The 243,793-nt window shown below is 41.4% G+C and overlaps 30 protein-coding genes and 1 long non-coding RNA gene across 81 annotated transcripts in view; 18 read left to right on the forward strand and 13 right to left on the reverse strand.

Annotated features, from left to right (window-relative positions):
* nbeal2 (neurobeachin-like 2) overlaps nucleotides 1–16,047 on the reverse strand; it is a 24,865-nt gene extending 8,818 nt beyond the window's left edge. Inside the window, exons 1-29 of one of the 4 annotated variants that reach the window (XM_088387300.1) lie at nucleotides 15,636–16,047; nucleotides 8,962–9,050; nucleotides 8,677–8,841; nucleotides 8,306–8,387; nucleotides 8,109–8,221; nucleotides 7,865–7,947; nucleotides 7,568–7,653; nucleotides 7,168–7,471; nucleotides 6,991–7,097; nucleotides 6,726–6,800; nucleotides 5,662–5,745; nucleotides 5,046–5,144; nucleotides 4,268–4,902; nucleotides 4,066–4,198; nucleotides 3,737–3,856; nucleotides 3,329–3,659; nucleotides 3,183–3,265; nucleotides 3,015–3,107; nucleotides 2,779–2,947; nucleotides 2,553–2,686; nucleotides 2,311–2,470; nucleotides 2,103–2,205; nucleotides 1,863–2,013; nucleotides 1,621–1,776; nucleotides 1,388–1,547; nucleotides 1,199–1,287; nucleotides 455–1,126; nucleotides 209–390; nucleotides 1–136 (exon numbers count right to left, since the gene is read on the reverse strand). The exon at nucleotides 1–136 is cut by the window's left edge and continues 21 nt beyond it. In XM_088387300.1, coding sequence (XP_088243426.1) covers nucleotides 1–136; nucleotides 209–390; nucleotides 455–1,126; nucleotides 1,199–1,287; nucleotides 1,388–1,547; nucleotides 1,621–1,776; nucleotides 1,863–2,013; nucleotides 2,103–2,205; nucleotides 2,311–2,470; nucleotides 2,553–2,686; nucleotides 2,779–2,947; nucleotides 3,015–3,107; nucleotides 3,183–3,265; nucleotides 3,329–3,659; nucleotides 3,737–3,856; nucleotides 4,066–4,198; nucleotides 4,268–4,902; nucleotides 5,046–5,144; nucleotides 5,662–5,745; nucleotides 6,726–6,800; nucleotides 6,991–7,097; nucleotides 7,168–7,471; nucleotides 7,568–7,653; nucleotides 7,865–7,947; nucleotides 8,109–8,221; nucleotides 8,306–8,387; nucleotides 8,677–8,841; nucleotides 8,962–9,050; nucleotides 15,636–15,713 — 4,872 coding nt within the window. In that variant the 5' untranslated portion in view covers nucleotides 15,714–16,047. Of the gene's footprint in view, nucleotides 137–208; nucleotides 394–454; nucleotides 1,127–1,198; nucleotides 1,288–1,387; nucleotides 1,548–1,620; nucleotides 1,777–1,862; nucleotides 2,014–2,102; nucleotides 2,206–2,310; nucleotides 2,471–2,552; nucleotides 2,687–2,778; nucleotides 2,948–3,014; nucleotides 3,108–3,182; nucleotides 3,266–3,328; nucleotides 3,660–3,736; nucleotides 3,857–4,065; nucleotides 4,199–4,267; nucleotides 4,903–5,045; nucleotides 5,145–5,661; nucleotides 5,746–6,725; nucleotides 6,801–6,990; nucleotides 7,098–7,167; nucleotides 7,472–7,567; nucleotides 7,654–7,864; nucleotides 7,948–8,108; nucleotides 8,222–8,305; nucleotides 8,388–8,676; nucleotides 8,842–8,961; nucleotides 9,051–10,169; nucleotides 10,329–15,635 lie in introns of those variants that run through there. The other 3 variants (XM_088387299.1, XM_088387301.1, XM_088387302.1) reach the window with 3 other exon arrangements.
* A 1,010-nt stretch (nucleotides 16,048–17,057) lies between these two features.
* Nucleotides 17,058–20,218, forward strand: ccdc12 (coiled-coil domain containing 12). Its single transcript, XM_088386740.1, has 7 exons — nucleotides 17,058–17,217; nucleotides 18,094–18,170; nucleotides 19,348–19,427; nucleotides 19,502–19,563; nucleotides 19,638–19,672; nucleotides 19,739–19,815; nucleotides 19,891–20,218. Exons 1-7 carry the CDS (start codon nucleotides 17,134–17,136, stop codon nucleotides 19,968–19,970), a joined length of 495 nt encoding a protein of 164 aa, XP_088242866.1. The 5' UTR covers nucleotides 17,058–17,133; the 3' UTR covers nucleotides 19,971–20,218.
* Nucleotides 20,074–28,065, reverse strand: LOC148391936 (kinesin-like protein KIFC3). 2 transcript variants are annotated; one of them, XM_088386733.1, is made up of 21 exons: nucleotides 27,778–28,065; nucleotides 26,542–27,673; nucleotides 26,339–26,457; nucleotides 26,060–26,156; nucleotides 25,832–25,989; nucleotides 25,529–25,775; nucleotides 24,346–24,518; nucleotides 24,216–24,281; nucleotides 24,007–24,144; nucleotides 23,749–23,946; nucleotides 23,507–23,680; nucleotides 23,263–23,410; nucleotides 23,065–23,195; nucleotides 22,748–22,859; nucleotides 22,481–22,662; nucleotides 22,314–22,418; nucleotides 22,098–22,228; nucleotides 21,903–22,023; nucleotides 21,574–21,703; nucleotides 21,236–21,465; nucleotides 20,074–21,161 (listed from the first exon to the last, which is right to left on the reverse strand). In XM_088386733.1, the coding sequence occupies exons 3-21, from the start codon at nucleotides 26,435–26,437 to the stop codon at nucleotides 21,036–21,038; spliced, it is 2,766 nt and encodes a 921-aa protein (XP_088242859.1). In that variant the 5' UTR covers nucleotides 26,438–26,457; nucleotides 26,542–27,673; nucleotides 27,778–28,065; the 3' UTR covers nucleotides 20,074–21,035. The 2 variants fall into 2 exon arrangements, with proteins under 2 accessions (XP_088242859.1, XP_088242858.1); XM_088386732.1 differs by having other exon boundaries at nucleotides 24,346–24,524.
* Nucleotides 28,055–30,773, forward strand: cep72 (centrosomal protein 72). Its single transcript, XM_088386734.1, has 10 exons — nucleotides 28,055–28,282; nucleotides 28,418–28,545; nucleotides 28,624–28,816; nucleotides 28,899–28,959; nucleotides 29,070–29,209; nucleotides 29,668–29,732; nucleotides 29,799–29,892; nucleotides 29,969–30,126; nucleotides 30,210–30,338; nucleotides 30,544–30,773. Exons 1-10 carry the CDS (start codon nucleotides 28,207–28,209, stop codon nucleotides 30,547–30,549), a joined length of 1,050 nt encoding a protein of 349 aa, XP_088242860.1. The 5' UTR covers nucleotides 28,055–28,206; the 3' UTR covers nucleotides 30,550–30,773.
* Nucleotides 30,774–30,885: 112 nt separating this feature from the next.
* Nucleotides 30,886–41,978, reverse strand: tppp (tubulin polymerization promoting protein). Of its 4 annotated transcripts, none has more exons than XM_088386737.1 (5): nucleotides 41,852–41,978; nucleotides 36,456–36,536; nucleotides 35,975–36,304; nucleotides 32,512–32,665; nucleotides 30,886–32,442 (listed from the first exon to the last, which is right to left on the reverse strand). In XM_088386737.1, the coding sequence occupies exons 2-5, from the start codon at nucleotides 36,467–36,469 to the stop codon at nucleotides 32,233–32,235; spliced, it is 708 nt and encodes a 235-aa protein (XP_088242863.1). In that variant the 5' UTR covers nucleotides 36,470–36,536; nucleotides 41,852–41,978; the 3' UTR covers nucleotides 30,886–32,232. The 4 variants fall into 4 exon arrangements, with proteins under 4 accessions (XP_088242863.1, XP_088242864.1, XP_088242861.1 ...); XM_088386738.1 differs by having other exon boundaries at nucleotides 41,872–41,954; XM_088386735.1 differs by lacking the exon at nucleotides 41,852–41,978 and adding an exon at nucleotides 37,141–37,241.
* A 1,110-nt stretch (nucleotides 41,979–43,088) lies between these two features.
* Nucleotides 43,089–46,789, reverse strand: zdhhc11 (zDHHC palmitoyltransferase 11). Its single transcript, XM_088388274.1, has 11 exons — nucleotides 46,530–46,789; nucleotides 45,682–45,900; nucleotides 45,292–45,470; nucleotides 45,124–45,225; nucleotides 44,930–45,054; nucleotides 44,690–44,845; nucleotides 44,228–44,346; nucleotides 44,108–44,157; nucleotides 43,971–44,034; nucleotides 43,799–43,874; nucleotides 43,089–43,686 (listed from the first exon to the last, which is right to left on the reverse strand). Exons 1-11 carry the CDS (start codon nucleotides 46,545–46,547, stop codon nucleotides 43,544–43,546), a joined length of 1,251 nt encoding a protein of 416 aa, XP_088244400.1. The 5' UTR covers nucleotides 46,548–46,789; the 3' UTR covers nucleotides 43,089–43,543.
* A 253-nt stretch (nucleotides 46,790–47,042) lies between these two features.
* brd9 (bromodomain containing 9) lies at nucleotides 47,043–51,090 on the reverse strand. Its single transcript, XM_088387551.1, has 17 exons — nucleotides 50,939–51,090; nucleotides 50,296–50,504; nucleotides 50,097–50,222; nucleotides 49,883–50,012; nucleotides 49,739–49,796; nucleotides 49,503–49,647; nucleotides 49,318–49,428; nucleotides 48,992–49,152; nucleotides 48,771–48,903; nucleotides 48,570–48,645; nucleotides 48,298–48,393; nucleotides 48,094–48,226; nucleotides 47,900–48,011; nucleotides 47,775–47,831; nucleotides 47,601–47,706; nucleotides 47,367–47,537; nucleotides 47,043–47,297 (listed from the first exon to the last, which is right to left on the reverse strand). Exons 1-17 carry the CDS (start codon nucleotides 50,985–50,987, stop codon nucleotides 47,215–47,217), a joined length of 1,956 nt encoding a protein of 651 aa, XP_088243677.1. The 5' UTR covers nucleotides 50,988–51,090; the 3' UTR covers nucleotides 47,043–47,214.
* On the forward strand, nucleotides 51,059–54,492 carry trip13 (thyroid hormone receptor interactor 13). The gene is made up of 14 exons (XM_088387554.1): nucleotides 51,059–51,199; nucleotides 51,420–51,492; nucleotides 51,621–51,780; nucleotides 51,853–51,979; nucleotides 52,163–52,218; nucleotides 52,326–52,416; nucleotides 52,479–52,551; nucleotides 52,628–52,691; nucleotides 52,763–52,849; nucleotides 53,098–53,204; nucleotides 53,290–53,443; nucleotides 53,514–53,626; nucleotides 53,697–53,766; nucleotides 53,845–54,492. The coding sequence occupies exons 2-14, from the start codon at nucleotides 51,422–51,424 to the stop codon at nucleotides 53,938–53,940; spliced, it is 1,269 nt and encodes a 422-aa protein (XP_088243680.1). The 5' UTR covers nucleotides 51,059–51,199; nucleotides 51,420–51,421; the 3' UTR covers nucleotides 53,941–54,492.
* A 2,843-nt stretch (nucleotides 54,493–57,335) lies between these two features.
* nkd2b (NKD inhibitor of WNT signaling pathway 2b) lies at nucleotides 57,336–75,811 on the forward strand. 2 transcript variants are annotated; one of them, XM_088387552.1, is made up of 10 exons: nucleotides 57,336–57,778; nucleotides 57,866–57,892; nucleotides 57,975–58,066; nucleotides 72,578–72,638; nucleotides 72,811–72,923; nucleotides 73,698–73,793; nucleotides 73,935–74,070; nucleotides 74,254–74,311; nucleotides 74,396–74,523; nucleotides 74,595–75,811. In XM_088387552.1, the coding sequence occupies exons 1-10, from the start codon at nucleotides 57,754–57,756 to the stop codon at nucleotides 75,176–75,178; spliced, it is 1,320 nt and encodes a 439-aa protein (XP_088243678.1). In that variant the 5' UTR covers nucleotides 57,336–57,753; the 3' UTR covers nucleotides 75,179–75,811. The 2 variants fall into 2 exon arrangements, with proteins under 2 accessions (XP_088243678.1, XP_088243679.1); XM_088387553.1 differs by having other exon boundaries at nucleotides 57,344–57,778; nucleotides 74,399–74,523.
* A 181-nt stretch (nucleotides 75,812–75,992) lies between these two features.
* Nucleotides 75,993–100,761, forward strand: plekhg4b (pleckstrin homology domain containing, family G (with RhoGef domain) member 4B). The gene is made up of 27 exons (XM_088386959.1): nucleotides 75,993–76,131; nucleotides 77,134–77,258; nucleotides 81,010–81,149; nucleotides 85,001–85,179; nucleotides 88,136–88,333; nucleotides 88,738–89,971; nucleotides 92,071–92,268; nucleotides 92,343–92,466; nucleotides 92,846–92,939; nucleotides 93,343–93,432; nucleotides 93,498–93,614; nucleotides 93,685–93,783; nucleotides 93,849–93,991; nucleotides 94,062–94,200; nucleotides 94,271–94,393; nucleotides 94,596–94,760; nucleotides 94,964–95,829; nucleotides 95,903–96,152; nucleotides 96,304–96,393; nucleotides 96,737–96,961; nucleotides 97,465–97,635; nucleotides 97,697–97,874; nucleotides 97,946–98,062; nucleotides 98,408–98,686; nucleotides 98,867–99,102; nucleotides 99,713–99,776; nucleotides 100,528–100,761. The coding sequence occupies exons 4-26, from the start codon at nucleotides 85,129–85,131 to the stop codon at nucleotides 99,758–99,760; spliced, it is 5,235 nt and encodes a 1,744-aa protein (XP_088243085.1). The 5' UTR covers nucleotides 75,993–76,131; nucleotides 77,134–77,258; nucleotides 81,010–81,149; nucleotides 85,001–85,128; the 3' UTR covers nucleotides 99,761–99,776; nucleotides 100,528–100,761.
* A 91-nt stretch (nucleotides 100,762–100,852) lies between these two features.
* On the reverse strand, nucleotides 100,853–102,850 carry LOC148391944 (uncharacterized). 3 transcript variants are annotated; one of them, XM_088386963.1, is made up of 6 exons: nucleotides 102,760–102,836; nucleotides 102,362–102,537; nucleotides 101,645–101,764; nucleotides 101,508–101,564; nucleotides 101,331–101,435; nucleotides 100,854–101,262 (listed from the first exon to the last, which is right to left on the reverse strand). In XM_088386963.1, exons 2-6 carry the CDS (start codon nucleotides 102,524–102,526, stop codon nucleotides 101,158–101,160), a joined length of 552 nt encoding a protein of 183 aa, XP_088243089.1. In that variant the 5' UTR covers nucleotides 102,527–102,537; nucleotides 102,760–102,836; the 3' UTR covers nucleotides 100,854–101,157. The 3 variants fall into 3 exon arrangements, with proteins under 3 accessions (XP_088243090.1, XP_088243089.1, XP_088243088.1); XM_088386962.1 differs by having other exon boundaries at nucleotides 100,855–101,262; nucleotides 102,633–102,848; XM_088386964.1 differs by having other exon boundaries at nucleotides 100,853–101,262; nucleotides 102,362–102,850.
* Nucleotides 102,391–104,088, forward strand: LOC148391945 (uncharacterized). The gene is made up of 6 exons (XM_088386961.1): nucleotides 102,391–103,100; nucleotides 103,202–103,300; nucleotides 103,399–103,455; nucleotides 103,553–103,666; nucleotides 103,742–103,858; nucleotides 103,935–104,088. The coding sequence occupies exons 1-6, from the start codon at nucleotides 102,942–102,944 to the stop codon at nucleotides 104,001–104,003; spliced, it is 615 nt and encodes a 204-aa protein (XP_088243087.1). The 5' UTR covers nucleotides 102,391–102,941; the 3' UTR covers nucleotides 104,004–104,088.
* Nucleotides 104,089–104,322: 234 nt separating this feature from the next.
* ptdss1a (phosphatidylserine synthase 1a) lies at nucleotides 104,323–109,969 on the forward strand. The gene is made up of 13 exons (XM_088386965.1): nucleotides 104,323–104,719; nucleotides 105,062–105,153; nucleotides 105,342–105,386; nucleotides 105,472–105,596; nucleotides 105,670–105,828; nucleotides 105,900–106,051; nucleotides 106,471–106,612; nucleotides 107,294–107,406; nucleotides 107,483–107,548; nucleotides 107,782–107,881; nucleotides 108,028–108,096; nucleotides 108,304–108,367; nucleotides 108,446–109,969. Exons 1-13 carry the CDS (start codon nucleotides 104,535–104,537, stop codon nucleotides 108,532–108,534), a joined length of 1,401 nt encoding a protein of 466 aa, XP_088243091.1. The 5' UTR covers nucleotides 104,323–104,534; the 3' UTR covers nucleotides 108,535–109,969.
* On the forward strand, nucleotides 109,746–112,702 carry LOC148391947 (E3 ubiquitin-protein ligase NHLRC1-like). Its single transcript, XM_088386966.1, has 4 exons — nucleotides 109,746–109,847; nucleotides 110,190–110,298; nucleotides 110,374–110,649; nucleotides 111,302–112,702. The coding sequence occupies exon 4, from the start codon at nucleotides 111,327–111,329 to the stop codon at nucleotides 112,506–112,508; it is 1,182 nt and encodes a 393-aa protein (XP_088243092.1). The 5' UTR covers nucleotides 109,746–109,847; nucleotides 110,190–110,298; nucleotides 110,374–110,649; nucleotides 111,302–111,326; the 3' UTR covers nucleotides 112,509–112,702.
* A 698-nt stretch (nucleotides 112,703–113,400) lies between these two features.
* On the forward strand, nucleotides 113,401–138,492 carry kif13a (kinesin family member 13A). 7 transcript variants are annotated; one of them, XM_088388311.1, is made up of 40 exons: nucleotides 113,401–113,762; nucleotides 113,926–114,016; nucleotides 120,113–120,125; nucleotides 122,071–122,131; nucleotides 122,986–123,078; nucleotides 123,392–123,572; nucleotides 125,404–125,491; nucleotides 126,086–126,220; nucleotides 126,302–126,414; nucleotides 126,707–126,818; nucleotides 126,889–127,101; nucleotides 127,165–127,275; nucleotides 127,358–127,492; nucleotides 127,954–128,084; nucleotides 128,266–128,352; nucleotides 128,420–128,595; nucleotides 129,010–129,229; nucleotides 129,733–129,895; nucleotides 129,978–130,121; nucleotides 130,196–130,345; nucleotides 130,406–130,570; nucleotides 130,684–130,857; nucleotides 131,111–131,262; nucleotides 131,337–131,469; nucleotides 131,579–131,725; nucleotides 131,966–131,998; nucleotides 132,444–132,543; nucleotides 132,620–132,746; nucleotides 132,827–132,882; nucleotides 133,068–133,192; nucleotides 133,324–133,500; nucleotides 133,574–133,666; nucleotides 133,744–133,896; nucleotides 134,172–134,249; nucleotides 134,324–134,383; nucleotides 134,490–134,571; nucleotides 134,652–134,803; nucleotides 135,007–135,180; nucleotides 135,342–136,326; nucleotides 136,725–138,492. In XM_088388311.1, the coding sequence occupies exons 1-40, from the start codon at nucleotides 113,708–113,710 to the stop codon at nucleotides 136,856–136,858; spliced, it is 5,772 nt and encodes a 1,923-aa protein (XP_088244437.1). In that variant the 5' UTR covers nucleotides 113,401–113,707; the 3' UTR covers nucleotides 136,859–138,492. The 7 variants fall into 7 exon arrangements, with proteins under 7 accessions (XP_088244437.1, XP_088244436.1, XP_088244438.1 ...); XM_088388310.1 differs by having other exon boundaries at nucleotides 113,402–113,762; nucleotides 120,110–120,125; XM_088388312.1 differs by having other exon boundaries at nucleotides 113,402–113,762; nucleotides 120,110–120,125; nucleotides 135,037–135,180.
* Nucleotides 138,493–138,522: 30 nt separating this feature from the next.
* On the reverse strand, nucleotides 138,523–139,698 carry LOC148391949 (uncharacterized). The gene is made up of 2 exons (XR_015861128.1): nucleotides 139,477–139,698; nucleotides 138,523–139,352 (listed from the first exon to the last, which is right to left on the reverse strand). It is a non-coding gene; the product is annotated as an uncharacterized LOC148391949 (long non-coding RNA).
* Nucleotides 139,699–139,964: 266 nt separating this feature from the next.
* Nucleotides 139,965–146,187, forward strand: rbm24b (RNA binding motif protein 24b). 2 transcript variants are annotated; one of them, XM_088388372.1, is made up of 5 exons: nucleotides 139,965–140,232; nucleotides 140,409–140,578; nucleotides 141,145–141,268; nucleotides 141,553–141,607; nucleotides 144,472–146,187. In XM_088388372.1, exons 2-5 carry the CDS (start codon nucleotides 140,411–140,413, stop codon nucleotides 144,839–144,841), a joined length of 717 nt encoding a protein of 238 aa, XP_088244498.1. In that variant the 5' UTR covers nucleotides 139,965–140,232; nucleotides 140,409–140,410; the 3' UTR covers nucleotides 144,842–146,187. The 2 variants fall into 2 exon arrangements, with proteins under 2 accessions (XP_088244498.1, XP_088244499.1); XM_088388373.1 differs by having other exon boundaries at nucleotides 139,988–140,070.
* A 245-nt stretch (nucleotides 146,188–146,432) lies between these two features.
* grinab (glutamate receptor, ionotropic, N-methyl D-aspartate-associated protein 1b (glutamate binding)) lies at nucleotides 146,433–148,563 on the forward strand. The gene is made up of 6 exons (XM_088388349.1): nucleotides 146,433–146,874; nucleotides 146,957–147,072; nucleotides 147,396–147,596; nucleotides 147,770–147,898; nucleotides 147,981–148,124; nucleotides 148,201–148,563. Exons 1-6 carry the CDS (start codon nucleotides 146,577–146,579, stop codon nucleotides 148,351–148,353), a joined length of 1,041 nt encoding a protein of 346 aa, XP_088244475.1. The 5' UTR covers nucleotides 146,433–146,576; the 3' UTR covers nucleotides 148,354–148,563.
* Nucleotides 148,564–148,785: 222 nt separating this feature from the next.
* Nucleotides 148,786–152,529, forward strand: smpd5 (sphingomyelin phosphodiesterase 5). Of its 2 annotated transcripts, none has more exons than XM_088388338.1 (8): nucleotides 148,786–148,919; nucleotides 150,025–151,113; nucleotides 151,191–151,266; nucleotides 151,337–151,477; nucleotides 151,560–151,649; nucleotides 151,726–151,789; nucleotides 151,866–152,025; nucleotides 152,134–152,529. In XM_088388338.1, exons 2-8 carry the CDS (start codon nucleotides 150,079–150,081, stop codon nucleotides 152,224–152,226), a joined length of 1,659 nt encoding a protein of 552 aa, XP_088244464.1. In that variant the 5' UTR covers nucleotides 148,786–148,919; nucleotides 150,025–150,078; the 3' UTR covers nucleotides 152,227–152,529. The 2 variants fall into 2 exon arrangements, with proteins under 2 accessions (XP_088244464.1, XP_088244463.1); XM_088388337.1 differs by having other exon boundaries at nucleotides 148,906–149,026.
* Nucleotides 152,530–152,852: 323 nt separating this feature from the next.
* malsu1 (mitochondrial assembly of ribosomal large subunit 1) lies at nucleotides 152,853–154,585 on the forward strand. The gene is made up of 4 exons (XM_088388374.1): nucleotides 152,853–153,255; nucleotides 153,897–154,072; nucleotides 154,160–154,241; nucleotides 154,323–154,585. The coding sequence occupies exons 1-4, from the start codon at nucleotides 152,958–152,960 to the stop codon at nucleotides 154,475–154,477; spliced, it is 711 nt and encodes a 236-aa protein (XP_088244500.1). The 5' UTR covers nucleotides 152,853–152,957; the 3' UTR covers nucleotides 154,478–154,585.
* Nucleotides 154,586–154,638: 53 nt separating this feature from the next.
* LOC148391954 (peptide YY-like) lies at nucleotides 154,639–158,265 on the forward strand. Of its 3 annotated transcripts, XM_088388379.1 has the most exons (5): nucleotides 154,743–154,926; nucleotides 156,649–156,788; nucleotides 156,900–157,074; nucleotides 157,150–157,239; nucleotides 157,723–158,265. In XM_088388379.1, the coding sequence occupies exons 3-5, from the start codon at nucleotides 156,914–156,916 to the stop codon at nucleotides 157,748–157,750; spliced, it is 279 nt and encodes a 92-aa protein (XP_088244505.1). In that variant the 5' UTR covers nucleotides 154,743–154,926; nucleotides 156,649–156,788; nucleotides 156,900–156,913; the 3' UTR covers nucleotides 157,751–158,265. The 3 variants fall into 3 exon arrangements, with proteins under 3 accessions (XP_088244504.1, XP_088244505.1, XP_088244506.1); XM_088388378.1 differs by lacking the exon at nucleotides 156,649–156,788 and having other exon boundaries at nucleotides 154,639–154,926; XM_088388380.1 differs by lacking the exon at nucleotides 154,743–154,926 and having other exon boundaries at nucleotides 156,457–156,788.
* A 764-nt stretch (nucleotides 158,266–159,029) lies between these two features.
* pals2a (protein associated with LIN7 2, MAGUK p55 family member a) lies at nucleotides 159,030–165,673 on the forward strand. Of its 3 annotated transcripts, none has more exons than XM_088388341.1 (14): nucleotides 159,030–159,209; nucleotides 160,494–160,571; nucleotides 160,840–160,925; nucleotides 161,225–161,343; nucleotides 161,747–161,899; nucleotides 162,301–162,450; nucleotides 162,553–162,780; nucleotides 163,320–163,451; nucleotides 163,559–163,661; nucleotides 163,721–163,792; nucleotides 163,872–164,033; nucleotides 164,154–164,356; nucleotides 164,425–164,553; nucleotides 164,629–165,673. In XM_088388341.1, exons 3-14 carry the CDS (start codon nucleotides 160,895–160,897, stop codon nucleotides 164,803–164,805), a joined length of 1,659 nt encoding a protein of 552 aa, XP_088244467.1. In that variant the 5' UTR covers nucleotides 159,030–159,209; nucleotides 160,494–160,571; nucleotides 160,840–160,894; the 3' UTR covers nucleotides 164,806–165,673. The 3 variants fall into 3 exon arrangements, with proteins under 3 accessions (XP_088244467.1, XP_088244465.1, XP_088244468.1); XM_088388339.1 differs by having other exon boundaries at nucleotides 160,494–160,563; nucleotides 160,828–160,925; XM_088388342.1 differs by lacking the exon at nucleotides 159,030–159,209 and adding an exon at nucleotides 159,639–159,724 and having other exon boundaries at nucleotides 160,494–160,563; nucleotides 160,828–160,925.
* A 1,574-nt stretch (nucleotides 165,674–167,247) lies between these two features.
* On the reverse strand, nucleotides 167,248–170,674 carry gsdmeb (gasdermin Eb). Of its 2 annotated transcripts, none has more exons than XM_088388346.1 (10): nucleotides 170,532–170,674; nucleotides 170,070–170,323; nucleotides 169,360–169,552; nucleotides 169,179–169,290; nucleotides 168,870–168,990; nucleotides 168,666–168,785; nucleotides 168,382–168,509; nucleotides 168,144–168,321; nucleotides 167,793–167,866; nucleotides 167,248–167,726 (listed from the first exon to the last, which is right to left on the reverse strand). In XM_088388346.1, the coding sequence occupies exons 2-10, from the start codon at nucleotides 170,272–170,274 to the stop codon at nucleotides 167,493–167,495; spliced, it is 1,365 nt and encodes a 454-aa protein (XP_088244472.1). In that variant the 5' UTR covers nucleotides 170,275–170,323; nucleotides 170,532–170,674; the 3' UTR covers nucleotides 167,248–167,492. The 2 variants fall into 2 exon arrangements, with proteins under 2 accessions (XP_088244472.1, XP_088244471.1); XM_088388345.1 differs by having other exon boundaries at nucleotides 169,119–169,290.
* A 362-nt stretch (nucleotides 170,675–171,036) lies between these two features.
* Nucleotides 171,037–188,281, reverse strand: osbpl3b (oxysterol binding protein-like 3b). Its single transcript, XM_088388329.1, has 23 exons — nucleotides 187,978–188,281; nucleotides 180,462–180,598; nucleotides 179,589–179,705; nucleotides 179,089–179,142; nucleotides 178,830–178,943; nucleotides 178,480–178,644; nucleotides 178,286–178,400; nucleotides 177,731–177,834; nucleotides 177,464–177,556; nucleotides 177,241–177,397; nucleotides 176,805–176,935; nucleotides 175,795–175,896; nucleotides 175,132–175,263; nucleotides 174,528–174,621; nucleotides 174,236–174,465; nucleotides 173,948–174,085; nucleotides 173,790–173,853; nucleotides 173,643–173,721; nucleotides 173,417–173,561; nucleotides 172,698–172,839; nucleotides 172,504–172,630; nucleotides 171,921–172,043; nucleotides 171,037–171,767 (listed from the first exon to the last, which is right to left on the reverse strand). Exons 2-23 carry the CDS (start codon nucleotides 180,552–180,554, stop codon nucleotides 171,671–171,673), a joined length of 2,616 nt encoding a protein of 871 aa, XP_088244455.1. The 5' UTR covers nucleotides 180,555–180,598; nucleotides 187,978–188,281; the 3' UTR covers nucleotides 171,037–171,670.
* pde11al (phosphodiesterase 11a, like) lies at nucleotides 181,956–201,432 on the forward strand. Of its 11 annotated transcripts, none has more exons than XM_088388326.1 (23): nucleotides 181,956–182,131; nucleotides 190,360–190,400; nucleotides 190,482–190,548; nucleotides 193,064–194,252; nucleotides 195,114–195,272; nucleotides 195,731–195,820; nucleotides 195,955–196,095; nucleotides 196,212–196,276; nucleotides 196,404–196,530; nucleotides 196,722–196,797; nucleotides 197,138–197,205; nucleotides 197,305–197,397; nucleotides 197,515–197,565; nucleotides 197,650–197,796; nucleotides 197,861–197,968; nucleotides 198,230–198,339; nucleotides 198,405–198,495; nucleotides 199,098–199,198; nucleotides 199,347–199,424; nucleotides 199,504–199,567; nucleotides 199,716–199,790; nucleotides 199,885–199,968; nucleotides 200,047–201,432. In XM_088388326.1, exons 4-23 carry the CDS (start codon nucleotides 193,473–193,475, stop codon nucleotides 200,251–200,253), a joined length of 2,715 nt encoding a protein of 904 aa, XP_088244452.1. In that variant the 5' UTR covers nucleotides 181,956–182,131; nucleotides 190,360–190,400; nucleotides 190,482–190,548; nucleotides 193,064–193,472; the 3' UTR covers nucleotides 200,254–201,432. The 11 variants fall into 11 exon arrangements, with proteins under 11 accessions (XP_088244452.1, XP_088244453.1, XP_088244449.1 ...); XM_088388327.1 differs by having other exon boundaries at nucleotides 193,286–194,252; XM_088388323.1 differs by having other exon boundaries at nucleotides 181,956–190,406; nucleotides 190,479–190,548.
* LOC148391959 (uncharacterized) lies at nucleotides 189,144–191,792 on the reverse strand. 2 transcript variants are annotated; one of them, XM_088388347.1, is made up of 6 exons: nucleotides 191,463–191,792; nucleotides 191,304–191,392; nucleotides 191,080–191,230; nucleotides 190,783–190,857; nucleotides 190,010–190,080; nucleotides 189,144–189,939 (listed from the first exon to the last, which is right to left on the reverse strand). In XM_088388347.1, the coding sequence occupies exons 1-6, from the start codon at nucleotides 191,641–191,643 to the stop codon at nucleotides 189,427–189,429; spliced, it is 1,080 nt and encodes a 359-aa protein (XP_088244473.1). In that variant the 5' UTR covers nucleotides 191,644–191,792; the 3' UTR covers nucleotides 189,144–189,426. The 2 variants fall into 2 exon arrangements, with proteins under 2 accessions (XP_088244473.1, XP_088244474.1); XM_088388348.1 differs by lacking the exon at nucleotides 190,783–190,857.
* On the reverse strand, nucleotides 191,937–231,345 carry skap2 (src kinase associated phosphoprotein 2). 10 transcript variants are annotated; one of them, XR_015861124.1, is made up of 15 exons: nucleotides 231,199–231,345; nucleotides 230,845–230,950; nucleotides 230,749–230,774; nucleotides 229,508–229,612; nucleotides 228,435–228,515; nucleotides 228,232–228,315; nucleotides 228,031–228,155; nucleotides 227,728–227,791; nucleotides 227,543–227,659; nucleotides 226,648–226,757; nucleotides 223,352–223,454; nucleotides 216,901–216,999; nucleotides 208,628–208,779; nucleotides 206,830–206,945; nucleotides 191,937–196,102 (listed from the first exon to the last, which is right to left on the reverse strand). XR_015861124.1 is itself a non-coding variant. In XM_088388362.1 (12 exons), exons 1-11 carry the CDS (start codon nucleotides 231,236–231,238, stop codon nucleotides 223,362–223,364), a joined length of 951 nt encoding a protein of 316 aa, XP_088244488.1. In that variant the 5' UTR covers nucleotides 231,239–231,345; the 3' UTR covers nucleotides 214,833–216,999; nucleotides 223,352–223,361. The 10 variants fall into 10 exon arrangements, 4 of the variants coding, with proteins under 4 accessions (XP_088244488.1, XP_088244487.1, XP_088244489.1 ...); XR_015861122.1 differs by having other exon boundaries at nucleotides 223,335–223,454; XR_015861125.1 differs by lacking the exon at nucleotides 216,901–216,999.
* On the forward strand, nucleotides 208,065–211,496 carry cbx3b (chromobox homolog 3b). Of its 2 annotated transcripts, none has more exons than XM_088388375.1 (5): nucleotides 208,065–208,213; nucleotides 208,658–208,802; nucleotides 209,165–209,309; nucleotides 209,623–209,756; nucleotides 210,014–211,496. In XM_088388375.1, exons 2-5 carry the CDS (start codon nucleotides 208,663–208,665, stop codon nucleotides 210,132–210,134), a joined length of 540 nt encoding a protein of 179 aa, XP_088244501.1. In that variant the 5' UTR covers nucleotides 208,065–208,213; nucleotides 208,658–208,662; the 3' UTR covers nucleotides 210,135–211,496. The 2 variants fall into 2 exon arrangements, with proteins under 2 accessions (XP_088244501.1, XP_088244502.1); XM_088388376.1 differs by having other exon boundaries at nucleotides 208,072–208,213; nucleotides 208,662–208,802.
* Nucleotides 211,799–214,091, forward strand: snx10b (sorting nexin 10b). Of its 3 annotated transcripts, none has more exons than XM_088388366.1 (6): nucleotides 211,799–211,958; nucleotides 212,109–212,244; nucleotides 212,318–212,418; nucleotides 212,512–212,613; nucleotides 212,869–213,078; nucleotides 213,704–214,091. In XM_088388366.1, the coding sequence occupies exons 2-6, from the start codon at nucleotides 212,152–212,154 to the stop codon at nucleotides 213,822–213,824; spliced, it is 627 nt and encodes a 208-aa protein (XP_088244492.1). In that variant the 5' UTR covers nucleotides 211,799–211,958; nucleotides 212,109–212,151; the 3' UTR covers nucleotides 213,825–214,091. The 3 variants fall into 3 exon arrangements, with proteins under 3 accessions (XP_088244492.1, XP_088244493.1, XP_088244491.1); XM_088388367.1 differs by having other exon boundaries at nucleotides 211,805–211,958; nucleotides 212,146–212,244; XM_088388365.1 differs by having other exon boundaries at nucleotides 211,806–211,958; nucleotides 212,132–212,244.
* Nucleotides 231,346–233,224: 1,879 nt separating the features above from the next.
* hoxa2b (homeobox A2b) lies at nucleotides 233,225–239,092 on the reverse strand. Of its 5 annotated transcripts, none has more exons than XM_088388356.1 (4): nucleotides 238,959–239,092; nucleotides 238,709–238,854; nucleotides 234,702–234,873; nucleotides 233,225–234,446 (listed from the first exon to the last, which is right to left on the reverse strand). In XM_088388356.1, exons 2-4 carry the CDS (start codon nucleotides 238,709–238,711, stop codon nucleotides 233,797–233,799), a joined length of 825 nt encoding a protein of 274 aa, XP_088244482.1. In that variant the 5' UTR covers nucleotides 238,712–238,854; nucleotides 238,959–239,092; the 3' UTR covers nucleotides 233,225–233,796. The 5 variants fall into 5 exon arrangements, with proteins under 5 accessions (XP_088244482.1, XP_088244483.1, XP_088244480.1 ...); XM_088388357.1 differs by having other exon boundaries at nucleotides 238,709–238,841; nucleotides 238,959–239,082; XM_088388354.1 differs by having other exon boundaries at nucleotides 238,709–239,059.
* A 908-nt stretch (nucleotides 239,093–240,000) lies between these two features.
* On the reverse strand, nucleotides 240,001–243,437 carry hoxa9b (homeobox A9b). Its single transcript, XM_088388370.1, has 2 exons — nucleotides 242,069–243,437; nucleotides 240,001–240,784 (listed from the first exon to the last, which is right to left on the reverse strand). Exons 1-2 carry the CDS (start codon nucleotides 242,583–242,585, stop codon nucleotides 240,546–240,548), a joined length of 756 nt encoding a protein of 251 aa, XP_088244496.1. The 5' UTR covers nucleotides 242,586–243,437; the 3' UTR covers nucleotides 240,001–240,545.
* Between the last annotated feature and the right edge of the window lie 356 nt (nucleotides 243,438–243,793).

Below are 243,793 nucleotides of genomic sequence, written 5' to 3' on the forward strand. Positions count from 1 at the left end.
ATTGTCGGTCCCCTCAGAAAACAGGAAGTCCTGCAGCAACCTGAGGAGCCTCACCAGGCTGGGACAGAAAGGGAGGAACACTCCCTGGGCATCCCTCAGGTCAGATAAAGATGATTCCAGCATCATCTCCAGAAGACTGTTGCACACAGTAACACATGATGTCACCAAAAAAAAAAAAAAAAAAAATGATTCACAGAGAGAAGCTAACCTGCGTTTGATGTCATCAGGCGGGCGCACCAATTGGCATGAGGAACCCAGTTTGGTGAGAACCGAAAACACCTGGCCCCTTTCTCTCCAGACAGCATCCTCGGGCCCGTCCGCCCCGCTGCCGCTCCAGAGCACGGAGAAGATAATATTGGTGAGCAAGTTGCAGAGCTCCTCTTCTGGCGTCTGCTAAAAATCAAGCAACAATCAGACATTGAAGCCTCCTGAGATGGAGTGTCAGTATCCAAACCTGCAGGTTGGACGTGTTGGAGATGCTGTCAGCTGTGGGAGGATCCGTCCCGTAGCTGGCGTGGTCCAGAACGTTGGACAGACTGGAGCTTTTCCTAGGTCTCAATGGTGGAAAGGGTTTACTGTACTCCAGAGGGGAAGGCGTGTTGGTGAGGCTACCAGCTGGGGTGACCTCTCCCATGCTACCTAGTTCCAAATCAAACGGTGGAGATGTTCCATACGGGGAGAAAGGTTGGTAATCTCTCCCTTCTTCATCCAGGCGAGATGAAGCGATATCCACCGCCAAGGAATTGGAGAGCGAGGACGAGTGACTCTCTTGGTCTGTGGAATCGAATGACTTGAAAGCCTTCAGCTGGCCGCTCAATCCACCAGGCGGCGATACAGATAAATATTCCTCGGAGATATCTCGTTGGACGCCGTCCTCCTCTTCCTCCTCGTCCTCCTCCTGGGAGGTGCCGTAGTTCAGGAAGATGCCGCCACGTGCGTCCTCTATGAGAAGACTCTGGTCTCTATTCAAAGGGGGGCGGAACTTTTGCTCGGTGGAGTTCGAGATGTTGGCGGCGAAGGACTCGAAGGATTCCTTCACGTAAAGCTTGGTGAGAACATCCTGCCAACCGGGCTGCTTGGCGAGATGCTTCACGTAATCCTCGCTGAGGTAGATGAGATGGAAGAGCTGGAAAAACGGAGGAACATGAAGATGATTCAGAACGGCAGATAAAAACTGATGGTGGAAGATCCGACTCACCTTGCGACAAATGTCCAGGCGGACTGCCAGGTCTGCTCGGTGGGACAGACACACCACAGCCAGGAGGTCTCTGAAGTTAGGACTTGAGTCTGACAAGAGGCAGCACAATCATTTGTTTTTTTTTATTATTAAGATTAAAATCACCATATCAACTAAATCCACCCAGTCAAAAGTTCAAAGATCTCCTACCTGTCGCAAGGACCTGCTCGTACAGACATCTCACGGTCGTCATGGTCACGGGGATGTCTTCGAGGAAAAACACCAGGCCGAGATAGCCGAAGTCCTTAAGTTTCAGCCGCTGCTTGTTGCGCTCGGACACACGCTCGCTCTTCAGGATTTTGTATAAAACCTGCGGACGCATTGTACGGTTTCAATGAATTACGGAGAGATAAAAAAAAAAAAAGAAAGAAAACAACTCTGACCCTGAAGACCATCTCCCTGGCCCGGTCCCCAAAGCTCGGATTGAGAAGAAGACTATAAAGTTGTTCCACTCCCCACTCCAACAGAACAGTTTGGACGTGTTCACGAGGAGGGCTGCTCCGCAAAAGCTCATACAACACATCCAGGGCCTTTATCACCTGAGAAAATCAAAATGAAAATAAAAGTGACTCATAGTATGTGAACTACTACTACTTTTTTTTTTTTTTTTTTTTTTTTGCACTACCTGCTGCTCATCTCCCGCAGTCAGAACATAAGCCAGGACACTGTGAAGCTCCTCAGCCGTCGGAGACCTGAGGAAGTCTTTGAGCAAGGCAAACAGAGACGTCTGGATCATCTGCTTCTCGTCATAGAGACAGCCGTCATCTTTCTCCGTGCTGTGTAAGAGACATGAAAGAACTGTAAACTCAATTGTGCGCATTTGATATTCACCAAGAGTCCCTTCTGGAAGCAAATCAAAATTCACCTGTAGTAAGTGCGAATTGTATCCAGAATATATTGAACACCGTATTTTCTCTTCAAGCGCTGTTTTCCTTTGTGTATTACAGATGAGATGTACTGGACGTGATCTTGGAAAAGAAAATTACATTAGCTCGATTATGCCAATTAGAAATCAATAAATAACCCTAATTTATATTTATTTATATATTTGAAAGCATCAAAAGCTGCCTCACCGTGGCAGACAGCAAAATGGCTCCTGGTCCAAATGCGGAAATCAAAGAGCAGGTGTTGGTACAACTGTTGCAGAAGTGGACCGTTCCCCTCGTTGAGAACCTGATCCAGTAGCAGCCGACATGCGAACAAAACATTCATGTCCATCATAAAGCCTGGAACCTGCACAGAGGAGAAATATGGATGTTTTTGGTCATCTGGCTCCACTGATGAAAAAACACTTCATAATTTTCTCAGTTTTTACTTTGCTTAGCATGGCTCCGATGATGCTTGGCCCGTGGCACTGCAGCAGGCCTTCCTGATTGACAGGATGACGACGGATCATGTTCTTCATCATCAGCAAAAACGCCGCGATGCTGTTCCTCTCAAGTCTCGCCTCTGGAATAAAAAGAAAAAATTGAATCTTACCTACAATGATTATTATCAAGTCAACATTAACCTAGTTACTACCAGAGAAAACAAAATGTGACCTGAAGACTTGAGTGGCAGCAGCATGGCGGCCGGACTTCTCGATGATGTCGGTTCTGGCCCGAGTAGCTCTGAGATCTCTTGAGCTCCGTTGGATACCTGCTCTTCTTCACAAACTTGCTCAAGGAGAGGCAGCAAGACGCCCATTCCCCCAACCACATTGATGGCATCCTGCAGGAGAATCAAATCCAGACTGAGAACCAAATCCACAGCAATTTAATTTAATATATTTCCGAACCTTAATGTCCCAGTTGATGACTCTGTGTCCCGTTAGCCGGCCATCATGTTGACGATTAGGAGCCAAATCCAAACATATTTGGCTCTTAAATGCCTGAACCATTGACATGAGCAATTCATGATAAAATTTAAATTTTTTTAAAACTTCACAACCTTTCCGGGTGGTTACCTGAGGAGTGTAGTAGAGCACCAGCTTGCCATTAAGATCAGATAACTCGCCATCCGTTTTGAATAAGGGCACATGATTTGGACCTGTGATAGAAAGCAACAGGTTTGTCGACGTCCGCCATTTTGTATTAAAGCACTGCGTCTTACCTGCAGCGTACAGCGCTCTTGTTTGGCTTTGCTGCAGAGGTTCGTGGCAAATAAAAGCCGTGCCCAGGAGTCCATCCAGAGAAGATGGGGTTCCCCATTCTGTGTCTTGCAACCCCGCCGGGATGGTTTGAACCGTGCTGTTGTTTAGAGAGCCCCAGCGGCCCCCTGCGAAGTTGGCTGGAAAGGATTGCGAGCGGATTAAGGAGGGGGTGTTGGCGGGAAAGGAGAATTCCGGAGACTGGGCGGAGGACAAGGTTGTAGGGAGATTAGGTGAGGTTGTGGTGGTGGTGGTCCGGTTGCCGGCGGAGCCGATGCAGCAGGAAGTGAAAGGCTTCAAGGAAGATAAATAGAACAAAATATTTTTTAATGAGCATACTTGTTTCAACTCGGTAAACAAATGTAACTTACCTCACTCAAGGATGGAAAGCGAATTTGAGATGTTTTGGACAACTCTCCGTCAATGAAGATGTTGACCAGGTTCTGACCAAAAGGACGACGGCCTTGAACGTGGACGATGGCGACTGAATGCTGAAAATAAAATTTTCCATTTATGTACCAAAAAAGCGCCTCTGGTGGTCACTGACAAGTAGTACGCTGCTTTTTTTAGGGCAGTCTAATTCAATTGATTGATTACCAACCCGTCTCTACTTGAAGGTCAAACATCCAGACCACAGCCTAGCCTTAATTTTTTTTTATATTTTCCCACATGTTCTGGGAGAGGCCGTCGCTTTACTCACCCAGCGTGAGTCAGCGAGTGGGAGTTCCGGCAATGCGACAGCCATGTAATCCTTCTTAGTGCAAACAGCCACCACCAGCACGCCCTCCATTGTGAAAAAGGCTTCCAGTCCAGTCCCGCTAGCTGTGAAGAAACTTCATAGAAGACAAGAGCTTTAAAAATCATCCAAAAGTCATTTCTCATGCCGGCCCCGCCCTTTCTACCTGTATAGCTGCTTTCTGCGAGGTCCTTTTCCCATGTCATGTTGACTTTCCGCGACTAAGCTAGCGGCGGGTTTGTCGTCGTCAAACGGAGGGGAATGGGGGAAGTCCATATTGAGGCGGAGCCAAGCATGAAATGCAAAGCTGCTGCCTGACCATCGTTGGACCGTGGGCACCATGATACCCGCCATAGGGGGTGTGAGATCAAAGTACTGCAAGGCGCTGTCACGACCTTCTCGCGCCGCCATCGCTGACAGCACTTGGATGATGCGAGTGCAGAAGGGATGCGTTCCGTTCTCCTGGTCCAACTTTAACAGTTTCAGGAGGCTTCTCAGCTCCTCGGGTTTCAAGCAAAGTGAACCCAAGTCCTGCAGGAGGCCCAGCATGGCATCCGTGCACTGCCTGTCCAAATGCTGCGGCTGCGAGAGCACCTCCAAGATGGCTCCCACCATGCCGGCTTCCACGGCCACCGTCCGGCAAGCTAGCGAGCCACCGCAAACGGTGGCTAGCCACTGCGCCACCAGAAGTTGGAGCTCCCTGTGGCCGTGCAGCTCGGGAAGCCAATGTAGAAGCAACAGTAGAGGCTGGTCGTTACTAATGCCCAAGTGATGTGCGTGGGCATACTCGCCCTCAACTGCCTGGAAAGGAACAAACACGAGTGGCTCATAATGAAGAAGAGATGCGGGCCACATGACGCCGTTTAAAAAAAGGTCATTTGTGAGAGAAAATGGATTTCTCGCTGTAGGCGGGGAGCGGGTAATGAGAGGAAAACGCTTTTCACCATGTTCATCAGCTCCTGCAGCAGCCTTTTGGTAGGCCGACCTTGACTCTTGAGCACGTCGAAGAGCTGGGAGTAGCCGATCCTCTCCTTGAAAATCTCCTGTGGGATGAGACCGAAATAGAGACTCCAAAGCGACTCGGGAGAATTGCAAAATTGGCACGCTTCCAAAAAAGCCAATCGGAATACGTGAATGAAGACGCTCGGGCTATTTCAGTGAAAACGTCACGATAATATATACTGTGTGAATATTATGCAAGTTTGAAACCAAAAAAATATTGCTGAGTCACCCTCAATACTGTTGCAATTTAAAATGCAATTCAAACAAGTGCGATGTCGACATCATCAAGTTAGAAATCAGAATTGATTTCAAAAATTTGAATTGATAAAGCCCGAGATTTATTTGCATTATCATAAATTGCAAATTTGAAGCTAATTGCAAGGCTTAACGTACGGTCATTATATTCGACTAAATTCTGATGTCAATTTGAATTCAATTAATTGTGCAACCCTAATCGATTCTGATGTCGATTTGAATTCGATTATGCAGTATTAACTAAATGACTGCCTGTATGCATTGGTGTACATTATTATAGTGAACGAGTTATGAAGTCCAAACCTTGGCAGTGGGGGAGTTACTCATGATGGCTGTCAGGACTCCAAGAGCATGCACCGTGATGCTGTCTGAGCCTCGCTCCAGCACCTACGTCAACATAGGGAAACGTGCTTCATCATGTCGGGTGCAACAACTTAAAAAGTAAGAAAGAACGGGATCGAAGTAGAAGAGGGAGGAAAGGAGGAGAGTTTTTTTTGTCCACACCAGGATTATGAGAGGCAACCAGGGAGAAGTAAGCCAGACAATTAAGATAGGTGACAGCCAATCCCAGCACACTTGAGGACTTTTTTTTTTTTTTTGGTGCTACCAAACCAGCAGCCGAGAAAGTAAGAGCCATGCATTAACCACCATCTCATGCACTAGTCAAAACTACTCCAGTGTCATCAACAGGGAATTCAGCCTCCAACTATGAAACACATCAGCTCGCTCTTTCCATCAAAACTTACATCACACAAAGATTTATTGATTTTTTTTTTCCAAACAAATCTAGCTAGAGTTTATTTCAGTTGTACACACATATATATAATATATAAAGTATATATATATAAATAAAACAAATATAAAATACATAAATTAAAAAATATATATAAATTAAAAAAAAAATAATAATTAAATATAACTAGGGTCAGAGGTTGAGCTCTTCTTCATCTCACTGCCTGTAACATTTTTCTACCATTCCCCTCCAAACTATCAAGGATCATTGCGCAAGACGTCAGAGCAAAGTGCCTGCTAATTTTGAATGATGTCAGTAATAAAGTTTTCTACCGGTTTTCCAAATTCTTCCACAATATTAGCCCTCTTTTTTTACTGCTTGAAAAAAAATGCATGGGTCAGGATTTTTCTTTATCTTCAGTGAGCAACCTTACTGTATTAAAGTGAAATTTCGTTCTCAGGATATGTGTGTAAAAGATAAGTTTCACCGTGAGCGCTACTTATCACATCATGCTACCTGCCTTCCTGTCTCAAGTTTCCGCTTTCGACAACTGATAGCTGTGAACACGTGGAGAGAAAGGCTGAGTTTCCTGCTGACAGATCAATTTCAACACCGGGGGGGTGGGGGGGAGTACCTGGTCCTCTTTGACCTCTGTGAGTAAACTTGTGGTGAGGTCACACTCACTCTTCGGCCTGTTGCTCTGAAAGAGCTACCGGACATACACATGGTACAATTTCAAAATGCAGATTTTTTTTTTTAATATTCAAATCACACACTGCTGAGGGAAGTCAGACAGCAATCAGGAAAAAAATCAGGGAAATTTTTTTTTGAGGAAATCTGTGCAGACTAGACATGAATGAAAAGCTGACGGGCATATTGGAGATGCCCCAGCGGCTCACCTTGCTGTTCTGTATGAGCCTGAGGATGTGCTCGAAGCAGTTGTTATTCAGGAAGACGGCCTGGAGGGCGGGCCGGTCCGAACACTGCAGGATCTCAGGTACTTCGGCTGAAAACACAATGTGAGATTCACCGTCACGTCGATCCATTTGACCTCCGCGTGGATTCCGTCGACTTACTCAGCATCAGACTCTGGAGCGAGATCAGGCGTTCCTCGGAGTTCTGCCTGTCTTGCTGTTCACTGCTCAGCGGATGGTTCCAGTTGAGGAGCTGGAAGAACCTTTGGAGTATGGTCTTGATGTCCACTTGCCGCTCCGACGGGCTGCTAAAATGCAGCAGGTGGATCATCGCCCTCAAGCACCGCAAGGTCAGACGAGGGAGCGATGTGTTCTTCGAGCGATTGGAATCCCGACAACACCAAGTTTGCAGCACGGAGAAGACGTCTTCCACGGCATGAGAGGTGACAGCGAGGAGACCATTTTTCTGGAAAGATGCATAATCCGATATGATCCACGGTAATCGCATTCCCAGACAATAATAACCTCTGATTATGAGGATATAGAAAATATGGTGGCAGACCTTGGCTCCACTAATGATGGCTCCCTGGAGATGAACTAGCCTGAGTGTGAGAAGCTCTGGTATTGTCTCACTGTCCTGCAGATATTCTGTAAACATCAAATATGTAAGTCGGTGTTTAAATGGAGATGATAAAAAAAAACGTCAAACAGTAGCTATTTAAGGGAATCTGGCGTTACTCAAGGCTCCTTGTTGGAACCACTACATTTTAAATATTGAATAAAAAAAGCAGTGTCCAGAAAAACACATTCTGCTACAATAGAATGAGGAAAATCAGAGGGCAAAGGTCGAGCTTCTCACCGTGGAAGAGAGCTGTCAGCTCTTCTGGCAGAGGCAATGGAGAGAATTTGTACTTGTTCCTTTCCAGCAGGCTCACCTCCTCCCTGTAACAAGTCAGGCCCTTTTACTCATGCCAAGAAAATACCATTCTACTGAGGCTTGACGTCAAGAGGCAAGATTACACATCTCCTACGGTTGAAGTATAATATGGCGAAGCTCGTGGAGTTTTTGGTCAATACATTCCACGTGCAGAACATAAGCTCACCCCGCCAGTCGTCTCCTCCACGTCTGATAAGGGTCAAAGACGCTCTCCCACAGCACGAGTCCGTAATACACGACCGACTGCAGTGTCGACTGCTCCCCTTCTCCATTTTTTATCTGATGAACGGGAAGAATGCAATGACACAAATGGACAAAGCTACGTTGGTGTTCATATTTCTGTTCAGTTTATAAATGGCGTACCTGGTGTAGACAATAATGCAAAAGCTTTATGGATTCAAAAACAAAACAGGGAGTCTTCTCTGGCTCCATGTTCTCCATGTTTCTGGAAATTGAGAGAAAAGCAGAATTAGGAAGGTGAACCACTGCAAGATGGCCATCTATGGTAAAGAACACAGTATACACGCAGAATGAAAGGGAGAACTTCCTGACCAAGGCTTGCGGCCTCTTTGCACAATTCATGTCGCAATGTCAGGAGAAATAAAATAACTGAAATTTGCCAGCTTCCCTTAAATCGATAATTAGAAAAATAAATAATAAATATTAAAAATAAAATAAAATGAATTAGGTTGGGTGGTAAATACTCAAGACAACGCCATCCGTAGAAGACTAACCTGCAGATGATGATGAAAAACTTGATGAGAAGGAGAGGGTGGGGGGCGTTAATGCTGTGCTCATGGCTGTCTGCGAGGTGCGGCGCACTTTGCCAAAGCTGTGTGCTGAGGAACACCAGGACCTCCCTGGGAAGCAGGGGCACCTCAGAGGTGCACTCCTCCAGCCTGGAGATAGAGAGAGAGACAGTGTTTAAGTGTAAAATAAACTTGTCACAAAGTTATCCTTGCAAGAGGTCAAAGTTCAATCTGGTTTGTGGGATGGGTAGATGGAACAAAGGTCCTTACCTCCGAGGCTCGAGCGAGTGGACGTCAATGAGCCTTTCAAAGGACGCCACAAATGCCTCCAGCCACTGCTGCAGATAGGCCACATCTTTCTAGAAGGGGCGGGAGAGAAGGTAAATGGAATAAAGTACAAACTAATGACAACTTGCGCAATCTCAAAAAGCGAAAGTTTCTGCCCTGAACGCTTAAAGTCGTTTGTAAGAAATGGGCGTTTGCACCGTTGTGGGAGTGAACATTCTTAGCCATGTGTAGAACTTCAGTTTTATATTAATAACATTGTGGCGGGTGGTGAAGTCATAAGCAAGCTAATCCAACTGTATAATTGACATTACACAAATATTATGAACAGAAAATTTCAGCTAATTTTAACTATGCATGGTATCATTATGTAACAATTTAAATATAATCTGATGATAATAAAGTTTAAGCGTTAAGTACATAGGAATTCTCCCGTAAACTTGGATGCCTCATTGTAAGGCAATAAAAGCGTATAAATTCTCCAAGCCAATCAATAAAATAGAATGGGTTGGATTTGCAATAAAATGTGACATCAGCAAATAAAATTCAGTGACAAAAGTGAAAGTATAGCAAAATATAGTACATGTAGATCAAAGTTGTCCACAAAAAAAAATCTTTACAAAGTGGCACATTGTGTCTCTTGTCAACCTCACAACCTGATTTTTGTAACAGGATGTTGCAAAGAGATTTAACTCAAAGGGTAGAATAGCATGAGCCATCTTTTTTTTTTAAACTACAATGTTCAAGCAAACAAGATAATGTACACAATTAGACATAGAAATATAAAAATTGATTATTTTAGAGTGAACCACACAACATAAATTTATGCAAGAGTTGTCCACAAATATTACAGAGTTATTTGAAGTTTTAAATAGATGATATTTAGCCAGAATATTGTTTTAATATTTTTTTGGAAACCACATCCTTCCTGTCTTCAACCCTCACATTACCTTCTTCATCTTTCACTCATGTCAAGAACACAATGTCTTTTAGGTCACGATTGTGGGTCAAACCCTTTCAGCAGAATTCTCAATTATTATTTACGAGCAAGGTGTCAAAATAGTGACACACAAGACAACAATTTTTTTTTTTCTTGAAGTGCTGTTTGATAGAATAAACAATAAATTGAGATTAGCTGAGTATGCATAAAGCTTCTGATAGCAAGGAAGCATCTCAAGCGGCATTTACATTACCAGCTGGCATGGATTTATAAGCCAGTCCATCTTTCATGGGTCTGAGCATGAGAGGTCAGAACCCGGCGACCCCGGTCTCAGACGTGCCGACGGTGGTCCACAACTGGGCAGCTCATTTTTTTTTCCACAGCACTCGAACTAGCTTGTTTGTAATGTCCTAACATCAAGCAGGAAATGACATGCTACTTTAACTTGTTTCCTTCGTACATAGCAAACCCCTTCCTCTTCTGTGTGTTGTGAGCAAACACGGGGAAGGTTGAAGTAAGAAAAAAAAAAAAGGCTGTGGGAGTTTTATGCTAATTAAGTGAAACATTTGCAGGAGCACGCGTTATAAAAAAAATAAAAATAAAGAGTTCACTGATGCATGTTTCAGAAATGTTAAAATGCTGACTCAGCTGTTTCAGGTGAAGCTATTTTTTTCTCTTCTCAGATACTTGATATGTGATTAAATCTTGAAATTGTGATAAAAATAAAATATTTTAATCAAATATTGTTCAGAAATAAATTCCTCATCCGTTTTGCAGATCAAATTTTGCAGTCAGGCTGCAAACTAATTTTGGACAAAATTAGAAATTTGGCTCCTCTTCAGAAGTCACACTAAAACATATAATAATAATAATACATTTAATTTAGAAGCGCCTTTCACGTCACTCAAGGTCACTTTACAAAGAAATAAAGAACAAGGATAGATTTTAAAATGTTTTTAGAAATCGTGTCTCAATACTCATGTCCTTTTCATGTTCCTCGACATTTCTGTAACACTTCTGCAGAATACAAAATCAGATTATAGAACGGAAATTTTTGGTGATAAAAAGTAAAAGCAGGGGAAGTACTTTAGTAGCCATGATTAATTAAAAAAAAAAAAAAAAAGTAGACGCTACATTTTGTAAAAATCAGCACTTTGCCACAGCGACTGCTGGTAATGTGTCACATCCAAAACACGGCAACTTTTCCACGCCCAACGAGATGTGTCATCTCCAGACATGCAGCTGCTGCTTGACATTCAGCTTGGCTTCGTCTCTCTGCCTTAGTGGCAGCAAAGAGGACATTGACTGTCCTGCTTGTTGGCCCTCGAGCTGGTAAAAAGTGCAGAAACCATGTCATGTGAGCTGCGCTTGTTTTTCCTGATCCAGTGTTTCCTAACTTTTAGTAAGCCGATTAAAAAAATTAAACAGCACACCAACACATTATACCTTCTACCATCTAATGGAGAAAAAAAAATCAGCTTGTCACTATAAGATGATGGCATGGATAGATTATTTTTTTTTAAATTGCTATTGCAATAAATAAAATTTAATTGGATAATTGAACCACAAACGGGAAATGTCGGTATGTGTGATGCAAGTTTAACTGGTTCCCTTATCACAATGTCAATGTTGGAGGAGGGTTCGACTAAGATGAACAGAGCCAAGATGTCATGTTGCTCACTTTAATTAGTCCCTCGCAACTACTGAGGCCAATAATCAGGAGATAATTAGGCGCTATGTCTGAAAGGCTGAAACCTTATGATTAAGTCCAAGCTGCCGCTAGAAAGATGTTTTCTACATTTCTGTTTGGAAAATTGTCATGCGGGAAAAGAAATTTGCTGTTCGTTCTGAATCCCACTTGAGTTCGAGGAAGTCCTTGCCTCTTTGAAATCAGCCAATCATATTGCACCGGGGGCGTGTCCTGCCTATTTAAAATTCACATCTCAACTTTATCCACTCATCAGTGCAGCACTAATATTAGTCGTTCTAAGAAAAGGACACAAAGTACTGATGATTTAAGACTTTTTGTGGTATTGAAAGGGTTACAATTATTATTTTAATTTTTTTTTTTAATGATATTTGCATGTACAGTCCACAAATAAATTTATAATGATGGCAACAGTTTGATCCCAGAAGCAAAACTGGAGAAAATTATTAAATTATAAATATGTAGATAATAAAATATCACTAAATTTGACTGCACACACAAGTAAATAAAAAGTGCAAATAGAGAACTTGTTTGCCAGCCCAGGCAAGAAAAATATGAACACTACGTAATAGGGCATGGCAACAAACAGTGTGCAATACATTGGTTATGCAGGCAAAACACATTCATGCAGCCAATAATTTTTATTTTAGTTAATGCCTCTATTTTGGTAGCCAAATCACCCAAATGTGTCTTTACTAAACATGCATAAACTTTCAAATTGGGACTAGAAAGTTTAGATGACAAATTTGCTATGCTATGCTACAAAAACAAGGCAAAACTCAACTGCGGGTTTATTATTAAGATGATCCATTATTGTACATCTGTTTTATCTCATCTGTGAACTTAAATTGATCTTAAAAAAGGAGGTATGTGATGTGTTGCACAATCAGAGGAAGTTCCTTCATCATACACAAAGCAGAGCAACTTTTTCTTCCGACAGAAAATATACTGGAGGAAGGCGATGAGACTTTGAATAACTTGTTTGGATTAACAATACTGTCTTTTCTTTTTATTCTTTTCAGGATAACCTGAAGGATTATGGACAACAACAGTGAGATCTGTTATAATCTGTCTAGGTGTGTTATCCAAAACAGGGTTCCAGGTCAAAAGTCATATTTACTGTCAAAACAAAAGGCCTTTGAATGCAACTGGGGTCTTTTAATGGAATCATCTATGCTAATTTGCTTCACTTAAAAGTTGTCTTTCAAACGTAATTAAATTATGGCTTAGGTTCGGACACACGTACGCAGGACATGACCACACAATGGCACTGAAAGTCCTTAGGAACATGATTGTTCTTTCAAGTGTCTCGGCGGCCTTTCACCTCAGAATTCTTTTCCATTCAGTCAGAAAAGAGCAAAGAAAAAAAAATAGATGTAGTTTCTTCAAGTAGTTATTTATTGACTCAACTGCAAAGACTATGAGGTGTTCATTTGAAGGGGGCGCCTATGTGAGAGGTCAAGCAAAAGTTGGGTGGAGCCGGACACTCGGGTGTCTCTTAATTGGTCGACGGAGAATTGGTACTCCCGTGTTACAATGGGAATGGAATGTGGCATTTTATCCTCAATTGTAAAAAAAATAAATAAATAAATCATATGCTCGGCAAATGTTTCTTGAATCTTGTATGCCAAATCTGCTTTTAAATCCAGTCAAAATTTCACAGAGGTTGGCAACAACAAATGTCCTTGTATATGGCAAAACGTCGCCCTTGTCAACAGAGTAAGACTTTCAGATAGAGCTGTTGCGATAAGAAACAAGGAGCCGCTGCCCCACTTAATCATAACCGGGCATAAAGTCTCATCTTGTTTTCCTTCTGTCCTCGGGCATTGAAACAGATTGCCAAAACATTAAATAGTAATATCACCCACAGGCAATTTGTCGTTCCTCGTCAAGAAAAGACATGTCGTGATTGCAAAATAATTTTATCTCGCTCGCCTAGAAACACATTTATGACAACCTCACAAATGGAAAGTCATCTTGAATGGTAAACAATAATAAAATCAGTATACTTTTGCTCCGATTTATCCAAGTGGAACTTTAACGTGATCAGACACGTTCAACGAGATTTAGATGGCATCACATTTTTAAGCCTGCATACACTCGTCCTCCAAAACAGCAAATATTGCGATATTCTAATTCTGTCACTCTCGGTGATTGCACACAAAGACATGTCACGAAACCGGCAACTCATTTCAACAGTTCCAGATCTGGTTTTGGATTTAATTGTTTCTTGTTGAATGTGCATACAAATGTGGAATGCATGAATGAATGAACTATAAACATAAAGCGTGTTATCAAAAATAACTTTGTCTGTAAAGACTTGAAATTGAATATTAGCTAAGAAAGAAAAAAGGGAAAATGCCTGTGTAAAATTGTGCAAATAAATTCATTTTGAAAATAATAATAATGGTAATAATGATAATTCATGATCATTTATTAATTATAAATAATTGTCTTATAATTCAAAATTCAATTATTTCATTTAAACATAATGCACACTTATTTTACTAATACTTTGTAATAGATAATTGGTTCAGAAAATGGATGGATAATATAGCACTCATTTAAAATGAGATTAGAATAAATAGAAAAAAAATTAAATTAAAAATGAAATTAATACAATTCAATGTTTTACTAACCCATTGTAGGGGGAAAATGCAAACTGAATGCAACAAATATCTAATATCCTATAAATATGAGGAGGGTCGGTTTAAAGAACGAATTGGGTCACATGTGGGACGTACTTTTCCCACCTGAGAAACGCTAGCGATGATAGAAAATAAAGATTATTGTTTTGCATGTGGTTTGCTGTGACATCATCCTGAGAGCTGTTTCTCATATTTTGGCTGTCTTATGTAACTAATAAGCTAAATATTATGACATTGTGATGCAGTGCAGGTCTACACTACTATAAACTCCAACTAAAATTATCTATCCATCCATTTTCATAGTGCATGTCTCAATTAAGGGAGCTGCAGCCTCTCCCAGCTGACATAAAGCAAAAGGTGAGGTACCCTTGAGACTGGTTGCCAGCTAATGGCAGGAACAAACAACCATTCACATTCACTATTTGTGTGGACAATTTAGAAAGGTGTGTCTCAAAGTATGGTTCGCCTACCATGAGTAGTATGCTGCAAGTCACATTTAACTTTAAATTGCATTTAATCTTCGTGAATATTTTTGAAACATTTTTTTTCAATCCATTTTTATTTCACTTTTATATGCAATAGATTTTAATTGAACCATGAAAAACTAGCTCAATCCAGATTCCTATTAAAGGTGATCCGGCAAATTGATTTTTTTTTTCAGTTTCATTTTTTAGGGTGGCATGCGACCCTGTAACCCACCAGGATAGATCCGCCCCTGCACCAAGCACAGTATATATAAATACATATATGAAGGTATGTAGGTAGAACATGCAAATTACATACAAAAAAATTGCAGAAAATATTCAAATTTCAAAACTGTCAGTCCCAAGCCCACTGAATCCGAAACACGTTAAATTATTGCTTCTGCGAGTGTCAGTTCAAACAGACCTTGTAAAAATTTTATTGTGTATGTATTGTGTACCTAATAAACTGACTTCGTTATTTATTTGCCTTAGTAATAAAACATTCACTGTCTACCTGACAGACACGTGACACTGGGGGGGCGTGGCAACAAGAAGCAGGAAGTAGCGAGTTTTGGGGGGGTTACACCTGCGTCACAGGTCAGGTATCACACACTTGGGACCAGAATCTTACTCGAGTTGTGCTTTAAACTACTTCAACTTCTCACTAAAACAGTCAACTGATAGCGCGTATTAATAATTTTTTAAATGGGGAAGCTAACGTCCAAACAGTGGAGTTACTTCCGCTTACAACCGTCTGTCAAAAGCACGAGCCAAAGCGCACCTGAGGACAAAAAGTAACCCTTGTAACATGTAACATGTTAAATATTAGCCTATAAATTGCAGCAGCAATAGCAAAGACGACAACAACAGGTGTCCCCGTCAGGTGTGACGTCCTTTACCTTATTGTAGTACAACATCCATAGCTCGTATAACTTCTCCTTCGATGCCATTGCTCCTCCAAGCTCCTGGTTGCTCATTGACTCCTGTTTGCGTTTAATTAAAAACTCCAAGGAGAGACCAACATGGTCAAAAGCGAAGCCGGAGCTGCTTCAAACCGTTCCCAACACACGGGAGCAGGACGCGGCGCGCTCCTGCCGTCAACCATTCCTGCCACATTTGCCCTCAATTCATTATTCCGCCCAAAAAAAAAAAAAAAGTGCAAGAGGGTGGGTAGGTTATAAAAACTTATCACGAGTTCTTCTCAAAGTGGCACCGTGAGAATAATGTCGAACTAGGAAGGGAAATTGCGTGGATATAGAGCGTGGAGAGGAACACCCATAAGAAGCGAGCGATCGCACAGTGGCTGCTTCCGAGTTAGGGGGGGGGGAGAGAGAGAGAGAGAGAGAGAGAGAGAGAGAGAGAGAGAGAGAGAGAGAGAGAGAGAGAGAGAGAGAGAGAGAGAGAGAGAGAGAGAGAGAGAGAGAGAGAGAAACTGTTCCCACGGAAGCGAGCAGAACCAAAGCTCAAACCCCGACCAGAACCAAAGCTAAAATCCCGACCTAAGTGATCACCAGATCATATGGTGACAGCTGTTGTGGGAATCGGGAAGTAAAAATAAGAAGTCAAAATATGTTCCTATTTTTTCCACAAACTGATGAGGGGGGACGCATCAGGACAAAGATGATCTTTCTTATCAGCCTGTCCATTTGATTAATTGAGACGCCTTCAAAGACAACAAATGCCACAGTTGAGTCATAATCTCATTTCAATCTATGTGTTGTGAGCATAGCATAATTTTACTCTCGTGGGTAATAAATAAATCATGAAACAGGTGCTATTTTGATCAATAATTAAACAGATACCTGGGACAGCAACTAAATTTACAAACAGGTGACAGTTTGTTATTTTGAACTTTAACCCTACCTGTAGAAGGAACTGGTGAAGACCGGATCAACTGTACTTCCATGCTGATGACCTACATTCCAGGCGATGGGAAAGCGCCTCTCTGTCCTATATGTGGCTCTTGTTATTTACATTATGGTATGCAAAGAGTTGAATCAATTAAAGCGGTCAACAAGTCTAACAATATACATCTTTAAGCATCAAAACATACATTTTGTTACAGGACTACAAACATAGATAGATAAAGTCACATGCACATACATGCAGACACACAAACCAGCACACACACATAGATTTTAATGAGCCCCATGAGAAATTGTTAGCCTCGACGTGCCCTATATAAATCTAAGATTTAATTATTATTTTTAATTATTATTATTATTATTATCTAGCTGCACTACTATTTATGCTGTTGCCTATGTTGTTGCTATTAATTTAAATAAAAAGAAGGCGCAGCAGGTCGATGCAATCGATTGCTCGTCAGTTGATTACATTAACCTAACCTAGGTTTTGTAATAGATTACCGAACTACGGAGCAGCTAGTGAGGGCTAAGCATGGACAAAAATATCGGGTCCCTCCAGGAACAAGCCCTGAAGCGAAAAGAGAGATTGAAAGCGTTGAGGGATAAACAAGTCCACGTAAGTATAGATATAAGTCGGACAGACATAATGTTAGTGCTCAGAAATTGTTGGTTTCTTGTAAATTGTTTAGCATTGTTAGCCTGTAGCTATCAAGTGTTTGAGCGCTAACCGGTCATATAACTATTCCTGGACTTTTATGTCGCAATAAATAACGTACAAGAGTAATATTTATAAAATATTATCATGATGCACGCTGTGAATTTGCTGCGATTGGTCTTTGCTGCTAGTTGTAAGATTTAGCATTGATGCTAGTCGTGACGTCATCGGCTCGACGAGTAGTTCCACATCCGGCTTGTTTTTTGAAAAATAAAGAGGATGTATTAGCAGATTAGCACGACAATAAAACAGAACTGCACATATTGTTTGACCTCAACGTGCACTTCCCAGTATGGGCAATCTGTCAGTTATTCAAATATCTAATAAGTTATTCTAATAAATCTCTACATGCAATTTGTGCAAATTTTGCAGACAACAATATTTTTTACTACTAGTTGTCAGTGTTTTAAGTGCTTTAATATATTGTAGTGAAGCTTTTTAACTGATCACAGGAGATGCCACTGAGGTGACACAAAATGGAAAGAAATTGGCATGGCCAAGTTTGATGGAGCACTGTTGACATTCCTTGCTTCCCTTTTTGTACTCCCTCAAGAATGAGTCAGAGCTATGAATTGTTGTAGCATGCGGACAGGAAGCGTCTTCAGGAAAATGCACCATGGGTGGGATTTGATATCCTTTGTTACAGTTTGTCTTTTTCCCAGGATTTGTGCAAGCTTGTTATTTGTTGACTTTGTTGCAACTCGTGATCGATTTAAAAATGATGCTGCAAACGAGATTCAGTTTGTTAGCCCTTAAGCTATTGTTTTATTCCAACAGGGGCGAGAACAGGAAGATGGTGAGCCGGAGCTTAAAAAAGCTTCATTGGAAGAGGAAGAACCGGAGCAGAGACACAAGTTAGTTCGTCGTACATGTTTTTTTGCGTCTTGACCTATTATTTCTTTCACACCGATCCGAATGTTTATCATCTCAACACCAATTATTGGTGACATTGAACTCTGGCTAGCATCACATCCTCGTGTTGTGAGCAGCTCAAATATCCTGCAGCTTGGCATCATTTGGTATGCACAAGCAAGCAGCCATCTTTCCTGTCCTGCAAGACCTTTTCCATTGTTTATATTTAATGACTGCAAGCTGACGACACCAAGGGAGTGCCCTCTGTATTTCCTCCGGTCCGACTGAAGTCATTTCTCACGATAGAATGGAATGACGGCTTTTCTACGAATGACAATAAGCAAAGGCAGAAAATAAAATCATCTGGCTAAATTTATCGCTTTTTGCAATCCAAGACACCCATTTTGGATAGTGTGTCTAGTCTTGAAAATTTAATGAGGGATCACTTTGCTCAACTCAAGCTTGAAGAGTCACACGTTGGTTGCAAAAGATTAAAAAAAAAGATTATGTGTCGATTATATTAACCACAAGGTAAATTCCAGCAACAGCAAACAAGCGGACTTGTGTTTTTACTCACGTCGCCTCTTCGTTAAAGACTTAAGATGCAAGGAGAAAAGTAAGAGTGGCGAACATGACCAGCATCCCTGCCTATAGCCATACAAGGCACGCATCTGTTGGCTGCAAAGGGGGGTCGGGGGGGGGTGTCAACTACGTGCCCTCGCTAGCTTGCTCACAAGCTCAGAGAACTCTCCTCTTGTTCCCCGCACGGCCATGCGACCCTCGGACCCTGTGTGGTCGTCGAGTTGAGTCTGCCAAGAATTCCTCTATGAAGAGACATGATGAAAGTAATTAAAATGTCAAGGACGGCATTCCTCGGGCCGGTTGTTGTCTGTGCCCGGGAGCAGGTGGGACGTGTTAACTGGACGGGTTCACAGGGAGGGGAAAAAAGGGCGACTTTATTCCCCAGCTTCCAGTCAATCAACAGGCGGCTTATACAGGGATGCAGATGGTCTTTTTTTATGTCACTAAAGCCAATAGCACCCCCTACTGGAAGGTTAGAGGATACACTTGTATGTTCAAAGCCAAGTCTGTCAGCTTTTATGGAGCCAAATTTTATGAGAATAAAAATTATGGTGATCTCATCTTTATTGACTTGAAGATGTCTCTGATTCTGCTAAGGGACCTGAAGTTGAGAAACTATACTCCAGAGGATGACGTGCTAAAAGAGAGGCAGGTCCCCAAAGCCAAACCGGCATCAGGTTTGTGCAGAATCTTCATTATTTTTCTAAATTTAAGTAAAGTCCGACTGTGACAGAGATTTCTTGGTTTCCAGTGGAGGATAAAGTCAAAGACCAGTTAAATGCAGCCAATCCCGAGCCCATCATTGAAGAAGTGGTGCGTTGTCTTTTTTCATTTCATTGCTGAAGCACAAATAGTTTTTCAGATTGTGTTGGATTTAATTTTCACAGGATTTGGCTAACTTGGCTCCAAGGAAACCAGACTGGTAAGAAGTTTTTCTTCGGTGTGAATTAAAAGTTACCTGTGACTAACTGTGTTGTTTTAAATCAAGGGATCTCAAGCGGGATGTGGCAAAGAAACTGGAGAAGCTGTCAAGGAGAACACAAAGAGCCATCGCTGAACTCATTCGTTAGTATTGTTGTCACTCCTCTTTTTGTTCAAGATCTTTTGAGATATAAATTTTTATCTGCGTATGGTGTTTAGGCGATCGTTTGCGAGGCAGCGAGGAGGAGTTGGCTGGTATGGTGGGAGCGGTACAAGCAGAACAGGAAGACTCGGACTGATTGGAAGATAAGCCACAGTGGAAAATGTGAATATCAAGGAGGGGCGCCAATTCTTTGGATTGTTTGTCACAGCTGGAAACTTTGTCCAGACTTGCCCTGCGTGTTATTTTTTATTTTTTTCTATCATGCTAATACAATTGTACAATCTGTATATGTGGTTAAATTGTAAACAGCCTGGCTGAACCTTTCATATTTGCGGTTGTAATATGTTTTAAATGGAAGTAAACTCCACCTTGTCTTTTTCAAAACCCTGTGTTTTATTGGGTCAATCAGCATCCACGCACTTTTTAAATACATTTGTTAGGAAAACTATCACTCTCTAATTAATAAACGACCACGATGCTTTGCTACAAGTGAATCGATTAAAAGAGCTTCGATTCTCAGGGTGACGTACTGGAACAATGATGAAGAAACATCGGGGAAGTTTTTTTTTTTTGATACGACATTCACTAGTGATATCTATTGCCAACCTTTTCCGAAATAACAGCGCCCTAACCATAAAGTGCGTTTATTGTCCATATAGGCCCAAACTTCCTCCTCTTGCACTAATCACGACAATACAAGGCCACCTGCACACTCGACTGCCATTGCTAAAAGGCAAAAAAATAAGGCTCGAAAGAGAAGCAAAGCATTCAGTCACTCCCATCAGATAAATAACCCAATATGTGAATTAAGTGTCATTACGTAACATGTTGGACTATCTACTACATTGGGGAAAATATCAGCCAAAACATCACAAGATAACATTTGTGGGAGTCTAATAAAAATGCCGATGCTGCTCTAAATGCTGATGATTGGTGAGAAGATCCTGAATGGCTATTTTTTTTTTTCTTTAGGAAAGTGAGAGAACAGTGGCTCAAGGAAGCATAGAACCGTACAAGGTGGAGGCAGACGTTTCTTTGGCACTCGGAGTGAAGGTATAAATATTCCTGTATGTGCTCGATGATGACAAAGGGGTACTCACTTTTCTGTTGGTCAGCCCTTGAGCAAAAAAAATAGCCGTTGTTTGCTATTGAAAAGTAACAAACCTCGAGAGTGACCGTGTTTGCGTAGTTAGTCACTGGCTCAGTCGCAATGGCCGCCGCCGGATTCGATCTTCCTGGCTGCAGGGCCGAGCTCCACCTTGCACACTCTTTGGGCAAACTTCAGCGAGCAGAGTGTCTCGCCTACGTTGCTCTCCAGAGAAGACACCTTTGGGAATGACGGCAAAGCATGTTAATCAACAAAACCCCTTTTGGTGAATTCCAAATCCGTGCTGGTCCTACCTGCACCACCATGGCCGTCTTGCTGCCTTTACCCAGCGAGTCCTGCAATAAGTACGTAAGGCGAGAGTTTCTGAACGGGATGTGAGTCTGGCGCGCTCTCAGGGCCTGGATGACGTCCCCGAGGGCCAACAGGGAGCGGTTGATATTCTGAGCCTCCTTCAGCCTTTCACCTTCCGCGCCGGATTTCCATACCCTCTCTGATCCCGCCAGGTCGACGAGGTTCAACTTGCCTGAGGGCGAGAAAAAAAATTACCTTTGAAATGTCATCAGGCGGGAGAATGTCGAATCATATAAATTCGACAGCAGGATGTTGAAATATTGACGCCTGTATGACTCACCGGTGGTTTTGGAGCCGGTGGCGAGGTCGGTGCCCTGAACGGTGATGCAGAGCAGAGCGTGAGAGCGAGAGCTGTGCTGGTTCATCTGAGTTCCAAATGTGATCCTGTTCCTGCGGGCCATGGCTAAAATCTGGACATAAACAGATTGAGTATTTTTAATACCCCCGGGGTGGCAAACTCAAGGTTTGAGGACCGGATCCCGGCCTGCTGCATCATTTTATGTTGCCCACAGAAGCCGGAAATTGTATATTTGTAATATTATTATGGGACTGACTATATTTTGGAGTTTGACACCCTTGGTACTATACTAAAGATCCAAAATCTGTTACCTTCTTGATATGCTGAAAGCTCTTAACCTCGATGACCCTGAGGCCCGGCACGTGCAGCTGTCCCGTTCCGTCCGGGTTGATTTTGATGTCTAGTTTCTCTCCATCCTTACTCAGAAGATCTCTGAGAGACAAAATTTGATATTAACCGAGAGTCATAGTCCCATCCTCGTGCTTCGCTCGGGGAGAAATTTCTACCTTAGCACCTCATTGTAGATCTCCACAGAGCTGACAGTGACGATGTAGGACCACATATCCTTCCGCTCTTCTATTCCGCTAAAGAGATGTTTCAGGGCCCTCTGGTTGATACCAGGATTCTCCACACTGCCCTAAATAGCAGAACAAACAGCCTGAATTGATTTGATCAAATAATGAGCTTATATTTGCAACCTTCCATATCCCTTCAATCATTACCTCCATTGTGTATGTTTTCCCAGAACCAGTCTGTCCATACGCAAATATACAAACATGGTAGCCATCGATGCATGAGGTCACAAGTGGTTCAATCTCTTGAAAGACCTAAAAGACGACATCACAGCTTTCTAAACAATTCTTTTTTTTGTGGTGTTCAGCTGTGTTACCTCTTCCTGTGTAGCCTGAGGATGGAAGACCTTGTCCAGTTCAAAAGTGCGACCCTTCCCTTTACTCAGCACGCTCAGAGAGGACTCATTGTCGAGGTCGGCGGTAACCACCACGGCTTGGCCCTCCTCGTGTTGGTCCTCTTTCAGCACAGGCTTTACGCGGCACAGCACACGGATGTTCCCTAGGGGGCGCAATACTCAGAATATGATACTGCTGCTACTATGACAATCATCAGTAAAATGATGTCATTTTGCATTGTCGCAAACCTTTGAGTTCCACAAGCTGCTCGTGCAACTTCCTGCGCAGCGCAACCTCCTTTCTGTATTTCTCCAGAAGGTCTTTGTTGGCCTCTGACATCTCAGAGATTGCTGCGGAAACCTGCCAAACAAAAAATATTATTTTTGTGTATGCATAGATAGTATAGTGAATAGTAAATAACTAATGAATGGATTAAATTATGATACATGATAAATAAATAAAAATAAACAAAATATAATAAACAAAAAATAAATAATAATAAATTAAAATAAATTATGATACATGGATTAAATTAAATTGAATATAGGTCATTGCCACTGGTTACCTGTTTCTTTGCCTCCTTAATCGCCGCTCCATAAAACTCTGAGAAGTTCCGAACTTGGCTCCTCAGGCTGGCGTAGTCTGTTTTCATGCAGCGCAGAGTTGGTGGGAGGGCAGTCAAACGTTTCTGTAAACCTGCGGGGGGATATAAATTAGATTCAATGGGCTGACATGGAAAGTTTGTGGATGTGATATAACTGACCAAAGAATTGGTGCTGCAAATCCTGAAAGTGTTCAGCCGAACAATTTGCGGCAGCCTTCACCGCCTCTTCTTTCCTCTCCTCCAAATGGCCGATCTCCTTCAGGAGCTCCTCCCTCAGCTGTCCGATCTCCCGCTCATAAGCTGCAATCTATAAAAAGGGACGTAGATATGATTAGTATATAATTTGTTTTCTTTTATGATCCCACACAGCACACAATACAATAATCAAGATATTGCGCTGTACCTTGTGTTGCAGATTACAGCTGTATTCATCCGATTTACGGATTTGCTCCTCCAGCTGTTTGCAGCGCTCGTTCTGGTTGGACAACTTCTCGGATAGCAGCTCGTTCCTCTGTCTGGCTTTGGTCAGCTGCTTCACGGTGGCCGGAGATTCAACTTCAACTGTCTTGGTAACATACTGGAGAGAAAAAAAAAAACTACAATTGTCTCAAATTTTAAATACCCATGATCCCGAAAACGAGTTACCTTAACCAGCGGCTCCTTGCCCCTCTCTCGATCCAACTCCAGCTGAAGCTCCCTCACTCTGTCCTCTCGTCTTCTCAGCTCCTCCCCCCTCCTCCACTCGCTCTGTTCGCTCTGCTGCTCCAGCTGCGACAGCCGCTCGGCGCGTTGCTGCAGGGAGGCCTCCAGCTGCTGCACTCGGCTTCGCAGATTCTCGTTTTCCTTAAACGGGACGATGGGAACGATTAAAAAAAATACGTGATAAACGTGAGCGTGTCTTACCTTGATGAGCATGGTGCTGGACTGGGAAGGGATGGTGGTAAGCTGCTGCAGGAGACCTTGGGTGACAGTCAGGCTCTGCTTGAGCGTCTCGTTCTCCGCCGAAAGACATAACGCTCGCTTTTCGGAATCTGTGGCACCCTGACAATGATGGACAAAAGTATTGGGACAGGGGGAATACACATGGTGTGTCCTCACTTGATAGCACTCACAGTGGCGGTTTTGAGTCTGCACAGTTCCTCCTCACGTTCTTCGATTCCACTTTTAAGCTCATCGATCTGCGCAGGAAAAGCAAATTTTAGACACGCTGAGATCTTCGAGAAGTTTTCATACTGTCGCTACCTGCTGCTGAAAGGCAAGTATCCGCGAGTGTCGGTCTTGATCCTTCTGTTCGAGCTGCGAGCGCAGTAGACGGAGTTCTCCTCTGAGCTTGCTACGTTCCCCCTGCAGGTTGTACAGAGACTCCACCAGGCTGTGAACTCCCGCTTGAGCCCCCGCATCACTGCCGCTCTCGCCTGGAACTGCACAATTACCATCTTTAATAGAGCTCCAATCATTTCTGTCACATCTCACCCATATTCAAATTAGGTCAACCAGAAATAGTAACCCTTTAATTTGCCATCATTGAGCCTAAGGAGGACGTGTACTGCAGAAATTGAAAGATATACGTATTATATAGTTACATATTAATTTCTCTAGTTTAATACTTCAAGGCTTGTGTAATATTAATGAACATCAGGGATGCACTTAGAGCTTTTTCACACACCAGGTAGTTCCAAGCTGCTCACGTGTAGCCTCACTCAAGCAGAAAAAAACAACAACCTCGTCCATATCCAATTTAAAAGGAACAGAAAAAGCAGGCCCTGCAGCATCTTAATAATCACACCTTCAAGATTGACCAGACAAGCTCTGTCAACTCTGATCTCCGATGCAGGCCATGCTAATGTTAAATTAGGTTTGCTGCGTCACCATGATGCAGTCAAGCTGTGCAGAAGAACATTAAAATACGCACAATGAGCAATACAGCAGATTTCTTGATAATAAAAAAAACTGCATAATGTATTTTTTTTATGAGAAACATTCCCTAAGGCCTTGCATGTTACATTCTAAACAAAACAAAGCAAACGGCTTTACAAGGACACCAGGCCGCCACGGCTATTTTTAGTCCAACACGTGCCAACTTGCATGTGCCAGACTTGTAAATGCATTTGCAAGGGAGCGAAAAACTCTCAGATATTATTCATAAACACCTTCCAAACCGCTTTGGACTTAACCCACCCATTTCGACGAGCGATGCCGCATCCTTGTCCCGCCACCTAATCATCAATATTCACGAGATGGACATCGCAGACTTTCGTCTCTGGTGGTGGTATCGTTCACATGTACTATAAATACATGCACGACTAACAGAGCTTAGAATTACTTCTGCCTTTCTGCTCCTGGGTCAAAAAGCCACATCTGCTCCACGCTGTCTAGTTCTAGCTGACATGTAAATATCCAATCCCCCTCCCCCTCTTTCCCTCACCGTCACTCTGCGGGCTGAGTTGTCGTTCGACGGCTTCCTCCAGGTTACAAATGATGCTCTTCTTGTCCTTGAGGCGTCGGCGGTAGGAGGCCCGCAACGCTTTCATCTGTCGGCGGTGTTGCACCCGGTGCCGCTTGAGTTGGACGCGGTACTGCTCGGCCTGCTGTTGCAGTTGCTGGAAGTGGGAGTACTGCTCCAGGAAGCTCAGTAGGTGGGACATGACGGCCATCAATGGGGACTCTCCCAACTGGGCACAAATTGATTATCACCAAGATGAATAGAAATAAAAATGGCTCATATTACCTTCCCTGGTGTCTCCAGATGGCCCGGCGAGTTCTTCCTCTTGTCAGTCTCCTGCTTGAAGGATAAAAATGCAGCCAGAGGTGTGCAAGCTGGGAGGTCAGTGCCATCTTGCTCGTCTTCATCGCTCAGAGACATATCATCGCTTTCGCTGCTACTGCCTGGATGAGGACATCAGAATGTAAACATCACACAATTCATATCCATTACTTCTTTATTTTCAACACTTACTTGAGTCACTAAGCCTAGCACAGGTTTTTTTTCTCATTTTGGGGGTGTGGCCATTACTCCCTCTTCTCCCTGTTTCCATGGAAACAGGTCTTGGCTCCTGAGCACAGTAAGATAAATGAGGGTCAGGTGGGGATGTGATCACAATATTTACACGCTGTGCTCCTGGTTTATATCCAAGAAAGAGATTGTGGTTTTGAATTGTCGGGTTTTTGTTAATACTCATGCAAAGCCATCGTGCAATTATTTGACAAAGGCTGAATATGATATGGCTAGACGTACATCTGTGGAAGCTCCACATGATGCCTCCAAGGCTTCCTCCTCCTCTTTCTTGAAGACAGTGTAGAAGATGTAGACTAAAAGAGAGTAGAAGGCGTACATCTCCACGCAGTTCACAGTTCCTGTGAAATGAAAACAAATCATGCAGCAGAGGTCATTTCCAGTGAAAATTTTAATAGCCATGCAGAACACCCAGTCTTATTTACCTTAACACATATCGTCGTCGTCTTTGCGGTAACGATTCGACATTCCCGTCATTCGCGCTTCATCCGTGACACATCTTTCCCATGCAGCTTCTTTTCTCATACAAGCAACAGCATCCCGATGCCATGCAGTCCATCAGATTGTTTTCCCCTCCCCTTTCTCCTCCTCCTCTGCACACTTGGCCCATTTACAAGCTGCAGCTGGGTCGAGCATGCTCAGTGCGGAGCCTGAGTCAGCCGCCATGGAGGATTGACAGAAAATAATTCAAGTGCTCAATGCTAACATTAGCTCTTTTAGCTCATCAAAAAAACAAATGCTATCATACCAGTGCCAAAATACTGCTGCAAAACAAAAATGGTCTTAATTTTAAACAATTATCAGACACAACAAATCATTAGAAATACATAAATATGACAGAAAGAACAAAAAGGATAAATAAATGGAGATAAAGGCAACAAAATAAATACTGGATGTGTGTTAACCCTGACAACTGCATTATGTTAATCCACCATTCACCCCCCATATTAAACTAGAATAACACCAGTAAGCCTTTGAGAGTATTATTAAACAAATAATGCCAAGATGAACAACATTCTACAAGTTTAAGTGATATCGGTCAGCCACATCCAACTGAAGTTTGTCCAGGGAATGTTTTGAGGTCAAACAGCCGATGGCCATGGAGACTTTCAAAAGCCACTTCTTGGTTAGCTGGTTGGCGGTTGGAGAGACAAGTATTGAAAAGGTGTGTGGTCCATAAGTAGGCGCCAGAAGTACTGGAAGGTTAACTGCTAGACTGGTCAGGACTCCTGTGAGGTTTCCTGCCAATAGACACACCATGAGGCAACAGGACAAGGATGCCAGGCCAATGCAGCGACATAGGACAGTGAGTGTTTCTGCGGAGAATCTGTCACACAGTCCTAGCAACAAGCAGGAACCACACAGGAGAAGACATGCTGTGTTGCGGTCTTCACTGAGCCAGAGGAAGTGGAAGGCGAGTAGAGCTGGAGCCAGAACCTCTGCGGCACATTCTGCATCTTTCTGGAGTGAAGTGAGGAATGTGCTTGAGGAAGGCAAAATAGAAAGTCCTGCAGAGACTCCAACCAGGAAGAAACCAACTGAGGGAGCTCTGTGGTCCTACAGAAGAAAATGAAAACATTGTTTATATACACATTTAATGAATGTTTTAACAAATAACCTGCTCATATTTAATATATATTTCATTCACTTGGGATACTTACCTTAAAGAGTTTATAGGAGGAGAAAAGAGCCGAGGAAAACAACGTTATATTGATTATTGATATCAACACATTGACCGCCATTAATCCGAAATAAAGTGATTTTGACAAATGAGACTTGTTTGGAAATACCTACAGATATAACATAACATAAGAAAATCAAATAATATTCTATATATATTGTAGTTAAAGCGAAAATGTTGATTAAACAAGAAGAACTTTGCTAAACAGTAGCACGTTTGTTTAGACACGTGACATACCCAGACGCCGACAGTGCGCAGGCGCATAATTGATGCGTTTATGTACCCCGTAAACTCGCAAATTGGCGGAGTTGAAAGGAAATTAGATTTTAGCTGTTATCTTTCGGGTCACTCGAACAATATTAAATAACAATATATGATCAGTTTTGACTTACTCCGTTAAAGGAAGAAAATGTCAGCTTTGACTTTGGTGTCTTTAACCGAAGAGTGGATTATAAAGAAAGTGGGATTAAACCGTCAACGCGTTGGTAGCGTTCCTTCTTTCTATCATGACGATGCATATTAATTATTAAAGTACATTTCAAAGTCAATCTATGAAAAAATACAGCAACAATTATTGCCTTTGCTACCAAAATTAGGGTTAATCTGTACATTCTGAACAGGAGATGTCCGCTCACTGAGTATCCCTGGTAACCACAAGGAGAAAATTGGATATTTGGGAAATGGACTGGACAATTTTGAGCGCCTGAAATCTCTGAATCTTTCACATAATTCATTAGTCTGCATTGAGGTAGGCTTGATGAGTGACATTGTTCTGTTTTAATGGTGTCACATAATGTGTTTGATGTCTTTTGTTATTCCTCTTTAGGGTCTGCAAAGTCTGAAACATTTACAGAGCTTAAATTTATACTACAACTGCATACCTTCCCTGGAAGAGGTAGAGGTTCTCTTTGAGCTGCCACTTTTGAGATGTCTTGATCTGAGACTCAATCCTCTGGGTAAGAGTGACCCTTACTACCGACATGTTTTGGTGCATAACATGATCAGCCTGCGGAATTTGGGTAAGACGTCAAAAGTTCACTTAAAAGTCAGACTGCTAACCCCATATTAATTTTTTGTGTTTCTTTATACTTCTTTCTTTAGATGGATGTCCGGTCAAAGAGGGTGAGCGCAAGTCTGCCAAGAGGAAGTATTCTCAACAAAGGTTGAAGCAATCATAATTTGTGCAAACATTAATTTGCGGATTCAATTTACACAATTCAACTGTTTTTATCACTGAGCAATCCTGTTAGTTGTCTCACTCATGATTTTCAGAAGTCGTGATAACCGCCAGGCGTTATTGGATCACCTCAACATGAAGCTCTCCCTAATGAATGAGGCTAATCTCATTAGACTGAACCACTTTGCTGCCAATCACAAAAGCTCCACTTACTTGTCATCTCATCAGAACCCCCGTGAGACATCTTCTGTATTCTGTCTTTCTTTCTTTTAACAGAAAATCTCAACAAAATCTACAAAAGAAAAAATCTGTGCATGTGCTTCTGTTACATCTGTTAACTACAGTTGCGTGATTCCAACACTAGGTGGCAACACAGAAATCTGAACAAAATCTACAAAAGAAAAAAATCTGTGCATGTGCTTCTGTTACATCTGTTAAAGTCAATTGCGTAATTCCACCACTAGATGGCAACAGAGAGCCGTTTTAAAACAGTTCTCGCAGTGTGAATTATTATTTTTAGCTTACATTCAGATGTTTATGTGGAGTGTTAGGTCAGTCTAATTGACAGCAAACAGTTGATTGGCTGACTACGATCGCTGTTGAGCAAGGCACAGCGCCACCTAGTTACAACTCCTTGCATTTCTCCATCTGTCTGAATTGAAGATTAATCTCCCATTTTGAATCCCCCATCAGTGACCAAACCGGCAGCTTTGGCACAAGCAGAAAACAAGCTGGCACAAGCAGAAAACAAGCAGCAGGTACATTTCTGGCTGTAAGGGTTTTTTTGTTTGATGATCATCTGATCATCTGAATGCTCCTTCCAGGGTTGTTACAGGAAGCCCTTGCAGGAGCTACTGGACATCATGGACAAACACTGGGTGGGAGAGAACAGTCTGGAACTTAACACCAACTTCCTGAGTGAGTTTGCCTTGGGGATTATGTCTAATTACAGGAAGTTGAGATAAAAAAAAAGAAATCTCACATTCTCCCACAGCTCAGATTGTCCAGATACTCTGCATGATGGAAAACCACATCACTTCCCAGGATGCTGAGGTCAAGACCTTAAAAGAGGAAATGGGCGAGTTGTGTAATTTTGCGAATTTACAAGAGAAAGAACACAAAGCTGAAGTGGACAAGTTCATGGCTGATTTGGTGGGTTTGCTAAATTTTGAGATTTTATGCCGGTCAACACGTCCTCTTCCGAGTCAAATGAGTTTTTGCTCCAACCAATGCAGGAAGAACTCAACGCCCAGCTGAGAATTGCCATGGAGGAGAACGTCGCTCTTCGAAAAGATTTGTTGAAGTCACAAAAATTGCAACACAAATGCCAATGGCGGAGCAACCTGTCACTTGCGCCACCAAAAGTGAGTTCCAAGGCCAATTGAAATTCATTTCAAGCAAGCTTTTGATATGTGTTGCATAAATAGAGGCTTGAAGAAAGGTGGAGGAGCTGAAGGAGGAGTTGGAAGATCTGAGGAGAAAAATGAATATCCTCCACCATCTTTGTTTTGCCGATAAAAATGATGAAACTTCAAAAATACTCACTTTGGGAATTTTGTCTCGCGACAGGTTTGACTGGAAGTGTTCAAGAATGGGATGAAGGAGATCCTGCAGGGATGAAGCATCATTTTTAAAACTGCATGCACCTCAAAATTCCAGGCAAATTTCAGGTGGGGCAGTGCCCCTCTTCTAGCTCCGCCTATCCAATAGTTGACCTATTTATTATTTCAAAACAATGTCAATGTTTATTTGAACTTGAACCTCTAAGAGATAATTTATTAAAGGATGCTTATGTCTAAGTGTGAGTTGACTTGAGGCATCGGACACACACACACACACACACACACACACACACACACTACAATTGATGCCACAAAAGTGATCATTACATAAAACTTTTCACTGCAGAAATATTTGTTCGATGTGCCCTTTTTGTTTTATTCTCAAGAATACACTACAAATCATCAACACACAATTAAGAGTTCTAAAGAACAAGTACAAAGATCCACTGCATGCACCGGGGGGGACACAATAGCACATTAAAATGTTATAAATTCAAAAATAATAACACACATATCGTTCCTCCACATGAAAGGTGCACAGTATTTGGCATTAAGCACGGGGAGCTTACTCGAGCGGACAAAATAATCACACACATAAAGCTGCAATACTTTTGCGGTTGCAGGCAAGTGTGACAACACTGTTAAAAATGTTCTACAAAAGTTTGGATTTTTTTCCTTTTCAGTATTTAAGGACATAACTCCTTTCAAATTTGTGCCTCAGATGACAGTACCACACGTTAAAGGTTCTCTGGATAACAAATATAACAGCATTTGATGGCAGGCCAAGTTTTTACATATTGTATACAATTCGAGCGACAACACCGTTTCATCATCACTTAAGATTTCTAAGAAAGAAAACAACTGTCCAGTAGTCCGTCCTTACAGCAGGCACAGTAGATCAAATACAACAAATCATTTCTGTGCTTCTCAAATGTAAAATACATCATAACATGCACAAAGTACAGAAACACGGAAAGGAATATTAAGCCATATTAAACAAGTGGCTACGGTTAGTAATTAATACACAATCTAACCACAAATATATTAGAGGTATTTTTTTTGGGGGGGGTATCTAATCTCAAAAATACAATCTTGCACAATTGCGCTTTCGACCCCTAAATTCACAGATTAAGAATTTGGTAATTGTTAATTAATTTGACTTGGGAGAAACAAAATGGCTGATTTTATAAAAGAAAGAATATGAACAGCAAAAGTAGGGAGACTAGACAAGTAATAGACATAAATCAGAATATTAAATATACAAATGTGTGCCAATTATCTGGAACACGGCCAATTTAAATTCTAAAATGGGTGTAGAAAGTATTTTTTTCCTGCAAAAAAAAAAAGTGCAGTGTTATTAGATAAAAGCTTTTTGTGCTGTTTTAATTGGCTTTCATTGTGCTTGATAAATATTTTAAGGCCCGATCAAAACAACAGAGCTTCATCATCATCATCATCATCGGCATCGTTCTCCTCTTGGCAATTACTCACTATTAGACAGGAATGTACCAGCTGGTGAAGACTTTGTAAAAATAGATGTAAACAGTTTTCCAGTTCTCACACTTTCACAAGGGGAGGAACTCTCTCCACACACAAAACAACCGGGTGGGAAAATATATGATAATGTATTTTTTTTTCGGAGTACTTTTTTCAAAGAAAACGATCCTCGCCGATCCTCGATCCATATTTCTGTATCTCACATGGGTTTAGCACCGGGGGGTTTGGTGACCTTCTTTTCATAGGTCCCTCGATGCTTGTATCCCGAGACGTATCCCGAAGTATCGACCAGGTCGACTCGTCCCGCCTTACCCTTCCCGCGTCCCGTGTCGTCAAAGCGCTCCTTGTGTGACCCCGTGAACTTGGTGGTGTCTGTCAGGCGGTTCACTGTGGGGGAAGCGACGGCCCTCTGCAACGGAGTTTTTTTTTTTTTATATTAACACCGCCCACCCTCCAAAACTCGAACCAGAAGTCTTACCGTGACCCCGGCGATCACAGGCGTCTTCCCTTCGATCAACTTGAATACTTCAGCCTCGGCTTCCTCTCCAGTCTTCTCCTTGTACTTCTTCCTGGCTAGCTCTCCTAGCGCATTCTTGAACTCATCGTACGTGATGGTGCGACAGGATTTCTTCCTGAAACAGCAAAACAGTGATTTATTACAGGAAAAAAAAATCAATTAAATTACAGGAAAAAAACTAAAATTAAATTAAATTAAATTAAATTAAATTAAATATTTTTTGGCGGCTCGGTGGCGCACTGGTTAGCACGTCCGCCTCACAGTTAGGAGGGTACGGGTTCGATTCCACCTCCGGCCCTCCCTGTGTGGAGTTTGCATGTTCTCCCCGGGCCCGCGTGGGTTTTCTCCGGGCACTCCGGTTTCCTCCCACATTCCAAAAACATGCTTGGTAGGCCGATTGAAGACTCCAAATTGTCCCTAGGTGTGAGTGTGAGTGCGATTGGTTGTCTGTCTCTGTGTGCCCTGCGATTGGCTGGCAACCAGTTCAGGGTGTCCCCCGCCTACTGCCCGATGACGGCTGGGATAGGCTCCAGCACGCCCGCGACCCCCGTGGGGACTAAGCGGTTCAGAAAATGGATGGATGGATGGATGGAAATATTTATTTATTTATTTTATTATTTATTTCTTCCTGAAACAGCAAAACAGTGATTTATTACAGGAAAAAAAATCAATTAAATTACAGGAAAAAAACTAAAATTAAATTAAATTAAATTAAATTAAATTAAATATTTATTTATTTATTTATTTATTTGGCAATTCGGCTCAACATCAGCATCTCTCAGCAGACGTGCGCCGTTTCTGAGGAGAGCCACTTTTACTCGTACTAGTTCATGTGGAAGCAAATGCATTGACATTCATAAGGTCAACTCGTAACAGCTGGCAATAAGTCAGATCTCGCTCACTCACGCTCCATGTGAGTGCTTCACTTGTCTACTTGGCCGTGTGCCCCTTTCACTTCCACATAGTAACAAACACAAACATTCATCGCTGTGGAGATGGATCAACCAAACAACAGCATATGCAGCCCTACCGTCTCCCGGGGCAACCTGCCGTCATAGCAACAAGCCACAGTAAACACGGGGGGGTGTTAGGGTTGATCATTATTTTTTTTCCTCACCCCATTGACCTGTTCTGTTTAGGCGGTCCATCAGCGCTCCATGCTGGGAATCATTCCCATGCTGTCTAATGTCAGACGGGAAGCTAAACTTCCACTGCCGCTTGTCGAAGGAAGACAAATCTGTGTCCCCGTCCGATGGAGTCAAATCGGGCTTACCGTTAAATATCGAAATAGTTAAGCTTTATAAATAAACAGCATATCAGTATTTAAGGAGGTTACAATGAAGAAGGATAGGGAATGGAACATTATTTCACCTTGGAAAACTCAGCTGACCTGTTTAATTTACATACTTGAAACATCTGCGGCACGGCGGACCGGTAGAACCAACGCAGACGGAAGAATGTGTTTAACACACGGCTTCCAATATTGTTCGTTCACGGGGAACCACGGCATGGAAAATAAAGCCACCATTAAAGCATGCTGGTAATTAATTAGTCTACACTAGATTCATAGTTTACGTTGAGGCTCCACGTTTCTCATCACTCCGAACGTCAGGAAAGCGCTCATTAATTTCATGTACATGAGCATGCAAACAGCCTTGACGCTGATTAAAAGGAAATGCACGCTGCTCAGTCAGGCCCGGGGCTAGTCGCCACCCCCCTTTCAGTCTGGACCCGGCTCCACTTGACACAGATGCTACTGTACTGACCTCAAGGCTGACAGTCACATGTGTGCTGTCATGATATTGTGCCATTCACCAAAGTGTCAACGTTGGATATCTGTTTAGCATGTATTCCAGCTTTGCTTTAGCTTAGCATTAGCTTTGGGAGTATCAAAACAATGTTTTATATACCGTATTTTCTGGACTATAAGGCGCACCTTCAATGAATGGCCAATTTTAAAACTTTGTCCTTATATAAGGCGCACCGGACTATAAGGCGCACCATTAATGTATCATGTCAGATTTTTAATCCAAATCAAATCATTCTCCATTTTATCTTTTTTATTTCAACTTCAGATGCAACAAATTACTTTATAATCACAAAATAATGATCCATAGTCTTTTTGATTCATTCATAGTCTTCAGCGGGCCACTTATGATTGATTTCATGACACAATGCTTTGAGCCAGTTTAGATTTAGGAATTTGGTCCATATATAAGGCGCACGGGACTATAAAGTCGGCTTTTGAGAAAATTTTAGGTTTTTAGGTGCGCCTTATAGTCCGGAAAATACGGTACATGGAATTGGGAAAGTTGTTTTTGTTGTTTCCTATGGGAAATTTTGATTTATTTTAGAAATTGGATGGCGAACCTTAGAATTGATGAAAACATTTTATTCTTGATGCCAACAAAATGGAGGATGAGCAGCAAAATGGCACTAACGGTAGTTCGACTGTAGTATATAAACTTAAAAGAATATCATGACACACAAAAGAGTGCAGGAACAAGTTGTGATACGTCCAACCACTTTGTTGGGTTAGTAGATAAAAAAATTCCCCTCTTTAGTGCAATTGAGGTCACCGTTTATTATTAGAGTCTAGTGCACTTAAATCAAAGCAGTAAAGGATGAACCAATCTGGCCTGGGGAGGAACATGAGGAGTCATCCACCCAGATCTTCTGCTTTTTGATAGCAGCTTGGCTTAGTGGCTTGTTCCAAAAGACAACATAACAAATTTTCTTTTGCAGTTTTCTCACATTTAAATGTGTTTTTCCTCCCCCAACACTGTTCCTGTAATTGTAAAACCGAGTAATGTTTGTTTGTGCCACTTGGTTGGACTGTGGGGCATGCGTGAGTGTTCGGTGACTAAGACTTAAGTCATCGCTGCTTCAGCGTTAGTAATGAAGAAGTCGTCCTGTCAAGGCACATCTGTGGTGAACCACATTACTCCAAATATATCAGTCCCAGAGTTGTGTCTGGATCGACTGTTTCTGAGTACTGAAAGCAATTATTAGTATCGGGTCTTTTTTTAAAAATATTTGACCAGTTTTTACTCGTCTGATTTGAAAACGAGTTATTAGTTTGTTTTGTAGATTTTACTGTATATAATATGAGGTGTTCATATATTTATTTGAGTTAACAGTCATAAAGAAACTATGACTACAATGCGGCCCGCAAAAAAATTAAGTTTGACACCTCTGATTTAAAGTATCGAACTCTTGTGGATGCCGATATCAACCACCGATACTCAAGGCGAGTCATCGACTGTATCAGAATTTTTTTGTGTCATTGTGTTAAATTAAATTTTAATATATGTCAAAAGTAGTTAACTCATTCAGTGCCATTGATAGTTATAGACGTCAAACTCGATAAATGGTATTGAACATCACAAATTATGTTTATGGTAGAAGAAGTCCGCTTTCTTACTTGACTTTAGAGAAGACGATATCGACGTCAGTGAGGGTGATATTCTTGCCGTCGATCACGCCGCAGTCCTTGCAGAGCTTGGACCAGTTCTTCCCGTGCATGTCTTTGCCGGTAGCCCGCGTGTCGCCGTGAATGGCGAAACGCCGGAAAGCTTCTTCTAAAGCTGTCAACTCCACCGGCGTGGAGGAACCCACACCTCCTTCGCTGGTCCCATTTGAGTCGGTGGAGAGCCTTTTGGAGGCTCGGTCTCTCGAGTGTTCACTGTGCGGCCGTAGCTGGGCCGAGTTGATATTCTTCACTGTCTGGACTTTAAAGTCTTCTAGTCGGTCTCTGAGAGGAAATACAAAGATTGATCACGTGATTGTTAGTATAACCGGATCAGATCAAATTCGTTGTGATCTGTTTCACAAACAGAGACAAATGTGATGGATTACAAGCATAGACCGACGTGACCTCTTATGGGTACACTTCTCAAACTTACTTCTGGTCTGCCATGCTTGTGTGCGAATTAGCTTTCTTCTGTGCGTTGCTTGGATGATCTGACTTGTGTTTTCTCTTTGTGCTGTGGAAAAGATGAAAATGGAGGTGGATGACGTGCCCACACGTGAACGTGATTTTCTCTCATGCCATAAAAGTAATTTTCTTCATGCAATGAAGAAAATGTTTTTAGTGCTGGGATGGATACACCCCAAAAATATCATACACACAATGCATTGTGACTAAAATAGTCCCAGACTAGGTTGTGATATTTCTTTACAGGAAAGGGAGGGGGGGAGTCTATTTAGTAATTTTATGTCGCTGATAACATCATCGACCATATAAGGACTGTACTTGTTTGAGAAATTTAGTACACCACAACATATGAGTCCCTAGATACAATAAAAATATGCACCTCTTAGCATTCACGCAATGAGGTATAGAAAAATAGTGAAGAACAAACCTTGAGACAAATTTAACATGACATACAGACTACAAATATTCACAAAATGTCTCTACACACTGAGAGCAGCGGCACGTCACCTTGACCTCACATCACACATGGAAAAAAAAAAAAACAGTATTTCAAATTCCTTAACGTAAAAAGCAGAACAATGATATACTGTACCTAAAACTCAAATCTAGTAAAGCGTCATCCGTCCCAAAATTAATCCATCCTTTATGCTCACCTTTGAGCCGTTCCCATAATTAACACGACATCCTTAACGAGTTATGGCAAATAAGACACGGGGAGAAGCTAGAAGTATGAAATGCTGAGTCCAACAAACTAACGCGTCTTCTTGAAGCAACGACCTCTTTTGTTCACGTGACCCCCCACCCCCCCCTCCCATCCACGCACCAACAAGTCATAAAATTAAGTCAGCACTTTTAAAAACCTTGCCAAGACATTAATGGATACAAAAGCTAAGCGTGAGCCAGCATAAAAGAAGATATTCAAAATGTTTGAATAATGTGGCTTTCAGAGATGCAAACACTGGGAGGCCTTTGTTTAAAATGGAGGGCCCTCTCTGTACGACCCTTGCACATTTATTCACACACACATGGCGACATCGTAGACTCTCACTATTGACGCAAGGCACTTTGTCATCGAGGACTCGGGCCAGCACCAGAGTTGAGTCTACAGAAAATCTCTTTATTTGACCCCCTGACATCTACCTTATGTTGGACTCTGATCATTCCATTTTCTAACTCTTGAACTTTTGTTAAGCTTAACAGTACTTTTGTATGTGAGTTTAAGGAGTGTGTTTTGTTTACTTAATATCAACAGATCATTTTCCACACTGACATATTTTGAGCCTCAAATTCCAAAGGACAGTTTTGCCCAAGTATGAAAAATAAATAAAACAGGGACATTGTTTTTGGCAGCATTTTTTTTTTTTTATGGACAGGGGTACAATACATTTATATTTCTGTATTTTTAAATTTTTTAAAAATAAACTTGCAAAATTCTTTTTAAAATGCTGAAAAAACAGTGGAAATATGAACAAAAATTTACAAAAAATCGGAAAATACCCAAAAGTTATCTTGCCTGGCACCTGGGGAGGGGGGCAAAAATATTTTAAGGGGGGCAGTGCCCTCGCCTCTCCCCCTCTAGCTCCACCAGTGGTTCAAAGTGTGTTAATTATCAATGATTAATGGTGATTTAAAACCAAACTCTTAAATACCTTTAGAGTCTCTTCTTTCCCCAAAATATAAAACCACTGTGTCAATAGGCATAATAATTTTCAAACGTAAAAACATATTACAAGGTGGGCAAACATTCCCACTCAGAGCTGAGTGACGATTTATTGCATTTTAATGAGATGCAACCAAATCATTGTCGAACAAAGCACTCTTTTCTCCATTATTCTTCAATTATAGTCTTCGGTCTCAAGTGTCCGGATCGACGAGACAACATGCCTTCTCACACCATGACCCATTAGAGAGAAGTAGTAAAAACATTACAAAGTCAGCTCAAAAGTTAAATCAAAATTGTAAGTACAGTGATCCCTCGCTACTTCACGTTTCGTTTATCACGGCTTCACTACATCGCGGATTTTTTTTCCTCAAATTAAAAAAACATTTAAAAGTCAAAATAAATTGAGTGTCTAACCTTTAAGACAATGTAGTATTGCTCCAAATGTTCGTTTATATTCCTTTAGAAGTCCGTTAGCACGATCGCGAATTAGCATATTTCCGCTAACTCATTAGCCTGCCCAGTACTTCTTGTTGGTGACTTTGCGGATTTTACTTATCGCGGGTGGTTTTTGGAACCAACTATCCGCGATAAACGAAAATCACTGTATCTTTAAAAATCACTGTATCTTTAATATCAACACAAGCATCATTGTGTTGTTTTTCCAAGCCTTTTATACGAGGTTGAGGGCATTTCTCCAGGGAGAATTCCGGCGAGCGTATGACAGCATGCTTACATCTACACGCCTTCTGGCAACACGCTGCACACATGAGCGCGCCGAGCATAAGTTGACCCAATTTTAAGTGCATCTATTCACAGTGACAATACGCCATCGCGGCTGGAAACATTCTATTCATGCTCATGAGAAGAGATCAGACAAGGGGGATGATGTGCAAGGTGCGCGCTTGCCCAAAAATGTGTTTGTTTGGCGGACGGTGTGACATAAAATGATGACATCGTTGACAACGAGAAGGAGGGGGGAAGTGTTTAGGCTACGCGACATGTCGGCGAATCACTGCGAACCCCATCTGCGTTCTATCGGGATTCTTGCCAGGAAGAGGCCCTCGTTTTGTACTCGTCAATCATGAAGTGGTGATTATTACCGGTAGAGTCACGCAAACCATTCCGGGATGCTCATTTTCTCTCTCTCTCTCTTTCTCTCTTTTTTTTTTAATTTTAAATATACATAAGGTTTCTGGTCTTGGGTCAACAGTTTTAACTTTGAAAGTGTATGTTGTCCGAACGTACTGCCAAGTCATTTTAACGTACAGCAATCCCTCGTTTATCGCGGTTAATTGGTTCCAAAAACCACCCACGATAAGTGAAATCCGCGAAGTACGGTCACCAACAAGAAGTACTAAACAGGTTAACAAGTTAGCGGAAAGATGCTAATTCGCGATCGTGACTTCTACAGGAATGTAAACGAACATTTGGAGCAATACTATATTGTCCTAAGGGTTAAACACATGTTTCCTCAATTTAGAAGTTTTAAATGGTTTTTTAATCGGGAAAAAAATCCGCGATGTAGTGAAGCCGTGATAAACGAAACGCGAAGTAGCGAGGGATCACTGTATTTGGTAAAGCTGTTCAAATGTATTGGTAAAACGTAAGCTAAATGCTAAAAACATAGCATTTCCTAAAATACCAAAGTGTATTGCATAGTAGAAATGTGGAACTGCCAAAGCACTGACAGAAATCTGTATTATCTTTAATTTTTGGCATTAATTTAATGATGCAGAAAACAACATCTAATACAATATTAGCAGCATTTTTTATTTTTTTAGACAAGATGTTTTCGAACAAACACTAAACATTCAAATGACTTTACCAATACATTAAAATGACTTAGAAGTACTTTTAAACAACATATCATAGTCAAAATGTTTACTCCACATAGATTGCTAGATCTCTAATCAAAGGTTTGGAGTTAGACAAATGCAAACTTTGTTTAATATGACATCAACAATGCTTTAAGAGGGTACTACGTAATGTCACAGGAATCAGCCTGAGGATATACTGTATTTGTTTTTGGTCATTTTCCTCCACCCAAGTTCGAAGCAACATCACAATGATATCATCACAGCGCAACACAGACCTGTGGTCACCACAACCACCACCACCACACACTCTCCATCACTCTTCGCCTCCTCTCGACCACTCTGAATCACACGTTGGCGTGCGCTGAGCTGCAGAGTAACAAGATGCTTCGAGCCAGCCACAGCGGTTATTGTTGGCAACGACGGTGAGCCCAAACGAGAGCGCGCTAAGAAAAGCGTGACGCCATGCACAGCAAAGGGGGAAGGCCCAGTGGCCATTCTTAGCCGAGTATATTCTCATCCAGCTTGCTTCCAAGGAGCCTCCAAAATCAAACACCACTGAGATTGAAAAAAAAAAAATCTGACACTTGAAACCTGTGAGCTTCTTTTTGTGATGCCAACAAAGAAGGAAAAATTCAATATAGAACCTGATTTTTTTTTTTTTTTTTTTTTTACACTGACAGCTCAACTGTCTTCAACCTTAGACGTTCCACTACAGTGACCTATTTATGAACCCTTAGTGAAGCATGACACATACTGACCGGATTTTAACCCTTGAATAAAATTCCAGTGAATAATAATTTTCAGTTTGTGATGTCAGCTAAAAGGCTTGATGAAAACTGGGCCAATGACTGTGTTCCTCCCATGCATGTCTGATTCAACCTATGGGGAGAAAATGTCACCTCTGGCAGTAGTACACTTGTCCTCATTCGGGTCACGGGTGAACTGGTGCTTATCCCAGTATGGTGCACTCTTTACTGGTTGCCAACCAATCACAGAAGCAATTATTGATGCTCATATTTAAATGTACGGATAATTTAGAGCAAACTTGAATTCTTGGTGGGCCACATTCATGTTCTAGTTGGCTTGGGGATGGTTATGGAAGTGAAACCACAAACGTTTAAAGGGGAAGTCAAGTCAAAAGCAATCTTTACAACATGTTCAATGGCTTCCCAAAAGATTAAACACTGTATTTTGATTAATATTTCATTTGTGGCATGATTTTTTTTCCAGCAAAAAGCGCATTTAGAACATGCAAGCCCAAGAGTCAAACCCGGAACTGCTGAACTGTGAGGCAGATGTGCTAACTAGTCCACTATGCTGCTTTATCATATCTAACTCTCAATGCATGCACATACATGCATGCTTTTTTTTTTTTTTTTTTGCAATCCAAAGCGTCAGGAAGCTGATTAATGGGGCCATGCGTCCTGTCTTGCATGCATAATTATGTAACTAGCTTGGCATGGAGGATTGCAGCCATAGGCCAGTCGAAATGTCCGTCATTCTCAGTGACTAATCAGCCCGCTCGTAGGGGTGCGTTTGGAAGATAAACACAGGCGAAGACACTCGTGTTGTTGATGTTACGCAGACATGACTGCGGCTGCAGCTGTTGCCTGAGACAAGTGTTACATAAAGCCGCAAATGTCAAATTCTCATAGGCGTGCGTCAAATGTGCACGTACGACGTGCAGTCAATTGCACGAAATAAACTCGAATAGCTGCATCTCGTCTTTTTTAAAAGCCATGTCTGACGCAAAGGAATGCAAAGAAAGCGCACCTTCTGCGATCGGATGCGTTTAGACGCAAACAAGACTACTTCTGCTTTTAACAATATTTCAACATGCAAAAGAAATTGAAAAAAAAAAGGGAAATAAATGAAGGCAATCACCTGGTGACGTAATCCCCCACCTTGGTGTTAGTTCAAAATCATAGTTAATAGAAGCGCCTCCGTCCGTCTCTTCTCTCCTATCGGCTGCCCGCGCTCCAGTCGAGAGCGATGATGGCTTTGCCCCCCCTCTTCTCTCCCCCCCCCCCCCCACCAGGATGCTGGAGAGAAAGCAGTCCGCTGATTGGCTGTCCTGACCCCGCGACGAGCTCCTGTCGCTCGCGCTCGGCCGCGGTGCTGTGCCTAACAATAACAACCAAACCACGTTTCGTGCACAAACATTTATAAGAGATATTTTTTCTTTCCTCAACCTAGTGAAGGTGGAGAGACAAATTACTATTTAAAGATATTTGTGAAAGATGGCACACAGGAACCGGATTCTCCTTAAAGGCTGTTATACAACCAATGTGCGCCTAATAGCTGAACTGGGATGGACATTATATAACCTTGTAGCCCTGTCATAATGTAAACCACTTCACAAAAAGATTTGAGGATAAGACAAATCACACAAGTGCATGACAAAAAAAAAAAAAATTACGCCTACGGCTATGGACAAACGTACAACCACATGGAGAAAAGGTAAATTCCTCAGAGGAGGAAGAAAAGGAAAAATCTGTCCAGACTGGCATTGCCTCATTTTGTCTATTCCGATTGTGGTTTGGAGTGTGTTCTCCACATGTTTAAACGCTCAAGGAAACAAAAGGAAATCAGTGCTTGACAATCAAAATTCAGATTAAGCCATGTATTTTATTAAATTGAAATTATATTGTGATCACAGTTTCTGATTTATTTACCGTTTATACTATTAATATATTATTTTATGGGTGATGTCAATTGTTTTTACTAGTTACTGTATTCTGTCAGAGGCACTATTTTGGCAAAGGTTAGCACTTTTGCTTTTAGTCCACTAGAGGGCACTGTTTAATACGAGAAGACATTTTCTGGCTGAATTAAGCATTTTTTTCTCAGGCATTTTGTGTCACATTTGTTATGTACAGGCACTAATTAATGTACGTATGCTGATTGAGACCTGGGGGCTCAAAACTAAGTATGCAGAGCCCCCAAATGAGGTCTGCCAAAGAGTTTGACTTTTATGTATATTACATGAAATAGCATTTCTCACTGGCACACAAAAATGTTTTGAAATATTTAATAGGATGCAGCAAGTTCTAGAAATTCCCTAAATGTAGGATTCTGGTCACATAGGCTCAAGCACGAGCAAATAAGGATAAGAAAATAATTGTTCTTAATTCTTTACTGAAATGAAATAATACAATTAAATACTCTTCTCCCACTAGAACGTGCGTTATTTTCTACACATGAATCTATTTTACCATACAAGGTTGTTGCTTTGGCCCGCAGATAAAATTACATGATTTAAGCGTGACTGCTTTGTACTTGGAACAGGTTTGGAAAATAAATAAAAGCGCTCCAGATGCCAAAAACATCCACTCGCCTGAGATTAATGGCACAGACGCCGACGTTGAAGATGGACCACCAAATAACATGAAAAACTTGTAATTCAACATAACAAAAGACAAAGTGGGGTTAAGTATACAAAAAAAGAGGAGAGTCTATTTTGAAAGCGGTGGTGTCATATTGAGGATGTCCTCATTTGCACCAATGGCTCCATGGTAACTCATTTTAACGAGGTGTCCCTGAGCACGACATATAATCCCAGTGCACGACTGACTGTTACGTGTCATCGGGAGTCATCACCAAGCTTCCGAGGGGATCCTGCACCTCTGGAACGCTTTCCGCTGATTTGACGCTTTCACTCTGCAATTCATCGCCGGCATCAGGCTTCCAGGTTCTTGAGGTGCTCGTACCGCTTTCTCCTTTTTGGGACAATTTCAATGTGAAATAACTCAGGACAATCAACATAAATGGAAATATGGGATAAAATGACAGAAATAAAACAGCTGCACAAGAAGGATGAAAAACACTCACGCTCTTTCTCTGCAGAATTTTGCGTGTCATGATGGAAGGTGTTTTCCTTTTCTGATGGTTTCTTGGTGTTTTCCATCTAGATTATAAATCAAATTTATTTATATAGCCCTTAATTACAGAAAGGTCTCATAAGAATTACAGCTTGCAAAAAAGTTGCAATGTATTTTCTTACCTCGGTGCAGATGGATTCTGGCAGTCTGTTGGAAATCGGTCCTTTATCATCGGGATTGCAGGGACTATTGAAATAAACACAACGTTCAACCTTGGCAGTTTGTACTGGCACAATAGGAGCAGTCGGGTTGTTGTTACCTTGCTCGGGGAATATGGGTTGGCTCGCAATCCGTAGAGGTCAAGGAATTCTTTAGCATAGAAATGTGCGTTAAAAGACAACATAGGGATAATTGAGAGGGAGCAAGCGGGAATTGTCACCTGTGAAACTTTGTTTATTATTTGTAGGTTGTGTGAATTTCCCACATCGTTGTCTCCATTTTTGGCTTCTTTTTGACGCTGGAGCTTTATGTACTCATACGTGCTTAGTCCTTTACACACTGTAACGATACAAGTAGAAAAGACGGTTCAAAATCTTAATTAGCAGAGAATTTCATTTCTGTTACATGAAAAGTTTACCTCATGATATAATCTCTTGATTTAAATACCTTTTACCATGAGCTAATGCTAAAGTCGTTAGCACGTTAGTTTTACTTTAGTAAGTTACTTTAGCCTTTAGCCAATGCTAAAGAAGTTAGCATTTACCCGCAATACTTTTAATATGCTACTTCCTAAGGTCTTTCGTGCGTGTTTTCGGAACAAAACTTCATCAGAGCCCCAAATTCACTATAAATTTTAATATGTGTTATTAATACCTCTGCTTTAACGAACTGTGTGACTTACTGAGGTAGAAATGGAAACAGAGAAGGTGCCAGAGAAGCACTAGGCAAGCCAGACTCAGCATGGCTGTAACAAAGGCCACTATGAGGAGACCGGCTGAACTAGTCTTTATGGGGGCCGCCGGTAAAAACACCAGCCAGGTGTCATTTGCCATCACACCTGCAGAATGGTGGACACACAAACACACTTGAATGAAAAATTATCATAACAAACAATCCTTTATCCAATAGAGCCATGACTCACCGTGGAATTGAGGGCTGGTTCGTAGGGCGTTTGGATCAAGATAGTGTTGGATGAATATAAACAAGACGACAGCGACCAGCAGGCCCGTGCCGACCGCTGCAGAAATCACGGCTGCAAAGAAGTACCTGAAAGCAACACGGGTGTAATTGCACGACTTAACATCAGAGCCCAAATTCTAGTATCGCTGGACTTACCCGTAGTTTCTGCCACCCACACAGTTGTTCAACCATTTGCAGTGGTGATCAAAATCCGACACACACTTGTTGCAAATGCTACAATGTTTCACTTTGGGCCCGCTGAGGAAATGAAACATCCAACATCACATTTCTTTTAAATATAGTTTGGCTAGCGAGCATACGTACACTTTAACTTCACAAAGGTAACAGTGAAAGTCCTGGATGACATGAAGCTGCACCGTCCGGTCAAAAAGCGGCATCGGTCCGGTGTAGGTTTTTTTGGCCCTCACGCTGGCATCTGCTGGATCTATGCTGACTGCAGCAATGTGGCTTAGCAAGTGCACAAGGAAGGCCAAACCTGTAAACTAGATGCCGCTAGCGTTAAGGGAAAGTGCTCGGATAAGACAAAAACAGCGCTGTTTCTACTCCATTTAGTTTTCATAGAGTCACATACAAGTAGAAGATTCATGTCTGTAACAGAGGCTCATAGAAAACCCCCCACACAAGAAAAACCTTGTTTGGTTGGGAATGCTAATTTGTTAGCTTGCTCGCCATCTGAGGGAGCGTTAAAGATACGGTGTAGAGCACATGGTTCCAAGGAAGAGGTAGGAGAGGGATGAACATTCCAAAGGCCACCACGGCGAGGTAGTTGTACAATAGCCAGGCAACGACTTGGAAGATCTGAGGGGGCCACGTCCAACCGTTCGCCCGCGGGGTCTTTTCCGAGACCAGCTCGTTTCGACTGCTGCCGTGCATGGGGGCAGTTCGCCTTAGTTTCCCACTGAGGACGTTCATCTAGAAGACATCAGATGCAAATCATTTATTAGATCCAAATTGCACTGATGACCAAATGTCATGAACAGAACCTTGAAAATAACATTTGCTTTGCAAACTCTGAAAAATTCAGAATATCAAACAAAAATGAAACCCTTTTGAGCCATGTTAGATTTTTGGCAGGGATTCTAGAAGAGTCCACTATATACAACTATTCCTAGCTTTTCTAAAAAATAAATAAACTTACAACAGCGAACTTTAATCTATTTTGGTCTTTTTACTGTCATGTTAAAATGCTTTGAATAAAAAGATGGCTGAAATAACAAAAGTCTTTAAGTCATTAGTGGTTATGGAGTCTAAAAAAAAATCTCACACAAGCTACATCCCTTTCTTTGAGTCATCTGACTCACATGTTTTGCTCTTGGCCCTTTTTTTGAAAATGTTCTATTTTTTTTCAGTATGTGACTGTTAACTAGCATTTTAAACTCAGTGACCTAAATAGACTGTTTGATCGCCGCTTTTGCAGCGTCAAATGATAAAGAAAACACGTTGCGAGTTTGCCATACACATTAATTTTAAACTAGGAAACAGAAAAGTCTCGCGGGTAAAATATCTATACCGTAAAATGCATTTAAAAGAGAATGACTTACTTTTGTTGCAGGGTTCATATCAGCCTCCAAATCGATTTGAGATCAAAACATTGCACACAGCGATTTCCAGAGAGCGATTCATTTTCACTGTGTCGTCACGCCAATGGCGCCGCTAACTAAGGAAACATGGAAGACGTGAAAACAGGAAAGATAAAAGCGACTCTGCTGACGTTGTTGTCTGGGCCTAAGAAAAGATGTTGCTTGGACTTTTAACTTGAAGAAACAGTTTGCTCAGCGGCGCTCGGATGCGCCATGGCAACTGCTGCGCATGCGCAATTTACGCAAGCCCACGACCTGCTTGTGTTGCGTTCATGACCTTCAGTCACAAACCACCCAAACAATCGGATTTAACAAAGTCATGATCAATTTTGATCGACAATGTCTGAAATGTCCAATATTGAATTTTATGATACTGTGTTTTACATTAATCTTATTTTCACTTTGTGTTTTGCATATTGAGCGCTTCCCACATTCATAATACCGATTTTGCAGCAGTATATGAAACCACACATATTTATAAATACATGTGCAAACATTTATTTTTACTGTTGCACTCGTACAAAATAAAAAAACAACATACAAATAAAAATTAAACAATCTGTACAAATCACATTCTTTAGAAGAGGTCACAGGCTTGCCACAGTACTGAACTGATCCAATGCCGGTGAAGAATGAAATCATTTGGTCAGTTATTGGCTGGACTCTCTGACTCTGGCGACTGGAGGAACTCGTAGGGATCGTGAACCATTTCCGATTGTGATGGGCTCCCTGTCGATCAAGCAAAACCGTTTAGTTGAGAGTCGAGACGATACGTCGCCATTGTCAAGACTCAACTACCCAAGTGGTGTTGATCCCTCTCGGAGGCGTTGGAGAGGGACGACAGGTTGGAAGAAGGCCTGGAGCCGACTCGGTCCACCTGAGCCTCCTGAAACTCCTGCAGAAGCTTGTCGGCATCATCAAAGTTCTGCTGGCTTTCCTCGTTTCCTGGCTCCTTCTTCACACCTTTACCTGGTATATAGACGAAATGTTATGTCTTAATACGCTACATTTATTGGAACTGGATAAATATACCTAATGTGTTGAGCATGGATATGTCAAGAGACATGTCAGGGTAGTTCTTCAAAGACATGAAGTCCAACACTGAACTGCTCTCTCCAAGACCAGCACCATCCACCATCTAAACACAAAACCGACAACCCGAGTCAAAGCATGGTTGGACTTCAATGAAGCCCTCAAGTAACCCACCTGCATGTCGCAGAGCCCTGTCTTGGTTTCGTCCGGTTTCAGCAGCAGGTTCCTCTTCTATGGAATTAGCATGAGGGGTCACAATTGGCGTCCATCTACGTGTAACGATGTAGCGAGCGGCGTACCTGTCGGATCTGATTGGCAGCTTTTGTGTGATCGCTTCCTGTCATCTTATCCAGAATTTCATCCACCCAACGCTTGGTGGCATTTCCACAGCCTTTCACAAAGTCCAGGATGCTTGGAGGGGATAGGACATGATCTTAAATTGGTGACAATTTATCAGTATATGTCACTAATAGCAAAAACTCTCCATGTCTACCTCAGAGCACATTGCACCCCCGTTTCATCTCCATACGCCGAGCACAGCAAGTCCGACTCCTCGGGTAGCAGGTCTGGAAAGACCGAGTTCTTCTGAAGGCTCTGAATGTTGTAGGCACTACTCAGGAAAGTCACTGCAAAAAAAAAACAAGGGTGGGATTTCTAAGATGTTAAGAAATTCACAAGCAAGCATTTTAATATGTACCTTTGTGTCTCCTGTCATCTTTGAAGCCCAGTGTTGTTAATCCAGGAAGGAGCTTATTTGACAGTGAACTCAAGTCCACTTTATGAGTCTCCTCTTCTGCAAAAATAAGTGTGAGTATTATTTTAGTCAATTTCATATCCCAATTTAAAAAAAAAAATAAAAAATTGTGTATTTTTTACCATAAACCACAATGTAGTAATTCATATATTTATGTTTGAAATGATGTCAATTTTTTTAATCACCCTGCGTAACAAGAACTTGGGGTATCAAACCTTCTGCCTCGGGATCGAGCTGATTGACGACAGTGTACACAAGAGAAGTGTCAGACTCTTTCTGCAAGTAGCCGATCTAAAAAATCAATCAATAAATAAATCAATCAATAAATAAATAAATAAATAAAATGATGAGCAAGCTGTATCAGCGTAAATAGTACTGAGGCACAGGAAGCATATTGATCATGCAAAGTACAGCACCTTGGAGTTTGGCATGTATCTGTTGATGCGATCTCGGGCTTCATCGGCCGAATGTTCCACCAGAGCGAGGACGTGTTCCTCCGCTGTGCTGTCAGTCAGGCTGCAGGCGTTCCCCTCTGGCTCGAAAAGATAGCTGAAACCAGAGAAGGAAGGAAGTGAATGTCTTGATGGCTGGGTTCCTTCAGCAGAAATTAAATAAATAAAAATAAAAGGTTACTTACTTCATGTCTTTCACGGGTTGCTTCTTTGACTTTCTGGCCGATTCCACTGGGATAGGAGTGACCTCGGTTGGGGGTATATCAGCCGCGAGTTCTTCGTCCCCCAAAATGGCTGCCATGTCTTGCATGAAAGACATGCTGCGCTTCAAAACCAACAGGCGATCCTGTCGACAAGAATTGAACACGTCACATCTGAAAATTCCATTCTCATGCATAGTATGCAAGCAATTTCCGAACTTTAGTACAAATTAAAATGTACTATAAAATTTGACCTTCTCTGAACTTGAAACAGGATGTTCTCCGACCAAGTGAGCCATGAAGCACCTTACCTTGCTCATCATCTTAAATCCGGTATGGAGAAGTTTCTTGGCCGCCTTATAGTAGACCGTCTCCGGGCGATTGTAAACCATGGCGTTGTCACACATCAGCTTAAAGTCAGCCTAAAGAACAAAACACATTAAAACAGACAATGTACAACTTTTTATCCCAATTTTAAGCAGTGGCTTCTTCTCACCTTGAATTCTGTCACCGTGTTGTACTCATTATTTGAGATCTTGTCTTTCATGGTGCTGAAGTCCATCGGGTGTTTGATGATCATTGAGTAATTGGGAGCAATCGCATCAGTTACTGGGAAGGCAAAGAAACCATGGGCATCTTTTCTGTGAGGACAAGACATAGACATGGTTAGGGTGGTCGTACCCAGATTGGTTTTTGATTGACAGTAGTGTTTTTCAATTTTTTTGTCATCACCTTTGTAGCTGGCGGAGGAAGTGCTCAAGTAATAGCTGCCGGGGAGTTGACTCGTTCTCTGTATTGGGGGGAAACAAAAAAAAATTAGCAATTTTGTGGCATATTTTGATCGTGATAATGGCGATCATTTAATTTGGTTCTTGCCATGTTGTGTTCGACACGCTCGCACGGGTCTTTCTCCCTGGTGCTCGACGTCGACCTTCACACTGGGGTGAAATTCCTCAAACTCAGACTCACTCTCAAACTTCTCCTTCTTCCTTTTCTTCTCTTCTGGCTGATTGATGATATCATTTGTGTGATTATCACACTTCGAAAAGGAATTCTGAGTCAATTATAGGTTGAAATTGAGATTCCTCACCTCTATTTTGATACTCATAGTTTTGGATATCGTGAAAGGTTCGACGGGCACGCCAGTGCTGACCACGGTGGCAGGTGCTGCTTCGGATTCATTCTGCTCTCGCTCTCTTTTCTTTCTCTTTTCCTCCTGTCAGATGATAAACAGTATTTGTAAATGAACCCAAGAAATGCTTCAATATGACAATGAAATGTAGGCTGACCTTTCTTCGTTTTCTCTCTTCATCGTCCACATATTTGTCCTTATCAGATTTTTTCTTTTTCTTCTTCTTTTTCTCTTTGTGGCGTTCGTGATCTGATCTGTCGTCATAGTAGCTGGAGTCATGGCCCGAACCCGAGAGTTCTGTCACTTCGCTGCCTCCTACTTTTAGCACGAGCTTCAGTGGCTTCTCCAATGCCTTGTCTTCAAAGTCTGAAACAAATAAATTAGAAGATATTTTCATTTGCTGAGCATGTGGATGTATTTTAGATGTTTTATCTCGTGCTGAAATTTGACATAGGGAAATTGAAATAGTCTGGTGAATGTTTTTACTTACTTAATATTATGCTATTTCATATAATAATTGGGTAAAAAAAATCATACGAGCTTCTCGCTGCATCTGATGGGACAAACTGCAAGTCGCAACAACATTTATGTCATAAATTGTATTGCCGTGTAATTAACAAAACAGTTGTGTAATGAATGATAGATATTAAAAGCCTCTTCGATTATCGATCATAAATGAAAAACTAGATTTGTTGCCCTTACTAGCAAGCACTAGCAAGCATAACTAGCACAAAGATAGCAACAACAATAACAGAGTATCTATCGTTAACTGGCAAACTGTCACAAATGTATTCAATTACCATCAACTGTTCTCCACTCCGGTTTATGTTTCTTGTGTTTCTTCCCCATTTTGCAAAATTTACAGATAAAATGAAGGTTTATTCAGTCTGTATCAGGAGTTCTCGTTAGCATTGGTTTTAGCATTAACGGAGATGATAACCGGAAATGACGACGAGGGAATGGTTTAGTATTTCCGGTTCAAAAAGCAGGGCGCCGGATTCGAAAGCTTTTGGACATCTCTTTGATAAAGTGTTAGTTTTGCTTCTGTAAAGTACATTTCGGTATGTATAATTTTTATATTAAATTAAGTTTTGTTTTGTTTCTCAGCTACAATGACACTTAGCTGTCGTGCTAACGTACCTAGCTAGCTACCGTAAAGTCGAGCCAATCGTAATCTACCATTTCTCAAAACTCAAAGTGGAAAATATCTTTCATTTCTCACGTTCAAAATAAAACAGTACTCAAAAAAAACTGAAAATATTTTGTTCATTTGCTCATCAGGAATGGAAATTAACGATATGGATGTGGAAAACAAAAGAACAATTGATGTCGAGGTCCACGTTAAATCCCGAAGGTATGGCCCATACATGAATTTAATTGACATGACTAGATCCAAATATTATTATTGGTAGTAGTGTGCTTGTTTTTCTTTGCTATAATAACCATAGAACCCTTTTTTTCCCGTGTATCTTGATATTATAGTACAGCTAAAATGCCTGAGGTGAAGATGCATGTCCAGGCTCTTCTAAATCGCCACAACATGGTGTTTGGAAACTTCAAATGGACAGAGTTTGATGAAGGCTTCCTTCACACTCATGTAGAATCTGTGGCTATAGTTGATCAAGAGGATATGCCATCACAGGTAGTTAGTATCCTAGAGATCAATGGTTATTTTTATGTTAATCTTTTGTCATTTCCGCCTCTCCGGAATCAGCTCCTCGATTTGACGAGCTGCACAATTTCCTTCCACATCTTCACCCTGATTGAGGATGGGCCTAGTACGCTCAGTTTAGAGGAGGATGAGGAGCTCTCAGCGGCTACCCACTGGTTGCTTCCAGCAGGTGATGCTTCAAACAACAAGGAATATTTAGGAATAATCATTATGATTGTATTCTTGCCTGTGTTTGTGTTCTGTTGTATTATCGTGATTTAAGAACACTATTTATATACTATACTTGAATAGAGGAAAAATGAAAACAAGGCTATAATTATAAAATTGTAATTTTCTCTTTGTTTCTTGCCAGCTGATTTCCATGGTATATGGGAGAGTCTCGTATATGACAATGGAGTCAAAACTAAGGTAAAACAAATTTTTCACTTGGTTAATGATGTCAAATCACTCATCTGTGACCATCATTACTTGGAAATTTACATTAGAACAAAATGTTGACTCTGGTTCTCCTCCAGCTACTAGATTATGTCACAACAACAATTTACTTCTCGGACCAAAACGTGGACAGCAACTTGATTTCGTGGAATCGTGTCGTGCTGCTCCACGGTAAGAAGTTCAGAAACAATATTTTGATTATTATCATGAATTTTCTTTGTTCACATATCCAGGGCCCCCAGGCACCGGGAAAACATCCTTGTGCAAAGCTCTTGCCCAGAAACTGTCAATCCGACTGTCAAGCCGGTGAGAAGACTGTTAAATTAAACGCACCTCGCCTTCAAATGCAACTGCTCTTTTTATTTCTTCCCTCTCCATGCAGATACACATATGGACAGTTTATTGAGATAAACAGCCACAGCTTGTTCTCAAAGTGGTTCTCTGAGGTAAAAGCATTTTTTTGAGGTTTCTGTGGAAAGGATCCTATTTGGTTGCTAATCCCGTGTCTGTATTGCAGAGTGGAAAACTGGTCACGAAGATGTTTCAGAAGATTCAACAGCTTATTGATGACAAAGATGCTCTTGTGTTTGTCCTCATTGATGAGGTAAATAAAACAAATCTATTCGTCTGCCTCACAGCATTAACTTTGTCAAAAGTTCTGATGTCAGAACATAGTGTATAAAAAATATAAATTGACAAATAACATGATAGACATGTGGTTTTTTCCAGCTAACTTTGGGTAAGAGGCAGGCACTGGCGGAGCTGGGGGGGGCCACAGGGGTAATGCCCCCCCCCCCTGAAATATGTTTGATACCAGGCCAGTTAATTTTTGTCTTGTGTCGCTGATGTTAGGTGGAGAGTCTGACAGCAGCGAGGAACGCCTGCCAGGCCGGAACAGAACCATCTGACGCCATCCGCGTGGTCAACGCTGTCCTGACTCAGCTGGACCAAATCAAACAGTTGGAGAAATTCACCCACTATTTCACATTTTTTGTTTTTGTCATGTTGTTCTGCATGTTGTTAACGTTCAGGTTCTTTTCTTAGACATTCCAACGTGGTGATCCTGACGACCTCCAACATAACGGAAAAAATCGACTTGGCCTTTGTAGACAGAGCGGACATCAAGCAGTACATTGGACCGCCGTCTGAGAAGGGCATCTACAACATTTTTCTTTCCTGCCTTGAGGAGCTTATGAAGGTAAGAGTAGTAAAATGAAAGCGATCACATTCAAGTGCGCATATTAATAACGATTCCCTGATGTGTGCAGTGTCAAATCATTTACCCACGGCAGCCCATCTTCACCATCTCGGAGATGGAGACCATGGGCTTTGCCAAGAGCAATCTATCTGAAAACAGCCTGACCCTGAGGAACATCGCCATGTGAGGACACATTCCTAGAATACATCAGCAGCCTGCTTTTCTTTGAAACATTTCATTTGGTTCTTTCCAGAAAAAGCAAAGGCCTGAGTGGAAGATCACTGAGGAAATTACCTTTTCTAGCTCATGCACTCTTTGTGAAGGTAAGCGTTGGAGTGAAACCTGAAAAAACACACAAGTAGGACTTAAGATGTTTCTTCATCGTGCTCTTTCTCCTCCAGTCACCAAGAGTGACCCTAGAAAAGTTTCTACAGGCCATGGACAAGGCGGTGGATATGCAGAAGGAGGAAAGAGCTCACCTGGTAAATGGTGTCTGACACGCACCAAAAGTTTTTTCATGAGGCGTCATCAGGTAACCTGGTGCTGAATGTTTACACAAATTAATTCAGCCACAGAACGTTATTGTTATAAATGCTGTCTGTGGATTTTGTATTGTATTTTCAGTTGCTAAGTGATGCCTGAGAGTTAGCCTCGTCTAATGACGGTTCCATTGTCAATAACATATTCCAAATTTGTTGTCTGTTGCTACCATAGTTGTAAAGTCAATCTTTGTATGAAAAAAAAAAAAACATGTATATATTTGAAATTGAAGAAAATGTTTGCTCGGCTGCACCGTGGCAACTGCTGCTTATGCAAAATCCACCCAAGTTGTCGACCTGTTCGTGTTGCGTTTACATCTTCACAGTCACACACCACAATCGATTGTTCTCACCTAAAGAATCGGATTTAACAGTCATGATCAATTTTGATTGACACTTTCCCGAGAGGTATTTACATGTTCAGTATTGAGGATACTGTGTGGTCGCTCAGGTTTGTCTTTTGAATGAAATGTGGAATTCCACACTCCAAAGTAAAGCCATTTTACGTGACTACTTTTTTCTACTTTCTATTTTGACACCTTCCAACATTTCTAATGCTGATTATGAGGCAGTATATGAAACCACACATATTTAAAATACATGCAAACATTTACATATTCGTGCAATAAACATTTTTTTCCGTTTGTGTACAACAGCCGCAGTTACATATTTTAGTCACCAGATGGCGCCCGTATGCCACAACTCCATTTGATATGTTTCCCATTGAATTCTAGTGATTGGGAGTTGATCAAGGTGAGCAAGTTGTCGTGTAGAACATCTGCAGCAGGGACTTATCCAGACTTGCTCATGCAAGAAAGTTGTCAGAAGGAGTTCAGACAGTGTGACCCAGAGTGACATTCCGGGCTTGTCTGGCGCTTGCTGCCTCCTTAAACCAAACGCACAACTGTCACTGAGGCTCCTGATACGTATCAGTCATAAGCAGTGTTTATATGAAGAGATCAGTGGTGGCATTGTTCATAGGAGCATGTCTCACATTCTGTGAATACTCGGCTTCTTTGCATGTCAGCTGCAGACACGAAACAATGGGCTCTTTGTTTGTCGGCCAGCAACTTTTTTTTTTCCCCCTTCACACAACTTCAAAGGTTCCTGCAAAAGGCAAAAGGAAAGTTCATATTTAATCCCCACAGCGTCACCTTAAAAACAGCTTTGCACCGGTTGCCACAACGAAAAAAACGATTGACACGGTGCATTACCAGCCAAAATGTGGCATTAGGATCAAACAGAGGGTTTTGTACTTTACTCATAGACGCATCACCAAGCTTGGATTTAAAAAGAAATCTTAGATTGGATTCCCTCCAGTTCAAAAGTCCCTCATGTCACACATGCTTGTTAAGTGAGAAAAACGGAGGCGGTGGAGAAATACCGGAACGTCTCCAGTAAATAAAACCATAATTGCTCTGCATGAAAGTTGTGATCTTCACAAAGCTATCAAAAGTTGGTCAAGTGAAAGGAAAATAAGTCATTAGTATTGTTTCAAACTTTCTATTCCAATGACAGAGAAGCCCAAACAAAATCAAAAATGTGTTTTTGGAGCCTTTAAACACAAATATGATGTTATGCGAATATAGATGTCAATATTTTTTATGTTAATTTTCAACCTTTTCAATAATTACAGTAAAAACATGGCAGGGTTGTGATAGTGATCTGATGATGTCCTCGACGTCCTTGATCCGTTTGGTTGTTTATTGAAATTCCCTGCTTCCGTTTCCTGGCTCCTCTCCTTGCATTGTGACATTTTCCCACCGCATGTTTGTGATCCTTTCAAGGAAAGTGTCTGATGTTGCCGAAGGAAAAGAGAGGCACGCGAGGAGGATGCAGCCTGCATCCCGTAAGCTAGAATATGGGAAGCAAAGGCAATAATTAGGCGAGGCAGAACGAGTGAAGATAGACATCAATGAGATATGCAAATTTTCACGCTCATCCAAGCAGCACATATGTGAAGATCCTCACTCTGAGAACTTCCAATGATAGCGTTCAATAACATTCCAGGAAGTGGAATAAGACTGCACATTGTTAAGATAAAAAGGTCATGAGATCATCAGCTAGCTCTGCACACATAGGACCGCCCCCTCATTTGAATAATTTTTCCTTCTGCATTGTATTACCAAAATTGCCGAAATAAAAAAATAAAGCAATTAAATGAAAGCAAAAATAAATACAAAAAAAACAATTGAAAAAATAAATTAAAAAATATATAGAATACACATCAACGAAATATATAGAGCAAAATAAAAGTAAAAATAAATACAAAATAAAGATTTAAAAATATATAAATACAATAAAATTTTAATTTGATATTTTCATGAGTGGCTCAGTTTAATTTTTTTCATCCAGGATAGTAGCCCTCAAGTACCGGAGTTGGACATCTCTGCTCTCAGGGGAAAACAGTTTATTGGCATTTGTAAAAAATTTTTTTTTTTTATAACTAAGAACCTCCTGCAACCATGTCCAATCATTTGGAATATACTCTGCAGTAGAGTGGTGTGTACGGAATACACATTAATAAGTTCATGCAGCGGGGGAAAAAAAACAACAACGATGGCCCTTACATAGTCATAACATTAGGACGAGTGTGTTCTGCAGCCAGACTCCGTTTTAACACCCGCCAACAGAAACAAACCATAAAAGTGTGGAGCAGCTTTTGAAGTGCAGAACGTTCAAAGTACAGCGAGTTCTTCCAGGTTCTCCTCGACAAACAGCAGTTTATCTTTAGCACATGTGCTGCACGCTCCTTAGACTCTAAAATTGTTTTAGTGCGCCATAATCAATCGCGGGGAGAGGGAAAAAAAATCTGATCTGATGTTTGGCCAATTTTGTTGTGCAAGTTCTACAGCTTGAATCGACATTTAATGCTGCAAATGGATATTTGCAAAATGGAACTGAGCTTGGATGTTTTTCTTGATAAGAAACCAGCCGGTAGCCCAGACGGGAGATTGTTTTCAACGCTACCAAATTAGCCAATACTTGCCAGAAATTCCTGCATCTCGTTCAATGTTGGCTGCTCTTGGCAGCCTTTCTGGCTTGTTGTCATCTTGACTTTTCATCCATTTTGAAAGAACGTTCAATTCTTATATTCTTATTTTTCCCACTTGATTATGACAAGTGGAAAAAAAGTATTTCGTGGACAAGCATTTAATGGTTGTGTTTGTCACTGTACATCCATGAACAGAGGAACAAAAATAATAATCTTATTATTCTAATTAATCTAATTAAATATTTTTCGGACCAAGTGAAACTGGCAGTGTTTGTGAATGACCGGATGAATGGACATTATTCTATTTTCTATCCTAAATTTATTGAAATGTATTAACGCGAATTAATACTTACAAAACAAGTTTAGTTCTAAATCCAGTTTTTCTGTATAATGCCCAGCAAAATTTACCATCCTTTTATTTTGTAAATGCATGCTTTTGTTTTTAAAGACTTAACCGGATGCACATTGCTGTTGTGACGTCACACTTGACAAGCGCCGAGCGCGTCTGGTGGGTTTGTTCCACTTCCCAACCGCTGCACTTCCAGTCGGGCTGAGGTGAACTGAGAGGAGGGACGTCCTGCAAAAACGTCTCCCACCATCACTTTTGACGATTTCGCCGTGTTATTAGTAAAAGCGCTCAGTACTTCCTCCATGAATCAAATATTTCATTGTTGGACTTTGGATAAAGTTGGAGTTCGGCCGCAGCACAATGTGACCCACGCTTGCTGAGACACTTCGGATTTACTCGGTATCGTTTTATTGATCCAGTGACAAGAATGGGAAAATTACAGTCCAAACACGGTAAGACATTTTTTTTGGTGCATCATTTTAAAAAAACGCTTTTAAAACATGGACTAAAAAATCATGTCTGTTTTGCATGATCCAAAGCGTGCAAGCGCAGGGAGAACCCAGAAGGTTAGTCCAATGGACAAGTGCATCAAGATTATTTTGCATTGATGCGATTTTGTTAATGCTGATTTTTTTCTTTTTCTTTCAGGGGATAGTTTTGTTGTGAATGCTTTCCTCCGGAGAAGCATGGACGAGTCTGAGCGCTATGGAGGAATGGATCACAAGATGAAGAACATGCAGGTAGAGTGGATATTTAACATTTATGTAATATGGTGGTTATAATTAAGTAAATATGAATAAATAGCAAGACAGGTAAATCTGGTTTCACATATATTCTACAAACATTGGAGTTTATGTTTTTGTTTCTATACGTAAGTATTACATTTACTACTGTGATGTTTAAAAAAAAAATCCAAGAAGAAATTCTTTTACTATCAGACATTAATCTAATCTAAACATGTCACACAAGAATAAATTGTATTTCTAATTTTTAATCCGTTAAGGCATGAGTCTAGTAGTTTTCCAATAAGTTTTCCAAACTTAGGGTTGTGGTCCAAATTTTTTTGGGGGAACAATGATTATTTTTAATTGATATTTGTTGTAAATCCTTGTCCTCAATGTTCCTTTATTAGTTTCTCAATGCATTTGTCAACTTTGGCTCTAAAATTTCAAGTTTTGGAGTTTTCTAAAAAAAAAAGAATGCCAGCTTTGTGTGTGTCTGTGTGTGTGAGTTGATGCTTGTGCATTTGCTGATGTGATGAGTGTGTCAGGCACTTCAAAGTTGTCTGCTCACAACCGTGCCCCCCCCCCCCCCCCCCCCTCTTGTAAGAGGAGATGAGCACTTCTTGACTCTTAAAGGAGGAGGCAAAGTGTATTGACGACCATGCGTGAAGACCCGTGCCAAGTGTCTTGTTATTCTTTCTGACACCTCTCGCTCCTGACACAACACTGTTGCAATTTCGACCCCCCCTCCACACACCCCCACACACACTATCACAGTAGTGTGTAACATTTACTCTTGTGGCTGCTGGCATCATGCCCACCCCGCTAATCAGCAGCATCACATGACATCATTTTTTTTGAGCTACCCACAAATTGTGACTCGATGAGGGTGGGCGGTTGTAATAGTACAAAAGTCATAGATTAAATCAGGTTATTATCCGCCCACTGGTACAAATTAAAGGGGCGCTGGAGTTCACACTCGCCCTGGAGGGAAACCACCAAAGGTGCTTTCCAAATATCTCTCCATACTTCACAACAACTTTAATAGGTGCAAGTGAGAAGACATGGCTGAGTTTGTCATCACATACGTGGGACCGCATGTACCATAGTGTCGGTGGTAAAGTAAGAATAATCTTTTTTCCGTGCGTTCTTTCCCTTCCTTTCGACCACATCTGCATATTCAGCCCCTTTTCCATCTTTATCCGCGTCAGCTGTCGCAATTTTCAACAAAAAAAAAAAGTCCCTCACATGATTGTGTTGTCTATGAAGTACTTTGAGTGAAAAAATGGCTCTGCCGGCTCATACGTTATATTCATGTTGGAAATGAGGCTACAGTTGAAGTTTATTGATGTTAAGAAGTCCTCGGGGTGTTTTGAAGTCCCAGCGCAGCTCAGTTGAGAATTTATCTAGCGTAGCAAGTTTGGTGGCGCATATTTTCAAGTTGAAAGGATCAGACAGTGTCGTGTTTTGGCGATGCGATTCTTAGATTAAACGTCTGTGGCTTTAGTTTTAATTCAGGGAAAATTTAAGCAGCCTGAAGGGAATAAGCAGTAGAAAAAAATTTAATTTAAAAAGAAAAATTCTATGATTATATTTATCGATTTGCAAAGCTTTGGATGTTTTTTTAATATAATCAAATGCCATCGTTAATAGTGAAATGTAGAAAGTATCACAGAACTTTGGTGACAAAAGTATTGGGACACGGCTAACTGCTTTGAATGGAAGTTTGCTTTTGCATATCGTTCCTCACGTTTCACATCTGTTGGGTTCGGCTCCTCTTTCAGCTCCTCAGAAGACCAAAAGAAAAGTCTTGTGAGACATATTTGGAATTAAAATGAAATTAAAATCTAGGACATTAGACTTCAGAGGTTCCACTGTGTGGGAAAAATGGACTTGTGGTGTTTTTTATGGATTGAACGCTCGCTGGACTTAAATTGGCCGTTTAAGATAGATTTTCACGTGATTATCACGAGTCAACATCACAAGGGCAGTAAACACATCGTCCGAAAAGTACAGCCTGCAATTCGGAACATTTTGATGAAGCAACTGAAGAAGAGAAACATCTGGGCCCTCCTCACTAGGTGGTTTTTGTCTTCTCAGTGGCCTGCTTAATGAGCTGCAGGGACAGATAGCATTACTTGTGACTTCCAAAGAGGAGCAGATTGACCAAACATGCTATTTAGCCGCCCCCCCCCCCCCTTCCTCCTCATTGTCAAACGGGGGAGTAGGATTCCTGAGCTGTCTGGCTGCGACTTCAAAGTGCAGCTCTGAGAGTTATAAAAAGGGCTCTGATATCAGTGGAACCTCCAAACCCCCCAATCCTGACCCTTCTTGGGGAGGGGAGGGGAGGGGGGGGCGATGATGTACTGCCGGGAAAAGAAGCACAAACATGGCCCATGCCCAACGCGAGTCTGCGTAAAGCTTCTTGATAAAGCTTTAATTCGGACCCCGGCAACGTGCCGAGGCTTTGCTTTCGGAAGAAATAACAGCAGATCAAACTTGTTTCAATATTGATTTTTTTTTTCCCCCCGCAAAAGCGTGACTTCCAGTCGGCGGCTGGCCGCTTGCCTTTGCCGTGCAATCCCACTTTTGGGTGCAAAAGTGGACACCTTGACTTCAAGTCAAAAGTCTTTGCATAATGAAGGCTTTAAAGTTCCGAACCCAGTGTGGAGAAGTGAGTTCACGAGAGCCATGTGAGGGTTCACTGTATGTCACACCTCTGGAAAGATCAACAAGGTCCAAGTAAAGTGCTTCAAACAGGCTGGCTGGGATGCCCCAATAATGACAGACTAATTTGGCCTTTCAGCGCCGCCTTTTGTCTCAAGTCTTGCTCGTGGGGGAGCCAGTGTCAACACTTTACATTCCATGACAAAAAAGACCTTCAGTAGTCCACTTTAGAAAGATTAATAGGAATACACTTGGAGTAAAAAAAAAGGGCTTCAGTCGAGATCACGTTGTAAATACTCGGTGACATTAATGTTGCTGTCAAAAATTAGATTTAAAGCAGGAATAGTTTTTTTTTTAAACCCCTTTTTATTCTGTATAGCGGAAACTTATTCTGGAATACTGCTGTGTTTTGATTTCTTAGCAAAAATTTTCCAAATAAAAGAATGTTTTTAATACTATTCCTGTCAAAGCTTCGCTGAATCGACAGGCGATTAAGGTCTAAACTTAAATGATTAAAGAAAAAATTATTTTTAACATGAAAGATTCTAACAACAATACACATTTTGTGCAGATATACTGCTAAAAAAAATTTCGGATTTTTAAAGGGGCGTGGCTTAAATGGCTTCCCAGTGATGTAATTGGGTGGATGCGCCAAAATTTTCTAAGTTATATTTGATTGATATTTGAGCAGGGTGCAGTTTTATCATCATATCGGCAACTAAATTTAAATCATTAAAGTTTTTCCATCCATCTGAAAGAGTCAGTACCTAACCTGAGATTGTCATCAGATGACATAGATGTTGTACCTGCCAATCTGGATGTTAAAAAGAAATCAAATCTTTGTATTTTGTAATCTGCTTTCCACATGATTTGAAGTGCCGAAACAAAAAAAAAAGCACCACCCGAGACGCGAAAATGGCAGAGAGGAGACATAAAGGTGTGCGCTGGTATATATGTAGCTCTTTTTAAACAGTCTTGAAGGCATTTGGAGGGTCTGTTTTTTTTCCAACCCCCCCCCCCTAAAATGGCTTCACAAGAAGGCGAGCTGTGAGCCTTCATCTCTGAATGAAAAGCATGTGGCTGGCATCCAGAACAGCGGGGTCTTTCAGCACGGCCCCGGCAGACATCTGTTCCTGGTTTGTACTGAAAAATCCTGGAGCGGGGAAAGGGGCTGCGGTGGGAAGGGGGTGGAAGAGGAAAAGAGGAGGAGTAGGGATTTAAGCGTGCTTTTTTTTCTTTGGGGAGATATCGAAGGGGTTTTAGAGGTATCGATGGCAGTGGGGGGCAACATCTGCCTCACTTCAACACCGGTTCGGTTCAATTAGGTTAGCTGAGAACTAAAGTTTTCTCTTTTGTCACAAACTATTGTGTAGTTAAATAAATCACTTTTTGGTGGTACCACCCGCAGGCAGGGAGGAACGCAACAATTGTTTCCGAGTAGTGTGAAACATGAAGTACAAGTTTGATTGATTTGGTGATTTAGTTTGTTGGATGATCGGTTAGCGGGATAAGCTAACGTTAGCGCTGTGAGAAGATTTCCCAAAAATGGCATTTAAATGTCAAGTCTGGTTGAAATGGCCACAGATTTGAAAAGCAGAAAATTTTTGTGTCGTAGGGAAAAAATAAAAAAATGAGAAAATGTGGGAAAAAAAATGTCTTCAAATTAAAACATTTAAATTTTGGTACCTCACCCAATAAGGGCGCATCCCAATTCCTGTGTGCTGACTTTTTCCAACAGAGGCCACCATTATTATTTCAAGCTGAACTTTCCCGAACCTCTTCATACAAACGTCTTTTCATCTCACCATCCCTTCCTTCATTTAATCGTCAACCAACAAGCGCATCACTCCACACTTTAGTGTCTGTTTATCTTTTTCGATGCCGATTGCCAAATCCAGAGTTCACCGTCGGTGTAAACATCATCACCATGGCGGCTTCTCCACTCATCACCAGCACGAGATGCTTATTTAGCCGCTCTTTCATGTCGCTGGCGTTCACATAAGCGTCACCGCGACGCCTCTGAGTCAGAGGGCGAGTCTCACCCACTTGGTGTGTTTGATGGAAAGAGGCATTACATGTCCATGAGGGTATTTTGGAATAGTTTCAACACAGCTCCATTGTAACACGTTGGAGGACAGAAACATCTGACACTTAAAATAGCAATGACCTCTGACAAGGCCGAACAATCCCAAACATGTTGGTCTGACGTGACTGGATTGAGAAATCATTGTCATGCTGTGTCAGTCCAGTTGGTTGCAACAGATCATATCACGATGTAATCTTTCATGTTTATTAAATAAATAACAAACGGCAATTCTCATAACTCAAAACATGCGTATCTCAAATCATCTTTTCCCATTGAAATGAATGAAAATGCCAATAATACGTTCAAAACTTCTTGTTCAAAAGCCCAACCCCAAAAAGTTGGCTCAATTTGTACAAAACAATCTGGAAAGTTGGGTCAACTTGACCCAAATAGTGGCTCTGTTTTTTTTACGCATATTTGGTTATTTTCAACCTCACTGGATTTAGAGTGTATGTAAGTGTCCCATAGATAGTTTGAAAGTGGCAAACCAAATCCAAACAAATAGAATCGCTACTTGTCAAGAAAAGAGCTTTTAAAGCATTCCTCAGCATATGTCGGCGTTGCATGTCCAAATTCTCAGTACTAATACAAAAAAATGTGCCTTGTGACGAGCATGAAAGAATCTCATCAGCGTCAAGTTCTCAGACAGCTCAAAGGGAATATTTTTAGACAAGAGACACGCTTTCATTATTATCAGAGCTGTTATCTTCATGGAATTAAGTTGTCGCCTTCTTTCTCCGCCGGCCGACAGCGGTGCTTTGAAGTCACTTGTGTCTTGTCGCTTCTTTTCATGCCGTTGACGCCGTTTGCCGCTTCCGGACTTTAAAGAGTATCTATGTGGAGCTTCACGTTAGACGTCGTTTGCATGTGACTCACAAAATTAACTGGAAAAATAAGTCTAAATAATAAATCGAATTTATCGTTTAAAATTATTTGCCATTTCTAATTTTGCTGACCACTTGCAATACCACCACGGACCACTAGAGGACCGCTGGTTGACAGTCATCCAATCATACCTTTATGGGCTTCATTTTTAAAAATCTTCTGACTAATTTAGACTAGACAGCAGGTTACTTTAATTTTCCCAGCATGCTTTGCGTGGCGGCAAGGCAGGGGACAAGATGCCAGCTCCGTCGAGGGTTAACGCCGGTCTGTCTCTCTCCTCTCGTTCGCTGCCAGAGGAAAGAAAATACCTGAAGCTGAAGCCCTGTGCTTAATGCTGACATTTTTGGCAAAAGCATCTGGATCCAAGTCTGTGTTTGATCTTGTTGCGTCTCCCGGCCAAGTAAAACACCGGGAGACTCAAAGGTTATTACATTTTAGTGTGTAAGGTATGTTTCCACATAAACCCCCTGTCCCCCCGCCTCTTCCTTAGAAAGTTGCTTCTCATTTCCAAGTGGACTTTATTTCGCAATCCTTGGATCAGTCAGGGGAATATTTTTTTTTTTCTTCCCCCCACTAATGAGCGGTGGAGACGTTATTATGGGCATTTCTAATTGCACACACACGACATCTTCAGTGATGTCTGTGAATGCGATGAGCTCACTAAAGGCCGCTGCTTGGAACCTTCTCGCATGTTGTCTCTTTAAATATTTGTAAATGGAGGCCTCTTATTTATTTTTGGAAAGACCCCTTTATTGGATCAAAATGTGGTTTTGTTTCTATGAATGGAAACTTGAGATTGTCTCCATAGAGGTCAGACCGCGACCTGACATATATTTCACAATAGATTTTCAGTCAGGGGAGGGGTGGGGGGGGGCTAAAACAGCAAAGGACATTGTTCATCGTAAATCTAGGTAGGATCAGACGTTTTCGTCGCTTGTCGAGAGCATAAATAGCAGTGGCGCAATTGCAGTATTTAGTATGCAATTACTTTTTGTTTTTTCAGCCTGTCATGTAACTCTTCACATTGTGATGCAATATGCATCCAACTTTGTTATTCTTGGAGGAAAAAAAAAACAAACCTCAGACAGTCCCCCCTCTGAATGCTTCGAAACTTCATCCTCGCTCCACATTCCTCAAGCTGACGCCCTGCTAGGTCGGAGGCATGGAGAATGAAACCACACACGACACAAACCCCTCGACTTCCTGTCGACTTAATGAAAAAAAAGAAAAGATGTGTGGAGGCCATACATTGTTTCCTCGATATATTCTCCTTCCCTTGATTTTCATACATTTGAAACCCTGGAGGACTTATCCTCTTCTCCGCTCCGAGCTTCCCCCCACCTTCCAAACGTACACATGTGTAAGTATCGCTTTTACTCTCCTCATAAAATGCCACAGCCCCATCTGAAAGTGGTTAGCTGTCGAAACACTCGAGCGGCTTCAAAGCTCGCAAATGGGCTACGCAGACAGTGCACATCACATTGAAGGGGGGGAGGCAGGGGGGGAGACAGCAAACTAGCTGTCCCCCCCCCCGTCATCCAAACCTACATTACATTAAGAGGAAGTGGGATGTAAAATTGGAATTTACACTCGGAAGAAAGTCGACTACAAAGTTTCTGATGACATTAAAATGAGATGATGAAACAGCGCTGAATGAAGTCTCTGTTTTCATTTCCTCTGAAGGCGGCCTTCTTTAACCCCCCCCCCTCCTTCTAGCCCCCACCCATTTCTTTCCTGAGGCCCGTCCACTTCAAAAGCTGACCCCAGCCCCTTAGCGCCATGTAACGTGTTTACCTAAAGGCTCATTTCAAATAAACAGCAGTTCTCCGTCCCTCACCCAGACGCCATTTGCTTCACGGGAGGTGCTCCACAAACAAAGTGGGAAAACAACACATTACAAAAGGAAAAAAATATCGGAATGTACGTCTTAGACTTTACAGTTTCTGCTTTTGAGGCCGTCTTCACCGAAAATAATTCATATTAACTATTTAAATCAAAAACAGCTGATTGATGTGAATGAGAAAATGGTAAAAAAAAAAACTTAAAGCTTATAACTTAAAGCTTATAACTAGCACCTACTTCCGCATGTTGATGCGGGTTGGGTTGATCCTATCAAGAATGCCAGTGTATCGGAATATCTTGCCCCCCCCCTCCCCCTCCCACCTGTGCTTGTCTTTGAGGACTCCTCCATCCTGGTACTTCTCCGATTATCTCATCGCTTTCAAGCCCCTCTCTCGCACATCACCACCTCCTCGTTTTTTTTTATCAATACTCAAAGTGTCTCACTTTGTGCTTTTAAGTGGACTGCCTGCCTCCAGACTTTCTTGCACAGCCAGACTCGGTCGCTCGTTCGTGCGGATTGAGCATCGGAGATAAGATAAGAATACTCCAGCACAACTCACGAGCCAATCCAAAAGACTCGGTTCGCAATAATCGAGGCTTTGAAAAAAGCAGCCCCCCCCCTCTCAACTCTCCGTGCGCTCTGCTGCAAAAGCTGAGAAGGAGGCGGAGCCGCGCTTGAGCTGCCCTCTGCACCATTGCCTTTTCATCTCCGCTTTTGCCATGGATGAATTACGTTCCTGAATTTCACACTGGGGAAACGTGTTTGGTGCACACACAGCTTTTGCCTGTCAGGTCACCAAAGTGCAGACACGGCCAGCAGAAGCGAGCAAAATCGGCCAAATGTAGACTTTGTACGCCGTCTTGCCAGTTCAAAGACATTTATCCTCATGGGTTCCCCCCCCAACTCACCAGTAATTTCCTTTGAGAATAATTCATGAAAAATTTGGGTTGCCTGACTTTGTTGCATCGGTAATCGACCTACACACCACTCTAATTTTTCGACGTGTTCGGTGATTTCGAACCAAGAGAGATCGAGAAATTGACAGGTGTGCCACGTGGAATCATTTATTAATTACACTTTTTTTTGGCGATCGTCCATGTTTCAAATCAAGACATACCTTCACATCATCTAAACATGACCGCCTCTTCGTCCCGTTGACCCCGCTACGACCCCTCGTCTACTTCCAGCCTTGTGAGGAACTTCGCAGCTTGGAATCAAGCCTGTTCTCGCAGGGTCAGGAATTTTTGCGGTATTCCCTAAACTGGCAACTGTGGCAGACAGTCGGGGAAGGGAGTTAGTTACTCAAAATATCCAAATAAGACGAGAGACGCAAAACACGTGCTGGGAACTTCTTTTGTTCGCTGCAACATGTGTTTAGGAGATTTTCCCTAAAACATGCTGGCAAGCTTCGTACCCCAGACAGGACATGTTAGATTTTTTTTTTTTTAGACTGTGGCCACAATGTAAATATATCACAAAATACTAATTTGTGGCCGGTTAGCTAGAAACAGTTAGCTTGAGGTAAAACCCCGAATAAAACTAAACAATAGACAGGAATGGTAAGACTTAAATTAATGATTGAATTTTATTTTGAAAAGCCCGGCGTTGCAAGGAATCAGTTGTATTTCCTGCGCTATCTTCTAAAACCAGATTCTTCTCTATTCCACACTTTTCTTGTCTACTTTTGTTTCTCGAGTATAGCACTAAGCTACAGAACATCCAACCGTGTCCCTTTGCCCCAGTGTACCTCCCAAATGGAAGTGTGGAGCGTTCACGCTACATTACTCGCTGATTGGTCACGGCCGCATGATCGCCTCTCATCATCGGCGCTCATTTGGATCCGCACTTCTCTTTGTAACTTACCCGCCGGGAGTGGTGACAAGTGGACTGTAGAGCTGCGGTCTTGACCGTGAAGCCGCTCTTATCCCTCTGGAAGGCATGTTCCGGAAACCCAGCGGGAAGCTTATCCAGCAACCCGCAAGCCGTTAACAGCATGAGTGCCGCAAAAAAAAAAAAAGTCATTGTGGATTACACGGACAAGCATCTCTCAAGTGTGCGCCGTTGCCGCTCTTCTCAATGCAGCTGTCCTTCCCCGACGTGGTTTGTTTACATTTCTCAGTCACCCACAGGAGCTCTGGAAGGCCCCCGGCAAGCCCCCGAAACCACAAAGCCTCACCCCTATGAAGTGCCGACCGGCTTTTTTAAATCCGAGAGTGGAATCCCACGCAGCTTAACAAAACAAGCGGGGGGGGGGCGGAAAAAAACTAGTGTCGGCGCTTATCTCGCAGGTGACAGCCATTCCAAGTGACATCTTCTTTGCTAGACAGACAGCCCACCACAAACGGGGAGAGTGATCGTGTTGAAACGGAGCAGAGGGCGCTTACGAATCACTCCGACTTTGAGCATCCCTCGCATGTCGTATTTTTATAGGAAAACATTTTGTGGCTCACCAACCATTTCGCTGCGGGAAAAACGAGAGCACAATGACCTCCCCAGCAACTTGTGGTTCCTTCTTCTGTGGGCCCGTACGAGTACTAGTAATTTTAGCCCCGAGCGTCCCAGAACTTACTGGGACTTCCACAGTAGCCTCTTTTGTTTTATTTTGTACTTTGTCATACTCATATGACTACTCAGAATTATTTTGTGTAGTTGATAGAAAAGTTATCATCAGCAACTTTTACACGATTAGGCTTCTGGTGTCTTTTGTCAAAATGAAATCAGAATTTATTTTGAAAATTCATATTGAAAGATGGGCTGGGAATGAAATAAAAATCATATTATTGTATTGACGGTTTAAAGTACTAATATACTTTTGGGTGGGGCATCCAAAAACTGTTCACTACATTACTGGCTAATAAATCCACTTTCTCTTCCAACGACAGTGTCGTACAACAAAAATAATTCGTCATTCAATCACTATAAAACTTTATAACGCAAATAAAATTTAAGCTATCTCGCAGACACAGCAATGGAGGCCAACATGAGATTGTTTTTCATTTCATAGCTTTTCCACTTTTCTTCTTGGGAGACTTCATAAGGATCTGTCTTAACGGCAAATGGAAAAATAAGACATGCCACGCACGTCTACTTGGTAGGTGGAATAGCAAATGAGATTAAAACACGCATAATAAAGAGTATGAGCTTATTTATGCACGTTAAGTTTGCAGTCTGGCTGTGTCATGCTGTTAGCATTAGCATTTAGCATCCTAATATGGTTTCATACATCAGTGCTTTTTGATGAGATTTTTTTATTTTGAAAATTCTTTTCCAAGCTGTCTCAGAGCTTTGGAATGTGCATCAAATGCTTACTTTTTTCTTTTTTTTTTTACTGTGAGTGACAGACAAGTTGATTAAAGTGCCGTTTTCTCCTAAACCCTTCAAAAGGAGACAAGAGCTTCTCCGCATGACTTTTTATAAGAGGTGGAGTCCCTTCGGGCCCTGGTGGGATTGGCGTCCTCTTCAGCTCAGCCGCAACCTGGCACTTTGAGGTCTTCTGTGTTGTTTAAAGGCCCCCGTGGAATGTGGAACAAATCTGTTCAGCTTTATCGGCCTGGATGCGCTCCCCATTGGCTGGACTTGAGAGCCAGGGGCCTGCGCGGGAGCTTACAGAATTTCACATGGAGGCCACAAACAGAGGCACATCCTGTTTGAGGCCAAACGCCTGTCGTGTTCCTTGCTTGGCGCCTCCTCCTTCTTCGACGAGGTGTGTGTCAACGTGATTTCCGAGTCCTCCGTTACATCACGTTGCTATCAACATTAATGAAGCAGATACGCGGTGGCTAGCTAATCTTATGCCGTCCAGCAGGTCAAATCAAAGTGAGAGGGAAGGGGAGGGGGGGAGCAGGTGACTTTTAGTGCTTTAGGTGCGCTTATGTCAATGGCGAAGCATTCTCATCAAAAGCTCCCCTCGCAGCTGTTGTTATACAAGGCCCGAAGAGGCTTCACCCCCTTGTGATTCATGTCCTGCCAAGAGAGAAGTTCTGCCTCCTGTTTGACCTCAACCAGAATCCCGCTGGCCTGTAAAAGAGTCCGACGATCTCCGCCACATGGAGCCTGTCCAGATGACAGCGCGGGTGTTCTGTTCTCATCTCGACCCCATTTCGGGAAAGTCAGGCCAAAATTCCACGTTAAATTCCATAACTGACCTAACTCGTCGTTTTAAGATCGAAATGGATTGACAATCGATACGTGCTGAAACGAACGTTGACTCACCACCATAATTAGGTCGAGGCCATCCATTCATTGTTCTTTTACCGTCTCGCCAACCCGAACATCATCTTTGCTATGTCTTCAGTTTAAACACATCTGGTTTTGAGTCAAGGCCAACTTGGTTTCTCCTGGAATGGAGGTCTTGTTCTGCCGCCTTCTCCGGTTTCATCGTGCGGTGACGAATGTTTACAAAACGGGGTTCCTTTTCTTTACGCTGACACCAGCGGAGCTGTGTTTCCGTTAGCAATTAGCTTCCATCCGATCACACACGATTAATAGTCCGCCCGAGGGCTTCGAAAGGATTTCCCTCGGTGCCTTCCGTAAGGTGTCAGGTGACTTTTGAGTATGTCACCTTAGACACTTTTGAGGAAATGACTGAGATCTTGTTTGGACAAGGGAAGAAGAGCTGCACTGTACAAGTTGTGTGGACACTAATTACACAATTTCAAAAAGCCGCATTGACTGGAAAATATGAGGAAGCCTCTTGATGATATCCAGTTTTTCTTTTTTTTTTCCCAGCATACATTATATTTGGACTTCTGCTGTGATTTCTACCCTGAGGCCAGAAGAACTCTTTTTCTGCTAGCCTGTTTTTATTTTGAAGATTTTCAAAACATGATACGTGTTGAGTGCGGGTGTGGAAGAACAAAGGTGTGTACTGTTTTCCAGTGGGAGGATGGGGGGTGCCTAATGTCACCTGGTAGGGAGAAATAAAAGCTCCCCCCCCACCCTCGGTTACCTTCACCCACATTAAAGTCTGCCAGTCCAAGCTGAAGCTGCTTGGCAAGCGTGAACAAACATCACACGCTTTTCAGGCGCTTTTACAAGTTCGTCCCGTCACTGCATCGACTTGTCATCTCCGATCGGAGATTAGCCTCACCTAGCGTGATCTGATAACGAAAGAATGGCAGAGGCGAGATGCCAGACGCTTAATTGCACATGTGGCTGGCAGATTTGGAGGCCGACACCGTGGGCGATTTCGATGCCTTGCGTTTCGATGTTAAACTGCAGACGGCGGTCAGACGCGCTCGGCTCTCTCATTAGTTCGCTCGGCGGAAGGAACGTTGGTTTGTTACGGCTTCTCGAATCTCCATTTTAATTGGAGGACGTTTTTTATTGTTTGTTTCATGACAATCCCCCTCTCGAGCGTGCTTTGCTGCATCTGACGACCTTTTCATGTTTGAGCTCTCTCTCTCTCTCTCTCTCTCTCTCTCTCTCTCTCTCTCTCTCTGTCTCTCTCTCTCTCTCTCTCTCCACGCCAAAACTACAAAAATAACTGCAAATGCTACAATATAAATGTCACTTTGTAAAGAAATATGGCACTCATGCGTACCAACCGCTGTTCTTTTCAAATCCCCTTTGTCAGCATGCATGCGGTTTCATAATTGTTTATAATTAAGCCAGTCAATCTGCTGGACATTCAAACGGGACATTAAATGTACAGGAACTGGCTTTTTATACCTATTTTGAAACATTTCCATTTTATAAAAAGGATGATTTTGTGTCAAATGGCCCTTAAGGCACTCGGGAGGGCAACAAAACCACAACGTTTGTCGAACCTCCTCCAGGTCTTAGGCAGAGGTCCCAGTTAGCAGAAGATAGTCCCTATCTATCTCCTGTTAGGCTAAGCACATCCTCTTCTGGTATCTGGTCCTCTCCCATCTTTGTTCCTCTTATCATCCCTTTCCTCCTTTGTGCCTTCGCTGTTTTTATTCCCTTACTTCCTGCCCCCCTTAATGCTTCACTCCCAATCTGATTTCTCCACAAAAGTCTCATGTGGCCAATTTGCAGCGGGTGTTCAAACCTTGACCCCGTGTTGGGATTGCTCCCCCCCCCTCTCCATATTGGCAATGAAGGTCAGGGCTAGATTAGAGGCTGGAGCACTCGTCCTGTGAAGTGGAGAGTAATCACGGTTTCTGAGATTGTTAAATAGAACCACAGGCCCTGCTGTTGTCATTACGCTGGAGAAAGAGAGGAAGGGGAGAGGAGGGGGGGCGGGGGGGGGGGTCCTTTACCTAAACGCATGCAGATGTTGAAACTCACACGCAGTACATGCAGTTCTTTTGTTTTTCTCGCATCTATCTGGTTTTTATTTGCCTCCTTGCAGTGGGCCTCCTTGAGATTTGATTTCAAAGTGCGGGGCAGCGAACATGACGTAAATAAGATGAATCATTTGTTGTTTGATTTCTTACGGCTTTAAGGCTTGTGCTGTATTTAATTGTCATTGTTTCCACAATCTCGATGTAATTGAAGTGTGTGTATGAGCTTGTGCGCATTAACACATGTGGTGTGGGTCTGTTTTTATGTAGAATGTGGATTATTCCCATATGACAGCATTCGCTCCTTCACTGTGCCCTCTTCCGCCATTTTACCTTACGCAGAATAATAGAATAATAAAATTATTCCCCCGTTCAAAATAAACATACTTATTTTAAAAATAGTTAAACTTTTCGCCTCTTTCATCAAGAAATTCTCGCCTTGCATTTTCTCTAAGAATCAAAGTTGGCCGAGTGAGCGCTCACAAGATGAATTGCAGCTTCACCATTTTTTTTTTTTTTTTTTTTTTGATGGATGCAAGAGCCCGTTTGAAGGCTTGGGGGGGGAATCTTAAATCCTTGCCTGCGCTTACTTGTATCCCAGACATTGAAACACAATCAGCGTGGTGCATGTTTCAAAGTGTTTGGCCGCAGTGTAGCACCGACCGTGTAGGCCGTCTTTCTTTTTTTTTTGCACACATCTGACGAGGAAATGTTTTTGCCTGAAATGTTTATTTTTTCTGTGTCTGAGGTCTGAACTGTATATTCACTCCACATCTCTGATCTTCCTCTTTTCCTCCCAGGAGTTTTCAAATGGGCATCTGAAAGCAGGTCACCTCGCAGATCAACACTGCCCCCTTGAGGGTAAGTTGGGAATGACTCGCTCATGTAATTGAATGGAAAAGAAATAAACAAAAATAATAAATAAATAAATAAATAAATTTAAAAAAATAGAAAAGAATAAATAAATAAATTGAATAAATTTAAATAATTTAAATAAATGTAAATAAATAAATAACTGTGTATCTCATGACAGTGGCTCTCCCTCCTGAGAAGGTGGACGGCTGCGAAAACTACCTTCAGTACCTTCACGCGGAGGACGGGGAGCGAGAAATAAAAGCCAACGGGAAGAAACGCATCAGTCTGGATGTAAGTCTAAACTGTGATAGGAATTCAAATTGTCATCATGACAAAAAAAGCAATAGGAAGGCAAAAGTTGTTCGAATCAAACCAACGCGGTCTTACGCTGCAGCTGCATTTGAGCACCGCTTCCGTTTTTCCTCCAGTTAAAACTATTTACAGGAAGAATGGAATGTATTGTGGGTTCCTGGACATCTGTATGTACAGTAAACCGCTCCAGAACAAATTACAACTTGGGATCGGCTTCCATGTTTCAAATGCTTTTGTGATCAGTCCTGACCGCATTGTGCTTAAGAGACATTATATAGCCATAAAGGGCGGCTTCTCCTCAGGGCCCCATCGCTCATAAATGCATGCTGCTTTTTCACACAGTGGGCCTTTAGAAAACCAGATGTTTGCCTCTTGGAGTTTTCAATCTTCTATTATTTTTCTATTAGTGAATCAAAGCTACTATCAAAAATTGGTAGCTGCAGAATGTTATTTTTTTGCCACCTATCAATTTTCTATAACAGTATGTATCAAAAGTCGGACTACTCAAAGATTAAATACTCGTATTGGTTTTTGTCTAAAAAAAAAGTGGAATCGGATATCCCTTGGGTGAAACATACTGAGGGCTGTGGCTTTTCCCCTTTAGTCGTATAGGTTTTGCTGCCCTCTTGTGGCATGTAAGATGTAATGCAGTTTCCCAAACGCATCTGCAAATGAGTAGAGATGAATACAACGAGGGCAAACAGGGTGTATTTATTAAAAATAAGTCATTATGATAATCGGATGTATCTCCAGGACTTGGAGTGTGATGTTTCCGTGGAGGATGACAACCGCCAGGAGTGGATATTCACACTTTACGACTTTGACAACAGTGGCAAAGTGACAAAGGAGGTGTGTGTGTTTTCAAGTCAGGGTAGGCGAGTTTAAATCTGCCACGTCTTAAGAAAACTTGTGTTTATTTATTTTAGTTGTCACTGTAACCCATTTTGGATCATCAGCTAAAACGTGTTTTTTTTTTCCCTGTTCTCGCAGGATATGTCCAGCTTGATGCACACCATCTACGATGTGGTGGACGCCTCGGTTAATCACTCCTGCCATAATAAAAGCAAGACGCTCCGGGTCAAGCTGACTGTCACGCCGGAGCCTAAATGCCACAAAAAAGAAACAGGTAGAACAAATAGCGTCTTGGCGAAGGATAAAATTAAATGTTTTTATTATTTAAAAATTGAAAAAAAAATTCAAAATTATATATATAATTATTAAAAATTATACATATAATTAATAATACATAATTTAATTAATCATTAATTGTCAATTAATTAATCATGAATTATTCTGTGTCTTTTCTTAGATCGCAATCACCAAGAGGAGAGTCGTCCATCTGTCAAGCGCATGTCTGCCTACATCAGGTCAGTCAGATAATAATTGCACACATCACATAAAAAGTTATATTTCACAATTTACACTTCCTGTACTTCCATTTTGATTTAAAGCAGCAGAGGGCAAAGCAACGAGGCCCCGCCCACTGAAGGCCAGCATTACTGTGTGGACGAGAACACAGAGCGGAGGAATCACTATCTGGATTTAGCTGGTATAGAAAACTACACCTCCAGATTCGAAGGTAGTTTGCGTCACAAGCACACTTTGATTCGAATACGATCTTGCCTTCTCAAGCTGGGACGTGTTTTTCAGGAACGACGATCCCTCCCCAGGAGAATCAAGGCCGAAGCTCCCAGAGCCAGAGCCGCTCTCGTTCCCACGAGCCGGAAGCGCAACTCCTCCATCAACGGCGTTCGCAGGTCATCGGCGACTCTTACAACCCGGCCGAGTTTCGGGGGAAAGGCACACAGTTTGTGAAATCCCCCAAGGGAGCTAACAAAGGAGGGAATAGCGCCGGCGGTGGCGGGAAATCCAACAAATGCCACGGCCACCATCCTCCTTTGCAAAACATGTCGCACGGTGGCGGGGGTCAGGATGTATACCACTTACCACACCAGGTCCAAGCGTCCGGCCACCATCAGCACCCTCTACAGTACAGTCACAGCAAACGCGTCCGAGCTAAAGCCCGCGAGGCGCTTTCCCCTACCAAAACGCCGCTTTCCCCGCAGCCTCACCCCCAGGTTGCACCCTCTGTGCTGCCAGGCTTGGAGAGAGAGCAAATGTCCGGCCCCCAGGGGAGCCCGGGCTTTGTGGTTCCTGTGGTTCAGCGCCACGAGCACCACCATCATCATGAACATCACCACCACCACCACTATCATCATTACCACCAGACATGACCGCTTCTGCGTGCATGTCTAGCGTACAGGACCAAGCACCACTCCCAGTCGAGGATCTTCGTACTCGCCTCATGTAAGCTCTACAGATTATATCCTGACATGTATGGAGGAGTTTCTATTGTGATGGCCAGATGTTGTGGACCTGAAGAATTTCAGCTTAGATTTTCCTTTTTTTTTTTTTTAAATCATCTTTTCTGGGACTGCTGAAGCTTTTTAGTAAGAAGAGCATACACACATACCAGAAAGTCAAAAAGCAGGAGAACTTTGTCCCCTCCTGATGCTGTTCGCCATCCCTGGAAGAAAAATGACGTTCTTAGGAGACCTCTCAAAAAAAAAAAAAAAAAATGGATCTCAGGTGTAAAGGTGCTGCTTTTCTACAGAGGCCTCTTTGTCCGTGGACTGAGGGGGATTTGGAGTTAAAATATGGGTTTCTAAAATCACCACTGCCAGTTTTTACGCAAAAAAATATCTTGCTATATGTACTGTATAAAATATATATAAATATATATAAATATAAACACATTTTACTGTATAATTATGATACTATATATGCATATGTCATCATGATTATAATTATGCATATATGTATGTTGTCTTTTATATAATATAATAAACATTATAAAATTCATGTTATTTATTTGTCCGTTTGGATGTTTAGTTTATTAATTTATTTTTATTGCCAAAAAAATGTCATCTTTTACTTTTTAAGGTATGGCGTCGAGCAGATTAACCGGATCCACCTGCAAAAGCGTCAAGATTTTAGTGATGCTCTTTACCTAGAACTATGACGTTTTGTCAGTGGGCGTGGCCGGAAGTTCTGATTTTTTGCAGTGACGAAAGCTATGGTAACTTGACGTCTGAAAATTTCACACTACGAAAATCTTGGCGGCACTTTCGAGAGTGTTAATGTTTTTTTCATTCGTTTCATTTAGAGTTTTTAGTCCAAAGCAAAGGTAAGAAGTTTTATTTTATATATATACGTATATATATATTTTTTTAACATATGCCATTGTTTTCAAATTATTTTGCAGTCCCCAAACTACAAACTGGGACTTCAGTTTGATAGCCGCTAAGAGAAGTTTGTGTCATTGCAATTAGTTCGTTCAAATTACAAAACAGTGTGTTAGTGTTATTTGTATGAAGGACAGAAACGCCATTAAGAAGCAAAAACAACTTGAAATATAGCAGAACGTATGATGGAACGAGGCTGTTTCTAATATTGCTGCTGGTCGACGTTTTGTAGTAATAGCAGTAAACCGCTAGATGGCAGCAAATGCTCTATATTGTCGCTTATGACCCAAATTCACAGTTCTAGCTTTTTTTATTTTGATTTTGTTTTAATATAGCGAGTATAATCATTTCACTCCAATTACATGGACAAGAATGTAAAAGTATACCTTATGTGTATTTTACTCCGAAATTGTCCATAAGTATTTTATTTGAATATTCCACTCACCTCTTGGTCAAAAGTATGCAAACACCATTAAGGGGAAAAAAAAATACTGCTAAAGTTGATTAATTTGTCTAAGATAATTTAGATTGTTAAGGTGATAATCATGTATTCCTCCTAATATAATGTACATTATTTTTTTTTAATTATTTTTAATTTTTAACTTTTTTTAAATGCAATTTAGTGCCTAGTTGGGCATTGTATCAACATATCTTTTGTTAATTGCCGACAGCTCAGGAGAGAGAGAGAGAAAGAGAGGTACGGAAAAAAAAAATCAGCATTCTCTGCTCCAGTGGTGAGGGATTTAGAGAAGGACTGAATCCGAGCCCCGACTGGGACAAACAATGGCAGCTATGAAAGGCGAGGGGAGGGTCCATCTAATGCAAATATCCACTTTGTGCACCCCCAGAGGACCTGCTGCTCTCAACTCTGACATCCACCACCAAGCAACAAGTGCACGCTGCAGTTTAGTCTTAGTTTTGTCATCTTTTCTTTTTTCACACAGCTTTTTCACCTTTGTTGCTGAAGAAGTTCCGGCAAGGTTTATAAAGGTGCAACGAGTGGGAATGTCTAGTTTCTTTTTGGAGACAGCATCACTGAAATACACCTGCCGTAAGAAGAAGAGCAGAGGTAAGAATATATCTTAAAACTCAGTATATATAAATGGAATTCTTTAAGTCTTTTTTTTTTTAAGTGTCAGCGATGCAACATTCGGAGCATTCCGCTTGCATGCCGCCCAACTTTTTTTTTTTTGCCCTCTCTTTATGTGCAGCTTATTTAGCGCAGCTTAGCTTGTCTCAGGGAAACGTGATTATCCTCTGAGCATTCAAGACATGCATGAGAAAGGCTTTGCAACATAATAGATCAGTGGGAGCCTGTCTGCTTGTATGGGACTGGGACAAATGGATGGGAATCTCCCTTGAATGTTGATGCTACTGCTGCTGGGTGTCCATGTGGAGGAACAATATCTGGAAATATTACCAGCCTAATAATGGTATATTGTGCTTCTTTTGTTTGCATGCTATTCTCAAAGTACGAGGCTCATTCTGGCATCCCATGCACAAAACCAGTCATGGTGTATTGCTACTGTAAAATCCCAGCACAGCCCCCCCCCAACTGCATCCACGCTGCTCGCCCTCCCCAACTGAAACTTCAAAGTGGGCTCAACATGAGGCCTTTATGTGAACAATTGCGCTATTCTACCCTGCACCCCGCAATCCTGACGCTGCCCCCCCACACACCACAACCCCCTATTCCCATTTCCACTTGATTAAGCCCCGAGCTGAGCGGCCCCGCTTGAATGTGGAGGGAAAATGGTTCCCTAATTCTGACTCTCAAGTGCAACACAAAAGAGGAAGAGTGTTTGCGCTGCTCTAATTTGGGAGCGGTTCAGTAAGTTGGAAAGCGTTTGCTCTGTTGGGGTGAAGAGGAGGTGGCTGGATGAGAGGGGTCAAAAATCTATTGTATTATTATTATTATTGTTAAAATGGGGACTAACATCTTGAAATTATTGTAACTAATGTCCGAGCATGCAGCCTTTGAATCACTCTACTGAAAAAAAACGGCAGATAAGCACATTCATACAGAGCTGTCAATAGCCATGAGTCATGCTGAGTCACTCATATGCTAATTGGCTAACGCTAACTTGTTTACATCCAGCTAAGTCATCAAACGCCAGGGTCAGGCCCCACCTTTTAAAGCCATATACACTCAAAGTCACAGATTTGTGATGGTGACCCAAAGTAGACAAGATTAATACCCAGACTTTATGCATTTGTAAATGTGTTAAGTGCAATATTTTTTTATTTATTTAATCCAAATAATTGATAAATAACTCTTGAACGCTGACAAAGCTTTTACAGTATTTTCCGACTCCTGCTACCTCATTCTGTATTCATGTTTTGAGATATCTTTCAAAGCTTATTTGACTTTAATATACAGTTCAAAATATAATTAAATACTCACATTCTAAAATTAAATTTAAGATCCTATATTGCTTATTTATTTTGGGCTACTCAATTTTTTACTGGTTTGTAAATTAATTGGATTGATAACTAATGATGAACTTATGCTTACCCAGCTCGGTCCCTAAATCAAATGTTTTTGTCAAGCATGTTTTTATTTATGCGAAAGCCATCAAACACTTTGCATCCCGTGAATTTGTGTCAGAAAAGCAATTTTAATTGTAACACACTTTGTGAGTGTGGTTGCTAGGCAATGAGAGCTGCTGGATGAAAGCTGCTCCGATGATTCTTTCCCCTCCTTCAGGCTTCTTCTCACTCTCCATTTTTCTTTTCAGTCTAGCAACCCCCCAACCTCTACTCTCAGCAAGTGTTCGGCATACTAAAAAGCAGCTCTCAAATTGAGAATGTTCCATTGTGTATTTTATTCGAAATACATTATCAATTTTGTATATTACAGTTATACAATTCTTGTTAAAATAAGGACATTACTGAGTGATCCCAAATCTTAGAAAATATGTTTTTTTTTAATTTAACTGTTTATTAATGTAAGATATTTCAGGACACATTTTTTCAGTTAAACAATATTTGCTCTACATGTTTGTTACCAGTGGAGGGCAGTATACTTATAAAACAATATACTCCCAGATATATCTAAATGTTTTTTCTAAAAAAAAAATGTTTATTTTTTATTTTTGAAATGTTTTTTGGGGATTCAGAAGCTTTGTCCGTGATCTCAACATCAATCAAACGCCACATCACTTCACTGATTTATCTTGTTGGTATCTTTAAACAGGATGCCATTGTTACCATGACAACGACTCAAAAACAGATGTGGCACAAGTTTAGTTTAAACAACGACAGAACGCCTTCAGTAAATGTTAATATCATGGGATTCGCATTAAATTTTAATAATCAAAACAGTACCATATATTCAATGGCTGTCATGTGTGGCTTGTGTGTATTATTGATGGACATGTGCATAACACATTTTGGGATTGAGGAGATCCTCAATGACAAATTTCCTCTAAGTGATGGGCTCTGTCCCCTTGGGAGTGGTATAATTAGAGCAATGGAAACAGGAAACACCTCGCCCTCCCTATCGTTCTACCCCCCAAAGACCCCCCCCCCTTTCTCTCTGGTCTACTTTTATCCCTCTGAAACTGTATAGAGGTATATTTTATCATAGAATAGTGTTAGATTTAGCTACTTGCATGATGGAAGACACCAAAACAAACATGAAAAAATATATAAAATAAAAAAAATACTAAAAAACTAAAATTAAATATACCGTATTAGCCCGAATATAAGACGACCCCGATTATAAGACAACCCCCTCTTTTTCAAGACTCAAGTTTGAAAAAAGCCTATGTCTAGACCCCGAATGTAAGACGACCCCCCCCCTTTTTCAGTTTTATTTCAATGAAAAAAAACTCGTCTTATATTCAGGCCAATACGGTATATAAAAACATAAAAGACCATGACAGGAGATTTTATCATATGTTAGACTCAACTGCGATCCAAAATGATGTACAGCAGGTGTGAGAAGCTGAAAAAACACTCAAGATCCTTTTATGGGACTTTAGGAATTCGTAACCCCTCCTCTGGTATGACACTGCCTCGACTTGAGCCCGCCAGTGATTCATGTGTGGTGAATGTTTGAACGCCAGCGTGGTAACTCAGTCCAGTGTGAGGGATGCGGGAGTGGAGCCTCTAATTTCTACTCCTTCCCCACCAAGATTAAAGGCCCAGAGGAAGACCAGGTGTACGGTCCAGACCAAAGATCTCATTTTCTCCTTCATCTTACATGCATGAGTGGTGTGAGCTGCTCCGCCTCCTGCAAACTTTACAAAAGTGTGTGAGGTGCAGCTTTTATTGCTGGCTGGGAAGCTTTTCTTGAAACGTGCATGAAGAATTAAACTTGCGAGTAGCTTTTTTTCTTCAGCTCAACTGTTTGAGGGAGACAAGTCAGCAATTTTTATTGATTCAGGAGTGGCTCCCACCTTACTGCTATGGAATGCACACCTGGAAGTGTTTGCTAAGTGGCTGGAATAATCCGTATAACAATACCAAGACATCTGCCACCATCAAAAGCGGCTGTGTGTCAATTATTTTAAATGTAGTTATTTTATTGCCATGTTTGTCTTTTTTTTTTATGGCACCTGTGAATGGCAAAGTCATAGGAATGACGGAATGTAATATTTACACAAGACGTTTCCCTACATGGAATATGGTTTGGTGTTAAGCTTTGTGCCACTCTGGTCTCCGATAACTGTGTACACACAGGAGGAGATGGGCGAAGATAAAAAAAAAATTGGGTTACGCCCCAACGAGGAATTGGGATGCCTGGAGGGGGCGGGAGAACTTTTTCTGTCTGTCTCGCCTTAATTTTGCAATTATTTTCAACCCATTCCCGGCAGTGTCTCTGATGGAGCACGTCAGGTTCCTGCAGGACTCAGAAGCTCGGGGGCAGGTCTTCTTCTCTGGTTAGACAGCTGTCAACCAGCCCCCCTGCACAACCCAAAGAGTCAGACACTGCACAAGTGAACTGTGGCCGGAGGTGAGTGCTTAACTTCTAAACTGTGACTTCCTTCACTGCTGCTTTGTTTACATTCGGTCTGTATAATCAGTCAAAGAGAAAATTTCATTTCGGAGGGAAATTTGTCTTATAATTGTATGTGATTATATGTGGCTTTTGCTGGAGCTACCATTCCTGATCTTTCTGGATTATAATGACCTGTCACGTGAGTCATTGTTTACACATTGTGTGGCATTGCTTTTACAAACGGTGGATAAAAAGCCTTTAGACTTTTTGTCATGACTAAGATAAAAAAAAAAATATTGAATGGATTTTTAAATTGTAAACAGTTCATTCATGCATTTATGTAAACTGTATATGAACTCCGTCAGTCCAAGTTTGGACTTTGAAGAGTGTGGGAATGGCCGCTGTAATTCGAGCTAGCCACCTGTGCTCGCGTGCGTAGAGAAAACACTAGCTTTTGTGTCGGGAGTGAGACGTCCGCACAGCGGGGGGCTAAGGTACGATATTGGGCAGGGGGGGGTGACAGGTGGCATCCTCCTCCCTCCTCAACACCATCTCGGGGTCGCAACAGCTGCCCCCAAATTTGATTCCGAGGATCCCTCACATGTGCACCGGAGCCGAATCGGGGCGGGGGGTTGTGTTTGCGTAGCTGCTTGCATTTGCGTGGTGACTGGTGACATCATGGCTGGGAACGGAGGAGGAACCGTTCACATGGGATCTTAAAGTGAGTGGAGCTGGGAGGATGCCAACTTAGAAGCAGGGAGAAGATGATGTCCGTCCGCACGAGATCTAAAGGCTGCGATGAATGATGCCGTGTGATCTTCCTCAAAAATGTGACCTGTAAGTAGAGATGCGTTGATTTTATATAGATAGGAGAGGACAAAGACTGTCTTACATGGTTCCGTTCATTTTGAGATGGAAAGTTACTCTGTACTTTGGAAAATAGGATTTTTGGCTTCAGATGGTTTGCATGGAATGTGATTTTAAAAAGCTTTAAGAAGAGAAGATGATGTTTTCATGGCTACTGTTGATGGGTGGCCTGTGTGCCAATGTGAGGTCAGTACGAAGTGAGATAGGACCAAGGTGTCACATTCCACAGTTTGGTGTGTGTGTGTGTCTGTGTGTAGTACTTAATTGCAAATGCCCACACACCCCATTTCCAGCTAAAATGGCTTTAACTTCATTCTAAATGTTTCACTCATTTCATTTCTTTTTCGAAACTACCCTAAAGTGTCCCACTGGGCATCCTTAATTAAAAAAAAAAATGATAATAATAATTATGATATTATTTATGTGAAAATTCTTATTCATGCATGTCTTTTGTTTCTTAGGGTAGTGACTTGAATCTTTTTAAAGTGATCCAGTAAAATATCAAAAAGTTGTTAAAGTTCTCATTGTTTGACAATATTAGCAAATCCTGTAGCAACAATTTGTGCTTGTTGGGTAAAATGTGAGCACAAAACGGCTAATCTGTTCCCATGCTAGTTTTATCAGATGGTGTGCCACCCAAGAGACAGCATTATCGCTTCTTCACATCACATAAATAATCCTTACCCGAAGTCTGCGTAAACGTGGCTATTTTAAAACCTGCTGGAAAAACAACAGGAAAAGTTTCATTTCTGCACTCGCACAAACAATATTAACAGAGAGCAAGATCTTCAAGTGGCCCACGTCTTTGAATCTAAACATTTTTGGTAATTATGGTGTCCTGTGCCGCCGCAGTTTACAGAAGCTTTTATTTTGGGAGTGATAAATCTTGATTTTAAATGCAGCTTTAAGTTTTGAGACACAAAGTTGTTGGCTGTTTATTCGAGCATGGAAGACCCACAAGCCTCCTCTAGTGGACACATGGGAGACAAAAGTCACATAGGAAGCATCCAAAAATACATCTCATGTATTTTATAATGCAGTGAATAGCTTTTGGGAATTCGAGAGAGACTATGTAGGATTTAAGAAGTCAATTTTGATGCATGGGAACAATTTTATCAGTTGTGTTTTTTAATCACTAAGAGGCTTTATGTGCGACTTGAAATGACAAAGAAAAAAAAGTTATTAAACCACTTCATTATGCTAAACCTCATTTTTACAATAATAATAGTAATAATAAAAAAATTCCCCAAAAAAACCTCTTTCTTTAGTTGTATTTTCTCTTGTCTTATTTGGGCTATCAGTCCAAAATAGAGAAATAAAGGAGAAAAGGAATAAAATAATAAATGATAAATCAATAAATCAATAAATCAATAAATCAATAAATAAATAATACTTTTGAAAAACTAAAATTATATTTTGCACATTATCATATATTAACTGACAATAATAATAAAAATAAATAATAATAAAACTAATAATAATAATAATAATAATAATATACGTCCCTATACTACATATGAAATAAGCAATATTCCAGTATCCCATTAAGCACTATTAGAATAACTCCAGCGCTCACACTGGCAACTTTCCACTTTTGGTAACTGTACTTTATTTTTTTTTTTCCCCGCACTCGCTGCTCCAGAATGTCTGAAACATAACTTCTTACCACGTGGCCATGCAGACACGCCTCGCTCACACAAATTATACATTGGGACTAAACCATAGAGAGCATCCTTGACGTAACATGATTGCATCTCTCGCCTCAAGCCCAGACCGAGAATGCATGCTGACTTCCACTTGAACCACCCCCCCTTCCTTTTTTTTTTTTTTTCTACTCATGTGCAGCAATTCCAACGTAATTAGATAAGTGAGGATTAAAAAGAAGGCTAAAAAGAAAACTAGTGGGGATGAAAGTAAAAAATCCCGCCCTTGCTGACAGTGTAGCCACTGCAAATGGCCCGGCGAGCACAAATTACAGGTTGACTGTGTCAGAGGAGCAGAGTGTATTTGTAGAATGTGTGTATGTGAGGTATGTTTGCTTCTGTTTGTACAGAAGATTATACAGCATATAACAAATCCTTATTTATACCTTCCTACTATGGAAGTTCAAAGGCGTGTTTGCGTGATGCAACGCATGCTAGGTTACCACAGGAGACAGCGTGTCGTCGTCTCGGTTATTGTGTGTCGAGCTTTAACAAGACCCCGTAGGAAGCCAGGGCCTCACTCTAAATATAAATCAATTTAATTACCCATCTTCACTACCTTCTTTGTCTAAGCCTTAATGTGATTTTTTTTTTTGACACAAACGATACATTCCTTACTAAGTTTGTGTACAGTAAAATATTTGGACGAGGTCATTTTATGCTGAGCACGGCAATTTTCAGACTAATAGAGCAGATTGGATATGAGATATTAACTGGAATGCAAAATTAATTTTCTCAACTTGACACATGCTCAAACAAATGCCTTCACCTTTCACCCCACTTTGTGTCGAATTTATCTTCCGAGACCTTTCCTACTTTAAAGATGTCATATTTATCTCCCTCAACACAAGTACGCCCCTCTTCAACCATTGGGTTTTCCCCTGAGCAAATTTACGGGGAATGCAATTGTCGTGAGTGACCTGAACCACCAATCCTGTGCTGATGTCTTCCTTTCTTTCCGCCTCCCTTTTGAAAAGCAGCAGAATAAGCTGAAACCTTAGTCCATTTGTATTGCCGGGACAAAAGAGGGCCCATTGTGACCAGGAGGGGTGTGGGGAGCTGCTTGGGGGTCACTGGGCCAGAGAGGACTTAGTCAGAGTCCGACCCCTGTCGGATGAAGCGTTCTGGACTGGTTTTGTAGACCAAGACCAGGTAGAGTCTCCGTATATGTGTTAAGAATGACGAGTTGCGACGGCGTGCCTTTATCCAGCTGTACGAGGATTTTAACAGGGATGGGAGGGGTGAGCGGGTGAGTGACAGGGACTCCAATGCACTGCCTCTCTCACGCCCCAGCAGGAGTTTATTCAACTCCAGCTGCCACAAAGCACAAGAGCTGGAAATGGACGCAGTGAGAGGGCACAACAGGGTTGATCAGATTGCAGCGCTCGGATCATTTGACGCGGGATTTTGACGCTGTCGGCAAAATGCACCCCAGAGCCAAGTCGAGGAGTTGTGACAACTACCTGTGTATTAAGGTACGGACTTGTCACTTTTTGGCTAGTTGTTATTGTGCATAGTGTTGACAATGTCGCTTTTTTTGTATTTCTATTAAACAATGAAGGCAACAATGTGGTTGCTGATGTTGCATATTGGAGCCGTCCAATGAAAAGCGGCTTTCCCCCACATTTGTCTGTTTGCAATTGGAAATGGAAAAACATTCCATTATTAGATTTGGCTATTTTTTTTGCTTTTGAGGGTGAATCAACTTGTGGGGTGAGCTACTGTAAAATACTCTGGGTTGTTGTTAATGCACAAATAAAAGAAAACAAGATTTGAAGTGCAGGGTTTGTATCACTATCGGGGTCAATGAAGTACACTCCTTTGTATCCTTGATAAGCAACTTTTCTTTATCAACTCCCAACTTGTTTTGGTATGCACCCGCTCTATATTTACCCTGCACAGGAATCAACATTTCTTTTTTCTTCTTCGTTACTTCCACGATTAGCAGAATAACTCGTAGTTGCTCGATCTAAAAATGTGCAGCAACATCCTCAAGTGTGTGTTAAGGAATGTAGGGAAGAAGTTAAAAGAGGTCAACTTGGGTTTCTCGAGAACAATATCCTGCTGCAAGTGTTGTTTACGTCCTGTCAGACAAAGACATCAATCGGCAGACGACATCAATCAAGTCTTTCGAGACTTTTTTTTAAAAACATCTACGAGGGAACCACGCCGCGGTTTTCCTTCCCTTGAGCTCTCCATCAGTTCCAATTAAAAACTTTGAGAGTTTATCAGGTCTTTAATATGACCTATGGCCTTTTGGCATCATCCTGCTGCCTGTGAAGCTCCTGGTTAGCTCGAAGCTCTCCCGTTACACTCCCTTGGTGGTTTCATGCTTCACTGGACGCCTGGTAGGCAGCCTTTTGTGCCTGTGACCTACTAAATGAGTCTGTGAGCACCTCTTGATCACTCTCGCTCCACCTTTCACTCTGATTCATCCTTTGTGTGTGTGCTTATTTATAAAATTCTCTTCATGGCTTCCCGATTTAAAAATGATTTAATGTTTCGGGCTTCTTTTTACGCATCTCGGTGACAGCTTTGCTGAGGGTGTAGACAAAGTATCCCACCTGGATCCAGAGACCACCAATTAAGTTTCTTCATCATATCGGCAGCCATTTTCTATGGAGAGCTGGAATCACGAAAGGGTGGGACTTTCCGTTTTGGTTTGTACAGTATGGCACGGGCGAGGGTCTAAAGCGGGACAACTTATGCATTCCTCTGTGCTCAGCTGAGCTCTCTCATTCTGCTGAGACATGCACATGTGGTCGCCTGCCACAATATTAGGGACACTTGCATGAAATGAATCAAGGCGAAACTGTTAATAAATGTTAAATATACTGATGTAGTGTCACTATCTTCCTGCGAATTATTGATACAGTAATAATATTTCATGTGATGTTCGATACTTTTCAGACCGATACTGAGGTCTCAAGTGACCGATACCAAGCACCGATACCATTGGTACATTTGAAAAAAAATCAATGACATATTTTTTAAAAGACTTTTATACTCCAATAAAACAATGAAATAATGTTATTTTTCTTTTCTTTTTTTCATTTCTAGTTCCGTAAAACAGCCACAGTCGGATGAACAATATTGGTATCGATCAACGTCGCAAGTACCAATACCGTAAAATTATTATTTTTTTGCATCTTTAGTTCCATAACACGTCCACAATATTGGTATCGGTCAACATCGCAAGAACCGATACCGTAAAATAAGGTTCCGATACTCGCCCATCCCTTATTTTAATAAAATTTTAATAAAAACTGATGTCATTCGTTTGTGCAGGTGTGCCTATGCATTATACAGGCTGACACGACCTTGTTGGTGATGGCTACAGTAGATCTTTAAGATGAATCTTCAACATGTGCTAGCTTGAAAATCTCACGTCCCTACTTGTACGTCTTTCCTTCCTTGGGAACCTAAAGAGGAAACTTAGTGACCCGTCTTCACAGGCTTTCCTCCCATTGTTTGCATTCTCCTCATAAAACACCACGTTGTTCTTCTTCTGCCGGGTGACGAAGGCCTCGAGACATTTGTGTCCCCGCTAAGTGCTGTCTGACTACTAATGGAAGTGGGCGCTTTTGTTTCTGGAGACCAACACTGTCCCGCACACACCACTTAGGAAGGGCGATGATCACAATGAAGGCCTTGTAGCCAAGTGGTGGCATGTGTAACCAACGCGGTCAACTGTACTCAATCTTCTCTAATAAACAGCCACAAAGAGCCGATTCGTTCAAAAGGGTGAAACACGGCGCTAGCTTGACTTTTGCTAGCTTTGTCATGCAAATACCAAAATGTTCGGCTGCCAAACGGTGGGACTTTCCCCCCGTCTATCTGCACGGTTATCATTCCAGGGCAGATGTCTCGTCCAACTATTGTGTTCCGTTCGGGAAGGACAGATAGCAGAAGGATGTTTGGCCTTGACTCCCCTCCTGTGAACGGGACCAACATGCCAGATTCGTCTCTCAGTGTTCCACATCAGGCTCTTAAATTTACCAATCTGTAAGATCACGTATGGGTCAGATAATAAAAAAGGTCACTCGGCAGTAGGCGGACTTTCCAGTTGTGCTGTTTATGTCCACTGTCAGTGACATCACTCGGTCCAGGTGTTTCCCTTGGAACCGATGGAAAGACCATCACTGGTTCCGGTTTCCTATCGTGATACAATTTCCGGGATCATGTTCAGTCTGAAAATAAGCGTATTTATCTGGAGTTGTAATCATGGTCATTCATGTCGAGTAGTTGAAGGCTCGCTGAAGCGGTCGTATCTACAAAAGTTGGGTTCAGCTTGTCACATGACGTTCTACCATCTGTGTGTAGGCGGTATGGGAATATTTGTGTGACCGTCTCATCCACATAAATAATAATAAAAAAAAATAAAGTGAACTGTGCTCTACAGCTGACGGAACATTTCTGCTTTCCTCACAGGACGCTGAATCTTTGGACAGTTGTATCCAAAGCACCTTGTCGACCTTGTACCGACCTTTCAACGCCACCGCCTCCACCGTCCTGTGGCAACTTTTCAGCGTGGTGGAAAGACAGTACCGCGGAGACGGTCTCCGCTGCTTCATCGATTTCTTGCTTCCCGCCAAGAGGATTCTTCACATCATCCAACAAGAAACTTGCGTGAGTGGTTCCATTTTTGAAACTATGAAACTCGATATTCTCCAACTTTATTCATTTTCTGATAACACAATGACGTTAGCTATGATAGCTTCACTTAAATCTGGCCTCCAAGAACGACCTGGGAAGTTTTTATATTTTGGGCCACTTGAGAGGATCCTCTCGCAAAGGCTTTTCTGCACTACCAAGATTTTTGTTCTTGTTGTTTGGAAACCAGGCCTGATCAGACAAGTTCGTCACTGTGTGTGAGTCATCATTTGCGTAGTTAAAGTTAAATTATATGTTGTAACAATGCTGACGATTTATCAGACACACATAAGGGAAAAATTTTTTTCTTGGCTTTTAATTTTTTATTTTATTTATTTATTTATTTATCTATTTATTAACTGTACCTTTTTTTTTTTTAGTTAAGGTTCCGAGGACTGCTGCTCTACAATGAAGGCTGGCCTCTGTGCATTCACGACAAAGTTGTCCTGCAGTTGTCGCCCTTGCACAAAGTCAGACTAAAGCAAGGAGACTTCTACCTCCAAATTGTCCCGTTAGGCCGCAAGGCCGCCAAGCTCGCGATAAAATGCTTGTCGGCCAGCGGGCAGGCTATCGTGGAGATCCCCGTGGCGGAGAGCATGTACGGCAGCATCTTCACCGCTGAGTTCCTCCAGAATGTAACGCTCGAACGGAACCTGCACCCGCTCCAGAACTGCCTGCTCACAACCGGCAAATCCGTGTACAGGACCCCGTGGAAGAACGTGGTCAACCCTCTGTTTGTCAGCAGCACGGCGGAAGCCATCATGCAAGCGCAGTGCAGCAGGGTGGGCTTCCGAGGACAACTCAGCGCCTGCAGCACGAGCGGATCCACGGGAACCCTGGACAGCCATCGCAGCTCCCGAGAGTCCCTCCATTCTCAAGGAGCCGACTCCACTTTTTCGGAACCGACCTCGCCGAGCAGAAACCGCACGGAGACCGGCGGCGATAGCCATAGCATGACTCGAGAAGACATAACAACTCCCATCATTAAGATCAGCCCCACAGAAGAGCGTGGGACGGAACACAGAGAGGAGGACGGCGGTGGGAGAGAAAGAGGACCAACATCTAAGATGCTCTCGTTCAGCACAGACCTCAGCAATCCCGGCCCTCGTCGACGTCAGCCGAGAGACTCGGTGGCTTTTGAAAGCAGAAGACTTTTCAGGAAGTCCTACATGGAAGCCCTGCAGAACCCCATGAGCCTCGGCTCCAGCACTGAGTCCATCCTGGAAGAAAGTCCAGAACACGGGAGCCTCAGAGAAGGTTCCGTCACACCGGGCAGCAGCCCGGATACTCGCGCTTCTTCTCGAGAACACTTAGCCCGCAGGTTGGGGAGTCGGAGTTGGCTCAGCGGGGACGATTCCAGGCCCAGCACTCCTTTGCATTATTTACAGAAGGGACTACGGAGTGCGGAAAGACGGGCGGAACGCCGTTCAAAGTCATTGGAGAGGACTAACAAAGCTGGCCAGGGTAAAGCTCATCGGGAGAGATCTTCTTCCGGCGGCTCGGCAAGCATCTCCACCAAAAAGCTGATGAATGGATATGTTCTTCGCTTTGGGAGGTTGGAAGTGGAGGCCTCGCTTCCTGGTTGTGAAAAGAGGAGCAGCAAAGAAGTAGCGGGTATGTATCACTCTTCATTATTGATGATATGAAATCTTGTCGTTGATTTTAATTTTAAGAAATGTGTTCTATCTATATGATGGTCATCATTTTTCAAAAAACGCACCTGCAGGCGTAGGAAAACAAAGTTTGAGGCTGGAGAACAGAACAGGCTAACGTGGGCAGGTTTTGTAACGATAGCCCGCAGCAAGACTCGCTACAACAGCTCTTCAAGGGTGAGACAGCTCACAACATTAATGCCGTCACTGTTGATAGATTGCTTTTCAGAGGTGACTTGCTGTGTTCTTTGGCACCTCTGGGTGGGGGCGGGGGTGGGGCTGCAGGCTTGGACCTACCCTGCAAAGTGAAGTCACAGCTCAGTGCTGTGTTTTGCAGCGAGTGTGTTTTGTTTTGTGTTGTTTCGTGCAAGGTAACTGAGGTAACAGATAACGCGGGGGTGACGTCTGCACTGCTTATTTTTTTTTTGTTCTGCAGAACTTATTTATCATGGGTTGGAATATGAACTTTTGTTGGTATATAAGCCATATTTGGTGACTTGGCTCACTTTGAGAAAAAAAGGGTATGGTTTTTGGCGATAATTGTGATAAAAGTAACATTATTATTATTTTTATTATTATTATTATTATTATTATTATTATTATTATTATTATCATCATTATTATTATATCGGTAGAATAAAATAAAATTAGTTTTATTTTAATTTACGTTTTTTTCAGTTCTCTCACTCTCAATATTATAATTTTATGTCAATAAGTGCCCAATAAATGTTTAACAATGTTGTGGCAGTAAAATGATTAACTGGTAAATAAGCAGCTTGTTTATCAAATAATCATGATAATGATTATTTTTTTAATTGGTTTATTATTTTGATCATTTTTTATTTAAAATGGTTAAAATTTTCCCAAATTTTACTTACTCAACAGTAGATTTTTTTAGTCCTCCATGAAAGTGTGACTGATTATCTTTGTATCTTTTTTTTAATCAAAATAAAACATTCGGTCTTACTTTGGAATATCGGATCAGCCCAACAGCATATCAGAAAAATCACAATACAGTAGAAGTAATCAAATATCACATCCCCATTGCATTCCGAAGATGACCTCAGAGGGGATTGCATTTCGGCTGTTGCAACAATTGTTTCATAGACAACAAAAGATTTTGTAAACCAAGCAGAAGAACCTCAATGTCCCACAATGATGCGGCCCGTCGGTACAACACAAATTAAAAAAAGTTCCGTGGAAGACTCAACCAACCACACATTTCCTTTATAACCAAGTTCCCATCCCCACTGACCGCTACAAATTTAGCTTCGACAGTGCGACGTGTCTAGCGTTGGACACAAAAAGCAGATTTTTCACAATACTCCAGAGGCTTTACTCGACGTTTGTCACTTCCTGTGAAAACAAAGCAATTTAGGAAACGTGGGGAAAACACAAGCCCGCTCACACAGTGGCACAGGAAATGCACGGACTATTTGAAGACAATAGAGGCTGTGCTGGCTGCTTTTTACTCCCACACAAATGAGCGGGACTAGAAAAAGAGGCCACAAACACAACAGTGTCACACACGCCATCACCCACTGTTGTTTTCAAAATCACATCGAGACTTTAATATGACTCTGCTTTCTTAGGATGAGTATCACTATCCTTATATTACAGCAATGGATCTGCAAAAGGGAGGGCTGCGTCACTGTGGGAGTAATCACAGTTGATATTATTCATGGCCATGGTTTCTAGTTTCCTATTCGTTTTCGGAATGAGTCACGCAAGCTATAATAGCGACAAATTTTCTTGTATTGTCCTCGAGTGTAATTTAAGATGAGTGCTAATTGATATACACAATGAATGCTAGTCGGATGCAATTTCACAAACCCGCACTCCAGATTAAGTGTGGAAATTTTGTTGGCCTAAATTGTACTTCTGAACGGGCCCCGGGGAGCAAAGTGCTGACGTGTCTAATAACGGTAAAATTACCCACGCTGATGCTACATCTGGTTTGCGGTATGAGTCAGTGTCAGTTACTATGATTATAACAAACCGAGGTGAAAGGAAGCTTCACTCTTTTTATTAAATTTTGTTTTATTATTATTATTATTACAGGGCAGCAGGAGGACAGCGGCGATGACAGGAAGTCGAGACTTGCAGAGGACGAGTCCAACAGCCCCAAAAGAGCCAATGGCTCAGCTATCGGGTTAGGGTCATCGTCAAGCTCCTCTAATGATAGTAACTTGTCCCTCCCTAAACGGATGTCAGAGGTCAATCAGGAACTGCTGGCATCCGGCGCTGTTATTTTGCCAGGTAAGGAGCAGCCAAAAAAGTAGTTGGCTTTTCAAAGTTTTCGTTTCTACCCCTGCTGGAGTTTTGTTTTCCAGGAAGCAGAGATCGTGGTGGGAGGGCGGTATTGCAGGTGTGCACCAGAGCTCAGGTGTGGGCAGGCGAAAGTTGCTCAGTGCACGACCTCAGCAGTTTAATGGTCTACCTTCACTCCACACTGCGGTATGTTGACAACAGGCACAGGTTGTTTTCATTTTTTTAGTCAGCAAGTGCCCAGAGCTCAAAGTCAAAACCACTTGTCCCAAAAAAAAAAAAGAACAGTATTTAATCCTGTTGCCGATTTCCCTCACGGCACACAAAATATATCTATTATTATATTATATATTATATTATATATATTTTTTATTATATATATATATATTTTTATATTTTATCATATATATATATAAATAAAAATATATATATAAATAAATAATATATATATATAATTATATATGTACTATAGAATATAATTTATCTTTTTTAAATATAATAATTTAATTTTTTTCATTTTTTTTTTTTTTTTTGTCTAATGACTGGATTATGCTTGTTGGGGTTGTAGGAAAGAAAAACGTGATGAAGGTCTGACAGTTGTGATCGACAGCAGAAGGCAACCGCCTGTTCCAGCTCTCTTGTCATCGCTGTCTGAATTTCAGGTGAGCACCGACACTCGAGTGTGCTCTGACCTGCTTTCCAAGACCCCGTAAATATTTACAGGCCTCACGTGTTGACGCGAAGCCAATGATCTTCCTCTCTTTTTCGCATTCTTTTACATTTTTCCCCTAATGCCCGACGTTTCAGAAAAAGAGGCACACCTTAAAGTTGTAATGACTGCACTTCTTCTGAGAAAAGGCTAGCCTCGGGGCTAACGTGTGCTTACACGTCTGTTTTGAAGCGGAGGGCTTTCAGAAGACTCACAAGAGCCATACGATTATGTTTTGAGTCTGGCCTACTGATACCGAGATGCTCAGACATTGTAAAAAAAAAAAATGTCGTTTTTTCCCTATTTCCCTCTTTAATTTAATTTAATTTTATTTTATTTTATGCATGTATCTTCAGACACTGGTACCAAATGCACTTTACTCGGTTCTTTTCCTGGCGGACAAGGAGGCAGCAACCAAACCTGAAAGAGACATTGTCAACATCCAGGTGAGTAAATGAAGTTATTATCACGTGTCCACCCAGCGACGTATTTGTTTTTTTCCTCGCCGCAGACTGAAACATTGTCATCGTTGAAGGCCCTGCTGAAGCACGTTGAAGCAAATCAGCTCACGCGTGACCTTGAAGGCACCTTTCAATACGACCACAACCACTGGATGTTCTTCAGACAGGTGATGGGACGAACACTGTGGCTCTCTATATTTGTCGAGCCATATTAATTTTTTTTTTAAACCCATACAGAAAATCGAGCCGTTTGCCAGCAGCTGCAGCGAAGCCATCGCTTCCCTCCAGGAGTCCATCGCCATGTTAAGTGACAGTGGCAACCTCAAGACATCTCAGGTTGGACCTGGATTAATTACTTAAATCAAAAATGGATATCAGCTCAGATTTTTTGTTTTGTTTAGGAGGTGTCTCAGATGATGGAGCAGCAGAAGCATCTGATGAAGTGCGTGCTGAATGACAGCCATCTAAATAGGTTACGTTTGGAAGGGGGCACCATCCTCGCACGAATCAGGAAGGAAGAGGCCTGTGATAACGAAAGTTACAGGTACTGCTGCACTTCCTGTTAATGCAAAAAAAAAAATGACCGTGTCGTGAATATTTTGGCTTGTCTTCAGGGATGCTGTCGATATGTTGAGCGCGCTGTACAACCAAGTGGACGAGGAGGTCCATGAGCTTGTCATTCTGTCCAATAAGTCACAGAAGGACTTGGAAAGTCTCCTGGAGGTGCGCAGGTTTGAGGAACAGACACAACAGGTGAGCCTTTACTATTTCCCTCTTTAATTTAATTTAATTTAATTCTATTTTATTTTATTTTATTTTTCAGGTCAAACTGTGGTTCGATGTGGAGGGAGATAAACATCTCACACCTTTAGGATCACTCTCTTTGACTGTCAACAACATAAAAGACATGAAGGAGAGCTTGGACCAATTTCTAAAAGAGTCAGTGGTAAATATCTCAACGAGTACGGAAATGATACCAATACACAGGAATTACCGGAGTAATGTGTGTTCATACCCACAACGGCGCAAACGCCCATGGCTATCTGCAAAAATAAAACGCCGGATCTGACAATAAGACAATCTTTGCCAATGTCATGTGATTTATCAAGAAGTGTAACGCAATCTGTTGTCCTTGTGTTGGTTGCCAGCACCAGCAGAGGCATGCCCTGCAGATGGTGAAAGACTCTCCGCAGTCTCTTCCTGGCTCCGTTTCCTCGGAATTCAAGCAACATCTTGCGTCCATCCTAAGCAGAGTGGAGAAGAGGAAGACACACCTGGACGTGCTGGGAAACCTTTATGAATTTTATGACTCTGTAAGTGCGCCGAAAAAGTTAGAGAGCATCTTTTTTTTTTTTTGATAGAATTTATATAAACTTTCTGCTGCTAATTCAGTCTCAATCTAGTCTGACTTTGAATTTGGTTTAATATAAAAATAAAAAAATAAAAAAATAATGAAAATAATAAAAATAGAAATATTTATAAATAAATAAATAACATGTCTTTGAATCATCCATAGGTAAACCAATGGCAGGAGCACTGCCAGCACTACGTGAGTCACCTCAACACTTCAGGTGAAGCTCTTTCACCCACCGTGGTCCCGACCCTGCGGGATTACTGCGCCGAGGCCTGCAAGTTCTCCATGGACAACTTCAGCCCACTCAATGATATGGTGCTCTCCCTGGAGTGTCCTCAGCAAGTCCAGCAGTGGAACGTCGTGTGGCAAAAATGTCAGCAGACCAAGCAGCAACTGGAGGACACTTTGGCCCGAGCCACGAGAGCATCTTCAGACTCCATTTCCTCGGATTTTACGGATGTTTTTAAGCCCGCGGAGATCCAAATTGGTGTAGCGGACAATAGCGGGGGAGGACTTCAATGCGAAGGTTCTTCTTGTTCCAGCAGGACCGCTACGCCACTCGCTGTGGAGAACCCCAAACCACATTGCGATGAGCCTTTCTCCAAAAGCCCCTCGGGTTCCATCTCCTCCTCCTCACGCTTCACTTTCCCGCCCGACAGCAAAATGAGCCCGTCGATGTTTGACGACACAGACAGCGACTGTACCATCGACTCCTCTATCTCCTGCCACTCGGAGCCCATCTTCTCCGCAGCTTCCCGACTCCGTAAGTCACCCATGAAGAAGATCATGAAGAAGACCATGAGCTACGAGCTGACGCCGAGGGACGGCGGACATTCGGACTCCAGCCACGTGCATGGTTACACGGGGGTGTATATCAAAGGTTTGGAGGTGGCCAATAACGTATCTGCAGAGAAGATGCTGCAGAGACCAGATGTCACGAGTCCAGCGTTAGGACGCAGTCGCAGTATGTCGACACCCTCCAGAATCCATAACAGGCACAATGAAGGAGATGCTAAGAAACAGAGCAGGTCAGAAGACTTTTTATTGTTCATCTAAAAAAATTTGGAATTTGACTTTCAATGTTTTTCTTTCGGTTCCCAGTAAAATGCAGCACATCATGGACGAGATGATCTCCACCGAGAGAGAGTACGTTCGTTCTCTCAGCTACGTCATTGAGCATTATTTCCCCGAGATGGAGCGTCTGGATCTGCCACAGGACCTCCGCGGCAAACGCAGCATCATTTTCGGCAACGTGGAGAAGCTATGGGACTTTCACAGCCAGTACTTCCTCAAAGATCTAGAAGCTCGCGCCCATTCCCCGCTGTCCATCAGCAGCTGCTTTCTCCGACATGTGAGTGTCAAACAGTCCAGCCTTGCAGTTAAACAGTTAATAACACACAGCTCGTAATTTAAATCACTTCCACGGTGTGGAGGAGCTCATGCTGACATGCCGGTTTACTTTCCGGAGTGTTCTAACTTGTTAATTGTGTGCGTGTGTGCAGGAGGATCAGTTTGGAATGTATGCCCTGTACAGCAAGAATAAACCCCGCTCCGACTCCCTGCTCAGCAGCCATGGGAACGAATTCTTTAAGGTGCGTCTGGAAACTCTGGTAACATTCTTCGCTGGGTAAAAAGGTCAGCACTGATCCACAATGGTGCCGACGTATAAGGTGTGTTGTTAAAAGAAAAAAAACAAAAATGTATTTAAGAGAGTGCAAAATGTGTCTGCGGTCGGTACTTGTCAGTAAATTGACAATTAAAGAAAAATAAATAATAAAAAATAAATCTCAGTAAATTGACAATTAAAGATAAATAAATAAAAATAAATACATACAAAAAAATCTCAGTAAATTGACAAATAAAAAATAAAAAAATGAACAGATAAAACATGGTGGTAACATACATACACATCCTAACGGTCCTCTCGCATCCCAGAATAAACAGCTGGATTTGGGGGACAAGATGGACTTGGCATCTTATCTGCTGAAGCCCATCCAGAGGATGAGTAAATATGCCCTGCTGCTGAAGGACCTCATCAAGGAGTGCGGCCAGTCACAAGCGCAAGAGCTGAGTGACCTTCGCACCGCCGAGGAGATGGTCAAGTTCCAGCTTCGCCATGGCAACGACCTGCTGGCCATGGATGCTATTCGGGGCTGTGACGTAAGCCGATAGTCCATTATTGATGCTACTTTCGTTAGCTCGTCTATTGTGTTTTGCATTGTGTGTTAGCATGAAGCTAGTGAATTTTTCGAAGGGTTCGTGGTTGGAATAAAAAATAAATATATATATTTTTTATTAATCTATTTATTATTTTGTAAATTCATCAATGTTACTGTTGATAGGAAGAAAATTTGAGGATTTTGACTTTTTAAAATTATTTAGAAATATCTAAATGAATAATTGATTTTCAGAAATCACGATTGATTAATTTAAAAGTGATTAGTTGCCCATTAATCATTGCACTGCTACTTGAGACAAAAGAACAAAAATATCCAGAGAAAACCTTGAAATTCTTAAAGGAAGCTCACCTCCCAATACTCTTCACTGTAGTGTGTTTTTGAACTTGATGTCATCTTTTTTTGTATACAGTAGTGAGGTCAGCATCCCGCCAGAGCTTCCATTGTTGTGTGTGACGCATGTGACCCGAGATGTTTCCTGTCTAGGTGAACCTAAAGGAACAAGGTCAACTTCGCTGCCAAGATGAGTTCATCGTCTGGTGCGGACGAAGGAAGTACCTCCGCCACGTCTTCTTGTTTGAAGACCTCATCCTCTTCAGCAAGACCAAAAAGATAGAAGGAGGATATGACATTTACATCTACAAGCAATCCTACAAAGTAAGCGTTTTATTTTTAGTGACATTTTTCAGAAACTGAGTATTTTTTTTTTTTTTTATAGACAGCAGAGATTGGTATGACTGAAAATGTTGGCGATAGCGGCCTGCGCTTTGAGATTTGGTTCCGCCGAAGGAAATCCCAGGACACGTTTATCCTTCAAGCAAGCTCTGTGGAGATCAAGGCGGTGTGGACTTCCATCATAGGGAAGATCTTGTGGAGGCAGGCGTTACGAAACAGGGGTGAGCGTTTCTTCATCAAGCGCCTCCATTGATTGTTGAGTATTTTGTTTGAGGGCTGTCTTGTCTCGCAGAGTTACGCATTCAGGAGATGGTGTCAATGGGCATTGGGAGCAAGCCTTTCATGGACATTAAGCCCAGTGATGCAGCCATCAATGATAGAGCCATCGACTATATCATGAAGGGGTCTGGTGAGACTTACTTGCCATTTAATCAATTGTATTTTCTATTTCTATGTATTTTTTCTAACAAACTCAAGAAAAAAAATTAACAATACAATTTAATATGTCCCTTTTTGATTATTTTAAAAATACTTCTCCAGGTTCATGAAGTCCAAAGAAAATCAAAAATCAATGGGATTGATGGGGACTTTTCAAATTAATTTAAAAAACTAAATAAACAAATATTTGTTGTGTTGGCATAAAGCTAGTGATTATATTATTATATTAACCCAAGCAACCTTGAACACTGAGCTGTTCTCGTCTCGTGCAGAGAGCAGAACATCACACTTTTTTTTGTCTTCATGTTGCCAACAGAATGTAGGACAAGAGCCTCCATCGCGGTACCCTCGTACGAATACTCAGCTTCCATCAAGAGACCTCACTCCACCATCTCCAACAGCAGCACGTCGTCCTCAGGCAGCCAATCGTCATCCTCCCTGCTGGGCTCGCTCAACCTCCACCTGTACTCTTCGCCCTCGCACCTTCACGCTCATCCTTACCCGCTGGCCAGCATTCCCTCCTTCACCCAGTGGCCTTACGACTGCATCGAGGAAGACGAGCTGGAGCACGACTCTGGGAGCCAGCCCTCCATGCGTGAGTTGGGATGCCCGCTTTCATTTTATTTCGAAATCCTCACATCATTTTAGCTGACTAAATAAAACTAAATAAGATTAGCAAACCAGAAACATTTTTCAGATTTGCTTAACTTGCCTCGACCGCACAAAAGATGACTCGTACTATTTGCCATAATGAAGAAATGCTTTTGTGTGTCAGTCACGGAAAGTTCCGAGACGTCGTCCCAGTGCACTTCCAATGACAGCATGAGCGGCCTGAGCAGCCTCACCTTACCCGGGCCCCCCGACGGGCTCCTGGACTCGTACAACAACAACAACAATGAGGAATCCTCCTCTTTCCTGTGCTCCTCCGTGGGGCCTTCCTCCGTGCAGGCCTCCTCCCTCTTCTCCAAAAGTGAAGACCTCCAACCGCAGAGCAACAAATTCATCACAGCAGTGAGTCTTTGCTCTGCGTCCTTGTTTTGAACTTTCCCCCCCCCCAAGTAGCACCTAAAATATTTAAGGGCCAACTTCATGACAAACATGTAACGTAGCAAGCTTGGATATTTGATCTGGTAATTCTTTCACGGCCCACTAGAGGGAGCCAGAGTAGCACTCGTAGAATTCATGCGACACTTTGAGAATCATTTGATATTAACGTGCTCATCTTTTACATCAACTAATTTTCCATTAGTTTTGAATGCATTTAAATAAATGATTATGACTCCTTTAATGTGCTTCTTGTTCTCAGTAGGAAACATTTAATTAGTTAGACGTAGTCATTTTGTGTTGCATATTTTGTTCTCATTTTTGTCTGATTGTTGTTATTTTTTACAAACAAGGACAATAGAGTTGGAAGTTAAAAATAAATCTTGAACAAAAATTTAAGATCATTACATTCATTATACTACATTTAGAGAGTGTTCAGCGTCCATTTTGAGTTGCCAAATATGGCCCCATATAGAACGGAAGTATGAGCAATAAAGAATAATTTTTGTCGAGGTGTCTCAAGGACAAGCGGTAGGTAATAGCTCCGTTTAAAAACGCCCCATTTTTTTTTTGCCAGAGCCAGTCTTCTCATATAGTAGCCGTAGGCCTGTCGACAGTGGTGTGACTTAACGCTTAGCTCAGTAAGTATTCGGCGTCACCATTGTGGTCGTGTTAACAGCCTGTTCGACAAACCGTGACGACAAAACATGGCCTTGTTACTAATACAGTACGTGTGAAAATCATGCATGGCCGTGTGGCTTTGTAAGCTTTGCTCCTATTGGGTGTTTCCCTTGCCTGCCATTTCTCAACTCCGATGATGTCATTTTGGAATGATTCTATATATGAACACACGCATGCTCTTGAACGCACTCAATGATTTGCCTTTTTGAAGGGACAGTGGATATAAGTGTACACACCCCGGTTCAAATGTCAGGTTCTCATAAGAATCATGATATTTATTCAGCACGCTTTTGTTATACTTGTTTACTGTTTGTCTGTTGTGAGCCATGTCTTGTCACCGTGGGATGGGGGGAACGAAATTTCGGTTTCTTTGTGTGTCTTTGGCATGTGGAGAAATTGACAATAAAGCTGACTTTGACTTTGACTTTGACTTTGACTTTGATAAACCATTTTTTTCAACATAAATATAACCTGAAAAGTGAATTGTACAGGTTATAGGTCACATCATTAGTTTTGAAATGATTTATCTTGATTTTTTTGTTAGATCACAACACTGCGTTTAAACAAGGGTGTGTAGACTTTTTATATCTCGTATTTTCTTTTGCAAACTATAATTTGATTGTCTTTGGATTTATGAATGTGAATGTAATGTGTGCACCCCAAAAAAAAGTAGGTCAATGTCATTAACTCATTTCTTTCCTTTTTTTGCAGCTGTGAAGTCCCGACAAAGAGCAAAATTCCAACAAAGATGTGATTTCAAGTTTGATCCAAATGAATTGGAGAAAAAAAAGACATTACCGTGATGGTACTCATATGGTTTGTAATATTTCCTGAACAGTAAGCATCTCTGTTTATATTGTAGATGTTTTTCTTTTTTTGTCGTTGTTATTGTTGTGTAATTTACAAATAGCTGGCAGACCAATGCAGAAAAGAAAAAAAAAAAAAACCGCAGGTTATTCCTTTTGTTTGCTGTCCAGCATTTTGAGACTTGTACAGATGATTAAAAAAAAGTTTGTATGAAAAGATTTGTTAAATTTATTATTTACTGCCTTTAGTTGAGTCTTGCATGCAAATAGTGTGTAATATTGTTAAACACTAAGAGAGCATTATGACAACCACAATGTAGCATTTTGCAGTGTTGTGGGGGTGCAGGTGTCTTTTTCCATTAGAGGCACACATTGACCACATTTTTTTCAGCGGGGTGGATGGCCTTAAGTTTGAGATGAAAAAAAAATCAGATAGTTGTTTAACCACATTTTTCTGTAGGTGGGGGGACTGCCCTGAAGTTTGAGATGGAAAAAAAAAAAATGATGCGTTAAGAAGTCTTCAAAATTTAAATAGTTAGCAAATTGGTTTATTTTTGCCACTTTTCACTTTGGAGATCCACACGCAGAGAATTATACTGGCCAGAAGCTGCAATCCCAAAATGCAAAGTTCCACCGCCATCTACAAAGACATTTTAAATTGGTCATTTATGAAACAATCTTTTTTTTCCCCTCCATAATTACTCTCACCATCAAATCAAGTTTTCTGTCCTTCCATTGTATCAGGTCAGCAATTATTAAACCCAGGCCGGGTAATGCAAAAATGACACAAACGCTGTTGATGATGAGGGACACCTGAAAAAAAAAAACAAGGCCATTATTTCAAATAAATATTAATGAGCATGTAATGTAAGAAGGCTTACTTACATTTAGCAATACTGGATATCTTTCCAACATGCAGGAAACAATTCCTGCAAAAATGAACTGAAAGGCAGGAGAATTTCAAATGATTGTGAAAAAAAAAAAAAAAAATAATAATATAATTAAATAAATAGACTTCTTACAAGCATTCCAGTCATGTGAGAAACTCTGAAGAGCGTGGCGAGCGACTCGTTTATACTCAAGCCTATGGCCAGCGTAAGACCAATTCCAACACTGGGCACTCCGCTGACAACTTGCAGGAACTGCAATGATTGATCCATAATCAATTTGTGAGAAATATTGATGTGAAATAGTGTGGTAGCATGAAAAAAAAAGGATATAAAATTATCTGCACAGTTAAATAATAAATAATAAAACTCAGATAATACATTTCATTAATTTGCTTATTCATCACATGAATATTTTTCTAAAAGAAAAAATTGCATGCACTTATTTTTGTTGCAATAATAAAACTAGTTCAGTCTACAATGCATGCAGATTTTTTTTTTTTTTACCATTTACAAGGAAGACCACAAGAACCCAAGTTTCCTGTTGCTGACTTTCGAACAGGCTGGACATCCTTTAACTGAACACCGCAAAACTTCGACCTGCAGTATTGTTGACTGTTCAAAACATTCACTCAGATTCCTTAAGGAGGTTTTAAATTATATATAATTAATGCTGTCCTCCAATTAATCACTGTTATGAAGCCACATTTCAAATAACTACATCATTTATAAAAAAAAAAAACTATTTTGAAACAGAATTAAAGATTTTTAAAAACAAACAAAAAATCGTATCCAAAAATCTTCATAATTAATTAAAATTAAAATTAACCAAAGCATGCTTCTCGGCCTTACCCCCAACATCTCCATTCTATTCCGGAGCAAGTCATGCATAGTCCAAATTTCATCCTCTTCGAATTTTGTGGCTTGGTACCGTACCACCCTCGGCGATTTCTCAACATCTTCGCACAGGCCTTGCTCATTTTCTTGGATCTCCATTTTCTCATGTGAACAAGCCATACTGCACTCACCTGCAAGTACATCATCAAAATATACAATTATATACACATAAAATAATTATTTTCATGTATTTTGTAATAAGGTTTAGTTCGGGTTTTGTCACCACCTGTTCCGTGTTTGAACCAGAATCAGTTCCTTCTAGAAATAAAATTTTTCCAAAACTCTTTTTTGCATTGGGTTGCAAAATGTTAGATATGCAAGTTGTTAAAGTTTGCAGGCGGGTTGTCACTTACCGTCTCAGACTGTGCTCGACTCTTTAACAAACCCCTTTTTCGAAGCACAAGTTGTGACAAAGAGGTCACACTTGTCACTTCCTCACTTGGCTGCTGATCATCATCATTTCTTTGCTCAACCTGTTGAACATCACTTCGAGCGGATCAACAGTAAAATCTCGGTCCATGATCTTCGAAGAACAATGAGGAAGACGTTTGTGAGTGACGACTCCATGATCATCAATATTTCCATCAGGAAAGATAGCGAAGGATGGGGCTACGTTATGCCCCGAGAATTTAAGTGTGTGTTCCGAGACTCTTTTAAGGTTTTTGCTTACAATGGATTCCCAAAACCTCTTGGGGTGAGTGTAAAAAAAAAATCATCACTTTCCTGACCAATTAAGAGAAAATGGATAAGCACAGTTGTAAATGGATGCTGACTGTTTTTTTCTTAAATATGTAGGCAGCACAATGTCTTGCTGGAGTGACATTTTTCAGTCTTGGTCTGATATATCCTTCCATTCCACGTGCTGACATTTTTATCCTTTTACCAAGCATTTCGGTACGTAACTTTTTGAGTCGAATTGAATTTTGATTTACATTTGAAATTACTTATGTGCTATTTTGTGATTCTTCTACTTTATATTTTATCAATGGTAGTTTGTGCTTTGTGGAATGTTGACCTATGCGGCGGGAAGTGTTCCCAACATGTGTGTGGTAAGTGGACTCTGGGGAAAATGTTGCTTTGGTTGGCTGAGATGGTTTTTTTTTTCTCCGGGTTTGTGGATTTGAGTATTTTTATTGCACTTGCCAGACCAAGGTGTCATTCTGTCTGAACATCATCATCTTCCTGGAGTCCACTGTGTTACTTTGTCTCTTTTTGCTCGACCTCACCTCGTATTGGGAGGATGCCGAGCACGAGGCCAAGGTGGGTTCAGCATTTGATTTTTTTTTTTCTTATGCTGGAAGCTCAAAATGAGATTCATCTCTTTCTTTCCCACAGCTGCAAATGGGAATCAAGGTGACAGCGTATGTCCTGCTTCTGGTGGAAAGCTTAATTGCCTTATTTCTGATCTACTGGGAGAGTAAAGCAGTGTGCAGGCAATATTTTAATACGCTGGTGTGTTGCATTCTCTCTGATTTATTTCATCTCTAAACTGATTAAACTAATGAGGAGCATTTCCCCCCCCCTGCAGCCCATTATTCAGCTGAGACAGGAGGAGGACAAACATGATTCAACAAAACAACCCGACAAGATCAACTGACTGCTTTTTAGTCATTATTAACACATCAAAAGTTCAGAAGTTCTCAGAAGTTTACATTATGCAATAAAATGTAGTTTTAACAGCACCAATGGCCCATCCTTTGATTTTGTTTATCCTGCAAAACAATAAACAACCACTAGCGGGCGACAAACACGAAGAAACATCAAGTCGGAAATAAAATGGAATGTTTTCAGTGAAACTCCATTTGACATTCAAATATTATTTTTGACCCACATCATGATTATTACATGGGTTAAATAATTCATAATGTTTTTGTGAATTCCTTATAGAGGTCACGTTCAAAACAGCAAATGAGCTCTTCCGCTTCTCGGGGACACTCCCAGTTACGTTCACGCCAATCAAAACTCATCAGTCATCACCAAGCTTCTGTTTTTATTTGACTCCTTACTTTCTTCCTATTCGCACCCTACTTTTTACTGTGGAAATGTGTGTTTATTCTTCTTTCGTGTTGCGGGCTAGCCAGTAGCTAACCCCCGGTGCTGTTTGGGTGAGGGGGGGGAAAGCTCTCCTATGGCGTCAATGTACAGCCGAGGGTCGCATACCCTAAGCAAGGATGACGTGAACTACAGGATGCATTTCCGAATGATAAACGAGCAGCAGGTCGAGGACATAACCATAGAGTTCTTCTACCGGCCGCACACCATCACGCTGCTAACGTGCACGGTGCTGTGTCTGACGTATTTCGCCTTCGTGAGGTAAGCTGGGAAGAGGTTAGCTTAAGGTGCTAGCAGGTGGCTAGCCGTAGCTGTGATGCTCTAATAGAGTCAAGGAGCCTGATTACGCTTTATTTTGTCTCAAATTAAATCAATTAAACATGCGCCATATTCCATGACGGTGCTTTTATATTAGCTTTTGAATCATTGATGAAACCATGCCGTGTCGGTACATTAGCAAAATACATGACAATAAAGTCTTCCCCCGCTACATCGCGAATGATTTTAGACTTACAATATACCTTCTCCACGAAAACAACAAAACGAATCCACAGAAACATTATGTGCAGGTTGAACTTTTGTTTTTATTGTTTTTTATTACAGAGATGATGGAAATCCTGACAGTAATCTATGGGTTGGTTTGATTCTGGTGATTTCTTTCTTCCTTGTTATCAGCGTTTTGGCATTTCCCAACGGTGAGTTTCCATATGAAAGATTTTGTTTTGTTCAGTGTTAAACATCTGTGGGTAAATTAACAAAGGTTCTAGATCAATTAAGTGAAATTGGATAATTTCCCACGGTATGCCTAATGATCTTGCAGCACAGTGGTTTGGAATCATCTATAGACAACTGCATGTATATTCACATTATTCCTTCTCTACAGGTCCATTCACTCGACCTCATCCAGCGATATGGAGAATAGTCTTTGGTGAGTATTAATTGATGGAATACTGAAAGCATTTTTTTTTCTGGAATAACAGCCTCTGTTATCTGGTCTTCGTTTGTTGCTCAAGGTCTAAGTGTGCTGTACTTCCTCTTCCTGGTTTTCATCATCTTCCTGAACTGGCAGCAGGTTAAACAGTTAATGTACTGGCTTGATCCGAACCTGCGCTACGCCAAGAGGGAGGCAGATGTAATGGTGAGGTCCAGCGTCGCTGGAATGGCCGATTAAATTCTACCGTAGGTGTGAGCATTTGCTGCCGTGTGTTTAGGAGTACGCAGTCAACTGCCATGTCATCACCTGGGAGAGAATTCTCAGCCATTTTGACATCTTTGCGTTCAGCCATTTTTGGGGTTGGGGCATGAAGGCCCTCCTGATCCGAAGCTACGGCCTCTGCTGGACCATCAGTATTACCTGGGAGCTCACCGAGGTACTGCATGTTGTCATATTCTACACGGGGTGTTACATCTGCGAGATTCATCTCACATGTGGTTCCTTCAGCTCTTCTTCATGCATCTGCTGCCTAACTTTGCCGAGTGCTGGTGGGACCAGGTGATTCTGGACATCCTCTTGTGTAACGGCGGGGGGATCTGGCTGGGCATGACGGTGTGCCGCTTTCTGGAGATGAGAACTTACCACTGGGCCAGTATTAAGTATGTCCTGGGCAGTTGAAAATGAAAAAAAAAAAGTTCCACGACTATGTTCCTAGCTCATAACACTCTCAAATCATCTTTCCCTATTAAAATGAATGGAAATGCCATTGACCTGCCCAAAAATTAAAATTTTAAATATTTTTTTAAGAACAAATACAGTACTCTATAGTCTACATATAGTAGTGACACATTTAAATTGAACGCAAAGAATAAAACGGTGTTTGCCCCATTTTTGCTTCAGTTCAATAGACATTGTGCTGGCTCCTCCTGTTCTGTTCTTGACCACACGGGGGCAGTGCAGTTCATAGAAATAAAATCCCCAGTTAGGCGCGGTAATTATAGTCGTTCTGTTGCCCCGATACTCATTGTTCATTGCAATTATTGTGTGCACACTAAACTTGAATTGATTCTCCCAACAGGGACATCCACACCACCACGGGCAAGATCAAGCGAGCAGTTTTACAGTTCACGCCAGCCAGTTGGACCTACGTGCGCTGGCTGGATCCAAAGTCTTCCCTGCAGCGAGTGATGGGCGTCTATCTCTTCATGATCATCTGGCAGGTAGGTCCTTCTCATCATCTCCACGCTGGCTAGTCGAGGATCAGCCGGTGTAGTAAATCCGGGCTAATCTAATTGCTGCCTGGATGAACTCTAAAAGCCAACTCGCTCGGATCTATTTAACGCACGGGTGTCCTGCTGTCTGCGCATTAACACTTAATCCCATAAAGAGGGCGGATTACTCAGATGCAATTAAGGAGGGTGCGATTTTTCAGTGCCACGCTGCTCTTGTCTTTGGCGTTTTTCTCTGCCATGGCAACACGCTGAGGGTTTTATTTTGCACACTAATGGAACACTATCATCATGCACTTGGCCTCGCCTCTCTGGAGGCGCCACAGTAATTACCAATCTTGAAGAATGGATCAGCATGAGGACGGTGGAGCCGGTCCACTTTCAAAGGCTCCGAGCCAAATGAGGGAAGAACACTGCAGTGGGTCTTGACTCTCATTATGAAGTTAGCTAGCTAGCTTAGCTCGGTTTTGTATCATTCAGCCATCGGAATAAAAGTGTGTTGTTGCAGATATATGATGTTGTCTCAAAAGATACATTATTTCTTGTAAATAGATAAAAAAAATAAAGATAATTTTCTGCAACACACCAAAATAATGACCGAATGATTAATTGTGAAATGATGACTTCGGGTGTTGGTGTTATATTAACAATCTTTTATTGTCTACCTTTCAGCTGACGGAGCTAAACACGTTTTTCCTCAAGCACATATTCGTGTTTCCGGCAAGCCACGCCCTCAGCTGGTGTCGGATCCTGTTCGTCGGCATCATCACCGCGCCAACAGTCAGGTGAAACGCTCGTGCGTCTATAGCGCAAAACATTTTTTGTTCTTCTCGCTCTAACTTGACGTTTTGTTTGCTTCAGGCAGTATTACGCGTATCTCACAGACACTCAGTGTAAGAGAGTTGGAACTCAGTGTTGGGTGTTTGGGTAAGTTCGTCACAAAGGTCTTTTTATTTATGTGAATAAATGTCAACTGCTGCAAGCTTTTTTTTTCACCGTGTTGAATTGATTGAGTGAGAATTGTAAACATAGCCAGAAGGCTTTTTTACTCATATTACTAACCCACAAATCATTCTGGTGAAGCAACACAATGTTGCTTTTTTCTGAGTGTTAAAAGCCTTGTTGTCTGATTTTTGTTTTGTTCTTTTCACCTTGCCCAGGGCTATAGCTTTTCTCGAGGCGCTGGCGTGTATCAAATTCGGACAGGAGCTGTTTTCCAAAACCCAGATCCTCTACGTGGTTCTCTGGCTGCTGTGTTTGGTAAGATCAGCATTTTTTTGTGTTGATAGTAAACTAGCGCACTCTACTGCTGACAGTTTCACTTTCCAAGCAACCATTCCTTATTATTTTTGGGGGGGAAATAAAATGCCTTGTTAATTACATATCTCATATTGAACTCTTTCTAGGCCTTCATTACATTCCTGTGTTTGTTTGGGATGGTGTCGTGTGCAGAGAACTATGGCCCAAGAGGAAAGGTATGCTTTATTTTATTTATCTTAAGTTAAAAGACATAAATGTAAATTTATATAAAAGTGACATCATTATGTGGGTCAGGCCCATTTAAGTATTGAGCTGATTGGCTCTGAAAAAGTGAAGAAATATACTGATACTATCTTCTGGTTTGCTAAGCTAGCATTTGAAGGGTGCATGCTAAATGTCCGCTTGTGTGCTATCTTCCGCAGAGTTTATCCGAATGCGAGGACGCCAATTTTGACTTTTCTGATGATGCGCCAGAAGAACATAAAGGTAAAGTGAATTTTTTTACTATTCAACGGAGGATAGCGACAAAGTTTGTATTGATCATGAGGGCTTTGTGTATTTCAGGAGAGATTGAAGTGGGAGGCTCGAAAAGTAGACTGAGAAAAAAGAAATCAGCGAAGCTCAACTCAGTTAATGGCGTGGAGAACCAGTAGGAATCACGAGAAGCGGTTCATGAACTCACCCGAAAGAGCTTCTAACGGGGGCATTAAGGTATCGGATGATTCGAGGAGGCTCCGCCCCTCCTCCCTCCAGGAAAGACCACTGGTCCAGTGCAGTGTTGTCCGAGCGTCACACCCATCACGAACGGGCTACGCTCATAAAAAGCTCCTTTACCAGGTGTGTGCATGTGTGTGTGTGTCTACGTACACGTTTTGTGCGCGTGAAAAGGAGATATGATAATAAATAACTGCCAACTTTTAGATTTAACTGCATGCCTCGTGTAGCTAAACATTTACAGACAGTAACTGCCATTTATGACTACTCCAGACATTTCACTATTTCAAGCCGCCATGTAGAATTTGGCTCATTTGAGCCTCTGTGATTTATGTTTGTTTTTATTAATAATAATAACACGTTTTCTGTTTTGTTGGTTTACAAATGTTTCGCCGAGTACATTGATGACCCGAACTTGAATGTGGGCGGGGCTTCCACGCAAGACCATTTTTTTTTTTGACCTGGAACAAAACAAAGCACACATCGAACGCACTTTGCAGAAAGTTTGCGCTGAAGAACTGCACATTTAGAATGTTTGATTATCTTGGGGTTTATTATTAGTGTTTTTACGCCTTGTTTATTAATGGCTGCTATTTTTTTTTTTTTTTTTACCGTGATGGTACGAAGGACAGATAATGAAATAGTTCAACCAGGATTGCTGATGATCTCGTTACACATGCATGGTTGCAATGTTACACACCACATGAAAGCCACACAGCATGATGGCGGCATTCTTTACTCCACTGTCATCGTCATTTTTAAATTCACCTTTTGTGCCTGTCTTAATGTTCCTTTTGTCTCAATTCTTTCGGTGTGTAATCAAACTAATAAAGGGGCTTTGCGCGTTTCATCTTTGATCATTTCAGATTTATTTGCATTTCGTGCCATGGGAATCCGCTCATGCAGTATTTGACCCGTTTGCCAAATTTTGCTTGCTCGTGTTTGTTCTTGCATTTTTCATGTCAAGTTCACTTTATTTTAAGTCTTGCTGTTTTGTCAAAGTATACAAGCACATTTGTCTTGATATTTGTACATCAATGTTGGTGGTCTGAATACTGCAGTTGTGATGGTGATGGCGCTTTGACACTTATTGCATTTGTACTCTGATGCCTGTACTTACAATCTTTTTTTTTTTAAAATACTTAGATTTTGGGAATGATATTCAAGTGATGATACACCTCTAATGAAATATTCCTGACAAATCAGATTTTTGAGACCAGCGACTGGCTTGGGACAAAGGTTTCTGTCTATGGTACGCAATTTTTTCTGGATTTATATGTAATTTGCCTAAATGCTAACATCATGAGCAATTACTTGTGCCGTTCTATATCACTGTGAAATACTGAACCATATTAAAATGTTTTACATGTTAAAGACTCACTCTTTGATTCCAGCCTTAATTACTGGCCTAAATCCAATTTTATTTTTTTAGTCTTTACTATGCCATATATTTTATAGAAAGTACGTATAACTAAATTGTGTGTCCATTATTTTTAAAAGAGTTTAAAAAAAAATTACTCTCATAATTGTTGACATTGCCAGAGTAAAATAATCTGAAGATTTTTTTTTTTTTTTTTTATCCTTGGCTCGTTAGTGTGCATGTTTTGAACTACCCAAAAAGAAAAACCTCACAAGCACTGAAAGAACTTAAAACGCCACACAGGAAAGCCGCAGCTGGGATTTGAACTCTGAACTTCAGAATTGTGAGCTTGACATGCTAACCACTAGCCCACTATGCAAAAAAAAACCTTCATAATATATAAATGTCATGTTTGTAGATTATGTTCTTGACAAAGGAAATCAGAAACGCCCTTGGCCGACCTTTGAGGTGTGACCTTCAGCAAAGAAGAACAAAATTGGCTGACCCGGGCAGCGACTTATGTGAGATCCAATTTCACTGCACATCATGAAACTAAAATAGCTTCCTCATGTCAAGCGCCGTCACGACTGCATTGCAAGGAAATGTGACTTTGCGGCGAAGGGCAAAAGTCTTGTGGGATTGTGAAGTGGATTCACATGGAGATGATGGAATTTGGAATCTCCTGAGAGGCGTGGTAAGTATCCATGTAGCGTGTTAACGCTTGAAACCGCCTGTGATTTAAAGAAGCAAACCATGTTTGTGATCCACAGGGAGTCACAGTATTTGATTTATATAAAACTGGTGGGAAAACTGGCCCGAAAACACATGTGGCCTGGTCCTGCTTTACTATTATGAGTCATGTAATGTTTATTGCTATTCATTTTTTAAAAATGTATTTAAATTGTATTAGTGAGTTATCTTTAAAATGATCAATAATCGTATATAATAACAATAATATTGGTTAAATTTAAATATAAAATTATCAAAATTTAACAGGTGTAATCCATAAAATCATTAGTTAATTAAAAAAAAAATCCAAGACTTTTAAAATTTTACTCTGTAATAAATCTGGCCGTCATGTTTGACTATTTAATTTTATTACAGATATCGAATTAATCTATTAACAGTGACTGGAGTTTACAAAAGCTCTTCAGCAGTATGTAATGCAATTTAATTCCAGAAGAGGGCAGCAGAGAACAGCGAGCTGCTGCCTTTCATCACGTGACGTGGGCCTACTGCACAACACAACAACGTTGCAGTGCTCTTCTTATATATCTCCGTTTCCTTTCATCTCTGCTCCATTCCATGCACCTTAACTCGTTTCTTTATCTTTCCTGCACCTCAAGTAAAAGGTAAGGAACATCTGCAGCCATGACGGACAGCTGCCGGAGGCACGGCGACATGACGAGACCCGAGGGCACGTTGCGAGAGATCCGGATCAACTTGCTTGAGTGTAAAGTCTGCTTTGAAAAGTTCAACACTCAGCAGGCCCAGCGTAGACCGCAGAACCTGTCGTGCGGTCACGTTCTGTGTGTGGAATGCGTGGGGGCTCTGTCCCACCCTCTCCTGAGGAAGCTGGAGTGCCCCTTCTGTCGACAGCTGTGCCATGTTGACGCCACCTCCCACTGTCAGCCTCTTAGTGACCTGCAGGAGCTGCTCTTGTTCACTCCTGACAAACAGGAAGATGAAGAAGAGGCCTCAGGTGTGAGTGGCAAAACCTTACAACTCAGTTTGACCTTTGGCGGCTGGGGGACTCTTATTAATCCGACTGGATTGGCGGTGATGCCATCTTCAGGGACTTTGTTTGTGGTGCATGAAGGTGAGAAGAGCGTAGTGGTGTTTACTCCTCAAGGGAAGAAGCGGCACGCTTTTGGAAAAAGAGGACACGCCGCTGACGAGGTTTGTTACCCGGTGGATGTGGCGGTGACCTCCTGCGGTCACGTGGTGGTGACCGACGCGGGCGATAAAGCCGTCAAGGTGTTTACATCCAGGGGAAACCATGTGATCACGATTACGGCTGGATTCTCGATGCCGTGGGGGGTGGACACGGATAGCAACGGGCGCATCCTGGTCTCGGACGTCCAGGCGGGAACACTCTCCCGCATTAAGGTGGACTACAAACATGGCGTCACACTGGAGGAGGGAACGGTGGCTTCACACTTGGACAATCCGAAAGCCGTGGCCTGCTGCAGGACGAGCTGTCACACGGCGGTGATGGAGCATGTGACCGAGCACATAAGGAAGCAAAGTTACTCCAGACTGACCGTGTTCACTCCAGACTTCCACATTCTTTATCAGACGGATAATTTAAGTCTTAGCCTGACTGCCTCGGTCACCGTAAACATGTCCGCTGTGACCTTTGACAGAAACGGACACCTGCTTGTCGTCGACTCACATCGAGGGATGATTTGGACTTTTGGGAGGGTGCAAAGCGGTGCTGCCCTCACTCCTCTTGTGTCAGAGCACCTCATTCGACCTGTTGGATTGGTGCCACTTAACAATACTTTTATCATTGTGGACGGCGGTGACCACACAGTCAAGTTATACTCTTGAGAAGTTAGACTGTAGTTAAATTGAAATATTATTCATAGATAGCAAGACAAATAGTTGGCTAGCTAGATTGCAAGCTATCTAGATAGATTCTTAATTAGGCAATAAAATAGGAGTTGGACCTCTCAAATGGATTTTCCATGTGTTTTATGAGTGCAATATGAGTTTCACTTTTTTTATTTATTGATATGCACATTTAATAAAAGGATATGCTTATTGAAAATGTGGTGTGGTGGAAATGGTGGCTCTTGGTTTGTGCAGTTTGTTGACAACTTGCATTGCAGAGTTGCAACATCAAGATTTGATGTTTGCTTCATGCACAGTATAATGGACAACTGGCAACATTTAAGCACATCAAGAATACTTACAGTTAAAACATTCAAAAGTAAAAAAATAAAAGTAGGTTTCTAAAATAAATAAAAAGCAAAGCATAACAGCTAAATGCCAATTCACCATGTCTGCTTGGAACTCTGGATCAACATTGACAAGTCTACAGGCCTCAGAGCAAAATGGCTTTATATTTAATCTGAATTTTTAAAATTTATGTATTATATGTCACACTACCCTCCCACACATACACACACCATTTTATTATATTTTTTAACCGCATAATTTGTGTTGTGTATTTTTTTTCACTATATGGTGCGAACCATTAAAAATTGATAGTAGGCCCACAAATAGCCCACAGGCCATAGGTTGGTCACCACTTTGTAGCTCGTGTCTAAATGTCGGTGAGTAAAAGCATTTATTGGGTGAAAATGAAATTTCACGGCTGTGTGAAAAATAACCACTCTCCATCACATGTCTGTCTGGCCCTCGTCTAATGAACGGCGGGCTCGCCCCTGTTTCGTGCACAGTGCAAAAAATGGTTTGCCCCTCTTTTGGTGCTTTGGTGCAGCCTCCACAGCCTGCCAGAGGAGAGCACAACAGAGCAGAGCAGTCGAGCTCCCGGACGGTCGGTGGAGGAAGATGGCGGTGGGGATGCTGTATGGAAGCGGAGTCGAGCTCTGGATTTCTATCTAAAAAACAAACCTCATGGATATAAAGGACAAGCATGGACGCTTTCCTGACGTTTCTTTTTGACGCGCGAACGCTTTAGGGGCGATTTGAGTCGCAATCTGTCGCCTTTTGCCACGGTACAGATTCGGACTTGTTGTCTGAAGACTTTCCCCCGCTGAGAGAAAAGCGAAAAGTAGGCAAAAATGTCGGATACTAAAGTAAAAGTTGCCGTAAGAGTTCGGCCCATGAACCGGAGAGGTAAGTCTTCTTTTTTTTTTTTAAGTGCGTTGTGTGTGTTGTAAAATCCGCTAACTTTTCATCCCTTTTCAAAGAGCGTCACTTGGGTTGTCTTATGGAGTTTTAACGGAATTAAATGAAGTCGTTGTCTGCTTTGTTTTCCAAAACAAACGTCTTCGTACAGAAATTGAGCTGAACACAAAATGCGTGGTGGACATGGAGGACAACCAGACGGTTCTGTACGCGCCACCCTCCAATGCAAAAGGAGACAACAGGTAAAAAAATTAAAAATTAATTCCATAGTGTTATTTGAATATCATCCCTCCAACTGGATTTTATTTGAATTATGGTTGCCCACCCTGCAAAATCTTTTATAGTTTGGATTACTTCTGCTTGGTTTTGAGTGTCACCAAATATTTGAAGCACTGTGGGGCTCCCGGGGTGTTATGTAAACGTCTGACCCCAAGTGCAAGTGCACAAATAACTTTCACAGAGGTTGTCGTGCAGTATGCAATAACAAAACTTCGTCATATGATGTTGTACCGTGTTGTCATAACACTAGTGGTTGTTAGCACATCTGCCTCAAAGTTCTGACCTTCTGGGATGGAATGTTGGCCATTCTGTGATGATGTACTTGTCAACCTGTTTTTAAAAAACAAATTGGTTCACACAATATTGTGACCTTTTACAGCAAAAAACTAATTGCTTCACATTTTTTACACGAATCAAGTATATAAGACAATATTGTGACCTTTTACAGCAAATGAGTAGAATATGAATACATTTAAATCGATCATTTTCCTGCCACCAAAGCAAGTGAGTTGTGCATTGCAATTGTCACGTTAAATTCAGTTTGAAAAATTGCTAAGGAAGTGATATGCATTGTGATGCATTTGAACCTAGCCGATGAATCTCTCAAGGTTTTGCCGATGAGCTAATTTAAGCGAAGGGTGCCGGGTAACACGACAGTGCTCAGCATTGGAGTAGAGGACGGGCACTTAATGTCAGGAATAGAAGCTGTAAAATATTATGGATTACACTCAGACTTTATGAAAGCAAACAAAGTGTGACATCATTATAATGCTGCTTAAGATGATGTTTAAGTGGATGTATTGTCGCTGTCACATTAAGTCGTCTTGATTTACCATTGGTTGATTATGGTGGGATTTTCCCCATAGGAAATCTTAAAAGGGACTTTTTATATTTTCATCAGTTAATTTGATAATATTTCATGTACATTTAATATCTTTAAAAGTGCATTTTGCCACTTTTTGTTGACTGTAAATGACATCATGTGCTGAGGCTCATGTAGCAACCAATCACGGCTCACCTGGAGAATGTCACATGTCCAAACAGAAAGCAGATGAGTTGTGATTGGTCAATCTTGATCAAATTTATATCTTAACTTTTTACTTCTGAAAATGGCTAAATAAATGCACTATCCATTTAAGATTGACGTAAGTGCACATTTTGTCACGTTTAACAGATGTTGGTGAGAAACTGCTTCTTATTTCTTGCGACTTTATCATGTTTGGAATGCTAATTTAAGATTTTATGTCCAGTGTGACAAATCATGTAAAATTGTGTTGCCCAACCTTGCTGCATGTATTTTGACTTGACACGAAGTAAGCAGCCTTGCTGCTGGAGATTTGGCTCCTTGTGTTTAGACTACAGTGGTTTTGCCAAGGCATATAATTTTCTCTCTTGCTGATGGTGGAACTGCGAGAAAAGCTTTTTGCTCCCGTTGCAGCCGTGTTTTGAGGACACCTGTTGCTGTGTGCTGGAGAAGTGTCAGTTTTAGTGGCTATCAAATATGGCTGCAAGGGGACTTAGTCATGGGAACTTTTTCTCTCCCATGGGAACAGAGTGAAAGACGTACGGATGGATTTTTGTGTTTCTAAAAATATTGAAGTGGAATTAAGTTTGGGATTTAGATGATCGCATGACGCGTCAAAAATTGAAAATCCTGTTTTCCATAGACGGACCACACAGCAAATGAGAATTAAGAGGCATATGAGGGATTTGCTTTGATGGTTGAGCTTCATTCTTTACACTTCACTGTATTATGGTAACACTCGTGATCACTAAGCTGCTGGGGAGGCAGGTTAAGTTCCCCCTAAATTCCTAATGGTCTTTCTCACCTTTCATCTGCACGTTATGCTGGCACCACGTTGCATATTTGACATGGGAATGCTTGTGTTCTGTCGACACAATGGTTTAATGGGGGGTGGAGAGGCAGAGAAACACCTGAGGCTGCTGTCTGTGGTGGAGATGAGTGGAGGGGCATCATGACAAGAAAATACCCCTCGAGAGGGGGGGAGGCGTATCACAATTCGTCAGGTTCCAACCTGCCTGCCAACGCAACTGAATACAAAGCCGTCAAGACTTATAAATATCTTTTGAAAGGGAGATATGATCACACTTGGATGTGTGTTTCCCATCTTCAAAAATGATAACAGCACCCAGATGTTTATGTCGCGGTTAGGTTGACAGGTTAAACTGTTAAGCCTTGATAGAATACAGCAGTAAAACATTACTATTTTGTCTAAAATGAATTTAACGTACAATTAACACCTTTAAAAAAAAAAAAACACGCATTTTGCCTCTTGCTGTCGACGTAAAATGACGTACTCAGGGCTCAGGTATCGACCAGTCACGGCTCAGCTTGTGAATGTCACATGACCAAATTTGAAAAAAGAGCTTAAAGATTTTGATAATAATCATTTCGATCATGTAAAATGCTAAATTGCTAAATGCTAAACCCACACCGTTGTCTCTATCAATAAAATGTCAATGTATTCAAACATATATCAAACATTCTCGCTTTAGTATCATTTGAGCAGCTCTCTGGCTTTTCAAAACACGCCTTTCTAAAATGACAAGCTGCCTTGTCCGGTGACTGCCCTCAGGAATGTTCCCTTTGTCTAGATATGACTGTGTCCACTCAACATTTCCATGTAGAAAGATGTTCTGAGATCTTCCTAGCTTAGTAATACATTTATCAAACACACAGGTCACATAAATTGACTTGATAGTCCAAATCACAAAAGGCCTGTTTGTTCAAAGGCTCTCCCATTGTTTTCACAGAACGGAGAAAAGATGGCGGCGTCCATCTTTGTTGCGTCTGTGGCTCATCAGGCTCAGATGTGGTTTCTCGTGCAAGGAGAACTAAGAATTCTCTCGCTTTGTGTTAAGGAATTCACACAACAATTTTGGTCTCAAAAAGGCTTCCGGTCTTTAGCGGCGAATAAATCTATTGTGACAGCAATAATGTCTTTAGTGGTGTGTTTCTCGGCCATCTTGTTCCTTTTGTGACCTTTTGTCCATCGCGGCCACACGCCAAACCTATTCAAACATCTGACATCTACAAGTAGGCAGGGTCAAAAGAGGTGTGTCCCGATAGTAAATGTCACTTGATATCTTTTGGGAAGGAGAGTTGCATCGAAATGAACAGATTGACCAACCCTGTGAAAGTGATTTAATGCTTCTGGGGCGGCGTATCATTCAGTATGCTAGACTCGCGGACCCACCTTGCCACTGCAGCGTCACAAATGCCTGAGAGGACACGATTGGAGCCGAACTGCTTCATCTGCGTTGTTGGCATGTGCGAAGGAAAATTCCCCAACAGGAGCATCCGGCGCATTGCTCCTCATTAAGACTGTTTTTGACAGTCTGAGCTTGGCTTTTATGTCGGAACTTTGACTCACAAGGCTGGTCGTTTGTCTCGGCCGCGTGTTTGCAGAGTTGTTGCCGAGCAACAACTGTTGCCGAGACATGCAGGAGTTAGCCGACTTGTAAAATATAAATGATGCGCGTTTTTCTCTTAAGTGCAAAATAATTCACACGGAATTTATAGTTCACGCTCTTTGTTTAATTTTGAAGCAATTGTGGTGACATCTGAACAACCTTCCAGCATCCCCTATCTGCTCATGACCTATTTTAAACTCTTTATTCCTATAATGGAATGGAAAATATTCTCTCTGGAACCTATTTAAATGCCAGTGTCATACCGAATAAATTAATGATGCCCAAGGGAGTGGGGTCAAAGCTAAGGTCAGCGTGGATGTAACTCAACTTTTCATAGCTCACATATTGTTCTTCTTCGGTTGTTGCAATTGGATAAACAGCGCCTCCGCTGGTTGCTTTAAGATATTTCGACAATGATTAATTACGCATAATTGATCACATTCAATAATTTATTTTTAAATAAATTGTTATTTCCAGCAACCCTTTTAAGGAGTAAACATTTACATTTCACGTTGATATTTCAGCTCCATTGAGTGTCCTTCTTGCCTACTTCATGGAATTTTTTTTTTTTTAGCAATCCCACACAAGACTCAGTGTATTATTTTTTCTAAGTCTGTGCAGCAAGGTGATCTCCTACTTCGAGTGGGTGGGAGCGACCAGCTTGATTCGTTCTAAACATACTCGGGGAATATTTGAAATGTTAGCCTGGGCTCCAGAGCAGCGCAATCTGCTGTAACCCAAAACTGACACACTACGTTGTGTTTGGCTCAAATCTCTTATGACTTGTAATTGTCTGAAACACGTTGACAGGCGAGTAGGAGAAAGAGTCTTATGTGTGGTTAAATTGAGGTTAAATGGTTTGGAGGGCTCAAGATTTAGCAATCAGACGGAATTTGAATCTCTTTGGTGTGTGTTTGTGTGAGACTGTTTCTGTGTGTGTGATTTGACATCGGTCCATTTAAGAAGCAGGATTATCTTATCTCATTAGACTGTTTATCTGAAATTACTTCATTTGTAAATTTGGAGCTACCGCATCTGCTCTTGTGGACGCTCTATTTAGGAAATTGGACGATGGTCAAGTGTATTGTTCTGGTCTGTGACCATAAATTCCTGAGAGGCTTTTTAAAAATATTTTATGATTAAATGCGGTGTTGCTGGATGATGCACTCTGTATGTAATCTTGTGTGTTTGTTTCCCGCTGGGCTGGAAGAGGACATTTTTTTGACAACATAATGACCCAGTGGCCTTAATCCTGTTCCATATCCACGGGGGGATCCCGCTGCGGGCACTCCTACCCTTCATAATTTTTATTTGGGGAGCATACAGTGATCTAAAACTCGACAGAAGACGTCAACCAATCGTGCAGCTCGTAATGGAAAAAAATTGAAAAAAACAAAAGTCAGTCCCAAGGGAGATATTTTCTACTTGAGATTTAACAATATGGCCGATAAGATCACCTTGCTTTAGGGGGGTTGGATGAATTGCTACTGTATTTGTCTTCCAGCCATGCTGAGAAATTTTCCGGATGTCTTATCGTGGAACGGCTGGCTGGAAGGCCGGGAGCCAATGTGCGGCCACGGCGACACACTTCACACGAAGTACAATGAAGCGCACAAAACCAGCAGCGTTAGCCTCGTGTTTGCTGAACCGCAACATAAGCCCTCCAACCTCAACATGTCACACACGCTAAGTTTTAAGCAAATCGCCTCAAGCTTTGTGACCGAGTCGCCGAGACTGCCACTGAAATGCATTTTTAACAATAATAAATACGATCACATGCATTGAAAAGTGATTTCTTGCACATTGTTAAGATGGAGACAAATATCTGGTGAGATTAAAAGATTATATCGGGAGGCTGAGGAGTGATGGAATTTATGTTGGGAGGCTCTTAAAGTGATCGAAGCAGCTGCGGAAAATAAATAATGTCCGTCATGAATGAAGTCTGCGTTTGTCTTTAGCGAGGAAGTAATTGTGTTAACAAAACCTATATATAGCAAGATGGATACAATTCTCTCTATTGTCTCGCTCGGGATTCTCCACATACCACATGTGACCGTTTATATTGTACACCCAGAAGGAAAATGTTCCTCAAAATTCCCACAGAATGACTTTTGTGGAATGTGTCCCAAAAGAGTTAGAAGCTGTTTTATTTCATGTCACATTAATAGCCAGTTGTTGTTTTGACTAATTTCATCATACTGTGGTCTGGGTGGACCTGCGGTTAAAAAATGTAATCCAACATAACTCGAGTCAAACTTTTTGTCCTTAGTTCCGGCATCTGGGTCTGCTGAGTGCAGCCATCCCCAACTTGGCCTCTTTGTTAAGTCCGCAGGCAGAAGATCTATTTACTCAACAGAGTCAGTGGGACGATGAATGCTAAATCTCTTGCCTCGCTTAGTTCCACTGGCCTACTCCTGAACCCCAATCACAGCAGTGACCAGCAGGAAGTGCTACTTGGAAGTGAACAGAAGCAAAAACTGATTTAGTGTACACACGCTCAAGTTTCCTGGCGACATCCAGGAATATTTAAATTGTGTTTAGCATTAAAGCTCAAGATTCCTAACTGCTCTTTTTTGTCTTCTGTTTGTTCCCCACCTTGGACTCCTCCTGATGGATTTCAGCAGGAAACAATCTAAGGTATGTACCCTCCGCCTGTGTTCTTCTCATGATCGCGTGACATATCAGAGATGCTGAAAATGGTTTCCTTGAGGATGTGAGAAGCATCCTGCGCATGTCTTTACACAAAGGCGGTGATTGAGGGCGTTTTAGTCTCTGGGTTGGTCAGCAGGCGCCGGATAGATGTCCGTGTGAATGTGTCAGCGCTTTAAGATGTGCTGAGCACCCACAAAGGGGCTACAATGAGAGCAGGATGTGCGTGGACACTGGGCTAGTGTGTGCGCGCGCATTGAAAGCTGCATTGTTGCAAGCGCACCCCCCCACACTTCTTCCCCTTGACGCCTCACTGCTGAGCTTGACCAGCTCGGGTATGGTTCATACATTGAGGATCGTCTTTTGTGTCGAGTACACTCGTTGACGGGGTCCTGGGGGGACTGGGTCTCTCGGGCCTGTAACCTGAATTTACCCTGACACTAAACCCAGCGCGTGTCTGCTAATTTTACTTTTAGTGTTTCGACAATGTTGTAGTCCAATATACAGTTTTTAACACTTTTGTCTGGTTACTCGGAATTATGCATAAGGCGGTATCAGATTTGAAATGTTTTATTAAAATGATTATCATTCTCGAAAAGAAACTTCCATTTTTTGCTGTTTTTGGATGTGTCAGAAATTGGATCTTGATGATGAGACGTTGGCTAGCATTAGCATTGTCGGCTATAAACAGCCAAGATTAATATTTTCAAATAAAAATGTTGTCACAGTTTTTTAATGGTGGTTTTTATACAGAGTAGTATCATTTTTATTTTGTTGTCAAATGGACAAGATAAGAAATGGTTGCTCTGTTGCCTTTGGCTGGTTAGCGAGACAGTCTTGCTAGCTCTTCTGCTTTTATTAGCATCTTTCAACCTCAGCAGGTGGTTTTCTTGAACTATTTGCTTCCTGGTCTGATTGAAATGTTATTGTCGGATCGCTCGGTTGTTAGTATTGGGCTGACGTCTTATTTCACCACACGCTGGGCCACTTTGATTATCCCTGATTGCAAGTGCAAGTGCAAAAACAGGTAGCGGAAGTGAAGCTAACCCCTGCGGGAGACTTGAAAAGATTCTATTGTCCAATCAAGAACATTTTTTTTATGGAGTCACAATCCAGAGGAGTCTACTTAGCCATAGCTAGCAAAGCAGCTCTAATTGAGAATGATGGCACTTTTTGTTCCTTGCAAACTCATTTGACTGAAGTCACAAGAACAGGTTTTGTTTTCAAAGCATTCACTCATGCTGACTTTGCAAAAAGCAGAAGCTTCCCAGTAAATAGCCCCTATCATGATTCGTAAGGTCTTGGAGAAGGGAAGTGCTTTGACAGCAATTTGTAACAGCAGCACGATCTTTTAACGTGATTTTATGGAGACAATAACGAGCTATTTGAATGTTCTGTCAACACACACACGGACGGGTTTATGCTAAGAGTTTATTTCCTCGCGAAGAGCATCTCTCTGTGTCATTAGTCCAGAGCTAGCTCATGCAGGTGCCTCTAGGATACAAAGCAAAGCGTTTCTTCTGCTCGAGTCTGTGTTGTGAAAGGCAGCAACGAGGGCTGCGAGCCAGCATGCACCGCCGGGGAAGCGCTCCGGCCCCGTTTCCTTGGAGACAAGGGTCACTGAGTGCTGGAATTTCTTGGGGGAGCGCTGACCCTGATTTATGAATTCATTTAGCCGCAGCCACTATGACAAAAGCGCTAACAGTGGATTTGTACAGAGCGTCTTAATGAGCATTACTTTGAACAATAAGCTCAGTTTGTCTGGATCTTACTCTCGCAGACATGCTCTATCCCGCTGATTTACTCGCATGGCACGGCACAATAAGCTTGATTTGGTGCCCGTTATGGAAGCAGGATCAAGTCGTGTCGGAGTGTAAACGCTCGGACAGGTGTGGAAAATGTGTCGGTGATCTCTTCGCTGTCTTCTCCGTAGGTGTTCGCCTTTGACCACTGTTTCTGGTCCATGGATGAGTCCAACGTTCCCAAATATGCCGGTGAGTCACACGTGATAAGTCTTCACTCCTCCCTAGAGAACATTACATTTCAAGAATTTGGCTGCAAGCGCTTTGGCATTCAAATGTCCTTGTGCTGTATTCAAAAAACTTAAATATAATAATAATAATACTAAATATAAATATAATAATATATGTATATATATAAATAATAATAATAATAATGCCTTATAATTATAAGGCACCATCCTACTAGGCTTCACATTACAATTAGAAAAATAATAATTTAAGCTACATTTCGCACAAACATAAACAAATCAAACACTTTATCCATCTTTGAAGCAAATGAAATGCCTCACTCCTCTTCTGCCAACTAACAAAAATATAAACAACCTCCTTGGCAGTGGGAACAATATGAAAGTGTTTATATTTACATGTGCATTATTTTTCTAGCACTCTAATTCATGTCCTTGTGCATATTTAATCAGATACTACTATTCATATCGCTAATGAATGCTTTACGCAACATTTCACGCAAGAAAATTGGTCCATTTGTGCAAGCGGAACATTTTAGGATTGTGGCTCTTTTGCTCGCCACTCGGTTTTGTGATGGAGATGTCATATACACGGAGAGGACAATATGACCACTCGGGGCACGGCCTGAAGCTGGCACAGCCGAGACTTTATTTAGCTTATTAAACAGCTGTTCTATTTAGAAGTAGCACGACACAAGAGACTGCACGGCACAGACAAATACTTTCGACATGACCAGGCAGCAAGCGCTCACTGGATTTGTGTTTCGAGTTCTTGTTAACTGTTCTCATTTGCCCACAAATGAAAAGCAATGATTATCTGTTTACACTAATCGCCATGGTAACTGAGTCTTTGTCCTAAAGGTCAAGAGGTGGTGTTCAAGTGCCTTGGAGAGGGAATACTTGAAAATGCATTCCAAGGATATAATGCCTGCATATTTGCCTATGGACAAACAGGTAATTCTAAAAATGTGGAATTATTCAGAATAGTGTCATTAGAAAGAAAATATTGTTTCTTTTTGAGTTGGATTGTTGCAAGAAAATGACCTGGAGGGGGAAAACTGTTCCAAAGTTTGTTTCATATCTTGAGAAATAAAGCGAATCTGATTAGGGGAAAAACAAAGCTATACTTGTTTTGGTTCAAGTCAAAACCTTTGGGGGGAAAAAAAATCGATTAAATCTGCCTTCAGAGATTTTATTTTATGATCATATCAGCCTGAACGTCTTGTCAGATGCAAATACATTTAAAGCACTTTTGTTGTTTTTATAGGTTCTGGCAAATCATTTTCCATGATGGGAAACGGGGAGCAGCCGGGTTTGATCCCTCGACTGTGCTGCACGCTGTTCGAGAGGGTCCACCAAGAATCCAACGAGGGCCACACTTTTAAAGTGGAAGTGTCTTACATGGAAATCTACAACGAGAAGGTCCGCGACCTCCTCGATCCCAAAGGGTGAGTCTGATGGGTGGTCTTGTGCTTTTTCTCTCATAGTAAACACAGATCTGACCTAAATCTGCTCGATGAAGCCAATGAGCTAATGCTTTGGACTTGCGGTGACACACACACACAGCTGCTTGCTCAAACTTTGTCATTTTTCCTGATTCATTCCGACTCCAGCGTGAGCAGTGACCTCGCTGGCTGCTGCTCCCACTTGGGCCTGACTCAGGACTGTGACGGAGCCAAGTAGGAAGCTTTGGCCATTTCCCGCAGTTGATTGGTTTACTATTTACACTTGCGGGTCTTCAAGCCGTTGCCATTGTGACTTGTCTCACAAATGTGTCTCCATTCAGAATGGAAAGACGGACTTTCCCGTAGTTTGAATGGAGGTGTTGGAGTGGCATTGTAATTTTTGAAAGTGCAGGTGATAGATGGATAAAGTTAAAATACGACCCCGTGTCCACTTTTCAAAATGACTTTGGTTTTGCAAAATAGTCATTTCCAGTCTGCAGTAAATTGGCTGAATAAATCAATAACGCATTTGCAAATTCCGATGATTGGGCTGAATTCAAGAAATTGTCCTACCACTGACCTGTTACCCAAAAATTTAATTTTCATCGACATAAAATATTGTTTATGTGTAGCCAAAATGCTTTACAAAATATATCTTTTCATTCCAAGATGAGTAAAAAAGGCCCCTCTTCATTCCTAACATCTGAGGCTCGGTTAAGAATGTAAACATTAAGATTCTCCCCAAAGAAGGTGTTGAAAATTAAATCAAAGTGCATGTCATCACTAGCTGACTGACTTTAGCTGTTCAAACAAAAATAAAAACACACTTCCAGCGGGTGGTAGGTTACCATAATGGAAAGAGGAAACCTGGTAACTGTTAACCGGAGTACACTGAGTTGGATAGAGTGACCTACTGAGCTATTGGATTTCTCTTCAACAACTAGCAGGCGGCCCTAAAGGAGAAACATTTTTTATATTTCATACAAGTTATAAACTGAAAAGTGAGGCACACTTCAGGGAACAATGTATTCAGGTCCAATGGGGAAACAATATTGTTTATGCTTTCAAAGAGCCAAAAGCTATTCTCATTGGGCAATAGCTTGCTAGCGTTGCCAAATAGCTAGCTAGCGGTATAGCTAGCTAGCTATTACACAAAATGAACTTAATTAGAAACAAGTGAACAACAGTGAAAAACATTTTGACAGTTTTTATCTCTATCCTTCACAGTTTAGATTTTTTTATGTCATGTCAACCTATATTTATACGGCCATTCTTTCAACAGGATGTTGTTCCCAGCCAAATCTTGTCAGTTCAGAGAGAAATGTGTTTTTAACATCAGCTTCTAAATGTTAAGTCATGTTTCCTCCGGATCTCCTCCAGAATGCGCATCTGGCAACAATTTCAATTCAATGTTTAAACTCCCATATATACTGAAAGTTCAGACATGTCCTTCTCTTATCATATATCATTATTTTTTTATTATTATTGTTATTTTGCATGATGTTATTATTTTATTGTATCCAGATGACATCCTGAATCTTGATGAAAAGTTCCTCCTTGTTCAGCAATAGGTGTTGATTTAAATACAACATTTGAAAACGATTCTCAAATGCTTAAATTCTCTTTGGTTGTGTAATTTTGCACTCCACCCAAGCTGTCCTTCTCTTTCCTTCAATCCCATTTTATGCTTGAGGTAAAACTGATGGTGTCAGCACTCCAAATTGCCATAAAAGCCACAAAAAGGGCGACTTTAAAGAATGAGGAAATGAAATGTGCTCGGTGCCATGAGAGGCATTTACACTCCTTTTACTCACCAGACCGTTTCTCTTTTTAGGAGCCGACAGTCTCTGAAGGTTCGTGAGCACAAAGTCTTGGGTCCATACGTGGATGGTTTGTCTCAGCTGGCCGTGACCAACTTTGAGGTATACCCTTGTCTTGTACAACTGAACAAAATCCACTCAAATTTCATAAATGCAAAAAAAAAAAAAAATCATTTATGGCGTCAAACACGAATCGTTGCAGCCAAATAGCACTGAGCTTAACAATGTGGTTTTAATTCTCATGAGCTCCTAATGACACATATAATGTGAATGTGGAATGCACCCGTGTGGTTTTTTGGGGTGGATTGTATGCCAAACTTCGGCGGGGCTTTTCTTAATTAAGTTTAAAAATCCCCACCCTATTTCTGTGCGCCATGTTTGCCTGATATCAACGCGCTGGATTTCCTAGAGCTCCGTCTCGCTAAAGTGCATGTGAACGTTGGCTGCCTTTTATTGTTCTCAAAAGGATCTGCTTGCACATTTTTCTTCAAATCCACGGAAATCTGTTCCAAGCTTTCAAACTGTAAAACTTATGAAATGTAAAACTGTTGCCAGTATTTCGACAATAATCAGCAACTAGGGTAAACAATTTGCAACTCAACACTATCAGTTTCAAATATAAATAAATGACCTATGCGTGATGTCATATGAGGTTTAAAAATTGTTTTATCTCTCGTTTGTCTTCCTTGACTTTAGGACATTGAAGTGCTCATGTCGGAAGGGAACAAATCTCGCACGGTGGCAGCCACCAACATGAACGAGGAGAGCAGCCGATCTCACGCCGTCTTCAGTATTATCGTCACACAAACATTATACGATCTACAATCCGGGGTAGGTCTTTTTGACTCTGCATTAAGACTCAAAGTATTCCACAAATGTATTGACCTCGCAATAAATTGGCTTTATTATCAGAATTCCGGGGAGAAGGTGAGCAAGATGAGTCTAGTTGACCTGGCAGGAAGTGAACGGGTGTCCAAGACGGGAGCTGCTGGCGAGCGACTAAAAGAAGGAAGCAACATCAACAAGTGGGTATATTTGGAAAGTAAAAGCCTACGTGCATCGGACACGTCATTATAAAAATGTGGTTGTCGTCCCTGGAGAAGCTAAGATCATTTATTTATTGATTTATTCATTAACGTTCTTATTTTTTGTTTATTTATTTATGTAAAAATGGGTTGAAAAAAACAAAAGTCAATTTATATTGGGGAGTCAGTGTCCCTGCGGCCCCCCCTCTAGCTCTGCCTATGGTTGTAGTTTGACATCCCTTGATTGGGCCACTTGTGGAGTCTTAAAATGTAACTTTGCGTTTGGTTGTAGGTCCTTGACCACGTTAGGTTGTGTGATTTCTGCGCTGGCTGATCAGTCTCCAGGAAAAGGGAAGGCCAAATTTGTGCCTTATAGAGACTCAGTCCTCACCTGGTTGCTCAAGGTTTGTAGCCCACATTAATTATTATTATTGTGTGTCAGCATAAATTCAGAGAAGGAATTTTTCTCTTTAGGACAACCTGGGTGGGAACAGCAAGACGGCAATGATCGCCACAGTGAGTCCCGCGGCAGACAACTACGAAGAAACTCTTTCCACTCTGCGTTACGCCGATCGAGCCAAGAGGATCGTCAACCACGCGGTCGTGAACGAAGACCCCAACGCTCGCATCATCCGAGAGCTCCGAGAGGAGGTGGAGAAGCTCAAAGTGCAGCTGTCTCAGGCTGAGGTGAGATTTTGAAACCAGCAGAACCTTGCATGGCCACTAACGTGATTCGGATCTGCTCCCAAGTCCTTGAAGGCTCCTGAACTGAAGGAGAAACTCCACGAATCCGAGAAACTCATCATGGAGATGACCGTCACTTGGGAGGAGAAACTGAGGAAGACCGAGGAGATTGCCACAGTGTGTATAAATATATATGACAAATAATATTCATGAAATAAATCCACTTTGCTCACAGGGAAGTCATACTGTGTTTTTACAGGAGCGGCAAAAGCAACTGGAGAGCATGGGCATCTCTCTGGAAACATCCGGAATTAAAGTGGGTGAAGACAAATGTTTCCTGGTCAACCTGAACGCCGATCCTGCCTTAAATGAGCTGCTCGTTTACTATCTGAAGGTACTCATTTTACCGACGGAGGTCTTTGTATTTGTTCAGTTGTAGCAAAAATGTTGGCATGGCTTCATGGGCGATTTTTTTTCCTACCAAAGTCAGAAATACCTCAAAAGCCAGGGAATCCTATTTGTAATGTGATAAAAGTATTGTAAACAGAGCTGATCCTGCAAGACAGACTTGTAGGCGTGTGAGCAAGGACCAACAACAGGCCTTTGTCTAGCTTCTGCCGTTTCAATGTGGAATGACCACTCCAATGTGAAATGGACTCGTTTGTACATCCTTTGAAAAAAAGGAAATGTTTGTCTAACAGCGCCCACTCACTTTTTTTTTTTTTTTCCCCCGATTGAATCCTTGCAGGCGCAGTCTTGTTTCCTCATTTTGTCATAATAAATTAGGCCAAACATGGGGGAGGCGAAGATAATTCCTTTCAGGCCTCTTTTAATATGTCTTCCACCTGTGTGTAGGAGCGCACACATGTCGGCGCTGACACTTCTCAGGACATCCAGCTGTTTGGAATCGGGATCCAGCCCCTGCATTGTGTACTGGAACTGTGCCCGGATGGTGATGTCACCTTGATGCCCATAGGGAACGCCCGGTGAGCTGCAGTAAAAAGAACGACGACGACTTTGTCGGTTGAAGCTTCACATGAGCTCATTGTCGAGGAATTTGAGTTCTCTGCTTTCAAAGCACGAGCATGTTTTTTCCCCCCTCGAGACGCAAATGAATTGTTCAAGAAAGGATGCAGATAATAATCGGACTTGACGTTTTCTCCGCAGTACCTGTGTGAATGGAACAATGATCGATTCTTTGGTTCATCTTTGGCATGGAGATCGGATCTTATGGGGCAACAACCACTTTTTTAGGTATGCCGCATTTTGACTTGGAACCTAGTAGGATGAGTTGGAAGGCTAAAAATGGAATCTGTCACAGGATCAATTTGCCAAAACGAAAACGGCGGGACCGTTTGAAGGAGCTGGAAAGGGCCTCTCCCAGGGACAGCTTTGTGGAGGTGGATGTGGAGACCGCCAGTGAAGCATCTTCTGAACAGGATTACAGCTATGAGTTTGCCCAAATGGAAGTCATAATGAAGACTCTGGGAAACAATGGTAATTACTTTCAGCTCTTGGTGCACATAGCAACCAAAAATTCCATATATTTTATTTACATAATATTTATATATTTATATTTTACCAGGGGTGTGTACACTTTTGATATCGTCTGTATTCTAATTAATTGTAGTTCTTCCAAGAATTACCTGCAGCTTATTGATATTTTTTATTTATAAATCATATTTATATTTTACCAGGGGTGTGTAGACTTTTGATATCATCTGTATTGTATTTCATTTGAATTCTTCCAAGAATTTCCTGCAGCTTATTCATATCTTTTATTTATATATTATATATTTTACTAAGGGGTGTGTAGACTTTTGATATGGTCTGGATTGTAATTCCAAGAAATTCCTGTAGCTTCTGCTATAAATTGTAAACAAGACTCGAGCATTGCGTGTGGTTTTGTAGACCCCATGCAGAATGTGGTCCAGGTTTTGGAGAAGCAGTACCTGGAAGAAAAGCGCACGGCTCTGGAAGAACAAAGGTTGATGTACGAGCGGGAGCTGGAATCTCTTCGGCAACAACTTTCTCCCGAGAAAACGCAACAGCACCACCGCAGCAACAGTGAGCGCCTCACGTTCCAGACGCACACGCCGCACGGCAAACTGCAACTTTGGACGGAGGAACGGTTGGTGACACACGATGAGCTCATACAAAAATGTCAATATTTGTTTTTCATCACTTGCTACTCAATACAGAATTCCATCTATTGCATTTCTAAGTAGGACAGTCGGTTTCCGCTATGCTAGTTTTTCCCCAAACAGCGTTATCCCATAATACGAGGTTCTATCCCAACCTAAAACTTGAGGATACTGCAAGACAGTGTTTAAAGGAATGAGTAATGCAAAATTACGGCTGCCCTCATGAAGTGAAGATAACCACCTCTTAAAAAATGAAGCTCAAAGTTCTGGTTAGGTCAAACCACTGAGCAAAATTCTACTGCATGTGTCCTGCCTTTAGTCTCCAAGCCTCCTTGTGCTCCAACGGGAAATTCCAATTTTTCACATCGATTTTTTTTTTTTGCCCGTTGTTGGTTACGCTGCCAATTCACACAGCAGTTTTCTCATACACAACCAGTTGAGTTGTATCTCTTTGGATAACTGTTTTTTTTTTTTTCTTTGTGTGCGTCAGGGATGAACTTTTCAGACAGAGTCTTTCTCGGCTCAGGGAACAAGTTCTGAAAGCTAACACCCTGGTGCGAGAGGCCAACTTTTTGGCAGAGGAGATGAGCAAACTGACCGACTATCAAGTCACTCTTCAGATTCCTGCAGCCAACCTTAGCGCGAACCGCAAGGTCAGCCGGCCGAGCCCACGCCAAGGAATCATTTTAACTGTTTCGTCTGCTCACCTTATCTGATTTGTTTGTTTTCATTCAGCGTGGAGCCATAGTGAGTGAGCCGGCTATCCAGGTACGCAGGAAGGGAAGGGCAACTCAGGTGTGGACCATTGAGAAGCTGGAAAACAAGCTGGTGGACATGAGAGATCACTACAGGGACTGGAGAGAAGGCTCAGAGGAAGTGGTAAGAAAACAAGACAGGAGAGTTAAAAAAAAAAAGACATTTGGTTATTTCATTTTGTCTAATTCAATTAACAGTGCAGCAAGGCAAATGGTAAACACTCTGACCCATTTTACGACGCTCAAGAAAACCACAACCTAATAGGAGTGGCGAACATTTTTCTGGAGTGCCTTTTCCATGATGTCAAACTGCAATATGCTGTTCCCATCATCAGCCAGCAGGGAGAGGTAAGTTAATTGCATCCATCTGATGTTTTATATTTTAAATTTGTTTGTTTGTGCGCACAGTTAGCAGGCAGACTGCACGTGGAGCTGATGCGGGTCAGCGGCGCCGTGCCCGAGCGCCTTTGCGGTGGGGACGACTCCTCTGAGAACTCCAGCGAGAGTGGCTGCTATGAGGTCTTGGACACCAATGGAGAAATTGTCCACATGGCCAAGAGGCTCATTATCAGGGTAGAAGCCATATTTTTGGTTTGCGTGCATAGCTGTACCTTGACTTATGTGACCTGAGTCTCTTGAAAATTCAAAAAGTCGGGTCTCATACTGTGTGTGTTTTCACGTTACAGGTTCGCATCAGGGAGGCGACGGGGCTGCCCCTCAACCTGTCCAACTTTGTTTTCTGTCAGTACACCTTTTGGGAACATGGCGAACCCACAGTGGCCCCTCCAATGGTGAGCCCTGACAGACCTTCCCCTCGGAGCCCAGATGCACAGTTCACTGTCCAGTTTGACCACTGCAAGGTGAGAACCATCAGCTTCTTTTTATCTCGGCTAAGACGCTTGCAGATTTACGCTCATTGATTTTGCAGGTGATGAATGTTTTGAGCCTTGGCAGAGGTCTTCAAGTGTGTATTTTAAATTGGACTAAAGCAATTATTTTACTTTTTTTAAATTTATTTATTTATATTTTATTTATTTAAGTTTTATTTATTGATATTATATTATTTTTATTTATATATTTTTTATTTATTATTATTATTATTTTTTTTTGCAGGACTATGTTGTACATGTGACAGATGACTTTCTGGAGTTCATATCAGATGGAGCGTTGGCAATAGAGGTATGGGGCCATTGCTGTGCTGGGAACGGACGTTCTCCATGGGAGTTAGACGCTCTGGAATCCAAGACTCAGACGCTCCGAGACAGGTACGTACAAGTTGAGTTCACGCTCGTGGAGAAAAACGGAAGGATTTGAACACTTTGATGCACGTTCCATGAAGGTGGAGCGAGGTGTCTCGCAGGATCGAGCTGTGGGTCTCCATCCAGGAGCTCAATGAACAGGGAGAGTACGCCGCTGTGGAGCTGCAGCCTGGAAAAGACATCAGCACGGGAGGAGTCTTCCAACTGCGCCAGGTCGGAGAAAAAACACAAAACACTGTGACTGGTGTAATTATGTAAAAAAAGAACACATTTTAAAGGCCACTGCCAGAAGCACCACACTGAGGTTGACGTGTCCAAGCAGGGCCACTCGAGGAGGCTTCATGTCAGCGTGAAGCCGGTCCAAAAGTCAGGCACCCTACCTCTGCTGGTGGAGGCCATGCTGTCCGTCTCCATCGGCTGCGTGACTCTACGCTCCTCCAAATTGCAGCGACCCCTCGACACCTACCAGGTCCGTGAAACATATTTCGGACCAAAAATAGAAAAGTTTATATTTAAAAGTCGTTCACTACCATTGGCAGCTCTACAAGTCAAATGTCCATTTGAACTGGGCTGGTGGTAAATGAGTTTATAATGCAACACAACTTGAGAAAATCTGTTTGATGTAAAAACATTGCGGAGCTCAAATTCTGAGCTGTCAGCTCACACTTACACACACACATATCTGACAGCGTGTGTTCTTCCCTGCCAGAGAGAGGTGCAAGACGATACGGATAGTTATCAGGTACCCTCATCCTGCTGTAACTTAACACGCAGCATGAAGGATCACGTGTTTGCGATCAAGCCCTTGCTTGAGGGCCTACGAGGGAGGAGGAAGAGGGCTGTGCCTCTCCCGACAAAAAAAAAAAAAAAAGCAAAAACCGTTGCTTTATTAAACAAAACACACACTGTAATAACATAACGGCCATTCTTTGGCAGCCAAACACAACTCCACCCTTCGCCTACATTTGCACACTAATTTGCTTGCCACTACTGAAGAGCTGCAAGAACATGCTACATGCTATCTAAACATTTTTGTTGCATGGCTGGCACTACTTTGCATGGGGGATGTGCACTGATATCACAGGTGTGATGCGGTTCAGTGTTTTTTTGTGATACAGTATTAACAGTTGTGGTCCAAAAAAACAGATACAGCCAATCAGGTGCACTTTATCTCCATCTGCTTCTAGGAGGAAGATCTCAGCTGCGTAAGAGAGCGATGGTCTGAGGCCTTAATCAAACGACGGGAGTACCTAGATGAACAAATCAAAAAGATTATTAACAAGCATGGTGAGTCTAGAACCTCCCAGAAAAATTGTATTTGGTTCTTATGGTTTTTGATTGTGATTGGTCTCAATTCATTCAGAAAAGTCAGAGGAAGACATTGAGCGGGAAGCCCGTCTGGTGGAGCAATGGGTCGGCCTGACCGAGGAGAGAAACGCCGTGCTCGTACCTGCGCCCGGAAGCGGAATCCCCGGAGCTCCCGCCGACTGGTATACAATTCGAGCATATTTATGTCAAATCCATTTGATTTGTTGCTTTTTGTAACCGTGTTTCAAACATCTGCCTGTAGGACTCCGCCTCCCGGAATGGAAGCTCATATCCCAGTCCTCTTCCTTGATTTGAACGGTGAGTCACACACATTCTTGACATTTGAATCAGGAGTCACCACATTAGGCCTAAAAAACAAGCTGACGGATTAGCGTCTTTGTGAAGAACTTATTTTTTTTGTATTATTGCCGATTAGACTGTGCTGATATAATTAATGATTGTATATTTTGGAATCTTAATATAGATATGTTTTGTTCCACTAGCTGATAATCTGACAGTGAATGAGCAGCTGACGGGTCCTCATGCTGCGGGTGTTAACTCTATCCTACCCAAAGAGCATGGAAGCCAGTTTTTCTATCTCCCCATCATCAAGCACAGCGAGGAAGAGGTGAGTCACTGCTTTGAGTCTACTGCCCCCTTGTGTTCAAAGATGGAACTGCGCAGCTAACTCGCTTCTACTTTTACAGATGCTTTTCCCAAGTGGATCGTTGAGATTTTAAGATATTTAATTATTTTCAGGTGTCAGCTGTGTGTTCCTGGGACTCATCCATCCACGATTCCGTGCATCTCAATCGGGTCACGTCTCCTCACGAGCGTATCTACCTAATCTTGAAAACCACAGTGCAACTTAGCCACCCCGCCTCAATGGAGCTGGTGCTCCGCAAAAGGATCGCCGTCAACATCTACAACAAGCAGGTTGGTGTGTCAGGAATGTCACGACTACCTTGAGCGTTTCGTTTGTTCACTCAATTTGACTTCTCTTATTCAGAGTTTCACACAGAGTCTCAAAAGGAGAATGTCGCTTAAGAATATGCTTCACTCCTGCGGCGTGATCTACGAGATTGTTTCCAACATACCGAAGGTGGAACATGTTCTAGATGTATTCTAATAAATACACTCAACAAAGTCTTGTAATGAACCCCTCGTTCCTCATGTCAGGCCTCAGAGGAGCCAGAGGAGAGAGAAACGTTGGCCCTCATGGCTGCTCGTGCAGACATCGAGGAGACTCCGGATGGAGAAACCTACATTGAGAAATACACTCGGGGAGTTTTGCAAGTGGAGAATATCCTAAGCTTGGAGAGGCTGCGGCAGGTACAGTAGAGCCATATGGATTGCCCATGTCCCAACCTGATACTAAATTCTAATTAATTTATTCTGATCAATTTGACAAATACAATGTAATTCTTTATTTTGTAAATTCATGTCTCAGTATAATAATGTAATTAAAATACAATTATCTCTGTATTTTTTATCCCTGATCCCTATAATTATATATTATATTCTTTTAATTTATATTATATAGATTATATTATACATATTGTATTATATTATATATTTTTTATATTATATTATATTATTTTCCACAGGCAGTGACCGTGAAGGAAGCACTCTCTACGAAGGGAAGACATCTCAGAAGAAGCCTCAGCACACCAAATGTTCCGCATGTAATGAGCACATTCCTCTCATGAACTAATAGTTTTGACATGTGTCATGAGTAACAAATTTCCCTGCTCTCCAGTCTTCCTGCAGTAAAGCAGACCTGACTGGCTGTGAGGATGAAGACCGCAAAGTATGTGAGGTATGCTTCAACACCATGTTTGTTGATCACATGTTTTGCAGCTGTATTTTTTATTTAAAGATGGGTTAATTTTCTGGGCTAAAATGTTCTTTGTATTGATTTGTAGGATAACTGTGATCATGGTGACACCTGCAATCCTCAGAACGGCTCTCTCTGCAGTACACCGATCAAAAACAAGGAAGGGTCAGGTAAACCAGACGAGAGAATTTAACAAGAAGTTCTGCATGTTCCGAAAACTATGAATGTCTCACCGAATGATTCTGATCAGGGTCATTTCCAGAGAGTCCTACATTTTTCAACTCCAGTCCCTTCAAGCTTCTATCCCCTCAGCCGTCCAAGTTCCTTAAGTCCCTGCTTCCTGTCAAGGAGGAGAATAAGGTGAAGAAAGTCCTGGAGGCCCGTCCACTGCTGGGAAAAGAGGCAAGAAGGAATAAGTTAAATTTCCCTGTGTTGTGATCCTCACTCCTGCGCATGGATGTTTGTGCCACTCATATCAACATGCATTTTTTGTCTGCAATTTTCTAGCTTGACCACAAATTTCTGAAATGCATGCCCACTGTATCACTGACCTGGCCATCTCCATGCCTTGCATGCAATGTGTTTGTCTGTGTGCGTGCGTGAAGTCCTGTGCTGTTGTTCTGACCCATCTGCAGAGCATGCGCTCATGTGTGGACAACCCTGCGCTGCTCCCCCCTCCCTGCCCCTGGCGCAGACCCAGGGCAGGCAGCGAGGGCCACTGCAAACTTCCCACCCCCACCTGCAGACCGCTCAGCCGCACATTGCCACAAGGTGCTGCTGTAAGTGCTACACGTGAATGTCACATGGTCACGGGACGGTGAGAGAGATCATGTTAGCATGTCCAGGCTACTTTTATACTGCATGAACACTAATTGTGAAGATGAAAAATGTGCCAAGCCATCAACTTTCACCTTGCATGATCACATTCTGCCCTCTGCAGGAATCCGACGAGGAGGACGCTGCAGTAGATGTTCGAGATGGCGGCGGCGGCGGCGGCTTCCAGGCGTACATCCCCGAGGACTTTGCAAACTTTGACATCTACAACGCCACCCTGGAGAACCGCGGCGACTCGAAGGAGCGGAAGGAGGTGTCTCGTAGCCCCACCGCCAGTAGCTGCACCAGCGGTTATTTTTCCCACAGCGCCTCGAACGCCACGCTATCCGACCTGCCGTTCAGTTCCAGCGAGAGCTCTGATCATCTCAGCTGCAGAGATTCGCAAGACGCCCTCGGATGTCATGCCGGAAGAGGCTACACGCAAATTAAAGTTCCCGCTGGAAATGAAGACCAGCAGGTGTTCACCTCACCAACTTCCTTACCCATCAGTGTTCCTTGTGGCAAGCAGAGAACTTTTCCTCCGCCTCAAAATTGCAATCTCAGTTGCAGTCAGGAGTTCACAGACTTTAAAGGGGCGGATGATACCATTGCCGAAGAGGGCTTGCATCATTTTACAGACGGATGGGAGCAAGACGCTGTTGACGTGACCACAACACTGAAGACGACGAACAAGACAGAAACGTGTGACTCTGTTGCTGTTATGAAGAACAATTCCGACAACGCCTCAGCCGCTTTACACAAATATCCAATTTCGACCAACACTGTTATTTGCACCATCTCTTCAACGTCACCGTCCGCTGTTACGTCCTTGTCCAAAGCCCCGCCTCTCAGAGGAGGAGACCCTCCCATCCGCGAGCCGGCCCAGGGAGATGTGCCCCACGGGAGCCCCTGTCCCAGCCCCAACCAGAGCAGCACGGAGCCCTCAGGCGACTCTAGCGGGGATGAGTGCACCCCCGTCGCCCAGCTCCCCGACTGGATGGCGCCAGGGGAGATGGTGTGGGTGGGTAAACGGCGAGGAATGGTCCACTACGTCGGAGGGGTGGAGTTCGCTAAGGGTATCTGGGTTGGCGTCAAACTGGACCTGGCAGTGGGTGAGTTCATTGAAAGTGTAGCAAAAGAATTACTGTACTGCATAGTCGTGAAGTATTTGAAGATTTTATCCACTAGAGGGCACTGTATATTTTAACTACAAGTGCTGTGGTGCCTTGCTATAGTCAAAATAATTTAATCTTTCCCCTTTGAACTGATACAATTAAACTGTTCCAGCCTCCACAATTTTTTAAAAATGTTTTTCATAATTTTTTTAAAGTAATTATATAATTTAAAATTTAATCTAATTCAATGGACATTAAACTACTCCTCCACTTTTATTCTAATACTTGAGACCATATAACTTAGAATCTTCAAAATAAAATAGTCAAGTAAGAAAAGTATGATTTTCCAGTTTTTTGAATATTGCTGAAGTTGTTGTATTTTAATCCTCCCTCAGGGAAGCACAATGGTACTGTCCAGGGGAGAGTGTACTTCCGATGTCCCCCAGGCCACGGCGTGTTTGTGAAGCCATCTCGTCTGACTCGAGATCCGCCCTCCATGGACACGGAACCAACCACTCTCCTCAGATAAGACTAAAACACAGTCTGGGCCACAGCTTTGGCCAAAATTCTGATTTGGTCATTTGTAGGCTTTTACTATCTAATGAAGCTAATCACTGAATATGCACATGCTCATTATGCACATTTTTCCATAAGGGTATATTTTTAAGGGGAAACGCTTAACTGGGAGTCCATATGGAAATATTAGCCACTTGGTTTTTCTTAAGAAAGCATATTTTTGTATGGCGTTATGATCACAACCCCTGAGGCTCATATGATGATTAATCTGGGATATGAACATTACGAATGTACTACTGTCAATAAAATGTCAGGGGCAACCAAAGAGTTTCATATCTGCTGTTAGTAGTTGAGTTGCAAAAGTGGTGGAAACTTTATAAGGGAAATTCAACCTTTTTTTGGGGGGGGGGAGAATTATTGGCAGTTAACTGGAAATTTGGGCGAATTAATCCAAAGCATAAAAAAATTTCTGTCCTAACCAGACATGGGGGCAAATGGGTTATTTTTTTATCCAAAATTTATTTTCCATATTCCTCTATAAATAATAATTATTTCCCCTGTAAAGTTCCCATCTTTAAGAATAGCCCAAATTTTGCATACCAAGTTTTGTCAATTTTCATATGTGGAAGAACACAAAGTTTAGTGCCATGTCTTTATCCGGAATAATTTCCACATATCCTCAAGATCAACAAGAAAACCTGCATTGCCTTCACTTTGTGACTCTTGAATTATCCTGTTGAAGTACTGTAACACTGTGGATTGAACAATCCCTATCCAGCATGAGAATCGTGCTGTTTGAACGCTTGCACTGGAAAGGAATTTTCGGAAACGAACTGACTGAGCGGGTTCTCACTCACTCGCTTTCAACTGAGAGGAGGCAAAAGCCGTATGATGTCATCTCTGAAGATTTTATAGACTATTCAGCACTTGGATGAGGATTTTATAGGCTTTATCCAGAACTTGGATACAATGATGCCTTATGTCTTTGCTTCCATAAAGGTGGACACATAACCTTAAAAAAGAAAAAGTGTGTTCCTGTGATATTGTGTATGTTTATTTTGACGACACCTAATGGCTTTCCGGAAGCTACCCGACCTTATCTGGCTTGACTGATGTGCATCCTTTTTTTTTTTGTCCATGTGAAATTTATATGTTGACTGACTGATACGTAATACCACACGTTATTAACAGGTACTCAATAATGCATTATGTCCTATTTAGGATCGAATGACAGTGTGATAAACGGTGTCTCGTTACAGAGGATGAGGTTGTTCAGTATGACCATGTGGCGAAGTTGTGATGCATCTATATATAATGTATATGTTCAAGTTGTACATGGAAGATCTTTCAGCTGCTCTCCCTTGTGGAGATGTAAATACAAGTGTTTTTTTAAAAATAGTATTTACGCTATTATGATGTACAGATTGGTATTTATGTTGTATCGCAAAAAATTGTTTTCATTGGTACGTGAATGTTCTAGAAGAGAACATTTATAATCAAACCACTGTGTTGACTTTTTTCTGTTGAATTTGGTCAAACATTTTGGTTTTTGGCATTATTATTTCATGTTCCAAAATCCAAAACACAAAGAAAATAATTTGTTAAAAAAATGTTCAAATAAAGTTTTTCTATAAATGTTCAAATAAAGTTTTTCTATAAAGAAAAAAAGTCCCAATATTTGTTGATACATGCTTTTATTATTGGACAGTAACTTCTCTGGACATGTTTTTGTAAATTCAGACTTTTTCATACCAACAATGTCATTTTAATAAACAATGTTTTGGGTTTTTTTTTAAATCAAAGTATGCTTTTCATTGAGCAGCAACAATGGTAGTAAATGAAAGCACAACAATTCAATTTCAATTTGTATTTTAACATGCTGCAGTGTATTTTTTTCTCAACCTAACGTCCAAACAAGACACAATACAAACTTTACTTTCAAACACACAACTGCCTAAACGTCAATAGATTCATACAAAAGGGCGACAACTGCCATAAAGGTCAGCGAGGTCATGTGTGGTGATTTATTTATTTTTTAAAACAACACATCATTTAAGTTGTCATATAGGGAAAGCACAGGTGTGGTATGTAACATTAACAATGACTGCTTTCTATTTTGGTGTCTCTGCAATGTGCCGTGACACTTTGACAGCAGTAACTCTTTTTTAGCGTGCACACCTGTGCTTTTCCCTGTGTGACCTTTTCAAATGTACTCAGAGACACACACTACACATATAAAACATGATACAGTCTGTATTTCTAGCCTGTATACATCTAAATGTGGCTACTATTTAAGATGATTCCCCTTCCTGGAATTTTGACTTCAGGTTTAAAAATGACATTCACAGTAGACACTGTGTAATAGATCCAAATAAATTGGACAAATGAGTACTTATTGAGTGTGTAAATGTGTGACGGGAGTGTGTTTGGCAGAGGGAGTCACATTTCCACGCTCATTGACTGCAACATTAAGATCCACTTCCACTAATGAGATCTAAAACAAAAAGCTGGGAGGAAAAACACAAACAATGCCAATATTTCTTTGGCTGTGGGATGGGTATTAATTTACTGCATCATACTGAGATCTGGAATTATCCTCCTTATAGAGATCATATTCTGTTTTTTAAATACCTCTCATACACTGCGGTTCTGCCTGAGTTGGCGTCTGTGGTCACTGCAGTTAGTGGGCCTTGCACAGACATTATGAAAAATATTTTTGGGAATCAAATAATACAATTATTTGAAATCATTATAAAAAAATGGAGGGCAATGTCTAATTGTGATTAGGTTAACATGAAGTTATTTTCCTTTATGAAAAAAGACACAATAAAAAATACTTTTGGGAATCAAATAATACAAATCTGAAATTATTATTTAAAAAATTAAATTTTAAATAGAGGACTATGTCTCTAATTGTGATTAGTTTAACATGGAATTATTTTCCCTACTGTGTGTAGGTCTACCTGATGGCCAATATGGCTGTGTTTGTCCTCTGTAGCTGACTTAAATAAACCTCATAAATCACCAATACGTCTCTAATATCTGTAGATTAAAGTAGAGATTAAAGTAAATGAGTCGACGTCACCCCTAACCACACAAAACACACTTAAACACACTTTTCAGTGCTCCTATCCAGAGGAGGAAAACGCCTCTACCACCTCCAACCAACAGGGGGCGCTCAGCACACAAGTACCACCTCAATTCAACGCTACAAAACCACACAATGTAATAAACAAGAGTACATTTTACGTTCATTTTTTTGGGGCACTTTTTTGCACTTCGGTGGGGCACTTCTAGCGGTGGGGCACTTGTTGCGTGATGCTCGCCTCTTGGGTGGAGTTACTTCGACGTGTCGAATATTCTGACAAGTGGGCAACAAACTAACAGGTGTCCTCTTCCTCCTCCTCCTTCTCCTCCTCCTCGCTAGCGACAGGAGGACTTGTCCTGTCTAAGCCACACTCTCCACACACTCTTCCTCCACTCAGACGTTTTTCTTAGCTCCTAAGTGCCTTTTTCCCATCCAGTTTATTTTGTAACTTCTCTAACTCAATTAACTCCATAAGATATGCATTCGGCTCAGAAAGACACCACCTTCACTAAGATCTTCGTGGGAGGTCTCCCTTACCACACCACCGACTCGAGTCTCAGGAAGTACTTCGAGGTCTTCGGGGACATTGAAGAGGCTGTGGTCATCACAGACCGACAGACGGGGAAGTCCAGAGGTTATGGATTTGTAAGTGTTCACTTAAAAAAAAATTAAAAAAGTTGGCGTTTTGTAACGTTACTTTAGCACGTGGTACCGGCTCTGTTGCTGCCAATATGAATATGACATGTTGACATGTGTCAAGTTAATTGGAGCACCATGTATACAAGCAAAAGTGGCAAAGTTACTCTTAAGTAAAAATAAATACAAATATATATATTTTAATCTGTTAGTTGCAGCTCTGGAAAATACTGTATTGAGATCAGTTTCTAGCATGAGCAAAATCAAACTTCAAAAATTCTATTAGGCCAACTGACAGCACAACTCGTAAATTCCAAAATACACTTTTATTTATTATGATGTTTTTGCAAAAAAAAAAAAATTGTTAGAATGCACACAAAATTGTTTCCATATCATCTTGTTTTTTTCCCCATCGAATCGTCTGTGGAGATTGAAAAAGGTTAGGCCATTTTGAGAAATTTAAAGAGACCCAATTTATAAAGTACCATCCTTAGGTTTTGGGGTCAACTGGTTTAATAATTGTTTATAGAAATGAATGTTATTGTATTAAAGTCTCATTCATTGTCTTCCTCCAGGTGACCATGGCAGACCGGGCTTCTGCTGATCGAGCCTGTAAAGACCCCAACCCCATTATAGATGGCAGAAAGGCCAATGTGAACCTGGCCTACCTTGGAGCCAAGCCCAGGGTCATACAGCCAGGTGAGAGGTGTTCATTGTTCACTCCAGGACGGCTATTTATTTGGATACTCACTCAATATCATCGTAAAGCTACAAAACAGGAAATGTCAACAACAACAAAACAATTCTGTAAACTAGAACTGTCGTCCTCCTGTGTATAAAATGGAGATGAAAACAGATTTTGCAAGTGGCAGTGTAAAAAAAAGGGAATTTTCCACATTTTCCTTACTGTGTTGTCATTTTTATTAGTAGTATTATAGACTCACCCCAGAGCTCATATTTGACTTTTTTTCTGCCTTTTCTAGGCTTTGCATTTGGCATGCCTCAGATCCACCCAGCATTCATCCAAAGGCCTTATGGGTATGTTGCACAATCTATGACCCCCCCCCCCCCCCCTCCCCAAAACAAAAACAGGATTGTCACTTTATCATGACATTTTGATTGACTATCACCTGTTTAAACCTTGCTGAATGAGGACATACGAGAGATGATGAGCGCTCCTCTCGGCAATCATTGTGACGGAATTGAACATGTGTCCCTCACCCCACCCCCCCCTTCCTCTTCTTTAGCCAACTGCCGGATTGACTTCATGTTTGTGTCTCTCTCTGATCTGACAGGCTCGGTAACGGTTAAAATAGCAGATGATGATTTGAGGAATAACTGAGTCTACTATTGGGCAGAGCGCTAAAGTGTTACCTGTAAACATACACAAACGAGCTGAAAATGGTGACTAGATGCATGGGTGTCTTTTATTTTTTTAATTTTTGGTGTTTTTACTTTTTTTTTGGTTGGTTTTCATAGCACATAGATTGGTGTGTGCCTTGTTTTCAGTATGATGTGGTGTTCAGCTTAACTTGTGTGCTCATTTCTATTTGGGGCTGGGGAGTTTATTTTTGTTCACGGTTTGAGTTTTGCTAGGACGGTGTAACTCTGCGAACGCGGTGTTGAATTTTTAATTCTTTGTGCTGAGTGTAGCCTGCTGTTTATTCTGCCTCCTTTCAGTTTTTTCTTAAAGTTAACATTAAGACGTTCATGTTTTGTTGTGAACGGACACAAAAGGAAACAATTTTCGGATTCTCTGCAACAAAACAAACACTTGGCCTGCATGGTTTCCTTTCAATTAACCCATTGCTTTGAGTCGGGTTGTACACCCACAATGCCGAGCAGAAAATAACTCCGCCAACTGGAGACCTCTGGGTCAATAGACAAATGTTACGGGCCGCAGACACGAGATCTGTACGCGCCTCACGGGCAGCAGCTGTCTGCTACGACGATCTCCGCGGCCTCTCAAATTCGGATGGAAAAAAAAAGGAGCGGCGCTGTTAATAATGCATGGCATAGGCTTCGCTGCTCAGCTGTGGACAACAGGTGGAAGCCTTTTGGTCCCATGCTGCAGATTATCCATGTGTCCTGGCGACTTACAAAGCACCTTTATTTAGCTGCCCACTTGACTGGAATAACTGTAAAATATGCATCAAAGCAAGGACAGGCTTCTTTGTGAAAGCAGTCCGATTAAAACAAGGTCACGGTCAAGGGCCACGTTTGTGAAAAACTGACGGGCAAAATCATTTTCTCCTCAGCAGTAGTATAACAAAACCAATATAAAGAAATAATTCTGAATATAATAAATAAACGGCAATCAAAGTCAATTTGTGTAAAACCAATCTGGGCAAAAGGCGCCTTACTTTGAAGAATCTAAATTATAAACTATATTCTGTTTTAGTTAACTTTTTTTTTTGTGTTGACCAAATAATTCCATTACAATTTCTACATAATGTTGTTTCCAAACTTTTGACGAATACTGTAAAAGAAGAGACATTTATTATTTCCTAACCTTCAACAAGGAAAGTGAACTTTGCGACAATGGCATGAATGAAAAAAAACAAATTTTCCCCCGCATATAAATGTAACGGTTGTTTGTCAAAACTAAGAATAGCCAGATGATTATTTCCCAATTTGATATTTTGTGTAAGCCATGAGATGCGAGATGGCCGAGCCGCCTCATTTGATGAGTGCCCCGCCACGAAAAGAGATCAGCATGTCCTTTGGACATGACAAGGGCGGCAAAAATAGCCTTGTCTCCAGCCTCCCTTGTCAATCAATTTGGCATGTGTACATTTGTGTGTGCGTGTGTGTGTGTGTGTGTTGGGGGGGCTCTTGTATGTCCACAAGAGGGACAGATATAACCCCTTCACACCTGCTCTTCCATATATTTTTCTGAGTGACTTGCTCCACTTGTATCACTTGAGTAAAGTGAAAAGCACAGTTTTTACAAAGTTGACCAAAAATAAATGAGGGGAACCTTTGACATAGTGATACTTAAGGATTTAATTTGCAAATTGCACAGATAGTTCAGGTTATTTATAGATGAGATAATAAAAGAAAGGGAAAAAAGTAAAGTTCAAATAAGTTGTAGTGTAAGAGGGCTCTTTTAAGGTTTAATGTATGAAACAAATGTTTTCTAGGTTTTTTTTTTTTATTATTCTATGATGAGATAATTTCAATACTTATTATTTTTGCATTTTTGGTGCATCTGATTACATTTTTTGGACTGTAAGGCGCATTTAAAATCCTTTAATTTTTTTAAATTGTATGGATGTCAAATTGAAGTCGAATATAGTTTGACTTATTTGCTGTGCTGGTTTGTTTCCCATTGTGCCGTATACAGTATATGGAAATTTCCCAAAACAGGACCTTATAGTCCGAAAAATGATGGTATGTTGTGTTCAAAAAGTCTTTATTAGTACATTTTAAGGTTTTGGAAGGGCTTCCACTGCTCAATCGTTCAAACTGTTGCAACTCTCCAGAAGGTAGCCTCGCCCCTCTTCAGTTTCCCAATCAGTGAAGTGGACTTGTTTGCAGTTGATTTGTTTTTGTTTGTGTTGAAGGATCCTAACATGTTTGGGCATGCCTGTACGTGTGCTGTTGCCGTGCGGGCACGATCATGTCCACTTCATTTCTTGACGTGGTGTCGTGCGGTCGGCTCGCATTTTGTGGCCGGGTTGCGGCGCCGGGTTGACGTTTTAAGATTCAGGTGCTTTTATTGCGCTTGTGGTTTTTTGCTGCTTTCTTAACTTTTCTTATCTCGGTAGGGATTTTCCCCCCCAGTTGTTAATGAATGGATTTGCTGTGTTTTTTTGAGGACTTGGATTGACGTATTTGTGGCGCCTGCAGGATGACCCGTTGCCGCTTACCTTTGACATCATTGCCTTTTTGTCCCACAGGATCCCGGCTCACTATGTCTACCCTCAGGCCTTTGTCCAGCCCAGTATGGTGATCCCTCATGTTCAACCCTCAAGTGCCACGGCGACAGCTGCCGCCGCCGCAGCCACCTCGCCATACCTCGACTACACTGGAGCCGCTTATGCTCAGTATTCGGCCGCAGCTGCCACCGCTGCCGCTGCAGCTGCCGCCGCCTATGAGCAGTATCCGTACGCGGCCTCCCCGGCCCCGACGGGCTACATGACCACAGCCGGCTACGGGTACACGCTCCAGCAGCCGCTGGCCGCTGCTGCCACCCCGGGGGCTGCGGCCGCCGCCGCCGCCTTCAGCCAGTACCAGCCTCAGCAGCTGCAGACGGATCGCATGCAGTGAAAAGAAAATGACGTGGTTGAGAAGTCATCACCCCCTGACTGGGGTTATGTTACTGTACATTGAGGGTCATCCGCACAAGCTTTTAACTTGAAAAAGTGAAGAAAATCACAGGACGTGCAAACATATGCTGTGTTTTATTCAAATTAGATCAGTATTTTTTTTTCATTATTTAATATTTATACATCGACAAAAAAAAAAAGATTAACTAAAGCAGACTAACTGAACCTCATGATTCATTTTTGTATATATATATATATTCTGTGTTTCCTAGCGCATTCATGTCTTATGATAAAGTGTCTTCCCCAACACTACTATATACCAAAACGTGTATAGAAATATGAGCGAATCACTCATGGTGCATTTTTCAGGATTTGTATCAGCTGAATCTATGCAGACCGTTTCCCCTTAAGTATGTACATTAAAAAAAAAAAAACTTAGGGATATTGGGCTTCTGGGTGAAATTTTAAGATGAACCACAAATGTACGACAATCTTACCGGAGGACCTTAATTTGACTTGAATCAACAGTACATGATCAGCAGTACTGAATCATTGTGCGGCTGCAAATGGGTTCTCAACAGGGCATTGAGCTAAGTGTTAGTTTTATTAGCAGCTTGCAAATGAGTCAGGCTGGAAAACTCGAAATTGTCATGCATCAAGCACCCGTTGTGAATTTTGCCATTCAGTTTGTCAGAGCAGCAGGTTGTGCAAAAAGTATTGAAACATTGCACTGCGGGACTTCTGCGACATCTGTTTTTCGAAAAGATCAAATTGAGTTCACCTCTGAAATTTGTTGTGCATTTTTAGGTTTAACTAGAAATTTCATTTCAGTAATCAAGATGGGGAGGTGGGCACTGAGTTCCCTCACTCATGAATTGCACATCAAGCAAGCTCAGCAAAAAAAAGGTGTTTGAACGTGAATCTTAAATTTTCTTTCCGAATGTGCCTTTTAAATTATGCTATTTATGTATTTATTATGGAAGCTTACAATAATAAACAGTCTATTTTTGTGTTTGCTTTTTAGTTAGGTCCACTGCAACGTTCATGAAGAGCATGCCGTGAATGTTTAAAGCCTGCAGTTTGTATAAAGAACAAAAGACGAGTGGAACAGTAGCAATAACTTTTGTGGATTTATAATGTTTGTCTTATAGACTATTTAATGTTGCCTTTTTTTTATATCTATACTTGACCACTTTGATAGGAATCTTATGAACTTGAAACATCTGATGTCATCTTGACACTGAATGTAAAGTGCAAAGGTATTTTGCCTTGCATTTTACAATGCATTAAAAAAAGAGCACATCTGGAAATTTGTTGTATGTGAAATAAAGGGAACTCCCAACAAAATGTTAATTTTTCTGTTCTATTTTTTCTAATAGGCTTTGAATTCATGTAATATTTTGTATGAAGAAAAATAAAAGTGCTTTCAAGACTGTGCCCAATGAGGAAATATGAGTTATTTTACCGCAACAGGAGGCTATTTATAGTATTTCAATTATTTAACATTCATTTAACCATACCCAATTTTAGAAATATTACGCTTTATTGCAGCGACACGAAAACGAACCGATGATGAAATAATTTCGCGACCCGGAAATGACAAAATCACGTGACCGTGACGTCACGTATTGTTGTCACTGACACTATCCAGCTGAGCGCGCTTGTTTTTTGTCGTCCTTGTGTAATTCGTAAACATACAAACGGACCGTCTTCTCTACAGTTAGTTGCATCTTAAAATGGCCACGGATAAAACTGCATACACTCGGCTGGAAAATGAATTAGCGCCGCCGTCGTATGAAGATACCACGTCAGGCCCGAACATGTTCGTGGGCTCTCCCGGCGGTGTCCCGCTACCTCCGCCGTCCTATGCTGATACCACGTCAGGCCCGAACAGTTTCGTGGGCTCTCCTGGCGGTGTCCCTCTACCTCCACCGGCTGCTTTTGGGCCTGGTGTACCTGGAGCTTTCGGGATGAGCAATAAAACATCCTCGCCGTATTCGCCACCTTCCTACGGCTTTCACGACGATATATGCGGTAAGCAACCGTGTGTGACCACACCCCCCTTTTTATATTTCTTACTGTACATTAATTATTATTTGTACCTTCTTGTTGGTAGCTGACCCTTCAGGTGATGCTTACCACAGTGTGGAGGACCCACCATCATTTGATGAGAACGAAGACATAAGTTTTGGACTGGATAATAAAACCATTAGAAGAGCTTTCATTCGGAAGGTACGGTGAAAATGATGAAAAATATTACAGTGAAAGAAATTGTTAAATTGGCAGTACAGTGGCCTAATACAATGTCATCCATTCTTAATGGAGCCAAAGCACATGTTGCAAAACATAATCCGACAATAATGCTGTATATTCTTTAACCTGTGCAAAAAACACAAATAATATTACTGCAGCTTACTGGGTTGCTTAGTTGTGAGAGTCGTCTTTGTTTGTGTCTTCATGATTGTATTATACTGCCCCCTTGTGGTCAAGGCACAAACCTGAATGAGCGCAATTAATGTACTTCGTATAACTAAAAAATGTGTTGCACCCTGCAGGTGTTTTTGGTGCTAACTGCTCAATTGGCAGTTACGTTCACCTTCGTGATGGTTTTCACCTTCGTCGCCCAAATCAAATTGTACGCAAGACAGAACTTCTGGCCATACATTGTGGCTTACGTCATATTCTTCGCGAGCGTGTGCGCCATCGGCTGCTTTGGAGACCTCCGCAGGAAGCATCCATGGAACCTGATTGCATTAGTAAGCAATGTTTTACTTTCCTGGTTTGTTATAAATTAGTTTTTTTTTTGTTTGAACCAAATTCTACAATGCAAATTATGTAAAGGTTGTATGCAGTTGTGCAATTCCTTTATTTCAAGTTTTTTTTTTTTTTTTAATATATATTTTTTTAACAATAATTGTCTTGTTTTCAGTCCATCCTGACCCTGAGCCTTTCGTATATGGTGGGAATGATTGCCAGCTTTCATGAAACGGACGTAGTGGTCATAGCATTGGGCATCACAGCGGTGGTCTGCTTCACAGTGGTCATCTTCTCTCTCCAGGTTTTTCTATTTGACACATGCAGCGCAACAAGTTTGAGGAGCAGCATGACTTCTAAATGCCATGCTTGTCATCCCTCCACAGACCAAGTATGACTTCACTTCCTGTTATGGTGTGATGTTCGTCTGCTTGGTTGTCCTTATCCTCTTCGGCCTGCTATGCATCATCATGCAGAACAAGGTCCTGCACATATTCTATGCTGGACTGGGAGCCTTGCTTTTCACCTGTGTAAGTCATCCACTTTGAAATTTCTCATGAGTAGGTTCATTTAATGTCATGTCTTGAGTTCTTTCATTTGTTCCAGTTTTTGGCAGTGGACACCCAGCTACTGCTTGGCAACAAGAAGCTGTCCCTGCATCCTGAAGAATACGTCTTTGCCGCACTCAATCTGTATATGGACGTCATCAATATCTTTCTCTACATTCTCACAATTGTGGGAAGGGCCAGGGGCAACTGAGCGACAGAAAGTGGGAGAACCTTTTTGCTGATTGTGTTGTTGAAGTGAGATCTTCTTGTCACTTTTTTTTGTTGCAAATCATAGTGGTAAATTATCTTTTTTTTCACCTTGTCTTTTTTAAAAATCTAAATGTTAATCAGTGGTGACACTATTCTGAAAGTTTATGTAGATTGTAATATTTTTCCTTATTAAACCTTTAAGTACATCACAGTTAGTGCAAAAAGTTGTCATACATTTGACCGATTGCTCGTATTTGCACGTTTTTCCAAATGTGTGTGCTCTATAAACCGGATAAAAAGATGACGATATAAACGATAAATGTTCAAACCCACTAATGCAGTGTTCCTGAAAATCTTTGTTTGAACTATGGTGCGGTTCAGATTACAGCTTGTACTTTGACCTCAATTCATTTCTTATCACAATTTGTCAACGCTTTCAGTGACAAACGTGAAACAAAAACATGCCTTTATTTTGCCTTAAACAGAGCAAGTGACAAGCCACACAACTTTGCCACCTATAAAAAATGAGTTTCTGCGTCGCTCAAGTGTCGACCGTGCCTGGGTCAGGTATGTTCATCACGTGACCACAGGTAAGATCACGTGACATGGGTTTAAACCACCCGTGTGACGTCATTACGGATCGGCAAACTCGGTCCATAATGAGGGACTACGTGGTAAGTATCTGATTTGGATCCCTTCATTAAATCACTCCTTTCTTTTTCTTCAAACGTCAAGTTTATTATTGAATACACCAATACAAGACTTGAAATATTACACTAATGAGCAGTTTGATTCACTTCAACATGTCGTGCTGTCGAAACGGTCCGCCCTAGTTTTCTTGCCGAAAGGTAGGAATGTCTTGAGTTAGCCGTCAAGGCTAACCATCATTGCATACATTTCATACATTCGTACTTTATATCCGTAGGTTGACAATACTGTGGGCTATGTCGGGAAACTTGTACACACGTCCTCGTACATCATACGACAGTACCCGCGATATCTAACAGTGTATTTTGATTTTATTGTGTTTACAACAATATTAGCTTAGCATACCTAAACAGGAGCGATGACTGGAGTACACACCTGAAGGAGGAAGAAATGTTGAGTCGGAAGTAAAACGGGCACGAAAGAAAACTTTGAATCGCCAGTCATAAAGCAGAATGTGATACAGAAAATAAAACCACAGCAACATGAGTGAAAGCTAGTTTGAACGGATGACTGTCAATATTCACCTTCCTGGTTGTTTGAATGTTCCGCCCGCCCTGAATTCAGCTGACTCATTTAAAATACATTACAGGCGTTGTATTGCTGTTAAAGTAAGACGTTATCTTTTCCTGGCACGTTTTTTGTGATGCACAATATAGAATGTTACTAAATACATTTTACTATCAATATATGCATGAGTAATTTCGTATGTTTTGTCCCTTGGCGCCCACCTTTTCTTGTCTTATCTTGCATGATGATGGTAGAGTGGTTAGCACCGTTTGAAATTCAAATTAATAACCCAGCAGTTCAGCTTTTCTGTGTGGAGTTTGCATCCAGCATTTGAAAATGCAACATAGCAAAATATTAACTAGTCAAATATTGTTGGGCAGCATCGCTCATCTTGTAAAACCACATTCTATTGTAAGGTAGTGTCATAACATGTAACTTTTTTTTTCCTTCTCTTTAGGGTTCAGTGGAGAGATGCGGCGACACCTGAATTTAGTCCGGTGAGCTTTGCACCATGGCCCTGCAGACATCCCCATTCTCTAACCGGTGTGCTTCAGTCACCCACACGGTGGGATGGGTGTTGATTCTGCCATGTTTCTGGTTCCTCGACCGCCTCATCGCCGTGTGCAAGCTGACCACCCTCGAGCGGAGACGAGAAGACACGTGCTACCTCTACCCCCTCAAGGTCGTCTTCGGCTCCATCGTGTTCTTCGTCCTCTTTGTGGTGACTGCTCCCGTGGCCTTGCTGGGCTTCCTACTGTGGGCCCCGCTGCAGGCGTGCCGCAGACCCTTCTGCTACCACCGAGAGTCGGCGTCGCTCCAGAGTGAGACGCACACAGGCTTGGAACTTGAGGGGAAGGGATCGTTCGTCTTCGCCTCGGCCAACTTGTGTCTCTTACCTGACAGTCTGGCTCGCTTCAACAATCTGGGACACACCCAGAAAAGAGCCGCCGCTATCGGCGAGTGTATCGCTCGGGGCGTGGGACGACCCAATATCCGTATCGTTATCGATTCTCCCAGCAGCTGCGGTGCTCTTAGCCCTTCCAACAGTATACTCCCCACGTCGAGCGCCTCGTTGTACGGCGCGACAGACAGACAGGCTTCAATCCCAAATCTCAACAGTGATGTGGTTTACGTCCCCTGTGATGACACAATCGAACCCTCCGATATCATCCAGCACAACTCCAACCAGAACTCCAACCGGCAGAATCGGCGTTTGCTCTCTCAGGGACTCGGCCAGCTGGGCGACGTGCCATGGGAAGTGTCCACCATGTTTCCCGCCCATGTGGACATTCTTTGTTTAGAAGAAGTGTTTGATAAGAGGGCCGCGCAGAAACTCACCCATGCGCTGAGTCCTTTGTTTGCGCATATACTCTACGACATCGGAGGGTATGCCTGCCAACCCCCGTGTAGCTGTTCCTCTTTTAAGTTCTTCAACAGCGGCCTCTTCCTGGCCAGCCGATTCCCTGTCATGGACGCCGAGTACCACTGCTTTCCCAACAGTAAAGGTGAAGACGCGCTAGCTGCCAAGGGCCTTCTTTCCACTAAGGTGCTTATTTTCTTTTTTTGTTTTAACGACTCCATCAGGCCCACAAATCGACTACCAAAATGAATTTTTATTTCCAGGTGTTCCTCGGGAAAAATCAGAAGCAGACGAAACTGGTTGGTTATTTCAACTGTATCCACCTTCATGCACCAGAAGGTAAAGAAAGATTTCCAGACTAGTTTGAAGAAATTGAAACGTAAACAACATGGCTGACTTTTTGAATAAGGTGAAGGAGCGATCCGCTGTGAGCAGCTGAACATGGTCACCAAGTGGATTGGTGATTTCCAAGCAGCCAATAGGCAGCCGGATGAAGAAGTGGTGTTTGATGTGCTCTGTGGAGACTTCAACTTTGACAACTGCTCACCGGGTGTGTTTTACTCTCCCGCGAGTGCCATTTGCCCCCAATTGATCCAATTTAATATCAACCTTGTTCGCTCTCATCTGTCTAGATGACACCTTGGAACAAAATCACAGTCTCTTTGAGGAATACAAAGACCCTTGCAGAGCAGGGCCGGGGAAAGAGAAGCCCTGGGTCATCGGTGCGTACGTTTGGCCAAAACACGTGATGTGCCGTTTGATTATTAAATAATATAAATGGTTGTTTCTGCATTACAGGAACTCTGCTCGAGCAGCCAACATTGTACGACGATGCTGTAAACAACCCAGAAAACCTGCAAAAGTAAAACGTGGAAATCCTCTGAATATCAACAGAAATGAAATAATGGCAAAAAAATACATTTTATGTCTGTATGCAGAACGTTGGAGAATGACATGCTGAGAAAGCGTTACATCTGCCCTCCCGTTCCCGCCGCTGGCTCGCCATTGGTTTACCCCGAAATTGACCAGCCGTGGATTGGACGGAGGATTGATTATATCCTATTTCGGGAAAAGTCCTTATCCAAGCACTGCCACACCGTATGTAAACACTATTAATGATCCTTTTATATGACGTGTTCACACAAATCACATGCCTGTATATTGTTGATGTATAGAATGAAGGTTTTTTGTCTCCTCTTCTTTTAGGAAGTGGAAGAGGTATCATTTATTACCCAACTGGCTGGCTTGACAGACCATATTCCTGTGGGCTTGAGACTGAATGTCCGAATGGACTCTTGACTTTGTTGAAAAGTTAGCGCTAAAGCTATTTTATTTTCAGAGAAAGGGAACAAAATGTACCTAAAGTACATTGCTGCATAGCCATAATAATCTTATGTTTACATGGTGTATTTCAATTTTAAAATGTAATGCTGATACACTAGAAATATCTAAAATATCTCAGGTGGTGTTAGTATAAGCTTCTCTGAATACTTCAGGTATTCAATACTGCACATTAAGGCTTCTTCTGGATTTTTTAATACATAGTTTTTATTTCATTGCAGGAATTCTGCACAGAAATAAACAATAATTATTGTTTATAAATGCGTTTGCTTTTTCCCTCTTGACACTGTGACGCACTTTGTTCCTTTTTATCTAATTCCAGAACGTTTTTTTGTAACCGTTTCTGTAATAGCCAGCATGACCAGAAAATCTGGTTTCCATTTGTTACATTTCAACGTCACCCCGTGCTTAGACTTCAGAAGTGAAACAAACTATTTTTTTTTTAATTAAACTTCCTTTGCGTTATATGTATTTTTAGTTTTTTCTTTTGTAACAATTCATCGTCCATAAAATACCTGCAGCACGATTCGGTTGAAGTTGATAGGGGGCGGTATAAACAGCTGCTTAGTGTATCACAGCACACGAAGAAGACCTGCGAACCAATCAAATTCCAAGCACGCATTGTACTTCCGTGTTTATCTAGTAGAAAGTAGAAGGTTGTTGGCGTCGCGTTGTACTAATGTCAAACAATGAATATTTTTAAATGTATTAACCCACTTGTATGTGCAAGTAAATTATTAATAGAGCATAGTCGTGTCTTTACAAGGCAGTGTTTAGTCGCTAAAGTTCCTTGTCATCGCCGTTACGTTCGTCGACATTTGACATGTTTAACCGCATGCTCCTCGCATATGCACCACTTGAACAAGAAAAGATGCTTTTCGGAAATGGACTCCGGCCATCGTGATTTACTGACGAGGTCTGACGTTATTCGGGATGAATCACTGGAGATGGATGGCGACTCTAATGACAAGCGTCACCCGAGCCAAAGTGAGTTAAAACCTTCCATTTGATTTCATTATAGCCACCGAGGGGTGTAATTTCATCTCGTTCGGCGTTTTGAAAGATGCTAATTTCCTTCATTGCAAAGATTTATGGAATTGAAGTAGCGTTGAAAAAGTAATTACAGTATTCACATTAAAGTGGCTTCAATTTAGATGGTGTCAGTTTCCTAATTTCCCATATTTTCATAAATCGCAATATGTAGAGAACCGGGGATAAGTGGGTCTTTCATAATTAGTGTGTTATTCCTTCAGTTCAATTTAGCATTTTGAAATAGTCATGCCATTAATTGTATCAAACATTGGAGTTCGGAAAAATACAATTATGACCTAATTGCAGTTCAGATTTTTTATGCAATATTTAAACAAGGTGCAAGGTGCTTTATATGATGACTTATTTGTCAATGTCTTGCAATATTCATGAAATCAGTCATTCTGCACTAGGTTGCATATCTACAGTCTTTAAGTATGTACTACTTAGCGTCCTTAAGCTTTCATTCACTTGTGCATTACCAGTCCAGCAAGTGTCAAGTACATGTTGCTTGTGTCTGACCTTGCAGTTGTATTTTTTTTTACAAAGTAATTTGTTTCCCTGTTCATAAATATTTTGATGACTGTCCTAATCTGCAGGGCTCCCTGAGACGTTCAACCTGGACGTGCTTGTGGCTCTCCTACGTCAAGAAAACGCCGCTGACATCTGCGTGATTAAAGTACCCGAGCACATCAAATACACTGAATACTTCATCGTTGTCAGCGGCGTATCACCGAGACACCTACGCGCAATGGCACTTTATGCCATTAAAGTAGTAAGTGACCTGCAATTTATCAATTTACTACTGACACCTCTCAGCAGTTTTTTTTTTTCTCTCAACAATCCCCACTACATCTTTTAGTACAAATTCATGAAGAAAGATCACGATGCTCATGTTAAGCTCGAAGGAAAGACTGCAGACAACTGGATGTGTATTGACTTTGGTATGTAACTTATTCACTTTATTTATTTTCAAGTATAAACTTGCAAGTATAAATTTCTCATGTTTTTTTTGTTCCCCTCAGGCAATATAGTTGTTCACTTCATGCTTCCAGAAACTAGAGAAGAGTACGAACTGGACAAACTGTGGACTCTGCGCTCCTACGATGAGCAGCTAAGCAAAATTCCTGATGAGAAGCTGCCCGAGGACTTCATATATGACCTAGAAGACACTAAATGATAAAACATATTTTCAATCTTTATTATTTTATCATATAATTTTTCTTTTTTGGAGAAATTCCTTGTGAAATAATGCGGACGGTTTAAAATAAATTCATATTTTTCTAAATTGCTCTTTGCTAATTTTTTCACCTTAATTATTTAGTATTTTTCCTTGACATTTTTCTTTCCACTAAATACCAGTAATGCCTTAAATTTGTCATTAAGTTCGAAAAACATAAACAATCCTCGGCCTGGCGAGTGACCGTTTTATGTCATTTACCCCGCTGTGCGTCACACTGGATCAGAACATTAGCAAAATGTCCAACTAATGAATTTAGAGATTAGAACCCCCACTCAATGCCTTCTGCTCTTCAATATTTCTTCCCACAGGATGATGATGTGAAGATGAATAACTTACACCATTAGCCAGCATGACGGAAAATGTGAAGAAACAATGCACAACAACAGGTAAGCAAATATTATCCTGCTAGTAGAACCTCAGTACTACCATGGCTCGTGTTGTCATTATCTACTGCAGTCGTTCTACCAGCTCGAGTCATCTCCATTAATGGCCATTGTGTTTACATACTGTGAAAGAAAAATGAGGTTTCTTCACTTTGGACACCACAGCTCATTACTTTTTTAAAGACAGCCGACTGATTTTTAAAGCAAACACTGCTCACACTGTTACTTATTGGTGAGTCACTAATGAGTAGTGGGCACACTTTGTTTCGGGTTGGGTGGGTTTGATCGTCACCAAGTAACGTGAGAATATGAGTGTGATTAATCATCAGCGTGTGTGTGTGTATGTATATACATATATATTATTTTAATTATTATAAATAGTTGTGTTAAAGTGGCCTGAAAGCTTTTGAGACCTCCATTACCTCCACCTCAAACATTTCAGGACTGACAATTTTTAGATGATTTTGGGGCTTGTTTTTTTTTTGCCAAGTTGTTTTCTGTGTGGGTTGGTAGTGCCGCTGTTTACAATCCATTCAAATTGCACTGATGTGTTTGCAAAGGCATGCTCTTGTTTAATTTATATAATTTTGCTTTTATTAAGCTTTTACCTCAGATTAATCGTGTTATTTGTTCACGCGGGCTCTGTGGTTTTATTAAGAACGCACAAAGTGATCACAATTCTCCTTAATGTGAAAACATATCATCAGCCATTGCTATAAACTCGACACTCTTATAGTTGTTGGGGAAAAAAAAAAAGCCTCTCTAATTTTTGTCGCCATTACAAATGATCAGGTCGCCCCATTCATTTTCTTATTTAATATTTAAAGGCTTGAAATTAAAATCAATTGTACGCCAGCCAGTGTGTGTTTGTGCAATTCATTTAAGTTTAATGGCTTAATGGACCTCGGCTGCTTAGGAGCCGATCATGTTGTAAAACACAACATTTGCTGGGGATATGAACGATTCAAAAGGTATTGATCCTCTTGTGCACATGTAGACTCCCTGCACTCTAATGCACTTAGCCACAATTTTCTACTGTCTGTGTGGTACAAACGTATTTGGACAAAGATTGTAGTCACTGTTAAGTGCCCTTGTTGTCGTCATCAGGAAAATGTATCAGAATAATGAAACATTGTGGTCTTACTTGCACACTGTCATAACAACACAATAATTGTTTCATTTTATCACATTTTTAGATTTGTATGTGGGTGTTTTTGAAAACAACCCGTCATTAAGAAAACATTCATATGATCACAGTATTTAAACAGGAATTCTAATACTTGAATTAAAATCCTGTGTTGGCCTGAAATCAAGAAGTCTATGCCTTGATTATATTTACTATTGTCACTTTGCCCAAATATTACTCCACCCTCAAAATGGGGATCCTCTGCATAAAATAGCATAAAATGTAAATGGTACATGCCATAAAAAAAGTGTTCATCTCAATCATACCATGATTGATTAATATTAAATTCATTTTAGTGGTGGTGTATAAAAAAGACTTGATTCTAGGCTTGATTCAATGTGGATTATTATTTTTTTTTTTTTGGTAAAGTTGTGTACAGTGATTCACAAGTGAAATGATGTGCAACATGTGAGATTACGCAAAGGTCATCTCAATTTGATGTCTTACGCATTTAGTATTTAGTCACAAAGTGACAAATACTGACTTTTGTGTCATTGGTGGAGATTACTAATTGAATGAGATTGTGAATGTTTCTCAAGAGGGTTGTTGGTGAGTGAAATTTGCCGCCTCCCCCATTTGACACACCCTGTATAAAACCCTGGCGACGCTTGGAGGCTGACACAAGAGCTTGGAAAACATCACAAGTCACCTCCAGGCATAATCTTCATCTTCTAACAACGTACGTTTTTCAGGATGTTCGCTTATTTGCTTTCTGGATAAGAAATTGTGCTTTTTTGGGGGGATACTGGATGATGATTTTAAAGTTTTTGGTTTCTTCCATGTGATCCAGGATTCTCTGCTGGGATGTCGCTGGTTGTGGTCCTCTGCCTGCTGGCTTGCGTTCACTCGGGCATTGATGCGTATCCACACAAGCCTGTCAGCCCTAAAGAAGGAGCACCCCCGGAGGAATTGGCCAAATACTACTCTGCACTCCGACACTACATCAATCTCATTACGAGGCAGAGGTGAGTGACAATGTGGTCGGTGTCATTATTGACAGCCAAGTATTGACATGTTGCTCGGCTCTTATTTTTGCGCAGATATGGAAAACGAGACATTCCAGATACAATGTTTTCTGATGTGTTTGTAAAGGAGAGCACAGAGGCCATCCCCGAGTCCAGTTATGGCAGGTATGAATTGCAACAACACAGCATAATTTTTTTGTTTTTGTTTTATAGTTATGGGCATTTATTATTATTATTTTTTTAAGAATTACATGAGCAATATTTTGTAACTTTGTAGTATTAAAATTAGCATTCACACATCTCCTGATTGCAAGATTTCAAATCATTTCAGGGTCTTGAGATAACAAAGGGAACGTCACTTTGTGCGTAGAAGCAGACAGATAAAAAAAAAAAAGAAAAAAGGGCAGTGACGCTTGTTAGATGGTCTCCGGTGTGCTCTAAATATCTTGTTGCTTTTTTATAGCTGCTCTACTGTAGTGTTTCTTTTGCTGTTGTATATAGTTTGGTGTTTATGCACCTCTTGATAGTCCTATTAGAAATATAGTAATGCTTACAATCTGATGCTTAAAAACAAGTTGCTACTTTATTGTTCTTGTCACAAGTGATTCTGTTTTATTGGAATAATTTGTAACTTTTGTTGTGTTGTAGGTACGATGAGCTGCCGGTATGGTGGTGATGATGCTGGAGTTACTTAAAACATTTAATTTGGGTTTGGCTGTCATTTGTGTTGCATGGAATATTGTGTTTACGAGAAGTGCGTGTATATTGTAATTTAATCATGTTTATCCGCGTCTTCTGGTGGTCCAATTTGCAGCGTTTTTTGTGAAGCAGTGCCCTCTAGTGGTGAATTTTGGTACATTTATATTTTGGTACTGCAGCAAACCATTTGATTGTGTTTTGTGTTTGAGACAGGAAAGAAATCCAAAAATGACCAACAGTTATGAATACAAATTAACTTTTATTTGGATAATTTTAATGTAACGTTTATGTGTTATCCATTTGAAACAAATCATTTAAGTAGAAATTCTTTTTATGTACCTAAGTGCAGGGCATAATGTTATCAATGAAATGTCCCTACTACACTACTGTGTTTTATTTTTTGGTGGTGGCACTTGGTGGAAAAAGTTTGAGAACTGTTCCATGTCAACTGTGAATTTCGTTTAAATAAATGTGAAAATAGACAAAATGGTACCCATCTTCTATTGCCCCTATTTAGTTGTTGTTGTAAATGACTTGCTTCACTTTTTCAAGGGAGTGCAGGCCAAGAGGCAGCAACAAACAAATATAAAATGCTGTTAAATAATAATGAATCACTTTTATTTTATTGCCCTTTAGAGGAAACACTGTGGAAATCATTTGAGACAAGTTAGAAAACAACATCAACTTTGTTTTATCATTCCCAAGAACAAGTAAAGTAAATTAACGAGTCCCGGACAGCTATAAAAGCTTTCTGCAGCAGTTCAATGGCTGAAAGAGAGATGAGCCATAGCAGTATATAACGGTGTTTTCAGCATAGTAATAGAAACTTGCATCAGACACATTTAGACCTTAGTCATTGATGTAAATTACAAATAAGAGTGGGCCCAATACACAACCCTGTGGCACCCCCTTATGGAGAGGAATTCACCTAGCACTGGGACTTGTTACTGAGGTGTAATTAAAAAAACAGGCAACTATGTATGTACTATGTATGACGCTCAACGATGTCAACAAAATAAATGTAGTTTTAAGTCATGTGCGAAAGTATAATAACTTCTGACGGTTTTTTTTTCTGAAGCCATATTGATGAGCTGATAAACTATTTTACTAACACATTTTAAAAGGTTTGGATCTATCAAATCGGGGACATAGGAAGCAAAAACTCCCCCTTACAGCTTTATTGTAGAGCAAATATGAGTCGGCCGCTTTTACATGTTTGAATGTGTTCTCCACAACTTTGATGGACATTCAACGCAACCCACAGTGAAGCTTTGTCAGTTGAGTGGAGGAAAAAAGAGGGGGTGGTGGCTGGCATGGCCGCTTGGCTGACAGACTGAGCATTCCACCGTAAACTAGTGTACAATAAGACGACAGTAATGGACGTTTTTGAGGGAATTAATTCAGAAAGCGTGGCTGCGCTCCAGTGAAGGAAGCAGGTAATATTATGCGTTTAAATGTTACACTCGTGTCACGTTAGCAACAAGGTGCTAGCGTCTAGTATAATTAAGCAAGCGTTGTACCCTCGGTTAATTTATTTATATATGTCAAGGACATTTATACACGTTTACTTAGTAGTTTATTCACACACAGGCGCGTTTCTTATATTTCCATTCATTTTTATATGCTTTGTCAAAACTGGGAGCGTTGAATAAACGCTTGAACGCGCACGTGAGTGTACGCTTGCTAGGCTAACATGTTGGCGAATACTATTAGCCGATGCTAACTGTAATTGTGACAAATGTATGGGTACAGTGAACGGACTCTTTTGGGGTTGTTAAATATTGTTGCGTGATAGTTATATAGAAGTCATAATCGATAGTTGCTACATTGCGTTGTTGCAAAACGTGTGCAAGGTTGTGTGCGGCGAGTGCGTAACGTGACTACGGAAACAAAATAGAAACGTGAACGGGTCCGCTATTTTCAGGCATGGCACAAGTAGGTCGCAATTAAAGTAAGTTCATTTAACTGTCGATTTATAGCTAATTCAAGTTTTGTTTTTATTTGAACAGAAAGCTAGCTAGTGGCAAAACGGCGTGTTCCTTTTTTTAAATTGTGATATGAATATCCTGGTATCACTTTTACCAAAGTACGAGTGTATGTGTATTCGCAGATACTAAGCACAGATACTCGTGTCCTATCAAATATAGTTCAAAAACAAATCTTGACAGAAGTACACGCAAATTTGAATTATTTTGGAGCGACAATTTGACATTTTACATTCCAACTGCATTTAAAAGGGATTCACACGCATGTCAAGTTGTGTTGCACTTGATACAGTTGCTCCTCACTTCCCATTTATAAACCTCTCATTTTACTTTGGAATGGGGAAGCTGAGTTCCAGATAGTTCGGCGTATATACATATTACGATCTATATAGATCTTGCAGTTGGCTACAACGTCTTTACAACGTCCAGGAACCAACATGAAAATATTCAAACTTGAAATCCAAATATTTATTATTATTATTATTACCAACTCGAAATTGTCACAAATTGCTTCAAGCAGTCTGCCAATGTTTTCAAATATTTAACAAGTTCAACCTTTCATGTGTTCTAGGCGGAGCTCTCACATGACAGTTATTTGAAAGTTTTGTATGACACATATTTAGATGGATATATGTATTTGGAGGTTGCGACCTACTTTACTTCAGCTGCAGATGAATGACTATCAACGTGTATGAGACCCATTTTATTTTACTCTCTCCTTTTGTGGTCCTGAAGTTCTCAACGCCTGAAGAAGACCAGACTCCACGTTGGAGTGCCGTGCAAATGATTTGAACACAGTTTGTTGGTGAGGTTCTTTTTTCCCCCCCCTGATTTCCTTTGCATGATAGACAAATTTTTAAACGGTCCTGCTTGGGCCTTGGTGGAGTGTGAGCAAATATTTTTCAGAAGTCATCATTCGTCATCCAGTGCCACTCCTTGTTTTCCCATTTGTATTTGTGTAACAGCATTTTCTTCTGTAGTGTTAGTGATAAATGCCGATATATGCTTTTATTTTCGATTGTTAGCCACCATGTTAAGTGGCTTTCCTGTCTTCTCTTTCTCCCCGCAGATGCTCTGGTCGCTGTAGGCGGGGCGCAGGACTGAATTTGCCGTTCCGAAACTGAAGAGAACACAACATGACTGTGGCTAATGCAAAATCAGGCTCAGGTAAGCTGCCACCAGAATCCACAGTGGGCCTCTTGCACACCAACATTCTCATTCTGTATGTTTGATATTGCAAACTGAAAGATGTACAAAATGCCATTTTTTGGGTTGTCCTTACTGAATGTGTTGAAATTCATGATTCGAAATACTATTATGAAACCGCTGACTAGTTCCTGCATTTCGTAAGGCTATATATACAATAGCAGCGTTTCCTATATGCAAGAATTTTTTCGGTCTATTAGAACATAGGAACTGGCCCATTGATTGACTGTCCCACATTGTTCTGCTCTTTTCTTCTACAGCCATGCAGCAGGTCCTGGATAACCTGAAAGACCTGCCCACAGGCTCGCTCGCCAAAGACATCGACCTCATCTTCCTCCGCGGCATCATGGAGAGCCGCGTCGTCCGCTCCCTTGCAAAGGTACGTGAAAACGTGCCATTCAGTTTCACTTTGTATTTAGACACAGTCTAATACATGATGTATTAACTCTTCACAAATGAAAATAAATTAAGCACTGGGTATTTCACTTCAGGTACGGCAAGATGAACAAATGCCACTGTTTACACGTAATGTGAACATTCCATAATTACCCTGCTTGAATAAACTGAGGTCAATAAGGCCACCAGCGTGATAATTCTCTGGGACAGAATGAGGCCACGCGGTCAGTCTATTAATAGAATAACGGAGCGTGTAGCTCTGAGAAAACGGTGCCCCACTATTATGTAATATTTTATTCCTGGTATTTTGGAAGGTATGCAGCTTCGACATATCTTCAAGTGTAATCTGCTGATTTTGCTGTGTTAATGCTCCTTGATTTTGACAGGCCCACGAGCGTCTCGAGGAGGTCAAGTTAGAAGCGGTCCGAGATGACAACATTCAGCTGATCTCTGACATCCTGGACTCTCTCAACAAGCTGAGTGTAAAAGACGCTACCACTGTGGAGCTCACCCAAATCCTTCAGGGGCCTCATTTTATGGTACTTTTTTTGTCTTTCTACACTTTGCTCGTAGAGTAGAGACACTTTTGTGGTTTCACTTGCCAGAAGTTGTACGTCACTCCCTGTCCTCCACCACTCGTTCACTGTGGCATGGGTAAGAGGGAGGGGTGGGGTCGAGGGGGATATATTTCCTTGGACCAATGGGAGGCCATGTTTTGTGGGTAAGGAGAAGGGGAGAGCACACTGTGTCAGTTCTTTGGACTTGCTGATGCAACCAATGTGGTGGTCGCTCCTGGGTAAGAACATTGCTTTTATTCTTTGGCTTGGTTTTTCTCAGTAAAAGCTTATTTGGTGTAAGTTTAAAAAGCTAACAACTAGGGCTGCAACTAACCATGGTTAGTTAACAACCACGTCAGAAAATTCCATTGTGTCTTCCGCAGTCTTTGATAGAGGCTCATGACCAAGTGGCTGCAAAGTCCTACGAGATGCCCAACGCCGCTGTGAACTGCACCGCCACCTTGGCCAGCTGTCTCGTGCCCGCCGACGCCATCAGGATGATCGGCATCCAGAAGAAAGCCGGAGAACCGCTGGTAAGTAAGGCTCGTAATGTCCCGCCGACCTCCATGACTTCTCCCACACGTCAGACCCGCTGACGTGCGGCGCCGTGATAACAAAGCACTTCTTTCTTTCAGGGGGTGACCTTCCGCGTGGAGCAAGGAGAAATGGTGGTGGCGCGGATCTTGCACGACAGCTCCATCGACCGCCAGGGCATGCTGCACACGGGCGACATCATCCGCGAGGTGAACGGCCACCAGGTGGGCGGCGACCCGCACCAGCTGCAGGAGCTGCTGAGGGACTGCAGTGGCAGCGTCACCCTCAAGGTGCTGCCAAGCTACAAGGACTCGCCAACCCTTCCACAGGTGAAGAATGAAATCAATTGCTAGCAGCCCCACTCCCTACTTTTTGCTGAAGGCCTCGTATCAGTTGACGATTGCCGTTACTTTCCTGACCCGAGAAACATCTATTAATAACCCTCACACACACACACATACACACACACACACTATCTGGGTCATAGGACCCTCTCTTCCGCGTACAGTGGAACTTAGTGTAAGAGCACAGCAGCTACGTGCCAGCATGCAGCGTTATGTCATTCGTTATGAAAATTGTTGACTGATTATTTAATTAAGTGTTGTATTATTGTCATCGCATCGATTGCCGAGCATGATATGTGTTCCAATAATTTAGAATTTAATAGAAAGGGAAACTTGTTTAGATTCACGCATATAATTGTGCTGATTTGATTGTGTACAAATAATGAAAGACTCTTAACTTAATTTCCTCTCGAGGTAATTAAATAATTACTTTAGGAGTTTCAGTATTGGAATTAAGCTACTGGAAGACTTTTTCCTCCTCATGTCTTCTTGTTGTAATTTATTGAGGCGTTATTTCTTGTCAGGTTTACCTGAAGTCCCATTTCAACTATAACCCGGCCTCAGACAACCTGATTCCTTGTAGAGAGGCGGGCCTTGCCTTCTCCAAGGGAGACATCCTTCACGTTGTGAACAAGGAGGACCCGAACTGGTGGCAGGTGAGTTTGATACTGTGTTCTGATATTTGCAGATGAACAAGAACACGTTGTTGGGTTATAAAAATAGAATTTCTGTTTGTAGTTTCTAGCTTTTCTTTCTCTTGTAGGCACGCAGTGTTGTAGGCGGAGCAACTGGCCTCATCCCAAGTCAGTTCTTAGAGGAGAAGAGGAAAGCTTTTGTGAGGAAAGAAGGGCATCTGTCGGCTAAAGGTGAGTTCAAGAACATCGCATTCAAGCAGCACAACTGATGACTTTGGTGTACCATCCAGGGATGCTTTGTGGAAGTCTCATGGGGAAAAAGAAGAAGAAGAAAAAAATGTATCTGATGGCGAAGAATGCGGGTGTGTTTCACAATTCCTTTCAAAGTCTCTGCAGACCAGAGAAGGAATGCTAACATTGTGCTTCTTTCGAAATCATCAGAATTTGACCGCTACGAGCTGCAGATCTACGAGGAGGTCGCCAAGATGCCGCCCTTCCAGAGGAAAACGCTGGTTCTGATCGGTGCACAGGGTGTTGGTAGGCGGAGTCTGAAAAACAGACTCATCGTTATGAATCCTCTGCGATATGGAACCACTGTGCCCTGTGAGTCACTCTCCGCCCAGGAAACGCTTCGGTCAAATGAGCCGCTAAAAGCTCGAGTGGGACATTTTGCAGGAGAGTTTGCTACAAATAACATGCATACATTTGTTGCCCTCATTTCAGTCACATCGCGCAGCCCCCGAGAAGAAGAGCGAGACGGCCAGAACTACTCGTTCGTGACACGGCATCAGATGGAGCAGGATATCAAGGACAGCCGCTTCCTGGAGCACGGCGAGTACGACGGTAACCTCTACGGCACCAAAATCGACTCCATCCATCAAGTGGTGGCGGCCGGCCGCACCTGCATCCTGGACGTCAACCCGCAGGTGAGCGTTGACGAACAACCCGACAAACACGGGCCTCGTTTTGTGACTTGCGATAAAATTGTGTTAAGGCTTTAAAAGTGCTAAAGACTGCTGAGTTCATGCCTTTTGTGGTCTTCATCGCCGCTCCTGAGCTGGACACTTTGAGAAATATGCACAAAGCTGTCGTGGATGCCGGACTGACAACTAAACTACTTACTGTAAGGAAATTCTTTGAAACCGTTTTGTTTTCAAGTGGTCAAGTCCATCGGATCTTTCTTGCCATGTCACCACAGGAGAGCGATTTGAAGAAAACAGTGGAGGAGAGCGCCAAGATCCGCCGAGCCTACAGCCACTTTTTTGATTTGATCATCTACAACGACAACTTGGACAAGGCCTTCGACCAGTTGCAGGAGGCCGTCGAGAGACTATTGGTGGAACCGCAGTGGGTCCCGGTCAGCTGGGTCTACTGATGCCCCCCTGCTAACATCTGACTGGACACTGGGCTGTCCTGAGCTGCTACGCCTGCCATGTGAACGAAGGAGACACTGCACTGCACACTATGCAAGTCACAGCACACAGAAAGTGTACTTATTTATTGGCAAACTTTTTTTTTTTTTAATAGTCTCATCAAATGGATTGCGACTCCTTTTGTGTCCTATTTTTATTACAATTGCCATGTCCTGTTATTTAATGTTAGTTGTCTATTTATTCTGGTAAGATAATAGAGGGCTTGCTTATTAATGATACCTCACCTCAGTGTTTGCGTTTACACTTTTGTCATCTCATTTTGCCACTAGTACTGTGTAGTCGCCACCAACCTTCATTAAGGATGCTTTTTTGCTTCCGCTTAAGTTCAGAGGAAGTTGTCCATCAACCATTTCCCTTAGCTCCATCATTGGTGGAGCTAGAAGGGGCCCCTGTAGCAGCACTGCCCCCCCCCCCCTCGAAATATGCCAGTTTTCTGAAAACTTTCAAAGTCCCCCTATTTTCACCCAAATCCTTATCAATGAAGACTTTTTGTGGGTTTTTTTTTAAGGAAAGGTTTTGAGGACCCCCTGAGAAAATTCTAGCTCCGCCAGTGCATACTATGCCAAGCACAAATTACACAAATGTGAATGTTGTTAACGTTTCTCTCACTCTGTGGTGCTGCATTTGACTTAAAAAAAAAATCGACCTTTGAATTAAACAGGGTGCTGTGTTTCTGTAACTGTTCCTTTTGATGTGATCCCCACTTAAAACTGTTAAAACAAATATGATGACTTTAAAAGTGTATTTTACTTATATTTCTGATAAGATGTATTTTCAAATGTTTAAATAAATGTTTTTTTATTATATGAACTACTCTGCTTTTTGCTTGGACATTAGAAATGGAAGAAAAATGACTTGGGCCACGTCTCAACATCTTTTTTTCAAGAGTCCCCTCATTAATTAAGTGCACGTGCGTGAAAACTTTTAGCTCCTGCGGAACGTAAAAGCAGCTAAAAGTTTTCCCGCACGTGCACTTAATTAATGAGGGGGGAATCTTGAAAAAGATGTTGAAACGTGGCCCCCGCCGACTGGGGCCACGTATCAACATCTTTTTTCCGAAAGTCCCCTCATTAATTAAGTGCACGTGCGGGAAAACTTTTAGCTACCGCGGAACGTAAAAGAAGCTAAAAGTTTTCCCGCACGTGCACTTAATTAATGAGGGGGGGGAAATATTGAAAAGGTGTTGAAACGTGTCCCGAAACGTGGCCCCCCGACGACTGGGGCCACGTATCAACATCTTTTTTTCAAAAGTCCCCTCATTAATTAAGTGCACGTGCGGGAAAACTTTTAGCTACCGCGGAACGTAAAAGAAGCTAAAAGTTTTCCCGCACGTGCACTTAATTAATGAGGGGGGGGAAATATTGAAAAGGTGTTGAAACGTGTCCCGAAACGTGGCCCCCGACGACTGGGGCCACGTATCAACATCTTTTTTTCAAAAGTCCCCTCATCAATTAAGTGCACGTGCGGGAAAACTTTTAGCTACCGCGGAACGTAAAAGAAGCTAAAAGTTTTCCCGCACGTGCACTTAATTAATGAGGGGGGAAATATTGAAAAGGTGTTGAAACGTGTCCCGAAACGTGGCCACCGACGACTGGGGCCACGTATCAACATCTTTTTTCCAAAAGTCCCCTCATTAATTAAGTGCACGTGCGGGAAAACTTTTAGCTACCGCGGAACGTAAAAGAAGCTAAAAGTTTTCCCGCACGTGCACTTAATTAATGAGGGGGGGAAATATTGAAAAGGTGTTGAAACGTGTCCCGAAACGTGGCCCCCCGACGACTGGGGCCACGTATCAACATCTTTTTTCCAAAAGTCCCCTCATTAATTAAGTGCACGTGCGGGAAAACTTTTAGCTACCGCGGAACGTAAAAGAAGCTAAAAGTTTTCCCGCACGTGCACTTAATTAATGAGGGGGGGGAAATATTAAAAAGGTGTTGAAACGTGTCCCGAAACGTGGCCCCCGACGACTGGGGCCACGTATCAACATCTTTTTTTCAAAAGTCCCCTCATTAATTAAGTGCACGTGCGGGAAAACTTTTAGCTACCGCGGAACGTAAAAGAAGCTAAAAGTTTTCCCGCACGTGCACTTAATTAATGAGGGGGGGAAATATTGAAAAAGATGTTGAAACGTGGCCCCCGACGACTGGGGCCACGTTTCAACATCTTTTTCCAAGAGTCTCCTCATTAATTAAGTGCACGTGCGGGAAAACTTTTAGCTACTGCGGAACGTAAAAGGAGCTAAAACTTTTCACGCACGTGCACTTAATTAATGAGGAGGGAATATCAAAAAAGATGTTGAAACGTGGCCCCCGACGACTGGGGGCAGTTTTTTTTTCTGAGAAAAACAATGAGAAACAATGATAAAAAGCAAATGTGCCAGAGGCTAACAGCTCACAACAACTTTTTTATTTTTTTATTGCAGAAAAGAAAAGAACTATAAAATTATCAGTTTTGGAACAATGAATTTACTTTATAAAATTTCAACGATGAACTGAAAAAGTATTTAAAAATTTGTGAAGTGAACTTTAAACTAGTTCATGTAGAAAATAAATTTGCTGACATAATTTGGATGATTGGTGTTCAGTGCAAAAAGCAGTTATTATAAAACACTTGATAAGTGAGGGTGAAGTCAAACACAGCAGGCCAGTGAGTGAAGTCCTCTGAGAGCAATACACACGATGAGAGGGCGGTTCCCGACATGCTGCAGCTGGTTGATTTGGCTCCTCGCCGTATCACCATCTCGCTGCAGGTTCACGCCAGATGAGGTGAACAGCTGTTGCATGCCAGACAAGACATCCTCCGGCAGCGCGTTGATGTCTGCGCCAATCGCCGGCGACTCCCCGCTTCCTGACAAGCACTTTACCTAGAACAGATGTGCGTGAAAATTAAAAATAATAAAAACCCATTGGTTGGGATTCTGTTTACAAACCAGAAGTTCCATGATTTTCAACACGTCGGGACTGCTGCAGACACTCAGCGCAGCAAGGGAGTCACAAGTCAGTTCTGGAAGGAGAACCATGGTGAAAGATGAAGTGTTCAAACATGGAAGGACGGAGGAAAAGAATGGACAAATGTCACCAAAGAAGAATTGATGGCCGTAATGCATTCATTTTTCTATGACTGTTCTAGGCACTTTTCTCTTTCAAAGAAGTTCAAAAGATTTTTCAAACATTAAATCATTGTTGTGTGCTCCTAGTTATAATACCCAATTCTAATTTGGGTAATTTTTGACCCACTTGTAGTAATATTTAAATGTCGCACAAAACTAAAACATGCTCACCATCCAAAGCACTGGTAATGAGATGAAGTGCACCAAGGAGTGACACATGACGTTCCTTCGGCGCCGCTGACACACGTTCCGCCTCTTTCAGCACATCCAGCACAGGCTGGATACTTTGCTTGTGCTCGTCCGAAACGTCGGTCACGTTACCGCTCTCTTCCACAAGCATTTGATCCAGCTGAGAGAGCTCCAAAGTCAGCATAAAGTCAAATGTTTAAAGCCATTTGAGTCATCTCACCACACTTTGAAGAGCACTGAGAGCTGCTTTGTTTTCGATGAGTGCTGTGATGCTCTTGAGCAAAGAAGACCTGCTGGAGGCGGGAAGAGCTGCCAGCAGCTGGAAGTGAGCACACAAATTCTCCAGTTCTGCAAAAGTCCCAAAAAAAAAAAAAACATTCAAAAATTGACAGTCAATAGTGTTGCTTGCCTGGTGGCTCTTTTAAAAAACATATTTTTGAAAATAATTCATATATGTTCTCTGAAACAATTCGTTACAACAAATAAATCTGGGCAAAACTTGACCTTGTCTAAGATGACTGACGTCAGGATTGTTTTGCTCAGGAGCTCCAGTGACCCCCACCAGACCTTTCTGGGTGGGGCTGTCCACCTCGAAGCCCCCCTTGACTGACATCAGACACAGCTCTGTGCAAACATGTCATACAGTCAGTTCAAATCCATCCAATGGTAACATAGAAAAGTCATGTATAGAATATAAAGTCTACTCACTGTAACGACCATCTTGCTTCACCTCGAGGTCAACGATAGCATAGGCCAGGGTGGTGTTTGTGGGAATCTCCATGGTAACGTTGCTGTCTTTGTTCAGGCTACCATTATCTTTCAGTAACACCTGAACAAAAACACACAAGTTCAACTAGGTGCTTCAAGTAGTAGTGTTTCAAAAGCAATATCTCTACTGAAACCGAAAGAAAGATTAGATATCGTCGTAAACATGTTTGCGCTGAGTTCCAGTTTGACCTTTGGCGTCTTGGGCCCGCAGAAGCTGAGCGTGCCACTACACTGTCTCTCCTGCTGTACCTCCTGAATGACGCTGCACGGCTGGCTGGTCACAATACGCTCCTTGACCACACCAAAGACCTGACGCTTCTTCTTGGTCTGCTGAATCAGACAGTGGGACATGTCCAGCACCCTAGTGGGACATAACAATACATGACCTACAAAGAAAATTCAGTAAAACACATATGAAAAGGAAGCCAACCTGTTTTTGGAGTCTTGCAGGAGGCGCCGCACATCTATTTCGTCTTTCTTCAAACTGCCAAATGAAAACTGGAGTTTGGAAGAGTCTTTGACGTCCATGTTCATGTTGGGCTGGATGAAGGTGGCATCGAGCGTCCCTTGTATGTTGTCACCAAACGTCCCATTGTATTTAATAAAATCAGTCTCTGTTAAAACTACAGACGGAGACTGGCATCAGTTAACAGACTTACGATAACTAACCCAATAAAATGCTGAGTTAGTACATAAGGGACAAACACTTTCATCACAATTTAAAACAGCTCCTGGGGTTTGTTCATAAAATCTCTGGCAATAGATGTTTTTGTAGCAACAGATGTTCAGCCTTCCGCATCTAAGCTAGAAATTAAACAGCGCTTTTGTGAGTTCACCACTGTGTGATGAAACATTTGCTGTAATTAGGCAGATAACAAAAGATTTAATAGGGTGTACTAATTAAATTAGGTTATTAAGTTGTATTCAAACAATGAAAATATAACAGCTGGCATCTGGTGCCTTTCAGAACTCATCTAATAACATGTCAAGCATTAAATATTAAAATAAAATACAAGATAAGCACAGATGAGGATTATCATTGTAACAAAATGATAGAAAATGAAAATATGTCAAAAATCTAATGTGCTAGGATTTTTTTTTTTTTTAATTGACGTCCACAATAATATGTTGCTTATTTACCTGGCGTGATGGGGGTGTCTCCAGTCAAGATGTCGTTGAGGGTAAAATCAGTGGGCAGATATTTGGGCTTCTGCCAGAACCAGAAACGTTTCTGGCTCACCACCACAGTGAGCAGAGCGATGGTGTCGTTGAGGCTTCTCACCGGGATCAGCAACCCTCCGGGGTCCACCTCCTCCACAAAATTCCTGGTGGCCGTGGCGAACATCTCCCGGACGGAGGTCAAAGTTCACCGCAGACAGACGCTTGCCCACTCCCTTCAATGCATAAACAATTTAAATATGTATTATAACTATATTAAGCTTACATTTTTCGGCGTGAAAAAGAAGAATGACAAAGTTGAAGGATTTCCTGCATTTAGTCGTCCGTGTATGACGACAATGGGCTAAAAGCTAGCTAGCATCAGCAATAACGCCAAAATATCAAATATGAACCGAAAGTCGTAGAAAAGTTAAGTTAAGTTACCGTTTTCACCAAGCAGTCGTTAAGTCGACGAAGGAAGCAAGGAAGACACCTTTTGGGCGAAGATAATCTTAAAAAACTAAAAGACTCACGACGACGCCAAAGTGAATGTGAAGATTGTTTTATCACAATGGACACACCTAAGCCACGCCCACCCCGGAAGCAGACAAAGAGCAGTTATTTATCGATTTTTTTTTTTTAAATAAGAAAAACACTCGTTAATAAGTATGAAATAATAGTAACAATGATACATATTGTACTATACAAAAAATATAAAAACTCATCAGATATATTTGGAACGTTTAGAAAATTGCAATTGTTTGAAAGAACTGAAATATCAATGCGGAATCTATTGCTATGAACTGACTAATTTCAAATGCAAATGTAGGTAAAACAAAACACTATTACCAAACATTATTTCTGTTAAATACTATTGTAAATAAATACCGTTATAAAAAGCTCAATATAAACGCAGACTTGACCATACACACAAGAGTCCACAAGAGGGCAGCATCGCAGCATTTATTTGAGCTGACGCAGCACAGCTTGGCCTGCATCACCACCAAAGGCGCATCGGATGAGGTGAACAAATGAATAAGTGTGTGATATTTGCTACAACTTCTCCAGTTTGCATCATTCACAGATTTCACACAGTCAGTCACAAATAATTAGCACAGTTGTTAAATAAAAACAAACATCCAGTACAGATTGGTTTCATTTTCAGAGCACCTTACAAACTATACATGTTTTTTTTTTTAAAAAACATCTAAAACAAATAAAAATTAATGACCAATAAGGCATCAGGCATGTGCAGAATAAATATTTGATGTTAATGTTAATCAATGGCATAACAAGGCTACTGTATCTCTGAGGTAGAGATTGTCTAAATGACAAGATGAGATGCCTCTCAATACTTTTTTCTAATGAGGTACCGGTTAATTAGTACCTTCTAAATGAGTCGGCGCTTGTAATGAGGTGGACTCGTCATCCTTTTCACATTTCTCCAACTATACAGATCCACATTCTCAGGGTGCATAACATGTTTACACAACTTAAATAAGCACTTGTTGTTAAGGCAACGATAAAAAAAGACGGTCGGTGCTGAATGCGGATGTTTCCACTGAATTATGTTTCAGTTCAGGTCACCACAACGTCGGGAAATCTGTGCGTGCAAAGCCGGGATCGCTTCTCAGTTCCCAGTAAGTGTTGTTGCTCACCCACGAGTCATCCTTTGACTTCCTATGAATGGAGAGAAGAGAAAAGCGGCTGTTGTTATCTTTGTCAAGACAGATGCACTTGTATTGGATCTCATAAATTCTGCACGAGGATATAAAAACAGCTCATATTCACATGTGTAAAGCATCCAGGAAAACTATTCGAGATGAATTTTACCGGAAGAATTTTGGTTGATGTACGGCATTGCTCTCCTCAAGGACTCGTCGTCTTTCTCTCTGCAGCTGTTCAATCCTTTGCTTTTGCTCCTCAGCAGCTTCGACCTTCCCCTCCTCCAGCAGTCTGCACATCATTATCATGCAAATAAGGGAGAAACATCTGTTCAAATATAACTGTATTGAGATGGCACTTTTTAAACTCAGATTTTTTTTTTTTGCAGTGTGTCATTCATATGGTATGAAATTAAATTGTCTTTTTCTGTTTCCACAAGATAAAGCCCCGTTGTTATTTTTGAATGTCCTACATTTTGACTGCTCACTTGTAAAAGTTACAAATGTGAGCTAAAATTAACTTAAGATATGCACAGAAGCGGTGAGAGGAGTTACTATTTCTAATCCTTTATTGAAGTAGCGTCTGGGTTCAATGAAAGAGTCACACAGTCAAATACTGTCGATTAGAAGAATATTTTTTTGGCATCTTAAAATGGATACATTTTTTTCTGTTCATTATACTTTCTCAAAAAAATAATCTTGTGTCAGATAAGGACCAACAAATACAATTAAAGCTCACGTTTGTTTCTCACCTTTGGTCCACACGTAATCTGGTGTCAGTGGGTGGCAGCAGTTCTTTCAGGGAAGCGTCCATCTCATTCAACTCAACGGCAAACTTGGTAAAACCGTAGTACTGCTCGTGCTCAACTGGCATGACATCTGCAAATATAAAAATTCATATTCAGCAAACGTGCATTGAATGATGATAAAACCAAAATGGTCATACTTGCTCTCCAGATGCACGTGGCCGAGGGCGGGTCCCCGCAATAAACGGCTTCGTGCCACTTCCCGAAAAGCCGATGGATCACGTTCCCCTTCTGATCCGTGATGGTTCCTTCCACCTCGTTGCCACTCGAGTTCCATCTAGCCTGTGGCAAAGAAGCGCATTTATCAAAGTGAAGGCCAATATTTTGGAGCAGCGGATCACACTCCATCATTCAAGAGCTCATGGTAATGTGTTCTTTTGGTCTCATGACTTCGTCAGGTGCACTTAACAGGAGGTGAGGATGAATAAATCACCCTTTTTCCTTGAGTCACCCTCCCTTTAGGGGACCTTTCAAATGAGAACCGCTAAAGCAATTAACCTTCTCGGCTCAGGAAAAGCCTCTATACATCAAACCTTCAAAACATCATATGTGCTATTTAGTTGCATTCAGGTGAGGATCACCAACTGTGAGCAAAGGTCATTGAGTGATAAAAGCCCTACTATGGTACTGAGTCTATCTAATTTGTATAAGAAGCATTTGAGGGTTCAGCACTCTGGATTTGGAAACAGACCAACAAAAACATTTCACAAATGACAACAAAAAATTATGTTGGTATAGCTTATGTATTATTTACTGCACAGCGAAAATGGTGTACTGTACTTAATGTCATCCGGTGGAAATACTATTAGAATATTTTCCTTTATTTATTTTTATTGTAATTTAATTCAGCGTGACTCACTTTGACAAACGTGATCTTGCATTGGCAGGCGTCGCTGTTGGAGTTTCTGATGGAGATCTCGCCGTAGTGCTCGATCCAGCGCTGCCCACTCAGGATGTTGTGAATGCATGACGTCACCTTGTTCCACACATAGTGGTCTCCGGACCTGCAGCAATTACAACTAATATAAAAAAAAAAAAAAATTGCTGTCTAACGTTGGTGTTATGTTTTGGTGCGTAAAGCTCACCCAGGCAGCGTTACGTGGGTGCTGCCTACAGGAACAATCTCCATTGACTTCCCCCAAAACTTGTTCTTACACCTCACGTCTGCAAAATAAATTTGATTTTTTATTTTATTTATAATCTAATTGATAGATGTATGCTGCTGAACACACCTTGCCAGAAGACAAAATTTTTAGACTCTGCATGGCAAGCCGAGATTGGTGGATGATGGCTGACCTGTTGATGGAGATGACAATTGTGCAAAACAAAAAAAAAAATGATCAAGCACATTTAAAAACAATCAAAGTTGACCATTTGTTTAAATCATCACCTGCTCTGCAATAAACTGGAAACCTTTATCTGGCCGGTCGCATTCATAAGTCTCTCCCAGGACAGGATTGAAAGGCTTCCCGCCAGTTCTGTAGTAGCTGGATGCGTAACCCGAAATCACAAATGTAGCGATGAACACCTAGACACACACAAAAAAAAATCACAGATGCAGTTTTGAAGATGCCTAGCTTTGATCACTGGCAGCGCTAGAGGGGGGCCTGCAGGGGCATTGACCTCCCCTTGAAATAAGGTGTTGAACAAAAATAAGACGAAAAACAAAATTTCTCACCATGCGTTCAAAAGGATCATTTGTGTCGGCAGCCTGATCGAGCAACTCGCTGTACTCCAACTCCTCACACAGCCTCTGCAGGGTGTTAAGCGGCTCGTTGAGGTGCACCGGCATGGCCACTTTGGACAAGTCTTTGCCGATGTTGTTCCTGAGGATGTTCCACAGGCTGACAGCGCTGCTGCTGGGGCTGGGTGAAGGTAGACGGGATCGACGACGGCAGAGAACGGAACCTGGCCAAACCCCAAAATAAACTTCTTGTTCTATTTTTGGAGCATGTGAAAGGATTTGTTACCTGAAATTTGTCTGTCATCTTCAGTCTCATTGTTAAAGTTGTCCATGGAGTTGTTGTCACTAACGTCGCTGTTGTACGAATCATCTTCTGACACCTGAAAAAAGAAAAAAAAATGCAAACCTTTAGCTATTGTGATGAGAGAAATATAAAGAGCACCTGAGATAAAAGTTAGGGCAGGTTTCTTGCTGTCACATTATTTAGTGATGTCGTCACTTAGGTATTTTTAGATGAAAGTAATTAACTTCCATTTTTACACCACCTCCGCTCATGTCGCTATCTGACCAGCCAAATGACAATAAAGTCAAGAGAGAAACAAAAAAAAAAATGAATTACAGCCGGAGTGCAGCTTTCATGACAGTGAAATTAAAAAGGCTTCAATAAGCCTCCAGCACAAACATGGATGACTAAATTGAATTAAAAAAGCATCCCATGTCACAGTAAACTGTCAAAATAAGTTTAAAAATATTTTTAAAAAAGTATTGCAAACCAGATTGCATCATAGCATTGTAAAATATGAGAGGATCTTCACAGCAAATCTAATATATATATATTTGACATTTATTGTCCCTAATTTGTATAAAAGGAATAAAAATATCAATTTTACCTCATTTTCAGAGGAACTATTGGACAACAGAACCTCCTGCGCGTCAAAGAACTCAGACAGCGACTCGGCTCTGCTTTCATTGGACTCTTGATGCACCAGAGAACGGGATTCGGATGCATGCTCCTCTGGTTTCTAAGAGATACGATATCCACAAGTCGAGTATAAAAACAGTGGCTCAACGGTAGGTGCAGAAAATGAATATTAGAAGCTTGATAACACTAATGAACAACCACTGAGATGATGGCACTTATATTTTTAATTTCCGGCTGTGCATCTGTTATCGTTGGAGTTTTGTTAATCTCTATTTAGTTCTATGCATAAAAACAGCAGGAAAAAAAAAAATCACCAAATTAGCATGATTGGCGAACAGTAAATCAGAATAGCAAATGAGCCAAAAGCCTCCGTGTGGCAGCACGTCGCGCGATCACACTCAACACATGGCCGCATGCAAATGATTCATAACGCCGTGACCTGCAATGTGTTCCTCTTCTTTTTTTAATGACGTCTTATCGTCATTAAGGGGGCGGAAGGAGTGCAACATGGCCGTCGCATGCGCATGACAATGAAGGAAATGACAGCTCATTCATGATGTGGGAGGGAAGTAATAATTTGAATCATCATCATGCTGGGGGGGGGGGACTCAGTGCATTCCCACGCACCCACCTGCACGGGGGCAGCGAGATTGAGTAGTGAGGGTTCTACGATGTGAGATTCAGCGTGAATCCTGCAGAGGCGCTCTCGCAGTTCTGAATTCTGCGCTAAAGCCTGTAAAATAATCATTCAATGATGTGTAATCAATTTTACTACCTGCGATCCATAATCTAATTTAAAAAGTCTGAGAACAACAAGTTGGAGGTCAAACTAAAAACAAAATATCAGCTAAGCCTTCAGTTCTGCGCCGATTCAATTTAAGACGACCGCACAATGGTCAAGTCGTGAAACGTCAACACGGCCCAGAAATGTCACAGGCTCCGCTAGGATTGGAATTGAAAATGAAAAAAAAAAAACTGTTATGATCAGGGGGCATTTTTCTCATTTAAAATATGTGCCATGGCTCAATAAAGGTTGTGAAATTCCGTCTGAAAGCACGCAGTGAATTTAATTTGTCTCGCTTTGACTGGGTATGACATGAATTGAATGAACCAAGTGTTGCATCATCTTCTATAAAACGGGAAGTAGCAAATGGCAAACAGATGAACAAACACAAGGTGGTCTACCATTTATGCTCTAATGTCGTTAGTAATGCCTTATTATTATTATTTTTTTAGGAATAATAAATTAACATTAATAACAAAATTGCAAGCAGAAGGTAATTATCCATGAAGTGCTCTACTGAGCGCCGTTGCAGTTCGATTCATTTTGTCATACATTATAATAAAAATTTCGCAATGTGCAAAATGTTATTATAGACGGGAAGCCCACCTACAATGTACGACAGAAGACATCACTGTCCCATTATTGCCACGCTGTGTGGTCACGTAGGCAGACTGAGTCATTAGCAGACTATTATTGTCAAAAGAAATGTGTTGCGCTGTCAGCGTGACAATCGATATTAACTTTAGAAAGCAAGAAAGAGAAAAAAAACAAAGCCTGATCAATGGTGACTCAAGTCCGAGTCGGGTGGGCTAAGCCCTCAAGGATTCTCCAGTGCCTCGCTAACAGAGCCCACGTACCGTCGTCAGCGCGTTCTTCAAACCGACCACTTGTGGGGAGGTTGGCGGACAGGTGTCTTGCTCCGCACATTGTTTTAATCGCTCCCTCTCTGACGCTAGTGAACTCAAAGCCGATTTCATGGTGGTGTGCACTGAGGGGGAGAGAGAAAAAAAAAAAAAAACACGCTGCCATTGCAATTTGGAAGACAACAACAAAGTGTTAGCATGAGTGCTACTCTGACAGAAGAATAATAGCACCCAAAGGGGGGCACTTTTCTAATTACGAAAATATTTCCCGTAAGAGCGGCGTGAAACTTTTCACTTAGTAGCAGTTTGGGAAAATATTTGATAATAGATTTAACAGCCAGAAAGAGCGTTCCAATAAAAAAGCTGAAAAGCATATCGGCAATTATGGCTCTCCTTTCCCGCACGTGACGGCATCGAAGTCTGGACTCACGATTCGTGGCAACCCGGCAGAAATCCTCCTGCAGTTTGGCCGCATCAAAAGGAGAATCCAGAGACTCTTGGTCGACTTTGTCATTGGCCAACGCCGCAGAGGAGAGGTTGGGGTTCGAGGAATGGAGGCGGATGGAACCAGAGATGCAGCTGGGAACCTGCAGCGGAACAAAAAACGATCTCATCAAAGACTTTAAAAAGTGAAGCTTTTGTTTTCAGCCTACCTGCAGAGTTGTTTTGATGTCTTTGTTGTAGTTTTTTGTGCGCCATTTTCTCTGAAGCCTCTTTTCTTTTTTAGGGCTGTCAAATGTAGATGCCTAGTGACACACAGTGCATGGATCTAACTAAAGAGCTGTCATCATGGACAATTGAAATAAAAATAGATTTGAAAAGATCTATATATAGCAAGAGAATGGAGCAAAGTTTGTTAAGATGGTGCTAAGCTTCAATTGCAGAGACAAACTGGTATTTCATAATGATAAGCAAAGCACCTGAAGAGCCTGGATGGAGGGTGCAGAATAAGTACGATGGAGGACCTCCATGCTCTGAAGAAGGTGGCTCAGTTCAAGTAGGTACGCCTCACAAACTGACAAGTCTAAAAAATAAATAATACATTTGTTAAAATGAACTATTTCGTAGTACCCTGACATGAAAATTATTCAACAGATGAAGCTGTACAAATTCCCGGACCTGTTAAAGAAAATTCATCTTTAATGGTGCGATTACTACTTGTGCCAGCAGAGGTCGCTGTTGCTGCTAAATCATAAATTCAATCGCGATAACAGGTGAATTGGAAACATCCGTCCATCCAATTTCATTACTTTCAAAAGAAGCACCATCAGAAAAAAAATGTTCTCAGCAATTTATATTATCTTATTCCTGCTGTCTAATATGGAGAAAATAATGTATTAGCAGATTTTGCGATACATAATATTATGGAATGGGAGATACTTGCTTTTTTTTCCTTTTTTTTTTTACTGCGATATAATATGATAGAAATATTTTGAAGGGGTGGGCCGCGATGAAGCTTGCCAATGTGGGTTCACCTTTGGAGCACTTGTCCATGTCATCAGATGACTGCAGCCAGGCTGTTACCTTGGCTTGGCTGTTGCAGCTAAAAGGGAAAGCTCCAGCTGAAGACTGCCTGCGTATAGGCACACACTGCAAAAAGAAACACAAACAAAAAGTCAGCCCCATCACAAATATGTAATTTAACCTAAGCATAGAAACTATATATTACCTTTCTAATAGGAGCGCTATCGGCAAAGCTAGAGGATGCAGGGGAGGGGTAGTGGGCGAAGTGGAAGGACTTGTCGTTGGGACACATGGCAATCTCATTTTGTCGATAGAGCCGGTGATGACGTAGTTTGGACACCCATTCATCAAACAGCTCCTGTGACTTGATCTGCACAAGGACAAAGTAAGGTGACGGGCGCAAACAATGTCTCGTCACATGCAAATAACAACACAAGGTCACCTCACGCTCCTTTAAGAATATACATGTTAACCTACGAGGGAAAGAATGCCACTTGATTTCCTATACATCCGGGAGGGAAGGGGGGGGGGTTGTTGACGAGATTCGTAGTTTACCTTCAGGTGATAGATGTTCTCCTCAGCATCAAGATCGATGCACTTGGCTTTCTTCTTAATGGCCATAACAGACAGCCCCACATCAATGCAACCATGAAGCTTCCCTTTCTCAATCTGCAAGTCAACATATTTTGCTAGGAACACACTGGATCATAAATTTAAAAATCAATCTTAAATTAATTGCTTTGTTGCCGGTCGAGCAGGCAACACATGAAGAGAAGAGGCAAGGCCACGTCATTTGTAGCCAGCAGGCACTCACATCAGCGCTGCACTTGCCGTACTTCAGAATGCCCTTGTCCAGTGAGAAGTATCTCTACGGGGAGGAAGAAACACACTGAGCAAGTATGGATACAGCCCCATTAGCTAGCAACATCTCAGGCGATTGCCACCTGTGTCCATCATCATTACAGCTACATTTGCCCCATCCAGTTTTTTCTACATTGAACTGGTGTGACTGGTGTAGGCATGAAAAAATAAAATATATATGAATTTTATATATAAATATACAACGTAAATAAATAAATAAATAAATAAATAAATAAATAAATACAGACTACAATCTGGACTGTGCAGCCGTTAATCGAAGAGGGATTTTTAATTGGCTCCCCTTGCTGTCAACTATGCGAAGCACCATGCTAACAGCGACCCTCAACAGGTTCATTTTTGCATGAATTCCCTCAGCTCGACGATAGCAACGGCTGACACGATTGCCTCACCGACGTTGAAGAGGAAACAAAATTAAAAGAGGACACAGTGTACCTTATGCCAGCCCTTTAGGGGCCACTTTCTTTTCTTGAGTACATAGCCTTCCTGTTTCTGCAGCTCCGAGACACTGCTAAAACCTCCCCGCAGACCTTCCACAATTTCCCAGCTGTCCTGCAGGTTAAATAAACACCATTTGTTGGATATGAAATGCATGACACTAAATCAGCAACACATTATGTCCAGGCTTACTTACTGCTTACTTATTGCTGCAGTGTGCTGAGTTCATAATGAACGTCATCAGAAAGAGAGAATGTAATTTGCAGGGGCGGGTCTATCTAAGAGAAACCCTCATAAGCAATGAAGGACTATTATTAAATTACAAGGGTTGGTTCTTTCGTCCCATCTGAGGGTTTATCACGTTCCCCACAGTGACACTGTGAGTCATTGGCCATATTGTCTTGTCTGACAAGTCTGGACACTTGTTCCGAAGGTCGAAACACATTCAGAAGGCGTCAGCAGTGACGTACATGACAAGACAATATTCCATGTTACACATTTTCACCAGCAATCAGACACATCTATGTACTGTACGATGGCTGTCCAGGTTATTTGTTTATTCTAATTATGCAAGGTGGCAGTTATCATTAATAGCTTCAAGTTTTGCAAATACACTGGAAGTTATATGCACATAAATGTGAAGAAATTACAACTAAGTGAACAATGTAAATAAATAAAAAATGCTGTGAATTGGTTTGTAATGGTATGACATCACTCATCAGGATTTGAGATTTGCGCCCCCTTGTGGAGGTAGTATCTATAGAACAGACGCAGGATTCTAAGTAAGGCTTGTTGTGAAACAGTGTCATCTCTCCATTAGCCTTTTGCTAATTAATTCACACAAATGAGAATTTAAATTGATGTTTTTACCTGTCGACTGTCATGTTTGGATGAGGAGCTGCTGTTGCTACGGGACAAGGAGATCTTCTGCGACATAACTGAACTGCACTCCTCCGAGCCCATCTCACCGCACACTAGGACTGAAGTGCCAGCAACATTGCTCTAGTCTAGTGAGAACAAAAGAGCAGACAAAAGGTCATGAGGGGAAGGAAAAAGATGACTTTAATAGTCAAGGCCGCTAAAAGCTTTTCAACTTTGTCTCACTGAAAAATACATTAGGTTATGTGGACTGATTTGTTTTTGTATTTCTAATATGGCTTATAGCTGGAGGACTGGCTTCAAAAATGAAATTGACAGAAAAGATTGGTCATGAAAATTGAGTTTAAATGAAAGCAAAGCTCTTAATAATTGATATGTCCTTATGGCTCTTACTGAGCGCCAGACTTTCAACGTTAAAGAATGATGATGAATGTTATTTGAAATAGCTTGCTGGAAGCTCTGAGAGTGTATCTCAGTTCTGCTTCTAATTGTGTGTTCATAAGCAGTCTTGGAAAAGTGTGTGTACTGACTGAGATGTATAAACATATGCCTGATTATACATTCTGTACATCTGCATGTGCAACAGTATTGATGACTACACAGTAAATATATATTTAAGATTAACATATGCTAATCTTATACGCTATAGTTGTCAACAAAAAATAAACAGGGTGCAATAAATGTGTAACCAACTGTTCAAATATAACATAACAGCCAGCAAACTGTAAATGTGATTCCTAAAATCACAGCTCACCACTTTTCTGAAGCTGAGCTGTGATTTGTTGTGGCAACTGTGATGTCATTATTAGTCCACAGCAAGTGACAAAATGGCCGCCGCCTGAGATGGATAAAAACAAGTGAATTTTGCCATTTAATTCAGATTCCACAAAGGCAATATTAATCAGAATGCTGTGTTTAGACTAGTGGGGCCACATACAACATATTTTAGAGAAAATGTTTGGGTTGAATAGCCTCTTTGAAGCAGCAGTTAGCAGCTTTGTGCTAATGGCCACGGCCTCCGCTGCCAGATAAACAAAAGCGTGGTCATCTGAAACCGGGCCTTCACGGCTTATTCAATGTGGTCATTGCGGCAGCGCCTCCACTTCTGATTTATTCATCCACTTTGGATTGATGACAGCAGTGACGCAGAGGTCTGTCACATGGTCGCCTATTGGGGCTCCCTTTCATCTCATGCAACATGGCCACTTGGCCGCCTTTCATAAGGTGACAGCTCAGGGCTTTCTTCAACGAGAGCTTCTAGTCAGGGATGACAATGACAAAAATCAAATATTCTTAAGCTATGTGGATTTCACCTACCAGTTTTGACGACACAAAATTTACAGTTCTTAGCCTCGGTTCGGCACCGACCAGACTCTTTATCACAAAGAGCACGTGACATCAAGCAACCTCTCTGACTTTACGACCTCATAGAGACCTTTGGGCAAATCTTGCTGAGCGAATGATGTCAGTTGAGATGGGCTAATGTCTGCGCTAACAAGATTGACACAGGCTGAAAGCTGCTCTCTCTTCCACTCTGCTCCTCACATTGCAGATGTTTGTCTGTCCTTCCGGTCTCTCCTGCTGGCATGCCTAACGGGCTTTTAGGCGTCAAATGGACGCGAGTCACAAGGCTTCATCTCGTATCGGAGTTTCTCAGATGGGTATGTTCCATTTGCTTGCATCTGCGGCGCAATCACAATAAAGCATTTCTGATAATAAGTACTGTTATTACAAACTTTAAATATTCAAATGTTAATAAATACATATATTATCTCAGGCGGGTCATCTCTCTTAACAACAAAGCTCTTGTTATTGTGGCTAAGTTTATTTGTTGCGCTGTCGGCCATCCATCCATCCGGATAAGGCCCAGTAACGAGCCTTTGCTTAATTGATCTCGACTTTTCTCTTGCAAGCCTTGCCTCAGGCTAGCTTAAGTGGAAAGGTTATAAGTCTTCAGGAAAATTCTTGCACTGATGGCTACTGGAGTGAATTCAGTCATAATAGCATTTAAAACAGAGAGAGAGAGAAAGAGGGAGAGAGAGACTACATGGCCGTTAGCAACGGCATATTAAGCCAATTATGCTGGTGTCATCATGATGTTTATTTTTTTTTTTTCATGACACAACATATTTCAGTTCCTCTTCTTCATATCATATTTCCTCCATCAAGTATGAAGAAACGTTGTACTGGTTTACCTACTGCCCACCCCACCCATTAAATTTAAGCACTACTCAGAAAAACGCGACAGCTTTAATGAGCTGGCATTCAAAAGGTAGTAACTTCCTAGATATAAAGTGTTACGGATTATGATAGTAAGGGAATCATGGGCAATTGCAAAGTCTGACGAGTTGTCCTCATTTTCTCTGACAAGGAAAACACTTGGGGCAATCATCTTTTCATGAGCTATTTCACAAAATCTCCAAAAGTTTCATTTCTTTCTTGAACGTGCTTTCCGAAGAGCGCCGGAAATTAGGATAGTATAACGTGAAGTTAATAAACATTGAAAAACACCAGTTATATAAAGCAGAGTTAAAGCATTAATAAATAACTAAATATGCTACATTAGAGGTGTGTCCATTATTAAATAAGCTAAATAATTGCTGACATAAGCCAGACGAGTAATATAGAAGTTACTCTCCTTTAAATCAATAGGGGGGCTAAAAGTCAAGCCAGGCCAACAACAATAAATGCTAAGTCATCGTTTAATAATTAATTATTGTTTATTTAGGTGTTGTGACAGCGTGATGTTTACGCATGTGAACTTCTCGATGCTCCTCGTGAGGATTAAGCGCTTGAGAAAACGGATGGATGGACAGCAATTAAAAAGTCCCAAAGGACCTGCAGTGTCAATGCAGTTGCTCCATTTGTCAAAACTGAAGGAAAAGACAATTCTTTTGGCCTACATTGGCACAAAATAGGAACATGTTCCAAATATAAGTGTGACCTACTGCTCTGCACACCCCAAAAAAATAAAAGGGCTTTAATGACGACAATAAATCCAATATAACCCCAAGTGGGATACAATTCCTGCATGCCCACCTGCTCTTTGTGCCTTAACCACATCCCATTTGGTGTCATTACCGTTTTGTTGTAGCTTGTGCTCAAATTCCAGAAGCCCTTTTTCATGTCTTGTCATGACGAGTCCATTATTTAGTATGCCTGACAATCGCTTCGAAGAAAAAGCTACACAGATGGGAACGCCTGCGCAGAGCTGCTTATGGCCCGATGGACAAAAGCTGAGAAGGCTTGAGTTCAAAAAATAAAATTCAAAATGTGACAATGGCATTTTATACCGTTAGACTCGATGTGCTTCATTCATAGTAGTTGGAAATATCAAACACAAATATTCACACAAACACTTTCACCGCCAGGCATCCTGTTAATTAACCACATCCTCAACCACACACACACACACACACACACCCTGCCTGGAGTATATTCAGCATGTGGGAAAGTGTGACAGCCTCATAGCTCAACAGCGGCTCATTAAGACACTGAGCCGAGTCAGAACTGCTCAACACATGCTGACAAAAAATCAGTACGGAACATACAGTAAATATGCTGAACTCATAAGTGCTCGCTTGGCGTAATAATAACAACCAGCATAATCAGCTGCTGCTTGCTGAATGCGAGATGACCACACGATTCCACTTTCCCCGCTAATAGGGGCTTGCCGTTAGCCTTTTGTCAATCTAATATAGTAGAAGTGTTGACCCAGAAAAGAAAGGCCACTGGGTAGTTCCTGTTGCTGAACGAGATATAATGAAAAATGGAAAAAATGTATATTAACAATGCTCTAAGTCATTTCCAGCAGTGTATTTGGGACACAGAAGGAAACAAACCTAATCTCGCATCAGGTTGGGTCAGCGTTTTGCTACATTTGACTGGACCATACTTTCTGAGAACCACCCACATGTGACTTACCCAATTATTGTTATTCTAAACTCAATGTGTAGGTTATATGTGACTCTAAATTTAAATCCAAAATCCTTTATATTATGTTGAATCCAGCTGCTCACATAAATTGAATCAGTATTAAATAAGTCTAGAAATAAGATTAGTTCAAAAGCAAAAATGGGGTCAAACGAAGCAGTATGTTATTCAAGCGTATCAGAGTTGCCACTTAAATACGCTGACCACTTTGAATAATTCAGTTACCCAAACTCAGATATGCTGTCAAATCCTTTTGCATGTGCAATTGTTTTTCCATTAAAAAGGTCTAAAAGTGTAGCCTGTTAAAAATTCATGTTGAGTTTCTGCTGGAGTGTGTTTGAGCTTCCTTCTGCCTCTGGTGCCTGGAGGAAGCTGCAGACTGGCACAGCAAGCTGATATTCAAAAAAATTCCAGCATGTCACTATAATGAGCTGACTGAGAAAGTCACGTAGGAAAAATGAAAAAAAATTCGCATCATAAAACTTTTACGGATGCTCGTGACAAATGTAATTTTTTTTTTTGGCATCACTTTAGACATGTCACTGAACAAATGCAATTGCATTTTCAAAAACAAACATTTACCTGTTTACTCATAAAGCCACGTGAATTATTCATGCAGTGTGACCCATAAAGAGGGAACACCTGCGTATGCATGAGATCCCAACAGATGATCTTTTCTTGACTTCTTTATATAATAATGACCTAATTTATAAAAAAAATACATAGCACGATGGGTTTGAAACGCCATAGTCACATGACTGCTGTGTGTAACGACCTGAAGAAGGTGACATCTAATGAGGCCTATGTTTAACAGCTCCCAAGGAGGTGTGAGTCACATGCACCTGGCCTGACGCACATTTGCTCACCACCAAACACGGTTAAGGGACTCTCCCGAAGGTCATATTTTCCAGGTTCTGGTTAGAAAGAAAAAAAATTACAAATCAAAGTTGTCAAAATGTCTGGACTTTGAAACATGTTAATCTGAGATCATCGTTGTACCCTGCACACAAGTAATATTGCCTCTTTAGGTTGGTATGGCCGCTGACAAATGACGCCATTAACGGCCTCCAATTGAAGCTTAGGCGAGAAAAATTCATCACGACAGCCCTAAACACAGTCGTTTGTCTGTATGGATGTTGTTGAAATAGAAACAGCTGCAAGGGTCAACAAATTTGTGCCCCCCCCCAAAAAAATAGACACTGGACTGGCAGATTGCTAAAGAAGGAAGCTTTGTATTGGCACTATGCCCAGTGGATAAATCGCTCGAATTGGAAAACTTGAGGGAAATAAAGCGTGCCATCTACAAATCCATCACTCAGAATACACTGCTAGTGCCAAAAAGTACATTTCAAACTCCTTCGGGCACGGATTGTGTACTCAACAGATGGTCGATCTTGTCAACAGAGACACTGCTGTTGCCGAAATACAAACGGGAAGACAACTATTCTTTTCATTTTTTTTTAAAATCACCCTCATTAAACGAAACAACCAAGGTCGAGATGCACGTACCGCACGACAACAAGTTCCATTTCCTGTTCTGTAGCCTTCATAATGCGAACGAAACCTCCATTAACCACAGAAAAGCAAAACACCTGTGGAGTTATTTCTTTTGACGCGCAGTCTCCCGTGTTATGAGAATCGTTACAACCTCGAGCCATTCTTTTGCTTAAGCTTGCAGAGCACCAAATGAATTTGGTTGCCGTGGAGATTTGGTTCTTGAGCACATACGAGGTACTGAACCCCTAAATTGGTTAAATGGTGATAGAGCACTCGAGTTTGTTTGTGCATCAGATGTGGGTGGGGCTAGTCTGAAAGTGTGGTCGGGGCCGCATGCAGCCCGAGGGCCGCCAGTTGCTCACCCCTGGCCTAAAGCAGTGTTAATTAAAGATTTCCAGTGATACGTAATTAAAGATGTGTCATCTTGGACCAAATTAGAACATCCATTCATTTTCTATTGCATTTGTCCTCATCAGGGTGAGCTGGAGCCTTCCTCAGTTGACTTCTAATCATGCCTGATTGCAAAGCACATACAGACAATCATTCAAGCCCACATTCACGTCCATGCACTATTTATCACAGGAGTGTCCAAAGTAGGTATTTGTGAAAAATAACATTTGACTTGGTCTGTAACACCATAATCAAAAAGATTGAACAGCTCCCACACCTGACAACAACAACTACAAAAAATCAAAATATTTAAATTGGTTTTATATGGAGCTTTTCTAGCTATGAAAATAAACTCTAAGATAGTATAGAATTTCTCTTCACAGCACCCTGGTTAACACAAAGCTGTCCTGGCAGCTTTTTAAAATACCTATAAATTTTTTTAAATTAAAGTTGAATAATGTCCAGCAAGGACAGAGCCAAGACGAGAACCTGGAACCTCAGAACTGCGTGGCAGACGTGCTAACCTCTACTCCACTGAGCTGTCACGGAATAGATATATGTGCAACAGAATTAACTTCTGAACGTCTTTTTCTTGGCAAACTAATCACGCCCTGTCGAAGGGCCAGTGAAGAGTGTTAATGATGGAGGACACCAAAATTGGCAACAGCACATCTTTGGCTTTAACAGCCGCTAATCCTGTCTTCTGGGATTGATTGCTTTAGAGGAAATAAAAATTTAAAACTTTGGCGTTAATCTCCAATCCCGTGCTGTGTTGATTCATCTTACTTTTAAATGCACAAAGAATCTTCAGAAACTCCTGATCAACATTCTTTAAGTGTTTCCGATGGCGAACGTGGGGAATCATGGAAAAATCTATTATCTTCCCTAACACCATGGGGGCAAGCATATTTCAGGTGTGCCAGTGCCCCCCGTGGCCCCCCCTCTAGCTGCGGCAGTGTTCCTATCCCAGATGACTCTAGACTTGTCACCAGCCATTCACACTCTCCTTCACACATAAGAACAGAATATAGTCTTCAATTAATTTAACGCTATGGGAAGATGGTAGAAACCCCACAAGCAAGAACATGCAAACTCCCCACTCAGGCTCAAAACTGTGAAGCAGACAAAAAGTAATCAATCTAGCAGGCATCCATCAAGGTTTTCAATCATGAGGAAAAACAGCTTTGCATCATTGCATCTGACATCCGTCTTCAAATTCCCATCAATAAGGAGCACACAGTAAGCCCCCCTAGCGCTCCTCCCTTTACCTGAAAGGCGCCTCTGTGCACCCGAAGAATGCTGCGTTAGTCGTGAAATTCCAGTAAATGAACGTCAGCCAGTCACTCTGACCTCAAAAGTTGTGCGAGTCATAGTTATAAAGAAATATGTGGGTGTTTGCTCATGACTAATATGGAGAAAGTGACTAAAGAAATCATATTTGTGTTTTGACTGCAGCAGTGGGTGTGAGATACTGAGCTGCACTCACCGGTGTACTGTATATCTCAGCATGTATGAAAAATGGCTGTCATTTTCTTAACGTGACATTAATTATATCTTTTACATGGGTGCATTTTAACGAGGGTTAATCTTGTGAGTTCAAAACATTTAAACACGAAAAGTCAAAATCAACTTAATACGGCCTTGAAATAACAGCAATTACGAAGAACGTGAAGGGAGCACAACTCACCGTGATGGGAGTTACAGATGCACTGGTGATGATGGTGGCACAAAAAAAAGAGGCAGCAAAAATGACAAGAAGATATTGAATCAAGCAGACTCCCTTCTGGTTCGTGACACGCTCACCAGCATAGCTTCCACTCATACAGGGGGAAAAAAACATTTGTTCACCGCGGCATGCAGAAGGCGGAGACCTGGTAGTTGATCCAAATAAGAGCCAATAGGAGTAAAGAATGAAGCCGACGAAACTTTAAAGGGCGTGGCTTGTATTCTCTCCCCCGTTGTGGTTTTATGACGTATGTCGGGGGACACCCAAAAATGTAATTTCTGGTAAAGGTTACTAATACTTACCTTTCGTTCATCTCCTGTAAAGAAAAGAAATTAAAATTAGAGAAATGATTTTTTATCTGAGAACAAATAACACTACGGAGGATTCTTTATAACACGGTTTAAAACACAAAACGACCCAAAAACGATAGTGGGACTAATATGACGTTATACTGCCCCCTTCTGACTAAACTTTGGTATTGCAATTTAGCGGTTAAAATGCCCTCAAATCGTTATAGATTAGTTTGAAGATTTTGTTTTGGGATTACAGTCAGTTCAGATTAAACTGGAAAGTCTATATTTTTAAAAAGTGAACTCCATTAAAAACAAAAAATCAATTCATGTTAAAGTAGTACAAATATTTTGGTACGTTTGAAGATTTTACTGGTATTTGTAATTTGAGAATTTAGATTTTTACTCCATGGATTTGAACTGGTAAATGTACGTTCTACTCCTCACTTTGTCAAAATAGATTTTTTAAAACTTTTTAGTTGCTTCCGTATTATATTTTTTATATTGTAAAAGACTGTTATGGACTCCCTGCCATAATCATTTTTCATAGGGCTGCAAATGTATTTAGTCCTGTAATTTGCATTGTCAGGTCAAACTATTTAAGTTTATGTCCACTGACACACATTGAGGAGGCAAAGCAACCTAAAATTTATTGCAGGTTATCATCAGAGTCCCTGTACTGTTTTATTACAACCAATAAAAATAAATGCATAAAAGTCTTGTGAAAGAAAGCGCAAGCATTAAAAGAAATGAACCAACGTGATCTCGCTCATCACCGAGTTCCAGTGAGCGAAGGAGTAGTAAAAAGTCGAAGAGAAGAGCAACGGTTGGGCCATGTTTTTTTAAAATCAGAAAGTCATTTTATTCTGAAAGCATAAATGAATGAACAATGGAATGAAAACATAAAAATGAAAAGAATTTTAAAATGAGGGTTAGGCCTCAAGGACTAGAAGTCACAAAGCATCTTTATGCAGAACTTCAGCAGTTTAAGCCTTTTTTCTTGTCTGAATGTTTGCCTTTTACTTTAACATTATATACAATTTTAAATTAACATATCTCAAGCGCAATACATTTTGACCACCATAACAGGCTGCTAAAAGCTGATCGACGAGTTTATCGGTCAATGTTTGGGTTGACGCAGTAGATGTCGTGTTTCTTGATCGCGTTCTCTTCCAAGTTCAGAACAGTATGCCTGATGGGGCCGTTGAAGTTGTGATGGAATTTTAACCTCCAATATACCCAAGAGGCCATTGCCTGCACCTGGCCTAATTCCAACAGTTCTTCCCATAGGTGAGATACTGGGCAGCACGCGGTAACGTGAAAGATTGCGTTGGGCCTCTAACTCGATTGTCAATGCGGGAAGCTTTACGTCAAACTGTATTTTTGTTCTTTCCTTACGCTCGGCTTGATTGGACTGACCGGCGTCTGTTCCGCCACTGCCGGTGTTTGAGGAATTATTGCGTGTAACCGTTGCTTTATCGCATTGACTGCATATCTGAGGGCTCCGTTGCCTCCTAGCTAAAGTAGCGCCTTGGTTCGTAGTCGGTAAAAACATGTCGGTGTAAGAGCTCTTCATGTTTCTTCGTCTCGGTCTCAGCTTGGAGGGAACCAGGACGTAAACAGAGCATTCTCTCTGGAGGAAAGGCCTCTCATTAAGGAATAGTGGAATGCTGGTGTGTTGACTTAATTGTGTATTTTCTCACCTCGATAGTCCTCCCATTGGGCTGGCACGAATTTCCCCTGAAGTCATCAGTTTCGCAAGCGTTCTGCAAGCCTTTATGTAAAAAGCAAGATGAACAATGTGGCTCATCAAAAGAGTACTGGACTCACAATGAAACGCGGTTGTGACGGTACATCAGAGATAGATATTCACTCAGTCAATTGTGGCCCCGAGATTTCTCGGAGGTCATAATGTTCGATAAAAAAAAAAAGATTAATAAGAGTTTCAGTTTAATTCACACGCTTGAAAATTCATCAGTGTATCCAATCTCCTTACTTTGTGATTCAAAAAGAGGGTAGCGCTAAGAAATACAAAATGCTTGGCGCATTGCAGAGAAAATGAAGCGGACGCATCTCAGCGGAGTGGAAGAAAAGGTGAAAGTGAGATGAAAACCATTTTGAACGATCAACCTATTTTTTAGTGACCCAGATTGTAACTAAATTCTTTTGCAGTAGCGTTGCTGTCAGTGTCAACCAAAGAGGATCCAGAAGTGACATCAGTTACGCTTTGCACCACAAATATGTGAGTATTAAAGCAATCAAAAAATGCACTTCATTAAATATGTATACAAATAAATAAACATATAAATAAATAAATTAAAAAAGAATATATATATTTTTTTTTTCATTAAAAAAAAAATATAAATTACAACAAAAACAATGAGAGGATTTAATTGTTAGGTAAAAATCCTCAAGAAGGATTTGAAGGACTTTTTAGTTGTAAAACAAGATCGATTAACATTTTTTGCTTTGGCACCTGGGATGGTAGAGAGGTCCAAGCAAAAAGCATATTTCTGGGGGGTGCAGTGCCCCAGCGGCACTCCCGCTAGCTCTGCCAGTGGATAGAATGTCATTCAGTCAGCAAAAGAAAAAAAATAACTGATATTAAAAAAAAAAAAAAAGAGTCAGCAGCATTTTGACAACCAGGTAAGTCCCAGTGACTCAAATCGTAAACTAAATTAAATCGAATAAAAAAAAAAAAGAGGCCTAAGACCAAAACGCAGCATTCCATCTCCATTGCACCTTCTTACAAGAACCATGAAAGTGCATTTACCTCTGTAGTGCATCTGATAAGTGGTGATCCAATGCATCCCATCCACAATCCTCAGCATGCCACTCGTCCGTTCGGAAACCTCCTTGTGGATTTTGGGCTTGGGTACGACTGCTCTCGTGGCATTCCGTACTCCCCTCGTAGGTTTCGGACGCTGAAAACAAGAATGATTGAGGGGAAAAAGTCAAAAATGGAGATATGGAGGATTGAATTTTGTAGAAATTTACCTTTTTTACATCCGAGAAGTTAAAGTCTCCTGTCAACTTGGGTGTCTTTGCCAACGTTTTTGTCTCATTCTCATGCCTGCATGTTGCATCTGAATGAGGTAACAGCAGAAAGTTACTAGCGTCACCTCATGTTAGCCACACGCTAGCAAGCCTCGGTACCTTTTGTTTCGCCGAGTGCAGTGACCTTCGGGCTTGTTGGGGGGCTGATAAAAGCGGCCTCGTTGAACTCCTGCCCGATGACTGCTTCACAATCGGAAGGATGGGAACAATTCAAAGTGGGGGATGTGGGATGCATAGGGATGGTGACAGACTTTATGCTTTCTTCCTGTTTGGAAATCATTTAGTGTTCAAGATGGGCTCAGCCGCCAACACATTTTGACGAGGGACCGTCTCAGTTATTCACGCTAGATTTACATCTGTGAGTTTTGCAATGCTACGGAATAACATATTATTACCCCTCGTGTGTCGTGTTTATTTTATAGCCAATAAGGATTCCGACTGTGTTACTTAAAATGATTCAAACTGTTTAACTTACAGCTGTTTACGCATCATTTTTCTTTATGAGATCACTGATGTCATCGTGACTCACAGTTTGGAAAACGGGAATTATTGGATTCGATTATTATTATTATTTTTTTTTGCTTCTGTATGCAACGTGAGGTTGTTGTTTATTGAGGAGGACTCCATCTGGATGCAAAAAAAAAATCAGACGAGATGATTAAACAGAGGAGCAGATTTTTTTTTTTTTTTCACCGCGAAAAGATTCTCAAACCGTTCTGGCTGCCAGCCACATGCAAGTTGCTCATATTCTCATGCATAACAGAAAGTTGAAAAGTGGCAGTCAATAGCAAGCATGCAGTTAAATGATGGATCACATTAGCATTCCATTACATCTTGTTCAAAGATGAATGCATACGTTGCCCTCTGCCTTGGACATTATACAATGCACAAAGCTCTCCCTCCCTTGACTCAGCTGCGATGTACCACAACAATCTGCCGCATTGCGCTTTTTAATTGGGATTCCCATGAGATGTGCTTGAAAGTCTCCATAAAATACAAACGTCCAGCAGGCCGGTAAACAATTAGAGAGATTTGGGTTCAATAGAAAAAGATGCCATTGGACTGAATCAAATATTGCAGTGGTTTTATAATACTGTGGAAATCTTCCAGCCAAGTGTCAAGTCCTCATTAGGAAAGCTGCGGGGTCTTATTCCATTCACACTCAGCAAGGGGGGAACATGCAAACTCCACACAGGAAGGCCACAGATTCCAACGACCAAACTCGGAGCTGTACAATTATGTAAGCCTAGATCAAAAGATGAGTAGAGTGGATCCGACAGGAAATGTGGAGAGCGGCCTGTAGTGTTTTTGATGTGTAACAATGGTCATGATTAATGTGAACCCAAGGGAATGATTGCAACATATTTGCATCATCAAATATAATACTGTGCAGCAGCGAGGCAGCATTGAGGTTGTATTACTAATTTTATTCATTAATTTGAGAAGAAGATTTCAGCGTTTTTACTAAACCTGGATTAAAGATTTGAATGTACAATTTTAAACTAAAAGTCAAGTGTTATAGAGAGTGACCCCTATTGACGTTTTACTAGAATGCAGTTGGTTGTTTACATTTTTCTTCTTTTTTCTCTCTCGTCTTGAAGCAACAGTATCTAAAGGAAAAGATCACGACCGTAACCTGTTCAGTCTCATTTAGTTAAAAAAAAAAAAAACATTAAAACGTTTCTATCCCTGTCCTGCAGGCGGCGGTAATGAGCATAATTGACAACAACCAATTAATAGACCTAAGTGACGAAATGTCCCTTACTTCCTGGTTCCTCATCTTGCTGGAAGAATGAGACGTGCTATTTCATGCTTGTATATTAAAAGTGAATAAATGAAGTGGCTTTATTGCCAGCACGTCTATTCAGTAGTTGAAGGTGACTTGTGTCATATGTGATGTTCTGCACCCGCTATGCATCAAGTCCACTCCACCTGTAGCTGCTCTCCGCTCCCCTCCCACTGTGTTGCTCAGAAGATGGCGTTCACATGGGTAATGAATGGATTCATGTTAGAAGGACAGCGCAGCCTCAGCGCACCGTGCAGCTTCACTCATGTTCCTGCACTCGAGCGAGCGCGCCGTTTCCTCCTCGCAACATCTAGCCCAGCGTGATGACTTCGGACTACTCTGACGTCGAGGCGTTTTTAGACGGCCACCCGGAACTCTTCGAGGAGTATCTGGTCAGAAAAGCCAAGTGTGAACACATCAGCAGGTGGCTGAGGGAGCACCAGGCTCCTAAAGTGACCACGGCCGATGAGAGACGCGGAGGCGCCCCGGTCAGGGAGCCTTCTCTGTGGTCGGCCAATCCGGACGCTTTGCGGCGCAGGTCGTCTCACATGGAGCTTCGGCGCAACTTCGCCCGGTCCAAAGCCACTACGGCGCACAGGACCTACGATGAGCACGCCAGCTTCAGCCAGCAAGACCCGCAATCCAGCATGAGGCGTCGCGCGCTTCTGCGTAAAGCCAGCTCGCTGCCTCCTACCACGGCGCACATCCTCAGCGCTCTTCTGGAATCCAGAGTCAGCGTGCCACAGTACGCGTCCACCGCCACCGACCACAAGTGTCGCCTCAGGGAGACCAACGAGAGGGAGTTCTTCTTGGAACTGGTCAAAGACATCTCCAACGACTTGGACCTGACCAACCTGAGCTACAAGATCCTGATCAACGCATGCATCCTGGTGGACGCTGACAGGTGCTCCCTCTTCCTCGTGGAGGGACCCCCGCACAAGAGGACGCTGGTGTCCAAAGTGTTTGATGTGCACTCGGGCACCACGGTCAGACCCTCCTCCTGCACCCTCAACTCCAGCGAGGTGCAGGTGCCATGGGGAAAGGGCATCATCGGATACGTGGCCGAGCATGGAGAGACCGTCAACATCCCCAATGCGTACGAGGTAAATGGAGTAAAGCACCAAATAAGATGCCAATTAGCAAATAATAATAATAATAATAATAATATTAATAATAAAAATATAATATAATAAATAAAATAGATTAAATGTAGCATGATCAGTTATTAAACAATATTACATGAACACGAGAATTGAAAAATAAAATGCCAAATGTTTTAAGTGCAAAATATGTCTGAATCTGCAATATTGAGGCACTATATTTGATGACCAATTGCGCAATCTAATGAGATGTTCCACTGTTTAGTACATTGACATTATTGACAACCATATTGAACATAGCAGATTATTGTTTTATGGCTCTTGCGTCTTCACCACTATGTGGTAACTCATTAAATCTTAAATTTATTTAAGACATTTAAGCTATAAAGCTTAAATGTGCTTTTTAAAATAATACATTTGTGAGGGAAATAAATCTTTTGTTTGCATATAAGCTTTAATTAATCTTATATCATTTATTATTTAAAATCTTAAAGACAAGTGTTGCATTTATTTATTCATAATGTAATATATAGGGGTTTTAATTATTGAATATACATGAAATATATTTTGTCCAGTTTCTCATATGCATTTGCATTTTTCATCTCAGCTCTAAAGTCATTTAGTGAGGTCAGGAGTGATGAGTCTACTTTTAAGGTGCACAGTTAGTGTCTTCATTGTGACATAACCAGAGTAATTACCAACATTTTTGTCACGCTCAATGATTTTGTCATGCTCAATGCCCCCGACAATGGCCGATGACAGGGGTGATCTTCATAAGTGCTCTCCAGGCTGCTAAATCAAAGAAAATAACTATCTTCTTACACAAGGGGGGAGTATTTACGAGCGCTTTTATGTGCCTTTCAGGACCACCGCTTCAGTGACGAGATTGACAAGTTAACCGGTTACAAGACTCAGTCCATTCTCTGTATGGCCATTTGCAACAGTGATGGAGAGGTCATTGGCGTGGTCCAAGCAATCAACAAGAACCCCACGGGAACGCCTTTCACTGAGGATGATGAGAAGGTGAGACATCTCACACAGGTGAGACACTCACATTACATTGCCCGCAGTCAATGAGCCGCATAGAAATACCGAGAGGCGAGAGACGTACGGAACATTAAAGATATGAGTGCATCAACGTTCTTTCTACTGCTCTTACTTATATTACCGATGACGTCATACATAAAGTTCGTTAAAGGAGCTGCCAATCCATTTAGACAGTCTTTCAAATTATTTCCACTCAATTAGAGTGCAGCACTAGTTCACTTACCTGCTCACCTAGAGTTTATGAGATTGCCCACAAGGTGGCAGAACTGAGTTGTTTGATCTGCTCATTTGGTTTTCTTTGACCTGCTAAGTTTAAATCTCCTTGATGTGAATCGCTTTCATTATGAAATCCGTTTGCAGTTCACGGAAGCAACTGTTTCACCCACAGGCTTCTGATTCTTTTTTTTTTTGCAAATGTTTGTTTGGTCAAACAGGTGCTTCAGATGTATCTACCGTTCTGTGGGATCTCCATCTCGAATGCAAAGTTGTTTTCGGAGTCTCGCAAGGAGTATGAAAGGAGCAGGGTGAGTGATGCTTCAAACTACTTTACACAAAAAAAAAAATCCTTGGCATAATTCATTGTATGGCTAATCCGTGATCAGTTTGATTGCATTATATTGTATAGTTAAGAGTTCCACACTACCTTCTGCTGCTTCAGGCTTTACTGGAGGTGGTCAATGATCTGTTTGAGGAGCAGACCGATCTTGAGAAGATCGTGAGGAAGATCATGCAGCGAGCGCTCACCCTCCTGCAGTGTGAGCGCTGCTCTGTACTTCTTCTCGAGGACATCGATTCACCGGTGAGGCCTTTCAAAAAAAAAAAAAAAAAAAAAAAAAGAAGCTTTTTATTTTAATGATAGAGGTCTTTGCTTCCCTTGAGGAGCAATTAAAAACTTAACGTAATGTGTCCTGGAAGGTTGTGAAGTTCTCCAAGACGTTTGAGCTGATGTCCCCCTTGAGCAACATGCATCATGACATCAGGTAGATGAATTTAAAAAAGTTTCCAGAAAGTCAAATTGAGTTTAGCTTTAGGCAGCAGGCCAGCAGTTGTGTTTGAAAGCTCACAGGTTTTTTTTTTTTTTGTGTGTGGCATTCTACTCATATGCAGCATCAGCATAGATAAACTGTCGTGCTCTGATTGGCTGATCAATAATAGCATCGCTGAGCTGGTGGCCTCCACCGGACTTCCCGTCAACATCAGCGACGTGTGCCAGGACCCGCGCTTTGATGCCGAGGTTAGCTTAGCATCAAGCTTTTTTTTTTTATCTTTATATTTATCTTTTTATTTTTTAGCTTTTAGCTTTATTATCTTGTTTTTTTTAATAATCAAAAATTCACTTTAGCACTTTACAATGGAATTATCTGAGTACTTTGGGACAATTTTACATTCAATAACTATGCTAAGAATTGCAATCTGTGTTCATAGGCAGACCAAGCCTCGGGATTTCATATCCGATCAGTGTTGTGTGTGCCGATCTGGAATCGAACGCATCAGATTATTGGTAGGTTTGACAAATTACGTCAATTTCACATTTCATCTCCCTCCCAAAGTCATTAGGGAAGAAAAAAAATGACCGAATAGACCATAGATGGACAAATAGTAGCAAAAAATTCTTTAGCTAGCAAATTACAGTTGTTGAGAATGATTTAACAGCGCCCTCTACTGGTAAGTGTCAAATACTGCACTCTAAATGGTCTTCCAACTGTTTTTCATTGGCTTATAAGGCAATCTTGATTGGGCCCTATGAACTCCGCCCAGCATCAATTGTATTGATCGACATTGCCATCCGTGCCTGCTAAATAGTTAAACGTTTTATTTCATGTGTGTTTGCTCCACCGCAGGGGTCGCTCAAATATTGAATCGTCTCGACAGGAAGACCTTCAACGATGCAGATCAGAGGCTGTTTGAGGTTTGCAATTATTTGGAGGGCGCCGGGTTTTCTATAGATTGACCACATAAGGCACGGAAAAGATTTTTCTCCTGTCTGCTTTTTGTTTTTTTTGTGCAGGCGTTTGTGATTTTTTGTGGACTTGGCATCAACAACACAATGATGTACAATCAAGTGAAGAAGACCTGGGCCAAGCAGTCCGTGGCATTGGATGTGAGTACGGCGAACAGAACTCATCACAAGCAATCTCAAAAGCAATTTTTTTTAAAAATAGAACATCATGTGTCTGATTTGAAATTTCATTCCTTTACACAAGTTGTTTTTTTCCAGATGTTATCCTATCATGCTACATGCTCAAAAGTTGAAGTTGATAGACTGAAGGTAATCCTGGATCTCCTCTCAGTTGCGATGACTTGACTTCCTGCTTGGCCGGAATCACGTTCTGTTCCGACCTTCTCTATTCAGGCCGCAAAGATCCCCCTGAGCTGCGAGCTCGGCATCGACGAGTTCCATTTCAACGACTTCTCTTTGGACAACGACGCCATGATCACCGCTTCCCTCCGGATGTTCTTAGAACTTGGCGTGGTCCAAACTTTTAAAATAGACTACGAGGTGATTTCCAGTTCAAAATCAAGCTAGACTATTGTCTCGCGTTTATATTTGACTCTTTCTTCAGGTTTTATGTCGCTGGCTTCTCACCGTGAGGAAGAACTACCGAACTGTGGCCTACCACAACTGGAGACACGCCTTCAACGTGTCTCAGTGCATGTTTGTTATGATCACAGTAAGTCTCACGTGACAAGGTTGTAAATCCACTCTGATTTATTTGAGTTGTCTTTATCAATTAGTATGGAAACTATGTGCCCCCTATCCACCTGAGTCATAAATACGCTCCAGCTAAACTGCTATATTTTAAGTTTTAGTGCAGCCTTCAGGCATATAGCTTAGCCTAACCTTGCCCCCGTACGCCCGGCTCATGTTTTACGTACCCCTTAACCCCCCCTTGATGCCGTTCTCCTTGGTCAGAATTACAATTTCTTTATAGTCAGCCGGCTTTCAGGACGTTTTATCCGAGGCGGAGATTCTAGCGCTGATGGTTGGCTGTCTGTGCCACGATCTGGACCATCGAGGAACCAACAATGCCTTTCAAGCCAAGTAAGGCTGAAACACAGTGTGTGAGTGATCTATGATGGGTTTTGATGTTTCTACTGGGGCCGCAGGACAGGTTCTGCTTTGGCGTTGCTCTACGGGACCTCAGCCACCTTGGAACATCATCACTTTAATCATGCAGTGATGATCCTACAAAGTGAGGTGAGGTCTGTCACAGCACGACTGCCAAACATTGATGGCGCTAGGAGCTTTTTTCTGAGGGGGATTTTACGAACTCAAAGAATTCTCCATAAAATGCTGATGAAAAATCACTCCATGTTCCCTACTGGGAATAGGTGGAAAGTGGGTAAAAAAATCCTGGAACATACTCAAAAGTCAATTATCTGGCTTGGCACCATATCTCAAGGGAGGCCAGTGCCCCCATGGCCCCCCTTCTAGTTCCGCCGGTGCTGCCTAATGGGACATAAAATAACCTCTATTTGTGACAGTGACTTATTCAGTCCAAAATTGATTTTGAAGGTTTTTAGTGCTTAGAAACAATCGAGACACAAGTCTCCTGTGGCAGTTAGAAAGATTTTTGAGACTTTTGTGTCCAGTTCACAATAGATGGATTATAAGAGCAGTGTTTATCGATTGATTTGTTTTAACAGAGCGCGGAAAATGTCACCGCGTGTTGCTAATTAACATCGCTAATTAGACGCTGAGCGATGAGTTTGCCAATACAATTGCTTTAAGGGAACATTTCAGGCACTCATCGTTGCCTGCAGGACCATATGAGGATTTATGTAATATTTATGTTTCAGGGTCACAATATCTTTGCGAACCTCTGCTCCAAAGAATATAGCAACATGATGCAACTATTGAAGCAAGCCATTCTTTCCACAGACCTCACTTTGCACTTTGAGTAAGTAGTCTTTTCACTGGATGAAGAATTATTAATTCTCCTATAACAAAACATGTTTTTATGAAAAGAAAATCTCGCTGCACTGAATAGAAGTATTTTTTTTCTTTATCTCTCTCGCATCCTTGACTATTCGGCTTTGCTTGCAAAGGCGCAGGAGCAAGTTTTTCGAGAGCGTGCTCGCTGAAGAATTCAGCTGGACGGAAGAAAAACACAGAGAAGTCCTCAGGTATTTTGTACGAAATAACAAATACGCAGTGTAATAAATCGATGATTTGCTGTCAGTGAGATTTTGGGGGCTTTAACAGATCCATGTTGATGACAGCCTGTGATTTGGGAGCTGTCACTCGGCCTTGGGAGATATCCAAACAGGTTGGTGCACTTCACATTTGGAATATTTGTCTTTAATAATTAATTAAATAATTATTAGGTCTCGACAGCTCCTTGGGTTCAACAAAATTGCACGTTCCATACAGTTGTTACGATTCTGAGCCAATGTCGTATCAATGTTCCAATTTAGGTTGCCGAGCTAGTGACGAGTGAATTCTTTGAGCAAGGAGATAGAGAGAGGTCGGAGTTGAAGCTCACCCCAGCGGTAACAACACGCACTAAAATTTTTGGTTTTGGGGTAATTTTTTTGTCTTATGTTGTAAATATTAATCGTCTATATTTTTGTATATATTATGTAGGCCATATTTGATCGAAATCGCAAAGATGAGCTCCCTGCCTTGCAATTGGACTGGATAGACGGCATCTGTAAACCTCTTTATCAGGTCACTTACACACTATGAAAATGCTTGTTTCATTTTCAACCCATGATACAAATATTTTTTTTTCCCCTCCTTTCGTAGTCCCTGCTGAAGCTAAACAGGAAATTACAGCCAATGGCGGAAGGGATAGATGCCAACCGAAAGAAATGGCAGGAGTTGTGCGGCTCTAACGAGCACGCACGTGATGCTTCAGTGGTCAGACAGAGTCCCGAGGCTGGAGAAGCCAGCGAGGAGTCCGACGCGAAGCTGGCGGAAAACACCAACTTGGGGTCAAAGGGTCAAGCATAAAGTTTGGAGTAACCAACTTGGAGATGAATACTATCTTTATATATTTCGTGCACTACTTGCTCATGAGTCCTATTCAAACTCATGTAGTGAAATTTTTCACTGCTCAAGCTTTTCATTAATGACCTACTGAAACGTTAAAAAGTGACATTTTATGTAAACGTACTTTTCCTATGAATGCTGGCACAAAGCAGTTGAAATATTTTACCAAGAAAAAACAACAACTGTGTTTTGTATCATCCTGAATGTAGACGTTCCTGAATATAAGCGATTTAGATTCCTTATTGATTCTCTATTATTGATTTTATATACCGCATACAAAAGATATTTATTCCACATATTGGATGTATTGCCTTTTTTGAGGAAATGAAAGTTTTTTTTAAGTGTTGCAAAAAGCCTTGGTATCATCTTTGCATGGAACGAATCATTTTTGGGGTGCGATGTCATCATTTGTGGCATAAAAGGAATCAAAAAATCTTTTGATTCCTTTCCTTTTTCTTGAATGTGATGCGTTTGCTGCTTGTCTGCCCCCCCCCTCTGTTTTTTTTTGCTGCATGGCCACATTCACAATATTTGTAGTGTAACTGAGCCTCAGGTCGTTAAAGTGTTGTTGCTGTAAACGGCATGTTTTATATCACTGTGAGGCTACTGTGTGCATTCAGTTGCCTAAAGCACTCAAACAAAGGAGCTCCAATATATTTTTTATATGGATCTTAAGGTGGTTTGTGTTTTTTGCTGAAAGTGGAGCTATGTATGGATTTGCAGTATTTTGTAAGAAAAGACTCAAAAATACGCTCGTTCATTATCGTACCTGCATTTTGTCGCTATGACAGCACAGCATGCTGATCATTTGGAAAAAAATTGCATCAGCATGCTCAATGCCTTTGAGTCCCTGATGAGAGTTGCTATTGCATGCCATTCCTCTCAAGGACACAAATACAGATGCTGCTTGACAAAAAGAAGACTATTATTTTACACCATAATTCAAAGAATGCTGTTATATTTCTTTCCTGGGATTTATAACTTGACCTGTGATAAGATCATTGGTGTGGAAAAAGCAAATAACCATTTCTGCAAATAAAAGGACTGTAACATTGAAATTGCATAAAGATTCTAATAGCTACAGAAACTGATCTTTGTGGTATTTATTGACGTGGAAGGTTTTGGAAAAACTACTAATTAAATGCACCAAATAACTATGGAAAATTGAGTCTTTGAATAAAACTAATCTATAAAATTCCAATATTTTAAATCTTGTCTTTTACATGCAAGCACTCACAGCGGACAACGAGGCACATTAGTGTACTAGCTGAAGGAAAAATGCATTTTAGCGGACTACATAATTACGATAAAACTTTTTTTTAAATCATACATTTTATAGGCGATTGTAAAAATAACAATTCATATATATAATTTGAAAAAAACTACATGTGAGAAAAAAAAAAACTGGTACGTGATGTCATAGTGTAAAGTAAACCTTCCATGGTTACGTAAGCAAACAATTTCAAAGAGGGCATATACAGTAAGATTCTTCACATATTCATCCAGTCTCTTTCTTCATCTGTGGGCAATGTTTGATGTTCTGACTGAATAAGGCATGGAGGTGAGGCTAGCATAGCAACAACCAGTGCACTTTAAAGCACATGCACCCAGCCAGCCAGCCAGCCAGCCTGAGCGGAGCCTTAATCTATAATTTAACACGGATTGACTGTCTTCTACACGGGGTCGATCATCACCAGGGAGAGAGAGAAAGACTTCCGACCTCATTTTCGATATTCTGGGCCAGAGATTTCTCTCTCTCCATCTCACCCCCCCATCACTTTGCTCCCTTGCTCAAAACATACACACTTCTATTCAGGCAAAGTCATCATCATTGCGTCACATGACTTTTTGCTTCCTGTGTAAGGCTGAATAATCAGTGCAGGTTGTGTACGTAAATCAAATTGGACTGAAATCCTAATTTACCGCCTATTAGGGCAAATATCCCGTATCTATTATTAAACACCAGGGTCTTACAATAGTAATTGTGTGATGTGGACTTGAAATATTAATACATACTCTCAATTGTTAAGGCAGTAATAGTTTTCCTTGGCTCATTTAATGATTACATTAATGAATAATGAGCCTCATAATTAATTGATCATATCTATATGTCGACACTTAAAACAACAACAGTCAGGTTTGAATTTAAGACTGTTAAGGAAGATAAAACAAACATTTTTATTGTGATTGGAATACCTGAACATAGCTGGGCAAAGTAATTTAGATATTCATTAGGAAAATTGTCTTGGTATTATTGGTTTATCACACTTAATAATTGATTAATTAATTTAAAAAGTGATGAGTAAAGTAAGAAAAAAATAGAATAAACAATTTTAGATTTACATTTTATTTTTATTCAATTTATTCTTGAATAATATATAAATTAATAACTTGTACATTTATCAAACTACTGCATATTAGTTTGTAATATATATTTTAAATTGCACATTTAAAATATCAAAATATTCATAAATTTTATGTAAGTATTATTTAAAATAAATGTGTCGTACGACATTTTCCTTTCTTTTCTCCAAACTGTGCATAATGCAATGGCTTGAAATGGTACTTTTTTAGGGGTTACAAAAAGTAAAAAGTCGAAGAACCACTGGTCCATAACATCTGCACGGGACTAGATTTTCTATTCTGGTGCCAACTTCCACTAGACTTGGCGGTCGCGTTCAAACAAGTCTTTGAAGCATCACTGCTCGCTTTGTTTCCGAGATCAGCTCACCAGATAAGCTGTTTGAATGTCCACAACAGATGCTCGTGTCTCATTTACCCTGACAAGAAAATCCAGATTGAAGACCAAGTTTGACCTTTGATCCCACCTGCAGTCAGTCACCTCATCGCCGCGAGGCCTGCTCACTCAAAACCATCGAAGGCTCCAGCAATCTAAAAAAGAAACTAGTGGACTGCGGACTTACTTAGATTGTCTTGTACTGACTCTTGCAATGCCGCGGGCTGTTTTCCAAAACCTTCCACTGTTGCCATGAAGCAAAGAGCCGGTCGAGATGGCTGCGTGTTTTGCGCTTTTGCTACCATGCCTGCACATCTATCACAATCAAAGTCTCTTCAGTGTTTTGACATGAAGATGAATAATTGATTCATGCATACTCACTCCAGAGTCCCGCGGCGCTGCAGTTTGCGAAGCGCTGCTGACAGTGAGAACTTAACTGTTGCAGCAGCTTGTTGATATTTGTCATGTCATTATATGCAAATATTATTTAAAAGATAGATATTTGTATGGTTGACACCCATTTATCTACTATAGCTATGTAGCTATCTAGCTAGCGGGTTGTCTTATAGCTATCTAGCTAGCTCGGTTAGAGCTATATAGCTAGCTAGCTAGCCAGCGAGGTATTTTTTACAACACGTCAAAACGAACACATCACATACGTTTTAAACGAGAATTTGACTACAAAGGGAAATTACAGTATATGAAGAGAAAGGTTGTGTCAAAACTGTCAGGGCGCTTGTGTTATATGTAACTTGGCAGGTTGGCAGACTTCAGAAGGAACAGACAACAAACGGTAAAGCTAAGGTCATAGAGAAGGTCAGTCTGTGTGCGTGCGTGCCTTGCGGCAACACACCAACACGGGAAATCTATGTGCCATTCACCCAAAAATGATTCACTAAAAATATATTTTTGTCCATCTATGTATTTGTGACAAGCAGAATAATCAATTGGTCTTCCGAGTTCCACAATAACTACATTTTTGTGAGTAATACGAGACAAGATCATAATTATTTTGTTGAATTTACCATTTTTTTTTGCGATTTTGTTTGCTCCTACATGCTTTAAGATTTTTGCCATGTAAAATAAGTGCTTTGACGCAATACAAAACTGGCATACTATAATGTTCCTGTATATTATTATGCTACGCAAGTACCATGTATGTCTACTGCCTTTTTTAATTATTTTTATTATATTGGAATTTTAATGTGTCCGCCAAAAGTATTGGAACACCCCCCAAAAAATACATCTATTGAACTGAATATATTGGAAGAACAAATGTGCATTTCAAGCACAGCAAAGAAGTCTGACCTTTTCTCAAACAGATGGAAGCCACCACACACTTATAAGTAAACAAGATGGCTTGTTGATACACCCGCAGTGATGAATATAGCCCTCAACAAATGATGTTCTTTGCGTCATATTTATGAGAACGTGCACCCAGGCTCTTATTCAACAAGGTCGGAAGACTAATGTTATACGTCTCGGCCAAAGTACATTTCCGAGCGACACTGTAAGTGCCACCTTTCAGAATGTTTAAATGTACATGTTCTGCAACACAACATGAATCATTGCTCAGCACTATAATGCTGCGACAGTGCTAAAAGGCAGTCCAAAAGTTTGTTTGCATGTGGACTCTATCGTTCCTATCATTCCATTCCAGCTAGCCATCAACAGCTGAATTTTTCTGACAAGGTTTTTCAATCAAAAAAACAAGAAAGAATTCAGTCAGGGTGGCAGTTGAAGGGATTCAATACTGGCTATTCATTCGAAAATGCATAAAAATAAATAAATAATAATAATAAATAAATAGATAAATAAATAAATAGATAGATAAATAAATAGATAAATAAATAAATGAAAATTACATCAATTCAAACTATATACTTGATGAATTGAGTTAGCAGTATTTTTTTAAATCCATCTACAGGATTTAACTTTTCAACAGCTCTATCTATCTTCAAAGCAAAATGGGCCCTGCGTTGGGGAGTGTTGAATCATCTGCATCAACCGCTCATCCATAACAAGCACTTACATTTCCTCGCCTCTTGTTTACTAGTGCCGAAGAAGCCGGAGCCCCGCTGTCTCTGCCTTAACGAGGCAAATGTAAACTGACCCATGCTCGCCACTTCATATCCTGACTAGTAAGAGCCTGTTTCCTGTACGGCAACATTAACCGGAGGAACCACTAAAAGTTTCCTTCCCTCACTAAAGTAACACACTCCAGTCCAGGAATGGATTTTAATTGCACGTGGCGATGATGTAAATCACCTTTGTGTTCACTCGGGCACAAAGCAAGTCTGGTTTTTATGTAAGGTGAATGGAGAAAAAGCCACAATTCAGATTTTCTTAATTAAAATTCTATTTGAATACCATGTTTGCATTATATGGGGATTGATATATGCTGTGATTAACCATTTGAGTAAATCAGTTCACGTCTTTGGTGTTTTTCTTTTGGATCTTACTGCATTTAAAACTGTTGAAAAGGTCTCTACTAAATTCCTGTAATCTCAAATATGAAAAGAATCAATTGAAGCCACACAACAGTCAGAATTCAAGTACGACACGCACAAAAAAAATGCTCCATAGAAAAGAAAACATTTCACTTTCAGCTATTCAAGCGTCACTCCTGCGCCTGTGTTGACTTTCAAGGTCAATCCCTTGCAAGGTTTTGCAGAATTTTTTTTTTTTTGCTCTTTTGATGGAAATGAAAAGCTGGTTATGGTGTTCTGCCTACGCTAAAAACGTGTCCTTCAAGTGGCGTTCAGGGCCTCGCTGAGGTGCAAAGCTTTGACGAACAAAGAAGGTAAATGTAGAAATGTGCGGGAAAGCTTTAGTGTGGCTCTGTGTGCCGAGGAGCAGTTAACTTGAACGAGCAGAACAGGGGAAATTAAAAAAATAAAAAGACTTGGACCTCTGGTCAGTCATAGTGGATCGGGATCAATCTTTTCTCTCAGGGTTAGATTCATAAAGGGCTCAGGCAATGTGCCTGGCTTGGGTGTGTGTGTAGGGAGGCTGATTTAGGAAGGAACGTGATAATTCTTTTCACTGTGTAAACTGGAGCGTGTCATTTCATTAACAACCTTATTTCATTTTTATTGCTCTGGGCAGTGCTGGCTTCATTCCATTTGGCTTTTGACAAAAAGTGCCTCGATGCATGTCATTATTGAATGAGGACAGCCGCAAATGAAATGGAATATACGCGGATTGGCCGCGACATTATGACCATTTGCGTATTTGACTTGATCGTGGAACTAAGGCAAGCAAAATGTTACGTTGAACTGTTGCACGTTACTGCAAACTATGCGTGGGGAAAAAAAAGTTCATATTCTCAAAGTTATCAAACTGTAGTTTGGCCAAGAGAATGCAAAGGCAAGTCACACAGTAGCAGAGATATAAATTCAAATCGGCAGTTTTCCTTGATGCCATTCCTAAACCTGAGGTGACAGCGCAGGCCTGTCGTTGGTGTGTTACTAGGGCAACTGGAGCTCAAACCTCAGAAAAGCCAATCGAAAGGGTCATGTCGTAGATAACCAACACCGCGGGAAGAAAAAAAGAAAAAAAAACTCTCTGTGCAGCAATCCGCATGTACCCGCATTGTCGCTGCTGTGGCAAAAGAAATCATATGCAGGTAGCCTCATTAAATAAAAAATGAGATGGTGATAACCGCTGGCAACTTATTGTAAATACATCTTTGGACCACTTTCCCTGCACTCAATTGCTTGTGTCATCACTTTTTTTCGAGGTTGGGAACAACAATGGCATGGTGTGAGTAATTGATCATAGAAGAAATTGTACTGTACCACTTTTCAGGAGAGAATGATTTCGGATAATGACATCGACGCCTCACTGAGAACTGAACTGGACCCGTAGTGCAGCAGATACTAATGGATTCACATGGAGGCTCGGTCCTCGGAGACTAGGATCCATAAAGAGAGAGCGAGAGAGAATACTCATACATTAATCTCCCATGCAGGCTTCTGTCATGAAAACACTTTTAATCACATCCCAAGTGGCTTCTCTGGTGGCTTCTTACTTAACATTTTTCATAAAGGTGACCGATCACAACATTCTTATGACATTTCGCTTGGTTCACCAACTCAAATGAGATACAATATAAGACCTCCATAAAACATTTTGCATTGTTTATTTTACAAACATAAAGGGGTGGCGATAGCTCATATTTGAAGGGCTGTGGAAATGCTATAAATTGGAATTTTCACTGAGGTATTGGAACAAATCAGAGATAATGTGAATATTTTGTTTTCATTGACACTGTCATCATTTGGAAGCAGTTTGCACGCGAGTAGTAATCAACCACATAACACTGACAGCCATATCTAATATCTACCACATTATGCATTGAATATAATTTTGTTTTAAAACTAAATCAAATATATACATTAGTTGGTATGGCATAGTAATATGCATGCTACTAGTGAAGAAAAACTATGCACCTGTCTGTAGTTGACAACTGTCTGCGATTCCACGAGGAAAATACTTATACAGTGAGACATTGCCCTCTATCGGCAGTTTCTGAAATTGCTTGCAAACACATTCAAAACATGCAGGGAAAAACGTGCTTCTGTATAGCCAATCAAAAGCTTTGTCCTTCCCTATTGGACAGTAACAGGCTGTCAATCAAACGCCTGGGGGCGCTCTCTCACCGGTCAACTCAGTGATGTTTAGGGGGTCGGTGAGTGAACATACCTCCGTAAAAAGCGAGCGTTAACAATATATTATTATTTAACTAAAAATATATCAATGCTGTAATATATAAAATATTTTTAAAAATATCGAAAAACACCAGAGGATGTCACTCAGCGTGTCATACCCAGGTGACACCCATGGGCGGCGGAGCTGCTTCCGTACCAGCGACCCACGAGGACGCGGACGAGACGGACTGACATGTGATTGGTCGACGACGTGCGCGCTCCCGTCGTCTCCTCCCGGTTTTCCTGGCATGACCTTTTCCCTTGGCAACCACTTCCTTCCTCCGAGCATCCAACGGCCATCTTTAATCTCAACTCGTCCATCGAAAAGTTATTTTCTCGCATGTAAACACGGTGGAAGCGGATCGTTTGTCAGCACCGAGGACGAGGAGTGCGGGTTACTTCTCTCCGGACACCAGCCCCTCCCCTGAAGCGAAAAGAAGGACCGCAGCGGGGCTGTCGCGTTCACAATAACGTACGTGTTTTCCCCCACGCGGCGTGAATGAGCCGAACCGGTCCCACGCACACTTCTAGGCTAACCCGGCGTCCTGTCCTGTAAACTAAAATGTGTGGATAAGTAACGTGTTTGTTTGGTAGCGTGTTGTCTTCCGGGTAGAATCCAGCAGGTGGAGCTATGTAAACATACGTCATGGGTTCTTGTGTGAATGATACACCATGCGCGCGCACGCAATAACAATTTCGGCCAAATTTACTTTTGGAATTATGACAAAAATGTGTGCACTGTGCTCGTTTTTAAGAGTAGTTGACTATGTGCGACTCATTTTTCTCTGATTCAAATTTGAATAGCAGGTAAACAGTAATGACGAATAAAAAGTTCCATATCACAAACACATGAGGTTGCAAAGCAAAAAATGAAGTTTGAACTCACGTTTTGTAATCATTGTATGTCTTGTTGCAGGAAGGATGAGGAAGAAGCAGACGGCCAAGCAGAGGAAGACGGAGGATTCTTCTGAGGTGCAGCAATTTGTGGTTGAGAAGATTACTCATCGTAGGGTCGTCAATGGAAGAGTGGAGTACTTCCTAAAGTGGAAAGGCTTCACGGAGTAAGTATCGTTTTTCCTCGGTGAACAAATTATAGTATTCGCACAACTCACTTTTGATGACTTTTTCACAAAATCTAACAATTTGTCTGTGTAGTCGCAAAAATCCCATCACTGTCAAATCCATTGATGTGCTTTTGTTTAAATATTAATTAACGTTGTTGCAGTGTCGCAAATATAGCTACACGTGCTTCCCTTGTACCATGTCACTTCCTCATCCTCTATAAAAAAAAAAAAAGCACGGCCTGGCTTTCCGTTCCAACAATAAGTGGTACAGAAAATGCATTCATTTCTAATCCACGTGATTTAATTAGAATTACTATGGTAAGGTCACTCATCCCTCTTATTGTTCATTCTGGTTCCAGTGCAGAAAACACGTGGGAGCCTGAAGACAACCTAGACTGTCCTGAGCTGATTGAGGAGTATCTGAGGAATAGTTTCTCGCACCAGAATGAGGAAGAAGAGCAGGAGTTTGTTCCGAAAGAAGAAATGATGGATGAGACAGAAATTGTGAGTGTGTTGTCTGGAAGTGGTCATGTTTCCACCTCCTTACAAAAAAGAAAACACCTAAATGTGATTAAGGTAGACCAGTGACAGTTTGTTGGAATTTTCCTGGAATTGTGTTTGTATGATTATTTCTAAGAATGTTTTTTTCATTTAACAACTTTTTTGTTATTGGAAAGTAGTCAGCAGACTTGAGTTAGAGGCATACACACTATATCGTCTTTGTCAAAAAGAAAGTTAGCCGCTTTGTTCTTGTTTTTAGAATGAATTCCTTTTGTGAGAACTTAAAACCGCATTCAACTCATTTCACCTTATGTAGTCCCCACCACAGATGCACACTCAGCCCTGCGGTGATGATCCAGACACGCTCGCAGATCTGAGCGCTTACCCCGAGCTTGAATGCATCATTGGCTCCACGGACAGACGAGGAGAGCTTGTGTTTTTAGTCAAATGGTAAATTCACTTCCTTTTTTTAATTGCCGTTTTCACAATGAGTAATTGGAGATTCTGTGTTGGTTGAAAGCGTGCAAGTGTGAAACTGAATTCAGGGAAGTGATACATTAAGTTGGGCCTTGATTTGCCCCTTTGCTAATATGAAAAAAAAAGTACACAACTATTAAATTATCCATAATAAAATTAGCTGTTCTGGGATTTGCAGTAATTCATTTGATATAAAATTTGGAATTTTTTTTTTTTACTCGTGGCCACAGGAAGAACTCTGGCGACGTGGCCCTGCTGCCAGCCCACGAGGCGAGCGCCAGGTGCCCTCAGGCGGTCATCGACTTCTACGAGCAGAAGCTGACGTGGCACTGCGGAGACGACGAACAGTGACGTGCGCCGTCGGGGGATCGAGGTGAACCTACGCTGTGATGTTGTGAAGTTTCCTTTTACCTCTCTTGAGCGGCGTCGCTCAGCTGACCTCAAGCACATAACGGACGCTAAGCGCTGCCGTTTTTGCAGCTAATTAGCCTTTAGCCTCTTTTCGTGTTATCATGTAGCACACCCTATCACTGTGGACTGTTGGTATTATTTTTGAAGGTAGTCGATTAATGCTTCTGGTCATTTTTTACGTCCCGCAATTAAACTTAAAGTCAGTGGAGCAAGAAGAAATTGTCTTATTACTGAAATGGTAGCTGCAATGTAAACTTAACACCTGTGATATGAAGCGCAAATCATCTTGTTTGAATATTTAAAGCAAAACTAGTTTAGGAACAATGACAAATGTGCTGTACTGGATTAAAAAAAAGTTTATGCCACTGTAATATACTCAAGATACCACTGTGCTATTTGACTAGCAGATGCTCAAAAGGAAAAATGGGAAAGAAGCTTGTCTGTGAGTTGCGTTTCCCAACTTAATAAAACACTGGCATTGAAATGGAATAAATCATTTTGACCATAGATAAGCAAAGGAATTGAATTATATTTGAATCTTTGTCAATGAATAGAATGTAGTTAAGTACCAAGTATTGGTATTAAAATTTCATCTGTCATGCGTGAGCGCTTTTTTTTTTTTTTTTGCTTCCAAAATATTGAATGGAACAACAGCAAATTATTTTCACATTTGTGTCCCTGTTGCCACACTTTTTGGGTCATGTTTTTATTTATTTTAATGGAAGTGTGTTGTATTTATGTGAAAGCTTGTTCCATTACTGTGAGGCTGTTTTTCAAAGTTCCTAAAGCTTTTAGAGGCTTTACTGATTAAAACCACTGGGGGCAAGGGTTAAGTGCAAAGTACTTACTAAATGTACTTTGTTACTTATTTTTTTCTTTTCTGGTTGTATCCTGCTAAGTGTATTTTGTGGCTGATGTTTTATTCAAAATTGTTGCCCAGCTTATCTCAAATTAGCTGCTTTGTACCAAATATTTTATTCCCTTTTTTATCTGAAGAGATTTTGTTCACTTAAACCGGTGCTGTTCACCACAGAGCAAAAAAAGCAACAAAAAAAAAGTCGCCTTACTGCCCTTAAAGAGTTGTGCACAGTTTTTTTTTGCATACAATCTCCCAAAAAGTAGCACTTTAGATGTCATCGGTCATTTCCTCCTCACGTGCGAGGGACATATCCTGTTCTAGCACGCTCGACCTAACCTTACACCTAACAAAACACACCGACTCAACTACTGAGCGGCACGTGTGTGTAGAGATTGTAGATGTGTGACGTGGCAACGAATAAAAGATTCCTTGTGTGACCTTTACTCTGGGCCATGTGTATTCTTTTCCTAACGCGCTTGCAACCGCAAAAATCTTGAGTTTTTCAGTAGCAAATTTGCACACTAATATCATTTTAGCACCATGTGATACTGGGGGCAAGGTTTTTTCAGGATTTGTATTGGGACTTTTGGGGGGGTTCCTGAAAAGTGATGATTTGAGAGGGATCAGGATTTGGCTCAATGTCAGCGACAAGACAATGCAAATACTTGTGTTGGAGGCTTGTTTTGCTACAGCGGCACTAGAGGGCCAAATGGGAGGAGCCAATGGGAGTCTTGTGACTATCCTGTATTTTGAAACCTTTGGCCTTTTTTTTTTCCAAACAGTAAAGCTGAGAATAAAACCCGCCAGCTCACAGCTATTCACAACACAATCACATTCTTCTGAAACAAACACGTTGCGACATGTCGACCTGCCGGAGAAGGAACTGACCTTCCCGATGAACTCAGGTAGGCCTGATAATTAAATCTCTTTCATTTTAGTTGTTTGTTTTACTTGGCATTACACTTGTCTTTTTGAAGCTGAGCAATCACAAACCCTTGTATGGTTTTTCCCAACGTGTCATGCAATTTCCTCTATCTGCTATTTATTTAAAACAGCTTCCCTTTTCCCTCACGGCCAGTACTCCCGTTTCAGTCCTCCATGCAGCAGGTGATAAGCGTGTGGGTTCGAGACCCACGGATCCAAAAGAATGACTTTTGGCATGCATACATGGACTATGAAATTTGCTTACATGTAAGTAAAGCAGCTTTTTTTTTTTAATCAATCACAAAATAGTTCCTGTCGATAACTTCTTTACGCCTTTTAGACAGACAGTGTGTTCTTCACCAAGAAGATGTCGTGCGTGCGAAGAAGGTTTAGTGAATTCGTGTGGCTCCGACAAAGGCTGCAAGCAAACTCCATGCTGATGTGAGCGGAAATGATTCAACACTGTCACACGGCTTCCGATGTTGTCTGAACTCAGTTAAAGGGTCTTTTTTTTTTTCCAATTGTCCTTGTCAGGGCACAACTACCGCAGCTGCCCCCAAAGAACCCCTTCTTCAGCCTGAATAACGCCCAGCAGATCTCTGAACGCATGGCGGGCCTTCAGAGATTCTTAGAACAGTAAGCATTATCATATAAATATATATATATTTTTTTGAATGCTCTTTTTTTCAATTAGATGTATTAGTTGGGATATTGCGAGTAAAATGAGGCCGAGTTATCTCAAGTTTGTTTTCAGTCAAATAGAACAGGTTGAAACTGGAAACTCACTCAAAACTGCAATTTAAATAAATGACTAGGTCGTTTCGTTTTTTCATTATGCTCTTATTAAACGGTCAATGGCCAGCACTAAAATGTTATTATCCCATCATTTAGGATCCTCCTGAGTCCTCAGCTGCTGTCCGACAGCTGCCTGCACCTTTTCCTGCAGTCGCAGCTCAGCGTGGCCAAAATGGAGGCCTGCGCCGAAGGGAGGACCCGATACTCGGTAGCCCAGGCGGTGCAGTGCTGCAGCATCAGGAGGTTTCTATCCCAAGAGGACTTGCAGAAGGACTCAAACGTGTCCGGTGATTCTGATTCAGACAGGTATCACATGACATTTTGTACCCTCCTGAAGTTTCATATCAATTTTGGTAGATTTTTTTTTTTTTTTATATTTGTGGATTGGTTTTTACTCTTTTTGCGGTGTTCAGAGATAGCCTAGCCCTACTGTCAATAGCGAAACTGTTCTACTTAAACTCCTCTCACTCTAACATAATTCCTTGGCCACAATATTTTTATATTTGGCCTGAACTAAAAAAACATGGTTGATTTTTTTGGAGTGCATAATGACAGTTATTTTAGGGCTGTTATCGCACTACTTTCCTTTTCCCCCACGCTGCCCTGATGTTGGAATTAGCAAGTTTATTCATTGGCAAAATGATATCGCTAGCCCTGACATCTGCTGGCCAGACGCGGAACTGCAACACTTTATACACAGATGCATGGTGCTACTCCTTGAGTCTGACACCTGTGATTAAATTGAGTCTTACTCGGCCCAACCCTTTACATTAAAAGCTGTATATTTTTAAATATTTTTTATATTCTGTTTATATATTTTTTTAATTCTGCTAAACCCAAAAATACTGTAGCAACCCAAAACAATACATCTCACCATGTCTATCGTCAACAACACAAAATGAAAAGTCATCTCCTCTGTTTGTGTTTCAAGCTCCGAGTGCAGAAGTTCAGAGTGCCAGTTTAAAGAAGATTTGGAGTTAAAGCAGACTGCATCTGATCACGTAGGATCCGATCAAGAGCACAGCATCTGCTCGTCTCCAGATTCTACATGACATCATCATCAACGCTCAGGGAAATACTTAGTCAAAGAACAACGATAACTGTTACTTTGTGAACTTTCCCCCTACGATTTCCTCTCGTTTCGCTGATGCTGATCTAAGTAAAAGGTACTCAGTTCCCATTTCGACTGTTTACATGTATGCTGGCCAAAAAAAAGGTACCAGAAGGTGGCAGTGTTGTAACATCCATCTCTTTTAAGCACATCTCGTGAATGTGCAGCATGTTGTCTATATTTACTTCATAAACAAATGTATCACATATCACAGTTATTCAGTAGCCTGACTTCCAGATATGTAAAGACGCGTCTCACGGTGACTGATTTTATTAATAAGGTGTGACCCGAGCAGAGTTAAGACTTGTCAGGTGGAACCGTGGGAGGGACTGGCGGGAAGGCGGGTGGGCACTGCTCCCTGCAGAGTAGTGACATGAGTTACACTGTCTTGATGACATTTGCATAAGTCTCTTCCCCCCCCCCCCCAATCGCTCCACTTGCATTATATGCTTCTACATGTAGAGTTACTGTATGCAGTGTGTGCTCATGCAGGGGTAAGTAACACTAAACAGGATGAGGTTGGTGTGACATACAGTATCTGCACAGCTAATTAGATCAGATCGGCTCTCATTACAGATTCCGAGCAGGTGCAGACACAAAAAACGTAAGTAATTGAAAGGATGGGGGTAGGAGAGGGGTGGGGGTCATCACCTTAGAACACAGTGGATGGGTGAGGAGCCCTCAAATTGAAATTGGCCCAAGGATGTGTGGACGAAAAGTCTGCTCATGCACGTCCGCTTATGTTAATGTTTTCAATGTGAAGGGGGAAGGATAACAACATATATTTAAAATCCTGTTTTTGTATTTTGATGTGACCCCATGCTTTTAAATGAATTATCCTGTAGGTATCATAAGGATTATTCATGTCAAATATGTTGTATTTCATTATGTAGATAGGATTGATATTCATCAAATAAAATAAAATAAAGGTTTCCTGGAAACAAATGGGTATAAGTATAATTCTGTTGTATTTATTTCTGCTGGAGCTGGTAGTACTTGAAAAATTATTTTATATCATAATTTTGCATGAACAACTTCACAGTTTGCCAAAATTGTACAATAAAAGCCATGTGTCCCCTAATGATTTTATTGCCTTTAGCATTTTTGTCCAAACACATGATTTATTTTGTTTAATAATGACTACTGTATTTTTGGGAGATATCGGACAAGCTTTGTCGTCAACATTCCATCAAACCATCTATTTTCTATACCGTCTATTTTGTCCAGTGTCACATGTGAGTTGCACCCTGGACTGGTGACAAAGTCAACAATTCCGTCTTACATTCACACCATCATCGCGTGTTAACTGAAGCCACTCGCCTGCAACAGTCCTATTGGACCTATTCAACATTCATATTGTCCAAACATAACAATAAAATATTTGTAACAATAAGTGCCTTAGTGGGCACTCAAGGACACAGTAAAACGTCAAAACAAATACAAATCAAACATCAATTTTTTTTCGGAATGTGCTCCACAGATGATTTTTGAATCTGAACTAGAAAGTATTACATACTGTATTTTTTTATTTTCCTCCAGAGTATGTTACTAATTTCACAGATTTATTTTTCTGCCAGCCTGCGTAAAACATTAGAAAGAAGACACTAAAGAAACTATGACCTGAGGGTGTAAAAAAAAAAAAGAAAGCAATCACAGAAAATTGCTGCCTTGTGATTGACTGGCAACCAGTCCAAAGTGTAGTCGGCCTATCGCCTGAAGTCAGCCGGGATAGGCTGCGGCTCTCTGTGACCCTGAGCTGAAAAAGCGCAATAGAAAATAGACGGCTGGATGGATGGATGTGTTATTGCAAGGTTTCTGATAGGAAACTCATGACTATAGATTCTTAAAAGATGGGGCAGCTAATGCAAGAGGGGGCTCCATTCCTTTTCATCATATAGCACTTTGTTGCCAGCAATTAAAGCTATAATGTTAGGTTAGGTTAAGTAAATCACACAAAGATTACTCCACAGTCCCGGAAATGGCCAATAAATCTGCGCGGCATTAAGAGCTTGTTTCTTTACTTAAAGTCTGAGCGATTAAAACGTTGCCGGTGTCAGTCTGACCTGTCCAGCGGCATCGACCACTTCCTTTAATGGCGTATGACTGCGGCCCCTCGGCTGTTAACCTTGAGCCGAGGTGGCCTAGCCCGCTGCCATGACAACACAGACACCTTTAAACCCAACACATCGATCTGCTAACAGCTCCTTGCTTCATGTTGCGTGACCTCCAAGAGGTCAAAGGGAATTAAAAAAAAAAAAAAAAATGGGGGGTGGGGGTGTAATGTTACTGCAGCTGGCTAAGACCACAGTACAACTATTCAAACAGGATATAAAAATCACATTTTTATCACTAGAGCAAATACGTGAGGAGAGCAAACTGTAATTAACATGCTCATGGTTTGACAACAACAGCGGATGGAACCTTTGGGGGGACGTCCATCTGCCTCCGAGAGACCCGTATCGTCTCTCAGGCCGGCGACTCAAATCTCAAGTTTGCGATTTCACGCCCGTCTCGCCCTTATCACCGTCACCGGCCCGGCCAAAAATCCATTTTATGCGCGGGAAGTGTGTTCAAACTCCGACGTAACATTCTCCGGTGTGCTCCCCAAGTATTGAGGGAGATTCGCTCCAGTGGAGGCAAATTACAGATAAATCAGTGGCTGCTCATGCATTTTAAGTGCCACATTATACACAATCCATTAGTAGCCATAGAAGTTAAGCATGACTTGCGATATTAAATCTCCGTGACCGAGACTATGTGGAAACAGTCGATATGTGCCAATAGATAGGAGATGAGAGCAAAGGAATGACGCAGGGATGAGACGCTTGCAGTCCAAATGATAATGGGCCGGGCAGGCGAGACTGATGTGTCGCTTTTGTTATACAGCCGCGCAATCTCATTCAAAGTGGGAGCAAGCTAAATGGTGTGGAAGTCTAGGATTAATTAAATTGTTAATTATACTCCACTCGCTTCGCAATATTTTTTCACGCTATCTCGCTTTTCATGCCAAAACTGACCTTTGACTTGCAGCCGGCCGCAAAAATCGGCATGACGGGGCAGCCGAGATGAGTTAACGGTCCTTGCGAGTCAGCTACTGCTGGCGGCTTTGTGTGTGACTGCAAAAGAATTCAAGAAATTAAAACTGAGTACTAAAAGTTCAGCAAAACACAGTGGTGCCTCGAGATACGAGTGACCCAACTTCCTAGTTTTTCCGCATATGCATTTAAGCTAGCAATTAATGTAGTTTGTCATATTTCGATCATTTAAAAACAAAAAGTAGTTTCAAGCTGTTTACCACACCAAGTTAAGCTTATCATCAAACATAAGATAAAACACCAACTTCTCCGCCAAGTGCTGTTTAAATGGCGCTGGTGCATGAATGTCGCAAACCGAGATCTTACAATAGCTTCACCGTTCGCCAAAGTCTGGTGCTAGATAAAATAAGACCCGTCGTCTTCAGAAGGGGGCGGAGGGGGATGATGGATGAGAAGAACCTTGCATTGAGACGGCATCTCTGCACTCACAGTTGCTATTTATTTATACTTTCCGAAATGTTCATTGTGAAATATGGAGTAGCACGTGAATGCTGACAGATGCTGCCACTGAACGTGGACAGCAAAGAAAGAATTTAGGATGACAGTACTTATTTATGCATCACTGTGGAGCATCTGGCAGTACGCTTGGACAGCCTACTTGGTAAACTACTAGTAAAAAAAATACTCTGAAAAACATGTTATATAGTAAAACAATTATTTGAGTTTCTGATTATACTGTACTTTTTTCCCCCACAAAAATCTTGATTTATTGCAGCTCTTTCTGGTGTGTGGCTTTGCCACCGGGTGGCAGTATAATACAGTCATGAAGACCAACGAAGAAGTTAGTCGTTCTTTGCAGAGGATAAAGAAAATATGCCTCCAAGTATCCTTTTACATTAAGTGAATATCTTAAAGCTAGCAAAATCTTCCAAGCACGTTACATTAAATTTACTTCAACCCACAACATGCTGTGTCCAAAATAACGATCAGCTCCAGCACACCCAAATCCAATCTTCAACCCAATCTTCAGGGTAAAAATAATTCACCAAACCTCAGGTAAAAATAACCCAATCTGCTCAAAACCCACAACCACCAAGGGAGTGAGTAAGAAAAACAACCTAGTATTTCTCAGTATGATTAAGCCACACATTGTTCCCCAGAAAAAAAAAAACGGGCAGAAGATTAAGAAGTGCACAAGAGCACGACGCAAATGCCCATCTCACAGCATTCAAGTAATAAAAGGCTGCGGTGAGCCCAAACAGCACTTGAAACATGAGCATTGTAAAATAGCATCAGTGCCTGTGACGGCTTCTACTCATCCTTATTTGTGTCTTGACACTGGGGAACATCCCCTCCGCTGTGAATAACACCCCCCTCCCGACTAATGTCTTGTTAGAGATGAGGAACGAGTAGAGGTGGAGCTCTTTCGGTCCGAGCCACTTCAGTAAATGTTGAGACAGCGAGAGGACGAGAGCGGCTGCGGGAAGGCGATGGCGAGAAAGAATGGAGGTGTTAGAGGGCACCGTCTCCGGAGGCCTGGGCGCTTGGCTGCCAGCGTGCGTAAATCAGCGGGCAGCTCACGGCTGCAATGAGGTAGAAAATAAAAAAAACATAAAAATGTCCGAGTGAAATAAGAGGCAGGGAGAAATCTTTTATGGCGAGCCTAAATTCTCCTTACTCTGCAGTAGATCCAGCGGCCAGCTCAGCTTGTCTTTTCCAAAAGCAATTCATCATGCCACTGTCTGCATGGCCACAAATTACTCCAATTACCCACCTGCTCTTCATCTACCACACGCATGACCTAATGAGAATCCTAAATTCACAGAATTATCAGTAATGGTGACTTAATAAGGCTGTGTCACATTCCTTGATATACTTGTACAGTATCGTGACAGCCAATGGCAAATAAGTGTGTTTTAGAAAAATGGATTCGCTGCTTGGATGACTTTACTCTGCACTCAGCACTTGTGGAAAATGGGGTTTTAGTCGTGGCTTGGCTCAGACCTGACTTGGGACGTTTTTTTTTTTTTCCACTTCAAAATATTAGCCCTGCGCAACGCCGCATTTACTCAACAGATCAATCAAACACGCAACAGCAACACACGTGTTAGCTGCGCACTAAATTAGCTCGGGCTAGCTTGGCAGCTTGAATAAATACCACGCCGACACTTAATGAGAGTAATGACGAGCTATTTGCTTTTTTAGTGGCTGGTAAAGCCCTGCTATTCGATCCTTATTCCTTCCTGGGTATCGCGTCTATATAAAGAAGCTGACATTGAGAGTGGAGTTCACCTAGAATGCGAGGCCACTACAAGAGAGGGAAAAGATGGCAGCGCTTAGCGTACTAGAGACTGGCAGCTGCAGAGTGGCGTTGAGCTGCAACAGTGCCCGGAGGCTTGTAATTACACTTAGAGCATCGGTCGCATCACACTGTAAACTATCCGGCCCGGGGTCGTTACTCAGCTCACTAACTAGTAGAGTAAATCAGAGCTCTGGCCTCATATTAGAGCCCCAGGCAGAGAGTAAACAGAGGCAGAGTATGGAGGCTGGAGCCTAGTAAATAACCAATGGGGAGATGGAGGAAGAGGGGGCGAAGCGTGGGAGATGTTTATAGCAAGTGGACAAACACCTGTCACACCCATCCGACTGATTTATCCTGAGTGACATGGCAGGAGATAGCTCTCGGAGGCGTGACAGCTCAGCAGGGGTAAAGCCACACTGTATGAAATATGGAATCGTGTCAAAGTACAGTGGAAGCTCAAGCTAAATTCATCTAAGATAATCAGTGGAAGACCAGAACAGAAGAAAAAAAAAAATCTTGGGGGTTCGTCTGACTATGTTGGGTAGCACTGATCGCCTAAAAAAAAATAATAATAATAAAAAACCTGCTTTATGTAGTCATAATAGTTAAATATTTGTCATCCTAAAAAAAAATTATGAAGGATATTATCAGTGTCCTTCAAAACAGGCTCAAAACAAGCTGAATTTGTGAGCTACATTTGAAGGAGGCTTCAACTTGTGCAGCCTTTGCGCAGCCTTATTATACAAGCTGCCTTTAAATGCACCCACAGGCCTCTTTAAACCATTTAAAAGCCTTCCCCATTGTTAAAAAGAAATCCGTAGTTACTAGAAGACAAATAAGAACAGCACACCCCGGAAACATGAAAGCAGGTGGGCGCAGTGCTCTAGGTAAGAAACGTTTGTCTTTTATTAAACGTAATCATAAATCATTGAGTTAAAGGCTCATTTGGGAGCAAGGTGGTTGGCGATCAATTTGCATGCCTTACAACTCTGGACACGGTCTGTCAGGACACGCCGGAGCTATTAGCATTCTTCCATAGCGTGCTTCGACTTCTATTGAACTCTGCGGTGGATTTGGGAGTTTCGAAATAAAGTGGTGGTGCAGAGAGAGAGGAATTGTGATGCAAGAGATTTGCAAAAAGTGTATTGTGGGTTTTTTGTCAGAGAAGGGAAGGAAAATATTTAACTGAAATATTGAGGTTGCATCACATTCCAACTTGTGTGAATGACAACCATTTATAGTGACATATTTTTTGCTTCTTAGCAAAGTGTGCTAGCACGGACTTCTATTTCAATTTGTGTCATTTTTCAATTCAAACCAAAGTTCAATCTTGGTTTCATTGGACAATAACAAAATCGCCCAAACAAATGTTACAGTCCGACAATTCCAAAATGTATATTTGGTGCCACAACAATGACATGCTCTGGTTTTAATGCGAAAAATATTTATTTTGAAACAACCCAGTCCTCCCATTCAGTCATCATCCACCTGGTACCTTGACGTGTCAAGTGCCGTGAGTTATGTTAACAGAACCTGACCTCAATTAAAACGGGGCTGCTCTTGAAAAAGGTCTATGTGGACTTTTAGGGATGTGGACTAGCAGAGGGGCTTTAATGGAACACTGACAAAAGGCCAGTTGGGGAGGCGATACATTTGCTGTGAAATCCCAGACGATGGCACATAAATAAAGCTTTGGTGCTATTCCCGACAGAAAGTCTCCGTGAAGCCGCATGCTGATCTACTGTATGTCACAACGACCTGGTGAAAGTGTAGAATGTGAACAGCTGACAGTTTGATCAAGATGAAGTCCCAGTCAGTGACCGGTGTAAAGCACGCCTTGAGCCCTATGCAGAAGCCTCGAGGGTTATAAGAGGTCAAGATGCATGGGCATAACATTCCATGAGGCTGAAACGTCTCAAAGCTTACTGGTTTCCATGAACCCTATTCCACAAACATAGCTGACATGTTGCAGACTAATAATAATTATTAGGGCTGCAACTAATGATTATTTGTGCAATGGGTTAATCAGATTTGATTTCATTTTCCTTCAAAAACAGTTTTTTTGGGGGGGGTTGGACAATTTTAAATGAAAATAAGTATTTAAACAATTAATCGATTATCACAAATTACTATCAATTAATTTATAATTTATTAGTTGTTGATTATCACTGCACCACTAATAAATAATAATAATAATAATTCACTATTATTTTTTCAGAATAATCCTGGGACAAAATAATATTAGAAGTATTATCTGTTCTTTTTCAGATCATGGAAAATAGCATTTTAGTTTTAGGTTACCTATGTTGTCGTCATCTTTTACAGCGCATCTTGTAATCTAAAAAAAATAAATAAATCTTTCCACTGTAGATGTATGGTCCTATGGTTTCTAACCTACTGTATCTCTATTGATATAGGTACATCTTTATGGTCCCAGGTATTAATTGGTGATGTTGTGGTATCATTAGTGTAATTTAGTGCGCTATAGATTCATGATGTGCTGGCATTTATCTAGGAAACATTTTATCTTGATGTTAAATTGCAATAAAAGAACCTGTATATTCCCAGAATATGGCAGACTACATCTAAACGGGGGATGGGGGTGCAGTTGACATCCATTAAGGAAATCCATTATTGTCACATAAAAATGAAAGGCAATATTTAGTCTTACTTGCTTCTGGCAACCATATTCGGACAGTAAAAGAAACACGCTGAGGGTAAATATCAAGCCAGGCAACAAGGAAACGGCATGTTGAAATCCTGATTTACGTATCAAAACAAAAGTGTTGGCTGACGTGACCGCATTACGTATTGTTGCCGCACATACGTCATTTGATGATCTGTGCTGACTGAAAATTCCATTCGGTCCATTCTCCCCTAAAACAAAACATTTCCCCTCCACCTATCACACAACATATTCAATAATTAATTATGGTAATTGACGAGAGCTCCAATCAGGAGAGAAGCTTCACCGTACAGCAAAAGACTCAAGAGCGGGATTTATGTCGTTTTTGAATGTCACCCAAAGGACGCCGGGCTCGCTCATCACCGGGGAGGAACAAACCCCAGACGCTGGGGGAAAGATGAAGGGAACGCTGACACAGTTCCCAGTTTGTCACAACCTTGACAAAACCTTGAGCGGGCCCAAAAAAACCGTGCCTGGCTATTTGACTCAGGAAGGCAGTAAAATGATATGTACAGTGTGTGCCTAACCTCGGCAAGAACGCGCCAAGCAAACGCTGCCTCGCCCGCTGTCAAACGGCCCCTCGGAGGGCGATAAGCGTCTGTGCTATCAGAGTGCCTGTCTGCCTTATTAGTGCACCTCAGGCACACGGCCCAACCGGCCATCTGGCACGCTGTGATCGGCTGCCCGGCAAACTCTCTCGGGCGCCGTAAAACACACTGAGACCCCTTTGAAGTACGCAGCAAAAGTGCTGACTGAATCATTGAATCATTTTATTACAAATAGATACATATGTATTTATCGGAAAAGTGACTGAGAGCGTCTCGTATTGACAGTCTGTGTCCGGCTATGACACTAAAAAGGGCAAAGGTTACGGCTGGGTTAGATCTATAACCTTCATAGGGTCTCTGTTGCCACCTTGTGGTATAATTATAGGGTTAAAACGTTTTACCTAACTTGAATGGCCCCTGCGACTTAGTGGAATGAGAAGTTACGAACAGCAAAGATAAAGGTCAACAACTGAATTTGAACACATGTAAAGTATGTTTTTAAATGGACGGGACAATTGGATGTACAAAAGAATAAAACTACAGCTACAAATTAGACTTTTTTTTTTCTTTTAGGGCAACGAAGGCTGCAGACAAGTACAAATGTAAGAGTATTAACAGTGTGAAATGTTCAGATATAAAAATGTCATTTGATAATGTGAAAGCATATGAAAATTATTATATTAATTATGATATTATAATATTAAAACACTTTGGGGCCCTAAAAATAAATTCACGTCACTGCGTAAGCACCCCTGGAGAATACATTTGATGAAAGAAAATGTGGAATATTCAGGAAAACAATTCAGTCAAATAGTTGTGGATCTCAGGGGCTATGGAAATGCATGCCAGGCTATTTTAATGAACTAAGCAAAATGATTACCAGTATGATCCACTCACAGGCTTGTATTTATAAAGCATAGAGTTCCAGCAGGTAGTCTCTGGGCACAATTCCAATATTTCCATTTTTCTCTCCAACCCACCAACCATAGCTTTGGTATTCCTGAGGAAAGACACATGCAAAAATCATTCAGGATGAGACGTCACCAACAAGAAACACACAGATATATGTGTACTCACTTTTTTTTTTTTTTTTTTTTTAAAAAAAGCTTTCGAATTTAAATTGTGTTTGTGGAATATGAATCAAGCAAAAAAGATCGACCATTTTTATCCATCTCTGGGGAGGGCTATTATTTTTTGTAACCCTTAGTGACGACTGAAAATGACATCACGGTGCCGAAAAGTGGGCTCAGGTAACGACCATCATGCCTCGCTTCTTTTTCGGATTTGGTCGTGTATGTAACTGATAATCAGAATACCGCGTTTAGTGTGCTGCTTGCCTGCGCATGGAACAGATTGTCGAGAATTTTTTTTACGACTTGATTTCCCCTTTAAGGACCTGAACAAATCACGCGTGACCTTCGAGGGTCCACTGTTTCGACATTACCTTGCATTGTCTTCTGCTCACCATCACATTTCCTCCCGACTGCCAGATTATACACACATCAGCCTCAATGTACGTAAAAGCCATCATGTATAAATCTGTCACGGCAAGGCAAAGTAAAAGTTCCTCCGAGTGGCTGTTAGCATAGCGAGCTGCGTGGACGATACTGTGGAGACAAGTCTCGCCTCTTTCTTTGACCAAGAGTCTGACCTCACATCAAAGCTTTGGCCGGGACATGAATCAACACTGGGAACGGCGAAGAAGGGCACTGAGGACCTGCATAGTGTCTGAAAGCCAGACCGGACCACTTCTGTATTCACTTATTGAGTGTCCAAGAAACAAAACAAAGTCATATTAGTCTTTCTCCACTTGTTTCTGCTGAGCTTAACAGCAGCGCCATTGCTTCAAGAAAATGTGTGGCTCATTTGGGAATATTGGACTAGCAGTTTTCTTAGTCCAAACATGTACCGTATTGATTGAAAATATTGGACTTTCTCTGCAGAGAAGATTAAGCGCCTGTCACGCCATTGCCAGAAAGAAATGCGATGACTCTGGCGTCATCCCCCTGTTACTCCTCGGGGCACCATATTAACATGATATCTCGGGATTGCCGTTAGAGAGAAGCATTCGCCTGCACTTTGCAACGACAAAGTTGGACTGTGGACCATCTCAATGTTTTCTAAACGGACGTCCCAACCACTATTTGCTTGTCACATGATAAAAGTGAGGCCTCTTGGTAATAAAGCCGAAGTGACCTATGTGTGTGGGTGTGCAGTGTGTGTGCAGATAACAACTTCCTGTCACTAGCCTTTGAAAGTGGCAACACCTCATTGTGCAGTTCGGGCTGACAAATAAGTCGCACTTGAGTGGGTGCGGGACGCAACATGAAGAGAGACAAATGGCTAATGGCAGCCGTCGCTGGCTACACCCGGAAGCCGTGCTCTGCAAGTAACGCCGCCTTGTCGTTTTAATACCTACGGCTAAGGAAACAATCAGTGCATCTGTTTACAAGCGCATATTGGACAGTACGTGTTAAAGGGCGGGTTAATGTAGGTTACAGTAACATCACACAGCAGCAGCATTATGCCGGGACAGTGTTTACATTTTATCAACCATTGCAGCCACTTAAAGGAAGTGAGACGTTACTTTTCTCCATTAGTTTTATGTGCTGTGACTTGAACCGAGGAGGAGGGGGGAAGGGGGTGGGTGTTTGGTGCGGCATATCTGGACAAAAGCAACCCCCCCCACCGCCCTTCTCAGCCACAGTCGGGCACTATAATCAACACTCAGGTCCGACTGGGGGGTCCCGCAGCTGTAGCACTACAGCTATTTCTGAGCTGAGGAATGGGGGAGGGATGGAAATGGAGAATTGGGGAGGGGCGCGTGAGTGGAGCAAGGAGTCGGTTGTCCCTCCCGCTGCAGCCCAGACAGGTTTTATGGTCATTGGCCTCGCAGTGGGCCACAACCCCCAACACCAAGGTTCCAGCTAATGGCGCTGGCAGTCCGAGTGAAAGGGCAACTTGATTCTTGGCCCTTTTCCGCACACAAAGAGGGGAGTCATAAACAAGCATTTGGCCATTGAGCACTGGAACGTCTGTCTGCTTTGTTTCGTTTTGTTCCTCGCACCAGTGAAAGGGACATCATTCATTTTGGTGATCAACACAAATGATTGACACTGTCAGTGGGCAACAAAAGGAACACTTGAGAATTTCAACTCAAGAAAATGTTTTCCAATTGTAGAAACAAAAACAAAAAAATCGAATTTTTCATTTAACACTACATTAACTGCTGGAGATTATCAAGAATAATCGGGTATCAATATCATCCATGTGTATTTAATATGACTTCAGATTGCAGTGGGGAGCAACTGCAATCAGACATTTCTATTTAGTTTAGTGACATGAGAAGGGCAACATATTAAAATCACATTTGATGCAGTGCACGTGCATCTTGTATACCTGTACGAGAACTAGGAGCAAAATATAATGATCTACTTTAATGCAGTATGTAGTTGTTTTTTTGGGGAGGGGGGCTCTTTGGAATGATTGCACGTAACGGCCACTAGATGGCAGACTAGACTACAAAAATGCCCTGGCAAGCTGTCAGCAAGACTCAATTTAGCAACATGGGCCAAGATTCCATCCAGCTACCAAGGTCAGCATTTCACACATGGGGCTGAAATTACTTTCATTTTTTTGCCCTCATAATTGTGCTAGATGCAGCATAAAGGAACAAAAATTATCTCGTTTTGTCCCAAAAGGTCCTCTCAGTCCTCCACAGCCTCTAGCTAGCTGACAAGCCTCGGAAATTGGACGTCCAGCACACGTCCTCGCCTGCTCTGAATAGCGTGTCAGACCGGGCCTTGGCTTCCTGAGAACACACATTCCTATTTGGCGAGGTGAGCGAGGCGTCTGATAGGTGTGTGGGCTGAAGGCAGCAGCGGAAGCGCACTGAGGCGGCCCAGATGGACGCGATGGAACGGTGCGGCGAGCCAACAGCACTAAAACAGTTTCCGTCGTGACACATCTAATCCCCATCAGAGCGCCTGAGGCGGACTGCGGCCCGTTCGGCCTCCAGCTCCAGGCAGCCGGCCAGGTGCTGCCAGTAAAGGATATCAAGAAGCAGTTCCTCCCAGGGCCTAGGAATAACTTCATTCAGGTGGTCCTGGCACCTCACTCAATATAGCTGTTGAGTTTGTGCATTAAGAAAAATATCTACATTCTAGGTTTTAGACAAGGCAGGTTTTCATTACCTTGCTCAATATATAAATGGTGTCTCCACGCTTGAAGGAGAGTTCATCTGGGTGGTCCCCGACACAGTCCCATATGCCTTGGTAGTAGTTCTGGAAGTCGCTGCTTGTTTCTGGGCACATCGAGATGCAAAACAGGGCATAAACAACAAGAAATGAATCATTTCAAGTTCAATATTTTATATATGGAGCTAATAAAAACAGCTCTTGTTGTAACAGGAAGTTGGTTAAGAAGGTTGCGATCAAGTCCCAGGATTGCGTACTTGTAAAACTTCCCCTAAAATTGTCGCTTCTCTTTTTCTGTTGAACCAACGCAAGTGCGGCACTTAAAGATTAATGTCGAGGGCCACCTGATGCCGTTTTCTTCCATTCAATTTGGCATTTTATATCTAATACAGAGCAATGATTCAATTGGGAAATGAACGTATATAAATAAAGCTGTCTCGTAATCCTCATAGTGCCGTTTTGTCAGCCCCTCGGTTGTCGATCAAACGGCACGGCAGGCACGGGCCAATTTTTTAATTGGGCTTTGGGCCTCGTGAGCGTGCCCCCACCAATTCTGCACCAAGTGACAAGGAAAACTGAGCGAAAAAGCATCCAAGCTATTCTCTTGATCTACGATGCCGCGTCTGCTAGATAGCCAAAAAGTTTATTTCTGTTGTAAAGTTTTATCATGAATCACAAATGATTTGTGTTGCTTCAGCAAATTTAAACAGCTGCGGGAAGACAAATTGGAATTATAGAAATTCACATTAGACAAGAGTATCCAACGATTCTTATACAAAACTGACATCGTTTATTTTTTGGTAGTTTGTGAAAGTTGTTACCCTAACATCCCCGTCTAGCTAATATTTAATAATATTTATGAATTCAAACAATATACGTATACTGTTTTTACCTGGGAGCACTTCATAAATGTCTGTATCTGGTGCAAGTCCCACATCGTCATACGTTTGCTGTTCCTCCTCCTGCACCTCTTCGTCCTCTTCTTCTTCTTGGATGATACCAGACTTATCTGCAGATGAATTTGCAAAATATAACTTCAAGAAATCCATAATTAGCAAGCGTAGTCGTACGGCAAACCTTTCAAAACGAGGTCTATGCATTTCACCCATTCCTTTGCCTCCTTCACCGATGCCGCACAAAACTAATCAAAGGACGGGCAAAAATATGGCAGTCAGACAAATTATTCATCTGACACTTGACAGAAACAAACACTGAATTCATGAATCACAAAAATGCTCCGCAAGCAAGATGTTTTCATCTCAAAACCTACACATTTGAATACATTTATATGCAGCGGTGTCGAATCGATGAATACATTTCAGGAAGAAAAATGTAATACATGCATATTGGAAAAAAAAAGGGACAGCAAATGTTCAGCACCTGATAGACTCGCTTGTCAGGGGCCGAGACTTCAAAACAAAAGTCCTTCTTGGAATCTTTCCGTAAACTGGTGTTCATTTTGACATTGTAGCCATCGATGTTGAACTCGCCTTTCTGCTGCTTGTCTGTCACACGGCAACGGCGTCACTGTCAACGTTCCTTTTGTGTCACTCGAATTGGGGGTGAATATAGAAGTGATACCTTTCTCGTTGCCGTAATAGTAGAAGGTGCGATAGCTAAGAGCGCACCATCTCTTCTGCCACTCCTGGCCGAAAAAACTGTGATCTGTCAAGAAGACCAGATGACTTAAAATAACCACATACAACCATTCAAAACCTTCTGTTGACTTATTCATGTTTTTGGAATGTAACTTGGATTGAGCAGTGTGTTAGTTGACCACACACCCTTCCTGCGTTTCTCCAGGTATCCCGACATGAGAATTGACTGCAGGTCTTGGGCCGCCATTGGTGGAGACTGCTGCGACCCTGAAAGAGAGTTGTGGGTATTCAAAACTTTTTGATGAGTAGAACGCCAACAGATGGGTTCTAACATCCCCAGAATGAGATGATGGTTGTCAAAAAGTTCCGGCACATCCACTGGGGGACTTTTTGCTTCCTCGCTGCACTGTGCAACTTCAATGCAAATGTTCAACTGCTGTGTCAAAGTTGCTTTGTGTGAACGAGACGCCATAAAATTGGCAGCTGGTTACGGGCCATAAACCCCCCCCCCCCCCCCCCCCTCTTCTCCTCTGAATCGCCACTTCACTTGGACTTCCTTGACACTTTATTTTGATACGTGAACAGACACAGATCTTTGGCCGCAATATTAAGTACACCTGTATGAGGATGGTACCTAAAGCTTGCAAGCATATTTTGTATTAATATTCAGAATGAACTTTTTCTGAGATCATTTGAATAACTGATGGGGTAATCAGTTAAATAATCGATTCTAAAAGTATTCCAGAGTCCTAGCATTAATAGGAACTGTTTATACGAGTGTGTGAAAGGTTAAATTGAGGGTCATGAAGCTACAGTAAATGGTCGCCATTTCCCTGGATAAACGAGGGACAAAAATACAAAATGGGAAATGTGCAATTTCAAATATCCATTACGTTAAATTAAAAAGAACTAGAATTGACTCTTTGGGCTGCTAGTCGCATGCTGTTTCTACCATTGATAGACATAGGACAATTAAAAGTAGAGTTTCCTAAGAATACTAGAGTAAAGGTTATGCTTTGAAGGGCACAGAGGGTTAAATCTATGTTGATGTTTTTCTCAGACTTGGTACTTCAGTGCGTCTACGAGCAATAAAACACTCTTGTGCAGTAAAACAGGTGGCGGGAAAAGCAGTTACGCTCTCAAATGTCTTCCCAAAGTGGGTTGCCAAGTTACAGTTGGAATGTCTCTTTCACTCTGACTCTCCAAGTCACTTTGTTTAAGAGAAAGTCTAGCGAATAGCTCGTTCGGAGCGCTTTTACCCTCATAGGTGTCCTCCTCCCTGTCGGTGCGTTCGGACTGCAGCGAGCCTGCGTCGTTGTTGCTGCTGTCCGCCTCCTCCTCATCTTCACCTGAGTCCTCTCCACCTGAAGGAGGACCGCAAAGGAGAAAAGTGCCCACGTCATTGTTGTGGTTATAAAGCAGGGGGTCAAACTTGTTTTTATTGCAGGCCACGTGGTCGTCATGGCAGCCCTCAGGGGGACAGTGATAATAGTGAAACCACATAAATGTACTGTATAAGGGCGAAGGGGTCGTAATAGTAAACCAAAAATAACAACTTGGGTTAAAGTTCATGGTTCGCTATAATTCACTGCAGATGCCGAGCTACAGCGTGTTTGTTTACCAACAAGGTGTGTGGCTAAAACATGAGGTAGTTATAGTTGTCAGCTTTTCATATTTCATAACTACACCTGCATTTGGTTATCATTTCTATAGACCTTCTCATGATGACAGCATACTACTCCTCGTTAATCCATGCAACAGAAAAGTCTATTAATTAGCGAGTCCCTCAGTGAACATGTCTGAATTTCCACCATGTCTATTTTGAATCCACTTATGTGTTGTAATGTAAATTACAGCTGGTCTTTCATCTCCCTTCTGAGCAATTTACCTCACATAAAATCTTTTTAAATGACACATCACACATTCAAATTATAGCGGTAGAGAAGGCGGCTAAAATCATCGCTCAAGCCATTCTCAATCGCTCTGACTCGGTTAAATGACAAATTTGTTTACTCGCGGTGCCAGTAGAACTCAAGGTGAAAAGTTGTGTTGTACAGTGATCCCTCGCTACTTCACGTTTCGTTTATCGCGGCTTCACTACAGCACAGATTTTTTTTCCAAATAAAAAGACAATTTAAAAGTAAAAAAAAAAACTTCTAAATTGAAGAAACGTGTCTAACCTTTAGGACAATGTAATATTGCTCTAAATGTTCATTTACATTCCTTTAGAAGTCTGTTTTCGCGTGTTAGCACGATCGCGAATTAGCATCTTTCCGCTAACTCGTTAGCCTGCCCAGTACTTCTTGTTGGGGACCGTTACTTCGCGGATTCCACTTATCGCGGGTGGTCTTTAGAACCAATTATCCGCGATAAACGAGGGATTACTGTATTTGGTTTGAACAGAAGTCAAGTTCTCACAGACGAACTAAAATGACGTTGAGAGGTTACCCATATCACATACATATCAATGTAGGTTATTTTACAAATAAAAATAACTTACTCTTTTCCTTGAAATCATGTGGAAAGCTGTTTTGAAGAAAGAAGACGTACTTTTAGTATCATGGATGGGATATAAAACAGACAAAAGGATGCATACCCCAATTTAACCTCTTTAATCCGTTTAATGAATGCTTCTTTCTTATCTTTCGCCTTCTTGCTCAGATTTTCCCCTTTCAGGCCATCACAGAGGAAAGTCTCAAGGTCTAAACAGTAGAAGGGGAAAGAAATTTAAAAATATTTGATTTGAAGAGGTAAAATATTAACAGGTACGCGTTCAAACTCGAAGTGACAGAAAAAGTAACAGAAGTTATCATCCATATTATAGCCTTTGCTTCCTCTTTTAGAGGCAGCCTGGAGTGGAGAAGTGCGGTTTATCTCAATTTCTAAATAACAAAAATGGCAACATCTTAAAAAGAATGTTGTCTTGTCTGTTTTAAAAGTGTTTTTTTACCTGAAATGAGCGAAGTTAGTTCTTCTGTGACAGCTCTCATTGTTACCGCCGTGTTGATTTGAGCAAAGAGTCCAGCTGGAGGCAAAGGTCACGTGATGCGGAAGTAGTGGCGAGTTGAACGGCTCCCGCGCACAAGGCGGAAGTGATCCGTGCAATATTTATTAGCGGGCACACGCACGTACGCACGCATGCACACATGCACGCGCAGTGACGTTTATGGGCGCTGCGGCCTTTGTGTGTATGCAGACGATATACGAGACAGCTACTGCCTACTTGATGCTTTAATGGGGCTTGACGCACTATTAAAGTCACAGCACAATAGCGTTGTCATATTTTACATTGATTCTTCATAATATCACGCTGGGCTCCTGGCACATGTCACGAGCAAATGGAGGGGGAGGGGACAGTTTAGTTTATGATGTTTACGGCAACATTGTAAATCCAAACAGGGATTATTGATAGGCAGAAAGGTGTTCCTCTTTTGATAGCGGTAACATCCCCCTCACAGCATCAATAAAATGCTGTGCATAGTTTACACCATTGTAAATCTGCTAGGAAAAGTTTTTCTCTTTTGGTTATGCTTTTATCTATACAAGAAATAGCTTTTAATATGATTACCCAACAAAACTGAATTTCCGTACTTTTTGTCTGCATTCATGATATCCACAAAATACAGAGTATTCAATACTAATGTTCTTTATTGAGTTTGCATGGATGCATGATGGAAGTGTGAGCACATCTGCCTCACAGTTGCGAGGTTCCAGGTTTGATTCCCAGGCATGCAATTTGCATGCTCGTGTTGCTTTACTGGTACTCCTGTTTCCTCCACATTCCAAAAGCATGCATGTCAGGCTCCATGAAGACTCCAAATTGCCCATAGAATGGTCGTTTATCGGTACGTGTCCTGCGATTGGCTGGCGACCAGTCGGGCGTGTATCCCACCCCAAGTCAGCTGGGATAGGTTCAAGATCATCCACTAGCCTAATGAGGCAAGCGGTATTAAAAAATGCATCATGATAGATGCTTGATGATTATGGTTGTAGTTTACAGAAATGATGATGAGTTATGGAGTGACAGGCCCCATTCATTACACATTCCAGGTGAAGAGAGTCTTTGAACTACTCGTAATGCGAGTTAAATGTCATTGCAACTATTAAGGGGATCCGCATGTGAAGAACTTACTTGCGCTCTCTTCTTTTGACTTTGTAGGTTAGCCTGTTTAGTCAACACAATATGATTGAATCATATTTTACTGTACAAAATATTGTGTCACATACGGTTTAGATTTATCCTCAAATTCTCTGTGCATTCAAATCATGACCCCCTTCTGACCTGGCACTAGTTCCTCCCTGCTTGGAGAGGAAAGGAGAGACAGCTTGACCTTTCACCCGAGTGCTGTGTGTGCTGGGTGTGTGTGCACATTTGTGTGCAAGCAGAAAAATCCAATTGCATACTTTTTGTTTACTAAAATGACAGAGCTTTGTTTTGAATGGTTGCTTATAAACAAATTTTCAATTTGCAGGGTTCATAATTTAATGATAATACTTGATGCACAAATTATTTTTAAGTAACCGCTTGTTACTCAAACCACTCAGATGATCAAATCATTTTTTCCTACTGAAATGAATGGAAATTCCATAATCCATTGCAGTACTCCTGAAAAAAACGCATAGGAAATTTTTGTAATGTGTTTTTAATCAGAAAAGATAGCACTCTACAATAATATACATAATGAAAAATATAATATTAAAACAATTAAATAGAATGGCAAAAATGAAAAACATTTGTGCATACTAATTCAATGGACATTGTGCTGCTCTTCCTGGTATGCGCCTTATCCACCAGGGTGCAGCATAATACATTTAAAAAAATACTAAAGGTGAAGCACAGAAGCGGAACAGTAATTGTTTTTTTTCATTCTAAAGAAAACGTCCCTGTCTGCCTGTGTTTCTTTACCACTTGTGTTCAGTTATAATATTTTGCCTCATCATTTTAAATTTGAAAATAAACAAGCAATTCCTTGGGCTTCAGTATTTGTAAAAAATAAAATTGAGCTAATAATAGCAATAAAATAATTTTTCACTTGCCTTTTTTTTTTTTAGCAGAAAACACATTTTTAATTAATTCCCAAGTATATTGTTGCTCATTAAAAAAGTTTGGGGGAACCACAATGGTGCAAGCATACTTAATTCAAAGAAGGCATTACACAGCGAAAAAGCCAATAAACAAGCACCCTCAATGCTGTGAGTTTTATAGGCAATAAAATTTAATTAGAGAGCGGAGAAAAGTCGTAGCTTTTGCCCTCCTTGACTCCAAGCAGGCGAATCGTCTTTCTTTGAACATCCAAAAGTCGAAACTGCACGAAATATTAAATTATAAACAGTATTTTTACGGGGGCTGGATTAAAACAAACTTTTAAAAAATATTTAACAAATGTAAATTTGATTACAATCAATATGAAGATTTATTTCCAGAATAAATATGGTGTCAATGTAATACCCAAGACCCGCGTGTTCTTATTTTTCTTAATTCTCCTTACGTCATTTATTAAATAATTCCCCTTTATAGAAAAATAATGTGAATTAAACTAAAACCATTTCAATAGCTCAAATTATGCAAGTCCATAGTTGTGAGTGTTTCTGAGAAAAGCTCAAAAGTTTCAGGTGATAAAGGCAGCGGAGTTGAATCGGACCAGTCTTGCGAGAACGAGGATGCTCGAGGAAGCTCCCGCAAGGAGGCGTCCAAATCCGGGGAGTATTCACTGTGCGAGACGTGGGAAAGATTATTATCCGGGCCTATTGCGGGCGCACAGAAGGGAGCCGTGGTGGGAGCGCAGTCCGGAGGATGTTTGACATTTTTCTCACTTATGCACAAAGTCGAATCATTGTCGCCATTGTGGCTATTAGGACAATGTTGTGAATTGAAACAATTTTCCTGGAAATACCTCTGCCCCTTGGCTGGCTCCTCTTCCAAAAAGTCCTTTGCGTATTTGCTTTTGTTCTCACGGTTCTCCTTGCAGTGCGTCTGCCTTTTGTGCTTCATCCTGCGGTTCTGGAACCATACTTTCACTTGTTTCTCGCTTAAATCCAACGAGGTGGCTATCTCCAGTCGCCTAGGTCTGCAGAGATACTTGTTGAAGTGGAACTCTTTCTCCAGCTCTAAAAGTTGCGTGTTGGTGTACGCTGTCCTCAACCTCCTGCAGGATGCCGCGGGGCAATCGTTTTCGGCTATTATTAACTCTGCTGAAGCTGAAATAAAGAAAAATAAGCCAAATTGTGGTTTGATAATGTGCATGAGGTGAAAGTTGCCGTGATGCAACAAAAGATTTATGACAGACAAGCGGAGATTCGTGCCAGATGCACAATCCATCACAATTTTAAGACATGATTTAAAATCCAAATCTTTCATGGTTTGGGGAAAAAATACGCCCACGTAAGGTCTGTCATGCATGCGTGCAGATAACATGGAAGTTATTAACATGGGAGTTATCAATCATGTCTTGCCTTGCAGTGGAGGAGAGCCTGCAGGAGTCTTGGAGCTTTTCTTCTCCTTCATCCACGCGTACTGCGCGGCAGCGGATGGCGCCGCAGCGTGCTGCGGGCTTCTGGAGCAACTCGCCGGCTGGTCCGAAGGAGGGGGAGGAGGATTCCGCGTCGATGTGTTGATGGACGTAGTCTGGAACGCATCGTGGAGGGATGTCAGGCACTCGGCGAGCGACGGCTGACTGTTGATAAAACCACTTTCAAGGCCAAATGCGTAATTCATCTCCTCCTACTCCTCGTTAGTTTCGGATAAGCCGCTTTTGGGAGATGCGTCATTTAAAAGTAGTGAAATTATTTACTAGACTGCTAAAGTGGACAGGGGACCTGTATAATGTGAATTGTTTGCTTTGCAGAGGACAGAGAGCGTGCGGCTTGTCACATGATTGCATCTGTCCAATGACAATTTGGCGTTTTTTATCAAAAGAGGCCACTGTCCCTCCTCGTGATTGATCGGTGGAGTGGGGGTGCTGGTGGTGGTACCGCCTCATCCCGCGCGTAGGCTGCTCTATTTGCACGCCGTCCTTATAGAAAGGCCTCGAAGGAAAATAGAAGGTCCATGCAGACGCCTCCGCGCTCAACATGACATTCCCACTGATTGTATGCGTGCAGTGTCTCTTGACAGATGGATGGATGGATGGATGGATGGATGGATGGATGGATGGATGGATGGATGGATGGATGGATGGATGGATGGATGGATGGATGGATGGATGGATGGATGGATGGATGGATGGATGGATGGATAGAGAGAGAGAGAGAGAGAGAGAGAGAGAGAGGGCGCGTTCACGTTCAATATATCTTTGCTGATCATAAATCTATTTTGAAATGTCTTTTCTGTTCTCAAGCCATCTTTTCAAACAGAAAGCATATGAATCTGAATTAGTTTGTAATATTTGGGGAGTTGTAGGGCTGGGGGAGTTGTTGAGATTAAAAAAAATAAAAGTCGCAGATTTATGAGAGAAAAATGTAACAGGTCCATAATGGAGCTTTGTTACAAATGTCATATACCGTCGCAAAAGAAGTCAAACGTTCATGTTATATGGCAAAGTTGTAAAATTTTAAATATAGGGAAAAGGCACGGTTACGTGGAAAGGGAGTTAATGTCAAAGCTTTGGGAATTAGGTCATCATTTTACAAGGGCACTTGCTGTTAAAAGAAAGTCAATATTTTACAAAAAAGGTGCGATAAGCGCAAAAATATATGGTGGAAAAAAGGTAAGCCTAATATTAAGCTGCAACATTTTACGATGAAAAAAAAAGTCCTATCCTAATCTTCAACATCTTATTTTAAGCAGGAACACATTCATTCTGTTAATATTGTAAGATTATGATTTGAGTCTTGTAATTCCATAACTACACCGCACATGTAGTATTTTCCACGTGACCCTAACACCCCCACCTTTTTCTTTTTTTTCTCTGCACACTTCATTTATTCGAAACCCTCTTATAGGGTTTCGCCAGTCACGTGACCGCCCCTTCCCCCTACACACATACATGCAGACACACAAAGAAGGGGGGGGGGGGGGGGGGTGACATCATATGGATTTTGGGGATATTTTTATTTCATATACACAAATCTGTAAAGGCAAGCCGATATCCCGTGTCCTCACAAAAAATGTGCAGTATTCATCATTGCAAAGTGCGCACCCTGTTCTAGTCCTATAATAATTCAGAAAGTGTCCTTTTTTTTTTTTTTTTTACCATTGTCGTCTGCAGTGGAGAGAATGTAGCTACTATCGCTAAGTGTGAGAGGAAAGGGGGGGGGTAAAGGTGCAGGAAGGATGTGAGGGCTGTTTATTGCACGGCTCTAAACAAAGAAGCCTGCATGTGATCAATCTTTCTCGCTCGATGCCGTGACAGCTCCCTGCCCCAAGAACACATTTAAAGCATCTAACACTTCCTTACATCAGGTTGTGACCACTAGAAACATCAAGAGGAGCGAGCTGCGCATACGGGTATATAAAAATGTTTTTTTAAAATTTCTTTTATTAATTATTATTATTAATATTATTATTTAGATGGGTTAGGCTATTGTAAATTTGTTTTATTTTTGTGTAATAAGGACTACAATATGGAAAATGAGGAATGGTTCTTTTTTTTTAACGAACCAAGCTTTATATTGTTTACGGAGGTGAGTGGGTGTCGGCATTTCCATTCACTTTTTTTTTTTTTTTTTTAGAAATACATTCCCAGCAGCCACGTGCGCAGCCTGGTCTAAAACGATCTCTATTAGACTAAAGTGCTGCTTTAAATGCATGTTCCTCGAGTATACTGAATTATATATCGGATGCACTCTAATTTGTGGATGAAAATTACTCCATACATTGATCAAATTGTGATGACGGGTTATACGTACTCAGATATGAATTAAAATGCATTAATCCGACTAATGGATGATGTATTATGATTTAAAGCGAATATTCAGTATTCCCGAACGGGAAAAAGGGTTTTACTCGAGTTATTGTACTTGAGACTAAACATAGGAATTAAAAAAAAATGTATTCTGATGCTATACATGACATTTATGTGGGTTTGTTGTAGGAGCTGTCACACGTTTCCAGTCTCTTCCCTACAAAAAAATTAATGTGTTTTCTTGAAAAATAAACAATTGCACCAAAAAAACTGCAGGGTGTCCCATTCGTCCTTTAGAGCTTTTTACTGGATTATTTACAGACTTGTTTGCGAAGTGTGACATTGTAAGGCGTTATTGAGGTTGTTACTAACGATACGAAAATGTGCTTTTGTAGCTTTAGCAGCATAATTCAAAGCATATTGGGCCTGAGAGGGAAAATAAAATAAAGCAGGGGACCATTAAAGCTGGAAAACAGATTTTGTGCGCGTGCGTGTGTGTACGTGTGTCAGACAGTTTAGACTTGATTTTATATCGCTCAATGTTTTTTAAACACATGGCTCTTAAATTAACGATGACAAGACTGCAAACTAAAACATGCATTGAGTTTTCACACAATTGTTTGAATCTATTGAATCTACGATATTGATGAACATAATAAAACTTTTTTAATTAAAAATGTATGCTAGGGAGAATTTATGATTATGTGTTGCTAAGTTACTAACAAAAACGTTGGAAGTGATCCCAGTGCTCATACAAGTTTATAAATAAGTTAAACCACTCTGGTAAAACAGCAACAGTAAAACATTGCATCAAGAGCTGTTTCCATAAACTTACAAAACAATTATGTTACTCACCATTTACGTTGATGCCATTTGAGAATGCAGGATTGCTCTGTCTGCCTGGGAGGCAAGTCTCATCACGAACACAGTTGCTGAGTCATTCTTCATCATGGGATCAACATCATATGTCTGCAGCTACATTGTGTTGAGCGGCCTAAGGGTGCCATTTTCCTGCTAAATTAATGATTCAATTTAAATTGTACTTTACCCATTTAAAAAAAATAGACTTAAGGACTAAATACAATCCTTAAAAGTTCAATAAAACTGCACTATACTTTAAAAAAAAGTACTTGTATTGAATTGGATTAAAAAATAAAAGTTTAAACAGGCATACGTAGTATATTTGAATGCATATTTCAAATATTTTATTATTAATATAATTTATTAAATTCTGTAATACCGTTGCATGCCACTAGTCTTACCACACTTTGAAAATCTCTGTACTAATTTGATATTCACTATAAACTTTTACACTGGGGCATTTGTTGGAGGTAGGTGGGGAGGAGTGAGGGGATTTGGATCCCTCCCAGAAGTTAGTGGGCACTTCATTGGCTCATGTAGCAAGTTTAACGACACAACCACATTGACGGTACTAAAAGGTGATGGGCAACACATTGCATGTTCAAACCATGTGTTGGACAGACAAGCACTCTCGCATGCCTTGTTCGCATGCGACAATGGAATGCAGTATTTATCTTCATTGATTTAAATGAAGATTTTGAAGCAAATACATAGCTGCATTAGATAAGAACCTAAATAAACATTGGAAGAAAATACCATATATGTCCAAGGAGTGGGCACAATCTCCACTGTGGGTTTGATCAAAGTAGATGACAAGGGCTGTACAGTAGATAAATGGACTCCCACGTGTTCCAGACTTGACTCCCACTTGCAGGATCTCTCGAGACTGCTGTCAAAATGCTCTGATGAATTAGTCAGCAAGGTCATCGAAGCGACATCTTGGTAAATTCTGAGCTGTATTTTTCCCTGCAGAGCTGCGATAAAGTGTTCAACCGGAGATACTTACCAAATATCTAAATGATGATTTATTGTTAATCCTCATCACACCAAGTGGGGGATGTACGTGGCTAACACGTCCTTTAATTTGTCCAAAATCGGCTATCTGAGGAATACGTTAGCACACTGCTGCTCTAAAATGTTTTAACGCAGAAAGCTTTTGATTCCACAATGTCCCTGAACGCACCATCCCGCAGGGAAACGTAACCACTCCCAGTGAGCCGCTGCCGCCACCTGCTGGCCATTTCTTGCGCAGAGGGACTCAGCACAACCCTAAAATATCCGCGCAACGCTTTTGTACTCAAAGCAAAATACATCACCATTCCCCAACTGACGTCATATATTTTACGCACAAGTAGATTGTGCATGATGATGAATTTGTGAGAGGTGTGTGTGTGCGCTATCTCTGCGGCAACAAACCAAAAAAGGGGCGGGGGTCGGTGAAAGGACGGGACTGAATTGCCAATGTCTAATTGTTATAAGATGGCTGTAAAGTAATTAGAAGGATCTTCTGATCCTCCAGGGTGTATGTGTGTGTGTGTATGTGTGTGTATGTGTGTGTATGTATATGTGTGTGTATGTGTGTGTGTGTGTGTGTGTGTGTGTGTCTGTCTGTCGTCGGCCAAATCTTCCAGCTATTTTCCATATTCGTCTGAGGCTCATTTAAAATGTGTCCTTTACTACTGTCCCACAGTCTCGACATGCTTTGCTCCTTTCACACCTTATAAACAGTCCACAATGCAATTGCAGCCATTGCGCTTTATGGCGGAGGGCACATCACCGCCGCGGGGCGTTTAAAAGCCCAGACAACAAACACACTGTGATTAAACCAAAATTAAATTCTACACATTAGATTTGTAACGAATGAATTTCCCATGTTCCAAATTTTGCATCGCTTCAATTTCTTACTCCATCAGAGTTGAAAACAACGTGAACATTTTTTTATGGCTATTGCTTTTCCTATTAGTTATTATTATGATAGTTATTAAAATAAGTATTATCTGAGTTTTGTGCCATTAAATTCGGTGGAAAATGAATTTAAAAATCCCGTATTTGTTTTTTGATTCCTTTTAATACATTATTTTTCAGTTCAGTCACGTAATTATTTATAGAAATAATTAAAATACGTCTTTGGGCGAACAGAACAATACATTGTAAGAGCGGTCAGTTTTGGTTGACTATTGTACATTTTCTAAAAATGCATTACATTAAGCATAATAATAAAAATAATAGAAAATAATTACATTTTCCTACATACTGTTAAAAAAATGACCTACGACGATTCATTTCGAATGTGCATTTTGCTTTCACAATAAGAGGACACCTAAAGAGCATCTAAAAAATAATAATTAATGTAAACATTGCAAATAGGTAGCTGAAAAACATTCAGGTAGTCGAGGATTTTTTTTTTCATGCATTTAAAAAAACACAACAAATCGTCTAGTTCACTTTACCAAACACACATGAGATAGACGAAATAAACATCCAACATTATTTAACAACACAAAACTATAGACAACAACTTGTGTAACAGTTTAGAATAATAAGGACCCCCCCCCCTCACAGCTCGAATCAGTATTACGCTATATTATGGCACTTAACTGTCTCTTCGTCGGTCTTTGTTGTCTTTCTTCATCTTCATCCTGCGGTTCTGGAACCAGATTTTCACTTGTCTCTCGGTCAGATTGAGCAATCTGGCCACCTCGTATCTGCGATCCCGCGGAAGGTACATGTTGTACAGAAACTCTTTCTCTAGTTCCAGGATTTGGTGCTTTGTGTAGGGGCAGCGCTTCTTTCTGGTGGGCTTCGCGTGGAGCCAGTTGGACGACGGGTTGTCTGCGTGCACAGGAAATCGAGCTGATATTTGTGCATGTCGATTTTCAGCATTATTTCAAACGCACTGCTTGTGTTTTTTTTTTTAATTGCTCTTCCCGGAAAAGCAAATGAATAATTAAAAAAATGATCAACAAAAATAAAATATTTATTTTAGGCAGCCATTTTACGACGAGGCCATTTCCATAATTTTTTTTGTCTTAACTGGAAAATCAGGAATGAAATGAGCTCTCCCTGTGAAAAGTGGAATATAAAAAAAAATCGACTAATAATATACGATAAAAAATAAACTTCGTCCTAAAAATGATGTAATGTACAAATTAATAATACACTAAAACGACAAAGGTGGTTGAGTTTCTATTGCACCCACAAACTGCTAGGTCATAAAAAGAATTGGTCAAAAAACTTGGGTCACTTTGATCCAACATAGTTTGTTTGGAAAATAACACGTTTTGGAGTTATTTTATTTTGGAATAAAAAAGAAAAAGGAGAAAAACTTTGCTTCTATAAACAACCAGGTCAGTTCATGTTTTGACCAAAATGGGTTATTTGACGCAGCAGTTTGAACACACCACTGGGGTTAAATGTGATGTATGATTATATATGGCGCCATTGCACTTTAGCAATAATATTGAAGAACAATTTTGATATCTTTGAACCATTAGAATGGATCCTGGAATAATATCTAACAGGAAAAAGAAACTAATTTAGTTATATAGTAACATATATGTAGTCACAATGAAGCACAGATGGTTCCTATTTTTAAAGCCACCGAATGATGTGTCCTGTTTGAGAATCACCAATGTTATTGGGCCCAAGACAGGATTGATTCGGACCCTGTCTGGCCCCCAGCCGACGTTTGGGAACCATTGTACAATAAGAACGAGAAATGCACTGCAAGTGATTTTATTTTTGCAAACGCTGCATTGTGTCTGGGCTCGTTTGCGGTTTGCGGGTTGCATGGGAATTCAAATGCGTTTTAACATTTGGGGTTCCATTTTGGAGTTAGTATAAAAGATAAATTTTCAATGTTTCCACATTCTGTCATTCGGAATGGGGTGTGATGTGTTTGGGGGTGCTGAATTTAGTAGGAAAACTCAAGTCTCAAAGTAATCTACGTGATGTATAGCAAATCCGAATTAAAGTCATAAAAAGGGGGTTTTAGAACTGTGCCACGCGGAGGAAAAAATGACATAGTATTGCGCATTTTCGCCCAAATCAGAGGCCTCAGTCGATCACACTGAAGTGGAGGGACAATAAGAAGATAAAAAAGAAAGCTTGTCTTACTGGCGTCTATCTCCCTCCGATCTCCGGCTGAGGGGCTTTCCACGAGCGGCTTGGACGTGGACGTGCTCTCGCAGGGAACCTCCGCCAGGGCCGCGGCGCTGTCCGCGTCAGACAAAAGAGGGGTGTGCGTCTCCAAAGTTGTGCACTCGCCACTCCCAATGAGGGGCTCGGGTTTGATCTCGTAATGCATGGCGGCCGTCGACGCTAGTCCGGTCAGGCACAAAGGTGCGGACACGGGCTCCAGGGCCCAGGAGCGCGCAAACATGCCATCGGCGTCCCCGCTGCCGCTGTAGTGGTGATGGATGTAAGTCGGGGCGGCCGTATTGGGCGGGTGCGCCGCGATGGGACCCCAAGACGCGCCAAAAATAGATGATTTCTGCAAAGGGCATGTTTCCTGTCCGCCATATTCGGCGAGCATCGCCTGCTCCACCCCTGCAGCTGATGGGAACCGCGCCGGCACATCCTCCTGCAGCTCAGGGACGACGCCGGCGTCCGCGTAGTAGCTCAGCGTCGACATGGCAACGGTGATAAGGAAAAACAAACGGATGCAAAAAAAGGGGGAACAACGCAAATCCTGCTATAATCCTGCAAAGTGGCGCAAGCGGCGTGTCATTGCGTGATATTGCGCCTCGTCGTGCACCAGCCTGGCCGCCCAATGCAAGTTGAACGCGGTGAACATTGTCCACGCAAGGATAGGGCGCCCCGAACACGTGACCGTGGGACAGAACAATAAATAATAAATCAGCCTGCTGCTGCTGTGCTGCTGCTGCTGCTGCTGCTCCTGCTCAACTCAATAGCCAGCCTTTTCACCACCATATTTTAATAGCAAATTCCCTCGCCTTTATTGGGCCTGCTCGCGCTGGTAGCATTCACTTTTATAAGCAATAAACGTTATGATTTTTGTCAAGAGATCTTTATTTATTAATGGAGCACGCTCGTTGATGTGCTTGTAATGTTTGAAGCTTCCTAGCGAGACGTTCTTGCAAATAAATAGGAGTTCATTAACATCTAATAGGGTTATTAATTGGCCTCGGTTAAACACTCACAGACATTTAAAGGTTATGTGCAAGTTAGTTTGCCACAGGAAGCTTCAATGAAAATAGGAACTAAAACAAAAAAATACTTGGATGTGGCTGTATGTTTTTGAATGCAACTGTTTTAAGAATGATCGATACACAATAAAAACGAAAGATTATGCACCAGATCACAAACAACCCATTATCTGACCCTCTTATCTAATTTGGGTTTTAAAAAAAATAGCCTTAAACCTCTTGGGTCGGTCCAATTTCTAACCCAAGTGTATTTTTGACGAATAAATACAATAAAATAGAAATAAATGAAATAAACAGATTTTTGATGTGTTGTTTCGTGTTATTGTTTATTGCTATTGCTTAAAATATATTAAAAGATAAACCAATGTAGTAAATATATTTTTACAAAAACGCCGCGTATACGGATTAAATAGCTTTTAATTGAGACATTTTGATTTGATTAGCGCGCATTGCGCTTCTGAACGAGCACTTACAAAATAGCCAATGTTACAATTCTATTAAAACAAGCTCGCGCGTGTTTAAAAAAAAAAAATTAAAGGCTCGTTTGGATTTACGATAGCAAAACACGTCCATGCAGGCTCCAGGGCTACGTTCCAAGATGCCCAGGGTTGTTGCTCTCTTTGGACCCATCCAAAAAAAAAAAGAAGCGCGCATGCACATGCAGGAAAGTAGG

This window comes from Syngnathus floridae, chromosome 10 (assembly GCF_059516105.1).
Source record: "Syngnathus floridae isolate MCC-2025c chromosome 10, RoL_Sflo_1.0, whole genome shotgun sequence".
Lineage (NCBI taxonomy): Eukaryota > Metazoa > Chordata > Actinopteri > Syngnathiformes > Syngnathidae > Syngnathus > Syngnathus floridae.

Excerpts from the sequence above, each read along its gene's own strand:
- malsu1 (XM_088388374.1), top strand. The coding sequence starts at position 152,958 with ATGAATATTTTTAAATGTATTAACCCACTTGTATGTGCAAGTAAATTA. Across the intron at positions 153,256-153,896 it reads CAAGCGTCACCCGAGCCAAA|GGCTCCCTGAGACGTTCAAC; the intron begins GTGAGTTAAAAC and ends CCTAATCTGCAG. Across the intron at positions 154,242-154,322 it reads CTGGATGTGTATTGACTTTG|GCAATATAGTTGTTCACTTC; the intron begins GTATGTAACTTA and ends TGTTCCCCTCAG.
- grinab (XM_088388349.1), top strand. The coding sequence starts at position 146,577 with ATGGCCACGGATAAAACTGCATACACTCGGCTGGAAAATGAATTAGCG. Across the intron at positions 146,875-146,956 it reads CTTTCACGACGATATATGCG|CTGACCCTTCAGGTGATGCT; the intron begins GTAAGCAACCGT and ends TCTTGTTGGTAG. Across the intron at positions 148,125-148,200 it reads GAGCCTTGCTTTTCACCTGT|TTTTTGGCAGTGGACACCCA; the intron begins GTAAGTCATCCA and ends CATTTGTTCCAG.
- ccdc12 (XM_088386740.1), top strand. The coding sequence starts at position 17,134 with ATGGACAAAAATATCGGGTCCCTCCAGGAACAAGCCCTGAAGCGAAAA. Across the intron at positions 18,171-19,347 it reads GAACCGGAGCAGAGACACAA|GGACCTGAAGTTGAGAAACT; the intron begins GTTAGTTCGTCG and ends GATTCTGCTAAG. Across the intron at positions 19,673-19,738 it reads GCTCCAAGGAAACCAGACTG|GGATCTCAAGCGGGATGTGG; the intron begins GTAAGAAGTTTT and ends TTTTAAATCAAG.
- hoxa2b (XM_088388354.1), bottom strand. The coding sequence starts at position 238,879 with ATGACCTTGCTGACTAATTCATCAGAGCATTTTGACAGCAGTCTCGAG. Across the intron at positions 234,874-238,708 it reads CCACTCCTTGGACATATATG|ACTACGTCCATCAACACATC; the intron begins GTATTTTCTTCC and ends GATGCGTTCCAG. Across the intron at positions 234,447-234,701 it reads AGGCTCTCCTCCACTGCAAG|CTTCAGCAGAGTTAATAATA; the intron begins GCAAGACATGAT and ends TCTTTATTTCAG.
- snx10b (XM_088388365.1), top strand. Across the intron at positions 212,245-212,317 it reads ACTATGAAATTTGCTTACAT|ACAGACAGTGTGTTCTTCAC; the intron begins GTAAGTAAAGCA and ends TACGCCTTTTAG. Across the intron at positions 212,614-212,868 it reads CTTCAGAGATTCTTAGAACA|GATCCTCCTGAGTCCTCAGC; the intron begins GTAAGCATTATC and ends CCCATCATTTAG.
- zdhhc11 (XM_088388274.1), bottom strand. Across the intron at positions 44,158-44,227 it reads TAATAAACAAAGTTTCACAG|AATTCCTTGACCTCTACGGA; the intron begins GTGACAATTCCC and ends TCTATGCTAAAG. Across the intron at positions 43,687-43,798 it reads AAATTCTGCAGAGAAAGAGC|GAGAAAGCGGTACGAGCACC; the intron begins GTGAGTGTTTTT and ends TGTCCCAAAAAG.
- hoxa9b (XM_088388370.1), bottom strand. The coding sequence starts at position 242,585 with ATGTCGACGCTGAGCTACTACGCGGACGCCGGCGTCGTCCCTGAGCTG. Across the intron at positions 240,785-242,068 it reads TCGGAGGGAGATAGACGCCA|ACAACCCGTCGTCCAACTGG; the intron begins GTAAGACAAGCT and ends CTGTGCACGCAG.
- cep72 (XM_088386734.1), top strand. The coding sequence starts at position 28,207 with ATGTCAGCTTTGACTTTGGTGTCTTTAACCGAAGAGTGGATTATAAAG. Across the intron at positions 28,283-28,417 it reads ATTAAACCGTCAACGCGTTG|GAGATGTCCGCTCACTGAGT; the intron begins GTAGCGTTCCTT and ends CATTCTGAACAG. Across the intron at positions 29,733-29,798 it reads AAGCAGAAAACAAGCAGCAG|GGTTGTTACAGGAAGCCCTT; the intron begins GTACATTTCTGG and ends TGCTCCTTCCAG.
- osbpl3b (XM_088388329.1), bottom strand. The coding sequence starts at position 180,554 with ATGGGCTCGGAGGAGTGCAGTTCAGTTATGTCGCAGAAGATCTCCTTG. Across the intron at positions 177,398-177,463 it reads ACATCAAAACAACTCTGCAG|GTTCCCAGCTGCATCTCTGG; the intron begins GTAGGCTGAAAA and ends GTTCCGCTGCAG. Across the intron at positions 172,044-172,503 it reads AGATTACGTGTGGACCAAAG|ACTGCTGGAGGAGGGGAAGG; the intron begins GTGAGAAACAAA and ends AATGATGTGCAG.
- brd9 (XM_088387551.1), bottom strand. The coding sequence starts at position 50,987 with ATGGGGAAGAAACACAAGAAACATAAACCGGAGTGGAGAACAGTTGAT. Across the intron at positions 48,012-48,093 it reads GGGGTGCAATGTGCTCTGAG|CATCCTGGACTTTGTGAAAG; the intron begins GTAGACATGGAG and ends ATCCCCTCCAAG. Across the intron at positions 47,298-47,366 it reads GAGGGATCAACACCACTTGG|GGAGCCCATCACAATCGGAA; the intron begins GTAGTTGAGTCT and ends CTTGATCGACAG.
- nkd2b (XM_088387552.1), top strand. The coding sequence starts at position 57,754 with ATGGGAAAATTACAGTCCAAACACG. Across the intron at positions 72,924-73,697 it reads AGAAACGCATCAGTCTGGAT|GACTTGGAGTGTGATGTTTC; the intron begins GTAAGTCTAAAC and ends ATGTATCTCCAG. Across the intron at positions 74,312-74,395 it reads CGCATGTCTGCCTACATCAG|CAGCAGAGGGCAAAGCAACG; the intron begins GTCAGTCAGATA and ends TTTGATTTAAAG.
- trip13 (XM_088387554.1), top strand. The coding sequence starts at position 51,422 with ATGGAAATTAACGATATGGATGTGGAAAACAAAAGAACAATTGATGTC. Across the intron at positions 52,552-52,627 it reads TCAATCCGACTGTCAAGCCG|ATACACATATGGACAGTTTA; the intron begins GTGAGAAGACTG and ends CTCTCCATGCAG. Across the intron at positions 53,444-53,513 it reads GCCTTGAGGAGCTTATGAAG|TGTCAAATCATTTACCCACG; the intron begins GTAAGAGTAGTA and ends TGATGTGTGCAG.
- plekhg4b (XM_088386959.1), top strand. The coding sequence starts at position 85,129 with ATGCACCCCAGAGCCAAGTCGAGGAGTTGTGACAACTACCTGTGTATT. Across the intron at positions 89,972-92,070 it reads GAGCAGCAAAGAAGTAGCGG|GGCAGCAGGAGGACAGCGGC; the intron begins GTATGTATCACT and ends TTATTATTACAG. Across the intron at positions 97,636-97,696 it reads TCTACAAGCAATCCTACAAA|ACAGCAGAGATTGGTATGAC; the intron begins GTAAGCGTTTTA and ends TTTTTTTTATAG.
- pde11al (XM_088388317.1), top strand. The coding sequence starts at position 193,473 with ATGACTTCGGACTACTCTGACGTCGAGGCGTTTTTAGACGGCCACCCG. Across the intron at positions 196,096-196,211 it reads TCGAGGACATCGATTCACCG|GTTGTGAAGTTCTCCAAGAC; the intron begins GTGAGGCCTTTC and ends GTGTCCTGGAAG. Across the intron at positions 198,496-199,097 it reads TGATGATCCTACAAAGTGAG|GGTCACAATATCTTTGCGAA; the intron begins GTGAGGTCTGTC and ends TTTATGTTTCAG.
- tppp (XM_088386735.1), bottom strand. Across the intron at positions 36,305-36,455 it reads ACAAGCATGGCAGACCAGAA|AGACCGACTAGAAGACTTTA; the intron begins GTAAGTTTGAGA and ends ATTTCCTCTCAG. Across the intron at positions 32,443-32,511 it reads CTGTGATCGCCGGGGTCACG|AGGGCCGTCGCTTCCCCCAC; the intron begins GTAAGACTTCTG and ends ACTCCGTTGCAG.
- LOC148391947 (XM_088386966.1), top strand. The coding sequence starts at position 111,327 with ATGACGGACAGCTGCCGGAGGCACGGCGACATGACGAGACCCGAGGGC.
- LOC148391954 (XM_088388378.1), top strand. The coding sequence starts at position 154,890 with ATGACGGAAAATGTGAAGAAACAATGCACAACAACAG. Across the intron at positions 154,927-156,899 it reads GAAACAATGCACAACAACAG|GATTCTCTGCTGGGATGTCG; the intron begins GTAAGCAAATAT and ends CATGTGATCCAG. Across the intron at positions 157,075-157,149 it reads AATCTCATTACGAGGCAGAG|ATATGGAAAACGAGACATTC; the intron begins GTGAGTGACAAT and ends ATTTTTGCGCAG.
- cbx3b (XM_088388375.1), top strand. The coding sequence starts at position 208,663 with ATGAGGAAGAAGCAGACGGCCAAGCAGAGGAAGACGGAGGATTCTTCT. Across the intron at positions 209,310-209,622 it reads TGATGGATGAGACAGAAATT|TCCCCACCACAGATGCACAC; the intron begins GTGAGTGTGTTG and ends CACCTTATGTAG. Across the intron at positions 209,757-210,013 it reads CTTGTGTTTTTAGTCAAATG|GAAGAACTCTGGCGACGTGG; the intron begins GTAAATTCACTT and ends TCGTGGCCACAG.
- LOC148391959 (XM_088388347.1), bottom strand. The coding sequence starts at position 191,643 with ATGATTTCCAAACAGGAAGAAAGCATAAAGTCTGTCACCATCCCTATG. Across the intron at positions 190,858-191,079 it reads TTATCAGATGCACTACAGAG|AGCTAGCGGGAGTGCCGCTG; the intron begins GTAAATGCACTT and ends ATCCACTGGCAG. Across the intron at positions 189,940-190,009 it reads CCAATGGGAGGACTATCGAG|AGAGAATGCTCTGTTTACGT; the intron begins GTGAGAAAATAC and ends CCTTTCCTCCAG.
- LOC148391945 (XM_088386961.1), top strand. The coding sequence starts at position 102,942 with ATGAGGAAGACGTTTGTGAGTGACGACTCCATGATCATCAATATTTCC. Across the intron at positions 103,456-103,552 it reads GTGTTCCCAACATGTGTGTG|ACCAAGGTGTCATTCTGTCT; the intron begins GTAAGTGGACTC and ends TGCACTTGCCAG. Across the intron at positions 103,859-103,934 it reads GGCAATATTTTAATACGCTG|CCCATTATTCAGCTGAGACA; the intron begins GTGTGTTGCATT and ends CCCCCCCTGCAG.
- LOC148391944 (XM_088386964.1), bottom strand. The coding sequence starts at position 102,526 with ATGGCTTGTTCACATGAGAAAATGGAGATCCAAGAAAATGAGCAAGGC. Across the intron at positions 101,765-102,361 it reads ATAGAATGGAGATGTTGGGG|TTCCTGCAAGTTGTCAGCGG; the intron begins GTAAGGCCGAGA and ends CAATCATTGCAG. Across the intron at positions 101,436-101,507 it reads GATATCCAGTATTGCTAAAT|GTGTCCCTCATCATCAACAG; the intron begins GTAAGTAAGCCT and ends TTTTTTTTTCAG.
- kif13a (XM_088388310.1), top strand. The coding sequence starts at position 113,708 with ATGTCGGATACTAAAGTAAAAGTTGCCGTAAGAGTTCGGCCCATGAAC. Across the intron at positions 123,573-125,403 it reads GACCTCCTCGATCCCAAAGG|GAGCCGACAGTCTCTGAAGG; the intron begins GTGAGTCTGATG and ends TTCTCTTTTTAG. Across the intron at positions 132,544-132,619 it reads AAAGATTATTAACAAGCATG|AAAAGTCAGAGGAAGACATT; the intron begins GTGAGTCTAGAA and ends CAATTCATTCAG.
- rbm24b (XM_088388372.1), top strand. The coding sequence starts at position 140,411 with ATGCATTCGGCTCAGAAAGACACCACCTTCACTAAGATCTTCGTGGGA. Across the intron at positions 140,579-141,144 it reads AGTCCAGAGGTTATGGATTT|GTGACCATGGCAGACCGGGC; the intron begins GTAAGTGTTCAC and ends GTCTTCCTCCAG. Across the intron at positions 141,608-144,471 it reads TTCATCCAAAGGCCTTATGG|GATCCCGGCTCACTATGTCT; the intron begins GTATGTTGCACA and ends TTTGTCCCACAG.
- LOC148391936 (XM_088386732.1), bottom strand. The coding sequence starts at position 26,437 with ATGTACGCCTTCTACTCTCTTTTAGTCTACATCTTCTACACTGTCTTC. Across the intron at positions 25,990-26,059 it reads TGCTAGGCTTAGTGACTCAA|GCAGTAGCAGCGAAAGCGAT; the intron begins GTAAGTGTTGAA and ends GTCCTCATCCAG. Across the intron at positions 23,196-23,262 it reads TTTGCAGCACCAATTCTTTG|GTTTACAGAAACGTTTGACT; the intron begins GTCAGTTATATC and ends ATCCCCCCGCAG.
- pals2a (XM_088388341.1), top strand. The coding sequence starts at position 160,895 with ATGACTGTGGCTAATGCAAAATCAGGCTCAG. Across the intron at positions 162,781-163,319 it reads ACTCGCCAACCCTTCCACAG|GTTTACCTGAAGTCCCATTT; the intron begins GTGAAGAATGAA and ends ATTTCTTGTCAG. Across the intron at positions 163,662-163,720 it reads AGGGCATCTGTCGGCTAAAG|GGATGCTTTGTGGAAGTCTC; the intron begins GTGAGTTCAAGA and ends TGTACCATCCAG.
- ptdss1a (XM_088386965.1), top strand. The coding sequence starts at position 104,535 with ATGGCGTCAATGTACAGCCGAGGGTCGCATACCCTAAGCAAGGATGAC. Across the intron at positions 106,052-106,470 it reads TACCACTGGGCCAGTATTAA|GGACATCCACACCACCACGG; the intron begins GTATGTCCTGGG and ends TTCTCCCAACAG. Across the intron at positions 106,613-107,293 it reads TCTTCATGATCATCTGGCAG|CTGACGGAGCTAAACACGTT; the intron begins GTAGGTCCTTCT and ends TCTACCTTTCAG.
- smpd5 (XM_088388338.1), top strand. The coding sequence starts at position 150,079 with ATGGCCCTGCAGACATCCCCATTCTCTAACCGGTGTGCTTCAGTCACC. Across the intron at positions 151,478-151,559 it reads CTTTGACAACTGCTCACCGG|ATGACACCTTGGAACAAAAT; the intron begins GTGTGTTTTACT and ends TCATCTGTCTAG. Across the intron at positions 152,026-152,133 it reads TATCCAAGCACTGCCACACC|GAAGTGGAAGAGGTATCATT; the intron begins GTATGTAAACAC and ends CTCTTCTTTTAG.
- skap2 (XM_088388362.1), bottom strand. The coding sequence starts at position 231,238 with ATGAGAGCTGTCACAGAAGAACTAACTTCGCTCATTTCAG. Across the intron at positions 230,775-230,844 it reads ATTAAAGAGGTTAAATTGGG|CTTTCCACATGATTTCAAGG; the intron begins GTATGCATCCTT and ends TCTTCAAAACAG. Across the intron at positions 228,156-228,231 it reads CTATTACGGCAACGAGAAAG|ACAAGCAGCAGAAAGGCGAG; the intron begins GTATCACTTCTA and ends GCCGTGTGACAG.
- gsdmeb (XM_088388345.1), bottom strand. The coding sequence starts at position 170,274 with ATGTTCGCCACGGCCACCAGGAATTTTGTGGAGGAGGTGGACCCCGGA. Across the intron at positions 168,991-169,118 it reads GCGGGCCCAAGACGCCAAAG|GTGTTACTGAAAGATAATGG; the intron begins GTCAAACTGGAA and ends GTTTTTGTTCAG. Across the intron at positions 167,727-167,792 it reads TGAAAATCATGGAACTTCTG|GTAAAGTGCTTGTCAGGAAG; the intron begins GTTTGTAAACAG and ends CATCTGTTCTAG.